The sequence below is a fragment of the Populus trichocarpa genome, chromosome 2 (assembly GCF_000002775.5).
Source record: "Populus trichocarpa isolate Nisqually-1 chromosome 2, P.trichocarpa_v4.1, whole genome shotgun sequence".
NCBI classification, from domain to species: Eukaryota; Viridiplantae; Streptophyta; class Magnoliopsida; order Malpighiales; family Salicaceae; genus Populus; species Populus trichocarpa.
The window spans coordinates 6,565,889-6,847,980 of NC_037286.2; the positions used below are offsets into that span (position 1 = coordinate 6,565,889).

The following is a 282,092-nucleotide window of genomic DNA, read 5'->3' on the forward strand; positions in this document are numbered from 1 at the left end:
CATGTGCAATGTATACGCCAACGCATTGGAGCCTTCACACATTTTGGGGTGGTGTATGTGGCAGTTCCAGGTGCTAAAAAATGAGTTTTCTCCATCTCATGTTATTCTTCACCGTCTTCTTTTCCAGGTGAAATGATGCATGATGTCTAGAAGTTGTCGGTTTATCATTGGTAACCCTTTCTTTTTTCCCCCCTTCATTTCTCTCTTCTAACCCGATAAATATATTATGGTCCTCATTGTTACTGGTATTTCAGATTCGGTCCTTTTAGTCTTGATTTCTGTATTTTTTTTCATTTTCTTTTTTGTTAAAGTTTTGTTGTTTTTAAATTTAACCCTTACTTTTTAATTTGTATAGATAATGTTTTTCAATTCAATTCCTCTACTTTTCATTTCTTAGTTTTGTCCTTTGTCCTTTTGTTGAAGTTTTTATGGCTTTCAATTTTATCCATTATAGTTTTTGCTTTCAATAATAGTAATGATTCCAATTTGGTCAATTTTTTTTTTTATTATTGTTTTTCTTGGCTCTTTTGTCAGGGTATTTATAGTTTTCAATTCTATAAAGTTCACGGCTTTTATTTTTTCAACAACAACAATAATAAGGTGGTAGTGGTGGTGGTGGTAATATTAATAACAATATTGATGATGATGCTAATAAAAAAAATAATAGTAATTTTAGTTATGATGATGATAATAATAATAATACAAATAGTGATGAAAATACTAATATTATTGATGGTAATAATAATAATGATGATAGTGACAAAAACAATAACAACAACAACAATAATCAAATTAGTAATAATAATGGTGGTGGTGATGGTGATGATAATGATGATGGTGGTGGTGATGATGATACTGATATTATTAATTATAGTAGCAAAAATGATGATGATGATGATGGTGATGATAAAAAATAGTGATGATAATAAGAATAATAGTAGTTATAGTAGTAGTGACAATAATACTACTGCTGATATTAATGGTGATAGTAATGATAATAATAATAATAGTGATTGAATTAATAGTTGTGATAATAATATTGATGGTGGTAATAATTGGGGTGATAATAATAACAGTAATAATACTACTAATAGTAATAATAACAATAGCAATAATAGTGGTGACATTAATAATTGTGATGATAATAATAATAATAATGATGATGATCGTAATAGTAGTAATAATAATAGTTTGCTATGATGATAATAGTTGTGGTGGTAGTAGTTATAATTGTAATAACAATAATAAAAATGATAGTTATAATATTAGTAATAATAGTATTAGTAGTGCTAATAATAATACTAACAATGATGATGGTAGGAATGCTAATAGCAACACTAACAGTAATAGTAATAATAATAATAATAATAATAATAATAATAATAATAATAATAATTATTGTTGTTGTTGTTATGTGACGGGGAAGAAGAATAAAAATAGTGATGATAATAAAAACATTATAATAGTAGTGGTGATAATAATGATAATGAAAATAGTAATAATAGTAATAATAATAATAATAACAGTGATGATGATAATGATAATTATTATTAAGATAATAATAATACTAATAGAATTGCTATTATTATTAATAATAATGTTAATGCTAGCAGAAGCAGCAATAACAACAACATTAGTAGTTATAGTGGTAACGGTAATAACAATAATAATGATGTCACCATCCACGATGGCGTTAGAAGTGACTCATTATCTTCTACACGGTGGTATAACGCGTGTAAATGGTTGAGGTACGATTGATTGCCACTGGATGTTTTTTTCTCTTCCTCCCTCTTCTCTCTGCACCTTGATTTTCATGTTGGGCCTTATAAGAATCAGATATGTCCTCATGTTGTTGTTTACTTTAATTTTGGTCTCTATTTTTTTATTCTTATTTGCTTTGTTGTTAATGCTTTTTGAAGATTTTTTTTCTATCCCTAGACATTTTATTTTATTTTATTTATTCAAATTTAATTCTTATCCTTTTCATTGCTATTTTTATCTATTTTTTAATTTATTTTATTTTCTAATTTAATGCTCGATTATTTTCTCTCATTTAGTTCTTATATTAGGATTGGTCTCATAACCTGAGTTACTGATTTTGAAGATTATCTCAATTTAAGATTGATTTTTTTTTTCAATTTCATCATTGTATATTAAGCCTTGAACTTTATTATTTGTTTCACTTTCTTTTATGTTGGAGTTATTCAAATCTCATATCTCTGGTTGTAGGATGGTGTAGTTAACCTGAATTTACTCGAGTTTTTTTTGTGTTTATTTTTTCTTCAAAATTGATTATTTATTTTCAATTTTATCATTTGATATTAAGTTATTGGGCTTTTAACTTTGTTATTTTTTTTGTCTTTTGTTTCAAGAGGTTATCTTGGATCGTGAGTTGGTAAAGTCAATCTAGATTGACATGAATTTTTTTTTCTGATTTAATTTTGGTTTTTTTTAGGTCTATTTTTTTAAAAAATTATTATTTAAAAATTATTTTTATATTAGAAAAAAATTAATTCAGCTTCCAGTGGAACGCGTAAATTAGTTCATTGTCGGAGGCTTGGCCAAGAGTTTCTCGATTGCTGTATTGAACACTCGGTTAAAGCAAAAAATAACCTTGATGTGAAAAACGAGATGATGTTATCATTGAGAAAAACAAAACAAATTAGTTTGATAATCAATGGTTATTTCAAGGCCCAAAAAAAAATATAGTTTAGTCTGCTTAATACAGAAAACAGGTGGCCTCAATTTAGTCCTCAGCACAAAAATTCTCAGTTGAGGTTCTTACCTATTTTTCATCAATCAAGTCCCCCGTGTGCTTGAGATTCTCAATTAGGTTCTCCCATCCAGATGCATCAGTATTTTTTTGTGTAAAATATACTTTTTATGCAGTAAGATGACAGCATTTTCTATTAAAAAATTACATATTTTAGATGGAAGAACTTGATGGGGATTTTTCTTTATATAAAAAGGGACCTAATAATTAAGAAACAAGCAATCAAATTATGGAGATGTTATAATTATAAAAGCCATTTTAAAAAATCCCACAAATATATATCCTATATAATTCCAACACATATAACATTTAGTTAGAGCCAGTTTTTTTATGAAGGAATGAACTTGATGAGTTCAATGTTTTTTGATAGCATACGAAATTCTAAAAGTTTCCCAAATTTATATGATTTACTTTTTATTTTTATTCATAGCAATTCTAGGCAGGATGGATATATTTAGGATAACGGGTAATAGGTAAAACATGCATTTTGATTCTCTAAGATAAACAGTCGGTCTCGAGTGTATATTTAAATTTTTCATGATTTTAAGACTAAAATGAAAACTCCCCGAATCTTGGATGCCATGACTTGTTTGTCCCACACCATCAAGTAGCTCGCCCCCAATACGTTTTCCATGCCTAATTTTCTTGGTTTGCAGGCTTAGTTCGAGCAATAATGGGGTTAGAATGTAAGAAAAAAGTGGAATAAACATGTTTGTTTTATGAAAAAATCAACTCGGAAGGGGATGATCGTTGTAGAATCTGACTTGAGAATAATGCAAGATTGGCTCGGAAGTATGCATAGAGCATTAAAACAAAAGGAGGGGTGGGTGCAAGGTAGGGGGATGAACTGCTGTGTGGTATAATTCTGAATGATTTTTCCCCAGCCTTGTCCAGACAACAAATTGATGGAAGAAATGCTTGAATTGCTACTTCAGCTAGCTGCATGCAACCCCTCGTAACTCGAGAATCGATCCATTTCTAGTCTCGAATTTGCTCGCCATTCGAACTGTCCCATCTAGCTAGCTAGCTACTTGAATGGAAAGAAAACATTGTACAATTATTGTACAAGACCTTTTCCTACTAATCATCATGTCCAACTCCAAAACTTTTGCAGCTACATTGCCCCTTCGCCTGGCATGGAGGGCCAAGCACGAGCTGGCACCGTATCTCCCTTGCATTAATCATGGAAAAGCAAATGATTGAAATTTAGGAAAATCTTCCTCCAAAGCCAGCAAGGAAAGGGTACAGCTTAATCTGGATCATGTACTTGGTCTTCCGGGTGAACTTTCATGTGTTTTGGTAAGTAAAAATATTTTTAAATTAAAAATATATTAAATTAATATTTTGTTTTATTTTTAACTTCAATATATTAAATTTATAAAAAATATATAAATATTAATTTAATATTTTTTCAAATAAAAAAATACTTTAAAAAACACAAAAACATACACTTTTCATCCAAATCAAATTGGTTTGCGTTTTGTACACTTGGTCACTCAAGGCTAACTTGGATAACAAAGATCGAGGATGAGAGTCTTGATACAAGTATCCAGGGATTCAAGATTCCATCATTGACTTACTATATATATATAAAGCACATTAATTACGCAGACAAGCAACCATTTGCTCGGGCTCAAAAAAGCTGATCACTAGGGTATTAAGTACACTTTCGGTACTATAATAATTTTTATAATTGCAATTTAAAAAGAACTATAAATTTTTAATGGGATTTCTATGAAATCATAATATGTATTAATTAATCAAATATTTTTAAACTAAAATTAAAACAAAACACAATTTTTAACCCCGGCCATTTCACCGTACCATCAAATCAGACCTAAATAGGCAACTTGAACAAGGAAGAGCAAGCTGACGCGGCTTATCATTAGTGTTTATAAAGAAGAGGAAGAAAACAAACGAACAAAAGAAAGGAGAAATTATTTGGCAAGTGGGTTAGCATAAACTACTTGATTATCTGGCTGCATGATCACCACCGGATGCCCACCATTCAACAGACACCGCAGGTTATCTAACATGATTAAGATATTAATTAATCCGATAAAAAGTTCATTTCTTTTGAGATATTTAGGATGGGAAATCAGAGTGATTAATATTTTTTCTTTTTCCCAGATCGATCACGCTACTCGGGGATTATCTCAGTACCGAATTAATGAACCAATAATGTAGTTAACCAAAAAGGGTTGCGGAAAGGTTATGATTTAAAACTCTGCACAAACACAAATCACGTCAAAGGGAGTAGGTGTAGAATCTAATGGGTGTTATAAAGAGTAAAGACACCCACCACTGCCCAAATTAGGTCACCACGAGGAGTTCACTTTTGCTTTATTATATATCAATGGTAGCTTCACCCTTTCTTTTTGCATCGCCTTTCCTAACTCTCCCATCACTCATGCAAGGAGCTTAAGTGGTAGTTGATCATCAAATCTCCAACGCATGAGATAACTTAAATAATAGTAACATGAATCTTCTTTGAGCACAATTTGCAAAAGGTATTTTGTTTTGGACAAATCTGCACTTCGCTTTTCTTTTCCTTTTCCACTGCCTTTTCTTTTCCTGCTTTCTTTTCCCGCACGTATTGGTTTCTCTAATATTGACAGAAGCTTTACAAACAGTACAACACCCCCAAAGTGCTATTCTGCTCAATAGTCCAAGTAAAATATCCCCATCAGCTTTCTATCCGCACAAGGTAGGGTTTCAAGTTGATTTCTAATACTGTACTAGAAGAGAATGATTGAGTTATGGACGCATTTTCACGTGTCTTATTTTTTTTAATAGAGAAAAAAAAATGTTATATATATATATATGAATTGATTAAATAATAAAACCAAAAGCTAATTATTTTTCAAATAAAAATGAAAAATTATGCACATGCAAATGCGGCTATCGTTTTTATTTTATACGTTTTCATTTATTTATTTTTAAAGACTAATTATTGTTTCTAATAATTAATAAATGATTTTTGTCTTTATAAATATTACTAAAAAAAAAAGGTCATGCCCAATCACTTGGAATATCATTAAAAGCTCCAACTAAGCCTAATATGGTTTGTTTTTATTCAAGAGTCGTACACTCTAAAAAAAATCAATTATTAGTTTGTTTTTCACCTAAAACATCATATGAACCTCGACAAACCCATTCATAACCTCAAAACACCTCTAAACCAGTCCAAAAAATAAAAACTAAATGAATAAAGAAACTAACAAGCCTAGATATACTATTTCCAACATAGTCATAGAAAAACATCACACCCATTAAACTTCTCTTGAGAAGACGAATTTTATTGACACAAAGATCTACTTTTTGATGATCAAAATGTGACCATTCGAGTATTTGTTTCTCTTCTCTAGATTTTCTAGCGACTCTTCTCTATGGACTAAAATATATATAAAACAAAGTATGGTATCGAAATGTAAAATTAATGTCAAAATAACAAGGACATGAAATCTTAGGGATCAAATTGAAGTTCCCATACCAAGATTGAAATGGGGCATGTATCTTTGTTTTTTTTTTTTTCTCAAATCATGTCCTTTTTCTTTCAATTTGTATTTTCAACTCCATTAATTGAATATTTATCTTGAAGAACCAGAATCCAATCCATTGCTGAATTTCCTTAAGAACTTAGAACATGCGTGATAATATATTATTGAAATAAATGAAGAAAAAAACAATAGTATTGTAATTTTAAAGGATGAAATCTCTTAGTAGTCAAAATGAAAAAAATGCGTTGTTAGAACAGTGCAATCCACGACGCCATATATATGAGTAGCTCTCCATCGAATCCCTCAACAATGATTTGGCCATCTGTTTTAGTTAATAATATAGCACTGACAGGGTGTGGCTATAATTGGCTCATGCATGCAAAAGTATCGAGATTAATGATAAACCCTAAAAAACTCTTCTTCGATATGAACATAACCTGTATTATTTGGATCTTGACGACATCCTAACCTAGATGAGATAAATTAACTGATCAATGGCAAGGTAATTTGAGATTTCGTTGTCTCAGGATTATGTCAGTCTAAAATTGGAATTAACTCGTGTGATTTATTAAATGTTTGCTCGCGTCTGAAACATATTCCGTTTACTCATCACTCAAGAAACATCATCCCAGCCCCTTTTTGCCGAAGGGACTGGCGCCGAAGGAACGTCCTTCAACTCTTCGGCACGCTGAAATCCTTTTTAATTAAGGGATGTTTGCTTCGTGTTTTTAAAAATTTTAATTTTTTTTTATTGAAAATAATTCTTTTATATTTTTAAATTATTTTAATATATTAATATAAAAAATAATTATTTTTTTTAAAAAAACTTATCACTCCTACAATCTCAGACAAGCTAAATACTAACACCAACAAATGTTAGTAATCCTTCTGGTTCCGTACTTACTGCATGCAAATATATAGCATGTGGAAGCAACAAGGAACCTTCTCACAAGGAGAAGCGACATTTTTGGCCATCTTCTCAGAATTCTAACATCACACGGAGACGTGACAGAGCTTTGCTTTATTCACGGATAAGGGAGAAAGTAAATACTGATATGAGAAAATCTTTACTGTATCATGAAAATGCCCGCCGGATAAAAGAAGAGGAAGAAGAACCGTATTGTTCTCTAAGATTTTTAATAAATTCCCATATTGTTCCTAATATATATCTAAACACCCCTTAATAGTTTTTAGAAAAATATCTGAATAAAATAATGCTTCAAATGAAGTATAACTGTTGACTGAGTCCCCGTGTCTTTAAGGTATATCCCGTCTAAATAGTCTAATTCCATGGAACGAGATCTATGCTAAATTTGGTGGCCGAGGAGAAGGAAACATTATGAACCAGTGGAAGGTGGAAAGCTTTTGTTCGCATCTGTGTGTGTGGTTTATGTTGCCTAAACCTTTTAAAGTCTAAAGTGCACCTCTCAAGTGGCAAATTAGGGAATATTCTCACGTGCAAGGTGCGTGATGGTTTTGTCTAAAGATGGATCGGTCTCGTGAGAAGACTGTGGACTGGCTAGCAAATTAAAGACCAAGGAGGTAATTGCCCTCCCAGATTCAGAGGCATCATTGTCACCAGCTGAAATTTTACTCTCACTTTCCACCGCCTGGTTAGGCCTTTGGTGTCTAAAGGGACAAGAAAAGCACCCATTCCCGGCCAGGTGGTGGTGACATTGTCCCAGACCATCCTCCCAGTCTAGGTCCCAACTCCCACTAGCCTACTGGCCATTTATTTTCAAGCATGGGCATTGAAAGTCCAACACATCTCATTAGATTTTGGAGCTTGCTCGGATGCTGAATGATAGCCACTTCGGCCCAATATGCCATTTGCTAACAACACCTTCAAAAGAGTTAGTGGCCGAGGATAAATCTAACTGTAGACCCAACTAAAACATTTGGTAGAACTTTATCCGGGCCACCAATTCTGTGTTATGAGTAGAGGTTGAGCTTTCTTTATCCTCGATCACTTCGACAATATTGAAGGGCCCAAGTGGTCACTGGACTCGGCTGTCCCGAGCTCTTGGTATCGGCACAATAATCTGGCAGTTTTTTGGTTAGTCGAGCTGAACTCGCTATTTATAGTATTTTTTTTTGGTACAAGGAAAATAAAAAGTAAAAACTAAGAACCTCTGCAGAAATAAATGTTCATATAGTAGAGGATAACCCTGCAGGGGATCATCCCAAATATAAAGCTCTGTCTGATCTTTAGCATCTAATTTGGCAAGAAAATCTGCACAACAATTGCCTTCTCTTAGAGTACGCTGAAGCTGAACTTTTTATTCCCTTGAAAGGAGAGAACGAATATCTATGATGATGGAACCATAACGATGAAAATCAATGTCATAATTTTTAATCATCAGTTAAAGTCTTACGATTTTTAACTCATTTTTTTTCTTTTTCGAAGGACATGTTAAAACTTGAGATTTTTTCGGGATAAATATATAGTCCTTCAAGTAATTACTATCTGCAGGAGGCTTACGTAAATGTCTCATTGGCTGATGTTACCACTTACCAGCAAGACTGACACTCGATCATACAGTAATGTCACAAGGACGAGTCAATATTATTATGCTGGAGATAAGAGTCCAAAATCGTTTCCCTCCTTGGATGTAATACAAACAGTTACATTATACCATGTCTTACACCCAAAAGAATAGGAGAGGGAGAGAATGTGAAAGCAATGAGGTTTGGCCATTTCTCATTGGGCATTGGTTCCTGAATTTCATCTCTAAATCCCACTAAACATGCATGAGAATCAGCTCTTGCTGTTGGTTGAGATGACTACTCTAGGATCTCACCCTCTCTGTTATAATAATTAATAATCTAATAATAGGAACCTCACTGATCAACAAATCATTTCTTTTCTAACTGGTTCTTCGATCTTCCTGCGGCCTCCATATCCCCCCACTCCCCCATGTGCTCCTGATCAACCTGCCTCGCTATTCCATTCTTCACAATGTCAGCCACTCTTCAACGTTGTTCTTTGTAAGCTATCACTACTGTATGAAGTAGTAAATCATGTTCCTTTCCGTAACTAGTCTCATCATGTTTTACTTTCATTAATGAAGGTACTGCCTTCTTTTCTGCTGACATTCAACTTAATCTGATCTGATCGACTTATTAGATACGGTATTTGGTTAATTAGTGGAAACTTTTCTTAACCTCACAATTCTTAGGTGAATATAGCTTATCCAAGGCTAGTGTTTGGTGCATGGATAATAATAGACCTTTGGTGCCATCAAATATTGGAGCCCAGGGGCCACAATTCCCATCTCTGCCTGGACAGGAGTCCTTGTACAATCTCACATTTGATGAGGTGAATGATCAGATCGGAAATGTAAGGAAGCCTTTGAATGCTGTGAATGTTGATGAGCTAAGAAATGTGATATCCGTTGAAGAGAGTCAGCTGTTGCAAAATCCTCCTTCGTCTTCGTCTTCGTCTTCTTCCTCGTCCACTTTCCTCTTTCTTGGGAATTATAATCTTAACGGAACATCAAGTAGGAAAACTATCGATGATATGTGGAAGGAAATTGCCAACGAAGAACATGTAAACGTCTTCGATAACCAAATAGTTCGGCAACAACTTGGCGAAACTACACTTGAGGATTTTCTAGTTCGCGCGGGTGTAATCAACAAAGGAAATCAAAATGAAGTATTTAGTCATCAACCAATTATGGAGGTTGATCCAATGGTTGTGGGGTCACAGCAGACAGATTTGTTACCATTTCAGATGGCTTCTGTGCAGCAGCAGCAGCAGCAACAGATGACATTGTTGGACTCAAATTTTCATATGTTTGAAGCTGTTTCTGATCAGAACCCTGTTGTGGATGTTGGATACTCGGATAACCGACTGCCTATGCCTATGCCAGTGTCAGCAATGTCAGCAACATCTTCAGATTCTCGGGTGGCTGCTGAAAAGCAGTGTCGTTATACAGATGAGATGATGAAGAAGACTATTGAGAGGAGGCAGAATAGGATGATCAAGAATCGAGAGTCGGCAGCAAGGTCAAGAGCAAAGAAACAGGTCATTATTTCAAATATTTCGCATTGAGCTTAATTATTGGCTTTGATGTTTCTCTTTCACAGAAGAGTACTTCCTTATTGAATACTAATAGCTGGTTTCGATGATTATATATAGGCTTATACCAGCCAGTTGGAGCATGCAGTGTTTCATTCAAGAAAAACAAATAACAGGCTCAAGAAGGAAAAGGTGCGACTTTCACACTCTTGTATATATGATGACCAAGCATGCATGCATGCATGCACACTCGCTCACACACACCATTTCCTCTTCTTAATGCCAATTCTATTTTCCACTAGATACCGGTACGTGCCTATGCCGGAAAAAAACATGGCAATGGAGATACGAATTAAAGGTCTTAATTTTATCATTGTTTTTTTTTAAAAAAAAAAAGGAAAAGAAGAAGAAGAAATATTGCTTATACAAACTTTGGCATTGAGAACTGACTGACGAAAATTCATTTCGATTAAGCTAAAAGATTTCGAAAGTGGCCAATTAGAGCTATATATAGGCTAACTTGATTGGTTTGGCAGGAACTGGAGATCATATTCTTATCGTCTGATCAAGCTCCCGTGCCACGATTCCAGCTACGGCGAACCAGCTCAGCTTCATTCTAGCCAGTGTTAATACTTGTCCATGCAATTCTTTTAATCAAGAGCAACTCAGTTCATCCATCCATTGATGGAAGTACCGCTTTGACGTTTTTTATTGCTAGGTTCTTCTAGGAGCCAGCCGATTTATCTTCTTTGAGATTGAACAGTTGGATTTATATATGTTAGTGGAGACTACTGTTACAGCACTGTCACACTGATATACCAGGATTTGTTATATGTGAAGAACCCTAAAAAAAACCCAACACGACAGAGCTATCATGTCATTAAGAAAAATAAAAATAAATAATAAATATTTTTTTCTGAATCAAATATTTGCTACGAGAGTTATCATCTAAACACAAGAGAATATAAATTAGGGCTAGTAGATTTGATTGATAAGAAATAATATTTTATTTTTATCGATCATGACTCGAATATTGGATTATGTGATGGAAAATAAATTCTTTCATGATTCAAAGCTCTCACATGTTTTGATTTAATATGAATTGAAGCCTAAATATTGTTGTGGATTCCAACATTTATCACTCCACAGGCTCGTACAACCAGGAGTCATGATTCGAGCCTGGAGGCACCTTAATAGCCCAATCTCTAAGATCTGCACTTCTTGTTAGGCTCGGGAGAGACTTGATGGTCTAATACTTTCAAGGATATACCTCGATTTGGGCTTTCGATGCTTTGGTGGCCCAACACACCTCAAGACAGTGAGACACCATGTCATTCAAATGAGCATGTGTCTTTCATACTCGATTCACCTGCCACCAACCCTTGACCCAATATATTATAGAGAATGCATTGTTCACTCTCTCACTCTTTTCAATAAAAAAAATTCAATTTTTTTAATTTTATTTCTTGAACTTTTTTTTCCCGAAATAGGCCAGGTTCAACGGCGTTTGGCCTCCTTTTTTTTTTTTTTTTAAATCATGGTTTTTTTATGTGTTTTTTTTTAAAAAAGATATTGGATGCAACAGAACAGTTTCATCCAATATGCGTTCAATTTCTCAACTGAACTAGGGAACGTAATCTTGCTATCCTTTCAACTGGACGTTTGAAAATCTATGCATCCATGAGAAAGTACACAAGGCTTGTCTTTTTATCTGCATCGAACAGTTCAATACAGAAACGAAGGCAAGGTCACTACTTGTTACTTGCAAGCAGTTCATATACAGAAGTTGAAATTGTGCCACTCACACGAGAAAGAGAATACGAGGCTGGTCGCCTGTGGTTTCCGTTTTCACTGTTCATTTCACATAAAATGTTGCATTTTATATTTTTCATCTTTACGATTAAAATCAAGAACCAGGCATATGGACTCCAAAACGAGAGGATGAAGTAGATGAATATCCCAACATATATATACCAGTATATGTACACAGCATCTATCCTTTTGTATTTACAATAAAAAGAAACACGAAGGCCAACCATGTTAAACTTTACAACTCGATAAAGCCTGTCTCTCGATGACCCGTCTCCTTCTCACACCTATCAATTTGAAAAATGAAAACAAAAGTTAACTTCTGAATAAGATGGCCAGGGAAGCATGATAATACAATATTCCGACTTCCTACAACTGAAATATACATGCACATACATTTAGTCATGCTTTCAAGTCAAGTATTGAAACCACAATTTCGATTTAGCTGCCCCAATACAATATATTTGCTTTATAATTGAAAAGGATATACAAGAAAGGTCTGTTGAAATAAGTTATAGAAACCAACGTTGAGAACACTTGAGTGCATGGCTAGGCGGCAAATAGCAAAAATCACTGTAACTGACATTAAAGTTCCAGCAAAAGACAGCCAAAAAGAAAACTATCACTTGAAAAATTGTCACTTCAAACCCGCCATCAGGCAACATGAACCTAACAATAGCGATATACAAGTTGCAAAAAAATTACAATCCTGTAACTCCTAAAAGAAGCAGTTTCAGCACTTCAGTTGCTATTCCCGTACACAGTGATTGCACTTCAACATAGAAGAATTACAACTGCTAATCTAGAGATGAAGAATTTGACTTTATCAAGTGCATGTGACTTCAAAGACCTGCCCAAGTGTGCAGATTTGCATTGTGCATATATGAATACTAGCATAGGGAGTAAGATAATCAATTACAAGATCACTGAAAAAGTCTATTCTTAGCAAAAAAAAAAAAAAAGCATCATATTGAAGTTCCTCTCAAAATTAAACCAGTGCTACCTATTTACATGTTTCCAATTTAGTGCTTGGCATGGCTGTCCCATTTACAAGTACCAACAATTATTAAAAGTGCAAGGCATCTGCCTATTGATAACTTACTAAAAGTTTGAAGGTTGTTGCACCACCAAATAGATCATTTCTTTGTGGCATCTATAAACATGGCTCGAGTCCAATGCTCAATATCCTCAACTTGTGATGGCGGGGGAGGAAAGGTGGGGTGTTCGACCAGATCCCATCCATCGATAAAGCTCTCATTCTTCCCATCAGATATCCCAGTGGCAAAAAGAAAACTTGCCGCCGAATTTGGAAGGTTATTATCACTAGTGTTTTTCTGCCAGTCAAACAAAAATATGAAACCCACTGAAAACTTGCAAGCACAGAGATGGCAGTGAAAACAATGAACTTAATTTCATTACGGCCACAAAATTGCTCTTTTAAAACCAGCACCAAGCAGTTAAAATCCTAAATAAATCCAAAACCTACCTAATAAGTGACCAACTGCTGTCACTATCTGTTCCATCTCTCTAGACAGATCCCAAAATAAAACTAAATAAAAGCATGACTAAATACTTCTAAGCAAGCAAGAAGGCCGCTCCAATGAAGGTCCAGTTATATAGGACCTGTACATGTAAGATGCCAATGACGATATTGACTGGTTTTATTTTGGCCTGCCCTTGTTAACACCAACTTCTGTGGTGTCATTAAAAAAGTCTAAATCTTAAAGCATTATAAAATAACGACTAAATTCTATTTTGAACACTATCGAGAAAAGAAAGGTGGGAAAAAGGAGGAGAAAATTATGGAAAAGGAAATCCAGAACATAAAGATTAGAATTATCAGCTAAAACTTTCAAACATTTTAAAAAACAAAGTTAAAGGATATACCATCAGTTGCAATGCATGTGCACTCTCCAATAGTGCACTTGATGAGATGGCAGAATTTACATTCCACACAGATTTGTTCAACTTTTGCACTTGCTTGCATGACCTGAAACTCAAAAGTAAAAATGTCAAGCATGATGAACAAAACTGAATGAGGATCGAAAAGAAGACAGATGAAAACAAACATGCATTGTCATCGTGATAAAAATTCTGACACTGAAGGTGTTCTACAATTTCACATATAATAAAGTAGAATTAATGAAATGCTGAGGATATATACCTTGAACAGGCCATTTTCAAGTTAAATACAGACCGAACTTCCTTGGATGAAGATAGTGTGGACAATAATTTTGCAAATGCTTCGAAGGTAGACGTATCAGAAGGAACATCTAAACATAACAAGTTATAACAATATGCTGTTACACATGCCACACTTTTTTTGAGAAGTGAAACCCCCTTTTGCAAGTCCTTGTGTGTTTCAACAGAATGTGGAGACACGGATGAATAATTGAAGCTATTACTTCTTGTGGAATCTAGGTGGGGCCTTCTCTCTGATTCCATTGAAGCAACACCAAAATTACTCGAGCTTTTATCAGTCCATGAATTTTCAGAACTAGTAGAGCAATAATTCTGGCGAGGTATAAAGAGGGGATATTCATTACTGCAAGCACACAAAATGTTTAGTTCTGAAAGGAGTAATAACTCGAACTTAGCCACTGAAATTCCAAAACACAAACTCTTCCAGTCAAAATACCTTCTAGAAGAAGGACATGCATTCCAATAAGAATCTCGCTGCCAAATTCGAGAGCAAGAGCCCTGAGGAAGAATTAGAATGAATTCAACAGCCATACAAATGAAGTCCACAACAACAATATCAAATTACCAATAGCATTCACCAAATTGTATCTCAACTTTAAGCAACCTTCTTGAAAATGATTTGACTTTTAAATAGAGAACATAAAAAAAAATCCAGTAAGAAAATGTTTTCCACAATTCCATCAACAAAGCAAATAAGTATTAACATACAGGAAGAGCCCTCGAAATTCAAAATAACAAATAATCATTTGCGGCTGTAAGAGGAAGCATGAATATTTTGTCAGCATACATATATAGCAAGTTGCAAAATTCATCAACCAAAGCTAGAAAAATAAGAAGAAGAAAAACAGGATTCTAAATAATATGCTATACAGTTTGCCAGTATATCAGAAAGCTGCAATTATCCAAACTTCAAAACTAATATAAGGCTCACTTCAAAAATTATCGTTTGAAAAATGGTGAATTTAACAAACCACCATCAAAAGAGTAGGGTTTGTGAAATTTACTCTTGAAAAATATGTGATCTAGATAAATATATACATATGCATTCCAAAAACTATCCATTTACCATTTGAATTATGGCCCACCAGGTCTGTTCTAGCTACATTCAAGAAACTTGGGAATAATCCTAAGAAGACCTAATGCTATATCGTTCATCGTGTGTCCAAATAACAAGAGCTCTTGACAGCTATACTTTTTGCTAAAAGCCCCTTAAAGATGCTGAGCATAGGTACCGGTATAACTAAGAAAACAGATGTAGATTCAGAAAAGGGGAGGGGGGGTCCTTGGAGAAAATTCTACCATCTCATAGACACACAGCATGCTTACCGCAAAACCTGCATTATGAAGTGTAGGGGCAGCCAAGTTATGAGCCACTAGATTTAGAAGCTGCACCATGTATCTGTTTTCCAACCATGGAGATTAATGATTAGTAACGGCATGTGGAATTCCAAGGGAGTTCTAAGCAATGACAGATAACAGAACCTGAGAGAGTTTATAAAGTATTACACCAAAAGAGTACATCAAAGAAATTTTCACATGATCCAAAATGACATGATAACATAACCACAAAGAAAGGGGGGAAATTACCCCAAGGAGGCAGCAAGCTCTTCAGATGAAACAGAGTGGGGATCGAGTCCTCTTGGTAAGCGTGCATTACAGATTTGATCATATTGACCACTAAAGTTCCTCTCCCCATCTACATTCACCTAAACAATATAGGATGGGTCATGATGATTGCCATACAAAAGTAAAGTTAAGAATATCAAAAAACACTTTAATGGCATGCATGTGAATGCAGACACACACCCACTTAGCAATTATAACAAAGACTAGTTTGAGAAACTCTATGTACCAGCACAACAAACAACTGACCTTGTCCTGAAATTCTACAAAAAGTCAGAATAGAAGTCCTCCAATTCCTACCATTAAATTCTAAATTATCACAAGCAGATACCATCTCTCTCTCTCTCTCTCACACACACACTAGTTGCACGCAAGCACTATTCTTAGATAATTGAAAATATGTAGGCTTTGATTTTTAGGCTCACACCTAGTTCATAACAGTGCAAGATAGTTTACTAAGATAATGGGCAGCTCAAATCCCAAAATCTGAAGTTGTGTGTTTGAAATAACATGAAAAATCATACCAAAAGTCTATATCTAAATGACATGTCATGAAAGAGACCCCAATCACGAAATTTACCAAAAGAGCCAGATGGCAACTGAGTAAACATAATAGTCACACTTTTCAGTCACTTGCAGGTATCGAAATGTGTTTGTTTTTTAAGTGCTTACCCGGCGTTGAGGGAACAATTTACATATCTGCTTTATGACCACAGACTGCTTATGAAGTAGTTCAGAAGTAATAGCCATCTGCAGCAAAGACAACATCTTAAAGCATCAAATATCTTGCTGCTTATCATATGAAGCAAACAAAAACACAACAAATAAAACAGGTTTATAAAACTCCAGAAATAAAAAAATCAAGCCAAAAATTTAAAACATGCACGTCTGAAAATACACATAGTTTGATTTTATGTTCAAAAGGAACTGGGTAGTAGTTCTCACATGCCCTAAACTCTGAGTGCAAATAAGATTGGGATAGAACTTCTCCAGTTGTTCCATACGATTTTTTTCCAACTGCAAAACAACAAACTAGCATAAGACATCTTATCACTTCTAACAGGAAAACATGCATGTTTTGTAATGAATAACTTGTAACATGAAGAATAAGAATTAAATGGGGAAAGAAAGGAAACAGGAGAAAACTAATACCACATTGCGAGCTGATTCAAGCATTCCATTTTTTTTCTTTAAATCTTGAGACAGCTTCTCGACCTTAGCCTTCCCTGTGAAAGTGTCATATAACCTAATGAGTTGTTACAATGAGTTAATCTTAAATCTAAGGTACACAAACAGCAATGAGATATTCCCTGTGCCAACCTTGAGCAAGTTGTTCCTTATTACGATGTAGCTTCTCTCTCGAACTTGCAAGCTTCTCATTTTGTTGTACTCTCCAATTGAATTGATCATCTGCCTTCCCCTGGTATGTATCAGGTGGATTATAAAATTATTCAAAACAAGTTCAATAAAAACATAAAGATTCATCCTAAAAGGGATAAAACCAAAACCTTTGCGATAAGCACAACACTTAATTTGGAGTACAAGGAATCGCGGCGACTATTCAAGGATTTCAACAAAGTGCCATATTCATTCAATCTGCATAAGCAAACAACAAATTTAGCATAGAAGAGACCTAATACTTTACAAAACAATAAGCTAACCGTGGAAATCACTTAATCTAACAGAAAGTACCTGTAATTGACACAAATTGGACAAATGGAGGCGCGATTCGAATTCTCACAGATGGCACAGCAACTTGATTTTTTGTTCATCGTTTTGCTTTCTCATCAATAAATTGCAATTCGCCAAACCCTGACCAACAACCTAAATAAAAAAATAAAATAAAATAAAAAATAAAAAACAAGCCCTAGAATTGGGAGGCAAAACAGTTAAATTCCACAACATACTATCAACCGAAACAAAATCGCGCGCTTCTCCCTTCAATCGCTATTTCAGTTTAGACTAAAAAACAAGTTCAATTCAAACCTAGTAACGTATACTCCATATTTATTAAAAACTTTTTTTCAAGTGAGAAATCGTACCGGAAGTGGAGGTGGCGGAGTCCAATTGTTAACGGCAAGTTATCATCGTCAAATTCAGAGCCAGGGCTTATATACGGTTGGTTTCCGTGAATTTGTGGGATTATTAGTCCTTAAAGAGTTTTGGTTAATCTTGCTGTGGGTGTCCGTCCTTCACACGCTGGACCCTGCAATTTTCAGTTTCTTCTTACAAGATTGCTTCAAATTTTGGGTTTGGGCCCCTTTTGGACTCGTGATATTGCTTTATTAGCGGCAGCGTAGTTATGTTTTGAAAAGAAGTTTTAGCTGAATTACATAGACACCCCTGAGGTTTTCCAAGCTGGAGACATGGAATTATTTTGCCGAGATTCCGTCGGATTCTACGGTCGAGAATGTACCACGTGCCTCTCATCTGCTGACCTGCTTTGGACAGTTTAGTTCTGCCTTGGGCATGCTTAGTGGTCTCTAACTGGGCTGGCTGTATGTACCCTTAACGGGCTTCAAGGCCCTGTGTATATTTAGGCTAAGGAATCTAAGCCTACTGAATTAATTTTCCCTGTTAAAAAATTATACTCATATGTGTAAATAAATTAAATTGAAAAGGGAAAGAGAGAAAAAGAGGAAGATAAATCCCTACTTGCAAGTAAAACAAACCAAGAAGGGAACTTCGAGTTCTCAAGCATCCCAGAAACAAGGCAGATAATACATAGCAAATGAATCCCGCTTAGAAAATTCGTAACCCCTGTAACATGTTCAACATACAGAACTCCCGTCTCCCACGTATCTTATCTTCAAAGCAATAGACTTCGTGAATGCTATTTGTTCTAAAGAAAAAAGAGCATATTCGATTATAAAGCCTTGTTTTTTTAATAGAAAGTGGTTTTCGTAGAGTATATTTCTAAAAAGTGAAATTTTTTGTTGTGTGCGATAATATTATAAAAAATAAGTTGAAATATATTTTATTGTGTTGTGCTATACCATGAAAAATAAATAGAAAAATAACTTATTAGTATTTTTAGTTTTTTCAAGTTTATTAAAAGAATAATAATCAAAACTGATATATAAGAAAGTTAAAGGATGAAATTGAAAATACAAAATTCAATTTCATAACAATATTCAACAGATAAAAAAATTAAAAAATAATAAAATTAAAAAAAAATAATTTATAAATTATTTCAAATAAAAATATATAATAATTAAAAAAATAAGACCAAATCTTAAATAAAAAAATCAATTAAAAAAATTAAAAGACAAATAAATAATAAAGAAAAAAATAAAGATGAAAATTGATATAAAAATTAAATTAAATTAAATTTTAAAAGATAAAGTTAAAAATTTCTTCCAAAACCAAGTGGCTAATTTCTAATAATAAATTAACATGAAAAATATTTAGAAAGTGGTTTACAACTGTCCTAAGAGCTATTGTGTTTCAACAACCATGCTATATGGGGTGCTTGACAACGCTAATCAAGGTTCACTTCCTTGTACAAAAGGTCGGTTCACTTTCATGTCCACAATCACGTAGAAAGACTTTCAAGAATCCGGACCGGGGAATATATATAATTGCTACCGGAATGTACCCCTCAACTCTTCATCACATGAAATGGTCTTCAACTAACTTCTTCAATTCCTCCATCTTTTTTATGATCTTTGGGTTCATCAGATCTCTGGCCTCCCTCATGAGTGTGCCATCTTGACTTAAATGGTAAGCATCCACCATAGCTTTGATCCAGGTGTGTAGTTTTTCAGGGGTCCTACAGTAGCAGCAGTTCAAAAGTACTGAAGTTATATATAAAAAGAAAAAGAGTTAAGTACATGTACATTAAGAGTCCATTTGGCATGACTTATGAAAAATGACTTTTAACTCGAACTCAAATCAATTTGCAAAAATCATACCAAACGGATCCTAGGAAGCTAGGGCAAAATATTTCTGCTTCCATCACAAAATCATGTAGGAAGCACCTAATCATCCAACAGGGCAATCTACCTATTGATAGATCCATCATTTTATCCTTATGAGTTGTAAAAATAATCTTCAATCAGGCGTAAAAAAAACAGCCAAGGAAATGCTTGAAACCTTGACTAAGGATGTTTAGGCCAAAGGATCTCACAATGAGTTAATACATTCATGCACATTCAGCATAGAGCAACCACAATTCATATACATACGTGTATAGGGAGTCCACATCCTTCCCTTCAAGTTCTTCTCCTGGGGTAAATGCATCGTTTAAGGCACACAACCGTTCTTCAGGATCCTCAACTGTAAGAAGATATTTTAGAATTCTAATGTCCTTAGGCACATTCCTCTGAAGATTACCTATAGCTGTCTTGTACAGATGATACAGTATATCCTTGACCTGCAATTCAGAGCAACAGATGATCTACACTAGAGCGGCAATCTAACACAACGAAACAAAATGAGAAACTGATAATTCTTTTTTAAGGGCTGATAGGTGGATTCAGAATGAAAGTAGCATAGGACAAGTAAACGATCACAGCTTCCACTCCCCTTTTAAGGGGGAAACAACATGAAAGTAACAAACATTGTTGCTTCTTGTAATGATTCCTGCTGGACTATCTCATGTGATCCATGGGATTAAGTGTGGTAACATGACTGCACTCCTGAGTCCTGACCATGCTTTTGTCCCACTATCTCTCATAGGGAAGAGAGGAATTGTTTGAGGCCAAAAGTCACTTTACCTCATCTTTCGTCATGTTGGACTCTTTAGCGGCTGACCATGCTTTTGTGATCATCAGGACCAATGCTGAATCAAATTGATTTTTTTCAGCCAAATCATCTATCTTCTTGCAAGCTGCATCCAAGGAAGGAGAATTGATGATGTCTTGGAGCTTCAGCTCTGCAGCATTCAATGCTTCCATGTTTTCTGTTGCACAATCATAAGCTTGTACAGTAGCCACACAGTCATTTCCAAGCTTTGCCAAGGCTTCATATGTAAACAAGAAAATATAATGAGTATCACACAATATCAAAGACGAAATAGGAAGAAAAATGTAGTTTCAGTTCAATCCTAATGGCAGGTTTTCCATTCATGCTAAGGTTTCAACAAGAAATCTATGGAAAACAAAGGATTAGCCCAATCATTGGTGCAGAACCCAGATATACTTGAATAAAATGACAGACAAAAGCAAAGAAAATAATCTGTAAAAATTCTGCACTGATTGTTAAAATCAGTAACAAGGTTAGCCATTGGCCTAGGCATGTTTACTCGTGTAACTGAAAGAGGCCTGATCCCATTATGGACTTAGCAAAACTATGACAGAGTATGCTTGTCTGAGAATCTCAGTGAACAAGTTAAGCGGATAAGGTGATTGGGAAATCTGAAAGCTATCAGCACAAGCTCATATACCACTGTTGTGGAGGTGAATCAATCTTTTAACAAAATAAAGGTAAGTGTATATGGATAACAGTATCATCTTTTTTTTTTTTTTCTACGACAGGAAATTCATAGCACTATTGTACAAATTCGAATCCTGCTATTAGTTAGACTTGATATCTGGTCACCCCAGCACAACCCAATAGGAACAAAAGTGTTCGCACAAAAAAAAAGAACAAGAAATACATCATTAAAAAAGTGAGAGCACATACTCACCATTTTGCTCACTTGGATTGTCATGGTAGGATTGTGCTACGGTGTAAAGATGCACAAAAAATTCTTTAGTGAAGTCTTTACGACGCTTGGCAACAATTTCAGTCAACTCGGATGGTGCCGCCTTGATCACCCCAAGAAGTTCATTATGCCTTTGCACATCTTCATCGATCTGTCGAGATAAGATTCACAAACTAAACCATACTAACAAGTAACACAATATATGAACAAATCGCATCGCCAGCCAAGAAAAATAGGGAATTCACGTGACTAAAAGCTTGGTTAAATACCAAAAACCAACCTCTTTCAATTTCCTTGCAAACCTAAGTAAATTATGCTTCTTCCCAGGATCATCCTCACAATCCGCTCGTTCCTGACACCGCTTGTAGAAATGAGGCCGTAAATTGTCCCATTCCTTACTAAAAGCCAGTAACTTTCTCCAGTCATTTGGAGTTGGCTTGTCGACCATGAAAACCTCAATTAATTTATTACATACACTCGCCATTTTACCATCATCAACACCATCTTTTCCGTCATCATTGATAGCTGTTGGTTCAGACGAATAAGAAAACGACAATTTCTCACCATTACAATCACTGGGTACTGTAGTTGCGCCATCAACAGCAGCAACAAGAGAGGGATTTCGGCGCCTGAATGAATTAGCTGATAATTTATTACCTGGAATTTCACTAAATATAAGCAATTTCGCACGTTTACAAATCCAATTGTGACAATAACTGACATCAAAGGAATTGATAGCGGTAACAAGAAAAGGATCATTAAATAGCTGTTTTTGGTGATTGAAGAAAAGAAAAGAGTGGCTTACTATTAAGTTTAGAAGAGATGATAGGGTTTGGAAATGAATATCTGTAGAAGGAGAGAGAAGGCGACCGACGTCGAGAGGTGGTTGAAGAAGCCGGTATTGTTAGAGAGCATGAAGCCTGCACAGAAGCACAAGCCAGCTCCATTTAAGTTCCCTTCTTTTCGATAGCAAATTATCAGTTTCCTTTTTTTTTTTTAAAAGGGCTTTGGGGCTTCAAAATATCAACTGAAACCGGGGAGAGAGAGAGAGAGAGAGAGGGTTTTAGGCTTAGAAAATTTCTAGAGTCGCAGGTGCCGGAGCCTCACCCCTTTCCTGCGATATTTCTCGAGGTTTTAGTTTACCCTGCTAGAGGGAAAACGGTGTCGTCGTCGAGAGCCATCTTCCCAAACAAAAGCTATCTTTTCAAACGACTCCGTTTGATTTAAGGCCAAATTGGTCTTCTTAAATAAATGTGTATTTGACATTCTGAAAGTTTGAGCAGGTTTAAAAAAAATTATAAATTATATTTTTTTCTTAACTAAAGTTAAAAAAAAAAAGAGTTTTTAGAGGTACTATATAAAAACTATGATGTGTATTCACTAATTAAATACTTTTAAAACTATAATTAAGATAAAATATAATTTAAACTATATCATCTCACACTCTAGTATAAATTCTGAAAGCATTCATATTATAAAAAAAAATACTAAAAAACATAGTGTTTTAATTGCATACCATGTCATTATAACCTTTATCACATTTCACCATGGATTTACAATGAGTTTTTTTTTTTTTTTGCAATTAATCTTTTTAGGTGATGTGACCTTCCATGGCAAAATTGAAAGTCAATCACTTCTAATTCATTAACCAAAGAAAAAATTGAAAGATAATGGACTAAAGTAAAAAACAAAAAGAAACTATATGGTTGTTTTGAAATTGATTCAAAAAGTTGACTTTGATCCTTTTACTTTACTACTCATCCATTTTTTAGTCTCTTAAGTTTTTTTAGAATTTATTTTTTATCCAAAAATTTATTTCTTTTATTTTTCAGTTTCTAGTTTGAGATGGAAAAAACAAAGTCACTAAATTTTAGTGATAGAGAAAGAAAACATCAGCTAACACCGATTTTAACCACCAAAATAGTTAACGTGGTGTCAAAGGGTTTCTCCTGCAAATGTGTTTGAAATCTCTCCTTCAGCTCGAGTGAGTGACCCAGTTGTCGAGTCAACCCCTACAAATCAATTTATCCATTTATGAGCACTACCCTTCATAATATAGAAATAACCATTTTCTTTCATTCTTAATATTACAGTTCAATTTCCAAAGTAAATTAACCATATTAGTTATATAACTTTGTCAATAGGTTCCTTATTAGACTTTTCTCATGCAGATCGTGAGATTGCATCTAATTATTCTATTAAGCTTTCATCTTTTTCTTCCATTCAATTACATTTTAATCACGTCGTACATCATAACTTGCTATGATTTCCATGTCAAGTTAAAACATAATTGACTCAATTTCCTTCTCGTTACTATTTGTTGGCTCTATAAGAAGAAAACAGTATGAATTTACCAAATTCTATAGTTTCTTACTTACAACATATTTCATGATAATTTCCTGTATCAATTTAAATTAATCCTCTACACAATAAACCATCAAAATCTTTCATTAATAATTTTTAAAAACACATCTTCACACAAGCATGCTATATACATAGTAAAGATCAATTCCTACCTTTTTAGTTAATAATTTCTTTAATTGAACTAAATTCTTAGAAACCGATTGGGAACGCGATGCAAACCGCGTTCCCAAAAAATTTTAAATTTTTTTTTACTAAAATTTAATGTGTTTTGTATGTTTTGGATCGTTTTGAAGTGCTGATGTCAAAAATAATTTTTAAAAAATAAAAAAACATCATTGGCATGCATTTCAGTACGAAAAATTATTTGAAAAGCAACAACAATCATAACCACACTGCCAAACATATTATTAATTCGTTAAAAACTCATTAACATTTTGTAAAATAACATCAATTATCCATAAATCATTGTTCACATCATTCATACATAGTTATAACACAATTTTATAAAAGCTATTATGAACCCATCACTATTCTTCTCTCCTACCCATGAATGGCCATCCAGGCCCTTTTAACCCCTCAATTTCTTCATCAATTCATCATAATTCTCTCCATTTCATAATCTATAATGTTCTTAGAGACTCAATTCCAAAAGAATATGCTTCGCCCCTAAATTCACATCAAAAACCCTAAATTAATTTGCTAAAATCTTAATGAAAATCAAGCAAATTTCATTCAAAATAACATAAACCAGCTTTAAACATCATATTAAATATTAAATTGTAAATTGAGTTTTTAATGCTCATTTGGTTAAGTTTTCCCAAATTTCCTTCTTCTTCCCTTCTTTTCTTCACTTTCTCTTATAATCTCTCTTTTCTGGTGTTTTTTGTGTTTTTCTTCACCGCCTAAAATCCGACCACCACTATGATGGTTGAAAAATATAGGGAGGGGGGTTTTGCGTAAAAACTCATTTTCACACAGTAACACCTAATAAACACCATAAAAAACTCCACAAATCACTTACTAGTCCTTAAAACACCTTAAAATCACTACAAAACAAAAATCAACCAAATAAGGAAATTTTAAATGGAACTTAATCTACGTTTTCAGGCATGTTTCTAAGAAAAAAAACTACCATCATCAAATTTCTCTCGTTGAACAGAACACCAAAATCAATAATTTTGTTAGTGGATTAAAACGAATCGATAATTCTCTTTAAATCATCATAATCCAACAATTTTCTTTTATCTTTCTCCAACATATGGACTGAAAAACAAACAAAATAAATTTTTGGACCAAAACTAAAACTGTAAAAAATATAGGGAATATACAGGAAAGAGAAGGAAAATAGTTGGACCAAAAAATATTTTTTATAGTGAACATGAGATTGATGATGAGATTTCTATTTGTTTGACAATTTGATTTACCATGAGATTTTTATTTGTTTTACACTTTAATCCTCTTTTATTGAATTGTTTCTTCCTTTAACAAATTTCTTGAAAATTGGCTATTGTTTCGAGCATAGAAAAGTTGTAATGGAAGAAAAAAAATTTAAGAATGAAACTAAAAAAAGAGTTTAAGAATGAAACTAAAAAATATCACGGGACTATAGATTGCTAAAGTTAAATCCATGAACATTTGACAACTTGTTTGAAACCAAATTTTATGTTGAATTAAATTAAATTCATAAACAACTTTGAGTTTAATTGATAACCTATTAACAATTTTTACATTTAGAGTAAAATAATAAATCACAAAATTGAATTCTTGATAATCTCAACTATTTTTCTTTTAATTTAAAAATCATTTTACAACATGTGTGTTTTTGTAACTCAACTGAACCTTGATTTCAAATTAGTTGAGATTAGTCACGGGAATTATCATTCAAATATATGTTAAAAAGATTTCAAATATAAAAACTGATTTAATCCTGTAATTTGTATTTTTTTAAAAAGTATCTTTTAAAATATTATTTTTCACTTGAAATAAAAGAAAAGGTGATGCTGTTTTTTGTTTTGTTTTTTTTAAGGAACATCGGTAGGCAAATGCTCTCATTAGTGGCATGCATTTTAACAAACATGTCTGAGCTCCTCCAACAACCTTCTGTTGGATATTTTTGGCCTTCTAGAGATTAGGCAATTGTTTAGTTTAACACATAAGCATGAACACAATTAAATAGCATGCATAAATTTAAACCAAAGTAATTTACTTATATAAAAAATTGAATTAGAAACAATTTCCTAACATGTATACTAAAATATACAAGGGAAGTTAAAATAATTTGATATATATTCGTGTTTGAGAGTGTGGTTGTGGTTACTTTTCAAAGTGCTTTTCACTCGGAAATATATCAAAATAATATTTTTTTTATTTTTTAAAATTTATTTTTGACATCAGCGCATCAAAATGATATACAAACACTAAAAAATTATTAATTAAAAGTCAAGAAAAAAAATTTAACTTTTTCAAAAATATTTTTGAAGCGTAAAAATAAATAGGATTCACTTATTTGCTAAAAATTCTAATTCAAATATATATGGTGTTGTTGTCATAGATTAAACTATTTAAATGGTTGTCACTTGGTGTAAATAATCTCTTGTAAGATCTTAATAATTAATTTTTCAAATAATGCATTTTCTTTAAGAGTTTACGAATTAAATCAAAATCTTACTATGAATCTTTTAAGTTTTATAGTGCAGATAAAAATAGAAAAATACAATGAAAATAAGAATTTTATCTCTTAAATTAACACCGACTCACTCTTTTCCTTCACAAGAGTATTAACTCAAATGTTATTTATTACAAAGAACTCCTTTTTTTCTTCTTCTTCTTCTTCTTCACTTCACACACCAAAACAACAACCCTTCTCTTCACAACTTCACCGCCTATTTATACGAACACAAAGCCGTCATTTATATTATTCCATATGTCATTTGGATTTATAAACCACACTCATATTTGTTAAATCCTAGCACTCTAACCATCTAGATGGTAGTCCATGAATAAAAACTTGGGATTAAAAAATTTGTTTACTCTATAATTTTAGATTCGAGCCCTGTAGTTACTCATATGATGATCACTGGAAACTTACATGGTTGTTAACTTCAGGACCTGTGAGATTAGTCGAGGTACGCGCAAGCTGGCCCGGACACCCACGTTAAACTAAAAAAATAAATCCTAGCACTCTTACATTTCACATCATTAACTTAACACATTCACATTTACCGAATAATACTCACATTGATATCATTGCATATGTTAGTCATATTGAGTCAAGAGTTTGAGATAAATTCTATATTTACCCACAATTATTTTATTTTAATTATGAGCGTGTTCCATGTTTATGTTAAAACAAATTTCTTACACCTTCGCCCTTCAATGTCCAACCGTCACTGTCCTATACAAACCCCAAACACAAACGCACTTCCAAAATAAGAAGAGCACTCTAATTCTCATTGTTTTTCTTGCAGGAGCACTGGTGATTCACCTTCTACTTCTTATATCCAGTACCCAGCCACAAAGACTACCCCCAGTCATAAAGAAATCCCAGGTCTTGATTTTTCGAAAGCAGAATCAGCAAGTGAATTTGTTGACTCTAATCTGCTTGCACTTTGGATTCAGACGTTATAAGAAAGACACGTTGTTCTTTTAAAGTGTCCGAGAGATTTGGTAACTTATGTGAATAATAATTCGATGAGTGGGTGCTTGAAATTAGGAGTTGGTCGAGGCGCGAAAGGTGTTTGATGGAATGCCTGATCGAAATGTTGTTAGTTCGGAGGCAATGATAAATGGGTACTTTTTTAGATGATGAAGCTTTAGGGCTGTTTAGGGAGGCCATAAGGGATGGGGTTGTACCAAATAGCAAGGCTTTTGTTTTTGTATTGAATTTGTGTAGTGGAAGATTAGATTTTGAGTTAGGAAGACAAGTCCATGCTCGGGTTGTAAAGGGTGATTGGAGGAATTTGATCGCGGATGGTGCCATTGTTTATTTATATGTTCAATGTGGTGATTTGAAGAGTGCATTTGGTGTGTTTGATCGGATGGTGGAGCAGGATGTGGTTTCTTGGACAACAAATTTTACTACATCTGGCGCTTCAAAGGCATTTGGAGAGGAGAAGGCATTGAAGTTTGAGAGACAGATGCACGGGTATAGCGAAGAAGATATACCAAGATGATGTTTTTGTTGGGACTTTTTTGGTGTATATGTGTATACTAAATGTGGAGATATTTCAGATTCTTCAAAAGTGTTCAATGGGATGAGGAGGAACGCGGTTATATGGACGTCCATTATAGTAGGGTATGCTAGGAAGGGGCTTGGTGAGGAGGCTATTAGGCCTTTTCCAATAATGCAGAGACGACGGGTATTATCTAACAACTTGACCATTGTAAGTATGCTCGGGCTTTGTGGGTCAATTGGGGCGTTGCTTGCCGGGAGGGAAGTTCATGCACACATTTTTAAGAATTGCAGCCAATCAAATGAATATGTAGGAAACCCTCTTGTGTGGTTCTACTGTAAATGTGGGGGGTCTCATACCGCCTCAAAAGTCTTGCAAAAAATGCCTATCAGAGATGTTGTCTCGTGGACTGCCATAATTTCTGGTCACGCGGTCTAGGGCATGAGTCCGAGGCCCTTGGGTTTTTGAAGGAAATGATGGAGGAAGGTGTGGAACCTAATTCATTTACTTATTCATCGGCTTTGAAAGCATGTGCTAATCTTTGACAGCATACTGGAGAGGAATTTGGTTACTTGGAGGGCCATGTGAGGAATTGGCTCTGCCGAGAGGCTTTGAAACTCATGTATAGGATGCAAGCAGATGGTATTAAGGTGGATGATTTTGTATATGCAACTGTCCCTGGAGGCATGTGGAGAAATAGTGTGGGATACAGGGCATTCATCCAAGTACTGCTTGAGCACTAGTTGACCTTCATTGGGATGAGAATTTGTGGGTACTGTCCGTATTAGAAATACACTCGTTCTTATGGAATTCATGTTGCATGGATGAGGGAACCCAAATTACTGATCAAGGTATTCTCCTTGCCTCCTAATTCGAGTTTTACCTGCTTTCGCTTAGTAAGGTGGAAAGAGTATAAAGAGGGTACTCTGGAAACTTAAATGATCAACACAGCTTGTTGACTTGCTGTGTTGCTTCTTGGCTGATGCAGTAATGTTGGGGGCCCTGTTGAAACATGATACTATATTGCATCAGCAACATAAATATAACACCAACGTCCAGTGTATTAGCTGTGTAATTAACTAATTATAAGTCTATTTTGAAATTCATCATAGATATGTATCACGTGTAGGATCATGACAGGGTCTATTTGCTTTTTAAAAAAGTGCTCTTAAACACACTCCTTCGTGCTTCTCAAAAGTGCTCTTGTTTTACTTCCCTTGCTCGAAAGTCTATTTCAGCTCTTCAAATCAGACGCCTTGTTTTTTTCTACTGTTAACAGGGCGTTTATGCATCTGGAAGGCGGATAATCGAAGCACTAGCCAGTGTCCAGTGGTGCTTCTTCACGTGTCTCGCTCGCCCATTTAATTTCTTGGATTACGTATCGTTCTTGCCTGTGTAGTGTACTGCATTTAAGGCTTGAAAACGCTGCTAGCAGCGGGGTCACAGAAAGAATCGAAAGGGTTAAAAAGGCGACTCTCTCTCGGTCTCACGTGTATTGTGCATGCATACAATGGAACTAGAAAAAAAAGAAAAAAAGATTGCCCCAGAGTTGTGGTAATTACGGAGAGATAGACGACTCCACGTGTCAGGTCACCGTGTATCCATTTCGATACAAACACATGAACTTTAAAGTAAAATTGCAAGAAATATATTATGGGGAAATGATAAGTAGATATTACATAACTTTAATCAAGAGAACAAGGCCTGGAATCTTCATATTTAGAAGCTAGACCCATGTATTAATGAAAAATTTATTCTCCTTAATTTGCTTCTGATTTTAATTAGAAGTGATTAGGTGGAGAAAAACTCACTTGCAAAACATTTAAAGATAGCCGTTTATACGTGGAAATTCACTTGAAAAGCATTGAAAGGTTTTGCTTTAGATACCAACAAAAGCCATGGATTCTTGTGTTTTTGAGATGGAAATAAAATAAAAGACCTCCAAGGCCAGGCCCAAGTGAAAATCCAAGCCCAAACTTAGGGTCCAGCAAGGGACTACATGCATAGAAATAAAAAAACGTAAGGGAGGGCGTCACAGTCAATCCTGCTGCCACATGAATTTCAGCCGATGGTCTTCCCGCTTCTCTCGCTTATCATTTTTCTCCCCTTACCTTGCATTCCTCTCCTCCTCCCCCCTCTCTCTCTAAAAATAAATAAATAAAAACAACCTCATCATTTAGACATATCGCCCAGCGGTTTCGATCCAATCAGCCTCTACTAACACAAAACTGTTGGTTAAGTTAAAGGCTATTTATGTCACCACCTCTTTGTAACTTCTTTCTTCTCCATCCACTCCCTCTCTATTCTTCCTATTCAAATTTCTCTCTTCTCTCTGTAGATATTCAGATCGGTAAGCTCTTCTCTCCCTTTCCTTTTATTTTTTATTTAATTGCAAGCGACCTAAACCCTAAAATGCACTATTAAAGTCCTTCTTTATATTTGATTGAGATCTTGACCGGACTTTTGTTTTTGTATCACTGTATTAGGCATTAGGATATTGTTTGTGCAACTGTTTGTTATTTGAAAAGTCTTTTTAATCATTTATTTTATTTCCATTTGCCTGCCTGGTCTTGGTTTTTTGTTCAGTTTTCCTTAATGTTGATTGACAAGTCATTTGTTTGACCTGCTCGCTTTAGACCGCGTTTGTCTCATAATTTCTCTGTCTCATTATGTTTGCTCATGTGTTTGTTGGGAGATCATTTTGAAGTAATTTTTTTTTCCTTTTCCTGTTTTATTATATATTGATATTTTCATTTGGCTACAAATGATTGAAGATCGAGGTCATGATCTGGCCGTTTGGGTTTTCTTTTCTTTTCTTTTTAATTATTTTTTTTCTTGATTTGATCCTTTTTTTTTTCTTTGTTGAGGAGCTAGGTAGCAGCAGTTCGCCTGCCTAAATGAATAATTTAATTGCTACCATCAATGTCTTTTCGCAAAAAATACTTTAAAAGGATATGGGAAGATTAACCAAAATACCTAAAGTTGATCCTGTTTTTTGTTGTTTTTAATTGCCCTTTGAGTATTATCACATCAGCTCGGGGTCATGTTAAGATTCGGTTTAGGCTGAAAATGCAGGATTCATATTTGTTGGAGGCAAATGCTGTTTTTGTATGGGAATTGTAAAAAGGCTCTTATGTTTTGTTCTGTCTTTAATTCACAACCTTTTTTTTTTAACAGTCTGAATTGAGATTTTATCATGTATTTGATGCGTGGTGAATGTTGGATGATTAAGCGTTGTTGTAATCTTTGGCACGTGATGTGATATCCTTTGTGTATAAGAGCTTACTATTGGTTACTTGTCTAACTATATGACCTGAAATTTAGATATGTATACATGTTTGTACAATTTTGACTCTTTTTTTTCTCAACTGTATTTGTTCCAGGTTTGTGTTAGCCGTTTGATCTGCAGAAGCACTAAAACTGAAGACCAAGTTTTGTTGAATTGTATTCCAAACTTTATTTAGTGCCATCATTATGGAAAAAGCAGCAGTTAGTGAGAAAGATATAACTAATTCCCCAACTTCTGAGAAGCATGAGGAAGATGCAACAATTGCTGAAGGTGATAATCAAATGAGAGTTTCAGAGGAGGTGAACTCTCTAGACACAAGAAAGGACAATCCCAAGCTGGACAAGGATAATGCAGAATCTGATGCTGGTGAAAGTATTGATGAGAGCAGTGGCTTAGAGTTTAAATGTCCAGTTGACAATGTTGTGAAACATGATGACTTGGGAAAGGAGTGTGAGAACATGGGTATGGAACCTAAATCTGTTGGAGCAAAGTTAAACAATGATACTCAACGTGTTGTATCTGGTGACAAGATGGATGAAGTTGGTGATTTGGAGCCTAAAGCTGAAGAAGGAAACAAGCAAACACCAGAGGAAATTCTTGGTGAGCAGAAGGAGCCAGAGCCTGTTTTTGATGGAACAGAGGTTCCTGGGATGGAAGCTAACAGAAGTACATCTTTCCATTCCTCAGATGCTGATCATGAGGCTGAGGGGTCTGCTTGGCCTGAGAAGGCCGTGGCTCTTAAGAACTTTGTCAAGGAGAAGGGTGCAGTTGCTGTCACCAGTGTTCTTCGTGTTCTTTCTGTAAAAAGAGATGAAGTGGAATGGGTTACTGGTGATGAAGATAGGGAGGCTTCAGATTCAGCTAAAGACAAAGAAGTAACAGAAGTTTCTCAGAAACCAGCGGACAGGTCTGCATGGAATCCTCTCAGCTATATTATGTTTTCTCATGATGATGCAGAAAACAAATTTGAGCAGGGGGTGGAAGGAAGTGAAGAGCCACCACAACCTATAGCCATGAAGGGAAGAATTATACTGTACACAAGATTAGGGTGCCAAGACTGTAAAGAGGTTAGGTTATTTTTGCATAGGAAAAGGCTCAGATATGTTGAGATCAACATTGATGTATACCCAAGTAGAAAGCTGGAACTAGAGAAGTTTACTGGATCTTCTACTGTTCCTAAGGTGTTTTTTAATGAAATTGTAATTGGAGGTTTGACTGAACTCAATGGCTTGGATGAGTCTGGCAAGCTTGGAGAGAAGATTGATTATTTGATTACTGAAGCTCCAGCATCTGAAGCTCCTCTTCCTCCTCTTTCTGGTGAAGATGATGCTTCCACTAGTGGCTCAATCGATGAACTTGCACTTATTGTTCGGAAAATGAAAGAATCCATTGTTGTTAAGGATCGATTTTATAAGATGCGGAGGTTCACCAACTGCTTTCTAGGTTCAGAGGCTGTAGATTTCTTGTCAGAGGATCAATACTTGGAGAGGGAAGAGGTCAGTTGGATTTTTTGCTTTTCTTTTGAGACATGCAGAGTCCTAGAACCTGAAATATATGGTAGTTGTCGTATCTTATCTATGTCTTCCATGCTCTGGTTGGAAAATAGTCCACTTTCTTTGCACATATTTGTATAGAATTAATGCCCCTGTTGCATGCTCTCAAATTTTTATGTTGAAAAGGAAAAAAAATTCTCTTGGTTATATTAGTATTAAGCTTATCTTACTCTCGCTCTTACATTATGAAACAGGCTACTGAATTTGGGCGAAAGCTTGTTAGCAAACTCTTCTTTCGACACATTCTTGAGTGAGTCCATTGGATAAGCCCTAGTGTCTTTGATTCTTCTGCTTATGCCTTTTTCTTTCTTTTGAAATCTCTTCATTGACAATTTTAACTTTTTTTTCTCCTTTATGATGCTTAAAACTGTAGTGAGAACATATTCGAGGATGGTAACCACTTGTATCGCTTTTTGGACAATGATCCTGTTGTGTCATCTCAATGCTATAATATCCCAAGGGGCATTGTTGAGGCAAAGCCTAAGCCCATAACAGAAATTGCAGCAAGACTCAGATTTTTGTCCTGTGCAATCTTTGAAGCCTTCACATCAGTAGATGGAAAGCATGTTGACTACAGAAGTATTCATGGGAGTGAGGAATTTGCAAGGTTTGATTTATTCTAGAGCTATAAAATTTCAAACTTTGGCATCTTGATAGTTATTGTTTTTACTTTATGCTCTAACTTGTTTGCATTGATACTTGTAGATATTTGCGGATAATTCAGGAGCTCCAACGAGTAGAATTGCTAGATATGCCAAGGGAGGAGAAGCTTGCTTTTTTCATAAATCTCTACAATATGATGGCCATCCATGCTATATTGGTGTTGGGTTTTCCAAAAGGAGCATTGGAAAGAAGGAAGTTGTTTGGAGACTTCCAGTATGTGATAGGTGGGTGCACATACTCTCTTTCAGCTATTCAAAATGGCATTTTAAGGGGCAACCAGCGACCGCCATACAATCTTACCAAGCCATTCGGTGTGAAAGATAAGCGTTCCAAGGTAAGAGAATTCAACATATTTCTTAATTACTCAGCTTAATGTAACGTTTTTCCAGAATTCGAAACTTCTGATGGAGTGTGATGCTTGCCAGCCAGTGTTGTTTTGCGCTTTCTTTACTAAAAAAAAAGAAAATTATAATCAGGTGGGGGACTGGGGTTAGGAAGTGCAGGTGGTGGTTCTATTGTTTCTCAACTAACTGTGGATACCCGATTTATATTTAACAACATCAAATTACAAAATTAATCAATATGGCACATTTCATGCTTGTTTTGCTGTTGGCAATCTTTTCAAGAAGAAAATGAACTGATTATTCTGATTTAATTAATCGCTGATTATATTGTTAGCAAGGAATAGTCCACACCCCCCCCCCCCCCCCCTCGTTTTCTTTCTTTCATTTCTTTTTTGTAAGGGAGAAATGCAAAACAGAATATGGCAGAGACAGAGCATATGGCAGAGAAAAAGGATTTACAAAGAGAAAAATAGTGGATGAACAAGGAATAGGGTTCTGTTTGGGATTTTATTTGTTTCATGATCAGTTTCATTCTTATCCAGGTGACTCTTCCCTATGCTGAACCTTTAATCCACTTTGCACTTGTTTGTGGTACCCGATCTGGACCTGCCCTTCGATGCTTCTCACCTGGGGACATTGATAAAGAACTGATGGAGGCTGCCCGTGATTTCTTAAGAGGTGGAGGGCTTATTATTGATCTGAATGCCAAGACTGCATTCGCCAGCAAGATCCTCAAATGGTAATTTCTAGTGTAATGTGTTGTCTGGTTTCTGAAAAGTGCAATGTTTTCTGTTGAATGATATTTATCTTCTTGATGTGCAGGTTTAGCGTGGATTTTGGCAAGAATGAGATGGAGGTGCTCAAGCATGCATCGAACTTCTTGGAGCCAACCTACTCAGAAACTTTGATGGAGTTGCTCGATGGTGCTCAGCTAAAGGTGACGTACCAACCTTATGATTGGGGTTTGAACAATTGAACTGTTAGTGTTAGCCCGGCGTCGTGTACCATATACAGGCTTCGTAAAGTATACGGTTTCCCTTGTTATACAAGTATTCAATAGAGGGAAGTACAATTATTATGCTTAAGAAATATGAATAAATCCATGTCAATGTATCTGCCAGCGAACAGCTATCTAATATATCAAAACCTTCAAAATTTTGCTTTCCTGAAATTTAGCTGGTCTTGTATGATTATTGTGGACTTGAAACGGCTCTCTTATTTGCTTTTTTTTTTTCCTTCCCTTTTTTGTTTCTTTTGCATTCAAATTGTTATCCTGGCTGAAGTTTACATACCCTTACATCACATGGTCGGAAAAAAACTGCTGCAGATCGCATCACTTTGTTCGTATGCCTCCTTTTTAGAGTAATTTCTTCATCTGTGCCTTGATTTGGCAAGATGCACATGTTTTTGTCGGCTTGGAGGGTAAGTACAACCCGTTAGCCCTGATCTCGCATGATCCTGAATGATTTCCTGATTACAAGCCAAGATGATGGATGTCTATTATCCGAGTCTGCTCATCTGTATCTGACGGTGGTGCAGATGGTTGTGTGTGCATGGAGCACATCGTTTGTTTTCCTTTGTTCGTGGTCAGAAAACCAATGGAATTGGATACTGTGATACTTGTCCCCATCGCGGCCCATTTTCTGTCGAACAAGAAGCTCATTCGACATGATCCCAATCGGCCTCCTTTTTGCTCCATTAAATCCAAACAATACCTATCCATCTTCAACTTCCATCCATATCCAATAGCAGCTTCGGCTGTTCGGCATTGGGCCCCGGAGTAAATGAACTGCCGACCAATACCTTCCATAACCACATCAAATGAAAGCTTTTGCTCCCAACATGACCCACAAGGAGTAAACAACCATTCCAACTGCACTTTTATCCCGACAAAGGACATGAAACCACTTCTAGAGCTTCTGGTAACAAATTCAATAGGGTACAATCAAACCTTTGGAGCAAAATCTAATTGGTTCATAGCAAGTATTTTTTAAATCTTACAAAACATACAAAAACCATGATCTTAATCCCCATTTCCTTACCAACCAACCGAACTAAAGGGTACAGAAAAAACAACAGAACGGCTCTCATGAAAAAAAATTATGATGGTGGCAGTGAATTACTTTACTAAATAGTTGAAATCCAAAAGGGTGGCTCGTATAACCGAATGAAAAATAGAAGAATTTATATGGAAAAATATAATCTGCAAGTTTGATGTTCCTTTGGTGATTGTAGTAGATAACAATTGGCAATCTGATGATAACCTCCAATTCAAAGGCTTTTATGAATGTCTGAACATCAATACGAGGCTGAACGCAGTCACACATCCACCAATGAATGGGTAGATATATAGAGGCAGCAAACAAGGCTATACTCAAGAGTTTGAAGATGAAGATTGAGTCTAAAAATACATGGAAGATGATCTCTAGATATATTATGGGCCTACCACATAATACAAAAAACTACAACTGGGAGAACTTCGTATGCTTCGGCTTATGGAATGGGATCCCTAACCCTTTTCGAGATGGGATTGTTGAGCTTTAAAGCCACCCAATACGACAGCCATTCAAATAAAGAGTTGTTGATATTAAACTTGGGCATGGTTAAAGAAACAGGAGATGAGACTGTAGTGAGGATGGTAAATGTGAAAGAAAGAGTTTCTAGGTTTTACAATAAAAAAGTTAACCCTCTTGTATTCAGATTATGTGGCTTGGCGTTGTGGAGTGTTCGGCCGGCCAAAAAGGATGTAGACAGAGCCATTTGAAGTTCTAAACTCAAAATCTTAGAAAGTTCTATTAATATCAGAATACAATGAAAGAATTTCTATAAATTAATGAAATATAGAGGTATTTACACATATATAACCATGGAATTAGGGTTTCTAAGTATATTTTGCTACCATTATAATTTGTTTGGTCCTCACCAAAACCATTATCACAGGCAAACAGTTTTCACTATTCCATTAATATCAATATTTATAAGTTGTGAGAGACTCAATCCTTACTGAACCATTATAACACAAGTGAACAATTCTTGCCAACATAATGACCCACCTTAACATAATTGTCTAAAACGCTCAAACAAACTAACCCACCTTAACAATCTCATCATCTCTCTCCCAGCAGACCTATCTTTTCTAGTAGTAAAGGGAATGTCTCAAGATGGCGATGGATGAGGTATATCCTCAACATCATAACCTTATGCTAACGCCCTATACCTATTCATAGCATCTAGGAACTCTATAATTTGGTCTCAGAGTCTGATGTTCTTCCTTTAATTTCTTTTCTTCATCTTAAAGAGAGGCAAGTTAGTGGTTTTGGGTGTTGGATTATTCTTTAAGGGATGATTGTTGAGTGATAAGCTTAGAAGCATATAAGATACCCTGCAAGAAAAAAATGTTGCTAGGAAAAAATAAGAAAGGATTAATGGAAGAGAGAGAGAAAACAAAAAATATCATTACATAACAAGACAATAAACTTTGACCATGTCCAAACACAAGTACTCAGATGTGGATCTCAGCTTCTTCTTCTTCTTCTTCTTTTTTTTTCCAATCCTGGGAAGTGAAAACTTAAGTCAAGAATTTGCTTCTTTTCTTATGATTAGCTTTTTAGAATGTCTCATTAAGGAAGGGATACCTCACTCACTTTTTTCCTGTTATCTTTAGCTAAATGTGAGGAAGATAATAGACTAAGCATGCTGGTTTTTGTGTTTTAAAAGTATTTTTGAAAAAAATAAATTTTTTTTTCTTCAAATAAATTTTTTTGTTGTGTTTTCAGATCATTTTGATGTATTGATATCAAAAATCAATCTTAAAAAATAAATAACAAATATTATTAATACATTTTAAAATAAAAAATAATTTGAAAAATAACCGCTATCAAGCTCTAATAGAAGAAGTATTGGACTTTTGATTACACCATGACTCTAATCTCTCATTCATACTCGTCATCTTCCTTCTTTCTTTTTGTGTAAATGGGAGCTTAAAACTTGAGCAAGATTAAATTAATAAGGGAACAAATGTCCCAATAAAGTCATAATACAATAAAAGATATAGCTTCGTGAGAGCTTCCCTAATAATACAATCAACTCTAGAAAGTGGATCTCTTATTGACCCATAAGTTGCTAGCCAATCTACAATTGCATTTCCTTCCTTGTAAGTGTGCTGAATTGTGATTGTCCAATCTTTACTCAATAATTCATGTGTCTCTGTGACCAAAACATAGTTAAAATTCAATTCGGCACCCTGCTATGTAATAAGATTAACCACAACAAGGGAGTCTGACTCCAAACAACTACTTTGTCAATGGTTGCTTCATACGGATCAAAGTTTGGATGCCATGGACACACCGTTAGGTAGTGATTTGCAACTATCCACGATCCTCTAAATAAGACAAAACCCTTATCATCTTGTTTTGAGAATTTAGCCAAGAAAAATTCATTACCCAAGTCCACCAATCCAAGGTCCCCATGCACCTTCCACAATGCTTATTTTAAGCAATAATTTTTTAAAATTTTTAAATCACGGTTTATACAGTGTTTCAAGCTCTAAAATAAGTATGATGCTACAGAAAAACACTGTTTTACACACGCTTTTCCTATAAATTTATTTTTTTATTTGTTTATGCACACACTAGATTACTATTCACTAAAACATACACATTATCTCATCAAAATATTAACTTGATCGTCGGAGGAGCTGATCGAGTCTCCAGCTCGGATAGACTTTTATATCAAAGACTTTGGAGCTGAGCGTGGATCGCCTAGACCAGACACAACATCAATATTGAAAGCATTACATTAGATTAGATTATTGAGGGTCGGATTAACTGTGAAATATGATATTGCATGGCTACTATAGCTGATCCATGGCCACTGAGATAGAAGGATTTCTCTTGCTTAGCTCATCATTGAAAAAGGTGAGGGTTTTTTGTTTGGTGGGAAGAGAATTTAATTTCAGGGTTCCTAAGAACTATATATATATATACACTACCAACTGTTATCAATGCATTTCCACTATATATATATAGTGGAAATGCATTGATAACAGTTGGTAGTGTTTTTGATTAGGCAATTACAAATTACAAAGTAGTACTAATTCATATGTTGTTGGTAGTGGCCATATTTCCAACAAGTTGATCCCATCCCATGTGATGTTTTGTTCAAGTTTAGCTGATTGCATTAAATTTACCTTATTTGTTACTTCTAGCTTTTGATAAATATAATATTTCTTTTCTTTTTTTCTTTTCTTCTTGATAAAAAATAAATGAATCTTCTCATTCATCAAAAAATAAATTTACCTTTAGTTGATCCCTCGTGCTGTGTCTTTTTCATCATCTTCGAAATCAATCTGAAGCTGTTGGCCTGACTTATTATTATAGGGCCACTTTCTTCATATCTAGGCCATGCTCTCTCTCTCGATCTAAAAACACCATTGATAGATTGCAGACAAGGAAAACCATGAAACATAGCATTTGCATTTGCAACTAGAGATGCTCGAGCATGAAGCTTTCTGTAGTTTTTTTCATATAAATTGTACAAATCTGCTCACTATCATTCATGTACTAACCAACGCTTTTGACCCTGAAATCTGAAGAACTGATGAGGCATATCATAAAATAGCCATGATTTCCTTCAAAACTTCTCTACACATCTCCATAACTTTTATTTTCTCAGGCATTCGTTTAGGTAACCTTGTTTTTTCAATTGTCAACGTAACAAAGTAAGCTACATAAAGCATCAGAAATTACAATAAAGCATGCATCTATAACACAAGAAGAATGTAATGAGCTTCTATAACATTCCATTCACAATTCGTGTTCAAAAACGCAAAGGAGAAGGAAAATAAAAATAAAAACTGCTTTACCAGGGACAGCATGAGTACTCATGGTAAAGCTAAAGCATCATAAAATACAAGTTGACCGAGCAGTCACTCCCCTCTCCCTCCAACCCCTCAACACCCAATCCCACAAATGAACCCCAGCACCTTCATTAGTGCAGTGCGATGAATGGTCACCGTCACTGCCTCTTGTGGGTCACCTTCTTCAAAGGAGAGGACAAACCAACTCTTGTGATTAATTTCAAGCAATCCTTGATGTTTTCAGCAAGTTTCGTTCTCATAAAGTTTTCTGAAGAATGATACACCAGTTTGACTTGTCAAAAAATCGATCAACTACTACTGCATTGTTCATTCCAGAAACCAACCTGAAAAAATTGATGCAGCAGAAAACAGCATAAAGAGTTTGTAAATCAAATAAACAGAAACATGATACAGAAGAAAGGTGGAGGATGTTAAACAAGATGACTTGCATATGCATACAAAGTAGAGAAAAATGAGGACATCAACAGTTTGAATGGTTTACAAATCACATGTGAGATGTGTCAATATGATCAGAGAAGGGTGTATGGCCATAAAATATAGCATTTATAACAAAAAAAAATCATCCTAGGAGTAAAAATTAAAATAGAATACATAAAAAACACGCATTTACCTTTCAAGTTCACCTTCACTGAAGACATGGTAGTACCTGTTATATACCACAGCACCTTTTTTATCATCCTTCTTTGCCAGGCCATTTTCAAGAGCACATGCAGATGCACCACTGACTTCAGCACGGTGGTAAGGTAAGTGCCAAGGCACAAAATACTCCTGTTGATTTGGTACACTGCTATCATCTTTAGACGTTGAAGGCATAGTTCCCTTGAACTCGTGGTTTAGACTCTCGGTATCTTTTTCATGCTCCTTCGAATTATTCTCGGTTTCAGGGATGCTTTCTAGTGTGATGGGTGAAGGGCTTCGAATACGAGGACTACCTGGTCCTATCCACTCATCAACATACTCCTGTTGATTTTGTACACTTCTAACATCTTTAGATGTCGAAGGCACAGTTCCCTTGAACTTGTGGTTTAGACTCTCGGTATCTTTTTCATGCTCCTTTGAATTATTCTCGGTTTCAGGGATGCTTTCTAGTGTGATGGATGAAGGGCTTCGAATACGAGGACTGCCTGGTCCTATCCACTCATCAACATACTTTTGGTTAAGGGGAGTCCATTTTGTAACCAATGATCGATCCTCCTGTTCTACAGCCCACACAGTTATTAGAATCAGACCACCCTTTTTGACAGCTCGGACTAATTCATCTATTGCCCTCTTCCTCCTGTTCTCTGTACTCAGGTGATGTAACACTGCTATAGATATTGCCGCGTCACCAAAACCAGTTCGGTAAGGAAGATTTACTGCATCTGCAACAAGAACTTCATGACCTCTGTCTGCACAAATTTTGATAAGTGGTCCACTTATATCACATCCTACAAAAGTGCAATCCGGATTAAACCCCAAGTACTTCCCATTTCCACATCCTGCATCCAATACAAGAGATCCTGAGGGCAAGGAGTTCAAAAAGGTTGCAACTTTTGGCCACTTGGCAAACCTGGTGGAACTAAAATGAGGTGCAATGGCATCATAAACACGATGCACATAATTCTTTTCTATTTCAGGGGTGGACTGTACACTTGACGATGAACCTGTCTCTTCTTCAACTAATGGCATGGGTTGAACATGAGATTCTCCATCAGATACAAGAGTACGCAAACAAGACAAGCCCTTTACTTTGATTCCTCTCATGGGTTTAAAAATTCCAGGATGGCAGACCCCACGAAATACAAAATTGGGTAGACTGAAGGCCTCCCAGGTCGCTTCAGTGAATCTATATGATCTCAGAAAGCAAAAGACCATCACCTCAAAACACACATTTTAAAAGAGACAATATCCTGCACGAGGCCAAAAAACTACATGAAGATGATTGAAAAGTAACAATTAGTTAAACATCGATTAGACAGGCGCATGAACGGCAGTTCTTTAAATGTATCAAGCTGCATTTTCTTCTCGCAAGGACCTCTCAGCTAATTTTGCTTTTTTGGCAAAATAAAATAAAATAAAATTGTTACTTCTTTAAATAAATTACAGACAAACCTAACAAAAACAATTAGATTCCTAAGATCCATTTATCTTATCAAGAACAGAACAGAGAAATCAAAAATCTTAAATCAGACTAAGCAATTCATTTCCAAGTGAATCATATGTTAAAGGCCTCATTAACTCTATAAAAAATCAAAACTTCAGCCATAGTTAAAATCTAGGAATTTAGGGGAAGCTAAAAGTTGGTCTCTGAACAAATTGGACTATCATTATATGTACATATAAGAGAAAATAGATAGGCATAAATGATAATAAGTTCATTGAGATATAAAGAGGTTACCTGATTGAACGGATATGGCGTCTTTGAGGAATATTATTTGCAGTAATGATTTTGAGGGTTAGGGTTTCGAGAGTGAAGGACCGAAGGAGTATGTTTACTTTGGGTTAAACGACTTTTTTGGTCCCTATACTGTTGTAATTCTGTTGTTCCAGACCCTTATGTTTTCGAGTTACTAATGCATCCCTTGTACCTCATGATGTTTTGTAATGTGGATTTTTAAATTAAATAGTATGAAAGTTATCTTAATATGATTATTCACTGGATAAATCTTAAAAAAAAACATGTTCACTTTAATTACCATAAAAATATAGCTCGGGTTATGAATTCTATTGGGTTTAATTAGTTTTTTTATTTTATAATAAGATAAAAAAATAAAAATAAAATTACAATCAATCCAATACTAAATGATAAAATTAATTAAAAATTCAATATTAAATGATAAGATTGAAAAAAAATAAAATAAAAACACCAAAAAAACTTGCAACCCAAGTTATTGACTCTACTATGTTGAACTAATTTTTTATTTTATAATATGATAAAAATATAAAACTGATTCACAATCAACTCAATGATAAATAATAAAATCAACTAAAAATCCAATATTAAAAGTGAAATAAAAAAACAAAAAAACCAAGATCAATTAAAAAAGATAAACAAAAACAAACTCATGGGCTATGCTAGGCTTACTAAGAAAGGATAAGCATGTGGGTCAGGATAGACTCGCTCATCTAGGCTTGTATATCCATCTTTTTAAAAAAATAATAATTATATCAACGTTACTCTCACACGTTAATTACTAAGTTACAATACAGAGTTGTTAATCAAACAACTCAAAAAAAAATATGTATATTAACATGGTTTAGTGTCCATATTTACAGTAAATGACTTTCAGTTTACTTAGTTTTTGTTAATAAGTGCTTCATTAACAAATTGAATTGATAAGGGTCTGGATCGATAAAGTTAAAACAGTAGAGGGACCGTAAGGGTCATATTACCTTTGACTTCAATTCATTTGGTTACGAAGACGACAGGCCTGTGATGTGCGAGTTGAACTCGTCAACCTATAACCGTTGGATTGGAGATTTGTGACTTCAGCAGCTCGTCCATCATCCATGTCGGTGATCCCTCGCCACGTGTGGCCTTCAGGTCTTTAGGCAAGCCTTGGGTTGGTCCTTCAATTATAAAAAAAAGGTTTAGCTGGATATCCAAAGAAATATAATTTTCAATTAGGTCTGTAATATAGTCGTAGATTTTTATCATATCCCTCTATCCTTGTCTGTTAATAAATTATAACTTTCTAAAAAAAATAAATCCTGTATAAATTTGCATTTTTTTTGCAATAAAGGAAATGTTTTTTTTTTATTTTATATAAAAAAACTCTTCTTGCCAATGCTCATCATGCAGAACAGAAAATAATTTTTCTTTTTCTTTTTTAATTTTCTTAGATTTTCAATGAAAAATTAAAAAATCATATCGATAACTTGGATTTTATGAAAGATTAGGCTGGGTTTACTCATAATACCCCATTTGGGGTCTATATTTGCATAGCCCATGATTTTCCAAGATGAAAATTTTGTCCTGAATATATACAGTATTAATTAAAAAAATCATTAACCTATTTATTTTCAGATATTAGTTAAGTGATATTTTTTTTTACCCAAATTAATATTTCAGTGTATCTGTCTCTTTTCTTTACTTTTCTTTTTAATCTTGACCTTTGAGGGCTTGACTAGAGGCTAATTAGATTAAAATTATAAAGGAATGAAAAACATTAAAAGATAGATGACTAAAATGAAACATAAGATGGGTGGTGTCTTAGAATTTGTTTTGCGAAATGTTCACCTTAGTCCTCATTCTTTACCAATTATAAGAATTGAATTCCTCTAATCTTTGAAGTTTCAACAAAAATTAATTTTGATTCAAAACTTTATTTTTATTTTCTAGTCTCTAGTTTGAGAGAAGAAAAATAAAGTCACTAGATTTCAGCAATAAAGAGAGAGAAATAACATTGATACTGATCTCGGCTGCTAAATCGGTTGATCTTTGTATCAAATAATTTTATATGATAAAAAAAGGTTTAATTTGGGGTTTTTTTTTATATTTTAAAAGTGTTTAAAAAACAGACATGAACTTGTAAAGATTTTTTTGTTTCTAGTTAATTTCGAATTATGGGGTATTTTGTTTAGGCTATGGACTAGTTTAATAAAATTTTTAAGGTGTTTTTTAAGTATTTTGAATAAAAATTGAGGTGGAAATAAGTTTTTGGATTAAAAAAAACTTTTAGCCTAAACACATAATGCTCGGGATCTTGACAAAATCAAATTACTCATCATTTAACTATTTTTTCTCAAAACAATGAGGTGGAGGCACGCTGCCAGCAAAAAAAATTAAAGGCCCAAGCACAAGGGTCTCACTAAATGGGCCAGACACGCTATCCTGATTTGCCAAGCCTCGACTCCTTTTTTTTCTACTTTTTAAATTCATGCCTTTTATGCCTTTTTTTCATAATAAATTTTTAATTTAGATTATTCAATTTTTTTATTTAGATTTTTTTAAATAATAATTATTTTTTGTGCATTAAATTTTTAAATAGGTTATTCTAATTTATCTATAATTTTTTTTTTATGTTTATATAAATACAAAATATTTATTTTTTTAATAATAATTTTAATATGAATAACTTCATGTAATATTTATAACTTTTTTGTTAGGAAAAAAATATTTAATCCGGAGTAGAGTGATGTTGAAAAGATTGTTATTTAGATAAGAGATTGTTTGATTCAAACCCTGTTTTTAAAAAAATTAATTTTTTTTAAATTGTAATTTTTTTTGATATATTAATACAAAAATAATTTTTAAAAATAAAATAGATTTAGCATTTTCTGTTCATTAGCTCCAGTCCCTGAACCCCTTTCAGAGGGTTTTACAAACAGACGATGTTGCCCTCTTCACTCAAGTTATCAAGAGTAGCGACGGCCACCGTGGCTCGAACAGCCCGGTTGGGACTCACCTCCATCAAACTATCTTCATCATCGCCATATAGATTGATCCATGATGGAATCATCAAAAGCCTAAATGCAAACCCAGTTGCTCTTCAAATGATTGACTACGCTCTATCTCTTGCCAAATCTCAAAAATCAGGTTTCGTTCACATTTCTACATAATTTCTCTCTCTTTCTTGATTCCCCTTTTCACTTATGGATTGATTATGCAGATGAATCGCAAGGCCAAGCCATGTTAGTCCTAGAGCAGTGCCTCTCTTCTCAATCTAGTGAAAACCAAGATGTTGTTACCCATAATTCAAAGGGAATGGTCCTGCTTGCCATGTCTAGCTTATTATCTGCAAGGTCTTTCATTTGTCCCCTTTTTCTATTTAACTTGGTTTTATAATATTGATTTTGCATGTTGGAAATGTTATATTGATTTTTAATCTGGTGTTATTTAGAGGAAGTTATGATGATGCAATGGAAAAACTGCAAAATATTCAAGATTTAATACACTCTCATTTGGATGTTAGAGGTGGGTAATTGTGACTTCTATCTGTATTTCTTTCTCTTACAATTAACATTGGCTTGCTGAGTTTTGGTTATGCAATGGAAATGCCGTTGTTGTTGTTGTTTTTGTTATAGTTGCTGCAATGGAAGCTCTTGTTGGGCTCAATTTGGAGATGGGGAATGTAAGTTTCTTTCAAGACTATATTTTTTTGTGTATTTTACAATAACCCAGTTTTCTATTTAGGAGTTAAAAAATTTATCCGGAGATGGTTCCCCCTTATATAGGATGATACTTCATCAGTGCTCGCAGATAAATGCTTAGAACTCTTAGGAAAAGTTGAATTAAAAAATAGTGATGAGGGCTCTGAGGTTGCAAGTGCTCGGGCTAAAGCAATCAAAGGGCTAGCTGAGCTTGTCCAAGGCAATCTTGAATCAGGTTCACGTAAAACCATTTCTACATTTTAGTTAATCTATTTGTTGTTGTTCTCGTTTGTTTCATTGTTGAATTCTGGGCTGTGTCTGTACAGCTGAACCATTCTTCCAAGGATTTCTGGACAATAAAGGCTGCATTGGTGAGCATCACTTTGGTTTTAAGAAATTTTAGTAGACAATTGCAGACTGCATTTTGATATCCTGGTGTATAGGAAATGCTGCTTTATCATATGGAGAATTCTTGCATGCCACGAGAAACTTTTCACTGGCAAAGGACTTCTACCAGAAGGTTATTCAAGAGGTGGCTAATAAAAAAGACTTTACAGATGTCCGTGCCCTGGCAGCTTGTAATATGGCTTCAGAGGAAGTTCTGCTTGCAGCTACCTGTGCTTTGGGACAGCTTGAGGTGCACATGGGGTATGCTTAGAGTTATTTTATGCCCTTAATTGACCATTTCCTTTTTATCGCTGTCTTTTCATTCCATTTAAAACTTATATTCGTTTCAGGAACTTTGGCAATGCAGAAGAGACATTGACTAGTGCACTAAACAGAGCCGAGCAACTTTTTGGTGTGCTATTTTGAATTTGTACTTTTAATTGCATTTAATTTGGAACTTTTTGGAGTTTATCTAAGGATCTATCAGAACTCTCTATGGTTTTATTGTTGTCATGTAGGCTCTCGTCATCCCAAGGTTGGTGTAGTTTTAACATGCCTGGCTCTCATGTTCCAGCATAAATCAAAACAAGAGCACTCAAGTTCTCTTTTAATACAAGAGGTCAGAACCTTACCTTAATCATAGAAATACTGTCCGAATTTTAAAATTTCAATCTCTATCCTTCACTTTATTACCTCACCATCAGTTAACCTTCATGGTTTAAAATTATAACTTGGTTGATTTTGGATCATTGATCTCATCTAGCAAGTTAGAGTTCAAGTATATTTTGGATCTAGGGACCATCATGGTAGAATATTATTTGTTTTGGCAAAGGTTATGAGGCATTACCCCGTAGAAATCAAACTATAGATAGATAGATAGATAAGATAGGTAGTGTCAGATTAATTTTCCTTTGTTTCATTGAGAACCTCACTTTAGTCTCTTGATCATTTCTCCTTTTCTTGAGGGAAAAAAAGAAGAAAAGAATTCAGTGTCATGTTCATTTGTTGATTGAAGTGGTCACGTACAACATTGTATAACATCAGCTTGATGTGGTCAAGTCACTGTAACTTATTTGTGTTTTCACTCTTTTGCTATGGTATGGGTCATAAATCATTGACAGGGTCTTTATAGAAGGGCAATAGAGTTGCTGAAAGCTCCACCTCTGGACTTAGAAGGTATATGAAGTTGATTTTTTTTTTCCCTCTCATGCAACTACAGTGCTCATTTTGTTTTTGATTGCGCAGTTAATAGAACAATGAGAAGTGGGATGGATATCATTGCTCTTGCAAGAGGTACGGTTGACTATTTAACTGCTTAGATATGCATTTTGATATTCTTTTGGTATTGATATGAATATCGTGCCAATTGTCCTAGTTAAACCATTTTATCAAGCCTGTCCTTGTTCACTTCTCTGAAGCCTTGAATGTTGTGGCCTCTGCTGTGAATCCTGTCCCTAAACAACCATTCAGGCATCATTATACCTTGTTACCTTGACTTGGGTTTTGTGGTTGTAAGGCGGATAGGTGTTCTAAGTTTGTGTGTAAATTCTGGAGGTGGTTTTGTTATCTGCTTGGATTGTAGAATGCTTCAAGAGTGTTTTGTGCACGGGATGGACAATATCTGATGTCTGGAAGTGTAATTAGCTGGGAGGTTAAATTTGGAGATAACCACAATTTTAGTGTTTCTATGAGCTCCTCTTTTTCCAATACGAGTTCTTGTGCTTTTCAGAACTATAAATCAAGTGCATTTGTTCCATAAATACCATTTTGATTACTAGCGTGGCAGTAGTTTCTTGAGAAGGGTTTAAGAACAAAAGCACTAGTTGATGGTATTTTAAAATTACAAGAAAAAGATTAAAAAATAGTAAAGCAAATGAACTCAAATAGAAATTTTGATAAAATACAGGCACCAGATTGTGATTTTATCTGTTCTGTGGTTGTTGCATCCCTTTAATGGTCAATTCTGTAGGTGGCTATGCAGAAACACTTTGCATTCAAGAGAACAGAAAGGGTGAAGGAGAGAAAATGAAAAGGTGGGCAGAGGCTGCATGGAGAAACCGCAGCTTGTCACTATCTGAGGCTCTGAAAATCTCAGATTCTTCCAACAGAATGCCTGTGGTAGATGCCCGAATTTGCAGAGCTTTGTAGTTTCACTTTCAGCAAAAACAGTTCAACGATGATATGAGGTACACCACGAGGATACGTGAGAAGCTGCTCCAAAGGCACAAATGCATCACCTCCATGTTGGGCATGAATGCGCCTTCCATGTCATTTACTTTTGTCTCTGAGATATCCACAAAACCTTGCACATCATCCATCAGCTCGTTAAACAATCCCAAGCGATATTTGTTAGGATTGTTGTACATCGGCAAATGTATGAGATTTCCTTTCTTTTTCTATACCTATGTAAATAAAGGATGTGAAGACTGAAGAAATCTTTTGTTCTGTGGAGATTAAGGTGTACAGTGATCGTCGTGGCCATGGAGTGTGATGCCAGAATATGGTGTACTTTTTAAGGTTTTAACTAGTTTGATTCTGGTCCCCCGATGGCCGTTCAATTGCAGCACGTAGACCTCTTTGAACTGTCATAACCGCACTGTATTGGGTGACCTGATTTTTGTGAGCTAAGACTTGGAAGGAGGAAAGACTTGAAGTGAAAATGAAGCTTGCCGTTAACCCGAGAGCAATTGGGAGATAATAAGAAAAGCTTCTCACTATTGTGAGTAAAATTGTTTAATAAATCTACTATTGTGCTATTTGAATTAAAATTACCATTAAAAACATAACTTAAAAAGAAATTAAATGAATTGATTAAGAAATGAATTTTTTATTTGGATTTCACACAAATACCATTAAAATGAAAGGGAGGAAGCCCAGAAGGGTTTGTTAGGTTGCTTGTCCTTGTCCTATATACATGCTTGGACTTGAAAATAAGAACATGTTGTCTGTGACAGTCAGTGTCCATGAACTGGGCTATCAAAGCCCAGAAGAGTTACGCAAGCAGCAAGCTTTCTTATGAAGGCATGTGAATTATATCAAGTTTTTTGTTTGCCCTGATATTGCATGCCTAGTAATCTGAAAACTCACAATCCTGCAGTGGAAATCTTGCGTAAAGTAGTGACATTGTCGATTTGGAAGGAAATAGGACAGTAATAACAAGAAGTTTTTTCGGTTCTGTTTTTGATCTCTTCCTTTTCTTTTCTGTCACTTTCTTTTGTTTTTTCTTCTGTACAAGATGAATCTGAAATTGTAAATTCTGTGTTCTTACAAATCCAATTATAATCATTATTTTTATCAGTTCAGAAGTATCAAAAACAAAAAAATAAATCTGTCTATTCTGTCGGAGACTGCAAATTTGCTCGAAACAGTTTCAAAATAACGTGCTTGTATGCTGCCTGGTGCTATGGTGTGAGGTATAGCTGATAATTAGTTATTGTTTTATATTTATAAATGTTAATGGTGTTTGATTAAATTATATTCACCTTATGTCGGCCGGCATTGGCTCCTACTAAATCTACAAAGACTTCAAATTCCACATCCACGTTTAGAAAGGAGGAGGAGGAGGAAAATGCTCTAAAATAATGAGAGGGACCATTCTCCATTAACACAACCTCCCGGCATCGGATTGATGTGGAACGGTGGAAATTGGACTTTTCTAAGTGCAGATGAGCCGATGTTATATAATAATGGGAAGCCCCCTTTCCATGAAAAGTCTAATTTCCACAAAACTAGACTTTTCACAAGGGCACTTCCTCGAGTTGCCTGTCTGTCAGCCAGAGAATATCATTTTCACGAAAAAAGGCAACTTTCATGAAAAATAATTTTTTAATTTTTTTTTGGTTGTTTGTCATTAAAAGAACTGGTTAATGAAAAACACTTTCCAGTCGAAGAAAAATTTAACTTGATTTCAGAGAAGTGTATTACTTTTATTTTAGACGAAAAATACTTTTCAGAAGTTGTGAAAAATTTAGAAATGTCATATTATTTGCTGATTATATCAAATTTGATTCTCAAACTTTTAATTGCTATATATTTTGTTTTGAATATCTTTTTTTCAATTTTATTCCTTAAAATTTGATTTAATTTAATTTTTATATTAACTTTAGTTCTTCCTTTTATGATTGTTATTTGTTTTTCTCTTATCATTTTTTTAATTGAAATTTTTTATTTATCAAATTTAGTCTTTATTTTTTTTATTGTTACTTATTTGAAATAATTTATAAAATTATTATTATTATTATTATTATTATTATTATTTCATCATCTTTTAATTTTCTTATCTATTAGATTTGATCTTCATTATTTTAATTATTATTTATTTTATTTGAAATAATTTATGAAATTAAATTTGTTTTTAATTTCATTTTCATTCAACTTTTTAATTTGTAATATTTATTTTTTATTATTTTAATAAACTTGAGAAAAAATAAAACATTAATAAGTTATTTTTCAGGTCATTTTTCGTTACATAACCAAACATTAAAAAATATTTTTTAATTTATTTTTATAATACTATCAAATATAAATAAATAATTTATTTTCTAGAAGTTAACTTTACAGCAAACGTGCATTAATGATGATAAATTCCACAAGGTGGCTTCATTTCGGGGAAAAATGATTGATCAAGGTACTTGAAGTTGCTTCGAAAATCTGGCATTCGAGCCCAATTTCTATTCTTCGAAAGAAAACTCGTTTGGTAATATTTGCCGTGAATAACTTGCACGCAATCGAGCATAATTCAATTAATTTACTCACCCTATCTTAGAAAAATTCCTTTTTGTTTCTTTTTTTCTGAATACAAAGGGTTGGAAGTATTAGGAGGTGTGAAAAAAACAAATGCTTGGCGACTTCACGCTACGAATGAAACCGAAATATCAGGTTCTTCCAGGCTTCAGCAGCCAGGCCCCCATCCTCAGTTTTTGAGTGGCTGCCACATGTGTGACCAGAAAATATTACTTGTATCCTTTTCATTAAGTTTTTTTTTTCTTTTTTCTAAGGGAATTTAAGAAGAAATGATAGCACAGGTCTTGTCCTTGTCGACAGATTCAATTGTATTATTCCCACTCCATAAAGCCTCCTTCTTCCTCTTCTTCTTTTTTTTAAGCTAAAAAGGCTTAAAGACTACTTTTTCTTTTTCATAAAGGCTTAATTAAAGATTAACTGTTTTAGTCAATAACCGATCAGCGCTCTCTTTGCACGAATTTCTAAGAAAAGTGGATGAGTTTTTTTCCTGTGGAAAATGCGAAGACTAGCTTAGTCTTGGCTGTAGTAGAAAATGTGAGATGACATTAAACAATCTGAAAATTGCATTAATACAGTCCGGTTTTGAGCATTTGCATGTTGCTATCATTTGATGTCTCAATTTTCCAACAGGTTGGAAGTTTCTTGGAAAATTCTATGTATTTACAGTAGACAGAATGCTTATAGAAAGTAGAAACTCGCTGGAAATTTTATCCGGTGTGCCTACGGAAGCTGTTGGTATATATAGCATCAATGCCGCTAGACATTCTCGTACCTGAATTCTGTATAAACTCTCTGTAGCTTCACATATTTGAGGAGATACCTATTCATTTGGAAAACCTGAAACCCAATTATGAATTATTCTCAAGTGACATCGTGCATTTGCATACCCAAGGCAATTTTATTACAACCTAAAACAAACTGGACCAGGTGATTCTTTTTACAGATATGACTTTGATTAGTGTCATTACATGCATAGATTCCATCTCTGTTTCTTCCGTTTTTCAGTTTCTATCTTTCACTCCATGTCTATGTTTTATCACAGTGTTTACTGATTTCCGTTTACCTTTGCTGGTGTATATATTTACAGTTCGAAGTCCGGCAATGAGAGAAGAGCTGGTGAGTCATTTTCGAATCCACAGTGCTTCTTAAACAAGCATTAAGTTTCTTAAGCATAATCTCGGTCTGCTAATTATGATAAAGAATGTGCATGTGATGACAGGCCACTGGACACATGTCCCCCGCAATGTTAATATGGAGGGCCTTCGAAGTGGATATTTGTTTCCTGAGGTGCTCTCGTTGTTGTTATCATGCGCCATAACTCTTTTAGATTCGTGCTCGTTAATTCTATCAAATCATGTATTCTTTTTTTTTTTAATTCGAAATATGCTCCTTAATCATTGACAACTAACTGATTGTTTTCATTCCTCGGGACCTCTTAATCAGATATCCATACGTGAGCATGAACACATCCAAAAGAACCCAAATGCAAGGTTGATAAGACTTGGAATTGGTGACACCACACAGCCTATACCAGACATCATAACGACGGCGATGGCTGAGGTGACTAGTTCCCCTCGGCCATTTGGTGAAACAGAACTATTGACTAATTTTGTTCTAGGCTCTGTTAACATTCAAGTGCCTTTTTCTTGCAGCATGCAGATGCTTTGTCAACTACGCGAGGTTACAGAGGATATGGAGCAGAGCAGGGCAACATGGTATATATAATAGCATCTTTCGTGCTTGTGCTGCTCTTTTCTTAAAATGATTGATAAAAAAACAAAACTCACCTCTCTTTACCATATCCCGATCCCCACAGATTGACCTTTGTTGAGCGATGCTATAAAATGTACAAGGACAGCCTCTTCATTAATTTCACTCCGACACAAATCCTTGAGCACATGAAGATGCTTGAGTGAATTGTTCGGTTGTGAGATGAAGCAGTACAGATTGATAAATTATTTCTCCGTTTTTATTTTTTTATCACTTAAGAAAATAATGAATCCCAACTTAATTGGTTTTGCTGTTGACTAGAAAATCTGTATACAACATAAGTACGTGTACATTTTTTCTCGTGTTTGGTTAATACCAGGAAAATGAAACAAAAATCATGCCATGCTATCTAAAAAGGTAACGCAAGGTTTATATTAGGGTTGAAATTGTTTTTTAAAGTGTTATTTTATTTAAAAATATATTAAAATAATATTTTTTTTATTTTTTTAAATTTATTTTTCATACCAACACCTAAAAAAAATTCAGAAACATAAAAAAATAATAATTTAAAATTAAAAAAATCAAAATTGATTAAAACTCTAGTGTAAACGCTGCACAAACCCTGAAAAAAAAGGTGTGGTAAATTTACATTAATTTTCAACAACAAACGCCGATTTTTTGCTCCAAGAGTAGCCAAAGCTTTATTATAATATTTGAAAATTTTTCTACATAGCTTAAACGGAGAACAAAACGACTCGGCCGGATTTTTTATTAAGGATATGCTTGAATTTTATTTGACTTATGACAAATGTGACATGTGAGATTCAAAATCGAAAATCTAATGCTCTTGTTCATGCTAGAATATCACAGAGTTACAAGCATGGTGATTAAATCCAAATTTAAGTCTGGAAAATTATTTTACGTCCAGACCAACGATGAAAGATTTAAGTTTTGTTCTTTCTTAGAGAAGAAAAAAAATAAATTCTGTTCTATACCGAATGGAAGAGAGAAGATTAACAGAGAAATAGACTAATTTATTATGCTGCTCAAGATCTGATCACATCTGAAAAAAATGCAATACATATCAATAAATATTGTGAGGTATTCTCTGCGAATCTGTCTGTGTACAGCACTCTTCAGCAGTTTATTCTATCCAGCCCATATTACAAAACTAAAGTTCTGTTGCTTCTCTATACAGGAATTACGAATGGCTATTGCGGAAACGCTTTACAGAGGTACTGGAGTGAAAGGCAGTGAGATTTTTGTATCTGATGGAGCACAATGTGACATTTCACGTCTTCAGGTAAACAAGAGAATGGTTACCGGTAGACAGGACTCACTGGTTAAGTGGAATATAGCCAATAAACCGATGCTACAATACTAAACCTCGACTTCTTGTTTTCCCTGGCAGATGCTTCTGGGTTCCAATGTGAAGGTGGCTGTTCAGGACCCTTCTTTTCCGGTAATTTTATCAGGATCTAGTTAACCCGCAATGAACCATTCGTACAATACAAATTAAGAATATTATTGTGTTCGTAATATTCCTATGCTGCAATATTTTCCACTCTGCTTTCTCTTTCGACACTTGTGGAGTTTCAGTCACCATATTGATAGGCTATATATATGCTTGAGACAGGCTTATATTGATACCAGTGTAATTGTTGGTCAATCCGGCAAGTTGGAAGAGAAAACTGGGAAGTATAGCGACATTGTTTACATGAACTGTGGAGCTGAGAACAATTTTTTCCCTGACCTGTCTACTACTCCAAGGACAGATGTAATATTCTTCTGCTCTCCAAACAATCCAACTGGTAGCGCTGCATCTTGGAAGCAATTAAAGCAACTGGTTGATTTTGCCAAGACAAACGGCTCCATAATAGTTTATGACTCTGCATATGCTGCCTATATATCAGATGAAAGCCCAAGATCAATCTTTGAAATCCCTGGAGCCAAAGAGGTTTTTCATTGACAGCGATTATTATACTAATTCTTGCCTCTGCATTTGATGTGAAGCTCCTTTTTTCTGAATGATAATCGAATTCGGTGTTTTTGTGACGTAGGTTGCTATTGAGATCTCATCCTTCTCCAAATTTGCTGGGTTCACTGGCGTCCGCCTCGGTTGGACAGTGGTTCCTGAAGAGTTGAAATACTCCAACGGATTTCCTGTCATAGAAGATTTCAACCGCATTGTATGCACCTGCTTCAATGGCGCTTCAAATATTGTTCAGGCTGGAGGACTAGCATGCCTTTCTAGAGATGGTTATCAGGTGAGTTAGCGGTGTGACTGCCTCGCTTGGAAGATTTTTGTAGCATCACAAAGCTGACCTTTTCAATTAGGATTCACTCTTTTCAATACTTGTTTCAGGCTGTGTGCAATGTGGTTGACTACTACAAAGAGAACGCGAAAATACTTGTTGAAGCATTTGCATCACTTGGATTGAAGGTCTATGGAGGCAAAAATGCCCCTTACGTGTGGGTTCATTTTCCAGGGATGAGTTCATGGAATGTATTCAATGAAATTCTAGAGAAAACACATGTAGTGACAGTTCCAGGTAGAGGATTTGGTCCTGGTGGTGAAGAGTATATCAGAGTTAGTGCATTTAGTCATAGAGAGAATATGATGGAAGCTTCTCTGAGGATGAAAAAATTATTTAGATGAAATTTTATATCTTGATCGCTGCATTGAATCAAAATAAAATAATTTATGATTTAGTCCCTATGTTTTTGATGATTTTGTAATTTAGTCTTTTGGTTTTGAAAACCATAAGCTAGTCCTTTGATAAAGTTGATTGTTAATTATGTTTTAAAAAAATTAATTACTTTTTTTAACGAGGTGATATTGGAAACTTGATTTGAAATGAAGGATGTTTAAGAAAAGAAAAAAAACAATTAAATTATTACGAAAAATCAATAGAGGGACTAAGTTGCAAACAAATATGAAAATATAGCTAAAGACTCCATGTTAGGTTCTTAAAACTAAAGGGATTGACTGATTGTTTCACTAAAACATATGTATGAGGTCCGATAATCGAATGAACTGTTTTTCTTTTCTCTATCTTTCATTAGAGTGATGGCTATAGTCACAACAGGTTTGAGGACAGATGTTTTCCTGCTAAATATTGATGTGATGTATGGAGCAGGTCATCCAGATTCAAGAAAGTCTAAAATGCCTCTCTATAAATCAATAACTGAGAGAATTTGGTAACTAAAATGACGAGGCTTCTAAGCTACAGAAATAAGCCATACGGTTAGGTTTGTTGCCATTAATGTGAAAGCATAAGCTCACATGTGCATCAACCAAGAATAGACGACACCATTCATTGACAAAAAAAAGTGCAGCAACCAAATGTCAAACAAGTTTGGTGAGATAGGTGGCCAAATTGTTGAGAAAGAGCTGGAGTTATTGGCCACTGATGCCTAAAATAGAGGCACCGAGCAAAGAATGAGCAGCATATTAGAGAGAAACATGTGAGGAGAGAAAGAGAGAAGGGCTGCCAAGGGCAGCAAAGAGTGATGGGAGTTGAGTGAATTGATGATCCTTCTTTCCCGTGAATGTGAAAATAGGTATCCTTTCTCTATCTCTAATAATATAAACTATAATGTAATTTATCGAACCATGTTAAATATTATACATGTGCGCTCAACCTCCAACGCGCATTGATCTTGAACACCATGCGGTCCCGACAATACATTCTTGATGATTGAATGTTTACGGTACAGAAGACACAGTTTGAAAGACTACATGTCTTCACCCGCAGAACGAATAATGTTATATTTATGTCAGTTGAGACACAAAAAGAAACAAGGAGAGCAAACTGTAAGCCAATGATCTTCTAGGCTTCAGTTTTTGATGCGCACTTACTTGAATACACAATAGGAAAGTTAATGCATACCAGCTGTAAAACAGGAAATATGACCACCTATAAATACATATTATATAACCGACTATATCAAGTGCTATAATATGCCCCCTTCAAGCTGACGGTGGAGGGATTCAACCTGAAGCTTGGATCGAACAAGTTAGAACTGAGAAGCAGCTGGAGGTTTAGTTAAAACGTTAAAACATCAGCTAGATGATCCTAAGAAGCCATTGCAAAGTGGCTGTAGAGGGAACATGAGTGACCATATATATAGGCAGCCGGGTATTCAGATTGATTGAAGCGTTGAGCGAAAAATTGAGCTGTGTGATTGAACCTATTGCACAGATGACATCGGATGCTTCTCTGGTTCTGACCATTAGGGGACCACTAATTATTAGAGCACGAATTGTTGGTATTCCAGGCTGTCCCTGGTTGATGATAAGAGGAGCGAAAATTGCCATGGTTCCTATCCCTTCATACATGGTTCCTGCTTTTGTTATTCCCAAGGGCTTGGCGATGTAAAGGCTTGGGTGGGCTCTAGTAAAGATCAAGATTTTATCAATATTTTTTAATTAATTTTATATAAAAAAGGTTTGTAATTCTTGATTGAATTATCAAAATGTTCTGAAAATTTACATTGAGCCTTTTAATATGATACTTTAGCTTAGTTTAAAATTTCAAAATTTTTAAAAAAATTCAGAAATTTGATAAAAAATCATAATTTTGCCAGTTTTATGTTATTGGGTGTAATTTTCAATCCGACCATCAGATTGAGCTGAAATTTTACGAGGGAACTTAAAATAAATTGAATAAAATCTAGTTAAAATTTTAGGATGAACGTAGTGCTAATAAAAAAAACCGTCAAATAAAAGCAAAACGACTCATTAAGGGTAGAATGGTTATTTGCCATTAAAAAATAAAACAAATCAATTCTTCCTTCCTTTTATATGTTGTCGACCGGACAAAAGCAGAATAGGAAAAGAAAGAAAAGAAAAGGCTGAGAGAAAAGCAAGGGAAAAACATTAAAAAAAATCCAAGAAAAAAAAAGTAAGAGAACAGCCTTGTAAACTTATAAAGTCCAACTTATAAAACACGTGAAGGGAAAAAATTTAATAAATTGTTTTTCAGTTGACATGAGATTGTTATTTTATCCCGGTTGAGGGGTTGTTACAATATCGATTCAGATTCAATTATAGATGAATTATATTCCACAAAACATCGAAGGATGTAACTTCAATAGTGAGTTTAATTTTACTTTCAGATTCATTTTTTAATATTTTGGGTAGTGTATTTAAATTAAAACTTTACTATTAACTTTAAAAATTTATGTATATAAATTAATAATTTATCATAAAAAAATTATATATTTATTTAATAGCCCAAGGCAGGAAAAATTTCTGGTTCCGCCCTTGATTATTGCCACTTAAGAAGGGTCGTAAGTAGCAGTATCGGCATGCTGCTGCTTCCGTTGACTGAGATTTTTCGAGGAAGTGATTGCGTCATTTGCAACTCCAGAGCCAAAGATAAAGTTACACTCCAATTCTTTTTCTACAAAAAAAAATAAAATTTATAGGCTATAAATATATCATAAGATCTTTTGAGTAAAGATTCACAATTTTTATTCTCTACTATATATATATATTTTCAGAGCATATCTTTTTAGAATATTATTATATTTTTTTCTCTAAAAAAATATTATTTAAACATTAAAGAGTTTCCATCTCCACTAAAATAGATTTTTTTTACAGATATTAGCTATAAACCATATAAACCTGCTAAGCATCAGATACAAACTATCAACAGCATATAAAAAAAAAAAATTTATTATCCCACCCGAGAGACTTATTCTTACAATACTTGGATTTTTTAGATTTCATATAAACATATATATCCTTTAGCAGAAATTCACGAGTCTTTAATAAACCAATGGAAGAAACAGGTTCTGACCTGGTTGATAAAGTGGTAACAAAGCTGTGGATAGAGGCCGGCCAGCAGCTGCTAGCCCATCATGGCAATGCTTAGCTCGCTGCAAATAAGCTGTAACAGATTCATCATGCTGCCGGAGCTCTTGAAGAGCAATATGTATTGTCATGATCCGAGTAGACGGAGAAGCAAGGGCATTCTCCAAGGTCAGCCAGATACTACGGGATGTAGTACAATCGACTATCAAATAAAGAACCTGAGGAGATAACGAAGAAATAAGGGTACTCCTCAGCAATTGATCTTGCCGAACCCATAGAACATAAGTCGAATTTGGCTGAGGCAGTGATGTATTTTCAACAATAACATGAGATAGAGGACATAGTTTAGAGCCTTCTACAAATCCGAAATGCCGAAGAGCCCTCGTCCTTGAAGGAAGGACTTCATTTGTGTTTTCCAATACAAATGGCTTGTACTAGTCAGTTTCAAGGAGATAGAGTGGTGCGCGTAATTTGACAGAGGAATAAACATTGCTGACCGAGGAAGGGTTTGCTGCTGCTCAATCGGATTCACGAGAGTGGTGATCGGGCTTGCTGAAGAAGAAGATATAGCTGATGTGGTTTGTGTGTCCATGGTTGTCGTTGTGCCACGAAGCTTTGATACTGAGTTGATATGATTGATGAGTATAGTGAAAGATTAAAAAAAACCAGTGTCGCTTAAATCTTTAAATTATTGTTTTTTAAAATATTTTTTATATTAAAATATATTAAAATAAATTTTTTTTATTTTTTAAAAATTATTTTTAAAATTAACACATTTTTTTATCTAAAACTTATAAAAAAAATTAATTTTTAATAAAAAAAATTAAAATTTTAAAAACACAGATTAACCTATATATATTTCCAAACGGGCTACATCCTTAATCTATAAAAACAGAAACTATAAACCTTAGAATCACAGCTCTTAAGTTATTGAGAAAAATCTGGATTGAGAAATTTTAAATAAATTTCTAAATAATAAATCTTAATTTTTTTGAAAAATAAGCTGAACCAAATAAAATAAAATTGAAACCTGACTAGAAAAGGTATTAAAAAATAAGTAGAAAAATTAAAAAAAAATATTGAATTATATCTTTTGGACCTGATTGGAGTACGTCGCCGACCTCCACTGGTGCTAGAGAGCTCCCTTTCTAAGGAGCAGGGCATGCAGAATGCTTTAAAAAAATTTCATTATGATATAACGGTCGAAAGTTATTTTTATTTTTTAAGAAAAATATTATATGACATGATCATACTTCTTCATGAATTGGATTTGTCAATATGTGTCCCGCGTAAGAAAAATAAATATAGTATTGTTACCGATGTATGTATAAGATTGTTTATCCCAAATAAATTAAATTTGATTTTAGCTATGAAGAATTCCTTAATCTAGGCAAAACTTCTCAACTTCTTTTACTATGTTCTTAATTTCTTTTTCTAACATTCTGCCCTCATCATTTATGATAGTAATTAGGGGTGTTTATTTTCGATTCGATTCGATTTTTATAAAAAAAAATAACCAAACCGAATTTTTTTTTTTAAAAAAAAAAACAAAAACCGATTGGTTTCGGTTCGGTTTTTTTGGACAAAAACCGGTTCAAACCGGTTGGCTCGGTTTTTTTGGTTTGGGTTTGGTTCGGTTTTTTCAATTTCAGACTTATAAAACCAAAACCGAACCGGTTGGTTTTTTCAAAATTTTAATCGGTTTAATCGGGTTTTTTTTCACGGTTCGGTTTTTTCGGTTATTTTTTTTATGGTTTTCTTGATTTAATTGGTTTTTCAGATTTTTTCTCACTCCTAATAGTAATTGTGTTCTTCTGCTGGAACATTTTACCGTTAACAAATATATTTAGAGGGTGTTTGGGATTCCATCGCTTTTGAAAAATATTTATTTTTTTAATTTTAAATTGATTTTTTTATGTATTTTTAGATTATTTGAGTGTGCTGATGCCATAAATAAGTTTTTTTTTTTTAAAAAAAAGAAGACTAAACAATGAAATACTTGGGCAGATTTTTTTCTAATTTTTAATTATAATTATTTGGTTGGTGACAAAAAAAAACATGAAATCTGTAAGAAATATGCAAAAACACAAGAAAAAAGAGAGAGAGAGAGAGAAAGTGGAAATCACGAAACAAGTGCAATTTGACTTTGATCTTTGAATCAAGTCAGGGAGAGAGATGAAAGTGTGATTTCTAAATGAATTTTGACCTCCAAAGCAACATTTGATGAGTTCAACATCAACACCAACATCATCTTGTGGAATTCTAAACTTACAAATCTTGATTTAACACTTAGTCACTTACATAAGAAATTATGAGCTATTCAATTAAATTACATATTTCAAAATGGACTTCTTGAACTTATAATTCCTATCGACATCTATGTAACCATCAAGTTTGCATCCCACACCTCACCTTGGAATCTTGGGCGATGAAATTTAATTAAATAGATATTTGAGTGTGTGATAAAAATTATTTTTTTAAAAAAATTTGTTTGGAAATATATTAAAATAATATATTTTTATTTTTTAAATTTTATTTTTGATCAGTAAATCAAAATAATAAAAAAACACTAAAAACCTCAATTTAAAAAAACAAGTTTAACCTTAGTAACAAAAGAGCACAATCCCTAAAGTTACTAATCATCCATATGGATTTCTTTTTGTTTTTTTTAATATTTTTTTTATTAACGTGGGTGTCCGAGCCAGCTTGCGTGCACCTCGACTAATCCCACGGGCCTTAAAGTTAACGACCATGTAAGCCTACAATAACCACAAGGTTTGTGAGACTCGAACTGGTGACTTCTAGGAAACAAACCTAAAGTATAATCAATTAAACTACACCCCTCAAGAGTTTTTTTTTTTTTTGTTAATATCCATGATTGGTGTGGTGCGTCAACCATGCCACGAGCACTCCTTGTGCGGTTTAGAATTCAAAAAAAAAAAGAAAAAAATCTTGTGCAGATATTTTAGCATAGGTTGAAGTTAACAAATTTAATTGTCCCAGTGTAAATACCTGAACTTAATTTTCCATTAACGAGGTGACTTGATGAATGATGTCAATGTGAGAAAGTAGAAACTGTTTCTTTCTTGCTTCTATTGTACACGAAAAAGAAAACGACGTGGGGATTTTCCATTAGAAAACGGAGACGGAGAAATTACAGTGTCGGCATGGAGGCTTGGAGCGATTAACAATGCTCACATCACAGCTTGAATGAAACATTATAAATCCATCCTCTAATCTTCCTAGTCTTCAATTACATCAACTTTTCTTTTTTTTTAAAATCCCCTGAGGATCTCAAATTAAATAATTAAGAAAGGATGAGAGCTCATTTTGTAATCCAAATTTAAATAAACCTCGTAGCAAACGAAAAAAAAAAAACTTAAACCCCTATTTGTTTTGTAGAAAGTGATTTTTTTAAAATAATTTTTTAAATTTTCTCATAGTTATTTAGCATTAAAAAAGTTGATTAATAAAAAATATTTTTCAATTAAAAAATTTCACTTGGTTTCTTAAAAAGTGTTTCCTTTTATTTTCAATATAATACATTTAATTTTTAGAAGACAAAAAATTCAAAAATATCATATTATTTGCTTAATATATCAAATGTAGTCATCAATTTTCTGATTGTTATATATTTTGTTTTGAATTGTATTTTTATTTTTAATTTCGTCCCTTAGAATTTGATTTTAATATCAACTTTAATCCTCATTTTTTTAATTATTTTTTCTCTCTCTTATTCTTTTCTTGATTTATCAGATCTAGTCCCTATTCTTTTTATTGTTATTTATTTTATTTTAAATAATTTATCAAATTAAAAATTTATTTTCAACTGTATCTTCTTTTAATTTTTTTATATGTCAGATTTGATCATCGTTTTCTTAATTACTATTTATTTTATATATTTTATTAATTTTATTATTTGTGAAATTTGATGTTTATTATTTTAATAAAATTTAACAAAATAAATCAAAATATTAACAAATTATTTGTCAACTTACTTCTTATAGCATAATCAAAATATTTTCTAATTTACATGATCAAATATTAAAAAACAATCCATTTTAAAGAATCTAATTTCCATAAGAAATCACTTAAAAAGATATTTTTTTTAGCAATCAAGCGGAGCGTAACAAACTCCAGTCGAAGCCCTGAAAGGCCACGGCATGCCTTAATTTCGGCTAAAAAATGGAGCATCTCTTCCTTTCTCTTTGGTTTGCTAAAGGTGCTTTCCTAGTCAATATCGGCTTGTAGGCCCCACTCCACACACACACACACGTCATCCTTGACGCTCAGGAAATTTCAAGAAATTCCATGGAGATAAATACACGTGTCAAGGCACCAGAATGAAAGAAAACTGGCTTCCGTCCACAACGCCCCCAGCGCCACCTCTTTGCTTACGTTATTCAACTTCAACCACCATCAAATTAAGATTTTCGAGGAGATCAAATCTAACACGTTTATTCTCAACATAGAATTTAACTAGCCGGAGACTCCTAGCTATTAAATTTGATAAAATAAAAATAACAAATTTATAACTTGGAGTTTAATCTAAATCGAGTTTTAATCAATTTTAATATTGATTTGAGCAAATTTAGAGGGATTGAACCGTTAGTCAAATAGTGACGGGTCAAAACTATAAAAAAATATTAAAAAAATAAAATAAAATTACTTTAATAAAAAAATAACAACTCAACTATATATGGCCACGGGGATTCCAATGAAGCCGGCTAGTGTCTTGGCCACCAAGCCACCCTCGAAAGTCGAGAATTGGACCCTGCAGCGTGTCCCCACAGAAGTTTCTGTCCCCGTCCGACTAGTAGTAGTACACGAGACGAGCCTATAAAATTAAAACCCCAAGAGCCTCCTAACCCTATGCTTTGCACATTCCCGATCTTCTGTCATCCAGCTCTAGCCATTTCAGCCTCCTTACCTTATCAGTTATCACCTTCAGATTTCTACACACAGTTCTCAATTAAACTCTATACCATCTAGCAATGGCAGCAATTGATACTGGTCTTGCACAAGCTTATGTGATGCGAAAGCTACACAAGGAAAAGATGGAGAAATTAGAGCAAGCAGAGAAAGGGATTTTCGCTGGTACTGAGAAGAAGGGTGAGAACCCTAGAGGTTGCTTCTTCTGGGGGTCTAAGAAGAGCCATCCTGCCAAAGTGGACTGTGAAGAAAAGCATGCCAGAGAAAACAAAAATTTGGTTTTTAATTAACTAGTTTGTGATTGGAGATTGTGATATATATATGTTTCGTCACTTTCGTGTGGTTTTTAACTAGTTTTTGATTTTATTTGAGATTATGATATATGTTGATGCATGTAAGTATTAATTAGTTCTGGGTTGCATACCATGCCGTTGCCTGGTTTAGAGATTGTTCGTAGTTTTATGCTTAATTAGCTCGATAAACTACTAAATCTCTTCTTCTCTTCTTCTTTTTATATTTTTATTCCAGCCTTTAACTTTACCCTTATTTGTAAGGTGATTATAAAGAAATGTAAAAGCTGTATTGCACGATATGGTTCTTGTTGGTGATGATAATTTCTGTCGCTACTTTTCTAAAAGGCGATTACAAATTAATGATCTGCAGCATTATCAATTAACTAATCACTGGTTTATAATATTGAAATGCTCTGATCATCGTGAGAGTGCGGGTAGGAATATTAGGTGAAAAACCACAAGGGGCAGCTCTCCGAAGTCCAAGCTGAGTGTGAAAATCCTTCGTTGATTAATTAATGGAATGTTGCATTCTTTTTCATCAACCACTCCCATTATCTATAAAAGGGAGGTTAAATTGAGTCAGAATCAGACTCCACTTCCACGCCAAGGTACTGTGGCTGGACGCAGATCAGCCGGAAATGAGACAAACTGGCTCTGAAATCCATGCATGGGACTGAGATCCATCTCTTACATATCACCGTGCGTGGGTTTTGATGCGACTTTAATTCTGTGGGGTTTCTTTCCCGGCGTGATAATAGGTTGATCTGACGGAAAATAATATCCCACCAGACCCGAGTTACATACGTTAACGCTGATGAGGCAGGTCACCATAAGTATGCATATGGCTGCCAGGTCAACGTCAACCACTAGATAACCTAGTTCCTAGATTATGGTAGGGTTGTAAATAAAGCAGATGAGCCACGGCTCGACAGCCAATTAACGTCACACGGTAACCGATTCAGTCACAGCACGCTATTGATATAAAATGATATTAGCATGATTTACTGTTCATATATTAACCGTTAAACCTGTATAGATAATTTTCAATTGTGAGAGGTTAATAATGGAAATAATAAGTAAATTCTTATTATTTATAATATAAATTTAAATGCTCAAATACAAAAAAATCCAATTATAACAAAAAACACTCTAATTCTTTACCCTAAAAATACCATTATCTTATCCTTTCAAAATCAACACCTATTATTATTCGATTAAACTTCTTCAATCCTCTCTGTTTAGGCTTTTTTAACTAGAGGCTGTTTGGAATTGTGAATAAGATTTATTTTTCAAGATAAATGTTAATTTATTTTTTTGGATTTAAAGAGTTATAGATTACGAGAAAAAAAGAAGACTAAAGAGTGAAAAATAGGTATACCATTTAGTTGAATTTTTAAATAAAATTCTATTAATTCACTTTTCAACTTGAGGAAAATGGAAGAAATTTAAATTCCAGGGGAGCCGGACTCGTTTAGAACAATAAAGATGCCCCTGTGTTTGGTAGAGGGAATACCTATCTGCTGAATACAGTCACGTGTTCAAGGCAAGGGGCAGTTGATGGGAATATGGGATCATGGGAAGGGCTTATCACGTGATAAAGGGGCCCTTGGCTTAGCTGTGACGTAATCATGCTTTCTTCCGACTGGATCCCCTACATTTTCAAGAATAATGCCATCTACGCGAGACCAAAACCCATGTGCATGTGTGTCCTCGGACGCTATCGAAGGAGACCCCACAGATATGACATTAGGTTAACCAACAAAAAAGAAAGTAAAACAAATTATAAATCTTAAAGTTGAATAATTTAACATGCAATGATAAAATTAAAAAAAATAAAATCAACTCAACTCAAGAAAACTTGATTAACCTGTTACTTATAATATAAAATCATAATTAAAATATTATTTTAAAATTAAACTTATAAAAAAAACCGAAGTTAAATCAATATAAAAAAATTGAGTCAATCTAGGTTAATTTAATTAACCTGCACTCGGATAACCCCACCAAAAGAAAAAATTAAAAAATTACAAAGTTCGAGGACCAATAATTTAATGTTAAATTATGAAAGTGGAAAAAATATCAAGAAAAAAAATCAAGAAAAAAAACCAGGTCAATCCGGGTTTACTTGACTAGCCCACTATCCGAGATATGAGATCAGAATAACCCCACAAAAAAGAAAGCAAACAAACCAGGAAGCTAAAGGTCCAATATCTTAATATTGAATGATAAAATTGAAAGGAAAAAAATAGATCAAATAAAAAAGTTGATTGACTTGACTAATTCACCACCTATGATATGAGATCGAGGTAAAAAAATAGATTTTTAAAAGGACTAGAAAAAAGACCAAAGTTGGATAAATAAATAAAATGTTTGAAATAAAACTTTAGTTAACTTGACAAATCCGCGACTCAGGACATGAGATCTGGATAATCCAGTGAAAAGAAAAGTTGAAAAAACATATTAAAAAAAACACAAAAAAAAAACCGAATGAACCTGATTAACTCAACAAACTTGCGATTCAGGATATGAGACAAAAATAACCCCACAAAAAAAAAATGAAAACAATCACCAACCTCAGGGACCAATAACCTAAAATCGAACGATAAAATTGAAAAATAATCAATTTTAAAAAGGTCATAAAAATGACCGAAGTTAAATCTATCTAACCTTCAAAATTTATGACTCGAGTCATGAGATCAAGATTATTCCATACAAGACAAATAAAAAATCACAAAGCAAAACCCCTAATCATAGAAAATTATAAAACAAAACAAATAGCAATCAAAACAATAAGGACTAAATCTGATATAAAAACAAAATGAAAGAAAATAATGAGGGACTAGATTGAAAATCAAAATAAATTAAGAAAATGATAAATAAAAAATAGCAATCAAAAGAATGAGGATCAACATTGAATAAATAAATAAATAAAATAAAATGATGAGGGATAAAATTGAAAAGAAAAAGAGAAAGGGATAGAAAAAAAAAAAAGAGAAAAAAAATAACAATGAAATGAATGAGGATCAAATTAGACATAAAATTAAATTAAATAAAAAGTTTAGGGATGAAAATTGAAAAAAAACTAAAGTTATAAAAGCATCAAAAGCAAAAGAAAGAGAAATTAAGAGAATGATGATGAAAATTGATATAAACATAAATTGGAGGACACACTTGATTTTTAAAAAGGCTAGCGTTAAAATCAAAGTAAGGAGAGAGAAAAGAGAAGGGGGAAGAAAAGGGCTAACCGGAGCCCAACCACATCTTTGCTGCTAACACGCGCCCCATCACTGTAAAGTGAAAGTCACACTGCTACAAATGACATCATGAACGGTGGTATTTCACCACCAGAAAGCGGCATGTGCGCGGGTGCCTCCTATTAACTGGCATGTTTGTAAGACATGGGAACCACTATTTTTTTAATTAACTTTATATGTGCAAAGACTCAATTGCCCCTCGTCTAAATCGGTAATCACACACCAAAAAAGAAAACATATTGAAAAGTCTTAAGTGACCCTAATTGTAAGCTTTGTGTTTTTTTTTCTTTTAAGGGCAATGTGGTCAATTCATTCCACATCCAAATTGGAAAATGACTAACCTTGTCTCAAGTTTTTTTTTTTTTAAAAAAAATACTTTTAGAGATATTAAAATCATTATATTGTGCATCAAGCAAACACATTTTTTTTATCCTTGTAGAATTTGAAAATATCAAACGTATCATAGGAAAAAGTTTTTTTACCTCTAAAACAACCATGTTAACTGAGTGTTTTTAACAAGTCTTTTTTTCCTCTAAAACTATGTTAACTGGGTTTTTTTTAATAAAGATAAAATAGTAAATTTATTATAGTAATCCACAATAAAATGATCGTACAGTAAAAGTATGATGTCTTCTAGTGTTTTTTTTTTTTAGGTTTAACGTAGGTGTCCGGGCCAGTTTGCGCGCACCTCGACTAATCCCACAGACCCTGAAGTTAACGACTATATAAACCTCTAGTGGCCATCATATAAGCAACCACAAGGCTCGACCATATAAGTCTTCTAGTGTTTTTTAAAGTTACACTTGCAAGCCTCCAAAACTCTAATAAAAAGTCAATTTGTGTTTTTGATGATCCATATTGTTTCATCCGTAAAACGAAATCAAGTGACATGTCGTAGGAAATGATAAACAAAAAAACAATAACAACAAAAAGCGAGAAATGGAACGATCTCCCAACAAAATATTCGTGGACCAATGTGAAGCAAGAGGAAGGAAAAAAAAAGGTTTTCATGTCATAAAATAGTCTGATGGAGGTAATGTCATCTCTCGATTTTTCCCAGTCTAAAACGGTAAGCTTGGACACGGAGTAAATTTAGATAGGTGAGCATTGATTTTGATAAACTTAGCAAATTTAATAACAAAAATAAAAATATACAATAATAATAAATAAACTGAAAAAGAAAGACAACAAAAAGGTTAAAAATCCCGATCCAAGCTCATCTAGGTTAGTATGTTGAATATGCAACGTTATACCGGGTAACCTTATAAAAAACAAATTGAATAAAATCATGAAACTTGATTATTAAAAATCCTAATATCAAAGGGTAAAGCTGTGAAAAAAATAAAAGCAATGAAAAAATAACTCGAAACCAAGTTTACCCTTTAACCTCGCGATCATGGGTACAAGATTGAAAAAACCCGATAGAAAAAAAAAACAAAAAATGTATAAAGAGCAACTCTTAACCAATCAAACGTTTAAGGATGAAATTAAAATAGACAATTAATTTTTTTAAAATCAAATGTTGAAGGATCTTAACAATAAAAAATAAATTGAATAAAACTATAAAGCTTAATTATCAAACAATCTTATGTTGAAAGACGAGATAACCCGAGTCATTTTTAAAATTAGTGAATAACCTAATAGAAGACAAATTAAAATAAATAAATAATAGAACCCAATTCTAAATTAAATAATTGCTGAGAGATAAAACTAAAGAAACACGAGCTTGAAAAAATTAAAAAAAAAAACAAATTCAAGCAAATCTCCCAAACCTGAGTTAATTTTATGAGTTCATAACCCATGAAATCCAAAGAAACCCCGGATGAGCGATAAAAATGTATTTTAACTCAAAATAATTTTCAAATTTGAGTTTTTTTATATAAATATTGAGACAACAATATATTAGATTAATTCAAGTCATCTTACGTTAACCAATTAATTCGCATGTCGGGTCATGAGACCATGACAACTCCTTAGAAAGTAAATCAAAATATATTATCAAGCCTAATTTTTAATTAGTTCAATGTTAAATGATAAAATTGAAAAAAATTCAAATAGAAAGGAGACCTAAAAATAAAACTCGAGTCTACTTGCCAAATTTACGACTTAGATCATGAGATTAGAATAATCCTATAAAAAAATTAAAAAAATTATAAATTTCAATTCTCGATTAACCAACTATTTAACAGTTAAGAAAGAATTTCATCATAATATTATGATTCTCGATAAAAAGTAATTTCATTAGGAGAATCATGTTTTTTTCAAGTAACGTGGCATACATTTATTTATTATGCCTTCGATGAATGTCTATTATTATTTGCCATCCAATATGCATATTCTATGCAACATAGTGTTACCGTTTCAAAGAAAATCAGCAGAAAAATGGAAAAAAAGGATCCAATTGAGCAATTCATGAAGAACGAGGGACATAATTGATAGAAGCTTTTGTTCTAGAACGAAACTGAGAAATGGGCAATTCCATTCAGACAAAGATTGATGCACGCTTTTTTTATTCTAGAACCGAGACAAGCCAAAATAAATTCCTAAAAGTAAAAAAAAAAAAAGGAAAAAAAGAAGAAAAAGACGGAATCGCCTCTTGTCTTTATTTACGAGATTAACATTCAATTAAACATAAATTCTCCGAAATGAAAGCAAATCACTTGAAAGTCCTATGGTTAGTGTGCCGATGAGTGATTGATTGATTGAGAATTGAAAAAACGAAAAATTGATGAAATGAAATAATCGTGGCCTTACGCAGCAGACGAATTGGATGAGAATCTACCAAACAGGGATCACACAGAAGCTGGGCCAACCAGTCAATCAATCTATCCTCTGTTCATTCATTTAAATTCCACCTGTCAACAAAACCCAACCATGTCCGGTATTACTACGCTGTGTTTGGGTCTGATATATATATATATATATATATATATATATATATATATATATATATATATATATATTTTAATTTATAACTTATTTAATACACAAAAAGCCACCGTTCAAAGCAAATTTTACATGCTTTTCCTTACTTCTTTTTTTCTTGGATTCTACCCAAAAAAAAAAAAAAAACACAAACCACACCTCAATTCATATATGTGTCGATTATCTACTATTACTTGTTATTGAATAAAAAATAAAATAAACATATATATATATATATATATATGTATGTATGTATGTATGTATGTATGTATTAAATGGTAAATATTATATATATAAGTGTTTTATGTTAATATTAAGATATGCATATATCACATTGTATTAAGAAAAAAAATTTAAATATTTTACAAATATATCTATATAATATAAATATATATTTCGAGTTAGGTTTGAGCGAATTTCAAGTCTAGTTTGATAATATTTATACTTTATCTAATATCTATCTGATAAAATAATTATTTTAAAAAATCTATTTATTCATGTAAGGCCGGGTTAATATTTATCAAGTTCAAATTAAATTAGCATCTTTAAATATATGTTTGATAATGCAGTATAAAATAATTAAATATGTTTGTTGAGGATTTTTTAAATTTTTTTAATATTAATATATTAAAATTATAAAAAAAACACACAAAAAAACATAGCAGCCCAAGAAGATAACAACGAAGGGGCCATTTCAGTAATTTCGAATCACTCAGCAAAAGTAAATCCATAATTACCAATAATCCAACAATTAATTAGCAATTGACAAGAACAGTTTTATCAAAGCCTTGGCGGGATAAATCTAGAAATCTTGAAAGCTGATATTTCACCTTCAAGCACACTTCCATCGCACCTTATTATTATTATTATTATTTATAAATCCATTATAATCAAACCCGCAAGCCTCTCTGTAACCCAATCTTAAATCCTCATTGACTGCTAATCTACGTTATAGATTAGACTACAGACCACGCACGCTCTTCAAAGATCCCAACCACCTCAAACTCAAACAACAAGGTAAAACATAGACTGACCCATAATCTGAAGACAGAGATACAGAGCGTGTGAGCCAACACAAAGAGAAGGAGAACCTTCCTTGTAAAGATTTCTTATCCTCGCTTCCATCTTAAGCACCTGCATGTATGTCCACCACTCAGTGCCCACCTCCTCTCACCCCTTTATTTTTTTCACTTTCGAGAACTGTAAGTGTCTCTCATCTTTATTTTTTATTTATTGTATGAACTGAATCTCAAGTTCCACTTAGATTTTTCTTCCCCTGCCTGCATTTTCTGTTTTGTGCATTTCTTGGCGTTTTCTCTCTACTTTATTTTCTTTTCAAGGTCAATCGGGTAAATTTATTGTACTGTTTTTAGCTTTTAGTTGGAATAGAAAAGGGTGATTTGTTTTTAATAGCGTAATGGACTGGAAAAGGGTGCAATATTTTCAACATTTGGTTTTGGATTCTCCTTTACTCTATCGCTCTTTCTTGTCGGTCTTCTCACTGTTGTGGTGGGTGGTGCATTTGGTTCTTATTTGTCGTCTTGTACTCTTGAATTTTTGAAAAATATTCTCTGCGTTCTTTTACAGGGTTTAGATCGGAGCTGCCTTTTCTAATAGCCGGCATTTTTTGAACTCCTTTTGGGTTTAGCGTTTCAGAGAGGTTTGTGCACAAGGTATTTTATTTTTCTTGAACACGCATTCTCCCATGTTCTTTTGGTTGCCGAGGAAATGACGGAAAACAAGTTACTGTGGTGTTCATACTGTTGCTTACTCAAATTGACCTGATCAAATAGTTTGACCATTTGTGGCTAGCTCAAGGATCTAAGCTTGGTTTTTTTTTTTTTCATTAGTGATTTTTGTGTGTGTTTATGATTTCTAGTTCTGGGACTTGTAGGATCGCAGTGGTGGCAGAGTTGTGAATACTGTTTTTTTGTTTGGTGATTGTGCGTGATCTTGCAGCGTTTGAACTGTGATGCAGCAGATAATAAATTAGTTTTGTTTTCCAGCAATGTCGAGGATTACCAAGTGGGAGCTCGAGAAGACTAAAGTGAAAGTTGTCTTTCGGCTGCAGTTCCATGCTACACAGGTAAGATTTGGTCTTAACAATATTTTATCTGTCTTGCTGTTACTTGCTACTACCTTGATGAATTTTGTTAAATCACGCACTGACACAAGCAAAATTTGCTTATAGAACTTCATCGATTTTTAATTTTTTTTATTGACCTAGGTGTATGTATATAGCTATCGCATTGTTTATACATACACACAGGCTTTTCAATCAATAACATGCTACATTAATCAACTAATCAGATGTGCATTCACCTAGCTGACATATTCATCAATGTCCCGATTCTCGCATTCCATGTATTCTATCGTATAATATGATAGAGTGATGAATGGCACAAGTATTTATCATCCAGGTTGCAAAATCAGAGCATTGGCTCGGTGAAAACCCTGAGAGTGGGGATTGGCATACTTAAAAAATACTCAGCTTTCTAGAATATACAAGCAAGAAAAGAAAATATTATTCTTTTTTGATAATTTTCAATTATACAGAAGTTTATTATCCTGTAACCGTAATCAAACCAGATACCTTAAGATTTGTAGAAGTTCTGTTTGATGCTTAACAAAAATGGTGATGTATGCAGCTCACATCAGTCACTGTTTTGCATAATATTGAGTTTGAGCTTCGTTGCTACTGTGGCTTAATTGCATATTTCCTGCTTGATGGAAAATATTGTTTATCTTTTTATTCAGCACATAGTAATCTCTGCAATCACTAAATCTCTCATTCCTCTTTACGCAATGCAGATTCCTCAATCAGGATGGGATAAGCTTTTTATATCTTTCATTCCTGCTGATTCTGGAAAAGCAACTGGAAAAACAACCAAAGCTAATGTAAGAAACGGGACCTGCAAATGGGCAGATCCTATCTACGAGACCACAAGACTTCTCCAAGATGTTAAAACCAAGCAATACGATGAAAAGCTCTATAAGCTTGTTATATCAATGGTAATATCTTTTCTCCCCTATTTTATCATGTGATCGCTTGCCATCTTGGTACCAGATCATTCTTTATTTCATGTAAATTCATTGAGATTAATTCTATTTGATCTGAATCTGACTAACATCAGGGTTCATCACGGTCTAGTGTCCTTGGGGAGGCTACCATCAACCTTGCTGATTATGCTGATGCATTAAAACCATCTGTTGTTGCCCTGCCTCTTCATGGATCTGATTCTGGAACTTCTTTGCATGTGAGAAATTCTGAATATCCTTTCTTAAATAAAATTGTCTTAAGCAAGTTAGTTTAAGAATATAATTCCTGATTGGGCCATATAATGGTATAATTGGGAGAGCCTAATTGTATACGCTCTTAAGATATATCTTATTCTGGCCTGATCTAGGAATTTTCTTCTGTTTTGGAGATTTATCATTTACTCCAACATGTCTTGCCTGTTGTGTTCATTTCCAGGTCACTGTACAGCTGCTCACTTCAAAAACTGGTTTCCGGTAATAATACATAACAACTTGCAAACTTAATGCTTTATCTACTTCAACCACTTATCTGCAATTTTTTTATTTGTTTTTAGGGAGTTTGAGCAGCAGAGGGAACACAGAGAAAGGGGATTGCAGACTAACCAAAATAGTCCCAATGAATCCTCTGGTGGAAAAGTATCATCTTCTGAAGAGATTAACAATGATCAGATAGATAAGGTAAGGTCATTTGTTTTGTACACATATCCCTGCTTATATTGTACATCGTGAACTGGTTTCTCAATTTCTCCTGAATCTTAAGAAATCTTGTGTGGCCTGTTGACATAACCTTGTAAGTAAATATTAACTTCTGTATCCATGTCAGTAACTTATACCTGACTATTTGCTGCATATTCTTGCTTACACATTTTCCTCTTAAAACTATGTAGTTCAAATTTCACGTGTTGTTTATGCCTTATGATGGTCAGCTGTTGGATAATAAGATCTGTTTTAAATCAGCGGGGTGCCTTTTTTTGTGTTTGATTTAACAACTGAGTCGATGCAGTTGTAGAATTTGAGGAAGGGTGCATGTACGTACTTTTGGTACCTTTTGAGTTGCCCTGTGAACAAAGCAACTTCATATTTATATTTGAAGTCCTTTTTCTGCTGCCATAGTGTTTCTCTATGATCGAAAAGGTCCTCTTTCACTGTGATTCCAATCAATAACAAGGTTATTTATTTTTTGGCCTGATTTATAGGTAAATATCAGAGTTAGATTTAAAGACAAATCTAAAGACCTTGCTTCACTCAAACAAGAGGTGGGGTCAAACGAAGAATATGCAGACTCAGCTGTTGGCTTTGATGGCTCTTCCAATACTTCAGAGAGTTTATATGCAGAGAAGCATGATACTTCCAGTACACATGAAATTGATCGCCTTAAGAGCACTGTCTCTGGTGACTTAGCTGGACTTTCCCTTAGCCAGGGTCCTCAGCTGGAGAAAGGGGATCTTTCTGATCATCAATTTTCAGCACAGGGAACGAATGATTGGGTTCATGCCTGGAGTTCAGACTACCATGCAGATAATGACTTGGCAGCTGCATATGAAGTGAATGGTAGACTTAGAGGAAGCTTGGAAGTGGCGGAGTCATCTATTCTTGAGCTTAGACAGGAGGTAAGCTCCTTACAGGGTCATGCTGATGAAATAGGTTATGAAGCCCAAAAATTTGCCAAGCAACTTGCTTCTGAGATTGCTTCTGGAGAAGAGATGACCAAAGAGGTGTCCATGTTGAAGTTGGAGTGTTCAAAGTTGAAAAATGAACTTGAACAGCTAAAGGTTTCTCAGTTATCCCCTCCATTTAGCAGCAGAAATGCTACAGAGCCCAGGCAGGATCACAGATTTCAAGATCTGCAGCTCAGATGGCTAAATGGGCTTTTACCCATGGAAGATAAGATAAAAGAGCTTAAAAATAAGGCATGCTTGGGATACCATGAAAGCGATTCCAGTTTTCTTTGTTCAGACATAGAGGAGTTGCTCAGTGTGCTGCAGAATCTCAAGCAGGCAACAGGGCTGCCAATTTCCAGCACCCACTTGGTACCTTCTGAAGGATCTAGCCTGAAGGAGATCCGAGAAATGAGTGTACATAAAAATGGCCAGTTTGTAAGTGAATCAGGGTTTGATGTTGACTCGTATCAACCAGAACTAGGCATGCTTCATTGTCTTAATATTCCTGGACTGGTGTCTCATGAGACTGACTCTATAAATACTACCAACGCAATGAATGGAAGAATATTTGAACTTCTGAGGGAGTTGGATGAATCAAAAGCTGAACGAGAGAGCCTTGTGAAGAAAATGGACCAGATGGAGTGTTACTATGAAGCTCTTGTCCAGGAGCTTGAGGAAAATCAGAGGCAGATGCTGGGGGAGTTGCAGAATCTCAGAAATGAGCATGCTACTTGCTTGTATACAGTTTCATCCACAAAGGCAGAGATGGAGACAATGCGCCTAGATCTGAATGACCAGCTATCAAGACTTGTCGAAGACAAACGTGATTTGGATTCTCTGAACAAGGAGCTTGAAAGAAGGGCTGTTACTGCAGAGGCAGCGCTCAGAAGGGCACGGCTGAATTATTCTATTGCTGTTGACCAGTTACAAAGGGACTTGGAACTGCTCTCAGTCCAGGTTTTGTCTATGTTTGAAACTAATGAGAACCTCATCCGGCAAGCTTTTGTAGATTCTTCACAATCAGGCTTCGAAGGAAACCCAGTAACCACGGAGAGCCAGAGATCTGATTCAAGGGAAGTTCATATGGGGAAGCTCTTTCAGTTCCAAAATCAGTTTGTTGGGACAAAGAAACAGCAGTTGGGTTGTGATATTCTTTTAGATGACTTAAAAAGATCACTACATTTGCAGGAAGGGCTTTACAGGAAGGTTGAAGAAGAAGCTTGTGAAATGCATTTTGCAAATCTATACTTAGATGTACTTTCAAAGGCTCTACAAGAAACTTTGCTTGAAGCCAGTGATGATGTCAAATGTATGAAAGAGAAAATACATGAACTTGTGTGGCAGCTAGAGCTTTCAACCGAGTCGAAGGGGTTATTATCACAAAAGCTGCACTCTGCATTGGATGATGTTCATGCCTTAAAAGAGCATAGGGCTACTTGCATTGCCAAGTGCAATGAGATGGCTCAACGAAACCAAGTTTTGGAAACAAATTTGCAAAATGTCACCAGCAAAAATCACCTTCTCTTGCAGAAGATTGCCGAATGGGAGTCTCAAGTGATGCACTACAGAAGTTATGAGAGCATGTATGAGATTTGTGCTGCAGAGAAAACAGAGTTGGCATGTTTATTGGAGAAAAAAACCCTAGAAAATTGTGGTCTTCAAAATGAGATCTTTTCTTTGCAGGAAAAGTTGAAAACTTTCAGAAGTGAATTTGATGATCTGGCTTCTGTGAAGGAAAAACTGCAGGATTTAGTCAATTTCATGGAGAGTAAGTTGCAGAACTTGCTGGCATCCTATGACAAAAGTATCAATGGAATTCCTTCTAGTGAATCTGGCTATCAGGATTTAGAGTCCATGGATTTAACTGGTGTCATGATGCAATTGGAAGAGCTTCAGCATAATTCTTGCGATAAGATTCTCCAGCTCAGGGAAGAGAAGAAAGGTCTGGTTCATGAGAGAGATATTGCACAAGTGTCCATTGCTGCAGCTAAATCAGAGCTTGCATTGTTGAAACAGAAGTTTGAATGTGATATGAGGAACATGGTGGATGAATTAGATGTGTCGAATGCTTTGGTGCAGAAGCTTCAGTTGGACATTGAGGGTATTGCTTACAAACTCAAGGTTAGCTCTGAAGTCGAAGAAAAATGTGCACAGCAGCACAATGAACTTTTTTCTGATTTTGATCATTTGGCAGTTCAGTTGAAAGAACTTGTTTCTAAAAACAGGGACCTTGGTCACAAAATCTTGGCATTAGATAGTGTCGCTAGTGAACTTGATAAAACTAAGCTGACTGCAGCAGAACTTATGAAAGAAAATCAAGCTTTGATGGCATCTATACGGAATAAAAATGAGGTGTCCTCTAGGATTGCATACGAACTCGAGAGTTTGAAAGGAAGTTTTCGATCTCTGCATGATGAAAACCAATCTTTAATGTTATCTTCTCAAGATAAGGTGGAGTCTGCTCAGCTGGCTTCAGAGTTGAGCAACTTGAAAGATAGCATCAAAACTCTGCATGATGAAAACCAAGTTCTGATGGAAACTATACGGAATAAAACCGAGGAAGCTGCCAGCTTTGCATCAGAACTAAATAGTTTGAAAGAAAATTTGCGATTTCTGCACGATGAAAACCGAGCTTTGATAGCATCTTCACAGGATAAAGAGGAGGTCTCTTCCAAGCTTGCATTGGAGCTAAACAGTTTGAAAGAAAGTTTGCAATCTCTGCATGGTGAAAAACAAGCTTTGATGACATCTTCACAGGATAAAACCGAGGAAGCTTCCAAACTTGCATCAGAGCTTGACACTTTGAAGGAGAGTTTGCAATCTTTGTGTGATGAAAACCAAGGTTTGATGGCATGTTTGCAGGATAAGACAGAGGAATCTGCCAAGCTTGCATCGGAGCTAAACAGTTTGAGAGAATGCCTGCAATCTTTGCAAGATGAAAAGCAAGCTTTGATGGTGTCTTTGCAGGATAAAACTGAGGAGTCTGCCCAACTCGCTTCAGATATGATCAGTTTGAGAGCGAGTTTGCGATCTCTGAATGATGAGCTGCATGATGAGAGAAGCTTGCGAGAGGGGTTACAGAGTACAGTAACAGATCTAACTTCCCAATTAAATGAGAAGCAGTGCCAGTTGCTCCAATTTGGTCTCCACGAGTCTGAATTGACTCATCTTAAACACTTGGTGTCGGGTCTAGAATCTGAGAAATCAAGAGTTTGCCAACTGTTGTTGCAGTCAGAGGAATGTGTTAAAAATGCTCATGAAGAAGCTTCCACTCTCAAATCTCAGTTGTCTGAGATGCACAAATCTCTAATAGCTGCCGATGTTAAATTCATTTTTGCGAAGACTCAATACGAGGGTGGAGTTGAAGTGCTTCTTCAGAAACTGAACTCCTCAGATGGACACTTCGCCCAACTTCAGAAGAAGCATATTGACATGGAAATCATCCTTAATCACTGTCATGCAAGTGAAACACAACACATTGAAGAGAATGCAAGGCTGATGACAAATGTCAACTCTGTTCAGTCTGAGCTAGAGGCTTCTATTGCTGAAAACAGGTTACTTGTCGAGACAAAAAGAGCTGAGCTCGAGGGATTCAAAAATAATTCTCAAAATGTTGTGCTTAGTTATATTGAGGATAAAGCTCAGCATTCTAAAGAGTTTGAAAAGCTGAAGTGCTTGTTGGTGACACCTGAAGAAGAGATTGATAATCTGGTGTTATCTAAGGTTGAGCTGGAAGTAAAATTTCTAGTACTTGAAGCAAAATTGGATGAACAGAAAGCTCAGATCATCACCCTTGAAGGATACTATGATGAATTAGTGATGCTGCAGAAGCACTGCAATGAGCTGAACCAGAGGCTTTCTGATCAGATTTTGAAGACCGAAGAATTCAGAAACTTGTCTATCCATTTGAAAGAGCTCAAAGACAAAGCTGATGCTGAATGTATCCAGGCCCGTGAAAAAAGAGAACCTGAAGGACCGCCAGTTGCCATGCAAGAGTCCTTGAGAATTGCATTTATCAGAGAGCAGTGCGAAACAAGGCTGCAAGAACAGAAGCAGCAGCTGTCCATCTCCAAAAAACACAGTGAAGAGATGCTATGGAAATTACAAGATGCCATTGATGAAATTGAGAATAGGAAGAAATCCGAAGCTTCTCATCTGAAGAAAAATGAAGAACTGGGAATGAGAATCTTGGAATTGGAGGCTGAGTTACAATCTGTACTTTCTGACAAACGTGAAAAAGTGAATGCTTATGACCTGATGAAGGCTGAAATGGAATGCTCCTTAATAAGTCTTGAGTGCTGCAAGGAAGAAAAACAAAAACTTGAAGCTGCCTTGGAAGAATGCAACAAGGAGAGGTCAAAAATTGCTGTTGAACTTGCTTCGATGAAAGAATTGCTAGAGAATTCCAAATCACTAGTGGACATGCAAGCAGAACAAAATGATGGATCTTGCAAAGTGGATTGCTTGTCTTCTGATGAGTCAGTTATCAGAAATTCCAGCGACAAAAACTCAATCATTGATGCTTCAAGCTATGAAAGAAAAAGAGTACACACGGTCCCTTTGAATGGTCCAACAGGGGATCCAAACCAGAAGTGTTTGGGAAGGCATAGTTCGAGGAACAGTGAAGAAGCAGAACATGCATTCCCTGCCTCTTTTGACAGAGCTGACCATTCAAGCACACTCATGAATGGGCAACCTGAGCAGGTAATCAATGAAACAAAAACTTGGCGGTTGTGTTATTGAAAATTTGTTCAGTATATCTCAAGATCGATTATGTTATTGCAAGAGGATAATTAAATATATACTTGATTAGTTCGTGGTAACATATATTTGTCTGCCCTACCATAAATTGAGAAGAAATTTCAGTCTTTCTTAAATGAGTCATGTTACATATCCACAATTAGAACTTGTTAGATGCTATAAATGTACCTGTATTCATCCTTTTCACTTATTTCATAATTTAGTTGTGCGTTAGTCAAAAACAAGCCTTTGCTTCCTGTCTCAAAAGTCCGAGATTTGCTGTCTCTGAAGTATTGTTACTTTCCAGTGGAAAAATAATGTAACTTAAGTTTTGAACAACTTGTTGAATAAAAGAAGAAAGTAGTACACAAAATAATATAATTGTGATCAGATATCTGTGTTATTTTCTCCTAGTGGTTTTTGTTTCATAAAGAATTAAGTATCTTTTAAATATTTCCTTGAAATTCTTGTTTACTATTTATAGCTAGTCAGTGGTTTAAAGTTTATCATATCTTTTGGTGTGAGCCAGTAAAATATTTGAATTTCTGTAAAGAAAATTGTAATTTTGCTATCCTTATCCTTCAACCTCTCTATTGCAAAATTTATGATGTTGGAAAGTTTTCCTCTAACCATTTATTTTTGTAATTGCTTATCAGGATGTTTGTGTATCTGGTGGTGTAAATGGGCTGAAAAGTTCTGCGCTCATAAATCAAGACAGGTTGCTGCATATTGACATGAAGCATTTAGCTATCATCAATGATCATTTCAGAGCTGAAAGTTTAAAGTCTAGCATGGACCACTTGAGTAATCAGGTACACATATCTGCACTCTGAAGCCCAGGGAGATGATGCCTGCAGATTGCTCATCTGTCAAACATTCTTTATGGAAATGGAACATAGGTCTTAGATAGCATTAGAGCCATTTGGTAAATGTAAATTTACAAAACTAACTTCTAAATCTTTATTTTTTTCTCTTTTGCATGCAGTTAGAAAGGATGAAAAACGAGAATTCACTTCTGCTGCAAGATGATAATGATTTTGACCAAAAGTTTCCTGGCTTACAAAGCGAATTTATGAAGCTACAGAAGGTAAGTTGGTCGCTATCTGCACCTTTCAGTGTAATAGCTCTCTTCATCTGGACACTTAACTTTCTGCTCTTTGCTCAGGCCAATGAAGAACTAGGAACCATGTTCCCCTTGTTCAATGAATTCTCAGGGTGTGGAAATGCTCTAGAGAGGGTGCTTGCATTAGAAATTGAGCTTGCTGAAGCATTGCAAGCAAAGAAAAGATCAAGCATCCTCTTCCAGAGGTATGCCCCTCAATCCAGCTGTGAAAACACCTGAGATACTAGAATTCCTGTTGGCACTGGTAGTAACGTAGAAAATTCTCTTTCTAACCTTGTCCATTTGCCATGCACTGGGTTGCACAGTAGATGGTTAAACTTGTTCAAGAATGATAGGGGTGAAATTTTCACATATATTTTTTTTATTTCCTTAATATGTGAAACCTATAATTGGTGATGCTATACACTAGATAAAACCTCTAAAAAGAAAGCTAACGAATATAAAATTTTCCCATTCTGCTCCAGTTCTTTCTTGAAACAACACAGTGACGAGGAAGCCATATTCAAAAGCTTTAGAGACATCAATGAGTTGATTAAGGACATGCTGGAACTAAAGGGAAGGTATACCACTGTGGAGACTGAACTAAAAGAGATGCATGACCGCTATTCTCAGCTAAGCCTTCAATTTGCAGAGGTTGAAGGTGAGAGACAGAAGCTCATGATGACTCTCAAGAATGCTCGGCATCAAAGAAAGCCCTATACTTAAACCGCTCCTCATCAGCCTCCCTTGGGGACCATTCCTCGTAGCCATCTTTAAAAGCCTCCTTTAGTGCCTTTTTTACGAAGTCTCAGAAATACCATTTATGGAGTTCAGAAGTTCATATCCCCATACTGCCTCCCGTGATTAATTAATTATGTAGATTGCTGGTTGCTATTTACTGGCTAATTAGCTGGCACAAGTCAAGTTTCAAATACGACAAGCCTGCAATGGGATGCCAAAAGCGTAGAAGCAGTTGTACCTTCTGTAAATAAAATCGTGTTTTGCTGGTTGTTAGCATCATAAGTATATATAGTTAGTATAAAATTATGACCTTTTTGCTCTCTGCTGTAATTCATTATACTGTATAGTAATCAAATTATTTGACCAGCGAAACCAATTTTGGTTCGTCACTCGAAAAGCTAGCAAAATGCCTTGAGCCAATTCCTCCCCGTTGCTATGTCTCCCCCTCCACACTACCAGTTGTGCCTTTTTCATTCATTCATGAAATTTTCCTTTAGGTGCCGGAGCATGCAGGAGCTATTATTGAACAGGTTTCATGATTAAGTGACCTATGATAAAGCTACAACTTCACTTGATATACGCACTTGCCTAATGATGCGAATCATAAGAGAGGTTACTTGACCAACTTGAAACACAGCATGTTGTTTGAATAATATTATAGTCAAGAACCGATAAAATTTTCCAATCCGAAACGTCCCGGCGAACATGGTGACAATATGATCCTTGATTAATTCGTTACTGCCAGTTACGTTTCTAATGGAAGGTCCACTAGAGTCGCCATAAATCAAATGAAGTTGATAAAAAGTTGGACTCAACCCAGAGTGGATATCTGGCAAAGTTTTATTGATCGTGTGAAAAATCGCATGCTGTACCTTCTCTGTAACTTTTCAGAAGCCAGTGTGATAACAACAGATCCATGCAAAATCATAAATTCTTCTGCAAGCGCTTCTACTCTTTTTTTTTTTCTCTCTCTCTTTCCTTCTTTCCTTTTTCTTTCTGTTGGTAGGATAAACCCTATATATCAACTAAACTTCTAATCCACAATGACAAATTTCTTTCCTTGCATTTGCCAACACTAATGAATGAACAGCACAGTAGTGTGCCAAAGAAACCAAAAGATGAAAGAAACAGAGGGCATGCTGGTGGTGGACTTCAAGTTTTTTTGTTTCTAAAGCCACTTGAAATTTGGAGTTCCTGAAATTTTAAACTGCACGTCATCTACTGTCTAACACACTGCACATGAAAGGCTCCTATACCAACTGAAGCAGCTTCAGAATATTTTCTTCTTGCAACTACAAGATTGAGCATGAGCAACCCTCCCGCCATTCAACATCAATGCGCTGATCACCTGTAAAAGATACATTGAGTGTTAGTTCTTCGGGTGCTGAGTAGCACTATCCATTCCTTCCATTGTTTTTCAGGCAAACCCTTTGGATGCTGTTTAAAATGGAAACATGAAGTTAACAGCGAAGTTGCCTAAGTTCACTGTCAGTGAAACTTCTTGCCTCCTCTACATGCTAGCTTATGATTAAAAAGGGAAGAACGCTTCTCGGACGAGTGCGGATATTCAATGTAATAGTCAAATACATGCAGGATGACGGGGGACCGAATATCTAGATAATGAAGTCAATTAACATTGTTATTTCCCTACATCAACATGAGCTGATAAGGGAGATACTAAGAGCACAAGCTCACGCAAAAAGAAAACTAAAAAAAAAAAGTATCTTAGCTTCCCCCCCTCTCAATTAATTAGTCTGACTAAGAGCAATGTATTTAGTGATGCACACACACGTAATCAAATGAGACATCAATGACTTCATAGTGGTAATACAAGGTAAAATTCACGAATAGTTATCATGAGTCGTATAGTTTATTGCCATCATAATCCACACAGATGCATGTTTTAAGCACATTCTGAAATACTATCTACAGCATGCTACATGGATTACCCACCATTGTTTATACGTGTACCAGGAGGACGCAGAACAACATGTATGGTGACTACACCTGCGAGACGATCACCGACAGGAAGTCTGGACTCGGCAAGTGTTCTATGGTTTTCCAGCACATGTCCAGCATATATAAGCTTCACATCTTTTATAGTCTTCGGGCCATTTTCCTTGTCTGTGAAGTGAGACACGATCATATTAGAAAATGCAAGTCAATTGGACGTCAAAATGTAATTTGGCAATCACGCTAAACCACACAACATTTCAAGATTTAGGGCAAGAAAGACTTCTATAAGTGCCTTTTCTAAATGATTACCCTTTACCCGTTTTTGTACAAGTGCAAACTAAAGGGAAAGAGAAAGAGCAAGATATTTTCCAATTACCATCCACATAAACTATGGGCTTACTACCACAAAATGCAGAATAGGAAGCTTTAAAATATTAGAATAACACAAGTTTAGATTAATCCATTAATAATGGAAAAGCCAAAAATTACAAACTTCAACATTCAAAACTTGGCATTGTGACCATTCTCGTTCTTTTTCATACATTTACCGGAAATCACAGAGTACTAACAAGGACAGCATCAGCCTTTCTTGACATCAGGTTTCCTTTCAGCAACCAGCAAATTATTTTTGAAACAGCACTTACTTTTTCTTTAGTTCAACCAATTTGGCAAGTAAATTATCTAAATCTAGTTGGTTTCCATTTCTTCCAGAGTCTTTAATGTCCCAATAGACCCCGAAATTACCAGAATTGTTGCACGTTGGAGAAGTGAAAATAAGGATAAAATCATCTAACTCGTAAATAACTTGCAAAACTACATTAAGGCCATTAAAAGGTAAACAAGATGTACTCAATGTCTACAAGGCAAAGATAAGAAGTATCAATAAGTATCAAAATGAAAGATTCCTAGAAACATACAATCATAAAGAACAAGAATAAAGCCTTAAAAAATGAAAGCTATCTCAGTTTCGAAGCAATGAATCAAAAACCAAGAAGTACACGCATCAAACAGCGTAAAAAAAATTAATCAAAGAGGCAAAACACATAGATAGTACAAGTAATTCAAGAAGCATTCAAGTTAACCAATAATAAAGGTGAAAAAGATTTGTAAACCTTTTGGCCATTGCTCAATTACATGCTCTTTAAGAGTCGCCACATTGGCAGCTTCAGTGTAGTTGTTTGGCCCAATATCATTGCCATCTGGTAGCCTGAATCTGAGCTCAATCGAAGCTGGTGTTGCCATTGACGAATCTCTTACTGAAACCCCGCCTCTATAATGATTTCTACGAACTCCCAAAACAAAAGAGAACACCCTTTAAACTCTACTAAAGATCCAAGTACGTATCCTTCACTACTAAGTCTCTTTGAAAAGGACTTTCAACAACAGTGCCTAAGAGCGCTACTTGTATACTATCTAAAAAACAAAACACCAAGAACCCAGATCAAATATAGTGACTTCGTCCTCGGAATCCAAGAAAGAAGCAATCTTTCAACTGATTATGACTGAAAAGGAGCGTGCTTTACACTTGAGAATGAACTTTTGAATCCCCAAGATTCTATTTCTTGATGCAACAACAAGAGGGATGTTAGTGAATGATGAGAACAGTATGGGAGCAACCCAAAGAATGAAGGAGAGGCTGGTTATTGAATTTCTTGATGTAGAAAGAAACTACTGGAATGGGAGAGTTTCAGAGTCAGAGTTCTGTTTTGTTTTACCTGAATCTAACTGAAAAATGCAACCCAAAGAATATCGAAAATGACACTTCAGTTTTGTTGTATCATACTTGTTTTTATTTCTCATTTGGATAATAGTTTTGACCGTGTGCTTTCTTATAATATTTTATTTTTATTTTTTAAAATTTATTTTTAACATTATTATATTAAAATAAATTTTTTTCTAAAACACTTCTTAAAAACAAAAACAAATACACTATAGATAAAAAAAGAAGACAATAACTATTGTTTTTATTTATTTATTATCCCATTTGTCAGCCCATTCAGTGGTTGAATTCGGAGAGAAGCACAGGAGAAAGAGATAATGGAGCAAGGGAGATCCCACTAGCAAGTAAATCCAAGAGAGAAGTCAGATTTCTGCATGGGTGAAATAACAGTAAGCACAGCTGCACGGCCACTTAGTTAACTGTTGAAACAATGGGGATTAATTAATTAATTTCGTTAGACCACGAGAACCAATTGATTATCATCAACGCCTTTTTTCTCGATTGAAAAATCAATTCATCTACAAGCACAGTCACAGCCCAGAATAACTTTCACGACCAGCTACGAGGGAATTCGTTTAAATGAGTTGGGTCATCTCAATTCTCATTTAATTCCGAGCCATGAGTCTCGCAGTAAATGTGCTGGGCTAGCCATTTCAATATGTTTGTAGCTCAACGGCACCAAACCAATTCTTGAAGTTGATAGCCCTAATTCTAAGGCCTGGCATCTATGGTACTATTCTCAACACTTTGTAACTAGGCCATGAATGCACTGGGCTTCCTTTTACCAAGACCTGACATCAGATGATCAGACATTAAAGTTGTCCATTTTTGTTACCTAACACCAGCTTGTCCAGATTTGCCACCTAACATTTGCCTTTAAGCTGTCCTTTTCCTTCCAGTCGAATGATTGCTCACATTTGAACTGAATCTTCCATCAACCGCTGAAACGGAGTTCCACTAAGGGATAACATAAAAGATTAACCAAGCTTCCATCCATTGCGTCTCCGTCACACATTTAACAGATTCTTATATTGCTTTTAAGATAAAGATAAATTTATTGGAGCAGTTTTCTGCACGTAGTTTTTCGTATGACAAACACAAAACAAATGAAATACAGTCATATAACTTTAAGAGATGAGCTTCGTTGTCACACGAAACGATGGTACAATATTATCTTTCTTGCCTGTTATGTGCTTCAAACAATGAACTATTGCCTCGTGTTGGCTTGATTGGCAACCGGGTATAATTCCCACCTTGTCAATCAAGGTTCCAAATTCATGGATATTTCAATTCCAATATATAGATGATTTGTTTTTGAGCAGTTCAGAGAAAAATGGGTTCAGTCTAGATGGCACAAAACTAGCCTAAGAGTAATGACTATGCGAAGCATGTTTTCTTCGCTTGTCCTATTACTAAAATGAATTGGCAAAATATCCTTACCATAGTGGGCGTTCGCATGGTTTTTGGGGACCAGAATCTTGAGCTTGGATAGCTGTCAAGAATTTTCTGGAGAGGAAACTTGTTTGGGATTACTTTCTACTCGTGTATGGATAGAGAGGAATAATAGTGGCCCTCTGCTACCCATGGAAGTACGGATATGGTTGCATTGCTTAGAAAGTTAGAATTCGCTTGGCTCCCATTAAAATCTTTTTTGTCTCGTGTTAGAGCTGATGTGCACAAATAGAATGGCATGGACAAATGGATTGTAGAAAATGGTCATTTTGCCTTGAACAGTATCTTGAATAGCTCCAAAGTTGGTTGCTGGTTTCATCAGTTTATATTCTTAAGGCTTATAGCAGAGTTGGATCCTCTGCTCAGCTTTTCGATTAAACAGTTTGCTTCGCTGAATTTTCTTTAGAAAAATGGAGCAAGAAGCTAAGAAATCCTTCCCTATGATGGCAAATTGAAGAGTTGTAAGAAATTCGGTTTAGACAAGATATGCTCCCGAGGTCAAGCCGGCCTACCTGTAGGCTTATACATTGTAATGCAGAAACGATACAGAGGTAGGTGTAGTGCAGAAACCACCAAAAATATGGGACACAAGATCTTCTTACGGTGCACCAAGCAAAGCAGACGCACCCTTTTATTGTATTAGATTGTTTTTTTGTATTTGGTAGGGACCATCGTAAATATTTCTTACACGAAATCTTTAGACAGAAATACATCATTGAGAAAAATTAAAACTGTAAACTCAACAATTCAAGACGTTACTCCACATCCTAATTGTTGAATGTTATGGCTACTGTTCACCTTTAAACTTCACAAGTCCAACTCTCCAGAGAAGAAAATTGGCAGCACGAATAATTTTAAATGCAGAAAACCACATCCAAAATTGAAAATGACACATGACAGACTGGTTGACGTCTTCTTCATATATACCACACCTTTAGTTCGCAAACATCCGGATACCTTTCTTGTCAGGCAATTCAAACAGATCATGAAATTTACTTCAAGTTCTAAGAATACGAATACAATTGGAAGCCATCTTGATGGGCAGACACCAAATTCCAATTTCTAGTACTTGGTCACTTGTGCAGGTTCTAAGACACATCAATATCTTAAATAAAACACTAATCAAAGTAGCCCTATACATCAAGAACCTGACAACTTACAAGTTCAGCAGACCCAAAATCTTTACTGGCTATGACCTTCCAAACAACTGTTTCCGATGAGTCAGAATGCTCATGCAAGGACTGAGCAGAAACAGAAGTTGAGTTCAATGGGGAACCCAAAACATCTTGCACGTCAGCCTGCATAACTGCAATGTTCTGATTGGCGTCTTTTGTGAGGACATGAATCTTTCCATGAAAACCTGTGAGCAGATATGGAGATTCGGATTCTGTAAAATCAGCAACAGGGACTTTCCCAATGACAACTTTCCATGTATCTTCTTTGTGATCATATACCTTGATCTTACCACTGTCTGCAGAAGTAGACGGATCAAATGCATATAATTCACCATCTACGACCACGCTCAATTTCGTACCTGCCTGCCGTGCAGGCCAACCTTCTCCCATGCCAGTTGGCATTTCAGCCCATGAATTTGTTTCAGGATCATATATTTCCCCACCAACATCAACAATGAAGGGCCATGAGTATAAACTCTGAGGCACGAATAATCTTCCCATGTAGGAAGTCATCCCGGTGGCAATAGGCTTTAGCATGTCAGACAAATAGGCAGTGGGCACTAATTGAGCTCTTGAGAATGGCATGCTTGGGACATCAGACCATGTACCCTTGCATGGGTCAAAAACTTCAGCGGATTGAAGAGGAGTCAATCTCCCTTGGCCCTGACTAACCCCCCCAACAACATATAGCTTGTTATTTAAAATGCTCGTCTTACAGTAAGCTCTACCCGTAGACATGGAAGCCATTTTGCTCCATTTGTTTGAGATTGGATCGAACCGCCAGACACATCTCACGGTGGTAGCTCCAGAGAACCCACCAAGCACATAGAGGCATCCATCAACAGCACCAATGGAACAACCACCAAATGGCATTTGATCCAGCGTATCCTTTTGCCCAAGCCAACTCCTTATGACTTCAGCAATTTTTATGCCTGGCCCAACTACATTCCACAACCAAAACCCAGAAAGTCCCCTTTTAGATTTGTCTGTGCAAACAACATTTGGCATTGGAGGCAATCTCTGCCAATTTCTTGACAATGGATCCAAAGCGTGCCATGATAATTTATCTGCTTTATCCTTTATCAGTACATACAGCCATTCTTCTGTTAATCCAAAATCTTTTCTAACTTTGAACAGCTCAGCACTCTCAAACATTTCCTTCCACTTGCGTGACACCAAACTCAGATTAAAGTAGCAACATCTGGGGATTCTAGCAAGAATCTGGATTGATAACTCATCAGGAAGAAATGGAATCAATCTTGGGCTTTCCTCATCATAAAAAATTGAGGATGTCTTTTGCCTCTTGCAGCTTCCATTATTTAACACCTCATTATAGTCGCTTGTTCTGCATTTGGGACTAGCTAAACTCAAAACACCCCCCATCAAGAAACCCTCAGCTTAGCAACACCAATTATGAACTTGGCATATGCTGCAAAAAAGGGGAGCATACTTACACTTCACCGAATCAGAAACCAGAAACCAGATTGACAAGATATGAACGAACAAGAGTGAAAAAATGAGCATTTATACGAGGAGAGCAGTCTTGAAACACTCGAACAATTCACTAGAAAAATTAATAATTAAATATTCGTAAAATAAAGAAACAGCATGAACAATTCAAGTCAAAACACTGAACCAAAATACAATAAGAAAGCAGCATCAATAGATTCCATCACCCTTCTACATAAGGCATAAATTAGCTAACACTACTTTATTTTTATTTTTTAACAAAAACACAAACAAGTCAATCATTGTCCACTGATCCAGAATTCCCCCAAAACTGCAATTACAACATTAAAACTGATTTTACCCAATTAAAAAACAGCAAAACCCAGATCAAGAATTGAGCCGAGTTTACAAAAAAAAAAAACTTTTAACAAAAAGCAGCAGAATTAACTGTGAGGTGCATTATTTATGGATCTAATAAGTAGAAATAAAGAAAGGATTTACCTTTGCTGCAGGCTGAGAACCAAGCGAAGAAGATGAAGAAGAAATCGACGCAAATAAAAGGTGTGTAAAATACTGAATAGATGTTTTACTTTACAAGTTTAGGTACAATATAGTACTCTGATGAGGTCAGATAATTTACTTAAAAAAAAATTATATATACAAGATTTTTGCGTGAATTCCAAAACCATCACATCATATATTTGCGTAATTTTTTTATTTTTATTTTTGGTTTTTATCATTAGTTAATAAATTTGATTTAATTATCTTTAAATTTAATTAAAAAAATACAATTACACAAATAAAAATTTCAAACAATAGGTACAGGGCCAGGCTACTAATAGTGCATCTTGCAAAATCGAGCAATGGATCTTAGAAGAATTCAGCCGGGAGGAAAGAAAGGGCAGTAGATGATAATGGAAATGGGCGCCGCGTCTGGACGGGCGGGCGGAAGAGATTAGCGAAAGGTGCCCTGCCATGGAGCACGGAATATCCCCAGTCTCATGTAAGACAATGGATTTTTAGATTTTTAGGAATACGTTTTCAGGCTGTCTTGTTGGATTTTATTTATTTCTTTTTTCCTATTCTAATATTAATATTACTCTAACTGTTCGCTGTTGAAAAGGAGGATAGTATGACACGTGTGAACATGGAAGGACACTTTACTTGACTTCCTTTCCTTGGAGATGGAGTCAATTTATTCACGATTTCTTATTTAGTTTCCATTTAAAAAAATGGAAAAAAGGAAAGTTGTTTTTGTTTGATATATTTTGGACTTTGGATTCAAGATGAATCTCAAAAATGTCTCCCCTGTATAAACCGAGAAGCGTTGTTTCTTGGCAGGTGGTTCTGCTGCGGCGGATACTTCCGGCGAGGCCTGTCCTCCGAACCCAGTGTCTTGTTCTGTGATTGTACCAGTTTGTGGAAGACGGCAGCCATTTTAAAAAATTGTTTGGTAACTAGGTTTGTAAACAAGAAAGGATTTAAATCAGCATGCTAGACCTTCATCCATGCAAGTAAAAAAATAAATGAGCAACCATCTAGGTGGTGACCCAGTGGTAAAAACTTGAAATCAAGAGGTTTGCTCCCTCTGTGGTCTCAGGTTCAAGCCCTGTGGTTGCTCATATGATGGCCACTGGAGACTTACATGGTCGTTAACTTCAGGGCCCGTGGGATTAGTCGAGGTGCGCGCAAGCTAGCCCGGACACCCACGTTAAACTAAAAAATAAATAAATAAATAAGCTGAGTATTTCTTCCCACGTGATCATAGAAATAAACTATTGTCAGTAAATAATCTTTTTTTCTTTTATATTGTACTTTTTTATATTGAGTTGATTGGATAAGTGCAAAGTGGGGGGAAGGCATGAGTTGTGTCAAATATTCTGTCTAGTCCAAGAAGGCTAACAATAATGGTAAAATAACAATAAGCTAAATAAACAATTAACCCAAACCTATCCAAAATAACAACCTTCTCAGTCAAATTTTCGCCATCATTCACAACAAATTATCAATCCATCACAATTAACAATTTATCATAAAGTTGTAAATGTATCTAAAAAATTATGTCGATTCAAAATTTGACCTCTAATATAGTTGAGGACGACTAGAAATTGTTGGAATAGATAAGATCCTTTTAAAGGCAACCAAAACAGTGTTGGAGTGTGTGAATTACAAGCTGCTACAAGTAGCTCAAAACTTTAACTCATCAAAGAAATTGGTCAAGAAAATGAACACAGATGTAATATGAATCAAAAGATGAAAAAAAAACCCTCTTTACTACTTGTTAAAAAGGATTTATCAATAAAGAACAAGAAAAAGAAAGAGCAGGAGGTAACAAGAGAAAATCAAATACAATGCCCTTGTACTACGAGACAACGTCATATAATTTTGCACTCGACGGTATCGACGATGCAACATCCCTTTCAACTCTACCTACAAAGAAGTCATTTATGATCTTTCTATACCTGTGATTGATTGGCAAGAACTATTGGTGATAATAAAAAAAAAAAAAGATATTTTACCACCATTTGTTAAGGTGATGCCCTTGTTATTTTTCATCCAGTATGGATATGATAACTTTTCATGCGTTCTCCAACCATAAACCATCCTATACGCATGAAAATTATTAATAGTCTATATCAAAGTTGTCTTCATCTGAAAATTATATTTTCTCGAGACATCATACATCAAATTCTCAAATCCCCAACCTTTCCCCTCAATTTCATCTTTCAACATTTGATTGGTTGAAAATTAGGCTTTATGATTTGTTTTATTTGTTTTCCATGAGTTATCCTTCTCACGGGTTTAACAAGTTAACTCAAGTTATTTTTTTGTATTTAATTGATTTTTTTATTTCAATTACATTAACAAAAAAACTAAAGGAGAAGGGAGGGTTTACGTCCCCTTCTCACAAAAAAAATTCAATAAAATAGTGTTTTTTTTTCAATCTAAGTTTTTTTCTGTTTTTTTTTTTTTTTTTTTTATGATTATCTCAGTTTCATGACTCAGACCACAAGTTTAACAAGTTAACTCAGGTGGCTTGAGTTCCCCCCTCTTCCTAATTTATTTTTCTTCTTAATTTCATCTTTCATCACTTGAATGATTGAGAGTTAGGGTTCTTGATTTGTTTTAGTTTTCTTTATATAAGGTTATTCTCGTCTCATGACTCGGGTCACGAGTTTAGCAGGTTAACTCGAGTTGTTTTTATGTTATTTTTAATTGATTTTTCAATTTCAATTATATCCTTCAACATTAGGTTTAATGGGGATTGTGCTTCATAATTTTTTTCAATTTACTTTTTATGAATTTATCTCTGTCTCATAACCCGAACCGCGAGTTTGACGAGTTAACTTGGTTGACCTTTTATCTCTTTCAATTTTATCCTTTAATAATAAGTTGATTGAGAATTAGGGTTTGTGATTTATTTTGGTTTGCTTTCTATGAAATTTTCTTCGTCTCTTGACTCGAGTCATGAGTTTAGTGGTTTAGTCTAGGTTGACTCGAGTTGTTTTTTTGTGTCATTTTTTTAATTGATTTTTTTTAAAACAAATTATCTTTCAACATTGAGTTGATTAGGAATTGGGCTTAATTATTTATTTTAATTTGCTTTCTATTGGGTTATCTCGGTCTCATGACTGTAGTTGCGGGTTTGACAAGTTAACCTAGTTGACTCGGGTTATTTTTTAATTTATTTTTTCAATTTCATCCTTCAACATTGAGTTTATTGAAAATAAAGCTTCATAATTTGTTTTGATTTGCTTTATATAGGGTTATTATGGTTTCATGACTCAGCATGCAGATTGACAAATTAACAAGAGTAGACCCGAATCAATCTAATTTGTTGTCGTCTTAATATTTTTATAGGTCATTCATATTGTTTTTGAACCCGTCAAGATGATTAAATCACATCGGGTCAATTCCCACATGGTTTAATTTTATTTTTTTTAGAAAAAATATTAGCAACATCTAATTTTTTTTTAAAATTAGAAAAATTTATCAGACCTACAAGTGTGCCATTATTCTAGTTATATATAAACCAAAAAGAAAATAAACTGGATACATAAATGCAGAGAGAAAGGTATAATCAATGGAGAAGCATGAAACAGAGTATCTCTGAAATACAAAACTCCCTAATTCAAAATGAAAAACCTCCTCTCTTATACTAATAAACCTAAAATCGATAAGAATACAGTACCATCCGCTATCCAGACCTATATAGATATTGAATTGTGCTACAATCTCCATCGAAATCATGAGAGTGAGCTACTAAATCTCTCAATAAATAAGGCTCATCGAAACTAAAAATGGAATTCCAGTCCTTTTTTTTTTTAATTGTTTGTGTCTTATGTATAAACTGGCCTTATAGCCGGTACTGGCACCCCAAATATACAAGTGGAGCTTGTTCTCACACTGATGTAGTTCAAGCATTTGCCTGCACTCTCAGAACTCTCCATAGAAGGAACTCTTTGATCATCATGCACAGCCTCCTCCTCCTCCACCTCTATAGTTTCACCACTATCAACATTATTACCAAAATAATCATTTTCTACACCATCATTGTCATTTACTTTCACATCAATACTTTCTTCTACAAGGCTTTCATTTTCTTCCTTATCTTCTTCATGTTCTTGCTCGAGTACTTGCTCTTCTTCACCATCATCTTCATTATCATAGCACTGATCAATATCATTCTCAATGTCATGACGTCTCTCATCACCAACAAAAAGAGTGGCCGAAACTTCATCATCCAAAGGAACAAGATGCAAGGTGAGACGTCCATTGGATCTGTGAGCCCGAAAGTACTCATGACGCCTGACCTTCTCTTCTCTAAGTATCAGTCTTCCATCACTTGTATAGTACCTCTTTAAAACCCAAGGCATATGGGAAGGCAAATTCTCCGTACGAGCCAACAATGGTATTGGTGGTGGAAACTCCTTTTTCTTAGCCCACCGTTGCTCTCTCTTTTCGCGATGACAACGTTGACTACAACTCTCATAATTAGTCTCTTCTTTATTTGATGAGGATGTGAAGATATCTTCTTCGTTCTTAAGATCAAGACAGCTCTCTATACCAATGTACTCACCAACGATAGTTGAAGATGATGGTGATGAAACGTTGGAAGCCATGTTCATGCTTGAACTTAAGCTATCACGTACCTATTAAGAAACATCACCCTCTCATGGAGATTCAAGTCCCAGAGCCAAACGACTCTGTTGTAGTGAATTATGGGTTTGCGTTGATGTTTCTTGGTTTTGGGTCTGCGTTTTTAAAAGGAAAGAAAAAGGGAAGGGGGATTTGGCCTTGGATTGGGAATCTAATCTAGAAGTGGATGGAAATAAGAGCTATACGTACTGTTGGCAGTGTGGCTGGTCAATAAATAGCCGTGGTTTTTCAAAATAGAGGGAGGGAGGGAGATGGAAGGAGAACAGTGTGGTGTCGATAAGAGCAGTAGTATTGAATAGAGGGAAAGATAGCAGCAGCAGGAAGACGGCTAATATCTGTGACGTCAAGATTTGGTTCCATATTGTGTGGATTTTAATTATTCATAACCTGGTGCCATTGCTAACTTGCCTGCAAGAAGAGAATCCGTACACAATCAAAATCATAGACAAGATTTTGTGAAGCAGCTGCGTAATATCACTAATCAGGGGTAATTGCCATTGAGATTGAAATCGTTATTTGTTGAAATTTGAATTTTTTTAAAAATATTTTTTTATTTTTAAAATATTTTAATATGTTAATATCAAAAATAAATTTTAAAAAATAAAAAAATATATATTATTTTAATACATTTCCAAACAAAAAACACTTTAAAAAATAACATCTATCATATTCTCTCACACCCTTTAAACCTCTTAACATGTATTATATCTATTTAGTAAAAGATATACACAACATATAAAATTGAAATCTAATACAATATTATTCAAAGATACATATTGATCAATTTCTAGAAGAAAAATAAAAAAAAAATAAGAGGAATCAATGATGTGGCCTATTTCTTTATGAATTTACATAACAAAAATTTTTATTTTTATCATCTGAGTTTTTTTTTGGTCCCTTAATTTTTTTTCTTCATTTTATTTGGTCCTTTAAATTGCGTTGATTTAAGATTTTTTTTATGATTGAATTTTATGCCTATGCATGAGGGCCTCATATTGTTAGGGGAATATTTCGTAGCTCAGTAAATGCTTGGTTTGCAAATATTAAATTAAATTTCATTGATTTAAAAAAACCATAGATTAAATATTAAAAAAATAGAGATAAAATTGAAGATTAAACAAATGCTAGTCTCTTTTGTTTGCTAACATTAGGGACAAATTTGCACGGTCAAGAGAAGATTTTTTTTGGTTCAAGTCCTTTAAAATTAAATTTTTTTAATTTCATCATTTAATATTGAATTAATTAGGAATTGAGTTTTATGCTTTTTTTATGTGTTGATCCTAGTCTCATGACTTGGGTCACAAGTTTGAAATGTTAACCTAGGTTGAAATTGATCTTTTTTTCCAACAATTTTGTTTTTTAGTTTTATCTTGCATCATTGTGTTTGTTGAAAATTGGACTTCATGATTTTCTTTTCTTTTTATTTTAAAGGGTTATCTCGGTCTTATGACTTAGTTAACGAGTTTGACGGGTTAGTTCAAGTAACTTTGATCTTTTTTTGGGTCTTTTTTTATTTTTTATGTTTCTTCCTTCAACATTGGGTTAGTTTAAGGTTTGGGCCTCATATTTTTTTCTTGTTTTGTCTTCTAGTAGATTATCTTAGTCACATGATTTGGCTCGTGGGGTTTGGCACCCTTGTTTGGGTTTGCTGGGTTTTTTAATCCTTTTTATAATTAAATTTTTTTATTTCATCTTTCTACATTTGAATGGTTGAAAACAGAGCACCATATTTGTTTACGATTTGCTTTTTATGAGATTATCCTAACCTAACAACTCAGGTCTCGGTTTGATATACTAACTCGGGTTGACTCAGATGCTTTATTTTGTTTTTTTATTATTTTTTTAAATTTCATCATTTAATATTTAATTGTCTAGAAATTGAGTTACATAATTTATTTATTTTTTAGCCGGTGCTCTTTTCATACATGCCATCATGATTCCTTTTCTTTCTTTTTAATTCAATTCATTTACTATTATTACGTTTTTCTATAACATATAATTAGAAGAAGTTAGTAACCTAAATCATGAATTCTTTTAATCCTATATTTTAATGGAAAAAAAATCTAAAACCAGCCCGCGGACTAGTGAGGGCGACATATATGGTTGAGGGGATTGTGTTTTTGGTTATACCTTCCCTTTTACGTTATAATTGAGGAAAAGTGGTTCCCAAAATTAACGTGTAAACAACTCCGGCCAGGCCTATTGGAGGTCAAACCGATCAATTTGTTGTTTATTCTAGAAAACATATTATCTCCCACTATTTTTAACACTTCAGAATTAAAACAACCAGTCGGGGTTCACAATATTTAAAAAATTCTTGTGTGTTTCATCATATCATACTCAGCAATAGAGTTTATTAAGTAAGTAATTAAATGATGCGTCGAATTTGATTGCATTTCCATGTTATGAGTCTTTTCTTTGTTCTTAAAGCTACCATAATCAAGATTCTACAGTTGAGTCTTCTTCTGACAAAAATATAGTATAGTAAACAAAACCAGAAGTTCAAACAGAAACCAATGGTAAAAACTAGAACAAGAGGAGCAGAGAAAAGAGAAGAGCAGCAATACCGTAAAAAACATACACACTCCTAATTCACACCAATGCAACACAATTTAAAAACAAACATGAGAAGGTACCCAGCATTAAAAACCAAGAACTGATCCAAAAACAATAATCAAGCACTTACTTTCTACATATGATCATCAAAATAAAGTTTTCATATATCGAATAACACACGCAAGAGATGAAAAGGGACGTCACAAATTTGGATAAAAGAGATCATACCAAGGAACGGATAAAAGAGAAGAGGAGCGGAGAGGAGATGAAGGGTCATTGTGGCCGCGTGGGACATTGCCTCCAAGGCAGTTACAACAAAGAGAGACACACTACACAGGATAGAGGAAGATTCGAATCCTTGATGATCCCGGAAGGAAAACTCACAATACGAGAGACACCAAGACAGAGAGGCATGTATATATAGGCACACCAGGTTTTATTCTCATGATATATTTTTTTTTTCAAGTCGGTTTTTTATTTTTTATGTTTCTTTGTTTGCTTGATGGATAATTAATGAGAAAAACTTTGAAAGAAAATCAGAGTAATTATGGAAATAATCGCATATCTTAATCCGGGCTTTAAGGGATTAAGGGGTCAGCTAATTAGTTTGGTTCTAGCCAACCGCTTGCTTGCTTACCTGTTAATTGTTTATTTTAGGACTTCAAATACTATTCGCCGAACTTTACTTATTTCTTACGGCAATTAAAAAAAAAAAAATGCTGTGTTGCTATTTTTATAGATTTAAGACTTGTTTGAGATTGTGGTAGTGGTTATGGTTTAAAGTGTTTTTCGTTTAAAAATACATCAAGATGATTTTTTTAATTTTTTTTAATTTTTTTTTAATATTTGCGTATCAAAACGATCCAAAAACATTAAAAAATATTAATTTTAAATAAAAAACAAATTTAAAAATATTTAGAAACACGGGTTATACGACTTTCCGAACATAAGGGGCAGCAGAAAGTTTCATTTTTGAGCCAAAATTGATAAGATGATTGATATAAAGGGATCGGTTCGGTGCACGAAAATTGTGCCAAATCCAATTTGAGGTAGCAGAAAAAACGGCCTTTATCAGAGCTAACACGGCAAGAGGGGCAAGCATACTCCTAAACTCTTCAATTCGAAATACACACCACCAATTTAATACACGGGCACCTCTGCTATTGCGTATGTTATCCACATTACTATCCGTATTTACTCGATGCCAACATCATGGCTGTTACAAGCCATAGCCATCCGTTGTTGCTGTCTTCATGACTACCAACCTACTGGGTGGAAAATAGACAGCTTTGGCTGGACGCGAGGTTCTAGGAGTGTTTATCATACCGAACTGGTTTGTACAAAAAAGAAAAGAAAATAAAAGAAGAAAAGTTCAGCTAAATTGGTGGGCAATCCATTGTGGAAATCATCTAAGTCGGCGCAACCCCCATTTCCTACGGTTCTCGGTCCTCATCTTGACAGGAGACACTGCGATATCTGGAGAAGACAGACCATCTGGAGAAGCTGTACATTGTTAGTGCAGTGGTGGTGTGGTGCATGTACGAAATGATGGACCCATAGATTCTGTCCATACTGTTATCCTCCCAAAAATATGGAGCTCCTCAACGAATAAAATTTTGTAAAATGATAATGATGATTACAATAATTCTGTGCGTTCAGTACACATGCAGACCATGAAAAGAACGAAATAAATAGAAGATATGACGAGAATGGTTATCATATAGGATATGAACGAGTCACCGAGCTGATCACCATTCGAAATAACTGACTAATTACGATCAATTTCTCCTAAAATAAGAATTGACATGTCCAGCAAAGTTTTTGAAACTCAAGTAGAGCCTAAGGAAAAAAAATAAAATTCTAGCACTAGCTTTTGGTAGCAGAATTAATCACTGAAAAAGGATCGATCTCACTGCTCGCCAGGTAATAATGACTTGATAATACCTGAATCACCTGCACAACATAATGATGGGACATAGTTCGTTGAATTATATCTCAACGAACTACTCATCATGAAAACTTATCGTACTTGGGTCAATAAATTTTTTTTTTATTAAAGGAAATCCCATTCTCAAAAAACACATTTTATGAGTCCAAGTGAACGAATAAAATTCTGATTATTCTAAACTCTTATAAAAGATGCACGTCCTAATTCAAACTCGAGACCTGCTATGCAGATCTTAAATCTTTTATCATAACGCTACGCTCCTTGGACCTCCTGGATCAATAATGCTAAGGCATGACACACGAAAATTCTTGCCACATGCTGTTCCCAGATCCGCGTACGTTGTCTAAAAGCACAGACAAAAGCCTAACTGGCGAGGAGCTAAAAGTTCAGATACATGCATGACATAGAAACATAGGTTTCAAGAGCCTTATCAAAATAAAATCTATGGAGTCCATTGATTGTAACATCATAGTAATTTGAATCCAAGTCTTAATTATCCCAGAAAACAACAGAGCCTCGATGTAGTAGTTGCCAAGTTCTCAATAGCAATGCCAGTATCACATACACATGAGACAATCGGACAGAAGAAAAAATCCTATTCGTTCCCAAACCACTGATCCCACAGCCATGCAAGCGATGATTTAATGGAAACTGTTTCCAAAGAAGCAATTAAAGATACCATTTTTGTGGCAGTAAAGCTATACTATCCTTGTACTTTAATGATATCTCCGATCGCAAAGGCTAGGTTTGCAGTTTTATGATCATATCATAAACTAAAACCTATCAGCATGGTGGGTTTATGACTAATCTAAGGACCGAGGATCCACATTTAACTTGCTTACACTCAGGTTGCAAGATATTTATAAGCCAATTAAACAGGCAATATTTTTTTTTTTGGGTAAACCGGGGTGTTCGGGTCAGCTTACGCGCACCACAACTAATTCTCGGACTCATTAAACACCTGCAAGTCCAGTAGGCAAATAAGATATCGCGGGAGTAACAGACGTGCACATTGAGACTCGAACCCAGATATCACAGGAGTAACAGACATGCACATTAAAACTCGAACCCAGATAAAAGAGAAAACTTTATCTCTGCGGCTGGGCTACGTGCTAAATAGGCAACTTATATGTACACGTTTTGGGCATAGATAGAAGGAGGAGAGTGAAGTTTCTCCTTCAAAAATTAGAGACTTCTCCTTGCAAGAAATTTCAGAAACGTATATCGGCAAATAAAATATGATTTTCACTGCAAATATCCAATCAAGGTGATTTTGATGACAGGATAAGGATAAGAGGGAGCTGTACAACTTTGATACCGACCACTTTCTCAAAATAAATCAATTTGATTAAGAAATTAAATTGGGTTGGAAGTCAGAGGTCAAAAACTGCCTATTTAATTTGGAATATATAGGAATTGGGAAAATAAATAAGAAGGAATTATAAGTCCATTAAAAGAGAAAGAGAGAGAAAGAGAATTCAACCTCATGGCTAAATGACCAGAGCTAGAGTTAAATAATATATATGTGGTTTTTGAAATTAAATAATATGATTATTAAAAAAACCATATATTAACAATAATAATATAATAAAAAAACAACGACAATGACTAATCAAACAAAAGTAATACTCGCCAATAAATCTTGCTAAATTAAAATAAAATTTTTAAAAATTAATTCAATTTCATCTAGTTAAAAATTTAGATTAATCTATAATCTAGTTAGTCTAGATTAAACCGGTCAAAACACGGTTATTAATTTGTTAACTTTTTATTTGATGTTATTTTAATTATATTTTAAAAATATTTAATTAAAATTAATTCAAGTTAACCCTCTCACGCTATATCCTAAATTTTGGCATGAGCAGACCTAAATCATATTAATTAAGCCCACATAATACAAGGCTGCAGAAGCACACCTAACCATACCAACTCATTAAGTGTGTGATTAATTTTTTTTTAATATATAACTATTTTAAAACATAAATTACACCTCACTAAAACCAAAAAAATTAAATATTTTTTTTAAATACCTTTTAAAAAAAACTCAACAACACCTTACCACAAATAAATAAATTAATTCATATCTATGCAAGTTCGTCGTTACATGAAATAATAATCCTGTGCAGCTGTCTATTCAAGTACCAGGCGCCACCTCGTCTTCTATTGCTCGTTTTGTTTTGGAGGGGATCATCCTGTCTTATCTCTCTTCCATTTACTAATGATAGCGACCGCGCCTGGATCACAGAGCTCTTCCCTGTGATTACTATCCTTTTTAACATTTTAGAAAAGTTTTTATAAGCATATTCCGCGTTATATGATTTGTGCTTTTTCCGCGAGGAGAATAAATCTTTTTTTAAAAAAAAAAAATAAATATACAAGTTTTTAAAAATTATTTTTTAAAAAATCTAATTATAAATTAAAAAGCCTATAAAAAATATTTGTGTCAATACATACAAAAAACAAAATATTAATGTGTTTATTCAACTCGTTTAGTTATAGGTCGAATAATTTTTTTCCTAACGCAAAAAAATTAATGTGTTTGTGTTATTAACATGTTTTTTTACATGAAATATAAAATATAATTGTGAATCACAAAGTTGATGCTTATATATAATAAAATATAATAAAGATCACGTGCATTAATAAAAATATATAAGGTTTCAAACTAGTTTTTAACGTAGCCAGAAAATATAACAATGTTGCGATTACTAAAGTGAAATACTATTTTTTTAGTTTGTGTAGAATAAATTTCCAAAAACAAAAGGTGTAAAGAAAAAAATATTAAAAAAAAATTATAAATGAACAAAAAAAATGGTATAAATAGGTCAAGTACAAAGAATAAAAAAAAGGAAAAACTAAAAGAATTTGGCATGCAAGTTATAATTTTTTTAGACAATACCAGGTATACAGGTTGTTTCAATTTATTTTTTATATGAAAAAATAAAAGTATCATTTAAAAAGCCTATGCAATCATCTCACTAAATAAATTGACAATTATTTATGTAAATAAAAAAATCATTAACAATGACCAATAAAAAAATTGTAAATATGAGATTCTTACTCGATTATATTTACTAAAATTTTTTATTTAAATAAATAAAAGATAAATCCACCATAAATAAATGCAAATGCAAATGAAAATGACTAAATAAACTCACACCATAAAGGATATAACAAAAGTCCGAACACGTTAGAAAAATATAAAAAATGGACACTTGTTGATAAGAAGAAACATATAAAAAAAGATTACAAAAAGTCTCCAATAAACCCGACAGCCAACCCGGGTGAACAAATCAAACACATGACTTAAGATATGAAATTGGGATGACCCCATAAATAGCAAAGTGAAAAAAATACGGGCAAACAAAATATTTGAAAAAAATGCCTTGAAAAAAGTTCAAAGTTGACCCATGCTAATTTTTAAAATTTATGACTCGGGTCATAAAACCAGGGTGACCCCATTAAAAACAAACCTGAAAAAACAAAAAAGCAAGATTCTTTACCATATAAATACTGAGGGAAGAAGTTGAGGAAAAAAGTCAATTAAAAAAACAATGCAAAACAAAACAAATATCAATTAAAATAATTAGGACTAAATTCAACACAAAAACCAACTGAAATTAAATGTTAAGGGAAATTTTATTTTTAAATAAAATTAAATGTTTAGGGATGGAATTGAAAAAAAAAACAAATCAATTAAGAAAATAATTAAAATATAACAATTTTTAAAGAATTGACATTGACATGAAATTCAATGAAAAGAAATGGTCAATGATGGAATTGAAGAAAAAACAAACAAATCAAGAAAATGGATGAAAACCAAAAAAATAGCAATTAAAATAATAAGAATCAAATTTGATAAAAAAAAACTAACAAATTCAAACAATCAGGGATGAAATCGAAAAATAAAATTTAATTTGAAACAATCAATATAAATAAAACAATTGCAGTTAAGAGAAGAAGAACTAGATCAAAAGAAAAAATAAATTAAAGGACTAGTATAATTTTTTACATGGGCAACACACAATCCAAGGAAGAAAAAGAGGGAAAAGTCAATTGACGCCAAACCAGATTTCACTACTATACATGTGCCACCCAAGGAGAAAGAGAACACCGAGACGCATCAAATGATATGACGAAAGCTTGATTTCAACCACCGTTGATAGTTGCACGCGCCGCCCGAAGGTGACAAAATGATTGATGTGTGTCAGGCACGCGTCAACAGCCTTTTTTTATGTGCACAAAACTGAAAATGCCCCCATGGCTAAACAACAATAGCAAAAAAAATCTTATGAAATTACAACCAAACCCTTGAAGCCAAGACTAAATTTTTTGAATGGCAAGTGTAATGAAGTAAATAAAAAAATAAAAGTGCCCTTAGAATTAAATAACAATAACAAAAAAATATTAAAGAAATAACAATTAAGTCCTGAAAGTCAAGGTTAACAAATTTTCATAGTAAAGGTACTCGTATAATTCAACTAAACTGTTTATAATAAAATTGAAATTATCAAATGGTCCGTGGACCAAAGGTTATGATTATTTATTTTTTAAAGACACCTAATATGAATGTTTTCATTATATTATATAAATAATGAATTATGAGTGCGTACTATTTAATTTTATTGAACTGTACATGAAAGAAAAAAATCAACTTTTTCCTTAAATCGCTGTCTAACATGCAGGCCAGGGCCCTACAGTCGATAGGGGTTAATTGAAAAATCTTGAATTTGTGAAAAAAAGAAACCTTTCCTTTCCTTAGCCTCCCAAAAAGGCATAGAGAAGACAGAGGGGCTCATTTCCAGTTGAAAAGAGCACAAAACAAAGAATCCCACGTGTAAACAGCAAACCCCTCCGCTCATTTCTCGACACATCGCTTACGACCCACTTGCGTGTCGCTCTCTCACCGCCCCCTCCCACAAAATTATCATTCCAACTTTTTGACTTTTTTTTGACGCCAGCCCACCTTTTCCACGCCCCCCCCCTACAAATCGTAGGTTTGAACTCTAAAACTCACAAACACCCTACACCCCCACTGCACCCCCAGCGCAAATTAGCACCCACTCCTTTCACTTCACTCACATTCCCTTGTGTTTTGTCCAACTTAAAAATCAAAATCCTCCCTCCCCATTCCTCATCTTCACTCTCTACAGAAACCCAAACTCTTGTATTATTATTATTAATCACACGATGGAGTGTGATCGCGTGGTTGTTTTGGTGGTGGTAGTGGTGCTGCTTTGCTGTCAGTTTGAAGCTTCAATTGGACTCACATTTTCCTCCAAGCTGATACACCGTTTCTCCGACGAGGCTAAATCTATATCGATTTCGCGCAAGGGCAATGCGAGTGGTGATTTGTGGCCGAAACGGTACAGTTTCGAGTACTTTCAATTGTTACTAGGTAACGATTTGAAACGACAGAGAATGAAGCTCGGTTCGCAGAAAAATCAGTTGCTGTTTCCTTCTCAAGGAAGCCAAGCTCTCTTCTTCGGAAACGAACTTGACTGGTCAGTCAAAATTAAAATAATAATAAAAACACTCCTAAATAAATGAATAAATAAATTTCAATATTATTAATTTTAAATGTTCTTTTGTATTTAGGTTGCATTATACATGGATTGATATCGGCACTCCAAACGTGTCGTTTTTAGTTGCATTGGATGCTGGTAGTGATTTGTTATGGGTCCCATGTGATTGTATTCAATGTGCCCCCCTATCTGCCAGTTACTACAATATTTCTCTGGTACGCAATCCATAACTGAATTTTTTTTTTTTTATATGTGTAACTTTACATGTTATCAGAATTTTCAAAATCAAGATTAGGAAAACCAAAAAAAAAAAGAGAGAGAAAATTGGGCAAGAGGTTTATGGTGTTTAATTATTAGAATGATTGATTGGCAGGTGCTCCTGTTATTATGCAGGATAGAGATTTAAGCGAGTATAGTCCATCTTTATCAAGCACAAGCAGGCACTTATCTTGTGATCACCAGTTATGCGAATGGGGTTCGAATTGCAAAAATCCCAAGGATCCCTGCCCTTACATTTTTAACTATGATGATTTCGAAAATACAACGAGTGCTGGGTTTTTGGTTGAGGACAAATTACATTTGGCATCAGTTGGTGATCACACGGCTCGGAAAATGTTGCAGGCTTCTGTTGTTTTAGGGTGCTGTGTTGTTTTAATCTTTTACTCTGGTTCTTCACGGTGATTGGACTTGGAGGTTTTATTGTTTGTTTTTATTGGAATGCAGGTGTGGTAGGAAGCAAGGTGGGAGCTTTTTTGATGGAGCTGCTCCAGATGGTGTTATGGGATTGGGACCTGGAGACATTTCTGTCCCCAGTTTGCTTGCTAAAGCTGGATTAATTCAAAATTGTTTCTCGCTCTGTTTTGACGAGAATGATTCTGGGAGGATTCTTTTTGGTGATAGAGGGCATGCCTCCCAACAGTCAACACCATTTTTGCCAATACAAGGAACTTAGTATGGCAGTTGCACCCACCCTTTTTTAAATGCGTTTTGACTTGTTTTAGATGGCTTGATAATGCTTACTATTCCTGCAATTCTTACTGCAATTAGTTTGTTAATTGTTTCAGTGTTGCTTACTTTGTCGGGGTGGAATCTTATTGTGTTGGTAATTCTTGTCTTAAGAGATCCGGGTTCAAAGCATTGGTTGACAGCGGTTCGTCTTTCACATATCTTCCAAGTGAAGTTTATAATGAACTTGTGTCAGAGGTGCATATTTTAGTCCACGTTTTGCAATATCCAAGTTTTTCTTTTTATCTGGCTAAGGTGTTATTTGTTTCTTGGTGCAGTTTGACAAACAAGTGAACGCTAAAAGAATTAGTTTTCAAGACGGCCTGTGGGACTATTGCTATAATGCCAGGTTAGGGTGAAGAGTTGTTGAAAGTTTGTGAGCTTTTAGCTTGTATCTCAGGAAACTGATTGTTGGGTGTTGTTTTGCTGGACAGTTCACAGGAATTACACGACATTCCCGCCATTCAACTTAAATTCCCAAGGAACCAGAACTTTGTAGTTCATAATCCCACATATTCCATTCCGCACCATCAGGTATGAGCTGATTTAAGCTTTTGATTTATTGGAATCTGAACTTGTGAGACAATGTATCCAAAAAATGTACTGGCTGCAAGGAAGGTAAAGTGAAACTTTCCAGCAAGACAGTTCCCATTGTAAATCTCTAATCTCTTGCGCAGTTAAAAAAGTAATTTCTTCCAATACATGCATTTGGCCTTACTGGAATTATTCAGCTTTACTTTTGAGATTTACTTGACAAATTTTGCTCTGTTCCTTCAGCTTTATGCATAAACTATATGTTCTACCATTTCATTTTTGGCCTGTAATTTTTAGAATTTCATGTGGTTGACTTGCTGCAAAAAACTCATCCCACAATGTTATGTTGTACAGGGATTTACAATGTTCTGTCTAAGTCTCCAGCCAACAGATGGTAGTTACGGTATTATTGGACGTGAGTATGCGCCTCGGCATGTTGGATTTTCTTACTTATTCTCTTTAACCATCATGGTATAGTGACACTGGGTTGACATAAATTGCAGAAAACTTCATGATTGGTTACCGCATGGTTTTTGACATAGAGAATTTGAAATTGGGTTGGTCTAACTCCAGTTGTAAGTATACTGTGATTTTGTTTGGTTTAATTATGGAGAATTCTATTTCATTGTTTTAAAGTATAATGTTTCAAAATACAATGAATCATTGATTCTTAGAATATTCTTACCGGGTTCTTAGTTCAAACTGTGTGTTAGTTCATATAAATTAGTGGATGGAATTCTCTTTAGGGGAGGTTCTGTAAGAAATTCGATGAAATTTCTGTCTTCAGAAGAATTTGTCTTCAGGTTTTGCAATTTTTGTTAGTTAGTGCACACTAAGCAGCTTTATCATATTGTCATTTCAATGCAACTTTGGAAACCTACAAGTCTATTGTGAAATCCACGTGTCCTCGATACTTCAATTGGTAGGAAGTAGCAAGAATCAATGGTGCTGAACCAGAGCCCATTCTTAGCTGTGCTTCAATTCCCCTTAGTCTACTTCAGATCTTACATGAAATTGATTGTGGATTGGGGGCCAGGTAAGGTCCCTGTTCAACTTTTCTTTTTTCCCATGAGTTTTTCAACCATACATCATTCACGTGATGCCGATACAACTGGATTTTACTTCCCTCTCTATGTCCTCCCAGTTTCTATTTCTCTCATTAACTGTCGAATCTGCTTTCAAAGGATTGTCAATACTTCCTCTGTAAACCTAAACTATTTCCATAAAAAAACTGATTCTATTCTGTACTGTCTGCAGGTCAAGATACAAGTGACAGTGCAGATGTGCATCTTGCCCCACCTCCAGACAATAAATCACCAAATCCACTTCCAACAAATGAGCAACAGAGCATCCCTAGGACACCTTCGGTTGCTCCAGCTGTTGCTGGAAGGACTTCCTCTGAATCATCCGCGGCTTCCCTGGTCATTCCATTCCTCCATTTAATGATCTCATTGCTATTGCTACTCGTTAAATGTATGTTTATCTCAACTCTCTAATCATTTTGCTTATCTCTCCTGTCTCTCCTGTATATCCTGTCTATCCTTTTCAAGCTCTCCCAACTTTAAAGGAATTTCATTTTTTCTCCTGGTCACTGTATTGGTGATGGTTGGTGGGAAAGACTCATTTTGATTTAGTGATCTATGTTTTGTTCTGCCCATTTTCTTGTGCATTTATCTATTAGTGCTGATTCTACGTATAGTTATTTGTATTTTCCTAAAATTCCCTTGGTCCAGGTATTGCTAAGGTATTACCGAGAGCGCAGACATTCTGTATGCTTATGAAATAAAACCTGATAGGGCTTATGCTAATGATCCTGGTTAATCTATGGTGATCCAGTGACCTAATTAACCTAGTGATTGGGTTGGCCACTTTTTCCCGTGGAAGGATGGAGACATTTCATCCTTGTATATGTGATTGTGGTATTCAAACAGGTAGTTTGACTAAAGACATCAACTGATAGTTTCACGATCCGGCTTTAGGTGGAATATGATATTATGATTTTTGTTGCTGGTATTAGTAATGTAGGCTAATATCTTTAAATACTCGGCCAATTCTTTGTTGTTAATTAAAAAGGATAAGTAGGGTGATGTTAACATAAGAACCAGGTGGGGAACAATCAGAAATGATGATACACGGAGTAAACAAGTCTTAAATCAATCGAATATGTTTAATACATGAAAGAAACGATTCATAATTTGGTCAACTAAATACCATAATTATTTTTAGTTATTGTTCGACATAGAATTCTTCATCAGAAAGTAGGAAAGTAAGCTGGGGCGGGTTTGAGCAGTTAATGTTTGTGGAAACGGCCTAAAGAAAGTGCTGAACGAATGGCGATGATTCTCAGTGAAGTTGAAATTTTTTTGGGTTTTGTGAAACCACAGACGGGAGCTCTTGTGGTGCAACTGATATATGATGTATTATGATTTGTATACATCCTCGTGCTTTTCCAGTATTTGCTTTGAGCTCATGTCATGTGGATTGCTGCTAAAAGGGCATACTCGTTAACTATAATCGACTTACTTGTAGTTTAGGATTTCGTATTTACTTTTAGAGGCGTAAAGTTCTTCCACTTCGAACCCTTCTCCTTATTCCTTACCTAAAAAAACCATTTTATTGTCGCCTGGTGTTTGATCACATTTGACACAAATTGGATTGGCATTTCACTCGCCATTCCAAGTTCGTAAAAGAGACTATCTTGCACGGGTTATTGGGCAAAACAAATATAATTGATTTACTTTTAGCCTTGTAATCTTGTCTGTGACAGGACTCTTGGACATGGGGCCTTCAGCAGACGAAATTATTTCGCCTGCCAAACTGTTCTTTATTAACCACCACCAAAAGACGTGGAGGATTCGTTGTGTAAAATTATAATGATATGCTCTAACAAAACATTGCGGATTCACTAGTTTTTTTTTCCCTTCCCATTATATATTTTGATTTTGTCTTTATAGGATCAAATTGAAAACTAATTTAAATAAAATTTTTAGAAAATAATAATATTAAAAGACAAGAAATCACAGAAGAGGAAATGAATGTCTTTTGAGTAAAATGGACATTGTGAAATTATACTTTTCAAGTTACAAATATCAGATCCTTTTGATTTTCAAAGTTTTTTTAAAACATTAATTTTAGTTTAATTTTTATTTTATTTCTCAGTTCATGAATTAAAAGAGAATGAAAATCACTGGATTTCAGCAGTAGAGAGAAAATCAGCATTGATATCGATTTTGGTTGTCAAAATAGTTGATTTTGATGTCTATGTGTTCCATTTAGGGAGGAAAGTTCTACTTAGGTTTTTTTCACATTTAAATTGTCTAAAAAACCAAATCTAAGCTTGGAAAAACTTTTGGTTTTAGATTGATTTTGAGTTTTTGTTCAGTTTTTTAGATTTGTTAAGGTCATTAATGGGTTTATCAAGGTGTTTAGATTGATTTTTTAGGTTTTTTGGATTAAAAAATGAGTATGAACAATTCAACCCCCCCCCCCCCCCCCCCCCAATTCAACCCCTCCTTTTTTTTCTTTGCATTTCCCTCATTTTTCCTTTCAGTTTTATCATTTGAATTCTTAATTTCATCCTTAGATTTTTTTTTTAACAATTGACCAGGATGATTTTAGACTAGCCAAGTCAATCGAATCACGTCGAGACAACTCTCACATGATTTAATTTTAAACTCAGGCTAGGGAAAGAATTGGGGTGATAAGTTAATTTTTTGTCAATCTCATCCTCCTTTTTTATCAATTTTATCCTCGTACTTTTTATATTAGTCAACTGAGTTCCGTCTAAACTAGCCAAGTCTATTGTGTCATATCGGAACAACTCCTACTTAGTTTAATTTTAAACCCGGGTTAGACAAAAAGTTGGGTTGAGATTTTATTTTCCTCTCAATTTCATCGTTTGATTAGAATGTTTTTGGATCAACCAAGTTGATGGAGTCACGTTAGGTCAACTTTCACATGATTTAATTTTAAACCCGAGTTAGATAAAAAGTTGCGTTGAGATTTTATTTTCCTCTCAATTTCATCGTTTGATTGGAATGTTTTTGGATCAACCAAGTTGATGTAGTTACATTAGATCAACTTTCATATGATTTAATTTTAAACTCAAGTTAGACAAGAAGTCGGGTAAAAAAATTTCAAAATTGACTTGCCAATTTCAAATTTAATAATAATATTAAATAATTTTTTATAACTAATATTTTTTTTTATTATATTTAAAAAAATAAATTAATCCAACCCGTAAAATAATGCATATGAACTAGTATACTAGGGAAAAAGTTGGGTTAAGATTTTCGCTGTTTTTGTTTGTTTCCTTGTCTACAATATCATGAATTCTGCCTTTTCTCCTTTCCTACTCATGATCGATGGATTTTACAAAAGAGATTGGTTCAAGTTTTAGATATAAAGTTAAGAATTCATAACCCTGGACATTTTCTTTTTGCTTTTATCTTATTAACAGGGTATTAATTTTATAATTGTACAGTTAATCAAGTTTGCTATTTGATGAAAAGGCTTAAGTAATTTTTAAATTTGAAATTATTAAATTATCTTATATAAAAAATATTATGTTTTGATTCTGTTATATATTATTTTAATAAAGATAATAAATTGATAAATATTAAATATAATATAAATTATATAAAAATATTTGAATGATTTAGAGAAAATTAATCATTCTAGATCAATTTTAAAAAAGTATTAGGTGACGGAATGTGTTATTATTATTTTAATAATAATAATAATAATAATAATAAGAGTTTCATAATATGCAACGTTTTCTTGAAGACAAGTCACTGACAGATTTATCTATATTTTCCGAGATTTATCATTTAGCAAACTTGATTAACATTATATCTAAAACTAATATCTAAAACCTTATTAATTTTTATAAAATGCAACGAATTCTGCCTTTTCTCCTTTCCCACTCATTCCTCTGCTCCCTACAACCGTAATCCAGATGAAACGTACGGTTGCAATACCAATCATTTTTTTTTTTTTGAAAAGCATGGCACACAGCAAAAACTGCCAATGTGTTTGAAAAGTATTTTTAAAAAAATTTATTTTTTTATTTTAAATTAATATATTTTTGATATTTTTAAATTATTTTGATATGCTGATCTTAAAAATAATTTTTAAAAAATAAAAAATATTATTATTATATTTTTATAATTACAAAATACTTTAAAAAATAACCATAACCAAACTCATATTTTTTTTATAATCGCTCTTTATAGCTAACCCTATCATGCTGTTAGGGAGAAAAAGGGAAACTGAATAATTTTCCATATATTAACCTTAAGATCGTGCTTTGCTTTTATAATACTGACCTTTTAGCCGGGTGCCATCTGTCTCCGTCGGGGAATTTCTTTATTCTTTTATCTCCTTTCCCCACATCCCCCCCGGCAGCCCCACCGACCAATTACAGATCAATTCTCCAATCAATCAAGCAATTCAGTAGTGGACAATAACCAGTAAACAACACTCCTTTCAAACAGGCTCATCCAAGCTACCATATCCTCTATGTTTGTATTTTTGCCTCACGTGGAACCCTACTTAGCCAATAGATTCCCACCTGGACACGTGTCGCACGGAACGTGGCATCTGATGGTGCCGTGCAATACTAGACGACCCCATTATTAAATGCATGCGAATTCAGAGTCTTTTCCTTGAAATTTGAATGCATGTCTTCATTTTGATCGGCTTTTCTTACTGTTGCTTTATCTCTCGTGCACCCTGCAAGGAGACGAACTCCGGACCCAAGCATGCATGCAAAGATTTGGATTTTGGAGATTCACTCAAAGCCACCCATTCACTCCTCCTCCCTTTGATGCCGCCTGTGATGAAGAAGAAGCTTTTATCAAGGCGTTGGTTTAATTTTATGAGATATCTATGCATGTCTATCTACTTGTTTTGTATATATTCATTGTATATATACTCTTAATTATATTATGGCCTTTTTTTTTAATCTGTTTAGCTAAAGCACTGTGGTTTATTTTAATTTAAATATATTTAATCTGTCTAAGAGTAAACAAATTAGTTATCGAAGATCGCTTTCACTTAGCGGATTAAGACAACAGCTGCCAAAAATATCAAGCAACTTTAATTTAAATATAAATAAAAGAGTAATAAATGAGTAGCCTTCAAAATCTTCTTCCTTAATTATGTGTCTTAATTTTAATTAACAAGAGAATCCACGCGGTCTAGCTAGCTTGGGAGGAAGTTTCTTGCAGGTTCTAGTGTAGAACCCACGTTTTGTGTTTTTGCCTAGATTTTTTTTCTTATTTTTTATATTTTTTCTTTTGGACCTATATATGTATCAGTTGGTTACTACATATATAATATATAGCACTGGAGTTAATACTATCCTCTCGTCAATACTTATCATCATCCTTCCTCCACCCCTTGTACTCTGTCTCATGCATTTCTCTTGATACACAATATTTGAAACGAATTAAAATCAGATATATCGACCATTAATTACATTATTTTCTAGAGTGAGAAAAAGAAACACAGAATGGGAGTTGCAGGAACTTTGGAGTATTTCTCTGATTTACTGAGCAATCTCAAGAGAAGAAGGAAAAAGAAGCAGATGCAAACGGTAGCTCTCAAAGTCAGGATGGACTGCGAGGGCTGTGAACGCAAGGTTAAGAGTGTCCTCTCCGGAGTTAAGGGTAGGTAGTTATCTGTGCATAGATTGATCTTGTCTTCTCTCTAGCTACGTATACATGATGCATCTTTGTTGTAACCTTTTCTGTATGTTAAATCTCTGCGTTCTTTTCACGGGACTAAACAAATTGAGCTTCCTCCAAAAATATGTCCTTCTTTCAGGTGTTAAATCTGTGGGCGTAGACATGAAGCAACAAAAGGTGACTGTGACTGGGAACGTAGAGCCAAAGAAAGTGTTGAAGGCAGCTCAATCAACAAAGAAGAAGGTAGAGATGTGGCCTTATGTGCCATACACTTTAGTGGCACACCCCTATGTTTCACAGGCTTATGACAAGAAAGCACCTCCGAATCATGTTAGAGCAATTCCGGTCACAGCCACTATCAGCGAGACCACCATGGACGATAACTACACCAACATGTTTAGCGATGAGAACCCCAATGCCTGCTCCATCATGTAATATTATATGGAGTACTGTAGAATAAAATGTAAAGTTGAAGGGTAATTAAATTAATCGGGATATTTGGTGTTGATAATCTTGTTTACTAAATTCTGTCGAGTATTTGTTGTGGATACGTGGAGGTTTCGATATGGCCAATATAGTAGATGAAAGAGTATGGATCCATCATCCATGGTTATGCGACAGCTACTTCTGTATAATTTATGTAGTGGTGTTTTTTTTTCCTTCCTTTTTTGCTGTGATTGACATTTCCATGATGCTAAGGCACTTCTTTTACGTTTATGGGCAGATGTATCGGCCTTTTCTGGTCACCATGCATAGACTATATATAAATATCTTCCTCCTCCTAATTAATTACAAGGGTTCACTTGATGGATATATCTCAGGAACGCCAGAGAAAGGAAACGAGACTGCTGGCTGCCGCAACTCTGTCTAATTTGGTTTAATTATCCGCAAAAGTGACAAAAATGTTTAGTGAAGATTTTAAAAATTAGTTGCTTAATTTTGAGAGTACTGGACTGTGATTTGTTTTTTTTTTTAAAATAAAAAAATATATTAGCTTTCACTTTAAAATCATGGAATATGATGCATTTTGAGATGAAAAGGTAACAAAAACAATCTTAAATATTTTAAAATTAACCAATCTCAATCTTTTTTCTATTACATATAATTATTAATTATATAATTAAAAACCTTAAATATCTTTAAATCAAATAAATTTAATTATGTTTTTTTTAAATCATTTTCAAGCAATTCATATTTTAGTTTTTTTTTTTAATTTTAATTTAAGTTATGTTTTTAATGATAATTTTAATTCAAATAGAACACGATAGTAAATTGCTAAACAATTAAAGCAATATTTTCAATCCGACACTATCACAATAATTTTGACACCAAACAGCTTGATGTGTATATCTTACAACATGACAGACATAACACATCACATCAAACACAACAAGGCCAAAACACATTATTAAATTCGTGGCTTCTTGGTGTAGCAAGGATTCAATATCAAAAGGCCAGTTACGAATTGGTATACTAGAACTCTAAATCCTCTGGCGCTCGAGCAAAAGATGATCCAATCTATGCCAGTTACGAATTTATGGGTTCGGATAAGAGTGATTATTAGAGAATAATATAAATTATATCTTGGAATTTTATTTAATAATTTAAGTTATTGGGTTGAGATGATTCTTTGACATAGTATCAGAATCTTGATGACCAAGTGGTCTTGAGTTCGAATCTTACCATTCCTATTTATTTGATAAAAAAATTAAGCACAAGGTAATGTGGGCATGTATAAGTTTCAAGCCCAAAGAACTTTTACTTGAGGGGATGTGTTAGAAAATAATATAAATCATATCTTGAGATATTACCTAATAGCTTAAGTTATAAAATTAAAATGGTTTTTTAACAGTGCCCTAACAGGTTTTATCAATTTACACAAAACAAAAGGCTAACAGCCCGAAGATCATATGCTGGCCCCAACAACCGAGACATGGATGATAAAGCTGCAGAAGAGTGCGAGCGTCGCAGTTTAGCTACCATATCATAAGATATTGAGTCCAAAAACTCCAATCCCCAAGAAGTCCACATATATGGATTGTTTCAGTTGATAATTCAGTGAATCCTGAGAAACTTGTTCTGGTATATCCATGTCGCACTTTGTTATTAGGCGAGCACGTTTCTGCTCTCATGGGAAAGGAACACAAATCAAACAACACAGACAGATAAAGCCATAACTTGGCCTTAATTCGGAGTTGGAACTTGGCAACTAAAATCCCAAATGGGACGTCCAGTTTAATAAGCAACTACGTGCTTAGATATATTATGATTTTTTGGCCACTTTGGTATTTACTCGTATTGTTGGATCATCATGAGATGCGATAATGAGTTAATTGACGGTTTGGTTTAGAGAACAATATTTAGCTCTTAAATTACTGGTAATCAGAGTAAAGGGGAGCATTTTGAGGCTTTATATCAAATACCGACAAAACCAAATCTTGATTGCAACCACCAGAATAGCAAGGCGCCTATGCTAGCTAGAGACAACTGAACCTCATCAACCACTAAATCTTCGCAGTTCTATGACCCCTTCTTTTACAGAACCCTCAATCTTCGTCCATTTTATGATCTTCTACCTCTCTCTCACACACACAGAGGTAAATAACAGCCCTTGTTTGACTTTAAGGCTCTTCTTGTCCATGTATTTATATATATATCTATAGAGAGAGAGCCATGCACATCTCTCTTATTCTAAAAATAACCAATTAAAGCGATTCAAAGAAGATTCAGCATTCCTTTTTTTGCGACTTTGCGTACATAAAGGAGACAGATCAAGAAATGGGTCGTGTTAAGCTGGAGATCAAGAGAATAGAAAACAACACCAATCGACAGGTTACGTTTTCAAAACGAAGGAATGGACTCATTAAGAAGGCATATGAGCTTTCCGTCCTTTGTGACATTGATATTGCTCTTATCATGTTCTCTCCCTCTGGCCGTCTTAGTCACTTTTCTGGCAAAAAGAGGTGATGCAGCCTATGCCTTTTCATCATTTCCTTACGTAGATAACTCCAAGTCCTTTGCTTTTGTTATTAGCCCTTTTCATTCATAATAATCGTGATTTTGTTACATTTCTTGATTGCCTAGCTCATCATAGTTTGCCATAAAATTGTCAATGCTCTTAACATATATTTTGATTATAAAGGCATTTCTATAAACAGGTGATTGTCCAGAATCGGTTTTAATTATGTCAAAAGGCCAGGAAATATTATCAGATTATCCCTATCAATATTGGTTTATTTAACGTGATCAATCCTAGCTAGCTCATGCAATTTTCTCTTAGCTTGAGAAATCCCAAGCACAATGGTGACACATGCATTTCAGAAAAAACTCAAGCTTGGTAAAATTGTTGTGATTATTAGCAGTACTGACAATTGTAAAAGTGAATAACCTTATTAGGGATTAATGAGGATCTCTGGGTAGACTTATAAACAATATTCTTGGCCCTGCATAATGGGTGCGGAATTGATGGTCTACTGCTGCTCTGCTTGAAGCATGCAGGAATTCGATTTTTGGAACTATTCATGTTAAGTAGAGTACACTTTCACCCCTATCGATTCATTAATATTCCACTTTTCTCCTCGTAGCTGTTTATCGTTTTCTAATATTACCCCTATGGTTTCAAGATTTCTTCAGTGTTTTCGATATTCCACCATTAAATAGCTAACAAAAAATCTAATAAAACTCACTTTTTTTTTATCATATACTTTTGCATGTATTCATCTCCATCTGTAGTTCTACTCCACGATTTTCATTTTCTTCTTCGAACCATCTTTTTCGTTGCTGTAATTTTATTTGCCATGTTGGATAATCAGGATTGAGGATGTGCTAGCTCGTCTCGTTAATCTCCCTGACCAAGAAAGACAACTGTACGATTTTATAAAGAGAGATTATGTGCTAAATTTATTGTTTTTCTTTCTTTATAGTTACTAAGTCTAACATATATATCACAGTATTCTTTTTTCGCTTTGCAGTGCTATAGTTTTTCCTGAACAAGGCCAACATCAACGGTATGCTTAGCCATGCCGAGTCTCTTTGTTTTATCTCTTTTCCTTTTTGTTTGTATGGTTAATACTGCCTGATTGAAGTTTTTTTAGTTTCTCTTGTTGCAGTGATATTCAGAACAAAGAGGTAATTGAGTAATTATAAATTTCTTAGTTAACATTCTATTGCCATTTTTTTCTTGTTTGTGTTTTGTGCACTCAAGTCCCATCCAAAAAGGGAAAAGAAAAACTAGAGGACGGGGAAGAGGGGGGATCTCAGTTTTATTGCACGGAGATTTTGAGTATTTTCAATTAAGTTATGCATTATCCGGTGCAGTATTTGTTTAGGACACTACAACAGCTTAGGAACGAGAGTGATATCGCCCTTCAACTTTCCAAGTTTGTCTACTCATATCTCCATTTCTCTTTATATTCTCTCTCTCTGGTTTTTTTAATTTTTCATGATTTGTTTGTGACAACTTAATCTTTCTTCTTCTTCTTCTTCTTCTTCTAATGTTCCTAAACGATGCACTTCCATTCCTTGGAAAGCCCAACAGCAATTAACTCGGAGGTTGAGATAAGGAATACCCTTTTTATCAGTCAAAACATTTTTTTAATGTTGCCAACTTAGTTAACGATTTTCACTGCAGGAACTCCAGCATGAAATTGCAAGGTTACTGCAGCGACTTCAACTAGCAGAGGAACAGATAAGGTTAGGATCAATTAAATAAAAACAATATATATATATAAATAAAAACAAGAAGAAGAAGGGTACGTAGTTCTCCATTCTTATTCTTGCCTTTTTTTGTTCTAAACTTACCTGCAAGTGAACTTCATTGGTCCTAAAACCGTAGGATATATGAGCCAGACCCGATAAAATTCACGTCCATGGGGGAGCTAGAATCATGCGACAAACGTCTTGTTGACACCCTATCACGTGTCATGCAAAGAAAGGTTGGAAGAACTAATTTATACTTATTTGTTAATTACCCTTTTAATTTATAATTTTCAAAATGAGTCTGGTTTGTGGTGTTACAGGAATATCTCCTGAGCAACCATCTATCTTCATTTAATCCATCAAGACTAGAGGTAATTTACTTACTTATAATTAGATATGCTAAGTAACTAAAATGTAGGCATGAAAGAGATTTTTACGAGTGAAATATTGAACTCAAACACATGGATCGATTCACAGCATGGGTTGCCAACCAGCTCTTTCAATAATGATATGGTAAATTGGTTGCCTGATGCTGGTAGCGACCATGCCGAAATCTTGCACCATGGAGCTCACAACCACGCCCAAATCTTCAATGCTTCTACTCCCCTGAACGCTTTAAGGTTTTAATTCCGCACTTCATTATTTCCTTGAATTAATGCAAATAACTAAGATATTGTTCTAGATGGGCTAGACTATAGTTGAAAACTATTTACTTCCTCGTTTATACTAGTAATAAGTTTGTTTTAGAATTAACTTTCCCAAGTCAACAAAATTAAGCCAGAGATTCTTCTACCGTGTGCAGGAATCTTTCATCCACAATGTATGATTCATTGTTGCAAGGAAGTCACTCAAATGCAGAGGCACACAACTTCAGGGAGTGGCCTGGTGATGGAAACTTTCCACAGTGGCCACCATATAATTCAACGGTGCTCCACTCCAACCCCATGTCACCTTCCTTATACTCTCAAATTCAGGTTCTTTTCTAACATAGATAGGTTCGAAAGAACATAGTAGTATCCAGTTTATAATTATGGACCTGGCATCATCAGCTGTTTTCCCCCCCAATATCACTATCTTTTCGCTTCTCTCATTTTTAAGAAACACAAGTGAAAACATTGATGCAAAAACCAGATTAAAGAGAGTTTTATTCTTCTTCTTCTTCTAAGAATTCTGGAAAACATTGCAATTGATAATGGAAAAAATGATGATGCAACCAGCATGAAATGGTGGGACCAAATATTCCAGATATGATGCCACGTGAGCAGGTGGAGATTCCAATCAGCAGCCCCCATCTACAGGTGGAAAATGATGGCGCAAGCTATGAGGACAACAAAGTACCTCGACTTGATGATCAAGAGCACCAGACAATCTTCGAATTGTAAGGTTAATTTCAGAAACTTTTAACGCAAGGAAATACATGTAAAGCAAGCAGTGCTATCAATGTTTGCCCAAGGTCGTGGATTCTGCATACAGTTTGTTTTATATCTAAACTAGTGTTGTGACTTGCATAGTTATCGACCTTGTCCTCTTTATAGTTTGTGTAGTTCGTGTGTAATAGAAATCGATTCGGTTTCTGTTCAATAATGGAATATTACCTGCTGTCTATCAATTTGCGTTTCTGACAGTTTCTATTTCATTACGCAAGTACTATTGTATAATTTCTGTGACTCTAAAGTCTAATGGCTAAAAAGAAAATGAAAAGGCACACGTAAAATTCTATCATGCGTTCTCAAGACCAGCAAATTCAATTTAACATTTTTTTTCCTTCCAAAGCAATTCGCACTTCTTCTTCTTCTTCATCATCAAGTGGAAATCATTTTTCCCATCGTACTGTTATTGGAATAATATTTTTATTGTAAATAAATGGAGTATTGATTTCAACAAATGGCTTGTAATATAGTGATGAAGTACTTGATATTATTGTTTTCTAAAGCAAAAAATGGCTTGTAATATAGGATTGAACTAAACAAGTTATCTTTTTTTAAAAAAACTTTTCGCAACCATAACTCCATGAAAAATGTAACTCCAAGTAGGCTCACAGGATTACATTCACAGGATTACATTTATGCTAAATATTTCAATTTCTCACGAGGCTTTTTTTTTTTTTTTTTTACTCCATGCAAAAGAGCTTATTCGGTTAATTAAGCAAGAGGCCGCCAAACTCCGCATCAACAGTTTGCGAGGGCAGTTAATTTAGAGCTAACACATGCATCTACGGCTTCACTGACGGTGAGGAAAATCCACCCTCTTCCAATTCTGTCTATAAATTTGGCCAACCTTAGCTTGTGAATCACTTGCCACTTGGGGTTGGCTATAGCTAACTGCAAGAAAACAGTGAGCGAGTTTTTTTTTTTATTAATTATTTTTATTTTGTGATATCAGAAACAAATTTATGAAAACTGGGATGGTATATATATCCTAAAATGCTGTGCAGGTCACTTGTCTTACTTGTGCTTCATGAATGAGCAACTCCTTGTGCAGCTCTTCTAGCGCAAGAATTCCTGCCGTGTCAATGTTCATTACATCTGCAGCGAAACACAACTAAAAAGTTCAATCTGTGCTCAGGAAGAACATTGAAGCAAAACACAGGGTTTGTTTTCAATCTTATCCAAGACACTTACTGGACATGTCAAGAATTACTGCTTGAATCCCTCCCTCGGTGCTTTCTTTGATTTCATTCACTTCTTCTGTCACCCACCTTAATATCCTGAGACAAAGAACAATTCTTAGCTAATTATTTAATCAACCTGCACTAATTCGTTTCAGCCTTCTTGTGTCATGTACAGACTATATATACCCACAACCAAATATACATACATACACATCTGTACCTTTCTCTTATAAAATTGGCATTCGCAAAGCAAAGCAAGGCAGAGTTGATGCGGACTGCTAAAATGCCGGGAGTTTTAACGGCCATGGGATATTGGTTCATATCACAGTACACATCAGCTCTTGGTAGTCTCCCAAGTGCTTCTATGCCTGGTCTAATGGCATTCAGCAATATCCTTGCAAATGAGATTGTGACCTGCAATCCATCAAATTTGTGGTCAGACACAGTCTGTATGCTGATTGAACATTTAGCTTAGTGCCTTAATTATGGGGAAGGGGGTCTGTAATTTATGATTGTGACTGCGAACTGTTACCTGACTTGTTATGTAAAATCGAATCAACTTGATGATTTAAGGCATTGAAAAAAATTTAGATGCCATAAAGCACTGATAAGTAGCAGGGATAGGTTTTAAAACTCTCAATATTCCTACGCTATTCCAAAGTATTCCCAACTACAAGCCACTATTCCACTACCAGTACAGATTTCACGGGCATTTATGATATATGGTCTTATATCCTAGCCCATCTAGTAACTCATTTTTCGTAGTGCTAGACTGTTCACCAGTCAAGTGAAGATTCTTTTAGCTCCCAACTCCTATCAGATCCATACGACAAAAAGTTGTGGTGGGCACGAAGTTGTGAGAAACAGAACATGGCAGCTGACTTGGAAGTCAATAGGTCCAACGATGAGAATACCCCATCAATTTCAGATGCTCGATGAATGATTATAACTCAATTATGAGACGCACCCACCAGTCACGAGATTCTTAAGTTCCTCCAAATTTATCTTTGAATATCTGGATTCGACCGACATGGTTCTAAAGACACATTAATATATGAGTTTTGCGTTGAAGTTCGATAGATGTTTTTTTTTTGTTGTTCATGGTCTTGCTAATTGATTCTTGATGAGGCTTACGTGTTTGTAAATGAATAGACTGGGAATTAAATAAAACAGAAAACTAATAGGAATTACCGCAGCTAGAAGACCAATCTCCACTGACGCAAACAAGACACCAAAGAAAGCACCAATGCAAGCGATGAAGTCTAGTTTATCAACTTTCCAGATATAATAAGCTCCCCGTATGTCAATGAGTCCAGGAAGAGCTGACAGAATGATTGAAGCAAGGATCGCAGTGGGAGTGTAGTACAAGAGCCTAGTAAACACCTCTAGTGAGACAAGTACTGTAATAGACATTACTATATTGGACACCAATGTTTGACATCCTGCGCTGAAATTCACAGCAGTTCTTGAGAATGAACCTGCAGAAGTATGTCGAAATCAGTTAAATATTTTATATGAGTTTACAGGCTAATAGTTGATTGGATACCACTGATTTGGTGTGAATTTAGTGACTAGAATAAGTGGCCAATGGAGCTCACCAGTGGCAACATAGCAAGAAGATAAAGATCCTGCAATGTTCATGAAGCCTAAGGCAAGCATTTCCTTGTTCCCATCAATGTGGTAGCCCTTTATGGAAGCAAAAGACCGGCCAACAGCAATGGCTTCCTGATGCAGATGTTTAACTAACATCATGAAACTTATCTAAAAAATTTTGGATAAAAACTTGACATAAGTTTTGCATACGCACGGTAAGAGCAACAATGGCAGAAATGAGCCCAATTTTGGCTGCTTGCCCCACTTGTGGGCCACTGAGTTGTAAGTCATGGACTGAACTCCGGTTCAGGCCTCCTTTGATGTGTCTTACAATCTTAACTCCATGCTTGTCAGCTTTTGTCAAAAACACAATTAAAGTGGACAATATTACTGACACGAGAGGAGCAATAGCTGGGAACCAGAAGAGCTTCTTGTTTCTCCTTCCCTGCATACGCAACAGTTTTCTCAAGACTTATTAGTCAATGAAACAGAAAAAACTTGCTTGAACATGAAAACGCGGGGATGCTAGCATGTGATTACTTACAATAAACCTGGCAATTAGGAGAAAAATTAGGAATGAACAACCGAGGACGAAATTCAATGGGCTCCACTGTCATGATCAGCAGCGAAAGGTAAAAAAAAGAACACTGTCAAATCGGTGACAATTTAACTGATGTACTATTTCTTTCTGATATATCTACTCAAATGAATTCTGGAGAAGAACAGAGTGGAAAAAAATAAAAATAAAATAAAACCAAGCACGAATCATTTCAGCAAGTCACTAATTATTCGTGATGTCTGTGTGTCGTTTTACGACATTTTTCTTATTAATTTTCAAAAAGACTAATTATGAACCCTTGGCATGGAACATGCATCTTCTAGCAGAACTTACTGGATGGTCAATTGATGTAAAAGCAGAGTGAAGAACTGAAACCACATCAGTTTTGGTGGTGAAATGGCTGATTCCAAGCAGCCCTTTCAGTTGCTGAAGACCAATGACAATGGCAGCACCCCCCATAAATCCAACAATGGATGCATGAGAAAGGAAGTCCACAAGAAAACCCAACCTGCAGATAATAAAGGTTGAGCAACTGGTCTGGTCTCTGGAGTAGAAAGCAATGAGAAGTTAAAAGTTCATTTTGAAAGCATTACGTACCTAAACAGTCCAAATATGGCTTGGAAGGTCCCAGCAAACAAGGTAACAGTAAAAACAAAGTTTCTATAGGCAACTGGATCAGCTAAAGGATCTTGTATCTCCCCAATCATGGAGGAGAGCAGCATAGATACCACAGCTACAGGGCCGATGGCTATCTCTCTTGAACTTCCCATTATAGCATAAATCAGAGGTGGGATAACACTAGTATCTAAGTCAATAAATCCAAAGTTTAGGATAACATATTAGCAAGAAGTAATTTCAAGGCATTATAAGAGTCAGAAAAACTCAAAAAAGTGATAGAATTGAGCCCAGAAACTTACACAGGCCATACTGAGGATCAAGTTTTGCTAAATTAGCATATCCAATACTCTACCAGAAAGAATTTACACATACATGTCAGAGGAGACTGAAAATATAACCTTAACATGGTCATAATATTCTTTTGTGACCAAACAATTAGAAGTCACATTATACCTGAGGAATGCTAAGGCTCGCAAGAGTTAAACCTGCCATTAGGTCGTTTTTAAACATGGAAGCTTTGTAATCCCTACCCCATCTCAGGATTGGAAATACCCCTTGCAAGAATTCCATGGCACGGCTTTGTTGTTTTCGCCTCGCAGTTGATGAAGTGTGCTTTTTTCCATGAGGGAAAATAATTTCTCTCACTGAACTACCGAGCTCTTGCAATAGGCCTGGTGGATCAGGAGAATTCAGCACCCACTGTGCCATCTCAAGCTGACTAGTAGCATCTTCCATGTTAAGATGCCGCCGCCGCCGCTCTTCCACGCTGAAGGTTTGAATTGGCTGAGAACCCATGGTACTGTTTGAAGTGCTTGAGGGAACTCCTTGAGCTTCTATATTATATCAGTTTGAAGTGTTCTTATATTGCTTATAATGTACTGGTCCACAAATAGTAAATGCAATCATTATTATTCACTAGGCAAAAGGCACCTTTAAAGTAATCCAATTAACCTCACTAGTACAAGTATCTAAGATATTGATTTGATATAGTTGGAATCCATAAATTCTTATATACTTGTGTAAATTAAGCATGCAGTGATTGTGCAGCGAAAGTGAATACAGTAGAAGTGTAAATATTAATGTGCTGAGGTCTGATAGTGACATTGAGCGTGACTGCCATTTATGAATCAAGCACAGTACTGTGCCATCCTTCATTGTTATCCACCAAAGATTATCAGGAGCTTTTGTGTAGAAAAAGCCAAGACAGCGTTTATTTCCTTCTCTCTTTTTTTTTTTCCTTACCAAATCCTGTTTATTTGGAGTGGATGTTTGATGTCGAATCTCATTGAATTAAATGTTTTGAACATCTTCTCACGTAACTTGATGTGTTTAAATATCATGTCATTTTACTCTACAATTCTCTGAAAAATCTTGTTTCTATCTATTGTTTCTTTTCCTACTAATTCAGTAGATCAATCTGAGAAAAATACGAGATACAAGAAAGGGTTAACTGCAAAAATCCGTCACTTTTACCTCTCCCTTAACATTACTTAAGGATCTCAATTCTAACCTTCCATCCAGTTTTACCCGCTGACTTGAACAGTTGAAGGTTTGTTTTCTGCTATTTGAACTAAACACATTCGCCTTACAAAATCAATTGCAAACACCATCAGAACTCAAAGTCTGTCTTGCATCCGCAGCCTCGCGAAATTTAATCAGAAGTTTTGGTTTACAGTGGAAAAACAAAATTAAAAGAAAAGGATCAAAATATAGAATAAGGGGAAACCGTGTTGCCAATATCAAATTTGCAAAAAAGGTATTGTTTAACCCACCTATTTTTCTTTTTCTTCTTTTGCAATCCTTTTGGTTTTTAAAATTTTAATTTTAATCTAAAAAATTATTTTATTGATTTGTTAGTATTTGAATTGTATTTGAATTGAAAGAAAAGAGAGATAATAACAAGAGAGAAAGTTAATGGTTGGTCAAATTCTGACAACAAAACAAGCAGTTTTTGATATTAATAGGTTCTATTTGATAAGATGTTTTTTCCTCTTATATTACCCGAAAAAAATAGATTGAAGTTTAGAAAATTTTGGATTCAAGTTGATTTATCATTTTTAAATTGCTTTAATGTTAATTTAAGACCAAAATAGGTTTAGTTTCAGAAGTCTTTTTAAGATGTTTTTTTGGTGAAAAAATTGAAAAACAAGTTGTTTAGGTCATAAAAGTCAAAACCTCAACTTTTCAATGGATGAAATTGAATCAATAATTTATTATATTTTTTTAAAAAAAATTTAAAAAGCTAGTCACGTGGGTTTAGTCTTGTAGGCCAATGTAAACTTTACTCTCTATTTTGGGCCAGAGCCTGTTCCTATTAGGTCTAAATACCTGAGTTGTTTTAATGGTGTTTTTTTTATTATTATTGTTTAAAATAAAATAAAACTTATAACATTTAGGGTATTGTTCCATTAAATATCTCTTACTTTTGAATTTATTTTCAAATAAGATTATAATAGTTTTTTTTTTTTGTAATATGAACAAATGCCTTTTTTTTTACAACCCTTCATAATTATTATTTTTCTTAGAGTTTAACCAAAATCAATAATAATTAAATAAATGAGAATAGATTTAAGATAATATTTCATTAGATATCATTCAATTTGACATTTATTCTCAAATAAAGTTATATTCTTTTTTATATTGTTGCTTATCATTTTATTCGTTATTATATGTAAACTTGTTATGTAGATATTTTTTTTTTATGTTTGAGGTTTTAGATATTATATAATAATAAAGTTTTGTGTTATTATAGCTATTGCAAATATTTTGTTTTTTTTTTTTCAAATCTCCGGTACTTTTTATTCAATTAATTATGCTTCTTATGAAAAGAACTTGTAAAAAAAAAAATTACATGAATTAAAAAAAAGGGTTTAACAAAAAACTAATTCTTACATAATGTTTTTTTTTTCATGCCGATGTCTTATTTTTTTTAATTTTTGTATAATTAATTACAAAATAGATCACAAGGAGTTTCTCGTCATGGTCACAGCAAGCGAGAATTATATTATTTTCTTTTCTAATTCATTAAGTCAAAGTCATTAAAAGACTTTTTTTTATTAACACTTTTTTTCATAACTCTAATGAGCTATTATTTATAAAACAACTATTCTGGTAGAGACATGGAAAAAAGAAGAAGCAAGAGAGTATTAATAAAATGGAGTTTTAACTAAATAGATACATTTTTTTTTATTTCAAAATGTTTAGTTTTTTTGTTTATTCTGTTGCTTTTAGTTTTTTATTGAATAAACATCATAGCTTGGAAACCTATTAATTATTTAGAAAAAATATATATTAATAAGGAAAGCATGAAATCTGATAAAAAATTATTTTATTTTAATTAAATTAAATTATTGCTCTTCTCCCAAAAAAAAAAGTTCATAAACATAAAATAAAATAAAAACTTAAAAGCTATTTGCGGCACAAGATCAAATATCTTAATTTGTATTTATTTTTTAACTTGTCAATTTAGTTTTTAGTTAGTATTAACTATTTTTTTACATTTATGGACAAATATAATTTTTTTATTTATTTTATTAAACATATGTATTTTTTTTATTTACAATTAACTTTTTTTATTAATATTAAAAAACATGTTAAAAATGACTGTACATTTATTTTTTTGAGTTAAAGATTTGTTTTTAATAATGTGGATTTCCAGACCAGCTTGCGTGTATCTCGACTAATCCTATAAATCTTAAAATTAACAACCATATAAATTTTTAATAGCTTTTAAATTTATAAGATTTCAACTAGTTTTTTTTTTGTTGACTTATAAGAAGCAAAAGTTACAGATTTTCCTTCATCCTACCGGTGATGAAACACTGGTCAACTAACTAATTATATTATATGTGTGTGTACATGCAGGGATGCACTCATGTATACTATATTAGTGATTTCTCTATTACTTCTTTTTTTCCTCTCTAGTGATTTAGTTTTATGGAAATATAATTAATAATTAAAAAGAGATCATTGGTCCAAGATCGACTAAATTAAATTTAAAAAGGTAAGATGAATTTATATTGCTAACTATATATAAGAATCATTGGTATGTACCTACTGAATTAATATACTTTAATAATGATAATCATTAATCATTGCTAACTATTTAGAATTTCTTCAAACATTTTTCATAATGATAAACATCATCTTTTTTTCTTTTTCAAATGCAATATTCTTTTATCGACAAAGGATTCACCAAACCGTCAGTCAAAGTAATTATTATGCTCAACTAAACCAAAACAAAAGAATGGATAATTAAAAATAGTTCAAAAAAAGTCAATAATTAATATTAAAAATAATAAAACTTCATTCAATTATATGAAGGTATTGTTCTCTCATGTTATCTTTAACTCCTTTTTATAATCGTTACTAATATTAATATATAAGGGGTTTTTTATATAAAATAATTTATAAAATTTATATTATTGCCTCATTCAGATAAAAGTAATCCATAAATATTATAATATAATAGTGATTGTAGTAGGAGTAGACATTTTAATTTTAAAATATTAAATATAAATGTTAGTATATGATATCCAATATCTTATTATTTTTTTATTTATTTGAAGCTTTTTTTCAAGAATTTTTAATTATATAAATTACTAAAACTTAAAAATTAAAAAAGATATAATATTACTAGTCGTCATATTTTTACCTTTTATAATCGTTTCTAATATTAGAAACACTTCTTTAAACAAAATAAGTCATAAAATTTCTAATCATGTCTATGTTCTTAATTACTATTCACTCTGCATCTAATTAAAACTCAAAAAATAATAAAATAATTATTAAAATTCAGAAAATTTTATTTTTTCACACTACTTTAGATGAAATGTTTTCTATACGTTTATAAAATCTACTAATATTCTTTAAAAAAAATATTGACGGATGAAAAGACATTTCATTCTATTATTTGAGAGAGTTTGAGTAATGTAATGTTTTTTTATTATGTAATTTAATGTCACAATAGAAAGAATGTTCTTTAAAAGAATATGTGAAGAAAAGTAATATATCATAGACAATGAATTATATAAATAATATATCATTTTTTAAAAAAGAATTTATGTTCATTTCTTTCAATTAAATACGTACAAAGTAGGAGTAAAGCTTCTATTTCCACTACGGTTATCAAAAAACACTTTAGTATTGACAATTTAATAACTTTATTTATTTTTCGTTTGAATTACATAATAATTTAGATATCTATGAATGACACATTATGTGCAAAGAGAAAACTAGCCATCGAAAAAGCAGCAACAAAACTAATTAAAGACATCGAACTTCCATATCTGGGACCATGAAAAACAAAGCATGTGACAATCCCCGGGAGATTCAGGCGATGGACAACATATTTTAGCTGTCAATACATCTATATGGCCGACAGTGATTGTTTTCTTATGAAATGTGATCGGTATGGGAGCGTTCTACAGACCAGATATCCTGCCGGACCTGCCCATAAACTTGAGCAAGTGAAGGGAGCCCTTTTGTATATTTTCATTTTGGCCATCATCTACTAGATGGCAGGCCACTACCACACTTTACCAGATAATCGCAGCATTCATATTAAGGCCTCGTATGATACGAGTTTAATCGTGCGTATGAAGTTGGAAGGAGGGCAAACCAAACCATAAATAGAGATATTTATCTCACCTGTCCCAGTTAAGTTTAGTTTCAAGAAACAAAGAGCATTGAAGCTGTAATTGGATAAACAGTTCATTATTTATATAAACAAGCTTGACCTAATGATTCTGTATCTGCTGGTGGTTTCTTGGTTGAAGGTTTCACTTGCTTCATTATCATCAATTTCATAATTTAGTTGAGAAGATGACTTTCATTTTGTATTCGAAACCCAATGGACCGTATCCAATGCCTTGGAAAAAAGAGAGTTAGATATGCGCGCATATGTGAATTGTAAATATTTCACATTGAATGAATTGAAGAAATTAAGATGATTGTATATAATATGGATTCATAATTTATTAGTCCTGGTTCTTAGGTTAGAGAAGATCTCCATCTTTGTGTATGAGTCATCCTGAGTGCATGTCCAACGCGAATGTAGTGTATATCTTTATGTGTAAATCCTTTTGCATACATACAGTCTTATGAAGAACACGAAAGCCTATTCATCTCTCTCAGCACTGACATGTCTGCCAAAAAAAAGGTATTTTAACTTCTAATTTTGACAACTTTAATTTCTATCAAGCTCGGAGCCTTCACTTTAGAAATGCATTTCGTGGCACAACCTTTTCTAGAATCTTTGGATTTCGGAGATATGATAGATAGATAGGCAAGATCCATTTGTAGCAGTTCTGTATAGAAAAAAAAAAAAAAAACCCTTCTCTAGAAAGAATAACCAGAAAGGAAAACTTTGATTCAGAAGAAGGCCCTCCACTTAATTTGATTCCCGTTGAATCAACGTTGTCCCTTACCACACAGCATATATTACCAAATTAAAGCAGAAGAAGATACGCAATTGTAAGGGATCGGATCAATACCTTCTGCTTTGATTATATGTACGTCTGTAATATTAAGCATATGTTTTTAACTTGTGTCTGACTGAATTTGATCCACTATGCCTCAAGCTTACCAAGGCCAGTACTATTGAGTCCCACCATCACATCCATCTTCATAAATGTAGCTTTAGATTGAAGGGGGTGTATCATCTATTAGATAGGACGGAGCTTAATTAGAACTGCATTTGATCATGTATATGCTTAGGCTTTGATATTCTTTCACCATTTCATAAATCATTCTACCCTGATTAGCGACAACTACCCAATATTTGGGAGGTCCCTTCCCTGAACCCATAAATGTTTTCGAGGGTCTTCGAGTAGCTAGTTTGTCCGGAAAGATACATACCCATAATTTTCCACCGCGGCGTACATTGGAATTATAGATTTATATATCGATAAGATTATTCATTATTTCTCGAAGCTCAATCTCTCTTTCTGACGAACCATATAGTCAACAAAAACCATGAACCAAAATAGCCAAGTGGGTTCAGATCAAGAGGTTCGTGTGTTGATAAGATCATTCATTATTTCTTGAAGCTCAATCTCTCTTTCGGACGAACCATATAGTCAACAAAAACCATGAACCAAACTAGCCAAGTGGGTTCAGGTCAAGACGCTAAATAAGTGGGAGGGAAAAGAAGTCTAATAATGTTCATAGAACTTATCAAGTTCCTACCGCAGGATTTTGGACCCCAATTATCTACAACAATAAGTGCTTTGACTAATTCTCAAAAGGCTGTTTTCTTAAATTAATACTGTTGTTAAGTATTCCCTTCGTATGTAATCAGTTATAGCTTTCAAAATTTCCCAATAATAAGTTGATAGCCAGCATTTTCAATTACTCATAACCACAAAATTCAGAACAACGAATGATCTCACCTGATTCTCTTTTGATTAGGAAATGATTTGAAGACAAACTCTTTACCAAAGATCACTAAATGTAGTGATCAGTTAAAAACTCACATAGACAAAGCAGCAGCACCATGCATGTGTTTGGCTATGGATGAATTGCAGGTCCTTCCACTATTTACAACAGACAGAATATATCTGTATGGATGAGGATTGGCGGGGTGACAATGTGCCATGGTCCCCTTCTGCTACAATCAAACCACCTAAATCATGAGCTCTCTTTCTCAGCTGCTCATTAATTATAGTGCTGCTCCATCTAAAATAAAGCTCGCACCACAACCATCCTCCATAACTTTTTATGGCCGACCCACTAACATAGATTCCAAAATGTTCTTTTTCATTGACCTACAGTTCCCTGTAGATATCTCTGGTCACCATCTTCCTTTTTTTATTCTTTTTAAACAGCCGCACTCAATGGTCAGAAAATGCAGGGTTATTAAGTTCTTCATCAAAATACTAGTGCAGAAAATGCTAGAATCCACTAGACATATGGCGCTTCAATTTTTTTTTTTCTGCAGTACGTATCCTGTCAAACAGACAGGGGCCCTGTGATGATTTCGATTCAGAATTTTGCCCTCTTGCTTGGCTTTCAAAGATGTCTAAATTTTCCATCGAATATTGAAGCTTTTTAGGTCGGAGCCAGTTTTCGTATCTTCTTTCTTATATGGGAAATGAATACTGTTTCACTCCGAAGTTTAAGAATATAAATTTCCTATCAGAAAAGGGGGGAAAATTAAGAAGAAAAGGAACAGAAGAAACAAGTACATCAATATTTTTTTCTGAGGCATCTAACAACTCCCTTTTGGCTAGATTGTCTAATGTATATTTAGATTTCTCTGTAGCATTGATTAATCAAACTGTAAAGCAACCGTACTGATGATTTTTGTAGCCTAATTGTGCTTCGGGTAAGAATTTAAGCTACTATGTGCACCTTAGATTAACATAAACAACAATTTTAAATCAAGCAAACAAATTAAATCTCCTCGCCCTCTCCAGGGTAAGGTACATGCGCAACTAATGACAGATAGGGAAACTTCGTTAACTAATCTCGGTTTTGCATTATAATTCAGATCATCGTCAGCCTTTTACTACCGGATTTAATGATATTATATAGTAACAAAACTCTAAAAGTGTGAGTATTTAACTACAGCAATCCATACTTGAATACCAATTTTGCTATAAAAAAAATCCAGTTATTTCACAAGGATCTATTAGTTGTTACCAGAATCATAGTGGTAATTAAATACTTTAACTTGTATAATGTACAATAAAATGTTTATTCTACCCTTGGTTCCAAAAAAATTTAAAGTTGTTGTCCAAAGGTGTTTTCATATTTTATTTCTATTTTTCTAAGCACGGTATAATGTCAAATTTGATCCTTATTTTTTTTATTGTTATTTTTTTTACTTTGATATTTTTTAAAATATATTTTTTAATTAAATTAAAATAATTGATTAAATGTAAACATAAGATACCCACTTCATGATATTTTTTTAAAAAAAAAAAATTTATTGGATAGACATCATTTTATTAGCACTTAGACACAATTAAATATATGTTTGAAATTAAATATCTTGATCTATATTTATTTTTAAATTTTTCTAATTTATTCTTTGCTTATCATTATCATTAATGATGTTTTTAACATTTATTAATATAAATAAATCCTAATTTATTTAATTAGATTGACACATATTTTTTTAAAAAAAAATTTATGGCCAAGAATACATGAAAAAACATGCATATTTATTTTTTAAAAAAAATATCTGATCGCATCAAAACACATGTCAAATAGCATGTTGACTTATCCAGGCCAATTTTTTCCCTCCATGATATGTCTCGATCATGCTTTTACCGCGACAAGATTTTCTCTACTTCAATCTTTGCTATTGATGCAGCCCAACCCAACCGGCAAACCTCAAACCAATTCGAGTATGTATTTTCCACTCCTAAAAATAACACCGAAATGTCTCCATGGATGGTAATTATTCAAAATTCAAATTTAAAATCCTAATTTTCTCTTTTTCAAAAAAACCAAAGATATTAAAAAAGAACCTGAACTAATTGTTTATATCTAAATCTAAATTCTGACTTTCTTAAATTATTTATCTATTTTGTTATAGATTTTTAAATTTTTATATCTACGAGATTTGCATTAAAAAGGTTTTTAGTATTAGTTATTTTATTAGTTTATTTTTTAGTCGGATAAAATAGAAGTCTTAACTTAATAAGATTTGTATTAAAGTCACCTTAAGTATTACGATCAATGAGAACAAGAAATAGAGAAAAACATTAGCTGTGATTTTGTTTTTTTAAGGAAAAAAATGTACATGAGTTTTGTTAAACATTGACATCGACATTTTCACTCTTTTATAAATTATATAATTTTAAAAAATTGTTTATTTCAATAGAACATAATTACTTAATCCATTACTCAATTTATGCACCTAAAATGCCAATGTGGACGCAATCTAGGTAGAAAGTTTGGGAAAGAAACGTTGAGGCAGCTTGTATCTAGACAGATATAATAAATCTTTATAATGTTTTCACACGTAGGCTCCAGTAAAAGAAAATGAAAATGAATTTAAAGATTTGTTTGATTAGTGTAAAATATTTTAGAGAGAAATATTTTCTTATATTTGTTTTCTATAAAATTAATGAATATAAAATATTTTATAAATAGTAATTACAATATCATTCAATTATTTCAATCATTATCTTTATCTTACTATCATTTTTTTTTCACAACTAACATATTAATATAGTTTTTATTATTATTATCATCATCACAATCATTATTATCTCCTTCATTATTATATTACCGCCGTCATTGCTATGTACCATCTCACCCCACTAAAAGATATTTACATAGAAAATATTTTATGTAAAATATTTTTCAAACCAAATATTAAAAGTATTTTACATACAAAGTATTTTATAAAAAAAGTATTTATCCCTCACATATTTTACAACAAAATAGACAGTCAATAATCACACTAAAAAAATGTTTGAGCAACGGGAATGATATCCTCATGATGATTAGACAATGACTCCGCTAAATAAGGTACTATTGAATAATGTAATAAGAAGTAATTTAAATAAGAAAGATTTAGATTTTCCACGTCCATAATAGTATGTTAAATTATCTTAGTTTATTAATAATCATTTCATTAATGATTGAAGAGTATTTTAAAACTAATTTATGTGTAAATCGAGATAAAATGAATTCATGATAAATAGTTGTGATTTTTTTATAATTTATATATTCAAAATTTAATGGTTCAGTTTTTTTATCTTAACAAGAATAAAAAAAAGGCTTAATTTCATTATCCAATGCTCCTTATTGTTTAAGAATCAATGCACGAGATTCTTAACCCCCTTTTCTAAATCATCATTGATCTAAAAGTCGATTAGTAGCCTTAAATTCTCCATGCATTATCCAGGTGTCTCGATCGAGGGGAAGAAAATCACTGATTTGATTCTTTAAAATAATTAAATTGCCTAATCATCATTGATTCGATTCATTAAAATAATTAAATTGCCTAATCATCATTGATTCGATTCATTAAAATAATTAAATTGCCTAATCATCATTGATTCCTAAATTAGATGAAGCTGGACTGGTCCCATGTGTTAAGCACTTGCCTAATAATTCAAGAGACAAACTAAACCTAGCTAATAATACAATTAAGAGGTGCTTACCTATAACTTTGTTTTTGCCCAAAGTTAACGACACTTGATTTTTGCATTAATGATGTGAGATTTGCCCCAAGTTGAGCAAGTGCCCAATAATTCAGGAGAGCATGGTGTGGCAAGGACAAATTATAGGAACATAATGAGACATGTAGAAGAGAAAAAGTTCAAAGAAAAATGCAATAAAGAGCGGGTCTACATATACCTTCATGATTTACATTTTCTTTTCAAGGCAGTACATGTATTTTATTTGAAGATAGTCTTTGGGAACTACATACAAATCATGTTCCCTTAAATTTTAAATTTTTTTTGTTTAAAATGAATTTTTTTTTATGGTTTTAAATCGTTTTAACATGTTGATATCAAAAATAATTTTTTAAAAATAAAAAAACACTTTATTTTGATGTAATTCTAAATAAAAAACACTTTAAATCGTTATTGCTACCATAATATCATCTATAACACGACGATGAACCCAGTAACATTTCACTGTATATTATTTTTATATTCTATATAATTATTTATTATAAATTTTTCCTTTTAAAAGCTTAGGGTGTAGATTTAATATTAGTATAAATAAAGTTGTTTTGTTTATTTTTTGATAGAATTTAATATTTTGATAATTTTAATTAAAAAAAATATTCTTTTTCTCTTCTTTGAGAAATTATCTACAACATCTAATATTTTTTAAAAAAATTCTGTGATTCAATCCCTTCATATTTTTCTTTCAAACCCAATTAATCTACGTACATGAAGCAAAACTTGAAATCAATGCCTCTAGCTCATTGAGAATTATAAATAGCTAGCTTATCTAATTAAACTCTGAAAAAAAGAGATGTACATTTGTAACTGTTGACTTAGAATAAACTGAACCTTTTTTCAAAAAAATCTTTAGTTTGATAGAAATCCAATTATTAAGGGCGGAAAATGCATTATCTTGTGTGCTGTGACAACTCAAAAGTTTAAACAACGTGACATTAAGATGAAATAGTGGAAAAACTTCATTGAAAAAAAAAATATATTGACTTTTCATGATTGATGAGATTTGATTCCTTGTGGAACAAGGATACTTCGTTATTTAAATCAATATTTGATCTTGTTTTATAGAGTGACATGCAGGTAAAAATTCAAGTAGAGAAGAGATGTGTGTTGTTTCTCTTGTTTAGTGTGTTTTTTTTGTGTAGTGAATAAATGGTAAGTATAGTGTTTCTGTATGAATAATCCTTTTGATATATTGCCCTCTCTCTCGAAATCAAAGAATATATAGCTTGGAAAATATCTAGAAAATATTTTTAAAAAAATATTATTCATGAATAATATCATGCATAAATATTACCCTATAAATAACACTATTCATCAAATAATATTAATGATTAGTAAAATAAGATGAGACGAGGTAGCTTAGTCAGACCAAGCCAAGGAAGAGAGAATGAGAGAGAGAGAAGAGGCAATGCAGCTCAATCTAACCGAGTTAGAGGACTCGAAACTCGTTCTAAATGAGCTTTGCGTAAATATTATTCATGAATAACAAATAAAATTATACAAAGATAAGGGATGAGAGATACATAAAAAAGAAAATAGAACTCGGTTGGGCCAGGCCCAACCGAGCACTCTAGGAAGCTTATTATTCTTCCTCTTCTTCTTTTTATATTGTAGTATCACATTAGTTTTAAATATATTTCTTATAGCATCCCATAACAACTTATTCTATGTGTGGTCTATTTTATTTGTACTTATTTTCATGATAACCTCTTACATTTTTTATATTGGCCCTCTCAGTTTTTTAATTTTAATTCCACTTTAATAAGTATTTTCCCTCCAGTTTTTCTAAGGACTCCACCTCACTATTGAAAGCGGTGTGTATGTGCAGATGGCAAGATCAATTATTGGACTTGACATAATTATTTTAACATAAAATATATATTCTGTATGATCCATGTGGTATCGAGAGGACATACTGTCAGCTCCCTTCTCTTCCTCCTCGCGTGGCAATTAGACTACAGCATAGTCTAAGCATTAAATCCAATATCATATCCATCTTTCGTCAGTACACAAGTTGATTCCCACCATATGAACTCGTTGTTGCAGGATTTGAATTTTAATTTATGATTAACTGAAAGGTGTCTCAATTAAAATTATTTATATATTTTTGGACGGTTAACCAAATTAAATTAATATTTCACATTCTATGAGCTAGCTAGTGATAAGAAGAACCGGCCGGTGGTGCAGCGGTGTCCGCTGAGAGGATGATTAGAAACATTTTATCTCCATTCACACTGTCAGAAGTTCACCTATCTTTTGCTTCAATGTATGAATCAACTTTGATTTTCAAGATTTTATGCATTAAAGAAAATATTTGATTGTTAAAAAATAAAGAAGCAACAAGTCAACTTTAAAAAAATCAGTGCTCTGCGGCAATGGATAAGATTTCTTTGAAAATAACTGCAACTTGTTAAATAAATAATTTGGATTCAAACAAGAAACTTAAATGAAATCCAATTTAATTTTGAAAGAAGAAATCATCCAAAAAAATATTAATAAAAAAACTTGTAAAAAGAAAGAATAATAAAAAAAAATAGGGCTAAATTTGACAAGAAAAAACCCGAGAATAAAATTTTTTTAAAAAAAGATCTCAAACAAAACAAAATTGCAATTAAAGAAATTAGGATCAAACTTGAAAGATTAGAAAATCATAAGGGATGAAATTAAAAATCATTTGTAATATGATAAATTAAAAAATGGTAAGGGGTGAAATAAAAAAAAACTATTGATGGCTAACTAAATAGAATAAAACTGAAAAAAATAAAAACAAAAGTTTAAAGAAGATGATAAAAAAATCAACTTAGAAAAGGGAAAAAAACAGGGCAAACCTCTTAAACTTGGTCTAATATCTTAAAGTCATATCCCGTGAAATCTTTGAGTCAGATTCAATCAAGAAACATAATTCTCAACCAGTTTAATTTTGAAGGATGAGATCGGCAAAAGAATATTAATAAAAAAAACATGAAAAAGCAACTAAAAGAATAAGAAAAAAAATTGATAGAAAAAAATCTAAGGAAAATGCAATTTAATGAAAAAATAAAAATATAATCCCAAATAAAATAAATAGCAATTAAAAGAATATAAATCAAATTTTAAAGATAAAAAAAAATCATAGAGGTGAAATTGAAAAAAATATGTAAAAATCAAGTGAATCTGGACAAACATCCTAAACTTGATCAAATCTAAAAAAGCCCACAACTTATGAAACCGGATCTGAGTCTAATCAAGAAGTTTATTATAAGCCAATTTTAAAAATATAAATTTTAAAAATATGTTAAAGAAAAAAATCAACAATCAAAATAATAAGGATTAAATTTGTTATAAAAAAACAAAAGAGGATGAAATCATAAAACAAAACCAATTTAAAAGATGATTCCAAATAAAAACTTGTCAAGTCCAAAAAAATAGCAATCAAAAGAGCATGAATTAAATTTGATAGGAAAAAAAATCTAAGGACGGTGAAATCGCAAAATAAAATCAATTTAAAAAATGACTTAAAACAAAAAAATAAATAAGAACAAAAAGAATGAGGATCAAATTTGAAAGATTAAAAAATATAATAGGGGTAAAATTGAAAAGATCACCAATTTTATAAATCATTTTAGATAAAAAAAAAACATAATAAAAGAAAAGGGACCAAATTTGATGAACCAACAAATTAAATGGTTGTTCTTAAATTTTGCAGGGGTTGTCGCGGAAATCTAGGTGGGGAGAGAGAGAAGGGGGGAAGAAATGACTGACGGCGCCAAACCACTGTGAATGGTGACACATGCGCCACCTCATGGGATTCGGAAAGTTGAGACCTTCCAAACACCGCTTCAGAATGCAGTGTTTGGTGGTTGGACAGCTCCTCACACACCACTAGAACAACACAATAGCCATCCACACACTGGCTTCTAGGTTTTTTTTTTTAAGTATGTTTAATAAATATAATTTATAACAATGGCCCTTATAACCCTTTAAATTTACAATAAAACACAAAGTAAAATGACAAAAAAAAAAGCTAGAGTTTAATTGGTTTTGTTTTAAAGGTATCAAAATAATTACATTATTTTATAAAAATAAAAATACAAAAATGTTCTTATGTGGTAGACATTGAATTATTTTATTCAGGGTTAAATAAATAATTTTATCATCTATTAAAAAAATATAATTATCAAAATAACCCTATACAAGCCTAAAAAAATATTTATATCAGGATTAAAATACCAGCCTATCCTCGAAAAGAGATTAAAAAATTAAATAATAAGCGACAGATATAATAATTATGTTATTATAATAAATAGTCAGCTGTGTACTGAGAGACAGTAACTTCAGCAGCAGCTTTAATGTTTTTGATAATAATAAAACAATTGTAGACGTAGTGGTTTTTGGTTACCATGAGAACAACCCTAGTGGAAGAAAGCTTCCTTGGCAATCGCAAAAGGTATGCCACGTAAGGAAGGACAAACAGGAAAAAGAAAAGTAAATTGTTATGTTTAATCCAAAGGTGATGGACCTCACCTGATTACTCGGCGGACGCATCGTGAGAGTATCGAAGGGCCTACAATGCGCCAAGTCTTGCCTTTCTTGATTCTTTTGTGGTTACAGAAAGCGAAAATCAAATATCATCCTTTTTCTTAGGGAACAAAAACTTTAACATGCATCCCGTTGTATCATATTCTAGCTCGATATCGTAGTTGTTCTTTATCCACTAATTCCTCGGTCTTCTCGATTTTAAGCCTTTTCTAAGTTTGACTTCCAACAAGCACCCTTTTCTTGAACTCACCCATCACGTCTAAAAAGCCATTTGCTAATTTGGCTTTGAGGGTAAACTGTTTTAAAAAATCGTTGTTTAGTTATATTGTACTACTGGCTTTTAAGAAAATAGTTTAAATAGTTGTTGAGATATAAATCATAGATAATATAAGGAAAAATAAACTTAAAAATCATTAACAATAAATAAATCAAAGTTGGGCTATGACATTTTCATTGAAATTTAAATTTTTTATTTAAAATATTTTTTAATATTTTTAGATTGTTTTAATGTGTCTTTATCATATCTATCCTTGTCAAAATCAACATGGATTCGCCTTATATTATACGAGTTGTCTATATTATATGCATTCGCGGAATAAGTTATTTGTCAGTGTCAATAATAAATTTTAAAAAATATATTGTTTTGATATATTTTTGAGAGAAAAACACTTTAAAAAACAATCGTTACCACAATATCAAAAACTAAAGGATTATTTGGAGTTACAGTGCAACCCGCATTTCAAGATTTTTTGAAATTTGTTTCTTTGGTTTGAAATTAATTTGTTTATATTTTTAAATTATTTTGATATGCTAATATTAAAAATAAAATAAAATATTATTCTAATATATTTTTAAATAAAATATATTTTAAAAAACAACATTATAACAATATCAACGACCCGAAATCTTAGCAGCAACCCCAGTTTGACAAATGTGAACAGGGAGAACCTGGACCCAAACACGTCCGCGTTCAATATACCACTGACGTTTGCGACTAAAGGCACGCACGCAGGCAGGATGGAGAAAGAAAAGTTATATTATTGCTAAACGTTGACATAAAAAGCAGAGGCGTAGAATAAGTGGCAGCATCGTATGGTGTTTCTCTTTGTTTGACTTTTCCCCGTGGCAGCTCCGTAAATAACTAGAGTCCAAGTTTCCCACCACGAAACAATAACCAAACTTCATGAATTTAAGATTAGGTTTATGCTTTTTTACCAAATCTTTTTTTTTTCCCCTTCTGTTAGATTGACAGAGAAGAGAAGCTAATTAATGTCCTATTATTAAGTTTGAACTCGGCAATCATACAGAGAGTGACAAAAAGAGAAGACTTTTTATTTAATTTCTTTGCCAAATATTTTTTCTGGGTTCACCTTCTTTTTAGCAATAGCAAAAGAAATAGTAAACACAGGGAAGAACCTGAGCTGGACGCATCGTTATAAGAAAAATACATTGAATCTGGACAGGATTTGGGGCTGTGTTGTTGTTGTAGGATACACAGATAAGGGTTTTCCTTGTTTTATTAATAAACACTATCAAGTTTGGCGCACGTAATATTGGGTAGGTGATAACTGTTTAATTTAAGGTTTTATTACTACTTTATAATTTTGTAAATTCTACTTCTTTTTTTGCCTCTTGTTCAATATATTTTATTGCCCTCTTGTTCCTTCTTCTTTTTAACTTACAGAAATGGGCGAGGACTTTGGTTAATCTTATATGGTTTTCGTTACAAAGTGCATGAACGAGGAGGTGAGATACAATGTCTTTTAATTTCTTGAACCCATCTTCCTCTATCATCTTCTAAAAAGACATGCAATTTGGGAGATTCACATTTGTTAGTTTCAAATCATAGAAAGGAAAAGGGGACCCTTTGAATTCTGGGTTTTGCTTCTCATCATCATGGTATTGTTTTTTCTGCCTACACATTGAAAGAAAACAGTAACAGACCGAAAGTTTTACAGTGTTATCCTGTGACATTTCTTTTTAACAATGTAGGTTGAGTATAGTGATATACAATGATTTGGGTGTTGCTTCATGATTTAATTAATTAAATAAACAAATCAATCAATGCTTATGACGTGCTTTCGTTGTTGCAGTCAAGTTGGCTCTTAGGGTTTTGCGGAAAACACAAAATTAATTCTTGAACTTAACGATCATGTATAAAATAATTTTTGATGTCCTGTTCGTGTCCTGTCTGAATATCGCATTCCTGTTTTAGGGTTTTAGCTTTTAACCATAAATGCTTAAATGCTGTCATTGAATGTCATTTCTTCAATAGAATAATGCAAAAATTGCTGTTGTTCATTTTATGTTTGGATACGAATATCCCTTTTCTTTGTGGACAGGACATGGCCTTTTTCTTGTTTCTTTTTCTGGTCTATAAGAACCATGGAAATTAATAACTTAGTTAGAAAAAGGAAGTTAAAAGCTTAGAACGAAAATGTTCTTTTTTCTAATGACGAATTGTGGTTGGAGAGGAGTTGCGTTTTCAGGTTTTTCACTTTGTGATACCAAATCCTTAGGCAACAAGACATTAAACCTCTTTTCGCTTTACATTAGCCATGAACTATTGATGGTTTGAGGAGAAAACATGCCAGGAAAGCGAAAGGTGCCAGTTTCTTAGCTGCTGCCACGTATGCTCCCAGGTCAACTACTCTCGAATTGCAATTTTTTACTTCACAAGCACCACAATTATGGAGGCGATGAAAAACTGCTTACATCTATCACCAAGTGTTGGATAATCCATGTCTAGATCGGTCTGAAATAAAAAATTCGCTCTCCACTTTGCTCTGTACCATGTATTTGACATGTAAGAGATCTAGATTCATACCTTGTTGGTAATCATGATTCTCTCTCTCTCTCTCTCTCTCTCTCTCTCTCTCTCTCTCTCTCTATATATATATATATATATATATATATGTTAATTAGGAAGGTTTGACCAGTGATCCCTTTCAGAAATTATATAAGCAGGAGCTTCTATACTTTCATTCATGTTCAAGACGGCTTAGCATTTCCCTGCATTAGTTGTCCTAACCTTCTCTCCATGCTAGCTTCCTTTGTTGTGGTTAGCTTCAATTTCTTGACTATTGTCCACTGATTAAAGTTCCATTTCATTAGTTTGTCAGCGTCTTTCCACTTCTTTAGCTTCTGCTTAGCTTTTCTTTGGGGAGACTTTACTGAATATGCTTGATGTTCTGTTAATAAATTTCAGAGTTTGTACTTGAATAGGTTTACTGTACATGCCAAGGATATTTACCTTGGTTTGATTCAGTAGTTCAAGCATTTGCCTCATATTCTTTGTGCGCAGTTATGATCAGCATTGCCTTCTTTCTGATAATGATCATCTTGTAAACTGTCCTGCATTACAGGTAAATTAGTTGTCTACGTCTTCAGTGCTTCATTCAACTGAAGAGGACCTTGAAAAAACAGCTATGGATATTCGAAGCCTGTCATCCTCTCACCGTCATCCTCAAGATGCACCTTATGTTCACAAGGTTGGACTTCCTCCTAAGCAAAACCTCTTCAGTGAGTTCAAAGCCACTGTGAAAGAGACATTCTTTGCAGATGATCCTCTACGTCCCTTTAAGGACCAACCGAGTTCTAAAAAGTTCATCCTGTGCGTCCAAGCTATATTCCCTATTTTTGAATGGGGAAGAAGTTACAATTTTGCAAAATTTAGAGGTGACCTCATTGCTGGGCTGACCATTGCTAGTCTTTGCATTCCCCAGGTAGATTATCTGCTTAAAAGATACGTAAGAAGCAGCAATATTGTGTAGTCCCCTCTTTGCACTATTTCTAATAGTTTATATTTTTGGAAAAAATCAGGATATCGCGTATGCAAAGCTTGCAAATTTGGATCCTCAGTATGGATTGTGTAAGTTTCCCTTATTTGTGTGCATCTTGCATTACTTTTCCTCTTTATTGAGTCTGATGGTGTGTTTCTGTTGTTTTTGTTTTAAAATGTTTTTCAGACACCAGCTTTGTTCCACCTTTGATATATGCCTTCATGGGTAGTTCAAGAGACATAGCAATAGGACCAGTGGCTGTGGTGTCTCTCCTGCTGGGGACTCTGCTTCAGAATGAAATTGATCCTGTAGGCAACGCAACAGAATATCGGAGGCTGGCATTCACAGCTACATTTTTTGCTGGAATCACTCAAGTAACCCTTGGGTTTTTCAGGTAAATGTTTCAGAAGGAGATTAAAATTTCAGCTTTTTTTCATATTGATCGTGTACATATTGCAGTTTTTTTTGGTGTTTCTCTATCTATTATATCTTTCTGTTAACATCATACTGATTGGGAACAATTTATCAGGTTGGGGTTTTTAATTGACTTTCTATCACATGCTGCTGTTGTTGGTTTCATGGGTGGAGCTGCCATCACAATTTCCCTCCAACAGCTTAAGGGTTTTCTTGGGATAAAAAAATTTACAAAGAAAACTGATATTGTTTCTGTAATGCACTCAGTATTTGCCTCAGCTCATCATGGAGTAAGTTCTCTCCCCCTTGCTCTCTGACTTGTAGTGTAGCCTTTTTCTTACCTTTAAAATGTGAACTACTATCTAGTAAATTGAGAATCCGTAGTTAAATAAATTCTCATATCTGTGGTCACTGATTTGTGTACAACAAATATTTCGCAGTGGAACTGGCAAACTATTGTTATTGGAGTGAGCTTTTTATCTTTCCTTCTTGTTGCCAAGTACATTGTAAGTCTGATCAAAGTCTAATTATACCAATTTCTTATGTGAACTGTAACCTTATTGCAAAACTTTTCTAATTCTCACCATCATTTGAGCAATAGGGAAAGAAGAACAAGAAATTCTTCTGGGTGCCAGCAATTGGTCCGTTGATATCTGTTGTTCTGTCAACATTTTTTGTGTATATAACCCGTGCGGATAAGCAAGGAGTTCAAATTGTAAGAAACTCTCGTTTTCTCCTTCAATTATAACTTGCATGATTCTGTGATTACAATTATGGTTGGGACATCAGAAGGGGTGATAGCATAAATGGCTGTGGTATCACACTATTAATTATTCTGTGATTTTTGAAGGTGAAACACATACACAAAGGAATAAATCCCCCCTCTGTGAATCAAATATATTTTAGTGGTGACTATTTGCTAAAAGGTGCTAGGATTGGTATTGTGGCTGGGATGATTGCTTTGACGGTGAGATAACTTTGCAAGCTATTGTCAATTTGCCCATTATATTAAGAGAATTCGGTCTTCGATCATCTAACAGAGTTTGTATTCCCTTTATCTTGGAATGGGATTTTCAGGAAGCCATAGCTATTGGAAGAACATTCGCCGCGATGAAAGACTATCAGCTGGATGGAAACAAAGAAATGGTGGCACTAGGAACTATGAACGTTGTTGGTTCAATGACTTCTTGCTATGTGGCAACAGGTGAGAAGGATGCCCATATAAATTATGGCACCTTACATTTTAATAATGACAACGAAGTGTGTCACCTATTGTGGATGCGCAATCATATATGATCTAGACTCGACTATAGAAACTTCATTTTTCTGAGCAGCCATAAAATCCAATCAATTAAAAGGAAAAGTAGATGTGAACTTTTCAATCATACAGCTACTTACAATCTGTGACGCCTAAGTTAGAATAGGTGCATATAATTAATGGTTCCCAAACAAATGTTTGACTACTAGATGTTTTGATCTTCCTTTTGGGTTGAGTTTGGCATGGGAAACTCCTTAGGGCTGATATGAGGAGGTTCATGTGATTGTGAAAATCCTTTGAATTCACTATATTTTTTTTCTCATGTTCATTACTTGCAGGTTCATTTTCTCGATCAGCTGTGAACTACATGGCTGGCTGCCAAACTGCAGTCTCAAACATTGTTATGGCGACTGTTGTATTTTTCACGTTAAAATTTTTGACACCTCTTTTCAAGTATACCCCAAATGCTATACTCGCAGCCATAATTATATCAGCTGTGATCAGCCTGATTGATTTTGATGCAGCATATTTGATATGGAAGATTGACAAATTTGATTTTGTTGCTTGCATGGGAGCATTCTTTGGTGTAGTTTTTGTTTCTGTTGAGATTGGCCTCTTGATTGCAGTAAGAATTATGATACCCGCCAGCTAAAATCCCTGTATTACTATATATGATTGCCAGGATTGATTAAATTATGTTTTCATTGTGTCATGGAAGGTTTCGATATCCTTTGCCAAGATTCTCTTGCAAGTTACCAGGCCCCGGACCGCAATTCTTGGAAATCTACCGAGGACAACTGTATACAGAAACATTCTACAATATCCTGAAGCAGCTAAGGTCCCTGGTGTTTTGATAGTGAGAGTCGATTCTGCGATCTACTTTTCTAACTCTAATTACATCAAAGAAAGGTAAAGATGTTTTTTGGCCTTTTAGCTATTCGATTCATGTGTATTTTGTACTGTTTTGGTGGAGAAAGACCATCTATGAATTGAAATCGAACAGTGGGCTGTTATTTTTTTCCTGTCTCACGCTTCTAATTAAGGACCTTTTTCTTTGAGGTTTTGGCTTTAGCTATAATGGAAGAACACAACCCTAGTATTTGTAAGACTTGTTTTGATTAGGAAGCTACCTGAATAGAGTTGAACTGTAGATGATAGGCAATTAGAAAGTCAAACAATTTGTATGAGTGACTATGATGGATAAATTCAGTAATTTTATAATCTGGTCAGGCTGTTTTGTTGGCTTGGGGGAGGCATTTGAAGCTTAAACTTGTGGAATTCGTGTGTTTGAAGCGTTATGGTTGCAGCGTTCATAAGTAAAAGGAGCTTAAGACATAGCTATGATTTTATTATTTAGAGTTTCGCAAGAAGGTGAGATTTCCAGCAGCAGCTTTGCTGAGGCTAAAGATGAGATTTTCTTGCAGGATATTGAGATGGTTGAGGGATGAGGATGAGCTAGTAAACAAATCCGGCCAGACCAAAATCCAGTTTTTAATTGTGGAGATGTCACGTAAGCTGTTCTCTGCTGAATCTTCATTGCTATCTACGAGCTGACTTGCTAATATTTAATTTCAAAACTCATTTATGATGCTTTTGGATTTGGTGCCAGCCGTTACTGACATTGACACCAGTGGCATCCATGCGATGGAAGAGTTATTCAGAAGTCTCCAGAAAAGAGAGATTCAGGTGATTAACTCTTGCACGTTAACACTGCCACCTAATATGTTATGAAATTAAGCTTGTAAATTAACTACAGCTACATTGCAGTATCGTACACGCCTCTAGTAATAACACACAAACACATGTAGTGCGGTAATATGTGCTTCGGTACTGTTAGAAAAGTAGCCTTACCGGATGTTCCTTGTGTTGTTGCACAGCTTATCCTAGCAAATCCTGGACCGGCGGTGATTGATAAGCTCCATGCCTCTGGTTCTGCACAATTGATTGGAGAGGACAAAATCTTCCTCACGGTTGCTGATGCTGTGGCATCATGTTGTCCAAAATCGGTGGGAGAAGTTTGAGAGAGGATTTAAATTGTGGTTTTTGTGTTTGAGAGATGAGATCTCAGTGCTGCTGTGCTGTGTGGGTGGGCATTAGAATGGGGGGAGCAATAATGTTGAGTGGTGGTGGGTCATTGTAGAGTTGGTTTGTTCAGTGGATTGTCAGTGCTACCCTCCCTCCCTATTACCATAACACAGGAAAGGTGCATTGTATGCTCTGCATTAAGGGATAAGTTCAAGAAGGAAAAGTAAAAAGGAGTGGAAAAAACAAGAATAAAAGGGGGTGAGGGGCGATACGGATCTGGTCTTTTCTTATTTTTCTTTTTCATTTGTTTTTTTTTTTTTTTTTGGTTGTGAAATGGGAATACATGTATGCCCCTAAAATCCAAGTATAATTTGTTATTCAAGGGAGTTTGAATGTCGCGATTCTTTTACCAGTTTTCAAGTTTGTCTGTTTTATTTTCTCCCGGTTTTGCTCGAACTCTCAACCTTTTTTTTTTGTTTTTTTTTTATAATTATAGATGTCCGAGTCAGTCTATACACACCTCAATTAATCCTCCGAAATCCTAAAATTAACGATCAGATAAGTTTTTAGTGGTCTTGAAGTTTGTAGCATTTAAACCGGTAATTTTTAAAAAACAAAACTTAAAATATGAACAGTTAAGTCACCGACTAAGATTTTCAACCCCTCTTCTTACCCTTACAAGTGGTAGACATGATCGTTCACTGTTAAAGCTTTAGAGTTGTGACACTCTGATGCGTGCAGAGCAAGAAAAACAGGAGGAATCGAAGGAAAGGAAATCGGCACGTTATTTGTTTTCGTTGCAGTCAAAACGAAGCTATCAAGTAAAGAGACGTAATTTAACGGTTGCCCAAAAAATTAAAAGGAAGAGTATAATTGGCGGACAAGAATCTGAAAGAGTTACGTGTTGAACAGTAGAAAAAATTGCAGAGACTTGTGGGGTCTGATATGGAAAAGGACATTGACATGTGACCATCCAATTCCAGAGAGCAGGTTTTTGAATGAGGTAAGCGGGGCTACTACAACAGTGAGCTTTTTATTTTTTATTTTTTTTTTGGGTTTTAAGAACCTCGACGAGAACCAGGCCACGTTCATTCTGACTTTTTTAAAATAAAAAATAAAATGGCAAGATGATGTGGAAAAGGATTCCATGCTGCATGGTAGCGTAATCTCTTCTCTTTTTATTTTCTTATTATTATTAGCATTAATGTTGCTTTCTTGATTATTTTTTATTTAAAAAAAGGTAGATATAAAAATGAGAGAAAGCCTGGATGAAGAAATGTTTATCTTTTTAGTCAGTTGTGGATTTGGATTTTTCAGTTTAAGAAATTACTAATAAAATTTATTAATTATCTCATGCACCGTCACTTTTTTCAGCTTTGAGGTTAAGATTCCTACTATTTTAATGGCCATGTGTACTAGCCCATTTACAGCCCAGACATCCGTTTTTTTTTACCTTCAGTGTTTTTTCCTCTTAAATTTAAATTTGAATTCAAAATTTTTTTTAATTCAAACTGGTTCTTTTTATTTTTTCGCTCAATTTCATTTAATTAAATAAATTAAAAATATATTTGGGATGTTATTTACTTTGTTTTTGATATGATTATAACATGCTTTTATAATATTAATAGATGTTTTTTTTATGCATCTTTTATAATATTTTTTATAAATTTTTCTACAATTACTTTTTTTTTTCGTGCTTGTTTTGTCATGGCTTTAGTAAATTAGAAAATTGATTCCAATAAATAAAATTATTAAATCCAACTGGATCCATGACTCGTGTGGCAAGTTTAGCAAGTGAGCTCGGGTCGATCAAAAACATTATTGTCTTAAAATTATTTTTTAAAATAAATTAAACAAGGTGTTTTGAAACATTTTTTGAGTCATATCGAGTTTTGGACAGAACAACCATGTTGTGTTTGGATCTGCTAGATTGAACGGGTCACATCAGGCCAACTCTAACACAATTTAATTTTTTTATTTTAATTTATTTTTAAATTTATTTTTCTAAAAAATGGCACATAACTAAATTAAAAAGAATTAAAAGCATGAAGTGGCACAATATCATATTTATTGATCTTCTTATATCCCTTAACTTTCCAATTCAATCTCTAGTTATCATTGATGGTTTTTTTTTAATATTGATTGAAACATATGATTATCAATTATTTTTATTAAACACAAGAATCAAGTTTTCAATTTTTATTTGAATTTTTTATTATTTTTTTAAAAAAATTAACAATGCTCACATGTTTTTTTATTTTTTTTCATTAAAATTAACTTTTAATCTCACACATGTCACATGGTGAAAATTGGACTACTTATGGATAACCTTAAAAAGGCATGGTAAAAACATTTTTCACCGTGCCATTATTCATAAGACATAAGCCACTTTGGATTGCCACAATGCTTCTTTCTTTTTTCTCTAAAAATTGTTATTTTTTACCCTTATAAAACCAAATTAAAAAACAATTGAAGTAAATTTGGTAAGAGGGGGCAAAATTAAAAAAAAAAAAAAAGACCAAAATAAAAAGGGCAGGCACAATGGGTGGTAATTTCAAAAATCAATGGAAACATCCGTTTTGGTCCTCTTACTTTTTAAAATATAACTTTTTGATCCTTCAGTCTTTTAAAAATTCAATTGTGGTATAAAACTCTGTTTTTCTTATTTTTTAGTCCCTAGTTTCATAGAAAAGAGAGAGAGAGAGAGAGAGAGAGAGAGAGAGAGTGGTAGAATTCTAGATGTAAAGAGAAAGTCTAGTTGACATTGATTATAGCCATGAAAAAAAAACAATTCACCGATGTGTTTTTTTCCATTCCCATCGCTTGTAATGATAGATATGAGCTTGTAAAGTTTTTTTTATTTTTAGGTTGATTTTGGGTTTTTATGCTTTTTTTTAGGTTATTTGAGGTCATGAATGGGTTTGTCAAGGTGTGGAGGATGTTTTCTAGATACTTTGGGTCAAAGACGTTTGAAAATTGAGTTTTTTTACGGACAAAAAAAGCCTGTATTTTTAGTGATTCTTTGATCGCCTGAAACTAGATTAAATAGCGATATGTTGCCTGTTTTTTAAAAAGAAATATATATAAAAGGTGGACAACAAGTCTTCCTCCCCTTGAAAAACAAAAATAAAATCAAATTAAGCCCAAACACAAAAAAAAAAATATGTAATGATCATTGTAACCAATGATTAAAATATATATAAGATTATTTCTTCTTCTTATTTGCTTGAGTCTTGTGATGTGTGGCATGAGAAGTTAGGTCACGTGAATTATAATTTTATGCGAAGGTTAATAGACTATGAATTATTATTACCAAGTATGATTTTTTATAAAAAAAAATCATAAATGTGAAATTTATATAGAATCAAAACTCACAAAACTTTCTTTTCAAACAATTAAAATAAATTGTGAACCTCTAAACTTAATTACTAAGATATCGGTGATTTAAAGTTTATGCAAACTAGAAATAGAAAAAAATATTATATTACATTTATAGATGATTGAACAATGTATTGTTATATTTATTTGCTTAGAAGCAAAGATAAAGTTCTTGAAATATTTAAACATTACAAGAATGAAGTTGAAATTTAACTTCATAAGAAGATAAATGTAACAAAAAGCGATAAAAGTGAAGAATACAAAACATCATTTGGTAAATTATGTTCCAAAATTTCATTTATCTTGGCGATAAAAGTCACCAAGATATCCTTCTCTTATGAAAAGTTTAATGGATTGTAACCATTACCATCACTTTTCACCAAGATAGCTCTTATTTTATTTTTAAAAAGTACAAATTTATTTATCTGAAAAACCATTTTGAGATTTAAGAATTTACTAACTATGAACCTTTTCATAACAACAATTTTAACGTTGATGTTTTTGTCTAAAGTTTTTCAAAATGTTTTTGCACTCTTAATTGAACAATACACATCATATTATATATTGTTTAATACATTTAAAATATAGTTATTACGCATGAAATTACTATTATTCCACACATCCAAAGCTATCACACTAATGAAATTGAATTCATTATTTAACAACTTTAGCACTTTTTTCTACAAGAACTTAACCAAGTTCGAGGTGGGGAAAAATTAACATTTTATATTGTCACCGGTTAAAGTTTAATCCATTGAACTTTTCAGATTTCTCGTTATGCATGATAAAAAGTGATGGTGGAATCCTCGCTATCAAATTAGTACTTGCTGAAGCAATATTAGTTGGAAAAATCAATTCTCAAGCTAAAAACATGATATAAATTATAAAAACAATAGCCAATAATATTTATAAATAAATATTTCAGCTAAAAAGTAAACTGGTAATACAAAAAAATAAAACTTGTAATAAAGCAACTTAATAAATAAAAAAAATCTAAACTATGCAAGATAAATTCAATACATTAAAAACTTAAAGTTCTTTTTAGCATGTATCATATCATCATAAAATATTTAAGCATGTTAAGCAAAAAAAACATGATCATATAAGCAAAGTCTAATATAAAAACAAAGCTTTGAGAATGTTTTTCAAAGTTATAAATATATTAGACTAATGAGCATTGATGTATCGTTTATCATAATAAGATCATTCAAAACATAAAAAAAATATTAAAGAAATGCCTAAAATACATACAATTTTAAATCTATAAACTTACAAAATAAAGCTCATGTCACACATACTTTCAACATAAATATAATAAAAGAATATTAGCATACATATTAAGCATTTATATATTCAAATTTGCAATTGATATAAAATCAAAGTCCTAGCATGCATACTAATAATAAAAATAATTATAATTAAATTAAAAAAAAGAAGGATATTTATTTGTTGAAACACTTTAACGTAATGAAACTTTTGTTGTTATCAATAATGAATGCATTTGTTCTTGAGACTTTATTGATCGTCATTCATGCAATTAGAATATTTGTAATATATCTTCTAAAATTATAACAACATCGTCTTAGTTTAGATGCGTATCTAAACTTACAAAAAATTATATAACTTAATTAAAGCAATCACTCCAGTAGGATACCTATGAAATGGCATCTCCATTGTCAAGAACCCTTCTGCAATCATGTCTTTACCACCTTGCCATTGTTAACCAGGAGGTTGAAATACAAGCACGACAGTCCCCTGCATTTGTAGTTCTTAATTTCGGGGTTGATAGTAACATCATTATAAATCAACAAGTTACCATAAAATCACCCATTATCTATAATGTATCTTGCAATTGTTTCAAGACATGGAAGGGGGAGGATTGAGGGTTTTGCAGGGAACTAGTGGAGAAAATTTGGAAAAAAAATATAAAAAAAATTTTTGATGTAATTTTTTTAAAAGAAAAATAGAAGGGATGTGAAAACAGAGAGAGATTTGGGAGAATGGGCCTTAGCAATCAGGGAAATCAGAAATACAAGGAGATATTTCAATAGGCTGCCGAGCACAATTGAAATGAACCCAGGCCCATATAAATAGGAGCACCCTATCCAATCCTATCCCCCCCCCCCCCCCCCCCCCCCCACAACTCATACTTCCTCAGTAAACGCCATGGCTCTTCTCCCTGTATTTCGCACTATCATCACCCATTTCTTCAAACCTAAAACCCTAAACCCTTCCCTCTCACCACTCTTCCAAGAACCTACTGTTAAAAATCTTTCCTTTCTCGCCAAGCACAAAACCCTTCCGAAACCCCATGCCTCTCTCAATTCAAAAACCACTTTACTTCTCAATGGTCAAGACCAGCGCTTTATGGGCCTAAATGGTACTGACGACAAGTCGATATCTACCACTATTGCAGCCATTGTAACCTCCGTGGGTGGCCCACCTGCTTCCGTGGGGATTGTCAGGTTATCTGGTCCATCTGCCGTCGAGATTGCTGCACGTGTGTTTAAACCAATGAGAAAAAAGAAGAAAAAAGGATTTTGTGTGTGGAAGCCTACCAGTCATGTCGTAGATTACGGGGTGGTTTTGGATCATCAAGGGAATGTAGTTGATGAGGTATGCTTGTTTTTCCATGGTTCTTTGTAAGTGCTTAAAATGTTGAAAAGGGATCGTCATCAATGCTCTTGGAACTTAGCTGAGTAATCATAACTCATGAATTGGCGAAAAAAATGCAATTTTTTCCTGCGGGATTTTTATTTTTGCAAACTGGATTGATGGGAGTTTTTTCTGATAGTTTTATTTTTATTTTTAATTGAATGATTGAATGTCAAATTTGTTGTTTTTATGGCCTGGTTGTTTTGGTTAGCCCACGGTCTTGGTCCTTCTTCCTTAAAAAAAGGGTTTTATGTTGGTTTCTTACTTATTTCAGGTTTTAGCTGTACCCATGTTGGCTCCAAGGTCTTACACTAGAGAAGATGTGGTTGAGCTTCAGTGTCACGGGACTGAAGTCTGTCTTCGTCGTGTGCTGAGAGCTTGTATAGAAGCTGGAGCCAGGCTTGCAGAACCAGGTTGCCTTCTTATTTGATCTTGTTCTTGGACATATGAATTTTGGCAAGACAAATCTATGGCTTTCGACGACATTGACCGCCCTTAATGTGCATTGCCAAAGTGGTCAACTCTTTTTCGTTTCTCTCTTTCAGGTGAGTTCACTCTACGTGCATTTCTAAATGGCCGGCTGGACCTTTCGCAAGCTGAAAATGTTGGAAAGCTTATATCATCCAAATCCGTGGCTGCTGCAGATGCAGCCCTCGCTGGAATTCAGGTATGTGTTCTTTAAAGCACTCAATTTATCATCCATTTGTCTTCACAATTTAATCCTACCTCTGACCTTCAAGTAATTAGGAGTTCTTATTTACATCGATCATGTGAGGCTTTGTTGAAAGCATGGCTAGCAGCCCTGAAACAATTTCTTTGACAGGGAGGCTTTGCTTCTTTGGTCAAATCACTAAGAACGCAATGCATTGAGCTGCTTACTGAGATTGAAGCTCGTTTAGACTTTGATGATGAGATGCCGCCACTAGATTTGAATTTAATCATGGATAAAATACATTCCATGTCAGAAAATGTGGAGAATGCACTCAAGACAGCCAATTACGACAAGCTTTTGCAATCTGGATTACAGGTATCGGCATGACAACTTTCTAACTGTGGTTGCCTTGCATTGCTCAAGTTATCGTTTACTAGCAGATTACACGCATAATCTACAACTAGCAGGCTTGTTACTTTATCATTGCTTTGTAATTTGCATAATGCTCAAGAAATTGCAAAATCTGCTTTGTTTCGTGGTGATAAATTGCTAATACAAGGTTGCCAGCCAGATTGTCTTTTTTGGCTTACAGTTTAAGTTATCAAAGTTGCTATTGGCATAATGAACTTTAAAAATTAAATATCTGAAAGTGGGCTTCATGCATGTTTTCTTATTTAAGTGGATTTGGCTCAGTTATACTGAAAATCTTCATATGTATGTGCAAAGACTAAGTCAATAGATACAATAACGGTCGATGATGTTTATGATTTTGATTTGGTGACATTCTTCTTTTGAAATCTGGCAGATAGCAATTGTTGGCCGTCCTAATGTTGGGAAGTCCAGCCTCCTTAACGCATGGAGCAAAGTATGTTGCAAAAACCACTTTCTTATAATTCTAGCTCTGGGCATCCATCCTTACCTTAGCAATAAAAAAAAGTTTGAGTTTAAGGTGTCATTTGACACAATGCCATCGTAGTTGTTTTGTCATGATGTTTCCCTTCTTAAGTATAAACAGAATCGACATCTTTTGAGTTCCATGTTTCAATTTAGCGTGCAGAGTGAGCGGGCAATAGTTACAGAAATTGCTGGAACCACCCGTGACATTGTTGAAGCCAGTATTACAGTTGGTGGCATCCCTGTGATCCTTCTTGATACTGCTGGGATCAGGGTGACTGATGATGTTGTCGAGAAGATTGGTAAATTTACCTGATAACTATGTCATGATTCTGTTGATGTCTTACCAGTTGCAAACATATTTGTGCACATATTATTGAATGAATGGATACCTGGGTTTCTTTTGTTGTTTTGCTTAAAGGTGTAGAAAGATCTGAAGCAGTTGCCCTGGGTGCTGATGTCATTGTTATGACAGTTAGTGCTCTTGATGGATGGACACCAGAAGACACCGAACTTTTGAATAGGATTGTATCTAAGAAGGTCTTACAGGCTACCTCTCTCTTTCTCTCTCTCACAAACACATGTGCCCACCACCCACGCACACACAAACACTATTTTAAATGTCGGTAGTATCCTTTTCTTGAGTTGGTGCTTCTCCATTTTTCCACTTTTAATGCGTTGAACTTCAGATGGAGTTATAACTTGTTCCTTTGCTTTTGGAAATACAGAAATCAGTTGGCTCTTTTACACCAATGATCCTTGTAGTTAACAAAATAGACTGTTCTCTGTCCTTGTGTTCGGAATGGGTTGATAGGGGTGGTGGTTCTTTTAGTAAGCATGTTTTCACCTGTGCTATTACTGGTCAAGGAATTCAAGATTTAGAGATGGCAATTTCAGAGATTGTGGGTCTTAACAAAATTCCTGCGGGGGGACTCAAATGGACTGTCAACCATGTAAGCTACCTGTCACTGTGATTTTCTCTTTCTTGTTTTGGTTGTCGGTTCTGCATTGCTTTGTGTTCTTATTTGTAATAACTACAATCCAATCGTTGGCTTTAGTTCTGAGTTTGACTCAAATCATGAGTTAATATGCATTGAACTGAATCTGTGCAATTTAACAATCAAATATCAGAGACAATGTGAACAGCTTGTGCGGATGAAGGAGGCTCTTGTAAGGTTGAAATCTTCAATTGAGGAGGAAATGCCCCTGGATTTTTGGACTATTGATTTGAGGGATGCTGCATTGGCTCTCGGACAGATAAGTGGAGAAAACATCTCTGAAGAGATTTTGTCAAACATTTTTGGTAAATTCTGTATCGGTAAATAGATGGTTCTTTTACTGCTTTTAGACTTGTCTAAAATACGAAAACTTGTGTCGCATATTTTTCATTTCCTCGCTAGTTTCTTGTTAGAAGAGTACTGAAATTGCACATGTTTTTGTTAAGTGTTTCATTTCTCCATTATAATGAACGTGATTTCTCCCTCAAGAAAAACATGGAAGATAACTTTGGTAATAGTGACTTAAAGGTGCACGTGGGCTTTTGGGTTTTCTTGATCGTCCATTGTTTTAAACCATTAGTAAAACTTAATACTTTCACTTCTGTTGCAGCATAGTACCCATGGTTGGAGAACTATGAAAAGAATGGGATAAAATATGTGGTAGGCATTGTTGGTCTAACCTGGTGGGCCGACTTAGAAACCTAGTGATCTGTGGCCTAATCTTTGCTGGGTTTGTAACTATACCAGTAGAATCAAAACCTGGTTTACCCAGTTAACTTGGTCAAATCCGATTAAGATTTGGTTGAGTAAAAAAGTTGACTTAAAAAATAAGAAAAAACTAAACTAAACTTCCATTTATTAAGGTAATTAATTAATTGTATCTAACTTGTTAACCTAGCGGGTTGGTTCACAAATCAGTGACGACTCAAGATCTTGATTAGGTTAGGCTGGGTGTGACAACTATGGAGTTAGGTTGACAGCCCATCCAATAACCATATATATAGTTTTGGAAATATAATCGTTTTAGTAATCAAAAGCTGAAAAAGTAGTTTGGAGTATCAAAATATTACGTAGTCAGTGGATATAGCGGCAGACAGGTCGCCCGTGGAATGTTTCTGCATGAGGGTGGGGGGGACGCCTAAGATATTGGGGTAACACCACCACCATTATATGTTTGCATCTTCCATTGCAACTTTATTCGATAATAATCGTCTTTGGCCGGCAAAAGGCGGCAGCAGTTTAACAATAATGACAAACATGGGGGTGTTGGACATGAGTAAATAGGGCGGCTTGAAACAACAAAGCAGAAACCAAAAGGTTATTTATATTGGCAAGGGAGTTTACAGGCTTTGCCCAAAATGTGTTTCACTATCAAAAGAAAACTGACAGAGAAGGAGCTGAAGGAGAAAGAGAAGAGACGTAAAGCAAAGGAGAAGGAGAAAGAAAGGAAAGAAGGGGGAAAGAACGCCAGAGAGAAGGAGAAAAGGAAAAGAGAAGAAAGCGAGAGAAAAGAAAGGGAAGAGAGGAGAAGGAGAGAAGACAAAGAGAAGGAGAAGATGTGGGAAGAGGAGGAGGAGATGAAAAGGAAGAAAGAGAAGGAGAAGAGGAAACACGAAGAATTGAAAAGAAAGGAAAGGGAGAAGAAAGAAAAACTGAAGCATGGGACGACGAAGAAATAGTCAAGCCATGCCATTCTACCTCCTTTATGATGCTCATAGAAAAAAAAATTAAGGTAAAGTAGTCACTCGGGTAGTGTTTGTGATACTTGATTATCTTTAACCTCTAATTTGCCTGCACATTGCGATGTCTGTTAAGATAATAAAGCAATCAGTCTGAATATCAAAGAGAAAAAGGTGCCTATTACAGAACGAGATTCGCCAATATTTGACGAGCAATTTGTCATTTTATTTTTATTTTTAAAAAATAATCTTTCATCACACATTAATTAAACAGTGAGGCCAAAAAAGCCAACGTAACCATGGCACTTTCCAGCAGCATCTAACATGGCACCGTGCAGAAAAGGCCAATACTATAACATCATTTGAGCAACGTCAAGCGCGCACACAGTCGGAATTTACTACCAGAAAAGAAGACGGAGCACAAGGAAGATAAGGATGGAACTAATGATTTTCATTCATTAAATGAAAATAGAACGATTAAATACCTTCTTAAACATCATTATTACAAAAACAATCACACTACTAATGGAAGAGGCATTGGCTAATTTATGGCTACTAGTGCTGCTGGCGAACCTCTCTCTCATCGAAGAAATTTATTTCCCTACTGGACTGAAATGTACAATTGCATGAAAGCTATAATTGTGTCTCAAGACTGACTGACCGACTGACTCCTCCAATATACAGCGATGATCAGCTTAACTGGCAATATTACATTGGCATAAGTAGCTTGTAGATCCCAGTGGCAGGGCAGGGCAGGGCAGATGTTTAAAATGCTTCTACTAATATGTTTCTTATCAGAGTTGTACATATTACAGAGTAAGAAATACCAAGTAATGGGTGCAGGACCATCTTTGCTGGCGAAGAACAAACTTGGCAATCAACTAAGCACTTTACGAAGTTCATCAACCAAATGTTCTCTGCTTGATGGTTCCACCTGCATTAAATATAATAAAGCATCACATCACCTCTGGACTGGACAACAAGAATAATATTTATGAAGGTAAAGCAAAGAATGTACAATGATTTTACCTTGCTTAGAAGGGCAGCAAGACCTTGTGGTAGAGCTTTCAAATCTGACATAGATTCACCAACGCTTGTTAACTGAAGCAATACCTTCTGGACCCGCAACTCTTGTAGCTTGGCTTCATAATTTCCTGAATCATCCTTCCATGCAAAGAATGCTTCATCATCCACCCAAGCATCTTCTCTCCCTCTTGCAGTATCTGAATTCAAGAACCAAATTTTGATCATGTCCATTGCAGATTTATGTGTCAGCTGCTGACCTGCTGCATCTATCACATCCTTGATCAGCAAACACTCAGCAATTCTCCTACGCAACCTTCCACAGAAGAAATGGCGCGATCTAGCCCAGTCCACAACTTCTCTTATCACACCTTTTGCCTCCATTCTTAGAGAAGAATCATGAAGCTCGGCAAATTTTGTGGCTATCTGAGTGTAGACAGGCAAAAGCTGCTTTTCACGAGTTTTTATCTGCTGTTGGAGAGAATCAGCCATTCCATATGGTGCACTGCTCCTGGCTTCCTGAAGTTTCAACTTCAAATTGATCAGCTGTTGATCAAGCCTACCCATGCACTCAAGCAGATCCTTTGTCCTGAATTTGATCTCAATCATTCCTTCTGGCTCAAGGACATTACCTTTAGCTGTTCGATCTGCATACATTTCAATGTGATCTGAATTGATCTTACTATCAAGAACAGCCCATGCCCCACCGCGAAGCTCGCCCATCATGGGAATATACACAAAAACAGGTTGTTTGTAATTTCTAAGGTTCTCAACTATGGTTGCACCTGCCTGGAGGATACCTTCAAAAAGGTCTCTCTGCCCACCAGAAAAGCCTCTCCAGTTGGCTAAAATGAAAAGCGGGAGCTCTTCTCTATTGAAATCAAATATTGCCTGAGCTGTTTTGGTTGCAGAATCTGGAAACCATACTTGCCCAGCCTGAGGAACAACCCTCTCATGGGAATCAAGCTGTCCTGGGTCAGCAGGGATCACTTGCATAACCGTCTGTGTCTCAACAGCGACTATTCCAACAGGGATTCCTCCAAGCTTCGCCCGTCCTGTCACAACTGTCCTTGCCCAGCCTTCCAGTGTCTCAACAAAGCTATCCTTGTCAAAAATACCACCCAGCCACTTCCCACTGCCATCAAAAATACCACAAATAGCAGCTCGAGGGTCACATGAATTCTCTGGGAAGTAATCCACAGGTCTTTCTGGAGAATCTAATGGACTTGAAATGGGAAGTGCACCACCCACACGATGAGGAACACAGCTTAGCCACTTGAAAATAGCTGATACCCCTTCAAGATCATCCGAGACAGTAAGATGAACTACCCCGTTGGTTGCCATAATTTTAGGTCCACCAAGTTGCATGTGCGAGCTGTACACCTCACGACCAAGAAGCTTGTTTAAAGCAGAAAAACCAGTCAAAATAATAGGCTGATCAAGCCTCTGTATACAACGCATTCCAAGCCGAGTAAGATAGGCACCAATTCCTACAGTTCTGCCAGTCACATAAGTTAAGGTAAAGGTTTCTTTGTATGCCCTAGAATATGCACTGGCAATGGCCCCACTTCCAGATAAATTCTCTACCCCCAGGCCATCCTCCTTCCCCACAATGGCATCGATCACCCATCTTGTTTCTCCATTCTCCAGCTTCAACTCATGTGCTATCACTGATGATCTGATCCGAGCATGATCCAAAGGACTTAAATATACATACTGAAAGCCACGATCAGGGAAAAGTTCATCTGACCAACCAACTTTAAAGCAGGATTTGACTTCATCAGCAACCCCAATACGGGCACCTGAATTTGCTGCCAAATAAATAAGTGGAATTTTCTTATTGCAGGCAAGATCAGTCACTGCAAGAAAGAATGCATCCTCTCTTTGACCAAAAGAACCTGCTTTGAAGGTCACGTCATTTGCTACTACCAAAATAGTCCTTCCTAAAGGGAACTCAGGAGTTAGTATTTCCATGCACCAAGCTACCATGCCAAAATCATTGAGCCCAGCTGGACGCTGTGTGGAAATAAGAGGTGTGCCCCAGCTACCATTTTCATTAGCAAATATGAGCTCTGTCACCTTTAGAACTTTACCCTCAGGTTTTTCCATGCCCGGGAATTGGGATGCCCATATTTGTTCCAAGACTGTCTCAAAAGCCTGAGAACAAAAAAATATGTCAGCAACATAATTTGACCCATCAGTTATTTTTGTGCCAAAAAAATAACTTCTGTTGTTTTCAAGTACATAATGCAGGACTCACCAATGGAAAATCATAGCAGTAAGTGGTGCTGCTTTTCCTTGCCATTAGACGTTTTCGATCAAGAGCTCCCAACGGTTGATAGTGTGCATTTACTGGTACAAGATGCAGAGGACCCTGTACAGAGATTGAATGGTACACCACTCTGTGCTTGCTAGTATCCTCTAATTCCCGGTATATCTGAATATTATATCACCAGCTAGTTATTTTTCAGATGAAAGTAAATTATATAAACGAGTGAAAAGAATTACAGGAGCAAGTTGGAGAATGAGCCATCGTCACATCAAACACCATGAAACTGGGATCCTTTTCCATGAAAACTAGATGTTTTAAACTGGTGCAGGAACCAAATCCAATACATTGTTTGAATAATACCCCAAAAGTTACCATGGTGGCAATTTTCACACCATAACTATATTGGTGCTAAACCCAAAATTTGCTGACTTGCAACAGCAGCGATAAAGATTCCCACACTCAAAACTCAATATCCCAAACTAAACAAACCAAATATAGCCATTATTTCATCTGAAAACTATGGGTTATGCCGGTTATAGCCCAGGATAACCAAATGACAAATCAACAAACTTATGGTTAACTAGGGGTAAGCAAACCAATTGGAATAACTGGATTATTTAACTGGATCAAACTAAAGAAACCAAATAGGTTGATTTCTCAAGTATGTTGGGTAGGTTTGATTTGAAACTTTCATAATATTTATTGATTCGATAATTCAATTCAATGTTTCCATGAGTTTTATGAAATTTAAATTTAAGCTGGGGGCAGATTTGGGCCAGCAACCTAACCCTGGTATGGGCCAATTCAGTGTTTCAGAAAAAAAAGGGCCTATCCATAATTACCCTTTAAAAAATGCGATTTACAGTTTGGGCTAAAAAATAACCATACAGAATCAACCCAAGAACAGTCAATTTTTAGTTGTCAGTCGAGTTCTTTTTGAAAATTCCAGTTTTTGCAAACTCGGTATGGTAGTGTTTTCTCGGGTGAAAAGTGACCCGAATGAACTGATGCTCACCCCTAATATTAGTTTAACCAAGGGTTGTCTTCTGAAATATACTACCTTCAGGACATGCAACAGATGATATATATACTTACATGCACAGCGCATGTGTGACCAGTCACATTTGCAACGACAACCCTCCAAGCACCATTTGCCTGTCCAGATGACGCCATCCAGAGCTTCACTTCCCACTCGCAGACGCCGAGTCTATGCATTCTCACACCAACAAATGCATGGATTTCCCTAGCCAACCCTTCCAAGATTGCCTCTACTGCTACTTCTTCTTGCTCAGCGTCGATTTCAACTTTCCTGGTGACAATATCTCAAATATGAGAAGCATACAAAAGGTCCACTGACTTCTTGCAAGAGAACATAAAACTTAACAAGAGCATAGGAAAAAGTTACTTTGGGTATGGCACAAGATCATCTATTTGCTGCTCACGTAAGATACAAAGGTACATATGAGCATGGTCAGATTTGACCGTAGTATTATGCGCATTAAGCTCCAATTCTTCCATTGCAGCCACCAATGACCTCAAAATGCTCTTTGAAGTAAAGGAAACAGCCCAATGGGTACGAGCTGTTTCCATTCCCAGCCCTTGATATGCAGTAAATCCTTCATTCATTGTTGTCTGCCTTACAAGTGTTCTAAGAAACATTCTCCGAATTGGCACTGGCTTGTCTACAACAGTGTACAAATGCCATTGTCGGTCCCGGGATGGAGTATATTGTATATTTTCATAGCCTTTAAGCTTGTCCTGTATAAAAACAAATTGTGATAAAATTCAGATCAAAGGATGTAAATTGATCTCTTCTTTCCTTAATTAAAACAAAGAGTATACAGACAAACCAATTCAAGGTAGATGGACAGTGGAGGTTCTAGGTGACGCAACAGAGGCTCTTCTGCATAATAAAGCTTTTCTGCTGACCAGTGAAAGGAATGCCTCATAGGAGCGCGCCCTTCATCTCTCTGTATAATGCAACTAATAACACCAACACCAGCACTGTGTAAACTGGAGCCCACCTCTTGCTCCTTGAGTATTTTGGCTAATTTGTTAATTCTCTCCTGAGCCTGGTCCTCATCGCCACTGCAAAGAATCATGAGCAAATGCCAATAAAGGGCTAGGTTAAATGAAGGGAGTACTCCTCAGGATATTAACCTGAAGAAAATTGTGTGTTTCTTTAGTTTCCCTCTCAAGTACTGTAGAAACTTAGTAACTGCTTTATTCCCAAAATAGGACTTGCAATGATTGGTGCTATACACAAATTTAAATCAGACCTGCCTGAATTTAACAAGTTCTTTAATGATTTTCAAAGTGGAACTAGCCTTTAGATTCTAAATGAAAAACATACCACGGTGGGATGTATAATAAAAGGTTATCAATGCAATAAGCATCATATAATGAAAACTATGGAAAGGAAACATGAAACAACCACTATACCTATCCTGAAGTAGACTCATCGGATTGTTGATTCCCACCAATGCAATGTGCATCATATTTCCAAAGCTAGTTGGTTCTAAAGATCCATTTGAAATTGTTTCATGAGGGTCATGCACTGTCTCCCGTAATGCAGCACTAATGATAGCTGGCAAAAATTGAAGAGATTTAATAATAACCATAGCTCCCCATTTTTGCTCACAGTGCTTTTCAACCAGTGGTTTATCTGATGTTTGATCTCCAGAACCATTATTTCTCTCAATGTGTTCTTCCAAGAACTCCCATGAAGCAATAAGACCAGATCTGTGCCACTGCATCCTGACACTCCCCTTCACAAGATAGGGCTGATGGAAGGCAAAAGAATGTTAATTTCGTCCAGAAGAATAACAAACAGAAAGTTGTAAAAGTAATAACAGAAAGTTGTAAGAGTTAGTGATATGGTACCTGGTATAGCCTACGGACATAAGTTTCCACCACTCTTCTTTGAAGGGTGTGGTCGCCATGATCAAATAGACCCACAAGGGCATCTTCAACAGCTAAAGGAGCACTAACAAGATCCTCCATTCGTTCATTAATTGCACTTTTCCTCTTAGGAGTATCCATGTTTTCACCATCCTCCGTGAACATCTCCAATTCAGAAAGGCTTCTAGCAATGGTGGAACGAAGTTCACTCAGTTTGGTTTGTTCTAGTAGCTGACTTGCCTTTAGTGCGAGCTGCATATACAACATTGATAATGATCTAAAATTGAGAAACGAAAACAACCAATGACTATTAGAAAATGACATGGAGGAAATTCTCTTCCTGTGATGAAGTTAAGACTGATTTTCAAAAAAAAAAAAAAACAGAAAACAAATAAAAAAAACAGAGATAAAAAATAATAATAAAAATAAAAAACATTTGTGCACAACTAAACAGGTCTAGCAGTCAACCTCGGAATAATTTGTGTGGTTAAGTTGAGAGAAGCGGATTAGTTTGTCCCTATATGCAGCAGGGTTGGGATAAACCAGTTGTTCCATGAGGCATAGTATCAGCTTATTTTTACTTCTGACCCCCTGCAAGCCCATTTATAAAGTATCAGTTGAAATATTTCAATAGAAAACTAAAAGAAACAAGAGGCAATCCAGCCGAGCACAACTTAAATGTGATACCTGATGAGAAAGCACAATGTCAACAACCTTCAATAGATCTTTCTTATATTGAAGTCGAAGACGTTCAATCACATCAGCCTGGAGAAAGATACAGGCAGGGAAAAAAATTAAGGAATTAAAAGATAATAGTACATTAAAGAAGACTTTATTGTGGAGTCACCTAGCAATTCCTGATGATTTTTGCTTGCAAGCAAAAAATTATTAAAATGTAAGCTAAAGTATAGGAGTGGGGACCAAGCTCCAAGTCCACTGAAAGTTCTGACAGAAATTCAACTGTTGTGCCTTATGATTTTAAACCAGAAATTAAGAATAGCAGGCAAGCACAATGAGAGGTGTTTGTGCAGTTATTGTCAAGAACACAGATATTGATCACTTAAAAAAAAGGATAATGGGAAGGAAAACAAAGAGAATGGATGAAGTTACTGTCTGTTAAATTAGTGTTCTCCAAAAGAGGGAGCCACCAATTAAGATGCTTTAAAACGTGGAAGGAATAACAGAACAATACAAAGGAAAGAAATTAAAACAAGACCGACTCCAAAGATTAAAGAAAAGAGGAAAGTCATAACTTAAAGCTTGAACTGAACAAATAAAAGAACAATCTTGTACTCTAATTGAAGCATGATGATTATTCAGGAATCAGGATGTAATTGAATCATGATGCTTATTCAGGAATCAGGAAGATATAAAGATTGGTGCTAGCAATCCCAAGTTATCAGGACAAGATTCTCAACTTAGAAGACCAATTCCATAGAAAGACTTGTGTTTCGTTTGAACACACTAACCTGGATGTTATCACTAAATAACTCTTCAACGGATAAATACTCTTCAAAAAGTGACTGAACAATAACACGGGCATGGCTCTCTCTTCCACCCTCATAAGACTTCACTAGACTCATCAAAGGTTCAACGAGCCTTTCCTGAGCTCCTTTTTCTTTTTCTGGACAAGAGGATAAATGGGCCTGCAGAAAAAATGTCCGTAGTCCAAGTGTATTGAGCACATTAAGGAAGAGGAGCAAAAAGGGTTACAAAACAAGGAACATGAAAAAAGGAAATCACCTCAAGCACGCCCTTCAATAATTTGGCAGGGAAGTCAATATTCAAGGAGCTTGAAACCCCCTCAAACTCTCTGTAAGTAGCTTCCAACTGAAAAAATTACACCAAAACAAAATCAGATATTAGAGTGAATCCAGACAGATTTATGGGCATGATAATGGATATCAAAGCCACATGATAACTACTCACCTCAGTTCTAAGATCTTTTGGAAGGCGGTTTGCAAGAACAGCCAAGCACTCTTGCCATTGGAGGAAAGGGAGTTCAGGACTATCAAGACAAATAAGCAAGTTTTGCACTACCTGTCATCGTTGTTGATGAAACATAAACTCTTAAGAAAAAGGGATTAATGTAAAATGATTGCAGGCATATGGTATTTACAAGTTTATGAAGCGATAACTTAAAGTGCAACGCAAATGAAGTTGAAAGAGACTAATGATTCACGATAAGGTTTGAGCTTCAAATAGAAATTGCAAAACAGTGAGAGAATACTTGCTTCGTCAATATTATGATCATAACCAGCAAGAATCATCCGGGCTGCATTTAGGCTTGCAGCACATCTTTGATGAACTTTTCCAGAAATAGCAGTTGGAGGGCCCAGCACCGGGAAGCTCCCATGAAAAGGTTCAGCCTTTCGTACAGCTGAAGGATCATCAAGATCAAGCCTTGCTATAAGCTCACCAGCCTACACGAAAATTCTTTTTCTTAAATTCATACCAAAACTGAGAAATTAAATTTCTAAAAGGGAATATTATTTACCTGCATTGCTTGACCTTCGGACATTTTGAACTGAATCAATCCAGAAGCAGGTGAAAGAAGAGGCATGCACATTTTCATAACTTCAACCTCGACATATGGCATGTCTGCATCAATATGACTACCATCCAAAACCAAATATCTCAGCAACTTGCATGGTGTCTCTGCCATTAATTTTGATGGATCATGATCATTCTGTAACAAGCAAGTCCTTCCATCGATGAGGAGGCGTGTTCCAGCTGCTTCTTCTTCTGCATATATCACATGGCTGTTCCCATCCAGCTGTAACAAAGTGGAATCAATAAGTTTAATTGAGGTGTCAAAAACATATTAAGGAAAATAAGTACGTAGAGAGTGCCATAAGCAACAATGCAACATTCACAAGGCCATGAAAATGAATGCTTGCCTGCATCAGTAGACCTCCATCACGTAAAGTATGTATCTCTACTTCAAGCTCTGATTTGTTCATCCTCAATTTATAGCTGCCCGGTCCCTCTCTAACCATGTCAATCTAGTTTTTCAAAATGTGAATGATGCATGTTATATGAGCCCATGAGGCACGAATCTTCAAAAATTCTAGATGGGCAAAAAAAGGGAAAAAAAAAGAATAATATAAAATGTATAACAATCAAGTACCGTGTATTTGCTTCCTTCAATGTTCAGTGAAACTTGAGAGTTAACAAGAGATATGTGCTGTAAACACGACTGGCAAATGTTAACATCGATAAACATCAAGTGAAGAAACAACAGGTACTGATATAACTATGCTTCATCAATGTACCTTGGGAGGGATTTGCCCCTTTTCCAGATAACCTATATAATCAGAAACTACAGCTGCGCTGCTAGCAGATGCTTTCTGAAGCAAACAGAATTTCAAACATAAGTGCAAGATAAAAACATAGCCAAACATGATATTATGATTACTGTTTTCATTTCAATGGGCTGCTACTTACATACAGAGCCCCTCCGACAACAGAGAGATACCATGGGGGTCTCTCTGCTCTAACCCGCATCGCAATCCTACTGTCCAACCAACCTGTGTGGATTTTATTATCTCTGTAATCTGAAGCCTGTAAAGCATTTAATCTATGTCAGTTTGTTTTTTTCTGGAGCATCTCTTTTATCAATTTCTGTGAAGAAAGGGAACATCAGCAGAAATGAATTATCAACGGGTGAAAAGTTTACATGTAAAAGGTCAATTGTGTAGTCAACATTTGTACGGATTTCTCCACGGATTTGAATTTCTTTAAGTCCAAGGACCATATTTGCTATAGCCAAAGCTCTAGATTCCCCAAATGCAAAAACATGTCCTGAGGAAAAGTTTGGCAAACACTCAATGAACTGCAGGAAACAAAAATGTAGACAAAATTGATGGGAAATATTACTGTTGCAGATTAAAAATCTAACATCAATCTCTGTCGTAACAAGATATACAGGGCAAGGTAAAGAAAATCAGTATGTTTAACGTCTCAAATAATTTTGCAATTACACATTCCAATTCAAAAAAAAATATTACAGAGAATTTCCATTAGCAACTCTGTGCACTTCAAAAGAAATTAAAACTGCTTTTTTTCAGATTTCAACATGCAAAGCTCACAGAGACCTAAAACCATTTTGGCTAAGTTGAAGAATAAGGCATTGGACCTCTTGCAACAACCAGTTTATTTCATTTGATTGTATTGCAGAGAATCAAATGAAGTTGTGAAAGAAAGTTGATTGCAGTTACTCATCAACTTGCACCTACTTTATTTAATTTCTTCAGTTGATAGGTGATGCTTACCAAATTGAGAATCTGAGAATTCATGAATGCCTCCTCCAGACTGCAGATGATAACCCAAATCACTAAGTTAGAAAAACCAAGGTTCTGTCAACAAAAATAGTAAAAAAAAAAAATCAAAAGACAGACAATAAAAACTACCTTAACAGAGAAGTAAGCCCACACATTTGGCTTGCTTTTAAAACTTAGTTCCTGTTACAAGGCCATGTAATTCAATATGGGTGTATGACAAGTTAATGAGCTTCAAGCGGGAATGGTAAAGACCCCAAGAGCCATACCTGTACTTTTCCACTCGTAGGCTTAAAACCATCATCTGGATCCTCACTCGTCACACGCACAGCTACACAATGACCTTTTGGTCTTATGGACTCAGCCTTGTCAAAATCAAAAGGGGTTGCAACCAATGAAGTTTTCCTCCATGCATCATAACCTCCGCCATGCTCCATTCCATAAAATCTCCTTATCTCTAATTAAATAAAAATAGCAAAAAACATAAATTCAATGGCTAAGGAAAAAGGCCTTGATGAAATTGTGGATCCATTAGTGTCATACCAGCAATTTGCCAGAGAGGAATACCCATCCCCACTGCAACCTGGGCTGCTGGCAGATTTATTTCAGCAATCCACTCGGTGACAGGGTGCTCCACCTACATTGAAATTATTCTAAAGGTATTTAGAAAAATCCAACGTTTGAATTGCGCAATGAGTGGGCCATTTTGCTAGTAGATTAGATGAATTGTGCAGAAATGAGGTAAGAAGATGCTACCCGATATGTTTATTCATGCCTTAAAACATAATTACACGACCAAAGCAAGTTTATTATCATCATGCAAGCAAGTCCTTTCAAGAAGATCATGGTAGTCCTAAAAGACTTTAGCTCGAGAAAGGAAAACTTTTCAGAGTGTTCTGGTTACCAGCTAGCTTAATATGCTTCCATATACTCATCAAATGCATTCTTGGATTAAAACATTTTAAGCACCAGAAAAATCCAACAAGAATGAAAAATGACAACATGAAATGACAGTTAGTGAGGGCGAAACCAGCCTAAACTTAGGTCTTAAAAAGTATGCATACCTGTAACCGAGGGTTGAGTTCTAAGAAGTAATACTCGCCGGTCTCCATGCTATACAAATACTCAACGGTGGCTGCTCCCACATAATTCACACATTTTGCTAACCTTCGTGCTGCCTGTTCTAGTTTTTTGACCGTGTCCACTGGCGCAACAGTAATTGGACCCTCCTCAATTATCTATTTAACAAACATCAGCATGCCAGACTGTCAGATCTTAGGACACACTACTCAGAGATGATGGTATGGCTGTTACATTGTATTTTATGATGATGATGACAAAAATAAGAAACCAAATAGACAGTTACGTAGGCCAAATTTAAGGTTACATCTAATAAAGAAACCTACTTTCTGGTGCCGCCTCTGAATGCTGCAATCGCGGCTATGCAATGCTGCTACATTTCCATAATGATCACATAGTAACTGGACTTCTAAATGTCGACTCTAAGAAACAAATTTGAAGTAGATCATCAGAATAAGATCTTTGTGGTAACTATGAAAGGAATCTGTTCAAATTAGAAGACGGTTGATAATCTAACCTGAGAAGCAACCTTCATAATAAATATCGGTGAGCCTGGGACTTCACCCTGAACTTGCTTGAACAGTGCCCTGACTTCATCGTCATTATGAACCTAGAAAATATACAAGCTAGTTCAATAAGTGATATACATAGCATATCCCAGTGTCCATTCCAAGAGACCTAATAGGCAACACGATTAGTCATGCTTTTTAACAATTGAGAAGTATGAACAATACACAGGGAAAGTTAGAATAATATATTCCATAAGTGAATCATTCTAAAATAGAAATCACAATACAGCCATGCATGAAGCATACCTTTCTTATGCCTTTACCACCACCACCCCATGATGCCTTTATCATTGCAGGGTAACCGACAACTTGACAGCTAGCAATTGCTTCCTCTGTTGTATATACACATGCTTCCCTATATATCTCATCTGGGATAGTAACCAAGCAACTTTGTGGAGAAAGTTTCACCTGCAAAACAGAAGTAGAGTATCTTAGACATGGAATAACCCTGAAAACAAAATCACACTATGTCTTGTGAGAGATAATTACATGAGAACCACTCCATGGTAGGGTAGGAACATCAGCTGCTTGAGCAATCAAGGATGAACCAATCTTATCTCCCAATGCTGCCATTGATGTAGCCGGGGGGCCAAGAAATACAATCCCCTTTGCATTCAGTGCATCTGGAAGCTCAGGGTTCTCAGAAGCATGACCCCAACCAGGCCAAACTGCATCGACATGAGTTATCTCTGCCATCTGGCAAGTGCAAATTACATTTTGTCAAAAAAAAAATCACAAGTGAAATAAGTACTCAATTTTATTTATTAACAAACTAATATCCTTAAATAAACCAGAAATGGATAGGATAAAGGATAGCTAAGTAAGAATAAGAGCAAATTCCATAGTTGCTGATAGATCTTCTTGATGTTCTGAGATACTTGAAGGAAGAGAGACTTTGCGAGATTATATTTCTCACCTCTATCGTACAATTCATTGACTAATCAAGTTCACCTTTTCTATCCAATTAAAAGCAGACTTCAATAATTTCAGTCAGCGAAATTGAAAATTACCAACACTGAACAAAGCTTTTTCTCAAAATAGGTGACATAACGGCCGCTGCCAGACTAAACACGCCATTATAACTTGAATGCCAATTCAGTTGCCTTCTAATGCTTTTTTCTACTTTTAACTGAAACAACAAAATAACTTGAATGCACAAAAATGGATTGAGTTCAGAGTACACACCTCTACAATGAGCTGCACATTGGCATAGTTATTATTGTTTGTTCCACCGGGAACTTCCACAAACTGATCGGCTATTCTGATATGTTCTGCATTGATTCTCATATCTTCTGGAGTAGCCATAGCCACCAACAGGATAGCTTTATCCGTACCAAATGTTTCATAAGCCCATGTCCTAATGCTACGCATAAACTTGACAGCTGCCATTCCATTGTTTGCAACTAAAATACTATGTATTGGCTTCTTTCCTCCAAGGGAACGGCAGAAATGATCCACAAGGGATATTGTAGCAGGGCTCCTTATTGAAGCTATCCCATTTATGTACCCATTCCCACGCCCAACAGCCAAGGTTATAGGCGGTCTCCTTTGTGCTTCTGACATGCTGCACCAGAAAAGGAATATGTTAACTGTATAGCTCATGGAATCGACAGTATCATCTCTTAAGAAATTTATTTACTCTGGTTGGTTCTCTTCAGATTGAATCAAGAGCAGTTGACAAACATGAAGAAACAAAGTGAATCTGAAGGTAAATATGAACACATCAACTAAACAGCTCAATCATAGAGTCAGACTGTCTCATTCCGTGACGTCACGAACAATTGCTCGCGTTTAAGCAACTAACTAAAATAGAACCCCAGTTCCCATCATGTTCCAGTTCTAGTTATAAGCAACCAAACAAGACCTTAGTAGAGTGTATCACGTTCACGGATGCAAGATCTTAGAAACAATGATAACAGATAGACAAAAGGTTTTGCTTAAGAAAACCACTCCTTAAACCCAAAAAAAAAAGAGTAGATAAATTAGAGTCCCTCGAATTCACACATCAAACAAAACCCACCCATTAAGCCTCGCTAAGTTGACATTTCAAGTGAACCAAAAGAAAGAAGGATGGAAACGAACCTGCTGGAATCTGAGAAGCTGGGATCAAATTCAACTCGACTCAAGCATCGAGGGGTGAGATTAGGACGAGAGAGAGAGAGAGAGAGAGAGAGGGAACGGGAGAAATGTGATTTTGTGTTACAGTTCGCGGGATATGCAATGTATGTCATCTTTTTATATTGCCAGGTGACATTAGACCCATCTTAAAAATGCGAGGAAAAAAAAAACATGGAGTTTATTAATTAATTAATAGAGGAAATTTACAGGAGGGTAGGTTTGAGTTAGAGAGGTGGACCTTCATAAGGTGTAACGGCTTTTATTGCTACCCGGCACGTGGTGCCTGCCCTTCCACTCCCCATACCTGACCCCCTCCCTCCATATTTATTTTAGTTCCATCCACCTTCCATTCTCTCTTTCTTTTTCAAGATATACTCTTGATAAATTGTCGGACCATTTTAATGGACCAGGTTGAATCTATTGTAATCAAATACAAAGAAGAATAAAAAATATAACTCTTGATACATGTACAAATACTGTTTTTATAAATATTTTATTAATATAAAGTTATCTTTTAAAATTCAATAATAAAGATCGAAATGAAATATTAGCATACCTTGCAAACACACAAAAATAATACATAGGTTTTTTCAGTCATGCTTTGACCGTAAAGATACATAATATATATATATATATATTACTAACATGTAACAGTTTGATAGGAAATAAATTAGAAATTAAAAAGTTGTTATAATATTTAAAAAAATAAAAAAATTCTTAGGAAATTAAAGAGTTATAGCTGTTAAACAAAATAAAAATAAAAAAGTTACAACGATTTTATGATTTTAAAAAAAATAATTTTAAATATTTAAAAATTATAATTGCAGTGGACATTCATAAAATATAAGCATACGTTTTTATTAGTTATTAATTATTATCCTCTATCAAAGTTTTACTCAAATCCCATTCAAAGTCGATATAAACAATGTGGAGAGTAAATCTGATGATGACGTGACACCCTCCAAGCCTCTATCTATGATCTATTTTCCTATGCGGTAACAGTTGTTGGATTGGATAGGAAAGGAAATATATCGTCATTTTACCTCTCGGAAAAGGTAATCTGTTGATTATTTTGCACTATATCGTCATAAAACGAGAATTTCTTTCTGCCATCTTGACTGCTACGGCCATGAGGGGTGGTGGTGCCGCCCACCAACCCTTCTTTTTAATAGCTACCTTACTAGGGAAGACCAGAAATCTAATCTTCCTTGCCCAGATATATAGAGCATACATCATTCATTTTTGTTTCGGGATGATCCGTGCGAGAAAGGAACAGAGGAGGGGGGAGGGGAGAATGGTAAAATGAGAGTGATTGAATGAGATTGATGTTGTGTGTAGGTGAAGGCTTTGTTTAGTGTCGTGGTTCGACATTAATTTCGCCTGGTTCGGTTATGGTTGGAGGGTAGGTCTACCCATGCCTTGATTTATTTATTTATTTTAATGGGAATTGTTATTATTTGTGATCATGCAGCAATGTTAATGTTTGTGTTTCGTAGCGTGATCAATCAAGGGATAATGACTAATGCATTTGCAAACACTGAATTTCGGGGGTTAGATGGAAGCAGGTGGACTGATTTCGCCTTCTACGGATTTTTCTCCCATGTCTACCTATCTATTCAAATATACAGAAAAAAAAATTGTTGAAACTAATATTGATAGAAATGGAGGTGATATATTGTAGCAATGCTTGTAAAAATATTGTAGTTATATTATTATTATTATTATTATTATTATTATATATGCACACACATACTAAGTTTTAATTGGATTGTGCTATATTATAGTTCAGATTAGAAAAAAAATTCAAAGTGAAAAAAGTATTTAGGTTGTTGGGATTATATCAAACAAGTTAATATTAAAACCACTTAGAGTGATTTTTTATTCGATCTAGATTTATCTAGATAGTCGGTTTGATTTAAAAAAATTAAGATGATATTTTTTAAAATATTAAAAAGATAATATATTGAATTAATCCAAACTTTATAGATTAACTAATCAAACCCATAGTCCGGATCATGGACTCCACTTGATTTAATAATTCTGTTTTTTTATATTATGTATTTAATTATATGATAAAAATACAAAATACAAAATTAAATAGCAATCAAATATTCAAATATTTTTTCAGATGGCTAAAAAATAAATTAAAATAAGTTATTAAAAAAAAAGAGAGATAGAGAATCATGCTTCGAGCGTGTAATTTTCCTTCGAATTAAGTCTTTTAATATTTTTAGTAATATGCATTAATTCTTTTACTTTATTAATTACATTTTTACTCTAAATATTTAATTCTTATAAGTATTGAATAGAATTTCACAAAGAAATCTAGAATCTTTAAAAATACTGTTTCTTTTCTTGTTATTCTTCGCTCGAGCATCTTCCCATGCTCTCCTTATCAGTAGAGTGACCAGGCAAGCAGTAGGAGTAGCAGGCCGTACTGTTCTTGACGAATAATTAAGAGGATGGTTTAGCGTTGCCCAGTTAATCAATCGTTGTTAATGGTACGTCGGGTTATCTTTAAATTAGCTAAATTTTATGTCAAATTAATTTATATACAATTTAATTTACATTCAAGCCATATAAAAAATTTAATCAAGATATTTCATGGTTAATCTGCAGAATTGATGGGTTTGATAACATTATCAAATTTAGAATTAAACTATATAATTTAATTGAATTGATTGTATCGTAATCATAGGTTATATAACTTTAATGATAGATAACATGAAAAATCAAATTATATAAAATAGGATATTAAACTACTTAGTGTTTTTCTATTAACCAAAAAGGTTTACTAACTCATTTAAACGGACTTAATTGACAATAATCATTAATCCAATAAAAAACTTCGTTTATCGGCTAACCTTCTAGCAAAATAATGTCTACTATTGAACGTAGAGGTTAGCAAAAAAACTGAAAAATTAATTAAATTGAAAAAAATAATTGAAAAAACAGATTAAACCGATTAAAATTTTGAAAAAACTGACCGGTTCGGTTTCGGTTTTATAAACCTGAAACCGAAAAAACCGAACCGAACGCAAACCAGAAAAAACCGAGTCAATTCGGAAAAACAGAGCCAAACCGGTTTGAACCGGTTTTTGTCATAAAAAACCGAACCGAAACCTGTCGGTTTAAACCGGTTTCAGTTTTTTTAAAAAAAAATTCAGTTTGATTACTTTTTTTTGATAAAAACCAAACTGAACCGAAAATGATCATTCCTAGTCAAATGTCCTATAATTTTCCACGACTTTATTAAATTATCATTAATCAATTTAACAACATTTTTTATCTGTTTTGGTGCATGGTTGTGTTTGACCGATAAAAAGATCAATGAATATATAATTGTTTTCATATTCTATCTGTTGCATAGAGTGGTTTTTTTTATAGGATATATAGTGTAGAAAATTATCACTGTTTGACAATGATTGTGAAGAAGACGAATTTGATGGCGACGACGATGGCTTTTCATATACTACTACATATTTTTTGGCTCGCTATAAGCGGCGGGAGATTGTAAGAAAAAAAATCCCAGGTGAAGCAATTGTTTTTCAAAAAAAGTTTAAAAAATTTGAGATCCGGATAATTATTGAGTTTTTTGGGTTAAAAAAACTTAGTGAATATATAAAAGAAAAAAACAAAATTGAAATTTGAATCACTGCATCCACTGCATATGATAAAACAAATAAATAAAAAAACAACCAACATAAACAAATTGCACAAGTAAGTGATTGTCAAAATTATTAGAAAACATTACAAAGAAAACTCGTGTCAAACTAGGTTAGCCTATTAAATTCATAATTTAAAGCATGAGATTAGGATAATTCTAAAAAAAAAATTAATGAAAGAGGATCCTGAATTAGTCAAATGTGAAGAATCAAAATAAATAAAATAATTAAAAAAAAGATTTAAGAAAATGACGAAGTTGACTCAAAATAATTTTTTAGACTTGTAACTCGGGTTATCAGAACATAATTATTTCATAGAAGACAAATTCAAAAAAATAACAGCATAAGAATCTTAATAAACAAAATATCGAATGATGAAATTAAAAAAATATATTAACTAAAACAAACATCAAAAAATAAAAAAGACTACTGCAAAACCTGACTTAACCAAACGGGTTGACTCGTGAACCTTGTAACCCTGATCCGGGCTGAGTCCCAGAAAACAGGGGGGAATGACCTAGCCTGACAAGGTTAAAATCTTGGGCTGATAAATGACACAATTAGCTGGGGGAACATCAAGTCAAATCCCGTTGAGTCTTTTCTCTATTTTTTTAATCAAAATAATATCATTTTTATTTTTTAACTTAATAAAAAAATAAGCGATTAGTCAGGGAAAAACCATGTTAAAACTCATTGATTTTCTTTGCCATTATTTTTGTTTATCAAAATAATGTCATTTATACTTCCTACACAATAAAAAATATAATTAACCCCCATAACCCTAGTCATTCAACCCAACTCGTGACCAGGGTTATGACGAGGGTCAACTCCCAGGCCGAGTTTTAAAAGCATGATAAAAAAAATAAGTATAAAATATTATATGAAAATTCAATGAAATTAAACAATGAGGGATGAAATTACCAAAAAACAATCAACCAAGAAGAGAACTCAAAATAAAAGGAAATTGTAATCATAAGATTGATGATTAAATTCAACAAAAAAAAAAGAAATTAAAATCAAATGAGTAGGGATGGAATTAAAAAAATAAAATCCAATAAAAAAAGATTAAAAGCAAAATAAATAGAATCAAAAGAATGAAGATCAAATTTGATTAAAAACACATAAAAAATCAAATGTCAATTGATAAAATCAAAAAATCAAATTCGATACAATTAAGAGATTGAGGATCACCTTGTAATTTTGCAAGGCCGACGCATCTTTTGAGGTGGAGAAGAGAGAAACAAGAGGGAGAAAAATTATCACAGGAGTTTCTCTGTGCCAAGAAAACTGACATGTGCCGACCCACCGTGTAGAGGGTAGCACAATGCTTCGAAAGCCTTCCTAAAAGACCACCAATAATCATCGGGAGGCATCGCACGCTAAATGACACAAATATCTCAAACTTGCTAGGATGTTATGTGCGCGCACCATTCATTTTAAAAAGATCAAAACACTTGATTGCAAGAAAACTAAGGTTAAAAAATCCTAAACCTTAAACAAAAAAAGAAATTGACTTAAAAGCGATGTGGTAATTACACTGCAGACAGAAAGGGTGAGATTTTGAAAACCCTCTTAGACATTATCTGTTATATTTTTTTTCAAGGGAATGAGCGTAACTACCAATCAACATTAAAACACTTTAATAAGACCCCCAATTGAACAGCATGGCCATTTGAAGACTACCAACTACAAGTCGTTAGTAAATTTGATTTTTTAAAATTATTTTAACGTGTTAATATTAAAAATAAAATTTAAAATATAAAAAAATATTATTTTAATATATTTTTAAATAAAAAATATTTAAAAATAATCACTAAAAAAGTACTAGAGAATCCAACACGACCTGTTCGTGCATCCATCGTTACCATAGTTATTTTCATGTTTGTCAACATTTTAATTTTTTGTTTTTTAAAGTTGTATTACCAAAAGAAAAGGGTTTGGAAAAACGCCCATAAAAAAGAAAATACATCAACAAAGGTGGTTATTTCCAAATAAATGACTTTTTAATGGAATTTTGGGTTGGGTTCCCTATATTAGTTGGAGAATCATTCGGTCAGAAAAAGAATAATGCAATTTTCACCGACATGGCTTACAAGCTATTTAAAACCAATCATCCACTGCAATTGTTATTTTTATTTATATAAATCTATAGTTTTTTTAAAAAAAAAATTATAATACCACAAAAAAAATTATTCTCTTAACAGGTGAGAAAATAGGTAAAAAAATATGATTTTTTTTATTATTATAGACTGATTAGTAAATACTACCGTGGTCGTTTGGGTCTTATAAATTAAAATATAGTGTCATAATATTCATTGGAGGAAATTTTTATTGATGAAACATACTTGATGGAGTAAACGTGTATTTTTTTTTTCATACACGTGATTTGTAATTTAATTTTTCGTGAAAATTTTGACAAATACATAAAAATCTTAAACAGTTATTAAAAAATATAGCATGAATAAATAAATAAAATATTTTTTTGTATTTTTATAATAAAGTAAAACAATTTCTTAAATTCAAAAAACAAATTGAAAAAAGTATCTGTATATAAATAGAAAATATAATTTGTAAACAATTTTTAATTTTTTTTGGATTTTTTATTATTGTTCTAAATTTTTTTTTATCATTTTCCCTAAAATTATAGCAATTAAAAATCTGACTCACATCCCTCCATACTTTTAAAAGAAAAATTAACCGAAAATTGGGTTGATTTTTCATGAAAGGACCTTTACAGCGTAACAGAAAAATCATAAGGGTTGCTCAAATTGAAACCACAAGGATGTTTTTGCTATAAATCGATGTTATAGAGACCCCTAAACAGCGGTGGGGTAAAGATTTTTTAAATAAAAAAATAAATTACTAACAAATACTTGATATTATGTATTATATAGACATGCATTATACATGTAAATTAATTTGAAATATATGTATTAACTCATGTCAGATAAAATTAATTTAATAATACTTTCAAAATGAGAAAACTTACGTTATAATTGTTTTTTTTGAGTTTTTATATTTTAAAACCGCTTCATAATAACTTTATTATCAATCTCATCGAAGACATTTTTCTTAGCATATACAATCAAACTGTCATTCATCTATTTTTTGTTTAGGGTGGGTTCAATACTTGCGTTTTCTAAATCTTCAAAGGACTAGTGAAGTTCTTGACGACAATTCTATGCTGACACGGTAGACAATAGCTAAAACCATGGCTTAAAAGGGTTGTCATGACAAATTGATATTGTTATTGTTGACTTATTCTTTTCTACAGGTTGGTTAAACATAAATGTTAAATATTTTTTTCTCTATTATATCCCTAATTTTTTGAGTTGTCCCATACTTTATTTTTAATCCCTAATAAGTTTATCACCATCCATTTTCAATATAAAATTCATAGCAAAATACTTATCAATTCATCAAAACCCATTTCAATTCATATCCATATGCATATAATATTACCCATACATATATTAATTCAACAAACCCTTAAATTATTATAAATCATAACATTTTCAATAACTAATTATAAAAAAATAAAACTAAAATTAAACAACAAAACAAATAAAAAAAACAAAGGAAATTTACTTAAAACACAAAGCATAAGAGATTATTTGCTTAACTAATCAATAGTTTAGAACTTTAAGAGAAATTTTGCAAAAGAGAGAGAGGCAAGAATACTAGCTCGAAAGAAAGAAGAAAGACTCTCGGTTAATTAGTGGAAAAAACAAGGGAAAAAATTACTGAAATGTACTGGACATATATATTATATATTAAATTATATGTAAGTAACAATAGTCAACTTGGGTTAATTATTAACTAGCAAAAAAAATTAAATTTGTTAAGATAGTATTAATATTCTAATATAAAAAGTAATTTAAAAAAATTTAATTGTCCCCTCTTACCCATACATAGTTTCGCCATTGCTTCTAGCGTCATTAAACCATCTATAACTCGTAGTTATCTACACAATTCAATGATATATTTATTGATATTCTATTAAACTAGTTGTATGTATCATGACAGTTATTCAATTAATTTTTTTATAATCAATTATATAATAATTTGATTATATTATCATAATATAATGACTATATTATCGTAGTCATTATAATTACATGTATTTGAATAAAATTATTAATAAATTTTATGCCCATAAAATATTTACCTTATTTTTTCTCCAAGTTGCTATCAATTTTTAATTTTTTATAAAAAAAATTGTGTTTTTTTTCTAACATAATTTTTACATTTGAACAAAAATATGCCCGTGATATAATACGGCCATCTATTTAATACATGCTATTTAATACATGCTAACTGCTCTAGAGAAATATTAATGCGCAATTGCTAACGTCATGCCAATTTTCAAGAAGTTTTATTCTGTACTTGTAACATTAATTAATGCATTTATCTGTACGTACTTGAGTTTTGATAATTCAAAAGAAGTATTACCAGGAGGGCCGTCGCATGGCAGCATTCATCTATCAATAGAAATATCACATGAACCATCCGCTAGATAATTCGGCGTTAAGAACTCGAGATTAAAAATTTATCATCTCATATTTAAATTTTATAGTTATTAAAATAATAATTACTAAAAATTTATATAATCGTTAATTTTAGAATCTATAAGATTAGTCGAGATATACGCAAACTTATCTAAACACTCATATTAATAATAATAATAATAATAATAAAAAATATCACATGGGATATACACTTTAATTGCTCAATTGGAAAGGTTGAAGGTTAGTATGCTAGAATTTTGATAAATTAATAAACGAATAAGTTAATGTGATAAGTTAAATATTTATTAAATTTATAAGATAATATATTAAAAAAACACATATATTTCATTTGATATTTAAATGAACAATATTTTTGTACATCAAAATTATATGCACACACACAAACCGAACTTTTGGTTAGTTATCTTCACGCCGTACCATCCATGCCTGCCGTTTTCCCTTGCTTTTCTGCCCCCCTCGAGTATTATATACACTGACACCGGATTCGTAGGGGCCGAGTAAGTTTGGGATCTCAAGAGGATTCAAATTAAAATATTCCCAATCAAGTGTATTTCAAATCAAATTCAAGAAATCAAAGATCTTCTATTTAACAGAACAAGAACAGGGAGGCATATACTATCCCATAAGTCCAAATCTAAACAAGAACCTAAACAATAAAAACAAGATGGTAAAAGCCAACAATATCTTGTGTTTCAAATCCACAGAAAGAGAGAAAGAGCGGAAGCAACAGCGGAGCTAATAAGAACCAAAGAGGGTGCAGAGACAGCACATGCCTTCCCTTTTGCTGGTGCTTGTGCTGGTACATCACTAGTTACTGGAGCTGCTGCTGATCTCCCATTATCATCACTGTTCGATGGCGCTGGAGCTGGGGCTGAAGGTTGGTCATTTGTTGGTGGCTCTATAACAGGAGATGGTGCAGCTGGCTCTGGTGCAGAGGATGGAGTGTTAGCTGCATAAACATTAGCCACACAAAAAAAATGTTCAAGCTTATAACAAAGATTAACAGTTAATTGAACTCCTTATAACAGATTGAAATCATTGAATATCATCGGTCATGGGTCATGATAATATAATTACGAGACTGTTAATAATCTTGTTCTGCATGCAGCACCTCACGTTTTCACAAATTAAATTCGTTGTTTAGAGGTAAGGATTTGTTATCTTATTTGTCAGATAAGGAGAGAAGGCAGCATTAAACCTCAAACAAAGATGCAGCCTATATATATCAAATCCCGAATTCCACAGTTGTCAGTTTTTTTAATAATCTTGGCGACGTGTATTTTCAAGCTGAAAGTATACACCATTCATGTCTGGGTGTTTTACTCGATGAATAAATAAAAATACAAAGTAGATCTTTCAGATTATAAAAAAAAAGAAAGATGAAACATTTTCAGATTGAGATTGCAAAAACATAATCGAAAACGTACCAGGTGCACCGGAAGGAGGCACGGAGACTACGTTCATGCAGAACAAGCAGATCATTAAATAAAATTTTTTATTAAAAAGATTATAAATAATTCCAGTCAAATGAAACATGCTAGTATTAAATCACTCACTGCCACATCTACTCAGAGGAGGAGCAGACACTCCACACTCAGAAGATAAAGCTGCAGCCCTAGTAAGATTCACTGCAACGCCAAAATCTGCACTATGCTTTAATGCAAAACATAAGCACTCATCATCCAGACTAAGCACTGCTTCAAACCCAGCACAGCAAGAATCAGTGGGCTTCTCCGCATTGCCATCTGACAAATAGGTTACACAATCCAACATGTCAACTGCAACATCGCTGCAATCTACTGATGGTGCCGGTGCTGGTGATTTTGGAGGTGATCCATTTTGCGCACTGTTTGCTAGCACAGCCAGCGTGGCCAAAATGCATGTAATGAAGAGAGCTGTCTTCATATATATATTTTTTCTTTCTGTTGTTATTCCTCAGTATAGAGAGTGATCAAGGAGAGAGGGAGGCTCCGAGGAACAAAAAAGAAAGAAGAAAAAGGTATAGGTAGCTAGGGTTTGTTGTTTATTGGTTTATGCATATCACTTTAAATAATAAAAAGCTTAAAGATAAGAAATTCTCCTCGAATATCTCTTCTGTTAGTTTGGATTCTGTTTAGGAATTGGGATGTTAGTTTTAAACTCTTAAGTTTTAACTTCTAATCAATTTATTCATCAAGTAAGCCAGTGTTCTAGCCACACTAGAATTCTTCGAGCTAAATATCTATTGATGCAGACGTGGTTTTGATGTGAAATTTGATACGATGGCTTGGTTTGGGCTCCTCAGTCATGTTTGTAGTCAGGGCTAAATATTTGCTGAGTTGAGAAAGGGCTGAGCCCAAATCAGAGCTTTTTAACGGGCTTGCAGTCAAAACCCAACCCACCCGCATTCGTTTACTTTTTTTTTTTTTTTTTTTAGTTTCAGCTACTGGGCCACGGCCCGCCCTCCTTCTCTAATAATAGCGATTCCAATTTCGTTTTTACGCACAAAATAAAACTTCGATGGACCTTGAAAAGAAGGGATAGCGAGATCAGATTAGTATATCATTAATTGATTAATATACCTTAGATTTCCACACCAAATATTATTTGTTCTCATTAAAAAAAACAAACATGCTATTGGTACGATTTAAAATATCTACATATAATTATCTAATAGGTAATCTAGTGGTAAGAGTTTAAAATCAAAGGTTTTGCTCCTCTTGTGGTCTTAGGTTCGAGTCTTGTGGTTACTAATATTGATGACCACTAGAGGTTTATTGGTCGTTAATTTCAGGACTAGTGAAAATTAGTTGAGATACACATAAGTTAACCCGGACATCCCACGTAAATAAAAAATAAAAAAAAATATCTAAATACATCACAGCTCTGCCTCCACATGTATAATCTTGTAAAAAATATCTTAATTTGGACAACAGATGGGACCCTTTCTGGCCTTTAACACTAATGACTACAAGTAATTAAAATCCCTCATTTTTATATGAATTAAATATCTTAATACGATGTCTTGTCTCTCTCGTTACAGAACAGGAAACAAAGCAGAAAGAAATGAAAAATATCTATTGCCTTAGAGGGTAACAGTAGTCAGTGGGACAAAGATGTAAAGAGCGAGCTGTGTGCACTGTGCAGTATCTGCCCGCCAGAAATGCAGCTAGAGATTCATCCACCCAGAAAAGAAGCATGGTGCTTTTTCCAGTACAGGCCAAATTCCCTATAATTTTAATATTTCACGAGTGGACAGGTTCCTAAACTGTCATTCTCCCATTGTGGACCAAAATGATAGCCCCTCATTGCTACTGGACAAGTATGTAGGGTGCCCTATGCAAGATGGGTCGCTTCGTAAATTTAAAGGACAAAATGGGACCCTAATATTTTGTTTTTTAGAAGCACTAGTATTTTGTTTTTGAGGCGCTAGTATTTTGTTTTTGAGAAATCCATAATTTTGCACCCACACGTTGAGGCATTGGAAACCAGAAACTTACCTAATCATTGCACGCACATTATACACACCTATACCCAATTCCTCGAAAATGGTCCACACAGCTAAACTACGTCCCCTTCTTCAACAGATTGGGTCTGAACAGTCATCGTAGCTGGCTAATAATTGGTGTCAAAAGCGACGCTAATGTCTATTTATTCCATGGTCCTCCATCCAGTTTTAGCAAGTTAAAGGTTCTGGATCTCTCAATATTGCTTGTCTGCAAGCCTTACACTATCTCTTGTAGGAAACCCTAGCTCTTCGTTATACAGAATAATATCAGCGACAACCAGCACTGAAGCAGTTTCTCATCATCTAAAGTTGTGGCTGTCGAGATTAATCTAACCATCAGAATTAATAGTGTAACTAAAGGACTAACAAATGGGCAACTCTAGTTTGCTCAAGAAAAGAAAAGAAAAGGATGCAGCAGTACACGACAACAATTTCCCAAACCCAATGCATCATTGTTATGGTAACTTATCATCATGAGTAGAGAAATATCAAGAAAAAGGAAAAGGGGAGGGGAACTTGTGTCGAGATGCGCACCACTGTGATGTTAGCATGAAATCTTGTATATGTGGTAGATAGGGTTTGTTCGTGGATTAAATCTTCGCGACTGTTGATCTTTTTAAACATACATTTCATAGTTAAATTTTGGGTTAAATCTATTGTTATAAGCAAAAGCAATTAATACATTAAACTGCCATTTTAGATTATCTGAAGCTAACAAAACCATCAATATGCATGATATTTTTTATGGTTCATAGCTGAGTTTTTCATGTTTTTCTAAGAATATTTTATTGATGGATTATATTTTATTTGTTTTTAATATTTATGATGTGCTATCTGTATTCATCCATACAGGGATTAAAAATAAATTTACGATTTGTCATGTAATTTAATCTGATTAAAGGATAAATTAATATCCAATATCACATTAAAAACGAACCGGATACATACGGATATATAGGGTTAGTTTCGAACTATTCGTGGTCCATTGAACAATTGTCTTCAAGATCCAAGGCAGCATTACAAATGAGTCTTGAATTGTTGTTCAAGACTTCTTTTTTCTTTTGCTCATACAAAGAAAAAAATAATTTTTTAAATGATTTTAAAAATACATCTTCAACTAGCTTGGTGTATCTACAAAACAATGTTTTTCAAAAGCCAACCCTAAAATCCAAATTAAAATAGTCTAACGAAAAAACAAAACTGGTTACATCGTGAGTTTTGTGGGCGTCAATGGCGAAGTAACTTATCATTTGCTACAACTTGGACGAGTCATTAATGACCAACCATTTATGAAGACTCATAGTGGCGGTTGATAAGATTCTGAGGGCACTTGTGAAGCGGGGATTGGTAGAAAGAGCTTTTGGAAGATGCAAAGGGCACCGAGAGTTGCTCTCCCCGAGATGGAACAAATTAATCCGCTACGAAAACAGCATCTACAACAATATATATATACAGATCCTGCCTTAACAGTTCACAAAGAAGCTTGCAATTTCAGGGACTTGGTGCTGAAGTTATAAACGATCGTGACTTGTGGGGCCAATGACGCCTTAACATCACTTGTATCTTCATCATTGTTTGGCATTTTGGAAAAAAGGAACAAAATCAATTTATTTTCGGTTGGAAAAACATATGCTTGCTGCATTTATTTTTGTAATTTTTCTTGGAGGATATTTGTACAAATGCTATGTGGATATGAATTGTTTGTGCCTTTTCAATTTCGTTTTGATAATTACACTGTGCAGCACCTGTGATCTGACTCGTGAGTTTGGTCACTAGCTGGTTGGTTTGAGCCCATGGCTTGCATAGTGGAGCCGGACCTTGGCTGGACCCCGGGACCATCTTGTCCCAGAGAGGGGAAACAAGGGCTGGTGTGGACCTTGATGTGCAAACAATTACCACGATAGGAAGCATGCTAATTTGCATTTCGCTTAAGATCATATACATGTTGGGGAGAACTAAATGGATAAAAAGAGCAGAAGGATAAGGGGCCGGGGATGCCAATCTTGCTTCTGGTGTCTTTTCTTTTCAATCCAAAATTAGAGATTCATTAGAGGCTTGATGTTTCAAAAAATCCCCCATAATTTCGAACGGCTCTGTACCATTCTTTATTCACATGGCAACGAAACTTGATGTTTCAATACATCCTAGAATGAGAAGATATGGCGACATCAATTGAATGGATCACCATGTGAGAAACGCGCATGCATACAAGGAAACTTTTTTAGCCTAATCTAATGATTAATGAAGTTTTGGGTGAGGATAATTAACTTCTAAAATGAGTAAAATGTTGTTAATGAATTTGATCCTCCAAATTCATAGGCATAGAGCAATTTGGTTATTATCTGTCAAAGAACCATTTCAACCTAATAGTTTAAGCTGTTAGGTGAAGTCCCAGGATATGATTTATATTATTCTCTAACACCCCTCTCAAGTGAAAGCCCTTTGGGCTTAAAACTTGCACAGACCCATATTACCTTGTGCTTAATTTTTTATCAAATAAATAGGGATGGTGAGATTCGAACTCGAGACCACTTGGTCATCAAGGCTCTGATACCATGTCAAAGAACCATCTCAACCTAATAGCTTAAGCTGTTAGGTGAGGTCTCAGGATATGATTTATATTATTCTCTAACATTATTTAGTGAATGAATCGCTCATGAGAGTGTAGTTTGACATGATTAAATAAAGGGTTCTGTAAGAAGAACAAAGAAACAAAGAAAGAAAATCACACATGGAAGTTATATATACACATCAACGATGATGGCCATAATTAAGTGTATGAATCTGGTAAATTTGGTATTCATCTTGAAACTTGAAACCAAATTTCCAGAGTTCCTCGGTCGAATAATTACAGGGAGATAGGCAATGTCCTTGCTATAAACATGTTGGCAGGGCAGGAGCATTGGTTATTTACGAAAAAAATCTTCAATTCTTGCTCTGAATTAGCTATAAGAATATCAAAATTCCAGCCCGATCGATCGAGGACAAATAAACAGCGATCTTGGCGTCTTATAATTAACAATTAACTTCACAGTGAAAACAATATAAGATGATTGAGTTCATCTGTTCGGTCGGATTAAAAGTGTTTTGCCAATAATATTAAAATTAGTAAAATTTCTAATTATCATAATCTAATTTGAAACGATAAAGATGAAATTAATATATCTTTTAAAGAATTCTCTAAAGCACTTAATGATACGTGAAGCAGCACAAGTCTCCAATCCCTATAGGAAAACTAAACTTCGATAGAAATAAATGATGTTTTTACATCATATCGAGCGATGCCTGACATTTGGGCTAAAGTTAAAACGGGGATGCATGGAAAATTAGGGTGAGAAATCAAGGTCGTGGATTGGTCGGCACTGACCCCTAATTGTAACATGTTACAGGAATATTCACTTGAGTCAGCGACACGCCTGATATTTTTTTTTCTTAATTTAAATTGAAGGCTAAGAATGATGAAACGAGCATGATAATTAAGCAGACTGATGCTAGTTAATTAGAGGTTTGATGCAGACACATGCCAACTTGCTCAAGTGGGGGAGTTTTGTGTATTTGATTAAAATACAAGTATGGAGTCCTGCTAGACGTGATGAACTGAGAACCTGCAGGGTAACTTTCACTATAAGTTGTAAAAGAGATTTTGTTGTTTTCTTTATATCCTGACGTTCTTCTGCCAACTGTTTCCCAATCCTCGGCAAAGTAGATGGGGGCAAGCATGGATTCAAAGCAATATAAATAATTAAACATTCACAAAGCAAATTTTATAATATCAAAATCTAGCTAAAGCTCTTTTACCACGTATCAAAAGAAGTTAAGAGTGAGTTTATAGTTAAATGCTACTAGCAGTTTGTTTATGTGTTTTGAAGATATTCTAAAAAAAGATATTTTTTTTGTAGTTTCATATTAGTTTTTTTTTTTCAAATCATTTTAATATGCTGGTGTCAAAAATAAATTTTTAAAAAATAAAAAAATATTATTTTAATGTATTTCCATGTAAAAATAACTTTAAAAAACAACTTCTATCATAATAAAATATATGAGTAATAAAAAAATGATAATGTGTTTGTTATTGTAACAGCTTCTACTTTTAAAACAAATCACAAAAATAAAATGTTTGGTTGCATTTGAAACACAGCAACATCAACAATATGCTTTTACTGAGTTGCAAGTTTAGTCTAACAAAAAAACCCTTTTTTTTCCACATGCTACGGTAATTTACCCCATCAAAATTAGTGTGTTTGTTTTTATTGTTCTTATTCTGATGTATTATAATTGTTATGCAAATTAAGATAAAACGTAATATTTTTTTTTATAATTAAAATTACAACATCAACTTGAACAACAGTTTTAACTAAACATTTTTAATATGTTTTTTTTTTATTAAATAACATCTTCAATCATAATTTTAACTAAAGACCTCAAGTCCAGAAGCATCTAAGTTGAAAATCGTAGTAGAAATTGGAGTGTTCAAGTTGAGAAAATCCAACCATTGAAAGGAGGTAAATGTAGAGATCATTGAGCAATATAACGTCGAATCAAATGTGCATCTGATATATATATATATATATACAGGAAAAGGAAAAGAAGGAAAGTAAGAGCTAAAAGAAAGGAGTGCAGAAGAGCAGACGTACGAGTGATATGGCGAGTACAAGGAAAGAAGAGATTAAGATTCTACAGAAAGCATCCGGAATTAATCCTGTCCTCCCAATTGGGCAAATTGAACGGAAGAAATTCACCGTTATATATATATATATATATATATATGCCCTGCCATGTTGTCCATTTTAATAAACCTTTTTTACCACCTGCTACACTTGCTGCAGAGAATCTGTGAGCATCTCCATGTATAATTAAATTGTCTAATTAATAATCAATATCGCTGCTCTTCTATTGTCTATAATTCCTTGCGATGCGTATCTTCTCCCTGCGGTGTCAAAACCACAAAGACTCGTTAAAACCTCGACCGATTTAATTACTAAGATCGTTTAACATCAAATTAAATAAGTAAAACAGTTTTTATTATATTCTTGAGCAAGCCTAGACCATCTTTCTTGGTCTCTAGCTAACCCATTCTCTCCATCTCGATTAATTAATCATTAATTTATTAATGGATTCTCGATTAGATCTTTTTGTTAGTTCATTAAGATTAAATATTCATGAAGAACATAATCAAGGTAGCTTCTCTCTTCCTGTAGAAAGGGCAAATTTTTCTTTTTTTCATAATTCATCTACTAGATCTCCACCATGCATGCATGGATGCATGCGAGCAAATTAAATTTATTCCTAAATTATTTAATATCACAATAAATAAACTAAGGTGGCCTTTCATTATACCGGGGCATCTCTCAAGATCCCCACATAGGAATCCCAATTTTCTCATAACGCATGTTTGTTTTTCTAGGAAAAATTCCTTGGGATTCTCGAGGGTCAAGGCCCAAAACTGATAATTTTATTAGGAATAATAATCTCACCGACCCGATGGAGTTAATGTTCATCTGACTTGTATCCAATCCAGATTATTATTTTTTTAATTCTCTCTTTTAAAACAAAATTTAACTTTTATTATGTGTGAGTTTTATTTTATGATATTTTTGTTCTATATTGAGATTTTATCCTATCGTGTTGTGATTTATGGATGGAATTTTATTGATTTTTATGCTCTAATTTCTAGAGTATGGTTTTATTTAAATTTTGATTTTTTTCCTTTAAAATAAGAAATGGGTTGGGTTGCCTGGAGGAAAACAAAGCCCTACATCCAATTGTTTTTCACTTCTTTATGTTAACAGGTCGGAGAATACAGCACCGTGCCTGGTGAAGTGGAAATCAGAAATGATGTGGGAGCCAATTTCAAGAGAAAAGGCGGGGGGACATTTATTATATTAATTCTGGTTAGTCCCATCTGAGGCACGAATCAGAGAAAGAGAGGACTCCCCTCCTCCTCCTCCTCCTCCTCCTCCTCTTCCAGATGAATTATTATTATTTTCCACTTCCTTATTTCTCTTTACTGTGATGGTGATGGTTGGGACCCACTGCTGACTAGGCCAATGATTCCATTCTACACTATCAGCTTGCACAAGAACAACTACCAATCCCCTGGACTTGTCACCCCCAATAAACAAATAAATAAATAAATCATTTAATCAAATATTTGACAGAATCTTCTAAAATGTCACCTCTCTCCTCCATTCTCCGTACTTCTTTTCTAAATCAATAATAATCCTCATCATTCCCGCTGGCTATTTGCGTGGCCAAGTTAACGAGGGCAAAATCTCGCCAATGGAATCTTCCCTTGCCGGATGGAAGTGTATCCCATAGAGTTTTTTTAATTTTTACTGAAAAGATATTTTTCAATGTAACACAGGTTAGGGTAATATTGTTGCGCGTGTATATTACATGCGCGACCAAGGAAAACACAATGTCTGAGCACTTCTCAGCCCTTTTAGCCCCCTGCCAAAGAAAATACAATTTTGAAAACAGCAAATCAACACAACAAGTTAGTTATCCTTCAGCACAAATCACCACACACTAATTAAACACAAATCGCAATTTCATATCAACTAAGTTCATAATTAAAGAAACTCAACCACAACACCAAAACAATTCATTATAATAAATAACTTTAATTCAATCAGATCATGAAACTTCATCTAATAAACTAAATCGTCGACAAACCTACACCATTAGAACCATGAGCATATCATTATCTTCGTGCACGATATATAGCCTCATCCTTTTTTAATGCAGCGTCCAAACACTCAAGCTCCCCAACCTTGTCAAGTGAAGAACAACAATATGAGAACTAAGTATTGAATGTGGGGCACATAATATCGTTAGTGTCATCATGAATCGCGGTCGTGGCTTTCTAACCCTCACGTATTAAAAAAAACTCACATAATATATAACAAAAGAATATATCATCATTTATAATATATATAGAAAAGATTTTTATAAGTTACAGAAAAATTGATCCACACTAGTTCATCATTATATCTTGGTGCATATGACTCTCAATTATCCAGATTACATGCCGACTGACGTAGAGGATCACGTGGAAGTCTAAGAGTACACTCTCATGGTGGTGTAATGAATCGCCTTTTTATTTTCATATACCAAGACATGTAGAATTCTAACTTAATAGGTAGATATCACTCTGTAAATATATGACCTCTCATTGCAAATATGCTAATGATTGACATATTCTATATGCATTACCAACTAATCATGGTCCATTTTACCTTGATGATTAACAACATGTAAGTCATTAAATGTGTCGACATCATGAGTGATGTGTTAATGCAATTCAAAACCGCTGCATTACCCGATTAGGGCAATGCACATCAACAATAGCAAAATAGTGCATTAGAACAACTATAAGCCATAAATCATTGCCCTCCATGCATAACAAAAATATTTTTCTATCAATGAATTGATGTAGGGTGTCTGTAACATCTATCAAAGCATAAAATAAATATATTAAAAAAGCATTATATGGTAATTGTGTGGTCATTTGAGTGTAACTTGAGACCCATGTGAACTCCAAACTCTAGAATTTTTCTTGTTTGAATCTCCTATTTAAGTAGAGCTCTAATATTTGTAATTTATTTGTGGTTACCAACCAAAACATTGCATTAAAACTCACATTACTAGCCATGGATACACTAACATAACAATTTGGATGTCCCTCATCTAACATCCTTCAAGTAATGTCAACATCAATTTCAAAAAAATTCTACCAAATGCCTCCACATACTAATTTTTTTAGTTCGACAAACAAATTGTCTAATGTCAAACTAAAGAACTTGTTACTTTCTCTATGGTAAGTGATATCATTATTGACATCGATGATGGTACCACCATAATAACATAATAATCCCACTATAAAAGGTATATTCCGTGAAAAACACAACAAAACACAATGACAATTTAGCAATATAGCAAATTCATCAAGTTACATCATTTTGATAAATTTTTAATAAACCTAAACACAATCAATAAAACTATAATTCATAAAATCTATCAAAAAATAACATTATCTATGAACTGAATTGGGATCATTTAAAGCTAAATATTAACATAATTTATAGTTAATGCAACTTTAACCCTAACATGATTAACACAAACCAAATTCATCAATTTTCTATAAATAATAAAATATACATACTTAATTGACTAATTTTATATGTAATTGAAATCAACTATAGTTAATTTAAATAAAATTAACACAAACTCTAAAAACCTAACCATAGACCTTGTTTCCATTGATGAAAACAAATACATTTCTAGAACATATATTATTTATCTATTAAAAAATTCTGAAGAATTGATCTTCACATAAACGATACTCACCCTTGCTTTAGTTATGACGATAGATTATGGAAAAGCAATTCAATTCAAACATTTGCTCTCTATTTGAATATTTAGTATCCAAATTCCAAAAGTCCAAACCTTCGAGACAGAAACAATAAGTACTAGCTAGTGGCTCAATACATCAGTTCGTACTCCATAGACTAGTCACGAATTATTGTTGTTTACGCGCGCAAATCTCTCTGATTATTAGGCAACTCGTGCATCGAAACAAGATGGAGGTGGTGGTACCACCGTGAAAATGACGGGAATCTTCTTTAAAATCAATACCATCCCCCTCAGTACTGTTCAGTCCCAAACCCATCAATTTTATCTCTAGAAATCATTTTTTTACCACCATGAATTAACATATGCGAGCACACATGTACACACACATTTAATTCTGCGTATAATAATAATAATAATAATAATCGAGAAAAAACTTGTGAATCTGCAATTTTCTTCCATTACGAGCAAGACAAAACAGGATAAAATAAAAAGTGTTAGAAAAAGCAAAAAACAAAAAAAAAACTAGGAAAAAGAAATGCAGACTCGTAAATTCTAGCTAGGCAGGCCTCATAGTATGCGCCGCGGATCCACGTAAAGCAGCTTCAAAACTTGTCCCTTTACATACAAAAATATACGCCTGCATTCAAACCCACGTTCATATACTTCTAGACTTGGATTATATTATATATAGGCGAAGTTTTTTTTTTTTCATTTTTCTTGGTAATTAATAATTTCTACAAGGCGGCAACGGTGCTCTCTCCTTTAGCGGAGACTTCTGTTGCGGTGGTGGTGGATACAGATTCTTTCTTGGATGCTAATGAGCACTTCTCTTTCCTCTCATCTAAGCTCATTTGTTGTTGCCTGCATTCTAGGCTGCAAAAAGCACTGTCACCCCTGCAAGAAGCCAAATTAACTTCGTTAAAAACAAAGTCGATGCCATGTGATCACTATTAAATAAGATAGATTCACAGTAATTAATTAAAGAACAAATAGTGTATTGACCAGACAGATGATAAAATTAAACAAAGTTGTTTGATAAAAAAAAAAAGTTGGATGCATCAAGAGAAATTATTTCATGGAAGATGTGTCGGATTATGTTGTTATTTCTTGCAAAACATGATTGGGAATCGAATTGTCACATAAATAAACTGAGCTTACCATGTTAATCTATCACTTACTAGTGAAACAAGGTTAATTCTTTTATTTTTTTCACATGTATTACAACCGAAAATCCCAAGAAACAAGCAAAAATATCTCCGAAGATAAATTAACGATTTGAAGTTAGGATAAAAAAAAGAAGAAGAAGAAGAAAAACGTAACAGAAGATGTTCGATTGTTGGTAAAGATTGTCAAAAGAAAATAAGTAGTAACACAACTTACATAGCCTAATATAGAGAAAAAATGATTACCTGTACATGTAGATGTCACGGCCAGGGATCAACCGGCGCTTGCAAAGAGAGCAAGCCCTCAAGAAGTGAGCAGTCTCCAAGAAATCAGCAGAAGCCCTTCTATAGGTAGTTCTTGGTGATCCAGCGTCAGACAAGAACCGTTGATCTATCAGGCCACCATATCCCGCCTGTTTTTGATGATGATCAGACGGTGGTGGGGCTGCTTCACTAGTAGCAGTGTTTAGATCAAAGGTGATCTCTGAGAAGCTTGTTGTTCTCTTCATTGGATTACGTGGTCTCTTGCCCAGCAACATCTTTGTTATACTCTTAGCAACTGCTAGCTATTAAGTTTTTGAGTTTCCTTTCACTGAGGAAATATAGAGAGGAAGAAGGAGAGAGGGAGGGGAAGTGCAGGAGAAGAGGGGGTTGGAAAGATAAAAGAAGAGCCAGAAACCCAGGAGTGAATCTGGGCCGTTGAATTAATATGCTGTTTTGTTATTACAGAAAATCCACGTCATTGACCCTTTCATCATTGTTTTGGTAGCTTCTGATACTTTTTTTTTTTTTTTAATATTCCCCAATCCAAGCAGTTAAACTTGAGGGAGCTTGAGTTTCCTCGTTCGTGAGTGGTTATATATATACATTTCTACTGTAATTTACTCTACCATATGAATCTGTTCAAATTAGTCCCTATATTATAAATTTGATCAAATCAACTCTCCTACTTCTAGTTTTGAATTGCTTGGGTCCTATTGTCTACTTGTTCAATTAGGTTTATCAAAATCCAGTAGTTGACTAATCTAATGCCTCATAATCATTAATTTGTCATAAAATGTGTCACTTATCATATTAAACATAAATAACCAAAGTAAAAAATATTTTTAAAATAAGAGGAGACTCGTATTAAGAATAATAACAAAAACTACTATCAATGAAATATTAAATAAAAAATTAATATATATATACATGTGTGTGTGATTATACACTCAAATGCAGTTTTTTTTTTAATAAAAAAATTAAAATATCATATTTTGCATTTCATCAAATAATCCATCCCGGCCCTTCCTTAGAAAGAGCTTTCTACATATTAATGTTGTAACTTGTTTTCAATTTAAAGAATATATCAACTTTTCTAGATCTTAGCACAGAGAAAAAAATATTATTTTTATTCATCATCTAAATCATTAAAATCCATTTTCACTACTCAATTATTTAATGATTTTATCACTTAAATATTCATTGTTGCATCACAAACCATCATCATTAACCAAAAACTGAGGGTAAATAAAAATTTATTTTGTTGTCCAAAATATTATTGGGTTAAAGCACAAGCCGAGCCAAGCTATCATGTTTGTGATTTTAAGTATAAAACTCACTTTGCGTGTGATTTTTTTCCCTCTTAAAAATGTGTTTTTAGGATTCAATTTTAATTTCTTAACTTTTTAATTTATAAATACAAAGAAAATTTTGTTTATTTTCTACGCGGAATAAAATATTTTTAGAGGGTTTTGGATTTCATCAAAACATATCAACCAAATATTTTTTAAGATAAATTTTTTATTTATTTATAATTTATTTAAAATATATTAATGTGTTTTATATTAGAGAGTTTATGTTATAGACTAAATTTCAATAAAATCTTAATTTTAAAAGTAAAAGGACTGCACTTTTAATTTGGTTTTATTAACCATGTTTTTAAACAAGATTTTGCAACAAAATCATCGTATCCATACACCAGCTAGAGCCTGGGACCAATCACTGTATGCGGCCGTCTCATGAGTCATTTTCCAGAGCTAGCATCCTCTTTCTGCATCAATTATTTGGGGAGCTTGGTCTGGACTCCTCTTGTCTTCCCACTTGCGCTGTCTATTTTGTAATTGCAGTTTAACAAATTAAACTGAACTAGTTGCATAATTATATATAATTCTAATTATAATTCACGTGAAGTGCCTCCTTATTCCCTTGCAGCAACACTGAGTCACAGACAGTAATTTTTCGTATTTCTTATTAAATTGCAAGGCTAAAATCCGCCAATCTCAACACCAATAGAACGCAGGTAGAGTGGTCCCTGACTGAAAAGAAAACTTCTCCGGGGAACTCTTGCTTTTGTCATATATCAAAATTGACTGATGGTCAGCACTCAGCACTGACCAGTGGGTGCGTTGTAAAAGTTTCATGTAAAATGTTTGGCTGGCATGCGATTGGTTTCTTATTTCCAGCAGATTATTTAATTACTCGTAATTATTTTTAAGTTTTGCCCAAATATTTATATATGTGGTTGAAACATTTATTTAATCATGTCGTTTTAAATGCTAAACATCGCGAGAATCTCTTGTCTTGCTTTCATTGGTTGAGTTCTTCATTATTTTCGGAGGAACTGGATGCTATTTGTCTCCATTTTCCTTTCCACAAACATCCTGGTTGGGCGTGCGAATTAAGGTACACACCGGCTTTAAATTTCCCAGTTTTCCTCTTTTGAGTATAAATAAAAATTTAACCCCATATCTTTAGATGATATTGATATATATATACCTTAGCTTAAATTTTCTCTACAATTCCTAGCTAGATTAGGTGGAACATTATCCTAATTATATACTTCTCTGAATATGAAGCCTTTGTATCACTTAATTATAGGTTATGAGTGTTGTAAATAGAAGCTACAATACCATCCAATATTGTCCATTAATTCATGGGGCATCGTAGCAAAAAACCAGCGAAGAAAGGAGTGATGCGGCCTGCAAACATGCAGTGAACATAATAATAACAAAAGAGAATATATATGGCAGTGAAGTGTAAACTAGAAAGTTGAGGATTTCTCTAAATCCTTCATGATAAGATATCATATCTCTAGTTTAAGTAGTTTTTAAAGTGTCAGTTCTTTTTAATGTGGAGAATATTATGCTATAAATATAATCTAGCTACGAGCACGTTGTGATAGCATATGGTATATAACTTTTATCACGAGAAGAAATATTTTGTTTGCTTCAAATTATTGTGACAATTTATCAGCATCTATACTCGAAGATAAGAATCAATCGTGCATGGAGCATTTGAAAATATGTTAGTATGGTAAATTTTATATCTTCGAGATCTTCTTTATTGCTGATCCAATCTTTGATTAGCCTAAACTGCCCCATGAATTGATAAATCATTGTAAGTGTACAGTGGCACCACTGAAAGTAAAGTTCTATCAGTGATTAGACATTCTTTCTTCAAAATGCGCCCACTTTCTCACCATGATGATCCAAGAAAGAGAAAATTAAAGAAGAAAGAGAAAATTAAAGGTGGAAGAATGACGTAAAAAAAGCAATTTAAATTAGTTGTGATTTAAAAAAATTATTTTATAAAAAGTATTTTTAGTTGGGATTGATTTAATATTTATATATGTTTGGTTAAAATTGAGATTGAATAAAAAATAATTTAATATATTTGGTTAATAATACTTTTTAAATTGAGGTTATAAAATAACTAACATACATACATACATATATATATATATATATATATATATATATATAGTTTTAAATTTAAATATTGTAGATTTAACTACTGCTATTATATCATGAAATAAATAATATTTTATATAAAATATTTTTTATTGTTCTATTAAACTATCTACAATTCTATTACGTACAAAATTCATCCGACAAGAATTACAATTTCCATAGTTTTTTGAGCGTGCAACAAAATCAGGTAAAATATCATCAGGAATAAAATTGAGATTACAGACTTTACATTTAATTCACTATGCACTAGTTTTTTGGAAGAAAAAAAAGACTATCCTGCGAGTAAATTTATAAAAGGTTTGTACTATTTTTTCAAAAAAAAAAAATTATTCACGTAAATATTATGAGTGGATTTAATTCACTTTGTATTATTCACGTGATCAAAAGTGAACGGTGCAGAGTTTAGTTGACTATACAGAAAAAGAAAAGTAGCCGATAGCTGCTTTGAATTTACCTGCGTTTTAAAAACAAAATGCACTGGGCCCATTAAATAATATACTGTATTTTTTTCTTTACCAAACAATTATTTACTGTGATTTGCTTTAAAAACAAAAACAACCACGTAAGACAAGGTAATCTAGAGTATAAAGTGTAAAGACGAAATGCACTGGGCCCATTAAATAATATACTGTATTTTTTACTTTACCAAACAATTATTTACTGTGATTTACTTCAAAAACAAAAACAACCACGTAAAGACAAGGTAATCTAGAGTATAAAGTGTATCACTTTGGTTATTAATTTGCCTTAGGAAAATACAGATAATTTCCACGCTAATGAGAACTTGAAGCACATACATTTTTTTTTACCACTTTGTAATTTCATGGGGTTATACTTATTGGCACTATATTTATGTTTTTTTTTTCGGGAAATACAAAACGATGCTAGCAAAACAATTTTTACTGCCAAGCAAGCATCAAGACTTCTAACAAAAAACTGGAAAACTTAGCCGGACATCAAAATTAATCTGCGTCGATGGCTCAATTCTGCTAAAGTTTTCTATAATTGCTGCAGGTAATTAGATATTACCACAGTCCTAACACTGATTTTGTTTTTCGGGATGAGCAGAAAATGGTTTTGGTCCCGCATTATGGTTTTTTTAAAAATTAAAATTATTTTTTAGCTTTAAATCAATTTTTTTTGTATTTTTTTATTGTTTTGATGTGCTAATGTCGAAACTAATATATATATATATATAATTTTTATGTATTTTCAAATAAAAATTATTTTGAAAAGTAAATATTATCACACTTCCAAAACAATCACTTTATTTATCATAATTGAAGAAAATTTATCTAGAGTGCATCTATTTATTATTAACATTAATAAAAAAATCTAAAAGAAATTTAAAAAATCTTGTAATAAACACCTGTAGACTGACTCTGATTTCACTATTTACTACTGTAGTGCAATGAGTATTATGTCTTTCAAAGAAAAAAATAAGAAGATTAATTATAAGTAGAGGGTATTTTGATCTTTTTGAATGACCCATAAGTCATTGATGATTTGTTGGGGGTGTATATGACTTTTTCTTTTTTTGGAACAATAAAATAACTTATATACCCTTCATATTAAATTTTTTAAAACTACTAGGTGAGGATATTTAAGTCTTTTTAATTTTTAAAATACAGTAAAAAGATAGCTTTGCCCTTAGAATCCAAAAAAATAAAACATGGATCTAGGGGGCTCTTGGTCTTTTTAGTATGTTTTATTTTTTTTCAATTTAGCTCTTATTATTTTAATTTATAATATTTTTTCTTGGTTTTTTTTGTAAATTTTTTATTGATTTTCAATTTGGTTATCGTTCTTTTGATTTTTTTGTTTTGTTAAAGTTTTTTTTTCTTTTCAATTTAACCCACTAATCAAAAATAAATTATTTTCCTCTAATTTATTTTTTATTCTGATTTTCACTCTCATTCTTTTAATTTTCATTTTTATCTTAGATTATTTTGTGTAATTATTTTTTTTATCCGATTTCATCTTTCAACATTTGATTTGCTAGGGATTGGACTTCACATTTTCTTCGTGTATGCTACTTCCGGTCTAATGTCCGGCTTATAAGATTGAAAAGTTAACGCGGGTTAACATTCTTTTTCATGCTTATTTTTTTTTTCAATTTTATCGTTCAATATTAGGTTTTTTTTATATAAAAAAATTAGCTTTATGGTTTTCTTCGATTTCTTTTCTATTGGGTTATCCAAATTTTATTATTCGAGTCACGAGTTTTGCAGGATAACCTGGTTGACTATCTCTTTATTACCCAAATTACATGTTTATCATGTTAAACTGGATTGACTCGGATTGGTTTTTTTTTTGTTTTTTTATCTAATTTTATGTTTCCAAAGCTTTTATTCCCAAGTTATATTGATGATTTTTATTTATTTATTTACATATTTTGTTTTTAATGATAATGATTGCTAGGTACACCAATTACTTCAAGACTTATGAGGTGTCCTGCGAGGGATAGCGACTGCGGTCTAATATCCTGGCTGGACTTTGGAAATTGGAACCCACTCGTGTGAGCAGCTTATTCCTTGAAATTGAGGTATCATAGCTTTATTGCCATAAAATAGCTGTTTTTGTTTCGTAATAATTTACCAAAAGAAGTAGCCAAGCAAGGTATTGCTTTAGAACAACGTTTTTCTGCAAGTGGTCAAATATATATATATATATATATATATATATATATATATATATATATATATATATATAAATATCTGTTCGTTGAGTTGAGTTGCTTCTGCTAACAATGGCCAATGAAGGGATGTCAGCCACGATCACAAGCAAAATATCTCCTTTACACAGCACTTGAAGGGCGCCCACCAGCTGAAGAATTCGATATTTCTACAATAATCATAATTGTTATCTGGAGAGTGACCCTTCAAATCAGACTTAACGATGAGTATATTATGTAGAAGCGTGAAATTTTGAATTGGTTGAAATTCAGCAGAAACATACGTTATAACTTGTTTTGTCATGTAATGATTGATGTTAGCCACTAAACATCGACATGAACAAAAACTTAGGATATTTGTAAAAAGGCTACACTCTGCCAGGAATTAAATTAAAAAAAAAAACTACAAAAATCAGTGTTTTACAGTGAATCAAGACCGATTATATTGTAGATTACTATAGTATAATACCATTTTTTTTCCCTCTAGCGTGATAGCCAATGAAATGAAAATAGAAAGTAAATTGAATTTTTATTTTTTAGCACAATAAAATTATTTAATTATTCTTAAAAACAATAGAAAAATAAATTGTTGTCCAAGTGCTTTTAGTCCTTTCACCTTCTTCCAATCAGTAAAATGATTGAAGTACCCCTACAAACAAAATTTACTAAAATGACTTTCAAGGGCTATTTAGTATTTTCATTATGGTTTTTTTTTAAAAAAAAAACAAGTGCATTGAGTTGCAAATTATTATTTTAATAAACATAAATATTATTAAAAAAATTGGTTGATAAGTGCATTGCTCATGTCAACTTGGGGTTTAACCGTGAAATTTAAGTGATGCATACAGTGTCACCTGGCAACTAAGCTTCAACTTTTGGGGCAACGTTGAAATCTACTTGGTGGCTTTGCATGTTTGGGCAATGCTTGTGAGGAACGGACCTTAGGTTTGATGCTGATGATCTTTTTCTCTCTCTCTCTCTTATACTCGATTCTCGTGTCAAACCCTTTAATTTTTCAAACCAACCTTTCAATTTTGTTTTTCTTTAAATTTCATCCATGTTCTTTTGATTGCGGTCGTGACTCTCTTAACTTGAAGGTTGTGAGTTGGATTATTCTTTGTTATTTTTTTTATTTAAAATAATTTATAAAATTAGATCTTTTTTAATTTTATCTTTCTTTATTTTTTTTATCTATCAAATTTGATTTCAATTCTTTTAATTGCTATTTTTTTATCTTTTTTTTAATTTTTAAATCTCATCCCTTATTATATTATTTAATTTAATTTTTAGATCTTTTTATATTTATTTTGTTTCTTAATTTTGAATGTTTGAAAATTTTTCTTCGTGATTTTTATGGGTTTGCTTTCTATAGGGCAACCCAGTCTAATGAATAAGGTCACAGGTTTTGAAGATTGACTTGATTTGATTATGATATTTTTTAGATTTATTTTTTTTAATTTCATCATTCAACATTAGATTATTGGACCTTCAACTTTGTGATTTTTGTTAGTTTTTTTCTAAGCAGTTATCTCAATCTTATATCCCGAGTTATGGGTTATCCGAGTTGAACCTGGTTAACTCTAGTTTTTTCTTTAATTTTTTTAATTAATTTTTTTTTTTTACTTCTATCTTTCATTATTTAGCTTGCTTAAAAGTTGACCTCCATTGTTTTTTTTTTTTACAGGGTTGCCCTAACCTCACAAGCAACCCATGAATTATCTCAACCAGCTCTTTCTTTTAGGGTGGTGTGAGTGTCGTTGTTAGACTCCCAACATGGCCTCGATGACCTTTTCTTTATTTCCTTCCTTTTTTCTCTTTTATCTTGAGATATGTGTAACAAGCTAAAAAAAAACATTATATGTTTTGAGTGTTTAAGCATTATTTTTTTATACTTTAGAAAAAAAAAAACCCTTCAATTTTAGTTTTTACCATGACATGTGTATAGGACTATAATAGCAAAAACATGCATAATTTTTTCAAGTTAAAATGATAAGAAAGTGTGAAATTTATTTTTCTATTTTAAGTTAAATAAAAAAAATAGATAATTTTTTACAAAGGATTAAATTGTATTTTTTTAAGATTGAGAGATAAGATTATGGCTTAACTCTTCGAACCTACAATCCAGGTCATGAACTCGACTAGGTCAAATATGTTTTTTAAAAAATTTATTTTGCATGTAAATATAGAATAACAAAATTGTTATAAAAAAAGGCCTAAAAAAAGCTCAAACACACGGTCTTGATGGCCCAACTTTCCCAAGCCTCTAAAAAACTCATACTCGTTGGCCTTTAAGCCCAGGCCTGCACACCCGGACTTGACATATTTTTTTAATCTTTTTAAGGGGAAAATGACCTATTGTTTATCCCTATTTTAAAAATAATAATAATAATTAGGTGACACGTTGTTTGCTGAGGTAGGTGACTTGTAATTTATCTACTCAATTTTAGGCCACCACTATAGTGGTTAGAAAAATAGAGGAGAGAGTTTTTTCCCCTGAAAAACTTTTTCTATACCATTTTAACAACAAAAAAGCTCATAAACACACTTAAAAGCATCTATCAATCAATTTATTAGCCTAAAAAACTAAAAAAAAATGGTCCAAAAATACAAAATCAAACTGTATTAGATTTTTCTTCCTTGACTTGAATCTATTTTTTTAGGCAAAATTGAGATTTTAAAAAACCACCATCAAACTCCTTTGATAAAACAAAACTCGTGGACATCAAGATCAATTATTTTGGTGGTCGGAATTGACGACCATTGTGACTTTATCTTTGTACATCGAAATTTAGTAAAGGTCTCTTTTCTCTCACAAACTAGGGATTGAGAAATAGTAAAAATATTTTTTTTTATAAAAACTGGAATTGAAAAAAAAAAGAACATAAAAGGTATAATTTTGAAAATGTGTTGACTAAATTGAACTTTTCGCACTAGCTTTGAACGCTATTGATTTTTTACGTCTTTTCTAGCTTAGTCCTCCTTTTAATTTTTCCCATGGTCAACAAATAGAATGCAACTGACTATTAATTTTGCAATTGAATGACTTAATAAATAATAAATAAGATTTGGGGATCAAAATTAAAAAAAAAAAACTCACACTACAACAGTCAACGGTTGAACAGCATCCTTCCGTTTTTTTTTTTTTTCACTGAACTGGATGTTCCTTGTCGAAGTCTCAGCCTGATGTCACATTGTTGATCATCTTCTCCTGGCTCCAATCATTGTTCATATTCTTTAGCGTCCAATAAGCCCGCGCAAAAGTAGCTCTGCCACAGACCTCCAATTGGGCCTTAGCAAATCTTTGGTAATCCTGCTGTGGTCACATAATTCAGTTGGGCCGACCTATTTGTGTGGATGAAATCAATGTTCTGTTGGACTCTCATGCCGTTAAAAACATCAGAGAAGAGGTTGTAATAATGGACATCAATAACAGATCCAGTTAAGCCACCAGCTCGAGGAAAGAGTTCTCTTGGACCATCCGAGCTCAGCCTATTTGACATCACCACATAAGCTGCTGGGGAATGCTTGCGGACAGCGTCGTCACCGGCCTTGTAATATTTGGTCGCACTGTCTAGAGATGCTCCTGGTGCCCGCCGCTCATTCATGAGTTCAACTGCATAAAGGCTTGGGCTCTTTTGCATACCTAAATACTCGCATGCATTTGTACCACAAAACTACCTGCTGGGGAGTCCCAGGATATTTTCATTCATATTTCATTTACCGGCAGTTAAGAAGTCTATGACATCAACTGTTTGTTCTGCATTTGCATCCGTTTGATCCCATTCTTGAGAGCCATCTGTAGAAGAGCTAAGTTCCCAACCATTTTGGGAGTCAGGGGCAGCATGCTGATCAATTACAACCTTCGATTCATATTTTCTGCAAGTTTACGCTGCCAAATTACATGGGGATTGTAGTATATAGCATTAAGATTAGTGGTGGGATAAAATACCAATTACAGATAGCACAAAAAGTTTTCCTCCCGTACATGAAGCATAACTCAGCTGTTTCTGTAGACTGCCAACACAATCTGTCAAGATCTAATATCTCATGTTAGAATTGTTGTAGAGTTTTAAGGTTATTAACTCCCGTTCTCTAGAAAATTCACGTTACCATGTTAGATGGCTATTAATGAAGTTGGTGACTAGAATTCGAGTTTCGTGTACCAGTTACCAAACCTAATGAAGACCAACTCGAACAACAGTGGCCTTAAATAGCAGCCCAGTAAATCTTAAGAACATGACCCATGAACTCTAAAAGTACTAATTTCTTGGCTATATATGTGTGTGTGTGTGGGTGGGTGGGTGTTTCTGATTTTGCAACGAATTGCATGGGTTAGATAGAGATGGGCATACAGTGCCCATAAGAAAGCATTGTCTAATGCTTTCAAAGATCCGCCAACGCAAGGCTGTGGAGGGGTGGGATCACTTGCTATCCACCATCCAACCGGTATTCTCACAGAATTAATTCTCTTTTGAGATATGAACTTGAAGTCATCTTCAACAATGAATGCTCTCCAGTGATCCTGTTATGGACATCATCAGTTAGTACATCGATTATTTTCTACGTGACTGGCTTTAATTACTACATCTTCACGTCACATGCAGTCGTTATCCAAGTAAATGTTGGACACTAATGGAAGTTCTAAGAGGTAAAATTCAGCTTAACTAAATCTTCTAGGCTTTTTAAAAACATAAATCTGCTATACTAAGTCCACGCTTGGATCTGATCCACATATGAAGGATTCAACAGCAAAAAAAAAAATTAAAAGATTCAAAGTCAACTCGTCCAGGGCACGCGAAAGGTGAAATGGGATAATACTTTTCTACAATGCCTTCGGTTTTAAGAAACAGATATAGATTACTGAAACAATCTTTACATTATTTTAGATGGCAGATATAGACTTTCGAGTAGTGATGAAAATCTTAATATATTCATTTCGAAATTAATCGTTGTTGACCAAAAACAGAAACTTCCGGTGATCGATTCTAGGAACATCCAGTCAACCAAAAGCACTGTAGAGACTTCTGCCTTGTGCTTAGCTCGTTATAGTTTTTGGAAGCTAAAGATTGACGGGAAATCATGAACCTGTAAATTTAGTAGGCTCTTACCCTCACAACTTGTGGGGCTAGTTTTGGACCATAACCATTAGTGACTTGAAACCCTCCAGCAATGGTCATCACAAATACTGACGTGTACATCGTCTCCCCATTTGCTGTCACTTGCATTATCAGGTCTTACCAGCTCCTCTGTTTTTGCCAGCAGTTGACAATATAGCCTATGCTTAAGATGGTTACAAAATACTGTATTTGCTTTTACTTATTTACATATCCTACAAATTAATCATAGTTGCTTGTCTTAAGCCCGACCAAATATAATGATTTGCAGACTTGTGGTTATGAATAGAGGGAGAAAAAGTAAGTCACCTGCAAGAAGAATCCTTTGGATGCTTTGATTCTAACACGAATGGAGTCGTTCGAGTTTCTCACAATCTCAAGTTTTTCAGATCTTCCAGATGTCAATCCCATTGGCATTGGCGTCCAAGCCCACGAATAGTTTGTTCAAGAGCCTGAGGTTGAAATTCGTTGCATTGATCCTCCGTAACTGCAATGTCGACAAACAACAAGCTTGGATTACACTTTACATCCTGATTTAAACTGCAGTCCAGGTCCATCCTAGAGAAGTTGACAAAAAATGAAAATCATGATCTGCGATAATCATCAACCGAAAAGAGTAAAAAAAAAGTGACAGAACAAATAGGGGAAATTACATTTAGAATCTCGTAATTTGGAATAAAATGCAATTATCCATTATAGTTTTCCTTGCCCTAAAGGGTGTTTATGTAATCGATTTTTTAAAAGTATTTTTTAATTGAAAATGTATTATTTTGTCATATATTTTTTATTATTTTTTACATAGCATATTAAAATTATATATATTGAAGAAGTATGGAAGAGACTTTTCCATAAAAGAAAGACAAGGGTGAAGGCGGATCCATAAAATCAAAAGACAATATGTCATTAATTTCCATGGCTGGTCTTCTTTGCAAGCGTAGTGGCTCCAAGATTAATCTTTTGGATTTCAGGAATCGAGGTGGGAGACATCTCATTACGGTATGCACTTTCTGTGTAGAAACGATAACATTTTCCAGGCCCAGTGCACCAGCCATGTCCAGCTCGTTGCTTGGCAGACGCCTGTGAAATTGGCTTTATAACTAGGGAATCAAGCCCTTGCTTTATATCATACACATTCTTCCAGGCAACTCCAGGATCAATAACATAAACAATTCTAGCCACGCCAGCATTCCGATAAATAATAAAAATAGCATTAAATGTTTGCAAGTGTATAAAATTTAAAATATAAAGCATAATTATAATGAACAATTATAGCTTAGACCAAACTAAAGGTAATTTTCTCTATTTATAATCATGCATGCACCAACTGGTTGGCGATGCCATAAAAAAAGAGAAGGTTTAGTCCAGTCTTCAGTAACAAGCCAACCACCAAGATCAACTGCTTTTTACTTTAAAGCTGGGATTTACTATCCTTTATGAAAGACAGACTGATAGAGCTACGACATGTATGGTCAGCAGCTGTCTTGCTGCATATATCGCCACTTTTCATTAGTTCTCTTGTCTGTTTTAACTCGCATATTAATTACAAACAAGCGTTGTAGATTTCTTATATTGGATAATATAATTATCATTTTATTTTTTCCAAAAATATCGATTGATTAGTTACTGAGAGTAGTACGGCTCTTTTTTTTAAGGTCAGCTACTTATTTTTAGATTGGTCGGGAGTGCAAATTGGTTTTTTCAAATATGTAATCACGTTATAATAACTAAATTATTCTTAAATTCTTTAATAACATGCAGAAGCTTTTTTATATTTTGATCGTGATTTTTTGTTGTTATTAAGTTGATTGATCAAGGAGCAATTTGTTATTTAATAAATAAAAAATACAATAAAAAAATAAAAAAATTATTGACGCGTGAATTCAATATGCTATCACGTTCTCCACTTTGCTATTCTCAAACGGTGTGTTTCGGTAACCAAAAACAGCTGCCTCAACGTGGTTGGAATCATCTTGGTAGTCCCACCATTTCTAGGTGGAGTGTGTGGCTTTCTGGTATTTAATATGGTGTCGATAACCTTTTCTCTCTTTCTCTTTCTCTCCTTCCTAAATTCCATGTCTAATCATTTAAATTTTGAAAATAGTTCTTCAATGTGTTTTTTTTTGTATTTGATCTATGTTCTTGTGATTACTATTTATTTTATTTGTAATAATTTATAAAATTAGGATTTGCTTTTAATTTAATTTGCTTTCAATTTTTTTTATTATTCAAATTTAATTTTTATTTTTTTAATTAGTATTTATTTTATTTGAAATGGTTTTGTTGTAAGCCTAATCAATTGATTTCTAGTTGACTACCCAATCAACGGTTGAATGGAATCCGTCTGCAATTTTCTTAAGCTTTAAGCTTTCCCATGGGAGAAGGCAAGTAGTTGAGTTCGGCCTGTACTCGAACAAAAACGACTTTTGAAAAGTGATTAGTATATAGACTGTGCCAGCTGATAACATAAGCCTCTAACTATGCCTTATACCAATCTGATTGTTATATTTAGATTGGTGGATTTTCGGATTAAATTGAGTGTAGAGCACTTGGGTTTTCCTTATACTAATTTTCACATGATATATAGAGTTTGATATTAAACAAATTCTAATATTGCAATTACTTGGAAAAAAAAACGTTAACATTATAAGAATTAAGAGGTGCTGTAATATACTAGCAGAGCAGTAAAATACATCGCTGGAAAATGCACTTAGTTTGCTCCAAGAGAAGGCATTGACCAGTGCCTTCGGTGTTCCCTGGTGGAATGATCTGTTAACCAACACCGATCGAAACTACCTTGGACTGCCAGCCTTGCTTGCAGCATAGTTTGGATGCCTCCTGTTGACAAGGGCCAGGCCCCTGTTTGACTTGTAATCGGACGCAGGAGAAGACTACAGCAGGAATTTCTAAGTTTTGTCAACTCCACGATTAGAGAAAAACGCAGACACTGTCATGTACGATTCAACCACAAGATCCAAATATACAGTGGCGTCTAGTCTGTTTGAAAGTGTATTTATAATTATTTTTAGAGTATTTTTTATTCAAAAATATATTAAAAAAATATTTTAAAAAAATATTTTTAATATCAGCGTATGAAAATGACCTGAAAACAATAAAAAAAATATTAACTTAAAATTAAAAAAAATATAAATTTTGAAAATTTAAAATTTTTTTCTTTGCTTTAATTTAATATTTTTGGATATTTTCAAATCATTTTAATACGCTGATATTAAAAATAATTTTTTAAATTAAAAAAAATTATTTTAATATATTTTTAAATAAAAAACACTTTAAAAAAACATCACGATTAGATTTCTAAACAGACTGTTACTAAAAGGAATGTAGGAGATGCGCTAGACTAGGAATCGTGTAGTTAAGAGAAAATATTTGAAACGTAATAACTTGAAAGGGTATTGGACGGAGTTTAAAACTCCGATCACATCATGAATTAGGAGCTGTTTTGGATTAAAACTCGAATGATTCGGTGACAGACCGAAACAAGATTTTAAAGCAGTGTCGTCGTATCATTCATCCTGGAAACTGGAAAGGAAATTGGTGACAACGGGAGCTTCTTAATTCACCGAAAAGAGCCCATAATTAAACTGGGTCACGACTCACATGTGAATGTGAAAAAGCAAAGACATGTGCGATGGGCTGGAATACAGTGAGGGATCCACCCTTTACTTCCCTCCTTGGACAGCCATCTCTCTCCCCCCCATGTGAGCGCCGACCGACATTTCCAGCTATACTTTAATCACTACGCCACTTCCCAGCCCACTCCCTGCACATCTCAGTTATCTATCCAATGGGAGGATGCCACGAAAGACAATGCCACCTCTTAAAATGACGAAAATAACCATAGAACATGCTCTACTGAAGGCCGCGTTGGTGCACCCACATATTTCTCAACGCGTAATCACCGCAATTGCTTTCGGTAATTGCACACTTCCCTCTTACTTCACCTGCTTTCCCATCTCTACTCCTTCCTTTTGGTTTTTTTTATAGCGCTTTATCTTCTCTACTCAACGCATTTGCTTTTAGATCTCAATCTCTCTGTCTCACACTAGGTCTCAAACGAAATGGCTCGCGTGTTCATGCTTCTTGCTCTCTGTGTGCTACCGGCCCTTGTAAGTGCTGCTCGCCCTGGAAGAAACCCATTTAGTGTTCAAGGACTCGTGTACTGTGACACTTGCCTTGCTGGTTTTGAAACCCCCAAAACCACTTACATTGCAGGTATGACTACGGTCTCTCGTTTCATTTCAGTTCAGTTGTAGATTTCTAGATCTTACTCCATTTTAAAAGAGGATGGTTGTGTTTGTAGTTGATTTATACTCTTTCTTCAGGAAACAGACGATCTGTGTCAAAAATATTTAGATTTACTTGCTGGTTAGTGTTCGACTGCGGTTTAATATTAGATCTGTTCAAAACAAAAACTTCAACTTCAACTTCAACTTTTGTTGGCTAAAATGTTCACCCAGAACCAGTGTATTCTAGTTGCAAGGGAAGTGTGATCGGGTTTTATCTGTTTGATTAATGATTTTTTATTGTAGAGATCACAAAATCTATCAACTGTAATTGACATGGAAAAAAAAATTAAAAAAAAAAGTTCATCTTCAAAAATGTTTGCTTCTTGTTAGAGTGGTTGTGGTATAATCACCAACCAATAAGACTAGAAAACAACAATTCCGAGATCTTTGGCTATCCAATCATTCGTGTATCTTGCACACTGTTTATTTATAGGCTGCATTGTTAGAATCATGCTGAATGTCTAAAGATCTTTATATGATGTTGTGCATTTCTGTTTCTTATAGGTTCCAAGGTTAAGGTGGAATGCAGGGACAGGAAGACACAAGATCTTGTCTATAGCAAGGAAGGCACAACAGACTCAACTGGAAAATACATCATCACTGTTGATGAGGACCACAAGGATCAAATCTGTGATGCCATGCTAGTTAGCAGCCCCCGCAAGGACTGCAGCTCACCATCTGCAGGCCGTGACCGTGCCCGTGTTATCTTGACCAGTTACAATGGTCTTGTATCAACCACACGCTATGCCAATTCTATGGGTTTCATGGCTGCACAGCCCATGTCTGGATGCACTGAGCTTCTCAGGTCATACCAGGAGTTCGATAATTAGAGTTTCACTGAGTTACTCTGAAGTGTCTAGTTGACTAAATACTTGCGTGGTTTATTATTCTATTATTATCTATTAAGATTGTTACCCGTATTGATTTGTTTCTCGGTGTTTTAGAGGGCTATTAATTTATCCTTGTTAATGGACTCAGTTGGAATTTCTAAGTACTGTATGCAAGTCACATTTTGAGTAACTGAGTTGGTATTTTGCCCATCTACATCATTATTTGATCAGAGCATCACAATGCATCTGGAGACCCGTGCTTTTCAGCAGTTATCCTTTATCTGCTCGTTTCTTTTTCCAGTCTTCGAGGTATATTTTTCAGGCAGCTGTATTTCCTTCTCCGGGTACTTGGAGGTGCTTATAGCCCCAAAAAGAAAGAACTAAAGTAATACCCGTAAAGAATTCCACATCCAAGGTGGGGCTTGGTTTAACAAGGCACGAGTTGCAATCTCTGTTGTGCTTGATATGGATTTTCCACCGCCTTCCCATCACCCCTCTGATAAGATCAGCCCAAAGGCGCATTGAAACTGTTCCTATCTCGTTCCCCCCCAAACGGGACGACTCGAGTCCCACTTTGAGGATAAGCTTCTGGTAACCCTTATCCCGAGTAACCTCCAAACCTATTTTTACAGCCCACAGCTCAGCTCTCTCGCCAGAACACAATGAAAATGACCTTGCCGATCTCTAACAATCCCACCTCTCTGCTTCACCTGGGTAGGCACCACAGCTTCAAGTTTTATCAATTCGTAGGTGAATAAGTCCTTCCTTTTAGTTAGCTTAAGGGCTGGCTGACTAGCACAGTATGTGCTCCTGTCCATAATGTTGGCCTGATCATATTCCTGTCCATCAAGTTTTAAGGTGGTCCCCTGCTCGTTACCCCAAATGGCATCAAACAACCCATCATTAGATTTCCAACGCGGAGCTGAATTTGGCTTTTCCTTGCAAATCTCTTTCAGCACACGTCAAATACTGGGTTATGATGGTTAATTCGACTGCTGCTTGTTTATGGAATTCCGCATCCTTGATCGGATGAAAACAAGAAACGTAGCGCGAAAATGTTATTTGGGCCTTTGAACTCAATACCTTTCGCAAATGGTGAAGTCCGTACTCGATGGTTCCTAAAAGCCTATAAAGTAGTATAAAAAATCCAATGGGCCGATGCCTGGTCCTTTTTTCTTCTTATCATGAAACCAATCAGATCCCTGAACACTCTGTTAACAAATCTTTCGAATTTTTATTCTACAAATGACTTCGATGTTTTAGTGTTCCCTCTTTAGAAAAGCATATAAAAAAAATTAATTTAAAGTTAAAAAAATTAATATTTTTTAAAAATACATTTTAACCACAATCCTAAACACGTATAGAAAAGAAATCAAGAAAATCGAGTTGTAGATCCTTTTAATAACTATTTGAATGTTGCATGTGACTTTTTCTAATATCCCAAACCAAGAAATTTGGGATCAACTAAGTTGTCGTGCATATCATAAATCTATCATGACACTTCTTTTTTTTAATTCACTTATGTATTTTTTTTGAAAAAAAATAACTATTAGGATATAAATTGATTCGAAAACATACAAAGCCTAATTGATAAAATGAATGTTTAATCAATTTATCTTGATTTTTTTCATATAGAAAAAATGAAGGTAATGCAAAATATATATATATATTGTTTAGTCATTGTAATGATATATAAGATATAATGATTTTTTGTATCCTATCCGGTTATGACAGATAAAATATTAAAAATATATAAAAAATTATTTTACTTTTAATATATAATATTGTTAATTTTATATATTTTAAAAAATAATTAAATATTATTTTTTATTTGCAATCATATTGAGTTTTGAAATTAATAATATTATAATAATTTTAATTATAAAATCAAGACTAGTTCAGCTTGTTAACTTGGACATATTTCAACCTGGACGTGAATCAATCTAAGTTGAGATATGTCTCGTATCTCATGTTTTAAAAGTATAAAAATTTACTCCAAAAACATTTTAATAACAAAAAAAAAATTATTATTTATCTTCATTTTTATCTTTTTAACTAAATATATTTTTGTTTTTATTATTTCTATCATTTTTATCTGAAAACAATAATCAAATACTCCAGGAGAGGTAATGTAAGAGGAATGGTTTGAAACATAGTTGCTCGGCTTAGAACTGATCCATCATCAAAAAAATCCATCCAGGATTATAGATAGCATTATCTGATGTACTCCCTGTCCACTTCTCTTTTATAACCAGTCATTCCTCATCGAAGAAAGAAAAAAGAATGAGAGATTATTCAAAGGAAATTGAAGATGTTGAATTCCATACCCACAAAATTAGCAACGACATACATCGCCCTCTTCCTTCTGCTGGGCAAACGATAAATAAGCAGAGGATATCAAATCCAGAAAACTAGTCCCAAAGTCCTTGCCCCTCTCAGGCACCACGTCTCGTATCATTGGACATGCAAGAAGTCATTGGGTAAGTTTATAGTGGTTGCGGCAGGAGAGTGTTTGAGAGGGATGGAGAAGAAAATCAAGCAACGTTCAGATTTGTTTTTAAACAAGAAAACAAAAGGATTTTGATGACTTAACCTGTAATACAATAAATTTTTTATCCGATGGTCAATAGTTATTGACTGCAATCTGATAAATTTAAGGCATTTAGAAACCTGTCGCGAATATGTTTGATTCCGGACCTTACAAGGACCCTCTGCAGATGTTTAATTTTGTTGTAATCCAGTTTGTGATTGCAAATTGATTGGGTGGGCCTCTAAGTCGGTTCATCTTGAATCTATAGTTAGACTGGTCCTGAGTTTTTTCATTACCCTGACCTCCTGTGAATGAGTTTAGCTCTGTCCTGTCCAATTCACCGATCAAGCCTTCATGTGACGTCCTGTTCTTAAACATTAGATTGCCGATGGCATCTTTTGGTTATCAGTTATCACCAGGGTTGCCATGGATCAATAGGATGTGTACCCAAAAAAATCTACAAGAATCAAAACTTCTATCCTTTTATCGCTTTGGTAATTTACTCCGTTCTTCTTTCCCTTTTCTCGACCCAAAAACATCATCTTTTTATCGACGGAAAATGGCCGGGGAAAGAAGGTCAGGTGAAAAACACAAAGAAACTGCCGTGAATACCCTGAAATACATTGGTATTTTCTTGTACGCCTCCCTAGAGGGTTGAGAAATGGGTTGCCATGGATATGTTGTCCACTCTCGGACGCCTCCCTCTAGTAGAGAAGGAATGATGCATTGGTATATTCTTTCAAAACACCTGGACAGTGATTGACCTTCCATAAGCTTTGGCAATTTCCAACGTTCTTCTTTCCCCTTTATCGACCCAAAAAATCATCTTTTTATCTGTCAAATTTACCCATATACTGGATATTAAAAAATCATTTTAATTTAAATTTTAAAATTTTAAAATTTATATAGATTTATATTATTTTATATTTAATTTTTATCAAATAAATAAAAATTATAAAATTTAAATTTATGACTTCTTGAGTTCTGATTCATGCTATGGAGTCCACTCTCGTACGCCGCCATCTAGGAGAAAAAAGGAATGATGCAGTGGTATATTCTTTCAAAACACCAGGACAATGATTGACCATGGCTGTTTTTTAAAAATAGCATTTCCTAAAAAACAAGGGAATTTCAGAAAGTAGCACCGTCACAAAAAAAAATCTTGCGAAAATAGCACAATTTAATAGATTGTGTTGTTGGTAAGAAGGCGATTTATTTTTTTTAAATATAGAGGTTTTTTTTTAAATTTCTAATTATGTAATTAGAATTAACGATGCACTATATAAACATATTTCCAAATTTCATTCCTATTTTTCCTAAACAAAGTCATTTCCTCACACATTAATTTTGTACTAGATAAAAAAATTCGTTTCGTCTATTTTTTATTCTCAATATTTATCTATTTTTTATTTATCAATTCCCTACAATAAATCATTTTTTTCAAAAATTTTAGTTATCAAAACAACCGCTTTACAAATGTAATTTTAGTTCTAAAATTTTATTTATAATTATTAATTAACCTACTACATTAAGTAATCCTATTGAAATTTAAATTGACTACGACTAACCCATTAAAGAATCCTATTGAATCTTAATTTGACCACAACTAGATTTTTTCATCTATAATTATCATTATAATTAATTAGCCTAAAAAGTTAAGTAATTATATTCAAAATTAAACGGAATACTAATGAGAATAAAATGACATAAAAAAATTAGTTGTTTTGATTTGTAGAGAATAAGTATTATTTTAAATTAAACTAAAAAAACCAATATATATAAAAGTTCGCACTGTTCCAGTATTGCTGTTTTCTAGAAAATTATGTAGCATGAGCTACTTTTCAAAAATAAAAATTAAAAGTGTTATTTTGGGGGGAAAAAAACATTTTTTTGGGTAAAAAATCATTTGTAAAGCATATTTATTTATTTGACTTGATAGTTTTTATGGGTTATAGTTGTTTTCTAACTGTTTAGAAATTTGACATAGTCAAACTTTAATGACTCAATAGATTAATTATGGTTCGGTTGATTTGGCCAAAATCCAACCAATTTAACTTTAAGAATTTTTATTTTTAAAAACAAAAAAATAAACTTGAAGCGAAATCATTTGGGATAAACACCAGAATCCCGACCTTACGTCGAGTCTGCTTCCTATGTTGTCAACTGGCCTCTCCTAGGAAAATTTCCCAGTCTAACATCTCATTTCCCTAAAGGAGTTGTAAATTCCATGTGCGGTGTTTATGATCGTGCCTTGAGCACGTGTTATATCAAACTCCGCAAAGGACGCGGTCGTGTTAGGTGGCGCTAATAGTTACGGGGGCTCAAATTTGGGGCAGCTTGGTTTGGTGGTGGTGGTGGTGGTGGTGGTAGGTATACTTCATTTTGTGTGGGACAAGTCAGCATGTACTTACTGGTCCTTCAAGCCTCGCGAAGACTTGTTTAAAGCTTCAAAGAAATTTGCTTACCTACCCAGTACTGGAATTCGCTGGTAATATACGACCATGCCACAAGGTTCGCCGTTCATTTCAGTTGTGTTTCGAGCTGGAGCTGGTGCTGCAGAATCGTGTATGAAACTTGTTTGTTTTTATATTTTAAAATTTTTTTAAAAAAAATTAAAATTATTTTTAATTTTAAATTAATATATTTTTTAATATTTTTAAATTATTTTAATGGGTTGATGATAAAAATAATTTTTAAAAAATAAAAAATTTTATTTTAATACTTTTCAAATAAAAAACATATTAAAAACGACTTGAAACTCATGTTCTGAAATGGAGGCGGCATGACTGGCTTTTGGGTACTGCTTATGTGCGTGTGGATACATAGTTTCTCTACACTAGCTTTCATTTGTCAACCTAGCATGAATGATTAAGTTGGTGAGCCAACAGATCCTCCCCACACGAAGAAGAAAAATTACGTCTTTATAAGGTATTTAAAAGAAACAGCATTTTAACTAAAACCTTTTATTATCACTTTGCTCGTGCTTTGTTTTTCTCCAGTAAACTTTAATTTGGTTAAACTTTGAATTATAAAGTTTGGGTCAACATAGAATAATTTGTGTATACACACCCTGTATATTTATATTTATATTTATATTTATTAATAATAATTTATTAGAAGGTGAAGTAAAAGACAATGCTATTGCTCCGGGTTAAGTTAAACATATGGAACTGATCAATTTCTCAACAAAAAACGACAACGGTATCCAGGGCAAATATGAGATTTCAAATTCAAACATGTGATTCACCATATTTATTTTAAGTGATTCTTTCTTCTAATTTACCAAAAAAAAAAACACCAAGAGCCATCAATAATGAAATCCTAGCTTGCGAGAGTAATCATTTTGGATTCGCAGGATTTATTTTTTAAAAAAAAAATTCTTCTTATTTGATCCCCAACATTGCATTGATTTGGATTTAACCTTCATCTCCATAATTTGTTTTGTATGCCTGTGTATTGGGATCTTATTGTCTTAATAAAATATATGTTTTATTACTTCGTTGATATTTGATTTGATAAAATAAAATTTTATTTTATTAATTTTAAAAAAAATCCAGGAATTAAATTTATTTTATTTTAATTAGACAATAAAAAAATAAGCAATGACATTAGAATGATCAATTTTTTTTAAAAAAAAAATGATCACCATAACCAGAGATTTTTTTTCAAAAGAAGACAAACCATGTTGCTCAATTTCCAACCCGCTAAATATGAAACGATGAAATATGGCAAGAAAAAACACCTAAAAAATACATCATGGTCACCCGAAGTTAGCATTACAAACCTTTAACTCTGGTAATCAGGGTCGAATCGGCTTGGATTATCTCACCAAGCCTATAGCTCATATCATAAGACTAGAATAACTCAATATAAAAAAAAAATATCAATTTTCAATCATGACCCGGATTATTAGACCCGAATATCTAAAAAAATTATGAAGCCAAATTTTCAATCAATCAAACATTTGAATGATAAAATTGAAAAAAAAATTCAATTATACAAAAGGATTCAAAACAATAAAAATTTCAATTAGAAGAATAATGATCAAAATTATAATAGAAACTAAATTATATATTTTATTGAATGATGAAATTAAAAAGAAAAGCAAAATAACCCAAAAAAACATTCAAAAAAATGAGGAACAAAATTTATATAAAAAAATAAATTTTATCTTTGATTGAAGTGTGAAATTGAAAAGAAAAACAAATTTAGCAAAATGACCTAAAAAAGCAAAAGAATAAGGATCAAATTGGTATAAATAATATACCATTAATTTGGATAGAAGAATAAAATTAAAAACAAATAAAACTTTTACAAAAGGGTTAAAAAATAAACCAATATACCATTATTTTGGATAAAATAATAAAATTAAAAATAAAAAAACTTTTACAGAAAAAAAACTAGAAATAAAAAAAATAAGGATCGAATTGAAAAATATAATATTTAGTAAATTAAGATTGAATGATGAAATTGAAAATAAGAAAAACTTAAACAAGAGAGCCAAGAACAAAAAATAGAAATCAAAAGAGTAAGGATTGAATTAGAAATACCAACAACAAAAAGGATCAAGCGGTTATTTTAGAGGACGATAAAATGAGAGAAAAAAGCCCACCGACAACAAACCAACCACCCAACACCAACATGCGCTGCCTTTATAGAAAAATGATGTAGTGATGCTTCCAAAAATATGGTGGAATGATATATTTGGATGACTGGAGGTGCCACACACTAATGGGTTCCACACCAGCACTAACAACTTTTTATTTTTTTTATTTGTGAAAAGACCTAATTGGCTCTAAACTAACCTAATAATTATAAAAAAAAATCTATGTAAAGAAAATTGAAAAAGCCTCAAATATTTTTATTTTTTTTATCAAGGCGAATTTTATTTTTTCGACTTTCAAATGAATTTTAATCATTTTACTACGTATTTTTATTTTTATTTTTTATATCTAGTCAAATATCGAAGTACTTCTCATCTCATATAATAATTATTAAAAACCATTCTGAAAGTGTGAATTGCTTTTAAATTTTGTTGTTTTTAAAAACATTTTAATCATTTTATTGTGCATTTAAAATAAAATAAAAATTTATTTAGTCCTAATCAATTTGGTAATAACTAATTTTTTTGTGAAAAAAATTGAAAGCTCTCAAGTCTCAATAACTAGTTTTAAGAAAATTTTTTTTTATATGAAGAGTAAAATTATTATTATATTATTTCAATAAACAATATTTCTTAATATGGAGATATAATATTTTCCCAGCAACGCTTAGCTTTTGTTAATACACTCATTTTATTTATCAAAATCAAACAGAATACTCTAACTTAACAATTCCTAAAAAAAAGAGAACAGGAGTGTTTGATGTGTCGTGCTTGCCTGTAACGAGGGGAAAAGGAAACAAAACTACAGTACTACAGTAGAAAACAAACAGAGAGAAGGTAGGTGAGAGAGAGAGAGAGAGAGAGAGAGAGGAGAGGCAAAGAAGAGAGACAACAACCCGACGATTTGTTCTATAAAATACGAAGTAGCATTTTATTTTGTCAGCTCCCCTTCGCTGACGCTCACCTGTTAAAACACAGAGATAATAAATATACAAGTAGGAGAACAGTATTGAAATGGACACGTAACTAACTAAGCTGTTCTTTCTTCATCTTCTCCGTCAACTTTTCTCGTAATAAACTCTCCTCTGTTTTTGCACTCTTCCTCGTTTTCTTCGCTCTACTTCCTCTGATAATTATATAAATACCCCCTCTCAGGTCACTCCCCTTTCTGACTTTCTCTCTATTATATTACTCTGTACACCTTTTTTTCTCCCTTTTCCCTTTCCTTTGCCATTTTGGTTTCTGGGCTCCTTCTCTTCCTGAAAGGTAATTTGTTGCTTCAAAATAATCTGTGTTCTTGCTTTGTAATAATGTGTTTCTCTATTAATTCTGTCACTAAGTGATTGGTTTTAATTTGAGATATTTTGCTCGGACATGGCCGCCCTTCCGCAATAGATCTGTATTTGTGTGTGTGTGTATATATATATATTTTTTTTGTTGCCGCAACAACATGCGGCTTTTGTTGTTGGTCTTTTCTTTATTCTTGCTCTCTCCCTCTCTATTAACATTGGTTATGTTGGATCTTATTTGAGTTACATATGTTTGAATCTTTTTGGCGCTTCTTGAGTTCCTAGGCGTCTATTCTGCCTTCTTTTATTATCAGTGTTGATTTAATTTGCTAGTTTTGTGAAAAAGAATACACTATGTGCTATTTCTGTAATGCCTTCAAAGCTACTGTAGATTCGTGTATCTTTCTACTCACTGTGTTGAAGTAGATGTTGGTCCTTGAATGGAAGAAACCCACTTGTATAATTATTTGTGGGTCTTGGATTTTCAGGATGGCCACTTCTGTGTTTCACCGACCCCTAGGGACTGCTCAGCCCCATCAACACTTCCAGAACTCTGGTTTTCGTCATGAGTTTGGCCATGCTTCGGTGAAACTGACATTTAAAGGTTTTAAGGTTGAGACTGGATTGTCAAGAAGAGGAGGTTATAGTTCTTGTAAGAGAAAATTTGGTGTTATTCAAGCCTCAGCTTCTCATACATCAGTGGTTCAACCAGTTTCATATCCCCCAAATAACAGCACCGATGAGTTGCGAAAGAAATCAAGTAAGCCTGTTTCATTTTTTTTCCGAAACTCATATTTATCAAAGCTTAGATGTTCATATCAATTGCCAATTTTATCCTCGAAAAGGTCTCCTTACGTATGGATGTGGCCACATAGATCATAAGACTCTGAAATGCAGTATAGCAAAAATATCATGACAATATATAATTTGATCCATATTTTTTATCTGGCGTCCAACCCAAATTTTGGAGCTGAGTTTTTTCTTATTGTGAAACTTCTCAATGCCATATCATAATCAATTTCAGGTGAAGCAGCTTTGATCCTGATTAGGCATGGTGAGTCACTATGGAATGAAAAGAACCTGTTCACAGGCTGTGTTGATGTGCCATTGACAAAGAAGGGTGTGGAGGAGGCAATTGAAGCTGGTAAGAGAATCAGCAACATACCTGTCGACATGATATACACATCAGCCTTGATCCGTGCACAAATGACTGCTATGCTTGCCATGACCCAGCACCGTCGCAAAAAGGTAGATTGGTAAAACATGCCATTGGTTGTTAGAAAACACAATTTTTAGCTAGTGGCATTCAAATCTCAGAAGCTATTCGTAATAGTAGATAAATATGTCGCTCCGACGCTAATCTGAGCTAAACCAGCATTATTGGTTACCGGTCAATAATTACTCAGGCTAGTACGTCTGAAACTTATTTGTATATAATGCAGTAAGAAATGTTAAAATGGACTTATTTATAAGACTCCATTTTTTCCTCAAAAGTTCTTTAATTTTCTCTTCTTTAGTTGCTACCATATTGACTATCACACTTGTGGCAGGTTCCTATCATTTTACATAATGAGAGTGAACAGGCAAGGGAATGGAGCCAAATTTTTAGTGAAGATACAAAAAAGCAATCCATCCCCGTTGTAACAGCTTGGCAATTAAATGAAAGAATGTAATGATATTGTCTCCTTTTCTCATGCAATCCCCATGTTATGTGCAAATTATGAACTGATCTTCTCTACAGGTACGGGGAATTGCAGGGTCTCAATAAGCAGGAAACAGCAGACAGGTTTGGGAAGGAAAAGGTTCATGAGTGGCGGAGGAGTTATGACATACCTCCACCCAATGGCGAGAGTTTGGAAATGTGTGCTGAAAGAGCAGTTGCTTATTTCAAAGATCATGTATGCATGACTATGCCTTGCTATTCCTAGTTCTCTTATGGTTTGCTCGCCATTGATTGGATGGTTTACTTAAAGATTAGAGCAATTGTATACAATTCATTTGCCCCTGACCACAGAATATTGTGTTGCAGATTGAACCTCAACTTCTATCTGGGAAGAATGTGATGATTGCTGCCCATGGGAATTCACTCAGGTCCATAATCATGTACCTTGACAAATTAACTTCACAGGAGGTGATAAACTTTTTACTTTGATACTGGGGTGTTCCCTATATTGAGCATCTCTGTGTTATCTCTTCTTTGTCATTGTCGTCTTAACTATATTTTGGTCATGTTTTGTTCTGACAGGTTATCAACTTAGAATTATCAACTGGAATACCAATGCTTTACATTTTCAAAGGGGGAAAATTCATTAGGAGAGGAAGTCCTGCAGGACCAACCGAGGCTGGCGTGTATGCATATACTAGGGTATGCAACTTCTGGTCATCCTAACAGTTTCTGAACTTGAAAATTTTCATTCTGGCTTAAGTTTATATTTGCGTGATTTTAAGCATGGGATAGATGATTTAGTTCAACAGTTGTAACCTGTCTGAAACTAGCATGGAAATGTTTTTCTTGAAAACAAGTCATCATACAGATTTTAATTGCCCTATTCAATTAATGAAGCCACCATCCAAAACATGCATGCCTGTGTCTGAGAGTAACCTTTCTGAGTTCCCATTGAGGCCATCAGATCAATTATCCTAATTAATTGAACTGCAATATAATCTTTTTCAGTAATTTACTTTTGTTGCTAAGAACATGCTTCTCAGATTGGCTGGTAAGCCCTAGGTCGAGAAAGCATAGGCAGAATTGGTGGTGTCATTACCTAGGAAGTATGGATATCACACAGAGATGCATAAAAAATATTATACTAACATGTTATTAAGGAAAACCGAAAAAAATACTAAGAATTCATTGTGTGTACAAGAATGAATACTATTATCTTTTGTTTTTGCCTATGACATGATTATCACTTGAATAGCTGAATACTCTTGGAGTCCAATCATGTATTAACAGTCGTGCAGTACTCATGTCTTACAAGTCCCCATCTTATGTGGGCAAGATATGAATGCTTACTGTAGCAGAAGTGTCGTTGCTGCATGGTTCGTTACCCAGTTCTCATTCTAAGAAAGGAAAATATGCCAGATAATTGCTGATGATGTCCTCTTTCTTTTGCTGTTGTTCATTTACATGATGCTATTTCCCTCAAGTACCTAACAGAATATGACCTCACTACTTTCGCAACTTTAAATGTTGTTGCAGAGTTTAGCTCTATATAGGCAGAAGTTAGATGATATGCTGCATTAGCATGCTCACATATTGGTAAGTTCTATTACTTCTTATCATCTTCTGGATCTAACCTCAATCACTGGCTCCTCCTTTGCTTCCTTAGATGAGTACCAACATTCCTTCTCTTTTTCAGGGGGCCATCTTCATCTGCATTAATGTTCATGATAGCTGTTGGTGTCATAAATAAGAAAACGCAGAAAAGCTAGTTATGTGATACGTTTGGGAACACGCAAATATGGTCATCTTACCCAACCAGTAGGACGGACAGCTTTCTACTGCTATTATTTTTTAATATATATAATTTTTCTGCGTGTTTCAGTTGGGTCCTTAACCATGTTTCTTCCGAGGAAGACGTAGGATTCTTGATAGTGATGTTTAAATGTTGTAAAAGATGGACCGAAGTGAAATACGAGTATTCTTTTTTATGGTACCATTTAGCTATTACAATGTGCACAGAGTGATACGAGAGTAATTTCCTCCCTCTGTGTTTTGTTATTTCTCGCCATGGATTTGGATCCTGGAACATGATGAATCATGTTGTAGAATCCACATCTTTGGATTCAAATCAACGGTAATGATTAAGTCTTGAATTCATAAATGGATATGGATAGTTTTCCAAATATGGTAGAGTTTAAAATAAAATCAAACTCGGTTAAAATTTTACGAATGGGATTTAAATAGGATCCATTATGTTCTCCAGAACATGACTAGGTGACTGTTTGGCCGTGCTGTATTTACGAGAAACATTTTTAAAATGTAAAATATATATAAAGGTATTGTTAACATGTTTTTTAGTAAAAAAAACTAATCACCAATTAAAAATTTGATGTATATTTTTTAAATATTGAGATTATGGCATATTAAATGAAAAAAATATATTGAGATAACAACATATTAAATCAAGATGAGCATTAAATGTTTAAGGATAAAAGAAATTAAAATAATTATGAAAGCTTGATTTCTAATTAAACAAATGTTTAAGGATGAAAATAAAATAAAAATATTTAATTAAAAAAAATTACCCAATTCAACTTGAAAAAATATATGCCCGCCAAACATTTGATCCAGATCATAAGAATATATTACCCTGTAAAAAGAAAATTAAAAAAAAAATTATGAAGTCCAATTTTCATCAAACCTATTGAAAGACAATAAAAAAAAATCAATTTAAAAAAATGACCTTAGTCAACCCAATTTAATTTGCCAAACCCGCGATCTAGGACATGAAACCGAGATGACCCTATATAAAGCAAATCGAAAAAATTATGAAGCTTAAATCCCAACCAACTAAATATTGAACGATAAAACTGAAAAGAAAAGAGATAAATTTAAAAAACATGAAAGAAAAAAATAATCTAAGATCACGAGACTGGGATCACACCATGGAAAGCAAATCGAAAAAAATCACGAAACCCAATCCCCAATTAACTCAATGTTGAAGGATAAAATTAAAAAAATAAATAAAAATTGACCAAAAATAGCAATGAAAAAAATAAAGACTAATTTTGACACAAGAAAAAATTGACAGTCCACTCTGTTTCTGTTATTTTGGACAAGGCAAGGTGTGAAAATCGAGGAGACGAGAGAAAAGAGAAGAGAAAAAAAAAGAAAAGAAAAGTGGGTTGCTAGAGCCACAACGCCACTCCTCTAGTGGCACGCGCCATCAAAAAATGAAGACCTTGTTGAGACGATACCAGTGCCACCAAAGAAGAACCCTTTCGAAGCTTGGAGGAAGCTGCCCGTGCCATCACAGTGCAACAATTTTCCTCACACGATAGCATAGTTGTTGCTTGTGTCAATAAAGTTTTCCCTTCTCATTCAATTTAGTCTCTAATCTAGCAAAATAATAGGGCTAAATATTTATCTCGGTTTCAAAATCGATCACTTGAAGCTTCAATTGTTTTAAATCAATAAGATAAAATTTTATTTTGTCAAACCAATCATTATTCGAGCGCTGAAATTTTTTCTTAACATTGCAAGATCTCTATATCTAGGCATCAAAACAAATCATCAAGTCTAATCTCAAATGAACTCAATAAAAAAAGATCAAATTGAAATAAAAGTTTGGCAATCTAAAAAAATCAAAAGGCAAAAATAGAAAAGAAAAGAGTAGAACACTCTCCACTTCTCCCTTCCCCCTTCCCAATCAATTTAGTCCATGATCTAGCAAAACAAGGGGCCTAAACACTTGTCTCATATTAAAATTTAATCCTCAAAATTTTAATTATTTTTAGATAAATAGAACTTGATCTTATTTTTTTAAATTGAGCATTAACCTAATGTTGGAATTTTTTCTCGACAGAAAGATCCTCATATCTAGACAATTGAAACAAATTATCAAGTCTAAATCTTAAATCATTACAATAATTAATTTAAAAAAAATCTAGTGATCAAGATAAATAAATAAAACATTATTAATACTATTACAATTTACAATGTTTTTTCTGTGAGTGTGGGTACAATATTAATGAGAAGCAGGGAAGATACGTTTGGAACACTTACAATCCTTTTTTAAAATAACATCTTTTTTAAATAAAAATATCAGTTTTTTTTTCCTCTATTTAAAATCCTAATTAAAAATTGCTTAATTTACTTGAAGTGCTCATTTACGAAGCAAATGGACAGATGAAAATTAAACCGATATGTATGGACCAGTGTATCGACGTCTTGGTGCGTATTCTCGTAATGAGTTTGCTACTGTAAAACCCGCCTGAACCTGAAACACAGAGATTACGATGTACATTTTACGTAGAAAGGAACATCATCTTTAGGACACCTAGCAGCGAGCAGAAGTTCAAGACGGCACAACTGCACAAACTGTACATCAGAGAATGATATCATTTTAGAATCCGGGAGGGAGGGCACGATTTGTCAACAAGTAAATTCACAAAAAACAAGAAACGATTTTCAGAAACAGACTCGCCCTTATGCCTGGTAAAAAGTTTTGTACCAACTGAGGAGAATCAAGATACACGGGGACATGGAAGAGTGCATTTGATGCTTGCTCCGACCGCCATATCATGAAACTCAGTGATGAAAAATCATTCACTAAATTCGATGATGTTATCAATACAACTTAATAGAAAATCTTGATATTGTAGTCTCTAATTAAAATGATACGTCAGCTGTCAGCTGTCCTACACCAACCGCTGTCAGGTCATTCTGCCTTGGCAAAATTCAAGCATGTGCTTTGTCATCAGGTTTCACGTCAGTACGATGCGGATCTTCCGACTCTGACTCTGATTCTTTCTTACCACCATCAATCACTAAAGTATTTTCATCAGTGAAAACAGTATCTGAATCTATTCCATGAGGCATGGAACCTTCTGTTTTATCATCGTCAGAAGCATCAGAATTTGAGTCCAAGTTGAGTGAGTCCAAGGTAGCAGATGCCAGGTCCGGTTGTGGTGCTGCTGAGGGAGAACTCGCTCTTGTCCAAAAAGAAGGCATCCTCTTGTCATCCTCCTTCATCCTCTCCGCATACTTAGTTATATCAAAACCTACACTATCTTTTCCACCAAATGCAGCTTCGAGATAGTCCATATCAAATAGATCTTCCACTATTTTCATAGTGTTGATTTCATCAGAGTAAACAAACTTGACTTTATTGTAAGTTTTAGGCTCTAAAAAGGCTTTTGCCACCTGCAATGAAAGATTATCCTGACATCAGTAGCAGACTAGCATATAGAGTGTAGAGCTAGAAATCAGAAAGACTAACCAGAAATAATCTAATAGCTAATGCTCAGAGACACCAACAAAAGCTAAAGGAAGACATTAAACTGAAATTAATCATTGATCCATACAATTCACACTTAAAACTAAAACAGTTTTGCATCGAATTTTGCAAATACATTCACGACATTAAAGATTGGAAACTAAAAAATGCAGCCACAATCACAAGTTGAGGCCAGCCCTGATGCATGGGAGTGATCGTTGGCTATTGAAGCAACAACATAAACATAAGATGGCAACGGTGGGAATCTGTATGCTAAGGTGGATGTATGGTAACAAAAGAATGGATAAGATTAGAAATGAACACATCCGCCAAAAGTTCCATGTAGCACTCATCAGTGAAACAAGGAGAAAGGGGGCCTAAGTGGTTTGGCCATGACCAATGTAGGACACCAAAGCCCTGGTTCAGAGAAGTAATAAGCTGCAGTAGTAAGGGGAAGGGGGGAAGAGGGAGCCTTAATCTAATGTGTGGAAGTGGTATCTGAGGGTTAAAAGCTCTCAAAATTGAGGTAAATTTGGTGTACAAACATGAGGATTGGTGCAAAAAGATTTATATAGCCAATCCCAACTAGTTTGATATTGAGGCTTGGTGATGGTGGTTGTTGTAATCTAATTTCTAGCAATCAGTTAGGCGGTATACACAAACAAAAATAGATTATCCACAATATAATCGATAATCACAAATTTATATTTGCAAGAGCCAAAATAAAGTATTTTTTTTTATCAAACTATTAGAAATTTAAAGCATCATGAAAAGGAAAATAAATTTAAAGCAGCATGGAAAAGGATAGCAGAAACAGGCAACAGGTTACCATCCAGAATGGTTCAAAGAACTTTGGAGGATTATACAGAATTGCCAGGCCCAGGCGTTCCGGATAATGGTCTTGTAAAACATGGGCTGTTTCGCGTGTCACCTTCAATGAGATATGAGATAAATTGAAACCACTGAAATCAATCAGCCAGACCATCTGCTCCTGGTCTGGTGGCAAATTTAAAATGGCATTCTCCATGCAATACACCAAATACTTAATTTGTCCTTTTATTGACTTGGAGTTCTGCAGTCAAAATGAACTTGAAGTTATTACAGGTAACCAACATAAAAATGAAGTAGATTAGTTTTGAATTTGATCCCTGAGAGATGATGTTTCTGTACATACTTAAATTACAAAAGATCTCAGCATCATGCCAAACAGATTGGTTTTACACATAAAATATTGTCACTAAGGATTGCAGTAAGGTTGATATTCTCAATGATGCATGAAATTCACACACTGGATCGACTTCAAGTATAAATCACCATGAATCTTGTGGGAGGAGAAGAATCATGTGATTATATTGTTTGGCCTGAGTCCTGACCCAAAGCTAATCCTTTGAATATTAGGTGTCAGAGTCATGACCAAACAGTTGGCCTTTTTTTCTCTTACTCTGGATTAAGAGCATGTCCTAGTGATGTATCTACATGGACCAAGTTTCTCTTCAAATCTAAGAAATAGCAACCTCACAAACCACAAGACAGAAAAAAGTCAGGAGAAATTGTCAGATGAAACCTGGCAACTAGGTCTCATGACAAGAACTGTTCTTCCATGCTTGTCAACATAACTTGATCTGTAGATTTTCCCTGTATGTGCTTCATGCGCAATCTCTTCCTGCGTTACAAACAAAAACAGTAACAGAATTAAACACCATTGCATGAGTAAATCCACAACTAAAACAAACTTGACCAGTCCAAGAACCCACAGTGCTGAGTTCCTAGTGGAAATTATTACTAATTGTACTGGGACTTACAGACGCAAACCAATGCCAATATGTCTTAATTTCGTGTGTTATAAATAATAGGTGGCAGTTTCAATATGCTTGAACCCATAACAGGTACGTTTTGAGTTAAAGCTTCTTGAAAAGCTTTGTAAAATTAGCCCCAGGTTAGTATTCTGTCAAACATGACTGGGGACCATTTTCCCAGTGCAACAAAATGCACGAAATGGATGTAGGAAAGCTTCAAGACTCATTCATTGCTCATTAAAGTTCAAGCAGACCATTGAAATTGAACCCTACCAAATTTTCACCCATTGATCAAGACTTAGACACTAGAGCAAATCTTTACTCGCAAAGACTAGAGATAATCAAGAATGAGAAGAAATGCCAGTGTACCCAGCGAATCTCTTCTGGTTTGTATGCTACTCTCCATTTTAAGGTTTCTTTCAGCATTTTCAGTGCCTTCTTGACATTCCAATTCCGTGCCCTTAGATGCCTTTCAATTGAAGCATCGGAGCAATAAATAGACAGCTTCTCTGGCAGCGGCCCCACCAACCTTTTTACCTCATTAACCTGCATACTTGAAAGAGTCACAAGCTTGAAAGTTTCTCTCCAATATGAAGTAACAAATGTGACGAGCAGATGAGATGGACATACCTTTTCCTGCTGGTGTTCAGTTGTCAAAGGCTTCTCAAAGCCATTTGAAGAGGATCTCTTTACACCCTCACTCATTTTAAGTTTCCCTGTAAGCCAATATTTGATATTACACTATTACATCATAATCTATGTTTCCTTGTAGTCTATATTTTGTATCCTTTTAATTGCAAGGAGTTTTTCAAGAACCAGACATCATTCCATATACAAGTATTTCATAAGATGATATAACAAAAGCTTGCGGATACCTTAAATTATTTATTCTTTTTCCAGCCAGGATGAAAATTATTTGTTACACTGCAGAAGTTAAAGTTACAAGAAAATCTACTTACAGTAATCTTTTTCTGATCTCAAAGGAATTGTTGGGAAGAGAAAAGCAGTTTCGATAAAACACTGAATCTTTTGTTGCTGGAGGCATACAGGCTTTAGTAAAATATAGTCAACTTAACCAAAGACTCAACACATTTACATATGCTGAACCACATGAAAGATAGTATCAAGCAGCAATAAAAACAGAGTCGATATATTTTCTCCACGCTATCTTGATCTCCAAACCCTATTTCTTGATGTTAAATTATCAGAGCGTATGTATAAGATCATATTTAAGCATAGTTCTTAACGATCAATACCTCTTAGTGTAGGCTAGGAAACAATTGGATGGAAAAGCTCACGAAGTCACAATTAGTTATTTCAAGCGGTGCCAGGAAATGAATCCAAAACTTATAAGAGAGATACAGTTCTGTAATCATGTTAAAAAATCAGTCTACCCCTGACATTATATTTAAGCATCTACTCGAAGTGGATGCCAACTCCCGGTACTTCTTTAATGACTAGGAGAAACAAGTCAGTAGCCCACCAAGGAAAAATGTACTCTACTCCAAATTTTGGCACCTAACTGAAGTGCAAAATTAATGGGTTGGGCAAATCAATTGTTATGATGAATCGGTATATTCTTATTTTAACAAAAAGTTGAAGTTTTTTTTTGCCATACTCCTTCCTCTTACTGAGCTACCGGTTACAATGGATGGCACTTGCATTATTTTACTTAAAAGAAAATACAACAATTCCTATCTTTCAGTATTCGGCAATGCTCTGTAACAGCACAGCTTCAGTGACACTAAAATTAGACAAATCTTCCTGTTAGTCCATACAAAAAACTAACACCCGCTCCACGACCCCAATTCTACTATTCATTTTTATTTTTATTTTGGACGCAGGGGCATAAATTTGGGTTTCCAAAGCCGATACATGAACGTCTTGATCGATCAAACGATTGTAACTGAGATTTAACATAAGCCCTTTTTTTGTTCTAAAGATCTTCTCTTTTTTCCCTTCCTTTTCATTTTACGCACCGGTGGCGCATACCCAGCTACGCTAAATCACGCCTTGTATTATATTTCGATAAATCGAAAAGAAGAAGAAAAAAACATAATTGACCCACGAAACCACGTAGATCATTATAAGCAAAAATCAAATCTGAACCTGGATTTCACAAGAAAAGAAAAGAAAAATCAAAGTGACAAACAAACCTGTTTGATTCAGCAATTAGGAAGCCTAAAAAAGGGGGGATAAGACCGATTCTTCAGGTTTGAGTTTTTCAACTGATAGAAACCGGTTGTATGTCTTGAGGAATACAAGGAGTGAAGGTGGTTGCTGTGATCAATTTTGAAAAGTAGCTGTTTTGGATCCACACTCGCACACGACACAGGTTTCTCTCGTGACCGAATTGGATATTAAGAAGCCGGGAAAAAAAATATAATACTAGTATGAGCTGGTAATGCTTTGTCTTTTTATGCAATAATTTATTTGAATTATTTCTTACAACTCACATGTGTACATGTCGTTTTGGACACATGCTCCTCCTCTTTGTCTAACAATGGAGAAGTCGTGAATGACCCTATCCAGGAGTAACATATACAATTTAGTATGAAGGTTTTGGTGATTTCTTAAGGGCCATTTTGACCTTTTGGAATGTCCGAGGGATCATCAGCCTTTGCGATTCCATGTAAAGGACTTCGCTGTTGGTGTAAAGCTTACTTTCGTCCCTTTTCTCTTGATTTTTTACTGTTCTGGGCCTTTTACTTTGATTTGTGTTAATATGAGCCCTTTACTCCCCATTTATGTTAGAAAAATATCCTTAGAATTTAGAAAGGCTCATATGTCATGTAGATTTTAAATTAAGCGACAATTAAGACTTAAAGTCTATTAAATTCTAGTAGTGGGCCAGGTATATTCATGATGGATTGATGTGTAAAAATTAGGTTATATATAAAAGGTTCTTAAATAGGCGCAAAAGAGGTAATGAAAGGTTTGGTGTCTTTCATTCACACAAAGTAACCCTAAAGTTTGGCATAGATTATAAGACTTTTTATTCTTGAAAACAAAACGATTTTTGGTCAATTGCTTTAATACTTAACCAATCATGGCAGAAAGTGTGTATCGTAATAATTTTCCGCTATATTTATATGCTTAGCATATTAAAATTATCTTACATGTGGTATTAGAGTCTCCTTCTTGTTATATTGATTAGTGTTAATTTAATATTATTTCGGTGATTATGGTATAATCATACAATGAAATTTTGGACACTTGAATTTATTTATTTTTTAAATGGAGGATGAAATCGAGACCTAGTCCCTATGTATCCAAAAATTCAAGCGGCACATGCCACTAAGTTAAAGTGCTTTTTGATTTTAATTTTTATTTTTCATTTATGATTTATTCCAATTGAGAGGAGACCTAATTTATGCATAGAGTGGCTAGTTAGAGACATTGAAAGCTAGAGACATGGAAGCTGATATGGATGGAAAATATTGATTATGAGGTGTTGGAGCGATCTAGTCGTTTAAGTTTAATGTAATGTAGTTCGGCAAACTTGCATCTACATCTTAATTATCAAATTATACTTGAATATTATATTATTTTATTTGTCCAAGTTATAGAGTACAATATCCACTTGATAAATCCATACCAAAACTTTTACACTTAAAGATATTATTTCTTTAATATTTTTCTCTCACTTAAATATGTCATTTTCAAGATTTTTCACTGGTGAAAATATCTCACTAATACCAAGAGTTTTTACCTAACTCATAAATATTTACAAGAGTGATTTTGTTATCACAATTAAAGATATGTCATTTTCAAGACTTTTCATTGGTGAAAATATCTCACCAATACCAAGAGTTTTTACCTAACTCATAAATACTTACAAGAGTGATTTTGTTATCACAATTAACTATTTTAATAGAATGAATAATATTATTGAAATTTGTAATATTTCTATATCTCACAATATAGCACTTAAAGGATTTGAAGGCGTTTAAGTGTAGTGAAAATGAAATTAAATATCCTTGTGCTAAAATATAAAGGTTTAATAACATCACTTAGAGTATAATCAATTATTGATGATTTAAGTGTGAGTGTTTCCATTTACTATATATTTTGAACTTTATAAATATATTTTCACCTTTCAGGTGGTATCATATAGGCCAAGTAGGAAAATATTAGAAAAAATATCCTTAAAATGACCCATATGTTATGTAGATTTAAATTAAGTGATAATTAAAGCTTATTGTCTATTGGACTCTGGTAGCGGGCCAAGCATATCCATGATGGATGGATATGCAAAAGTTATGTTATATATTAAGGATCCTTAGTCTAGCCAAAAAAGGTTAATGAAAAGTCATGTGTCTTCCATCCATATAAAACAACCTTAAATTTTGACATGAATTAGAAGACTTTTTATTTTTTACAACACAAAGATTTGTGGATAATTGCTTCGATATTTATTCATTCACGGCAGGAGGTATGCATCCTATTAATTTTTTGTTATGTTCACATGCTTGACATATTGAAGTTATCTTACAATTTAGTCATTAATTAGTCCATTTATCATGCTTTGTTTTTTTATTGCAATAGCATGTCTACTTGCTCTCTTTGTATGAAGGTGTTTGTTATTAGGCTTGACTAAGAAAGAAATATGGCATCCTAAGTTAGGGGTTTTTCAATCAACAACTAAATCACATCAAGGATTTATTGTCAAAATATATTATATTATATTTAGACTAGTGAGTAAGGATGTTTAATTTATCATAACAAGAGCATACAAAACATAAAAAATTGTTCAAGATAAGCCTGAAGTGTATACAATTTTAAATCTATAAATATAAAAAATAAGATTTAAGATAAATACGCTTTTAACATATATATATAAAATCAAAGTCCTGGCATGCATTCTAATAATAAAAACTTAAATTAAAACAAAGAATAATACTTACTTGTTGAAGCATGTTAAAATAATAAAACTTTTGTTATTGTTAATTATGAATTATTTGTCATTAAAGCTTTATTCCTTGTCGCTTGTGTAACTGAGATGTTTTCAAGATGTATCTCAAGACTCCAACAACTCCAGCTTAATTCAAATAGACTTCTAAGTATGATCTTTGAGCCAGAATAAAAGAACTCAAATATTTCAACAAAGTACAAACCTAAGATCTATATTTGGGGAAAAAATCAAAGTATAAAAGAGAATAAAAACACTAAAAATGAGATGAGAAAGAGTGTGGAAGAAATTAATAAAATCAAGTTTGAAACTCTTCTTTCATCCCCTTTTTATAGTGAATTTTGAAAGTTCAAAAATTAAAAAATTAATAATAATTAAAGTCTACTGTTATCAACCTTTAATTAGTTATCATAAATCAAAAATTAAATATAGAAAAGCCAATGGTTCTTTGAGTAGAAAAACTAGGAGTTTTTTTAAAATTAATTTTTAATTCATCTATAATTTATTTAATTTATGTTAATTAAACAAATTTCAAACAAAAATATTAATTAAATTTATTGTTGTGCCAAGTTGACCAATGTTCCATAAAACATGGTAAAATGTCTTTTCTTGTATTCATCTCATAAGACTTTTAGCTTTCTTGTTTCCTCTGTTCCGTAGAACATGGAATCAACTTTGTATTTGTCCTGCTGCTCTTTTCTTAACTTCGTGAAAATTTGAACTAAACTGGTGGGTTTTCTTCATTATTTTCAAGTATTCATGAGATATTTGCCTTTTCATAATTTTGAGTCAATTTCTTTTAATTTAATGGGCAGCCGTCTTTATTTGATATTTGTCGGCAACGGATGCCGGTGGAGGAACCAATTAATAGCAGGAGTTGGCCTCGGCACAAATAAAAAAGTAGGAGATCCAAGGTGAGTCCAAATCAAGAGTTGAAGGACCCCATTAACCTTTAAACCTCAGCTATTCCATTCGTGTCCGATGGATTGAGATTTTCTTTTCTTTTCTTTTAAAAAAAAAAAACACAACCATTTTGAACAAAGCAGGTGATTTGATCCGAAGGATACAAATAAACAGAAGGGTCGGACCTTCCAGCTATCGTGGACCATATATTATGCCACGCGCTAAGGACACCCTTCACATTTATTGCATTATAGCGCGTGTATTGATCACCAACCAACCATGTTCTTGGAAGTCTAGCCTAATTATTTTTTATAAATATATATATCATAAATTCAACCATATCTCTTATTTTCAATTAATCACGGAACCAAATCGCCATCACTATCTTCAAACGCAAAAAAAAAAAAAAAGTAATAAATAAAAAGAGGACTGGAAAATGAATGGAGGAGAGCACCCACGTGATCGCTTGGATGGAGCGTATGAATGAGGAGTGAGGAAAACCGTTTTTTACTCTGTACAATGAATGTTATTTGTGTTCGAAAAAGGGCATTTCATTATAAATAAACAAAAGATGAACAGATAAGACTTCATGGTGGGTTTGACCAAAAAATACAAACAAACAGATAAGACTTCAGACTCACGTGCCCGGTTCCTTGTGCGGTAGTTCGTTAACATTTCTTTTCTTTACCCATGGACAATCTACAATCTATCTGATCCACGTTGGGGGGGGAAAATCAGAAAAATATATATATTCAGTTTGTTTTTTTTTTATATAAGAAAATCTTAAATATAAATTGAAAACCTATACAAGTATTTAATTAAATAAATCAAGAATTATTTATGCTTATAAATATATATATATATATATATAAAAGTAATTAAAAAATACTAAAATGAAAAAACCAAAATCAATTGAATCAATTGACCCGACCCGGCCGGCCTAGGCTTAAAAATTCAATATATGAATGTCAAAATATTTAATCTTGTAACATGAGTTACTCGTTTATGTCTAATAACTTTGTTTATTAGAATCAATTTTTTATTTAATTAAATGTTAATAAAAATAGATACATGTATAAAATCAATTGAATAAAATTTTAAAAAAATCATTTAAGATTGCACATATTATAATAAAAATATTGTTGTTTTATGTGAAAACCCAGTAAAAACAAAACAATATCCAACTAAAGAATAAATTGGAAAGTTAAGATAGATGCGGATATAAATACCTAATATTGAAACACAAGCCACAGACCCAATTATATTTAATAATATTATTTATTAAAACCAAAGTTTTATTTAATAAGATAAAAAACAACACGCCTACATAATGATTGAATAAGATTAAAAAGAAAGAAATTTAAGTGGGCAACATAGAAAACAAATATCCCATGACATCATAAAAAAAAATGAAAATATATTCGTAAACTAAATAAAAAATTAAATCATATTTAATTAAAAAAAACATTATAAGATTTTGTAAACAAAAAATAAACCACCCCCCCCCCCCCCCCCCCCGCGACAGATAATATTCTCTTATAAAATATAAATCGAAAAACAACCACTATATTCTAAAAAATACCCAGTTTGAGGGTTAATTAAATAAATATTGTTATTACTTTTGAATTCGACTGTTTAAAAAAACGTACATAAACGGGCTCTTACTCCCTTAGTAAAATACAACTCTTCTTTTCTCAGAAAATAATTATCTCGCCAAAAATAAAAAAAATTACTACTTTCCTTTATGTTAACAATAGGATACATGCGATTACAAAGCTAAAACTGTATGTACAAAGTCAGTTGAAATCACAAATGCCTCTAGTATTGAATTTTTTAGATTTTTTGTTAAACAAATCCTATACTTTTCCTTTTTTTCCTATACAGAATTTTGCGAATCTCCCATCTGTTGCAGGCATACCTTAATTCCCCTTCAGACGTCCTCCTAGTGCGCATTTGCACGCCAAAAAATTAATGTACACAGCATCTTCCAAATGTTAACTCTTTTGTCGAAGCTCTGATACAGATAAAGAACCGAGGAGTCCATTGCAATAAGAGAGCTCCAAAAAGGGAGTTGCACGACTGGGAGCCTCCAACTCCCCAAATCGAAAGTAATTTCTCCATTTGCATGGGTTCCATAGCAAAACAGAGGCACCTCATTGCAACTTCGTATGCAAAAATCATCTCGATGCCACCAACCACTTCCTGGTATTCAAGCAAAATCCAAAAGTATATGCAATATCATGGCATCTAACAATAATTTCTCACCTTTGAACCAGGAAGCTGGTCCCTCGAGGGTATGATCTCCCACAACCTACCCAAAAGCACCCCCAACCCTTGCAGATATTGCAGGAATAAATTCGACCAAACAGATATGCTGCAAAAGCAATCATCTTGACTTGTTTATCAGTTTACCTTCACCATTAGTGCAGCGCCACTTTTTTGTTTCACATTCTGTTCAGCAGAAGCAGCTGATGAGTTTGGCAGGTGTGCATCAAAATGAGTAGCAAGGTTCGAAAGGCCTTTCTGGCAATAGGAGACAGCATCACAAATTCAGGATATATATATGGCAACGCTACCCCAAAGTTCAAAATGAATTTGCGGACAACTACCAGCACTTCTATGAGTCCCTCTTTCCTACGATTGCTGATGAACCCTGCTTCTTCTGTATACCATATTGCCAGGCATCTCTTGATTTATCACCTGATTGATCAAATTCATCAAACGAACTGTCCATTGCTGGCTTAAAAGGCCTGTAACTCCCATTCCTGGAAATTACAGATGCACCTGAATTCTCATCATCCTCTGATGGCATCCTTGATTTGGAATCCATGTGCTTATCAAATGATCTGTGTCTTGGTCCCCCTAACTTCAAACCCCTTACATTGGAAGAACCTTTCCCCAGTACTCCTTTTGAAACTAAAAAGTCTTTGGGGAGGGAGTCCATATTCATATAACAGTTTCTTGCTTTAGCATCAGAAATTAATGCAGCCCAGTCATCCGATTGCACAAGAGAATTGGCATTCCCCATGACCTGTTGAGAAATCAAGTTCAGTAACTTGTTAGACACAGCTAGTGGGTGATGGCACAAATGACAAGCTAAAAAATGAAATGCCAAAGAAAAAAAAGAAGTGTGACAGAGAGTGCAGGTAAAAAACAAAAGACAAATCATACCCATAGAGCCCTTCTGGCACGGGTAAGAGCAACATTCATTCGGCGGATATCAGCAACAAAGCCAACACCGTGACTTGAGGCCCGTACACAAGACATAATAATGACATCACGCTCCTGGCCTTGGAAAGCATCGACGGTATTAATATAGATATCTTTCCCTTCTTCAGACTTTAAAACAGCTAAAAACTCTTGCTGGAGGCATTTCAACTGCAACTTATATGGAGTTATTATGCCAACCGAGATTCTTCCCATGCCCAAGGATTTTAAAGATTTCTGAAGATGCTCATACAACTGAAGACAAAATTGTGCTTCATGAACGTTCTGATAAGATACTGATCCACCTCTGTGTGACTCCCGCCCATGAGTAACATCATAGAACAGATAAGGTCTAAGTAAAGGGTCCTTGTAGTATGTTTCATCAGGTAAATTAGCAACACTTTCACTGTCAGTGAGACGTCCTTGGTAAAAGTACCGTGAAGGGAAATCTCGTATTTGAGGATGCATCCTATATTGTACAGATAATAACATTGTTGGGCACCCTGCTTGCTGAAACCTTTCGAAAAGACTTCTACTGTATAACAAGGTTCCAGCTGCCTTACTGATAACTGTTGCAGGAAGCTGCTGAGGATCGCCAACAAGAACGCACCTTGCAGCACCAAGTGCGAGAGGAGGAAGAACAGCTACTTCGCTGGCTTGAGCTGCCTCGTCAATAACTACCATATCAAAACCATGAGTGAGCCGAGAGAACAACTTGCGACCACTGCTTGAGACAGTAGTGAAAACAATCTCAGCCTCATTGGCAAAACTTGCCTCGAGACTAGCACGGGCTTCTTCCAGATTAAAATTGCTACCAGCACGAAATCTGGGTTCTAAAATGAGAAGACGAGAGATCTCAACTAGAACTTTATCCCTGCTTTCAACAGCAGCTGCAAGGTTCTGAAGTAATGCATCTCGGTTTTGGTCCCTAGCCATGAGAATATCAGGATCAACACCAACAGATCCTTGGGAACGACCGTCCACTGCTGCAACATTAAGCTTATTTTGAAGGTCAGCGATGTGTGCCGAGAAATAAGCTTCCTGAACTCTTAAATCTTGCATCCATTTTGAAATTTCTTCGCGGCTCTTGATTAGAAGTTGTTCAGTTCTCCGCTCAACAGAAACTGCCTGAGCAGCACGTGATTGTGAATCAACCCCAACTCTGGCCACATCAGGCCTGTAAACTTTCATCTCACCATCAATAAATCCACGATCAAGAACACGTGCAAGAAGTTCATCAGTTGCAGCATTAGAAGGAGCACAGACTAACATTCTGGGCTTTGGACAGAGTTTCGAAAGGGAGCGGAAGAGATTCTGGTCCATGTTATGAAGAACTTCATCAATTGACCCCATAGCAATATTGTCAGGATTGCTTTCATTGGCATGCTTATAACTCTGTGGTGCCAGTTTCTTAAGCAAAGAGGTATAGTAATGCTGATACTGAACCAGATGGATGACATTTAGCATTCCCCAGACTGTATGTGTCTTTCCTGTCCCTGGAGGCCCTTGTACAAGAGTAAAGGGCCACGGCTCTTGCCTCTTAGTTACCCCACTACTTGTACCAGCAGCAGTATGCATTGCAGCCCACTGGATTGCAGCCAGCTGGGGTCCATTGAATGTCCTACGCAAATGGTCAACAAAATTCTGTGTAAAGCATTCAGGCATGGCTGGGGTCTGCTGCTCATATTTTGGGAAGTGATCTGGACTGGGCTTTAGGATTGCAGTTTGCATCTACCAGGATGGAAATAAAACTTTTAGTTTCCTGTGTTTATAGGTGTATGTATTGAATATGAAGCAAAGACAAAACTTGGGTATTCATAAAGAAAAATTTGTTACCTGTAAATTAAGACGGCAAAATGCATGCAAAGCAACATACTCCCGCTGGGTGGTTGCAAGCGAACCAAGGACAGTCAAATACCAGGTGCCTCTGGGTTGAAATTTCCTCAAAATATGATCCTCGTCAACCTTTCTGGTGAAGAAAAAAACATAGAACAAGCAAGCAAATAAAAATTATGAATTACAGAGAAAGAAGTCTGATAAGATAAAGAATTCTGGTGACTTCAAATCATTCAAAGCAAGCATAAATACCACAAAACAAATTGAGATTTCAGAAATAACCTGTGAGGATCATAGGAGTCCCCTTCATAAAAGTGAAGGATTGCACCAGGAGGATCACGAGAATCCAAAGGGATGTGTCTTCTAACAGTGCCAGCCACATGTCCACTGATCTCAGGCTCTTCTTCATCTTCATTTGATGATGAGGAGTTGTTTCTCTTGGATCTTACTGCTTGACATGATGAAAAATAATCTTTGCATATCAGAAAACCAAAATGCACTTCTGTCAATTCAACCAAGTCATAACAAACCTATTCTAGCCCTTCGAGTAGAAAGAACTGCAACATCACCCTCCTTGAATGTCCACTTGCACTCATTTACTGGAAGAACGATGACATCATACCATCCTGTGGTCACAAGTATTTTTCAATCAGTCAATAAAACAGGACAGATATACACCACTACACTAATAATTTGACACAATACCTCTTTCCCGCCTTTCAATGCTCTTTATACGAACCATAACGTGTGCATTGGTTTCAGCTGAATCCTCCCAGGTGCTGTAAAGTTGTGCTCGGCATTCCTCAAAAAGCAAAGGCTCAAATACTTTTACATATTCTTCCACAGACTCAAAGTGACCAGGAACACATTGGAGCTCAGAGTCCTCTGGTGCACAGTAATAAAACAAAATAAGATTCAAATAATACAGGGACCAAAAAACACATGGAAAAAGGACACAGCTCTCAGAAAAAATATATGGAAAGAATCAACATCCACGTATTTTCTCAATGGATATATACAAGGTGGTTAAATAGGAAGTAGCTGCATAGAATCAGCAAAAACATATGTTTAACGTTTTGATCACCTCCTGGGAATACATAAATTGGCAAGCAAACCTCTATCAAACTTGTTTGCTTCTATTTGGAAAAATTATGCAAATAGCAAACAAAAATGAAAAAAATGCACGTGCAGCCCTGCCAAAAAGGAAAGAAAAAGATGATGGCTGTAAATTTAAATGGCAATAACTCAATAAACCACAAGTTTATTCCATCCAAGAGCCTCTCCAACAGTTGGACCCCGCCAACCACACGTAGCCATGAAATCTCCTCTCGTATGCATGGCCCTGGCCCCGAGCAATACAAACATCAGCTTTTACTTATTAAGGAGGAGCACAAAAAAAACCTAGCTGATCCACAATTCTCTACTGTGAGAGAGAAACTGGAAGATGATACAAAATCCACATGGCCAAATATTCCAAACTTGTAAAAACAATATAGGAAACAAAATCAGAGATGAAACTAATTTGTCCAGCATTTATGAGTTACTGACTTGCAAACTCTTCTGGATACATCTGTAATCTGTCCTCTACTATTTGTACTTCTGACCCCCTCCTAAAGACTTGAAACAGATGCAAAATGCATCACTATTGTGAGAGAGAAACTGGAAGATGATACAAAATCCACATGGCCAAATATTCCAAACTAGTAAAAAAAATATAGGAAACAAATCCAGAGATGAAACTAATTTGTCCAGCTTTTATGAGCTACTGACTTGCAAACTCTTCTGGATACATCTCTAATCTGTCCTCTACTATTTGTACTTCTGGCCCCCTCCTAAAGACTTGAAACAGATGCAAAATGCAGGTCCTATGTTCTATCTCTTTGGCCCAAAAACCAAACAGACACAGATAACGCATATAGCCATATACATGAATGGATGTATATATTTTGTTTAATACCTGGGTGATGCCAAAACTTCTCATTAGTCACCTCCCGTATGAGACGCTCCACTGATGTGTCCTGATAGGGGGTACTGGCTACAGTTGGCTTTTTCACAGGAAGGTATTTCTTGTTTCCCAACTTTGAATCCATGGAACTTTGGCTGGTAAGAGCAGGCTTCCTGTTAGAGAATTGTGAATTTTTTGGCTGCCTTAAATCAGCAGGATGCTTCCATGAACTCTCGGCAGGCTGTCTCCATGAATTCTGTTTTGGGAGAGGTGGCAGGGGTGAGTCTACAGAAAAATCAGAGTCGCCATTCACTTTCCTATTCTTAGCTGGTTGTACGGAATTTACATTGCCAGTACATTCAGATTTGTGTAGACAAGACTCCACAGAATTGCCGCCACCATTACATAGCAGATCAGCTTGTTTCTGATCCTTAATTATAGGATGGCTAGGCCTTTCTCCAACACGTTCAGCAGGTGGAGGACCATTATGAACTTCCTTTACAGAACGAGTGACAGTTGGCTGCCTTCTTGGTGTTGAACTTTTCATGCTTCCAGCTTGCTTGGCTTCATCTATATTAATCAACATGGTCTGTCTATTACGCTTTTTACCCAGCATTGCTTCTTTGTGTTGGTCTATCTTCCTCTTTCCCAGATTATTTGAAGACTTAAGTGCATGGCTTGCTTCCATACCTCTAACTTCACATTGTTTTGAGACTGAGGCAATTTCTTCCTGACCATCCGTTGATACATCACCATTTGCATTGTCATTTGAATTTCGACTATTGTTACTTTTATGATCATTCTGACCTTGATCCAGTCCAGGTGAAACATGGCCACTGCTTTCAGCATTGGCATTATCAATAACCTTAACACTGCTAGAAACATTCATGGAAACTGCACCAGAAGTACAGCCTTCTAATTCAGACTTTACTTGATCTTGAGAAGCTTTGCCCTGTTGACACATACTACTGCCAGCACATGCATCAGCAGAGCCCTCTGCATCAGACCACTCACCTTCTTCTCTTTCAACGGCCTTAATGTCTGCAGAACCAGAAACTAGAGATGGTGCTTCTTTCTTATCATCTTCAGTAATTGTTTTTGCTGGTGATGCAAACTTGAGATTCTGTTCCTCGGCCATCTTCTTTTCAAAACCCATTTCAGGGCCATAAGCAACCTTGGGTCGAACAAAAGGCTGAAAACCAGATACAGATGATGCATGTGAAAAGGCATGATTATTGTTTAATCCTTTGGGGTCCATTGATGCTACAAATAAGTCAGAATGGTGGGGATTTGCAGAAGGAAGTGCCTTGTGTGGCTGCAAGCATACAACATGATCGGTCTCCTCATCATCCTCAGCTGGGGGTTCATTGAGATCAAATACTAGCCTTCCTCGAGAACCCATTTCATGTGTAAATGCATACAAACTGAATCTTCTACACGAGAATATCTAATTACTCGAATATTTGTTTTCTTCTTATCAAAGAATGTCCACCTTAAAGACATAAAAAGCCCCTTTACAAGTTGGTCAAAAGAGATGTACAAGCACTGGATATCTGCAAATCAGATTCACAAAAAAATAAAATAAATAAAAAAGAAAGAAACAATAAGGAGCAATTTATTACACTAAACAGAAAACATGCAAGTACAAAGAACAGGTGTGATGGACAATCTTCCTAATATTAAAAAACCATGTCAACCTAAAAGCTTGAGCTTTCGGGTTAAACTCAATGAATGATTTTATATTGTTCTCTAACACACATCCTCAAGTGAGAGTCATTAGGGTTTGAAACGTGCACAAGCCCGCCACTACCATGTGTTGAGATTCGATCTTTTAATTGCTTGGTCATTAAAGCTCCAATACCATGTTAAATAGCCATCTCACTCAAAACCTCAAGCAAGCTTTTGGGTGAAGTCTAATGAATGGTTTTATATTAATCTCTAACACCTAATAGACCCACAACTCCTTGGTAAAAGGACTTGTGCTAAGGAGCACCCTCCAGTCAGGAATTGGGGCCTCACAATCACTAGCCAAGGTGTATTTCTCTCATGCCTAATGATGGTAGGTGGAACACTCATATTCAAATCCTTCTATTCTGACATCATCAGAAACAAACTTCCCGGTAAAAAGTAAAGACTTGTACAGAAAATGCATATGCAATGTTAATCCCATCAATATGTACCCAACACAATTGCTTCCACTCAGATTTATTAATGCCAGAAAACCTAGCAGTCTCAACACGTAATCCAAGTTTCAAATAAACATATGAAAGCAACCACGTTCCATGTACAAATTAGAACACGATGCAAGGCATAAAGCACCCAAGGCCTCAAGCCTAAAGCAGGCAGTACAAAGGGAGCGAGCAAGGATTTTCTTTAAACTTGCTAACCACACCTATATTATTACTCATGAAAACAAATCCCCCAATCTATATTTATAAGCACATATGCACATACATACAAAAAATCAAGCCATGCTTATCACAACAGGCTCTTGCTCTTTACAATACAGAATTGATTATATTAATCCTATTTAAGAACAAACGCAACTCTAAAAGAAATCAGATGCTGCATAATCGTATCACAAAAAGAAATAACAAAATCAATTCACAGACACATTCTAACATTCAAGGAGGCATTCATATTACAAATAAAATTTCAACAATGTCATTTCACAAAACCAATTTTTAAATAATAATTATTATTATCAAAGCCCCACACCAGACTATAAACCAAATCTTATAAAACACCACCAAAAAAAAAACCCTCCATTCCTTCACAGAGACAACAGAACAGCATTCACTCGCTGCTTTTTGATTAAATGGAATCACAAATCAAACCAGATCCAAAACCCCTAATTTCTTTGACTAATCCACTAATAACTCAAATCCCTAACTTAACCGTAAAAGCAATTCCTAGGGTTTCAATAACCAAACGAACTAATCGCTCCACGAAACAGCATCAGACCAATCATTACTTCGATTACCGCTCTTAACCTCCACAGATCAATCCTTATTAGCTCTCGCATAAATCCCCTAGTCAAACACGCGATTTATAATTTTATTCTAATTATAATCTCATTCTCAATTTTGAATTTCCTTCTTGTTCTTTGGTTCCAAAGATAAATACCACTTCGAACAATAAAAAAACAACAAATTAAAAAATAAATTAAATTAATATAAATTAAAAATGGATAACTGAAGGTGAGAGAGAAATTGTTTTTTTTTACCTATTAAGAGCTGCTTTTGAATCTAACAAATAGTGTAGATAGGGAGGTTGGCTACATAGAGAGAAAGCAAGCGCTTAAAAGCGAATGCAAAAATATGAGAGAAGATAGTCTGTGGTTGTGGCTTTATATAGGAAATAACGAGACCCCTCTAACCGGCCGGTTTTTTCTCTGTTCATCAATAGTTTATTCCATAATACACATTTTTTTAATTATTTTTTTTTTATCATTTCAATGCAATCATATTTACTGTAAATGCCCTTGTTTCCATTTATTTGCTTGGGATCGAGAATGATGGATGAGGGGTAATACGGGTACTCTGTAATTAATAGTTTTGGCAGGTAGGTTGTTTGCGTGCATAACACTTACACGGAAGAATCTTGTGCTTGAGCCAATAATGGACGTCGGTTCCGTGGCTAAGTGGGGCCTGGTGATTGCCACGTCTATATAGGGGCATCCATGGGTCTGATTGGCTATGTCTGCTGATTTTAAATAGAAGAGAGATACTAATAACCCACGTGCGCCGAAAGAAGAGGGAATGCACAGTCCTGTCATTTTGACAAATTCATGTGCTTAGGTCAGGAGTTAGGAGGTGTGTTTTCTCGAAATTGTCAATAGGGCATTGGAGAGTGTACTGCACGGTTGATTGGTGTGTGTGGGGGGAAGCACTGGGTTTTTTGTTCGTATTTAGGAAGGAACGCTTCACATTGAGGTTTCTGTTGCTATCTGCAACTTGTTGGTTATTCGATGAATTTACTGAAAATTTCACTTTTAGCCGAGCGTGTGTTATGGCGTTGTCATGATCCGTGAGATGACAAAATAAAATGAACCGGGATGCATATGGCCCAAACAGGATGGCTAAGATGAAAACCAAGGGCCATTTCTCTGGATTAATTAGTATGCTGGTTAAAATTGTGTTTAAAAATATTTTTATTTAAAAAAATATTAAATTTATAATTTTTTATAATTTTAATATATTAATATTAAAAAATATATTTTTAATATATATTCGATTAAAAATATTTTTATAAAAATATCATATATCAAATTATTAAACACACTTAAAGTACTGTGGATCAATTAATCTTTAACAGATCAAAGTGGAGATTACTCGAATTAGAGAATAATGCTGCTTGTTCGAAGTTAGAGGAGATATCCTCCGAGCTTATATTATTCTATCATATTTATTAACTATTTGATTTGTGCTATACTGTCAGTTAAATAAAAAAATGTTAATAAAAAAATAGATATACAAACTTTTTCAACATGTTTTTTTGACGTAAAAAATTCTAAGTGTAAATCAAAAGGTTTATACATGTATTTAATAAAATAAATCGAAAATCATCTGTTTTAGTGGATAAAAATAAAAAGTAATTAACAATAACTGAAAACAAAACTGAAAAAATATATAAATCAAATCAATATATTTAATATTACAGTACGGGGCATTTACTCAGTTGTATTTAATAACTTTGTTTGTTAAATTAATTTTTTTATTTAATTAAATAACAATAGAAATAAATACATTCATGGAATCCATTGAAAAAAATCAAAGGTAAAAAATATTATGCAACACTGCACATATTATAAAAATTATCAAAAAAATAAATATCTTGTATTTTTTAAAATAAATTTTATTTATATAAAACATAAAAAGAATTTATAAATGAATTAGAATAATCTCTTTAAAAATCAAATACATGTAAAGTAATTAAAAATAATAATACCCACCATTTTAAAATATATCAAATAGAAAGTTTAAAAAACTAGAGAGATTAGGGTATTAATTTAAACATAATTAAGACATGCATATTAAAAAAATACCACTTAAAAAATAGAAAAAAAAACTAGAAAGAAATAGGTCAGGCCCACACACGTTGATCCATTTGAAAAGGGCTCGAGCATGTAGACCTTTATTTTTTTTATCTGGCTATGGCCATCTGCCTCAAAACTTTTTGAAAAAAATATGCAAGGAAAGCATCACCTGCTTTTTCTATATTCTAGTTTTAAGAGGATGTTTGGTTGCGTGGTTGCTTCTGCGTTTGAAGCAACCACAGCAATTCACCCGTTTGGTAATGCTTTCATAGCAGATTTCTACTGGTGGGGCCTACCGTTAATTGTGGCACGGCCACAAGTTTGAAAGAAGTAGCAATTTGCTGCTTCTTGAGCTGGAAAACTCATGAACAGTGGAGCTAGCTCCACTGTTCATGGGTTTCCTTTAATGAACAGTGGAGCATGCTCCACTGTTCCGGCCGAACCGGTCCGGTTTAACGTTAAAAATACATTGAACCGGGTCCGATCTAACAAAATAAAAAAAATATTTTTAATTTTTAATTGTGTTTTATTCGAAAAAATAGTGTTAAATATTATTCAATGACACTACATAAATTAGACGGAGCTCGCTTGATAACTTAATATTTGCAGAATTTGATCATAATCCTAATTTTATTTCTGATTATATTTTACCTATGTTGTTGCGCTCTTAAAAAATTTAATGGAACTCATGATATAATAATAATAGTTAAATTTACAATATTTAAATTAAAAACCATCAATATTAATATATATTTTTTAAAATTATTTTATAATCTCAATTTCAAAAGCATTCTTAACCAAACACATTAAACTATTTTTTCTTCAACCTCAATTTCAACCACAATTTTAACCAAACATCTATTTTTTCAAATCAACCTCAACTAAAAATACTTTTTATAAAACTACTTTTTTCAAACCACAACCACAACAACTATCGCAATACCAAACACATTCTAGTGGTGGTTGAAAAATTTGGGTTGTCGCTTTTTTTCACTTAGAAAACCAGTTTTTAAGCTATTTTTTTAATAAAAAAAACATTTATAAAACAATATAAACACAATGATAAACCTATCATAACCTCAAAAACCCATTAAAAAACTCAAAATCAATCATAAATAAAACAAAAGGACTTTGAGCTCAAGTATGTCATCTTAGGCAAGATGAAGGGCAAAGATCATCTGAAATAAACTTTCATCGTCGAATAAAATTTATTGATACTAAAATTATTTTTTTATTAGTTAGAATCAGTATTAATTAACACTTTTTTCTTTACCATTAAAATCAAGTTATTTTCTCTCTCCTTTCTCTTTAAAAACTAAAAGATGAGAAAAAAAAATTCTAGACTAAAATTGAATTTCCAACAAGTATTGAGACGGAGAGTTTATAATTTGAAAAGTAGAAAGATTAAAGTGAATTTTTAATCTAATTTCAAAACTAACACCTATTTTCTTATATAAATATTTATCCTTTTATTTTAATTTTGCTATTCCTCGATAAATTTAAAGCAATCACCTTTTAATTCAGCCACGAAATAATAAAATCACACAACAAAAACGAACAGTGAAATGTAAAAACGTGAAGAATGCTTTTGCTAAAACGATTCTCCCACAACTGTTGGAGTTTTTTATAACAATTAATTAGCTTCACTCTTAGATTCCATGATTTGACTTACATCCTGAAATATTGGGATTGTTAAGAAAAAAATTCAAATATGTATGGAACTGATTAACCATTTTAATGGAAAAAATATAAAGTCAAATTATAAATCATGGGGTGGGAAGAAACGATCCGGGACACGTAATGCATATTTTTCGAGTAAGGATTGCAGTGAGATTTGGATTGCCCCCCCTCCGAAAAACCCCACCGTGAACTTCTTATGGTCACTGGTGCGATGGGTGCGTAAAAAATAAATAAATTTCCATACATTGGTATTGACATGATTTTTAGAATAATGTTCATTGTTAGAGTATAATTAAAAAATTATTTTTAGATAAAAAACCATGTAACTAGGTGTTGGGGGCAAATTATCATTTTACCACAACACAGTTGTTTTTAAATTATTATATAGGGCTAAATTTATCGTTTCTTGATTTTTGCATGGTAAAATTACTACTTTAGCCTTCTAACATGACATTGGATCCGTCTCGGTGTAATCTTCCATTGATGTTACATATATACACGACGGAGTAGTGGTAGATCTCTACTTGACTTTTTTCTCCTCCTCTTTATTTTATCCCTCCTATCCTTGTTAATATATAAAAGTATCGTTTCATTTGTTTTGTGTATCTAATTTAATTATTATTTTTTAATTGTTATTTGTTTTATTTTTAACATTTTTTTATTAAAGTTTTTCTTCAATTTCACCCCTTATTGTTTGGTTTCATTTATATTTTATATAAAATCCAGTCTCCATTTTTTTTATTAATGTTTTTTTTCTAATTGAATTTTATTTTTAATTTAACCCCTTGATATTTTGTTGATTTAAGATTTTGTCGGGTTATTTTTTAGAGTTTTCCTTTCAATGGGGTTGGGTTTTAGCTCATTACTAGGGTTATGAGTTTTGAAAATTAACACATGTTGACTTTGATTTTTTTTTCATATTTTTTTTCAATTTCTTCACTCAAAATTTAATTTATTAAGATCCAGTCTTTATGTTTTTTTTCTTTACTGTCCTTCCAACGGGGTTATCTCAATCTTAGTTTCAAGATTTCGAGGTTAATAAGTTAATTTAGATTTACTTAAATATTTTTTTTATTGTTTTGAAAAATATTTGTTTGGTTTTTCTACTAATTTATTTATTATTTTATTAATTAATTTATTAATATTATTTAAATTAGCTAAATTTATTAAACCTATTTGAGTTAATAACTCATGTCTTAGTTTTTTTTTAAAAAGAAATTCCTATATTACATTAACATCTTTTTTACGTTGAAAAGACAAAAGGATAGGTACATGATGTGATGCGGGACCCTGTCTATCACTTAGCACTAATCTTCAAAATGAAAGAGAGCAGTTACCCCCCTCTCTTTCTTTTTAATTCAAATTTCAAGCCTTTGATCCAAGAATTGGTCGTTAATACAGATTACAAAGGCTGGAACTTAACGGGTATAAAATTCATGTTTAAGGAACATGAAAGAATCTCAGTCCTATCTAAATTTTTTGCGAACTTAAGAGTGGAATACATGATTAATCCCTGTGGTGTAGGTTTTTGGATCATATTTATCCTTATAATTTCGTTTTGTTCATTGTTTTTCTTGTATTTACAAATATAAGCAAATTCAAACTAAGATAGAAATCACAGGGGCAAAATTGAAACTAAAACCCAAACCACGGGACCAATAACGTTTTTTTACCTCAAATTAAAATAGATAAACACGTACGGATCATCAACCACATCTTAATCCGTATTATATCACATACTCGTGTTAATATCGTTTAATTCATGAACCCAACCTAACCTGTCAACATGCCAAGAAGTCACTTGTTGCTGTTGTTCAATTCTAATTTCTACCCATCCTTTGTGATTTTGCTGTTGTTAAAAATATATAACCTATTAAAAATTTATAATCTTCTTAACAAACTTACATATTAAAAAGACTACGTACACTCGGTCGAGTCGTTGATATTTTTATTTTGAAAAAAAAACTTGATGTTTTTATTATCTAAATAATATATCTGGTAGGCATCTTACAATTCAATACATGCTAGTCCAGGTAAAGTTGGATTGACCGGGGAGTATTTGGAAAATATAATAACAATTATTTTTTAAAATAACTTTTATAAAACACTGTTTATTTACACAGCGTTTCCAAGAGGTTTCTTACGATGAAAAAAGTCTTAACCACAAAGAAGGGCTGGTGAGCACTAGATAAAATTTACGCTAGTGGCATGACTAAATACCATAATATTGTTTGGTGATGGCGCTGCATGGTTGGTGAGCATTTATAAAAAGATTTTTTAAACACAATAATAAAACATGCAACGAGAGAAAACGAATAAACAACTAGTAAAAGGGTCTTGGCGGGGATTGGAGGCCCCAGTTTAGCAGGCCCTGAACCTTCTCAAGTCTCAACCTAACTCGGAAGAGTTGACTCGGTCAGTAATTGCAGTTTGCAAAGTCAATACCCATAATTCCTTCGCCTCTATGTGGTGTGCTCCGGTAGGTCGAGCTAAGCCAAAGACTTTCCGATTGTCTTAAAGGTCAATGTGACGTGGAGAATGATCGTCCGTTAAACTTTGAATAACAAGTATCCAAAAGGGAGAGCAAATTTATATTCAATTCAACTCGACTGCGGTCATTATTTATTTATTTATTTATTTGTATTTAGTCAAACTGGATTGTTAGGTGAAATAGTGTTTTTTTTCTTTTTCTTTTTCTTATTTGTTCTTTCTTGCTTTCCTCCCTTCCTTTCATCACCGTGTGTCGTTGTTTCTAGCTGGAATGTCTCATTGAGAATCCATGTGGGTATAATTCTGGTTTTTAAGTTCCAATCGTGGATGTTGTACCTATAACTCTTAGAAACTTCTACTCCAAATTATTTTTTAATCAAAATAAGTGAAGCGTCCTAATATATTTATTTAATCCCTGTGGCATTGTAATACATGTTTTTAATAGATTTATAACAATTAATAATAAATTTTTCATGAAAACTCAATTGAAATTAATTAGTGTTGTATTATTAAAAATTTTAAACGGTTACGAACATAATTAAATTATATTTATGATTTTTTTTAGTTTTCAATCACACAAAATATAAATATATTATTTTTATATTTTTTTAACTTGCTTTAACAATTATAAAATATTTTTAAAAAAAATAATTCCAATTAAAAACACCATAAAATAAACAAGAAATATATTAATAAAAAAAATTATTTTCATAAATAAAATCTCAAAACAATTATATTTTTTAGGTTTAACGAAAATACCAATAAATTTTCCTATACCTATATATATCTTTCTATAAATATGCTGTAACTTAACCTCCCCAGTCCTAGCTGACAATTCTGGAGCTCTTAAAATCAAAGAAAAGTTAGCAACAACCTTGACAGTTTATTAGCATCAACCAATAAAGAGTGTGGTTTCAAGATAAGCCGACGGAATCCAAGTGATGTAATTAAACCATTAAAAATATTTGGGAATATAATAGTGTTGTTTTTTAAAAGTATTTTTTATTAAAATAATATATTAAAAAATTTATTTTTCACATTATCATATTAAAAAATATATATTTAAATTTTGTTAAAACTACTGTATCTAAAAAGCCCACACGGGTCGTAATGTAATGTAGTCCGAGTGCACATGTGTCCTTGTGAATTATAAATCTGTGAAGAGAGTTCTTTATCCAAATACGACTCTCCCGAGCGGAGAGAAAACCAGCTCTTTTTTTTTTTTTTTGCCTACACGCATAAGGGAGTCCCTGGAGGATAGGTTGGGGTTGAACATCCTAGGTTAGCCCAGTCTATCCTTCGTAAACTACAAGGATTAACTGCGCATATATTAAATACATGCATGCTCAGAGACACGTGGCACCCACCAAACGACGTTAAGGTTTAGCATCAACTTGATCCACCAATCCTTGGAGCTAATATCTTTTAATGACGATTTACCATCGTAATTGACAGGAAGACTGCCATTTTACCCTCGACTCCGTTAAATTATCAAAACTCATGGCTACATAAACAGTTGTGAGTTTTAAGATCAAAGTTTTTGAACTTCATCTTCTTTATCTCTTGTATTCATTCTTAATTAGTGCATTCCAGCTATACCACTCCGACCATCTTTTTAAATTTTAATGGTGATGGAAAGTGAGTTTCCGATCTATTTTTTTATTAAAATTTAATTATATTTTACTTTAAATTAATTTATTATTGTTTTTTGAATCGTTTTAATGTGCTCGTGTCAAAAATAAATTTTAAAAATATATTATTTTAATTGTTTTCCGAACAAAAAATATTTTAAAAAATAATTGTTATTACATTTTTAAATACCCTATTATTTTTCATAATTCCATTTATCAGCCAGAAAATTAAATTTCACAGCCCAGGCTTTTATTAATTTTCAATCCCAGTGCACCACATTTTATTTTACATATTTGAGAGATAAATATGTGGGTTTTTCTTATGTTTAAGTACACTATCACTAGGGTCTATATATCAAATGTTGACATGGCCACTATTTAATGACACGTGACAAGAGCGGGACTTTATTTAAAAATATTTTTTAAAATAAAAAACCAACTATAAAAATTAAAATAAATAAAATAATTACACTTTGAAAAAAAAAATTGAAATAGAAATAGTCCACCGACCCATAATTAATAATAATTGTAACCGGGAGAGAGAAGGAAGAACAATCCATTATAAACCCTGAGCTTTTCTTCAGGAGCAATTGAAAGAAAGAGAGAGAGTAAAAATATGGCGAGGCAAAAAGGGATAATCCGAATGTCTAGTTAGAAGAACAAAAAATGAGGCGTTTTGGACAAAACATGTCATTGTCTTTAAAATGAATCCTGTACCATTTGTATAAATTTGTTGTTTGATCTTCTTCTTTTCACGATACAGTGCAGTAATTTTATGTTATTTATTCAAGTTCGGTTTATCTTTATTTTTTTGTTCAAGGTAGTGTACATACAACGTTTTATATATGAAAAATACATTAAAAATAATGTCAACATTACAATAATAAATTTAATTATAAGTTAAAAATGATGTCAACATTACAATAATAAATTTAATTATAAAAAAGGTGAAAACTCATTTTAGGTGCTCTTTACATACACGAATTATATGATAAACAATTAAATATGGATCTTGTTTTGGATGAGAAGATATTTACACGAGTCCAAATATTTTTACCGTACGAAATCTTAATTTGATTTGATTTAATGAAGACAAAGATTATTTATATGAGTCTGAAAAGTTTTAATCGTGTGATATATTAACTTGATTTGATTTGATGAAGAACTTAACTTGACTCGATAAAGATTATTTACACAAACTTAAAAGTTTCAACCGCGTAAGATTTTAATTTAATTTGATTTGATAAATGACTGGACTTGATAAAGATAAAGATTATCCACACAATCATAAAAGCTTTAATCAATTGACATGTTAACTTCATTTTACTTGATAAAAAAATGATTTTGATTTTCTATTTTTTTTATATCCTTTGCTTCATTGATGAACTTGATTTTTTTTTTTAGAGAGCTTTCAAATATTTGTGTTTGATATTTATTCTTTGCATGTTGTCCTTTTTTTGTTTTTTGTTTTTATTATTGTTGATTTAATGACTCTGTTGTCTATTATAGATATACTAAGTACAATCTATCTCAGATGTCTTTATCTAAATGATATTTTAGAAAAATCAATACGGAAATTACTTAAAATACCCTTAGTTAGAAGGATATTAAAGTAAAAATCATGAAATGTATTTGAATTGAATTCTTAAATTAATTATGGTGTAAATCCAATAAATTTAATTTATTCAATCATAAATATCTTGGATTATGGAGTCAGGCTTGTTGAAATCTTATCGTCAACAAATGCCTCCTCAATATTAATACACTTTTATAATTTTGTTGCAATAAATAAATTTATCTTGAAATTATGGCTTTAGCTTAGAATTGAGATGCTATCCAAAGAGAAGTTTGTTATTTCCAAAGAGAAGTTTGTATCCCGGCGCCATAACAATTCTTTTATTTATACCCACCAATGTCCATAAATAGTGTTGAAAATTTGGAGAGATCATGCCATAGCTAGCTTTAAAAATATTGAGGTATAAGTCCCACCATTTTTTTTTCCATAGCTCCACCATTTTTTTTTCTTCTCTTTCTTAGCGATTAATACACGGGACCAACTCTTTTCTGTTACAGGTTGGAAAGGGGATTTTTTTAGGCTAGGACAATCAACTCAATTCCGATAACAAGCCAAAGACCTTGGATTTCTTATACATGTGAATTTCAGCCAAGTTTACTTTCATGGTTACCATAATTTATAGATGAAACAACTCTTTCAGTCACCAAAGTAACAGCAATGGGTAGACTTTCAGCTAGTGGTTTTGCGACTGTCATAATATCTATGAAGACCTCATAAGCTCCATGGGCTCAGAGATATCAAGTTCTGCCTAAACCACATTGCACCTCATCAAACACGTATGGCCATTGCATCCTCATTGACGTTGATCTTTTGTGGAACAATCTCCAACTTCTTGCGGCAATATATCAACTAGGAAGCAAATGACTTGTTTATTTCAAAAAGTTCAACGTCCTCAAGTTTTAAACCAGCAACCTTCGCTGCAGCTGGCATTACGACAACCAGGCTTACACCCATGATGGCAGGATCCGCACCAACAATAGCATATGTCCTGAATACACCAAAAATGGGTGATCCCTTGCGCACAACAACACTTCATTTCATGAGCAACACAACCCCAGCGTCATCACTGATTTGGCTAGAATTCCCAGCAGTGCTGATCCCATCTTTCTTAAACACGAGCTTTAATTTTCCCAGACCTGCTATTGGCGGCGGTGGATGGGGGAGATGGTGATGTCATGACTGCTTCAGTTGGAAGATTTGGGCTTGCGTTGTTTTTTCTAGATTGTCAGCGGGTATGGTTTTTTTGTTGAAGATGGGGACAATGGTCTTGGCGTAGCTGTGGGTATGGTGGAGCTGGTTTGTCTGGTTTTGCTGGTAGTGGCTGGGTTATTTGTGGGTAAAAGGATGTTTGGGTTTGTTTCGGGAAAGATTCTACTTGGTTTTGATCGAGATTGCAAGCTGAAATTTGAGCTAGGATAAGCTATTATTGGTTCTGGTTAATTGGGACTGTCATGGCTTGATTTTGAGCAGATTTGGAGCACTATTGTTTGGTATTGTGTTTTTGAATTTTTATTTTTATTTTTTTAGTTTTAAATTAATTTTTTAAATATTTTTGTATTATTTTAATGTAAAAAATAAAATTTTAAAAATATTTTTTTTTTAATATGTCTCAAAATAAAACATAACTTGAAAATTAATATCTAACACACATATTCTAAACAAGCCCTAAGTCAAAGGACAGGCTGTGATTGATGTGAGGAGCGGTAGTTAGATGCTTGGTGAATTCTGGTAGTAAATGGAGAAGGATTGTATGTGGGGAATTTTTATTTCACTCTCTTGTTCTCTTGTCCTACTTTCTCTTTAAACAATTTTTTTGTCTCCAAACTCTCTCAATTTTTTTTTTCAATGACATGGAAAGCAAGGGATGACCCCGGGTTTGTTTTTGCCATTTAATGGATGAATTACTGGTATTAATTATTTTAGTAAAAAAAAACATATTTATTTTTAAGGAATTGATGTGAAATACTATCATAGCGGCAAGACATGGTAGCTTATACTTGTAGTATATAAGCCCATGACATTTTATTGTGGTGACAAAGAGATAACTTTACTTTTAAAATTAGATATGAAGATCATCGGCGATTACTTAACAAAGAAACAAATAAATTTTTAAATCTTTGTAACCCGTGTATGTTTTAATATTATTAATTTATTTAAAAACTAAATGAAAGATTTACTGTTTCAATTTTGCTATTAATTTTTGAAAGTCTCTATGCCATGCTGAGTGTGAGATTGGAGAGCCAACTCATTTGTTGTAACAAAATGTCAAGAAAAAGTATGAAAATGAGACGTCCAACATGCTACCAGCAAGGCCACAATAATTTGACATGCCCGCGTAAAATGGATATCGAGTATATCTAAGAGAATAATTTGTAAATTCTTTTTTCCCCCCCTCAAATTTTATATTGCGTGTCGAGCTACCAAAATTTTTTATTTGTTTCTTCGCCTCTCGTCATATTCCCTGCACAGAAACGACCTGATCTGATAATAATACTCGTAATAAGGATAGCGTAATTATCCCCACCAAAGTTTAGTAGATTGGATATTAACATTGCAGGCCCGGGCCCAAAATCAAATGTCCAGGGCTGTGAATCCGTCCGCAGATAATAAAACCCGCACATAGCCCGTTTTAAAAGAAAAGGCTGAAACCTGACGAAGTTGACGGTAACGGAGAGCACCAAATGTGAAATCCACAGAAGTCAAAAGTCTAATCCCAATCTCTAACAATTGCAATGGCTATGAAATAAAACAGTAAAAAATCAACAGCAATGGCTTCCAACGGAAACCCTAAATTTCAGCTCCCCGTGTTACTCTCCCAACAAAACAACAATGGTCCTATTATTTCCATGGAAACCACTCCTATCTCTCCTACTATTCCTCTCCCTATTCTTTTACGAACACTGGATTTCAATCCCTTCTTGCAACATCGTACCCAACACAGATCTCAACCAACAGGAACACGATGTCGTTGAAGAGGAAAACGACAACGATGAGGTTTTGAAAGTCATGTTGGTCGCGAATTTATTACTCTTAGGATCTGACACTAGCTTTTTTAACCTCTATTTTAGAGATTATTACATGTCCAAGGTTTTCAAGGTAACGACAATTCATATCTCTCTCTCTCTCTTTTAAACTTTAATCTCGATGTTTAATTAGAAGAAGAAATCGACTCTAATCTTTTCTATGGGTAGCAGAAATCTTTTTATTCTTTAAAGCCTGACATGCTGCTGGTAATCGGGGATGTTTCGGCGAGAGGGTCGACATTGACGAGGGGTAAATGGGTATCAGTGTTGCATCAGTTTCATGGAATGTTAGGGCCATTTATTGAACTTCCATTTCATGTTGTTCTTGGTGATATGGATGTTGGAGGGTGTAGTGGGCTCGACTCAAATTCAGTTTATTGGATAGCTAGGAGTTTTCCGGGGCTAGACTCATCTGGTTGTGGTGCGTTTGATATTGACAATGTTAGTTTTGTTTCCCTTAACGCGGTTGCATTGCTTTGTGGTAATAATAAGTTGAGGTTTAGTGTTGAGAAGGCTGTAGAGATGGAAAGAATAGGTTCATGGATGGATTCGGAGAAAGAAATGGGTGATTGTGGAGAATTTACGAAAACGTCTGATAGTTTCGGGCGGAGAAAGGATTTAGTGTCATCTGGATTAGGTCCTGTCCTCTTACTTCATTTTCCATTGCATCGAGCGGAAAATGGTGGTTGTAAGGAAGGGAATATTGTTAGAAAAGCTCCTATGCCCTTACGTCAGGGCTTGAATGCATTAGAGAGTAGCAGGTGGGTGCAATTCTTGCATATGCTGATATCAATGGATTTTTATTCTTCGCATGTTTTCACTGCTGATAGTGATAGGATCCTGTCATGTAAACAGTGATGTTTTGCACACTTTTTTCATGTCATATAATCAATATTTGTTTATGCACTCATCACTTTAAGTTGAACGTGGAGGTACAAGTGTGATGTTGAACTCCCTGTGTTATTGTTGAGCGATAGCCAAGATATGGAGTCACATGTTTTCTAAAGTTTTGCAATGCTTAGTTGTCCTCCGATGGGAGTTTATAGTCCTTTCCACGTGCCTTTTATTTTGTCTTATGAATTTGCTTGCTTGAACTTACGTGATTGGGAGTTCTGTTTCTTAAAGTTTCCTTAACGTTTCCTTTAGGGTATATACTGGTGCTCCCTATGAGTTATGGCATACAATCCCTCCAAATGCTACGCAATACATATTTCAGGCTCTTAAACCAAGGTATTTTTACAAATCTTTATGCCGATCATGGATACTAGTTGCATTTATTGTGGAAAAGAGAATATTGGCTGATAATGTGTTTCGCATACTCATCTCGAGTTTGAAGGACAGATGAAGCAGATATACTAGTATTGTTGATGCTCGATGCATTCTGGTATTTTTCCAGAGTGCATCAAACAGTGACTTCTTAAGATGATTACCTGTGGCCTTTGCCCTTGTTTGCAGGATTGTTTTCAGTGCTCATACACATGAATTTTGTGATCACACTCACTCAGATGGGACACGCGAGATAACTGTCCCTTCAATGACATGGAAAGCAAGGGATGACCCCGGGTTTGTTTTTGCCACATTCAGAAGTGGTGGGAATACTGTAAGTGTCAGCTACTGTTCCCTTGCTAGGGAATCTCATGTACTAATAGCATACACTTTGATTTTGTTTCTGCTAATCACATTATGGCTTGTGGCAAATAAACCTTACAACATGTGTCTAAGATAGTGATGGGGAAATCCCTCTTCTATACATTTTTGTTGCATTCTTCAAAATTATAACCTTTCGTTTTTCACACTGCTAGTCATGAAACAATCATTTCTTTAGAATCAGTGAAACAGAGATACAGGGGCAGGCCAATTGTCTGGGAAATTCTCATCTAGCATCACTATTTTCCATTTCAGTTATTATTTTTTTGCAATGCCACTATTCATCACAGGTATTTTGGACAAATATACCTGAATTTTGATGGCAATAAATTCTCCACTGTTAAAAAAAACCCGTATCCCCTTGCAGCTTTTCCTTCAGTCCTAGTTGTCAATTTATTTGTGTGCTCCTACGTCTCTTTAAAGGCAGCAAATAAAAGTTGTGATATAATGATATTGTTCAAATAGTGATATACATATAAATGATGTGTCTCCCAATCCTCATAGGACAAGGAAGCTTGAGCAATTCTAATATTCTAAGAATTGTGTACCATGTCGGCATGCTAAACTTCTAGAGAGAAAGGATCGACTGCATTTCTTTATGCTCCAATAAATTTTCCTTAATTCTTTTTTTTTTAAAAAAAAAATTCTATTAGTTATGTGTACTAATCACATAAAATTTAATATGTACATGATAAAATTCAACTTAAAGCAATTCGGTTTTGGTTTTCACGTAAGTTTTAACACTCAAAAACTTATTCTGCTGTTTATATATAATGATATATGATGTTAGTCTAGAGACAAGTTATTATGCTCTTTGGCTTATAGGCAGTGTAGTTTTGCAAAAAGCGTACGTTTTTTTATGATGGGTCCGACGAATCACACGAGTGGTTCAGATGACGAAGGATATGAGTAAGGATGCTGTGGATGACTATGAGATGAATCTGTCGACTCAACATTATGAGACGCAACTTTTGTTGTTTCATTCTTTGAGTTTGTTGATAAGAAATGAATAGATGGCATAAGTTGTATTTTCTTTTTTAAGCGAGTTTTATAGGAACAAGGTCCAGTGACGATGCTGGTATTCTGTCTGAGAACAACTTCCTCAGGACGAGTGATGCTGGAAAAGTTAGATTTGAGGAGAAGTAAAGAGGGGAAAGAAAGAAGAAGAAAAGAAGAAGCTAGGAAGTAGGAGCTGAAAAAGAGGAGAAAGGGAGAGGGAGGAAGAGAAGTCTATAACTTTCAATTTTTATTAATTCGATAAAACTGTAGTAATTTAAAAATTACATATAAATAATAAAATTCTAATCACAACCAACAATTGAGTTTACAGCCTATCAAGTAAAAAAAATCAACAAAATAATTCAAGTTAAAATCCAATAATAAAATCAAATAAAACTCAATAATATATGCTTGGAAGCGGTTGAGGTGAGCAAAAACTTGAAAAACCAATTAAATCAGGAAAACAAAAAAAAGTTAACTAAAAAATTAAATAAAAAACCAAATTAACCATTTAGAAAATCTAAAAAACAAATTTTGTTCATTTTTTATTTAAAAAATATGAGAGGAGCACTTAAAAAAAACAGTTATAAATACTCAATTTTCTTTCCAATCCTAACTTAAATCAACCCCCTCTCTTTGCCTCTCATCTCTTCCAAATCCCAACCCTAAATCAAACCCAAAAGTAGTCGCCCACAAGCTCTCTCTCGTCTCTCATCTCTCATCTCCTACATCTCCTCCATCTCTCTCTCTCTCTCTCTCTCTCTCAAATACGTTTTGTTTGGTTGCTGAGGAAACTTGCTGAGAAAACGAGGATAATGTAAAGTGAGATGATTATGCCAGAGTACAAATGATACTGGAGGGCAGTGAATCCTGCGTCTTCGGGTTGCTAGATGGGTTCTCAAAAAAGTGTCCTCCTGAGAGCTTTGAGATTCATGAAGTCAAATTTTGGTTGGCAGAGATTTTACTGTAGAACTAAACTTGTCGGGACAAATTCCCGCTATAATGTTGATATTGAGGATCTGTGACGTATGATAATTTTTAGGAAAAATTGGAATATCTGCGCTATGCATTACTTTCTGAGCTGTTATGGTGCCTGAATAAAAAGATGAATCCTTTAAATCCACGCACGATCGCCAGGTTTCCTTCATGCAGTGATTCCTTGTTCAATGACGGCCTAAATCTCTCCCATGCACCTTCGACTCAGCCAGCTTTAAAGCATATGAATAAACAGAAATAACCAAAAATCAGTCTTTTTTTTTCTTTCTACCTGGACTACAAAATTTGGGAAAATATGGAAGTGAAGAAGCCTATTCTGAGATCTTCTATTTGTGCATTGACAAAGCCTCTGTATCCCAATTACCAAACACGTTCCATGGCAGTCATACCATAAAGTGTGTTTTATGAAAAGATCGTTCCAATGTGATATTATTCATTCCAGGGATTTAAAAGGGGATATCCATTGTTGGGAGCCAATATGCGCTAACAAAAATCTAGCACATAACTGCAATCCCTTGTGTTTGAAGAATCATTACCGAGCACTAAAATATTATAGTGATTGGGTATTCCTTGTCTCCAATAAGCAAGAACTGAGATCCTTCTTCCATCACCATCATACCACGATCGTCAGGACTGCTAAGGTGCTCGCAAGGGCTCAGCTCATATTGAATTTCAGCATTCTCCCCTGCATTTAAATTCACAGTTTGGAATCCAACCAACTTTTTGATTGGCCTTTCATTTCCAGGATTTGCTTGCCTCACAAAAAGCAATACTGGATGCTTACCTGCCATCTCTCCATGGTTTTTAACTCTGACAGTAACTGTAAACTTAGTTTTTTCGCAGAGTTCTTTACCAATATTTGAAATTAGCTTGTGTCTTATAGTATTTGAGTTCTTAGTTATTTGATTACTTGAAGCTCTCAAGTAGAGCTTGTTTTGTGTATCAGAAGCAAGCTCATAAGAATAGTTTGAGTAGCTGAGACCATAGCCGAATTCAAAAACCTTTTTCCCGTTGTAGAACCTATAAGTACGGCCAGGATAGCCTGAAGATAGTTGGGGACGCATTCTCATGTCTGTCATTGGTACTTTGGTGAAATCTTGTGGATACCAAGTCATTGGCAATCTCCCTCCTGCATGGCAACAAGATGAACACCATTCAATTGAAAATAGTTTAGCAGTAAAGTATTCATCCCTTCTTTCCTATGCCATTATCGGATCAAATTAATCTGCGCAAACACTTAATAATTCACCTGGGTTATGGTCGCCAAATATAATTTGTGCCAGTGCAGTTCCTCCAGCTTCACCTGGATAGCCAGCCCATATAATGCTTCCAATGTTCTGATCATATTTGGCGAAAGATACATCTACTGGACCTCCACAAAAAAGCACCAGAACAACTGGTTTTTTTGCAGCTTTTGCTACAGCAGTTATCAGCTCCCGCTGCTTCCCTGGGAGCACCAGGTCCACACGATCTTGTTCCTCCTTCTCTTGAGTTTGATCTAGTCCCATAACCAATATCACTTGATCTGCCCCCTTCGCGATTTTTACTGCTTGATTTATTGAAGCTGAAGAGCATGCAACCCTACTGCAACCTGGGTGATACCTAGTGTTCTTGATATAATTCTGCAATCCTTGCAGTGGTGTAACAGTTTTACAGGGTGGACCAAAATAGTTTCCAAGAAGTTTCGTTGAATTATTAGCATTGGGGCCTATAACTGCAAGGGACTTGGTTTCCAATTTTGAAAGCGGGAGAAGCTTATCAGGATTCTTTAGCAGGACTATGCCATCTTGAGCTGCTTTTAGGGCTAGAGCCTGATGCTCTTGGGAACAGACTTGGTCTGGAGCAATGTTGCCATAAGGCTGTTTAGTGGGATTGCCATTGAATAGTCCTAATCTCATCCTTATAGAGAAAAGGTTGTGAAGGGCTCTGTCTATTTCAGATTCCGGCAATTTTTTCTTTTTGACAGCTGATTTGGTGTAGTTCTTCAAGTAATCACCACAGTTAACATCCATCCCTGAAATATTTTTTTGTTTGTCTAAGAAATTAGAAGACAGGCAAGTAAAAACCACAACTTGTTATGCACTCCATATGTTTTTTCTCTTGAAATTAGAAAGTTGAAACTAGTTCCTTAACTAGCTGCTGTGGCTGTTTGGTAGTGACACATGCAAGCCTATATCATTGCTACTGTGAATTGAGACCTGTTCCTTGATGTCTTGATCATTTCACTGTTTCAGGAAAAATGCAAAACCTTTGCACTTTATTGATAGCTTTGCCTAAAGGGCTATTTAGTGGTACAATTGTCCAAGGGATTCTTTCCTTGGGACTTTTTTTTATTTTTATTTTTACTGTTATATCTAAAATCAAACACACTGGACCAGATATGCAAATAAGGTGGATCTTTCCACTTGCGGGCCACACGATTCTTTTGTTCATTGAATATCTACACTATTTTTGCTTATTTGATATGTTCATTTAACTTGCAAACAAGTACAGGCTCTAGTATGGCCATGGAAAAGGAGAGAATCACAATACCGGCTTTAAGCACATCTGCAACGGCATCTTCTGGTGATTTAGCGTATCCCTGATCATCGTGAATTATGGCGACTGCATCACAATCTGATGTGATGTACCTGATTATTTTTCCAAGAACAAAACACCAATGATCATTTTTCTTAAAAGAGAGAAAAAAATCCATCTTTTCAACATTTATCTCCTTACCCGTAGAAGCCCCACTGTCCTCTGGCCTTTTTAGACAATAGATTGTAATCTGCACAATTTGGGACCCCATTAACACGATTATAAGCACACATTATCCCACTAGCTTTTCCTTCTTGTATGCAGCTCTGGAATGGAGGCTGGTACGTATCCGCTAAATCCTGCAATGTGACCTAAACCCAGAAAAAGGTGCTGGCATGTAAATGAAACGGCAGAGAATTTCATTTTAACATGAATATCTTAAATATAGATTTGATTAATTTTAAGAAAGGAAAATAAACCACTGTACAAAAGTAGAAACAACTTCCTTAACTTGAGCAATATATAATTCTGTGCTTCTTTAACTTCTATATTCTCTCCTTGACTGGTCAAAGATTTTTTGATAAGCCTATATTTTTGAATGGTCAAAGATTTTCTGTCGCTTAATGATCACTTTACCCAGATATCCTTGAATTATTCATCTAGTTGTCAGTTGAAGTTAAAACACATGACATAGCCACAGATTAAAGATCATATATATATATATATATATATATATATAATGCAGCATCCAACAGCTTGATTCGTCACCAATCTGTGTTTTTTTTCCTGATTAAAAACTATTTAAACACATCAGGCAGCTGGACCAATTTGGGATCTTCCAATTTCTTTTTAAACATCGCACAGTGAAAGGAAAGAAGACAATCATGACCATTGTGTATCACTTACTTGAGCATCAAAGACGAACCTATTCATGCCTTTCCATTTATCCAAGTCATAAGCAGTAAAATGCTTGCAACAAGCTGAAGCTTGAAGTTGCTCACCAAGGGTTCCTCCTCCAAAAGAGTCCCCTTGAACTCCTCTCACATATGACACGGCATACTTTCCAGCGACCAAAGGATCTTCTCCAGGTGTCTCTTGCCCTCTTCCCCATCTTGGGTCTCTAAATATGTTGATGTTTGGTGCCCAAAATGTCATGCCTGTAGCTTGTCCAGCGTTGTATATCCCTCTCGCTTCTTTTCCAATCACCTTCAAGAATCCATTCACAAATCAATAACGATTACTTTTGGATGTAGAGCTTCGTTTTCTTTTCTTTTCTACATATCCAAGTAACAAGGAGCTATATATCTTTTGCTACAGGAACTGAATCGGAAAAAATGTTAATGTAGAAACACAGGTATTGAGAGTCTAGCAGATGAAGCTACTTACTTGACCAATGCGATACCAAAGATGAGCATCAAATGAAGCAGCAGTCAGAATAACCTGAGGGAAGCTTGTGGCAAACCGAATGGTCCCGTTGAAACGGATGCCTTGGCGCACCGTGGTTTGAAGGGCGACACCATGTAATGCTTCAGACCACCATTCATAGGCAGGGATGCCAAGCCTCGGGATTGCTGGGGCTGTGTCAACAAGTTGGGATACTTTTTCATCTAATGTTAGTCTAGAGACAAGGTCTTCAACTCTTTGGCTTATGGGTAGTTTAGTTTGGCAAAAAGGGTACAACTTTGTTGATGGGTCAGATGAGTCACATGAGTATGGCGGTTGTGTTGACTCAACATATAAGTGGAGTGAAGTAGTGTGGATGGCGATGAGGATGAGGATTCTGAGACACAAGTTTTGGAGTCTCATTCCGCGAGTCTGTTGAGGAGAGCTGAACAGAGGGAATGGAGATATTTATTTTTGAACAGAGGGAACGGGAACAAGGTCAGTGATAAAGCGTTTTTTTTTTTTTTTTTTTTTTTTCCAAGAGAGCACATTGAGGGGTCAAATAAAGAAAATGGGTAGCAAAACGACAGAAAAACTCAATTGTAAAGATTTTACCTTGAGATGCGCTAACTGTGTAAGTTTGAGAAGTATTTTTTTGCTGTACTATTTTGAGAAAAATACTCGTGATAACGCTGATACCGAGCATCTGTGAGGTATGGCAATTTCGATGAAAAATAAAATATTATATCTGCTCTAATGAGTTGTTTGGGTCCCTGGATGGTGACTTGATATAAATCCTTCACGTGCCCCTCTGCATAATGGGCACTCGGCAGGCTTGCCTTGAAGGCTTCACTAGACAATGAGGGCCTAAACCTTTCCCACCTTCAACCAGGCCAACTAGATATCAGTAGCAGAAACAAAACGATGCAGGTGCAAATAAGCACGTAGAAATAGCCATGAACTAGATAGGGCCCGCGCTAAGCTGCGCCAACCCAATTTGTTTTTTTTAGCGTGAAAAAAAATGTTGAGGGACATAAGTATTTCTAAAAAAACAGTTTATTAAATTAATTATATTTAATAAGCATGAATCATTTAAATAATACAAACAAAAAATATATATAATAATGATACATAAACTGATAAAAAAATAAACATAAAAAATCCCAACTTGAGTTTATCTGGATTAACATGTTAAATCATTAACCTTATTATTATAACGGAGTAACCTCTTTGAAAATAAACTAAACAAAACTATGAAATTTAATTATCAAATAATTCAATGTTGAAAGGCAAAACAAAAAATAATAATTAAAAAGGCAACAAAAAAAATCCAAGTCAATCTGAGTTAATCATGTGACTATGAATATATGATTGAGATAACCCCGTAGAAAAGAGAAAAAAAATACAAAAATCAATTTCCAATAAATCAAATATTGAATGAAGAAATTGAAAAAAAATTAATTTAAAAAAAAGACTTAAAAAAACTAAAGTCAACCCGTGTTAAATTTCAAAACTCATGTCCTTGGTCATGAGCCTAAGACTATCCTAATAGAAGGAAAAAAAAAACAAAAAAAATTTCAAATCATTAAAATGCTAAGGAGTGAAATTGAAAAAAAAATACAATCCAAAAAATGATCCAAAATAAAAGAAATATCAATTAAAAGAATGTGCATTAAATTTGATATAAAAATATTTTAAAATAGAATGACGAGAGATGAAATTAAAAACAAAATTCAACTAGAAAAATAATTAAAAATAAACAAACAACAATTAAAAAAATAAAAAAAGGTAAAAAAAATTCATTTTATCGTGCACACATGCAACATCTTTTTTAAATGAAAAAATAATATGTTTCTATATATGAATTCTCCATGCATTTTAAGTTTTTTTTTTTTAATTCGTCGAAGTTTTGGCCTAGACTTGGAAAATTTGAGAAAATATTCAAACAAAGGAACCCAAGGTCTTCAATTTGGTCGTGAGAGCTTCGACTTTACCAATTCAGTCATACCATAAAGTAGAAACAAGAAAAGAGAGTGAAAATTCACATACAATTGATGACTATTTCATAGGTAGTAACATTTATCGATATACACCTGAAATATATTATTTTTCTGGGTGTGTGCCTTACCCCTTTCTCTGGGTTCACCGACATGGTACCAACACCATCAAACTAGTAAATACTGGCTTTTCAGTTTTGAGAACCCATTCTCCATATCAAATTACAACGGAAATTGGGTACTCGTCACCATCTACAACCAAGAAATGTCTTCCTTCTTCCATCACCATCAGGCCATCTTCATTAGCTCTACTAAGGTGTTCACAAGGGCTCACTTCAAATTCAATTTCAGCTCTTTCCCCTGCACCTAATACCACACTTTGGAATCCGATCAGCTGTTTCCTTGGCCTACCATTTCCATGTTTTTCCTGCCTCGCAAATAGTAAAACTGGATGCTTGCCTGCCATCTCTCCATGGTTCTTCACTCCAATTCTTGCACGGCATTTGTTTTGCTCACAGAACTCCGTGCCCAACTCAGAAATCAATGTGGAACGAACTGAGTCGAAGTCGTTGATTATATGCATTGTTGACGACTGATTTAAGTAGAGTGTGTTTTGGGAGACAGCTGTTAGTTCATAAGAATATTTTGAGTAGCTGATGCCATAACCAAACTCAAAAACACTTCGGCCTCTGTAGAACCTGTATGTACGGCCAGGATAGCCTGAAGAGGCTTCAGGTCGCATCCCCATGTCTGTCATTGGAACTTTCACAAATTCTTGTGGATACCAAGTCATTGGTAATCTCCCTCCTACATAGCATCATGCATTCACTGTTAGTACCATAAGATGTCGAAAAATAAAGTAAAACTTTCCACCAGCGTGTTTCTCGGAAAAAACCTACTGACCCAAAAAGAAACCGCCTCTTTCTAGGTCTAGTGCCAAAGTACGATAAGATTCGAGAATAAAATAAGACTTTCCATCACTCATGCATTTTCTGACAAATAAAGAAGCACAGCCTTTCCTTTTAAAACTTCGATCATAACTTTACCTGGATTATGATCACCAAACACGATTTCTGCAAGGGCAATGGCACCACCCTCACCAGGATAACCAGCCCACAAAATGCTTCCAATGTTTTTATCATTCTTGGCAAAAGAAATGTCAACAGGACCTCCAGAAAAAAGCACTAGAACAACTGGATTTTTGGCTGCTTTTGCAACAGCGATGATGAGTTCCTGTTGCTTCCCTGGAAGCAACAAATCAGTGCGATCAAGCTCTTCCCTCTCCTGAGTTTGGTCCAGACCCATCATCAATACTACATTATCTGCTCCTTTTGCTACATCCACTGCCCTGTCAACTGAAGCTGAAGAGCATTGAACTGTATCACAAGCGGGGTGATAAACAGTTTGTTTAATGTAGCTCTGCAATGCTTGCAGCGGGGTCACAAATCTGCATGGAGGGCCTGCATAGTTTCCAAGAAGCATTTGCCCAGAATTGGCATTAGGGCCAATAACAGCCAGAGACTTGGTTTTGGATTTCGAAAGTGGGAGGAGTCTTGCAGAGTTCTTTAAAAGGACAATGCCATTACGGGCAGCTTCAAGAGCTAGTATCTGGTGTTCTTGGGAGCAAACTTGGTCGGGACCAATGTTTCCAAAAAGCTGGCCTTCAGGACGTCCATTGAAAAGGCCTAGCCTCATCCTTACAGAAAAGAGGTTATGAAGGGCCTTGTCAATATCGGATTCAGACAGTTTTTTCTGTTCCACTGCCACTTTGGCATGTTTCAGCAAGTATGATCCGCAGTTGACATCCATGCCTGTACATGTATGTTAGACAAAGTTTAAAGATAAAATATAAAATAAAAGGCTACTTTGGTTTACCTGCTAAGGTCCACCTGATTGAAATGAAACTAAAACTCTTATTGAATGCTAGAAAAGTTAACTATGATCAACATTATTAAACTGATCGAACAACATCTCTGTTCTACTAAGGGTCAAGGATGTAATATAAAGAAAATGTTACTGAAAACTATATAAACCCAGTTCCTCTCCTAGCCTAATAGCTGAAGCTTTTAGGCTGAGTGGTTCTTTGACACTAGGAATATCCTGGTCCATTATTCCACAGATATGTAGAATCCACTAATTGGTCTGTAACAAAAATGTAAGTGAGAACTTTAATAATTTGAGAATGTCGAATCGCTTTTCCAACTCATCCTATTGATCCATTTTTATAGAACTGTATTGTTAAAGTAGACACTGTGATAAAGGAGTATCATGAGTCTAGGAGTCATTTTAAGCTTTTACTATTTAGAAGCTCTCAGCCATACAAGTAACATTGTGTTAGGAAAAATAAGTATCAACTTTTACTAATCAAAGGGATTGCAACACAATACATGAAGTAATTGCTTTCTTGTTCTCTAAAACTTAATTTGCAGTGATTGTAGTCAATTATCTAATTGCAGATTGAAGACTACATGCCGCATGTGAATTCTATCTTTTTCACATACAGCCAGAAGAGAGAAAAGAAGCGAGAGAATAGTTAGCATCCAAAACACCTAAGAAAAGTTAACAAGGGCACAATGATGAGAGTGATGGGCCAATTGTCGATAAACATTGACTTCGGTGCGCACCTACGGGCTCCCTTTTACTGGTGGACCCATAAGATTTAACGGGTCGAGAATCGAATGTAACCAATACCACAAACCTAAAAGCCGAAAACACAAGCACATGCTACTTTGTGACATAGGCAAGGAGATCAAGAGGTAGGTCCTATACCAGCTTTAAGCACATCAACCACAGCATCTTCGGGTGATTTAGCATATCCTTGATCATCATGGATGATGGAAACAGCATCACAGTCTGATGTGATATACCTGATTATTAAAACATTTTGGTAATGAACAAAACAATAATTGACACCAATGAACACTTCAAATGGAGTAGCGTACCATTCACAAGGATATGCACTGCAAATGTATGAAATGCTTTAAAACATACCCACGAAAACCCCATTGCGCTCTAGCAGTTTTGGACAGGAGATTGGAGTCGGCACAGCTAGGGACTCCGTTAACTTTATTGTAAGCACACATTATCCCACTGGCTCTCCCCTGTTCAACACAACTTTTGAATGGTGGTTGATACGTGTCTGCTAAATCTTGCATGGTCACCTGATTTAAAAACAAACAAAAAATAATCACGGTTCACCAACTAGTACACTACAGTGATAGCCAGGAAGTCTTAAGGTGACTTCACTAAGAAAAGAATCAAAGAATGATTTTTTTTTTTTTTTGCCTTCAGACATTTTCGCTCAAAACTGATGCAATCCTAGAACCAAGAAATAACCTACAGCAGTGAAAAAAATTTTTTGGCTCGGATTATATATTGGAGAAAGGGCTTAGAATAAATTACAACAGATTGAAATTGTAATTTTATGTTCTGGCATTTGCTAATTTCCAAAACCTGAAGTATGTCGGCAAAGCAATTGACCAGATTAACATAATTGCAAAACCCAATAAAGGATATCATCCACCAATCTAATCTTTTGAATCAAATAAAAGTTATTGTAGAGCACTTGAAACAAGGAAGTATCTTTTATTTTAGTTCCAAAAGGGCACAAAATAAAAAAGGAAAGCCAGAACATAAAAAATTGGGTGAAGGCCATTTGGGCAAGACACACTTACGCGAGCATCAAACACGAAGCGATTCATGCCTTTCCAATTATCCAAATCGTAAGCAGTAAAATGCTTGCAACAAGCTGAGGCTTGAAGATGCCCTTTAATCTTTCCTCCTTCAAAGGAATCCCCTTGAACCCCTTTCACATATGATGCTGCATATAACCCTGTCACCAATGGATCCTCCCCGGGTGTCTCTTGTCCTCTCCCCCATCTCGGGTCCCTAAAAATGTTAATATTTGGTGCCCAGAATGTCATACCTGTAGCTTGCCCTGCGTTGTACAGTGCTCTAGCCTCTTTTCCGATCGCCTTCGCACATTCAAAGAAAAAATAACACAATCAAAGTCAAAATATATAGAACTTATGTACTAATATTTTCGCAAGTAGTAAGTAAGAAAGATTAAGGTTTTGTTAGAGTGGTCTTACCTGACCAATGCGATACCATTGGTAGGCATCAAAAGAAGCAGCAGTGAGGATGACTTGAGGGAAACTAGTGGCGCCTTTAATATTATCGTTGAAATGAATGCCGGGCCCTGCATTGGAAACGCCATGTAATGCCTCGGACCACCACTCATAACCCGGGATACCGAGTCTTGGAATTGGTGGAGCTGAGTTGACGAGTTGAGAAATCTTTTCATCCAACGTGAGCCTAGAGACCAGGTCCCTGGCTCTTTGGCTGATGGGCAATGTGGTTTCACAAAAAGGGAAGGCCTTTGTTGATGGGTTTGACGAGTCGCACGAGAATGGTGGCTGAGTTGACTCAACTCGGAGGACAGATAAAGTGAAGAAGGTAAAGGTGAAGAAACAGAGTTTTTTCGGTCTCATGGTGGGAATATGTAGACGAAACTGTGAAGCGGAAGTGAGAATGCAAAGTAAAGCTGAAGTTGCAAAAGCCACTGAACTGCTGTCGCCTGTCTGCTGTGACCATTTATGTTTTCTTTCTTTCTGTTTTTTCTAATGGCCACGGTCATGTCTCAAGTGTGATAACAATGGTTCTGGACCAGGTAAAGAAAGTTAACAGAATCTTGATGGGTAAAATTTATTCAGATTAGATGAGCTGGAGCCCACCATTAGCCCCTTTCGACTCCTGAATGAGTGAATTGCCCAAATACTGTACAATTGTGGTTGATTAAAATTTGAAAGATAAAGGTCATAGGTGTCTCGCTAGACGTTACGAGTCATGATAGTATTTTTTAAAAAAAATCAATAAAAATCTTGGATTGATATCATTAATTTAAATTAATTTAATAATATAATATAATTATAAAAAAAATCAATGAATAATTAAAAAGAAAATTGCTTGTGAGTATAATAAAAAATATCCTTAAAATATTTTTAAAATATTTTATTGATAATAAAACAAAAATTAAATAAAAACATGATAAACTCATAAAAAAAATAAAGTTTAATTACCAACAAATCAAACGTTAAAGGATAAATTGAAAAAATAAATAAATTTTAAAAGGGATAAGAAAACTCAACTCGATTCAGCATGTGAAATTTATGGTCTGGTCATAAAAGTGAGATAACATTATAAAAAAAATTGAATAAAACAATGGAAGTCGACTCTCGAGCAAACTAAATAATAAAAAAAATCAATTAAAAAAATATAAATAAAAACTTGAGTCAAATAGGGTTAACTCTACTAACTCGCGACCCGAAACATTAGATCGAGTTAACTCTATGGAAAGAAAAGTGAAAAAAATCACAAAGCTCATGATTTAATAAGCTAATGTCGAATAATAAAAATGAAAAAAAAAAAAAATTTAGAAAAAAAAACCTAGAAAACAAATCAAAGTCATACCGAGCTTATCTTTAAAACTCGTAACCTAAGTCATGAGATCGAGATTACCCCGTGGAAGAAAAACAAAAAAAATCACTAAATAAAATTCTCAATCATTCAAATATTAATGGATGAAATAAAAAAAAATTAATCAATAAAAAGGATTAAAAAAAATGAATAGCAACCAAAAGAACAAGCACCAAGTATGGTATAAAAATAAATAAAATAAAATAATGAGGGACGGAATTGAAAAATAAAATAAATTAAGAAATAAAAAAATAAGAACCAGATTGGATACAAAAGTTAAATGAAATCAAATGTTGAGGAGCAAACTTGAAAAACAATTTCAATTTCAAAAAAACATTAAAAACAAAACAAACAGCAATAAAAAATAAAAAACAAAATTGATATAAATACAAACTGACATAAAACATTTAATTTTTTAAAAGGTATGCACGAAACACAAGGCAATGAGAGAGAAAAAATGGAGGAAAAGAAAAATAGTTTGTTGCAGCCACATCGTCGATCACGTGCCCTACCACCTGGAAAAGCTCAATACATCACTCCCGACGCCATTGTAAAAGTCAACAATTGGTCGTTGGGCAACACCACACGTGCCAGCCACTTTTGGTTTTTAAATAATATTTAGTGTTTATTAAAATATCAAATTGCTTATTAGTCAACTTGGTTATAAATAGAAAAATATGATGAAGATACGAAAAAACCCTTGGATGCCAGTTCAATATATTTTACTTTTAAAGGTACTTTAGTTGCCTTATTGTGATTTAGAATGTGAAAGTTTGAAAAGACTCTATAAATTAGTTTAATATTTTTTGCTTTTTAATGATAATTTAGTTACTGCATTGTCCTTAAAAGATGTTAAAAGATCAATTTTTCTCCAATCATTTCAATAATGATTAATGGACCTTGTGAAAATAATGTACTAGCCCAATAACAAATTAAATGGTTTTATTACAAAGGTTGGATTGGTAATTATATTGTTTTAGTACGAGGCGTGCCAAGTCTACGCCTATTAGGGTGTTCATGAGAATTGTGTTTTGTATTGTCCTTTTCAATTTGTTTTTTGTTAGGATATTACCGGTTTTATTTTTTTCTCTCGATTTCAACCTTTAATACTAGATCTGTTTTATTATAAAGGTTGTTTTTCCTAATTGAATATTTTTTATTTCATCCTTAAACATTGGGTTAGATGAAGATAGAGTTATATATATATATATTTTACTTGTTTTAGTGAAATCATCTCAATATCATAACCTGAAAAATAGGTTTTATAGGTTGACCTGAGTTGATTATGTTTATTTTAGGGATTTTTTATATTAAATATTTTTTAAACTAAGCATGCGCCAGACACTTTCAAATTTTAATATTAATTTACATATATTAAAATACTAAATCACCCATAACCCCATATGAGAATTACAAAAAAAAAAAAATCATAGCAAAAAACCTAAAATAACCTTGCATCCATAGTAAATAGACTAGGGGCATTTAAGCAATTGACATGCATAAAAAATATAAAAAGCCCCCGAGCCAAGTGGAACTTTTTTTAAGGGTCACTTGGTAATTATATTATAAAAAAAATATGAAATTATTGATTGACACCCTTCTTTAATATAATTACCGATAAGTTTTATAGAAAAGACTCTTATACCTCTAAATTCAAGCTTGCTCATCAGGGGCAAAATAATAATTTTACCGTGAAATGCAATGTGAACAATCTACATTAAAACATTGATCTATTTTTTTATTGTAATTAGAATAGGTGGAAATAAAAGTAAATAACGAGATTACTATTTGAGAGAAAAGATATGTTGATATTGTTCAAGAAATATTAGTTAACGTATGGTGTTATTAATAAAAGGTATTTAACGATTTGATTTACAGTCTCAAGTCTCAACAAGACAGGTATTCGAACGATAAACTATGATGGGTTGGGCTCAAGCATTATGATTCGTGATGGACTTGGCCCATGTATAGAAATGCATTGTATTTCGATCCGTCTTCTTTTAAGTTTTGAAAACGGGAAAGAAAGATGGATAAGCCCAAGCTTGCACGAGTTGTTAACAGCAGCAAGCAAACCAGGGAGTGGTAAACTATCAACTAAATTACAGTCGCTGAGCGTTTATTAGGAGTTAAATCCCTCTCTCCATAATTCAACAATTCAAAAGTTTAAATCCTTCTCTATTTGCACATTGCATCAGCTTCAATAACAGCAAGAATCAAGTTGTTGCTTAGATGATTGTCATTGAAGGCTTACATGATTGCCATTGAAGGCTTACATGGTCGTTAATTTCAGGGCTTGTGGGATTAGTCGAGGTGCGCGCAAGCTGACCCGAACACCCACGTTAAACTAAAAAAGAATCAAGCTGCTGCAACATCAAATTAAACGACTGAAGAGGCAGTATATAGTTTATAGATATTACATCGTTAGGATCCCACGTAACTATCCATGTATTTAGTTTTTATAAATTCAATCCATGCAGAGCCCTTCTCAAATAACGCCAGTTTCTCCTAGAAAAAGAAAAAGAAAAAATAAAAAGCATCCGTTACTTAGAGTAGTTTGAAATTGCGGTAACTTTTATGATTACAGTATAAAAAAAAAGTTTAGAAAAATTATTTTTAATTGTAGTTGTTTTGATTAAAATATGTATTTAGTTAAAATTATAGTTGCAATTATTGTTGTCTAAAATGTTTGATTAAAATAATTGTTAAAATTAATCTCAGTAATAAAATGATATAAATAATTGTTGAGAATATATATATAATTTACAGATATAAAAGCTTGGATCTTGGCAAATTTTTAACTCATACGAAAAGTACCCAGCATTATTTTTTTGTTAATTTGGTTTGGGTAGTAAATTTAACAATAATAAAACATAGCTTAATAAAAAGCAGAGGAGAGACATAGCAAAAGCTCGTAGAAATCGCTTCTCAGAAAATGAGTTCAAAACTCATTTAATGGTGCGCCAATGTTTTAGGCCAAAGCCTGGTTCATTAAATTCGCCCGAGTATACTTAGCTTTGCTCACCGGACCCTTGCTCTGCCATGGTCATGCTCGTGAACTGCTGTTTAATCGATTGTTCATGTCAATAATCTAGCGTGAGTTATATCTGAATCAAAGGACCTAAAAGATATATTTATGTCTGCTAAAGCTGTCAGGTAAATAACATCAAAAACTTGTTTTTTTAAGAACAAAACACAGAGAGAGAGAGAGATTAAAATATAATTTAAAAGGTTAGAAGTGTAGTTTACCAAACCATCTTATCCACAATCTCTTTGAAATAAATTTTCCATCGATTCCATGCCAATCGGTATCTTATCTTGTTTCCCAATTCCTTGCAATAAATTATCTTATCTTGATTTACCTAAATCGCACTTCAACACCATGGGATGCTGGTGATTACTATGGGAAAAATTAAATAAATTAGAGCAAGTAATCTCTTGTTTGTATCAGATAAAATAGGCTGTCTCTCTCTTTGAATCTGTAAAAAATAGCTAATTGGAAATTCAATAGACATGTACAGTTAATTGGTTGAAAGCAACTCCTTTGATGTTTGAATATCGAATCCCTGGCAGCTTTCAAATCCATATACTCCGAACAAGGCCGGCGAGAAAATCAAGCTTTTTATTTTTAAATATTATTAATGATTATTTATTTATTTATTTAGTTTATAATTTATTTAATTATATGGATGTAAAAAAAATTAGTTATTTTAATGAAATAACATTTTATCTCTTTTAAAACAACTTTCGGAGGTCATTTTGTATCGTTATTTTAATAATGATACATGTTAGTTCCTGTTACGTATGGACAGTACGTCTCGTGAAAATTAACAAGTGGTGGATATGCAAATCATATATTTTATTTAAAAAATAAAAGAAATTCTACATAAGGTTTAAAAGGACTAATTTTAATTTAGCCACTTGTCCCAATTCAATTGGACGATTTGTCGATTATCTTTTAGAAATATTGATAAATTAATTGACGCTATTTTATAACGATTGTAATTTATGCTCTTTAAAGAAATGTTATCCAGAGTAGAATCCAAATCACTGAATAAAATTGTTATATTTTTATCGGGAGGGATACCATTGAAAGTGCCATGAATCTGCGAAGATGGAGAATTTCTTTGTCCATAGTCTTCATTGTCGCCGGGGCGGAGCTACGTAGGGTAATGAGGGGGCAATTGCCCTTTTGATTTTTTTTTAATTCCTTTTATATTAATATTAATAATATCTAGCAGTTTTTTTTTGGTTATCAATTAATCTAAATTAGCTATTATTAACTTTAGAGGTCTGATTAAATCGAAAAAATCAAAAAATAAATAATTAAAAAAACCAAACTGCAAAAAAAAACCAATTAACCCAAGTTAGTTTTTTCATTTTGAAAATATTCTTATATTAATTTTATTTGATATAAGTTAATATATATATTTCAAATTAATTTCTTTATATAATACATATCTACATAATATATAATATTAAATATTTATTAATAATTTATTTTTTTATTTAAAAAATTCTGACTCCGCGAATTATTGTGGCTGCATGACTTCGTCGTCTTTGAGTTCATAAAATATTTTCTTCGTTAACCGATACTTTTCCTTTTTCAAGTTTATGTCCCTTTTTACCTATCTTGTTAGAAAATACTTTATAGGCTACAGAAAATGATATATTGTCCATGGTCTCTCATTAAAAAAATGAACACGTGTTGCGTCGAGAGAATGGTTGCATTAAACAGCATCGAGGAGGATAAGAATAGCTGGTTCCGGTTGCTTTTTGTTAAAATATCGCATATTTTTTTAATTTAAGTTGAAAGCGACATATATATATATATATATATATATATATATATATATATATATATATATATATATATAGAGAGAGAGAGAGAGAGAGAATGAATTGAATTTTCCCATAAAAAAGGGGTGTCGCAAAATTATTTTTCGAGGAAAAAAGAAGATATTAGGTACTTAATCACTACTATGCTGAATCTTGTCCAGTACGGGTATGTAATTTGATTGTGGGTTCGTTCGTATATGTGAAGACAACTTAATATTAGCTGGGCAGCTCATTAAATTAGAGAAGACAGCTTGCATGACAAAAGAATTAGAAGAATACATATTTTTGTTACCGTACGTGTTATTTTAAAAAATTATTTTTGATATTAATATATCAAAATAATTTAAAATTTTAAAAATATGATGATTAATTAAAGTAAAACCATCCATGTTCTACAAAACCATTTTATGAAAAGTTATTTTCTTAAATGATGGATCTGGAGATAATACAGAGAGGGAGGAATTCTTATACTAGTTTATTAGTATGTGATATGTTGTTGGTTGGATAAATTTTTTAAAATATAAAAAAATATTAAAAGTAAGAAGAATTCTTTAATTTTTTTATTTAACTTGAGAGTCAATTTTCAAATCTCACAACCTAACTATTTGTTTAACTCGAGTTTCAAACTAAATCGCATAGGAGTTAGTCTAAATTAAATTGATTAATTTCATGGATCCAAATACAATCATGATAATTGATAAAAACATAACCTAACTTTTGACAAATTTTTAAGATGATAACTTTTTCAACAAAAATTATTAAAACAATGACATATTAGATCAATCTCGATCCCTTACCGAACCGTGCCATGAATTTCATTGAGTTTACTAATTTATTTTTTATAAAATATTTTTTTTAATTATATGATAAAAATATATAGTAATAAAATTGAGCACCAACCTAAAAATAAAAACTTATTTAAGACAATGATAGACATGTAAAAAGCAAAAAAATAAATCATGCAGTTTATTCTCCAGCCAATTTAATATTGAATGATAAAATTGAAAAAAAACTATTAAACAATTAACAAATAAAAAACCAACCTAATACCATAGTTATTAGACCCGACGCGTTAACCCAATAAACCCGAGAAATGTTTTTTAAAAAATTAGGGTTTTAATTTTTCACATTAAAAATTTAAAAAATAATTTATGTGGATGTAGGTTATACATGTTGTAAATAAATGAACTTTAAAATATGTCAACTCAAAACATTTTTTTAATCACCCTAATAACCTTTTTAAACCAGTCATTAACCTCAAAAAACACAAAAAACATGTCAAAAACCCAAAATCAACCTGGAAACGAATTTCATCCCGACCTCGGATCTGGCATTTTCAAGGTAAAAAAACACCTAAGTTAGATTTCCCTCATCATATAAAACCATTTGGAACAAATATCTAACATTTTAGTGGATGGAATCAAAAAATTGATATTTTTCTCTTTTTAGGCCAGATTTTGCCCATCCTCTCTCTCTCTTCTAACCTACTAAGGATTGAAAGATGATGAAAATGAAGTTTTGTATCGAAATGCAATTGTTAAAAATGAAAAAGGACTAGTCACCTTATAACAAAAAAAAACATGGTGAACAAAAATATACTTTACAAATAAATTTAAACGCATCACCCATGTCACTCTTGTTTTGTATTTTAGTCTCTTGATTTTCAATTCAATCCTCATCCACAAAAAAAAAAAACAAAGTTTGAGTACCAGATTAAAAATATTCAAAAATATCCAGAACACAATCAACATTTTGAAATGTGAGAGGGGAAAAATAAAAATATATATAGTAAAACAGCCATGCGTTTTTTTTTTAGTTTAGTTTAACGTGGGTGTCCGGGTCAGCTTGCGCGCACCTCGACTAATCCCACGGGCCCTGAAGTTAATGACCATGTAAACCTCCAGTGACCATCATATGAGCAACCACATGGCTCGACAGAGGGAGCAAATCTCTTGGTCCCAAACTTTTACCACTGGACCACCTAGATGGTTGATATTACAGGTAATGCTATTCCCTTCGTAAGACCAGCTCTCAAATAATCAATTGATAGATCTCTCGCTTTTTGAGGATGATTGAGGTATGAAATTAGAGTTGTGATAGGAACAAGTAGTAGTTTGAAGATTGGTTTAGGTTAAAACAAAAGAGGGGGCCGTCCGTCCGTCCAGGCCTCTTTCACGGAATATGCTGTCATCCAATCGGTCGCATATAGGCAATGAGGTTGATCATCAAAACAGACGGAGACTGGGAATATAGGGATCAATAGATTTTTTTTTTTTCACGGAGGACCAATAGAATTCAACCAAAGTTGGCCGCGACCCAAAAAAAACAAAAGCATCAATCAAATGGAGTACACATTCATCGGTGGGATTCTAGTCCCATAATGTTCCTTGGCATCTAGTCACCGTACCTCGTGTATTATTTGAGCATAGATATTATCTTAATTATGGCTGGTGGACTATCTTACTTCCATAGGACCAATAAAAAATAATTTTATTTTTTTATTTTAAATGATTTTTTTTATATTTTCAGATTTTTTTGATATATTAATGTCAAAAATAAATTTTAAAAAATAAAAAATATTATTTTAATATATTTACAAGCAAAATACACTTTAAATAACATAATTTTTAAATAACTATATAAAAAAAAAAAAGAGCAAAACGTGTACCTGAATAGAAAAAGAGAACCCACCAGGCATTGTCCGTGTCAAAACAAAGTAAAATCACGACCCTGGTGCGAAAGCTTGGCAGCAAGAGCATCCGAGTATCATGTAGCCGTTTCTAGAAAAAAATAATTGTAGATGAAAAAGTTAAAAGAAAAGTAAGAAGAATTATTGCAGCATGTCAAGCATTTCAGACTCTCTAGCTCTCTGTCCTCCTTTTTTTTTTTTTTTTTCACCACGCGTTTGTTAAAAAATTATTTATTTATAATATTTTATGTGTTAATATGAAAAATAAATTTAAAAAAATAAAAAAAATATTATTATTTTAATATATTTTTAAATAAAAAAAATTTCTGAACAAAACAAAAGACTGAACATGTGCTTTCGTGTGGCACTTTGCTTCTGGGTCGTCATGAAATTGGACGTGGAAAGTTCGAGGATGTAACTGCCTCCACATCAATAGAAAGGGTCCGTTATACTATAGGTTCATTTACATCAATATTTTAATTTTTTTAAAAAATATTTATTAATTAAAAATATATTAAAATAATATTTTTTATTTTATAATTTTTTTTAATATCAGTATATTAAAACCATCTAAAAATATTAAAACAAAAAAATCAATTTTTTCTTAAAATCACGATATCACCACCACATAATCAAATACGGCCTGAAACTCATCTGACAAGAGTTGAACAGAATAATTGGATCATTGGATAAGAGTCGGTGCCCTGGGGGAGAGAACATTGCCTTTTCTATATCCTATGGAGTAAATTTATCGCGCATGGGAGAATCACGGTGAAAGCGTTTTAAGATTCTGATATCTGTGATAGAAGGATGTTCGCTGGCTGAATCTCATTTGTACATAACAAAAACAACCAGGAAAACGATAGGTAAAGTGGACGAGTTTGCTGTCGTTTTTATCTGATAAACCTAGCTAATTCACGAAAAGGAAATTCCAAAGCAAGAAAGAGATATAGATGCTCTCGTGCTCGTCTTCTTTCCTCTGTTATTGTGGATTCGGTCTCGGATGGAAAATGTATGCTAAATGGGGAATGACAGAAGCTGGTAAGATTACTCAGCTTATCATGTTTTGTGTTCAAGCTTCGAATATTACTATGCCGTGGAATGGTTCAAGGTTGCCAGGCTTTACCCCTACTCGAGGCCTGCGGCAAGGAGATCCTATGTATCCCTACCCTTTTGTTCTCTGTATGGAAAAACTTGCTTGTTTAATTGGTAGGAAAAAAGTGCAAGATAAATCTTGGAAGCCGATTCATGTTCCGAAAGGGGGGGCAGGGATTTCTCACTTGTTTCTTGCCGATGGCATTTTACTTTTGTCAAGGCAAAGAATTTTCAAGTGAGGTCAATGCAGTCTGTTCTGAATGTGTTCTATAAAGATTCGAGGCTTCAAGTTAATTATGACAAGTCCTGAATAATGTGCTTGAAGCGGGTTAGTAGACGGAAGAAAGATAAAATTTCTCCTCTCCGAGGTTGGCCATTTTTTTAAGTTTTATCAGACGTCGACCCTAAGGCTAGGTCACGTATGTGGGAGTTGATTTGCGTCAGCTCAACATTTTACCTTTTTTTTTTTTTTAATAAAAAAGCTTGATAGTGTATTAATAAACCTCCTTCTCCTCCTTCTTCTTCTTCTTTTTTCACTTACCTCATCTTAAATGGATCACCAGAATTGTTTTTTCACTAACCTAATTTTAATATAAAAAAAAGCTTGATAAATTGTTAGTTTTTTTGTTCTTTTAATTTTACGGAGAGAGCATATGATCATGTATGTATTAGGACAGCTAATGGAAAACCAGATCCACCAGACTCCTAGCTGAGAATCATGTATATTAATGCAGACATATAATGCAGTACAATTCTAGGAAAACAATTGCAAATCATTCTATATTTAACTTACTGTAATTCCTCTGTAACTCCTTACATTCAGCATACATTATGTATAAATCTAATGCTCAACAATAGTAATAAAGTGTGGAAAATTTCTGTTGAAGAACTCTGTTATATCCCTCTCTGTTACAATTTGCTTTATGGTATTAGAGCACCATAACTCAAACGAGACTACGATCCCTACTTCCAACATGTCTCTATCTCAAAATCTGACCAACCAACCCACCTCCCACACAGAGAATCCATTGATTGCTCTCAACATTACAGCTCAAATCAACGAGAAATTAATTCCCTCCACCTTTCCACAATGGCGTGCCCAATTTGAAGCTCTTCTAATTGGGTATGATCTGCTGGACTACGTCACTGGTCTCTCAGTGTGCCCTTCATCAAATGGCACTTCTCAATCTGCCTTGAAAATAACCCATTGGGTTCGGCAGGACAAATTAATTCTCAGTGCAATCCTTGCTTCCACCTCCACCTCAATTACTCCCCTCATCGCCACCACTAAAACATCTTATGAGGCATGGAAAAAACTAAATCACATGTATGCTAGTCGATCTCGACTGAGAGCTATGCAACTCAAGGAGGACCTTACCTTGATTCAAAAAGGAAATCGATCGATTCAGGAGTATCTCCATGCAGTAAAAGCGTTGGCTGATGAAATTGCTCTAATTGATCATCCCATCTCTGATGATGATCTAACTCTTTATATTCTTCATGGTTTGGGTTCTAATTTCAGGGAAATTGCTGCACCAATTCGAGCGAGGGAGAAATCCTTGAATTTTAAAGAACTTCATGATCTGCTGGTTAGTCATGACAGCTACCTTCGACGACTGGAATCGGCTACCCATCAACTTATAGCATCGGCGAATTACACAAATCGCAAGAACTCTTTTGGAAATTCCTTCCAGAAGAATAAAAAACCCAGTGATTTCTCACGAAACCAGGGTCCCCACAGAGAAAACCGGTACAATAATAAGCCATTCAGCCGGCCCAATGCAACACAAAAAAGGTATCAGCCCAAATGCCAATTTTGTGACCAAATTGGTCACACGGCCAAAACATGCCCCCGCTTGAATTCTCATGCAGTAACAGCAAACTGCACTTCCACCTCTAATGCCACAGACAATAAATGGCTCATGGACTATGCTGCATCCCATAATATTACTGGTGATCTCAACAACCTATTAATTCACTCAGAATATGATGGCACTGATGAAGTCGTGCTCGGTGATGGTTCAGGTTTGACTGTCTCACATATAGGATCCTTAACCTTAAAATCAAAACACAAAAATTTCATTCTCAAAGACACACTTTGTGTTCCAGATATCTTTAAAAACCTTATATATGTGCACCATTTTACAGCTCAAAATAATGTCTTTATTGAATTTCACTCGTCTCATTTTCTTGTGAAGGACACGAACTCGGGGGTGATCCTGGCAAAAGGTGCATGTGAAAATGGTGTTTTGCATCTTCCCAAATACACTGGCGGCAACTCTCTTCCCCATGGTTGCCAATGTGCATGAAAAAACCTCTCTTAACGGGTGGCACAAACGGCTTGGTCATTCTTCCTCCAAAATTGTTCACAATGTTGTTCGTCAGTTTTCACTTCCATTTACAACCACTCAAAAGTCATTTCTACGTCCTTCATGTTCTATTAATAAAGCACATCAACAGCCTTTTCGATCCACTAGTCTATCAAGCACTGCACCTCTTAATCTCATTTATACTGATGTTTAGGGTCCTGTTCACTGTGTTGGTTTAGATGGCTCTTGGTATTACCTCATTTTCATTGATCACTACACCAAATACATGTGGTTTTATCCTATGGAAACAAAATCTGGGGTTGCAAAAATTTTTCCACAATTCAAAAACCTCGTGGAAAACCGGTTCCAAAGCAAAATCCAAACCATATACTCAGATAATGGGGGTGAATATATGAGTTTAAAGCCTTTTCTCTCTCTTCATGGCATAGGTCATTTCACTACCGCTCCACATACACCACAACAAAATGGTGTTTCCGAGCGTCGTCACCATCACCTAGTGGAAACTGGTCTCACATTACTTCATGATGCAAATCTTCCTTTAATATATTGGCCACATGCATTTCACACAGCCACGTACCTTATCAATCATCAACCAACACCACTGCTTCAAAATATTTCCCCATATCAAGCTCTTTTCAGCCAACATCCCAATTATCTCAAACTGTGAAAATTTAGGTGTGTGTGTTACCCTCTCACCAAACCATACAACAAACACAAGATGGAACCAAAATCCAGACCCTGTATTTTTTTAGGCTATTCCCTTACTCAAAATGCCTATCGGTGTCTTGATCCACGCACTCAGCGTGTTTACATTTCACGCCATGTTTTATTTGATGAAGATCAAATACCATTGACAGAATCTGTTTCCTCTTTACTTTCACCCACTACCCCACCTATCTCTATTATTCCTAATTTGGTCGCAGTTACTGTCCTGCCTTCTTCGCCACCGGTGTCTTCAGTTGATGCTCACGCCATGGTCACTGCACCTCCAGGTAACCCTCCAGTCTCTATTCCCTCTAATTTATCTTCTCAATTGGTTTTGTCTTCTACTGGTAACACCCTCACACCCACAAACCCTGATCTTCCACCCTCCATTCACCGTGTTGATCATACCCCAGGACTTAGACCCACTACTCAGCCTGCAACTGAACCACAAATCACTTCTCACCACCCACAACCATCACTCTCTCGACCCCATCAGATGACCACTCGGTCTATGAATAAAATTTTTAAACCCAAACAACTGAATAGTGCTACCAAACACCTCATGCCCTATACTATTGAACCCACATGTGTCAGTCAAGTCGTTTCTGAACCTCACTGGCGTGAGGCAATGTCTCAAGAACTAACCGCTCTCATGCGGCATGGGACATGGGAACTGGTACCTCCTCCAAAACACTGCAATCCAGTCGGTTGTAAATGGGTTTTTAGAGTAAAACGTAAATATGATGGGACAGTGGATAGATTTAAAGCCCGTTTAGTGGCTAAAGGGTATTATCAACGTCCGGGAGTGGACTATACGGAGACATTCAGTCCCGTAGTTAAGCCTGCAACAATTAGAATCATACTTTCCATTGCTATGATGAATGGTTGGGGCTTACGCCAACTGGACATTAATAATGCTTTTTTACATGGGGCGCTCAGTGAAACTGTTTATATGTTGCAACCCCCAGGTTTTAAAGATTTAAGCAAGCCTGGTCATGTCTGCCGACTTCGAAAGGCCATTTATGGTCTCAAACAGGCCCCTTGGGCATGGTATTCTGCCTTGAAAACTGCCATACTTTAGTTTGGTTTTAAGAACTCCTAGATAGATTCTTCATTATTCATTTTTTGGCATAAGTCAATTATCTACTATTTTCTTGTATATGTGGATGACTTAGTGATTACTGGAAATAATTCAAACTTTGTGAATTCTATTGTTAAACAACTTGGCTGCAAATTTTCATTGAAGGATATGGGGTCCTTACATTATTTCTTAGGAATGGAAATCATACCCACTCCAGGTGGTCTTTTCCTTTCCCAACACAAGTATATTCGTGATTTGTTATCCAACACCAACATGCTTGGGGCAAAGGAAGTGTGTAGCCCTCTCTCCACAAGCACACCTCTAAAACTCAATGATGGCATTGCTTCTTTTGACAGCATCGAATATAGAAGAATAATTGGCAGCCTCCAGTACTTATCTCTCACTAGACCGGATATCTCATTTGCTGTAAATAAGTTGTCTCAATTCATGAACAAGCATACTCAGACTCATTGGGCAGCAACCAAGCGACTCCTGCGCTACTTGAAGCAAACCATCTTTCATGGTGTTCGACTGATTAGTCATACTCATCCATCCCTCACCACTTTTTCAGATGCAGATTGGGCATGCAACCTTGACGATCGCACATCCACGTCCGCATATATTATCTTTCTTGGCTCCAATCCTGTCTCATGGAGCTCGAAGAAACAACGTGCTGTCGCTCGATCTTCAACAGAGGCCGAATACAGGGCTCTTGCAAATGCAGCTTCGGAAACTGTTTGGATACACTCTCTCCTGCATGAACTTGGATTCAAAATCAACACCACTCCATCACTACTATGCGACAATCTTGGAGCCACACATCTTAGTCACAATCCGGTACATCACTCCAGGATGAAACATATCCAAATTGATCTTCACTTTGTTCGCGATTTGGTTCACCGCGGGGCTATTCACGTCCAACATGTCCA

General features: G+C 34.1%; 27 protein-coding genes, 1 long non-coding RNA gene, 1 other non-coding gene and 2 pseudogenes across 56 annotated transcripts; 14 read left to right on the forward strand and 17 right to left on the reverse strand.

Annotated features, from left to right (window-relative positions):
• Positions 1-7,763: 7,763 nt before the first annotated feature.
• Positions 7,764-11,108, forward strand: LOC7463192 (ABSCISIC ACID-INSENSITIVE 5-like protein 2). The gene is made up of 3 exons (XM_002300988.4): positions 7,764-10,300; positions 10,415-10,486; positions 10,831-11,108. The coding sequence occupies exons 1-3, from the start codon at positions 9,488-9,490 to the stop codon at positions 10,912-10,914; spliced, it is 969 nt and encodes a 322-aa protein (XP_002301024.3). The 5' UTR covers positions 7,764-9,487; the 3' UTR covers positions 10,915-11,108.
• Positions 11,109-12,236: 1,128 nt separating this feature from the next.
• LOC7495127 (uncharacterized) lies at positions 12,237-18,236 on the reverse strand. 2 transcript variants are annotated; one of them, XM_002302234.4, is made up of 14 exons: positions 17,971-18,236; positions 17,621-17,740; positions 17,437-17,524; positions 17,249-17,348; positions 17,081-17,154; positions 16,874-16,945; positions 16,601-16,678; positions 15,893-16,011; positions 15,632-15,704; positions 14,742-14,803; positions 14,268-14,648; positions 13,991-14,093; positions 13,206-13,437; positions 12,237-12,390 (listed from the first exon to the last, which is right to left on the reverse strand). In XM_002302234.4, the coding sequence occupies exons 2-13, from the start codon at positions 17,698-17,700 to the stop codon at positions 13,240-13,242; spliced, it is 1,428 nt and encodes a 475-aa protein (XP_002302270.1). In that variant the 5' UTR covers positions 17,701-17,740; positions 17,971-18,236; the 3' UTR covers positions 12,237-12,390; positions 13,206-13,239. The 2 variants fall into 2 exon arrangements, with proteins under 2 accessions (XP_002302270.1, XP_006386389.1); XM_006386327.3 differs by having other exon boundaries at positions 17,621-17,752.
• Positions 18,237-19,298: 1,062 nt separating this feature from the next.
• On the reverse strand, positions 19,299-22,689 carry LOC7463193 (uncharacterized protein At4g37920). Its single transcript, XM_024594427.2, has 6 exons — positions 22,381-22,689; positions 21,856-22,232; positions 21,558-21,726; positions 20,647-20,891; positions 20,116-20,303; positions 19,299-19,700 (listed from the first exon to the last, which is right to left on the reverse strand). Exons 1-6 carry the CDS (start codon positions 22,520-22,522, stop codon positions 19,541-19,543), a joined length of 1,281 nt encoding a protein of 426 aa, XP_024450195.2. The 5' UTR covers positions 22,523-22,689; the 3' UTR covers positions 19,299-19,540.
• Positions 22,690-27,314: 4,625 nt separating this feature from the next.
• On the forward strand, positions 27,315-29,657 carry LOC112326683 (pentatricopeptide repeat-containing protein At4g18520, chloroplastic-like; annotated as a pseudogene).
• Positions 29,658-30,160: 503 nt separating this feature from the next.
• LOC7495128 (uncharacterized) lies at positions 30,161-35,131 on the forward strand. 2 transcript variants are annotated; one of them, XM_002300990.4, is made up of 7 exons: positions 30,161-30,461; positions 31,495-32,896; positions 33,148-33,203; positions 33,327-33,560; positions 33,659-33,950; positions 34,503-34,699; positions 34,783-35,131. In XM_002300990.4, the coding sequence occupies exons 2-7, from the start codon at positions 31,586-31,588 to the stop codon at positions 34,934-34,936; spliced, it is 2,244 nt and encodes a 747-aa protein (XP_002301026.3). In that variant the 5' UTR covers positions 30,161-30,461; positions 31,495-31,585; the 3' UTR covers positions 34,937-35,131. The 2 variants fall into 2 exon arrangements, with proteins under 2 accessions (XP_002301026.3, XP_024451079.1); XM_024595311.2 differs by lacking the exon at positions 30,161-30,461 and adding an exon at positions 30,702-30,817.
• Positions 35,132-39,703: 4,572 nt separating this feature from the next.
• Positions 39,704-42,377, reverse strand: LOC7495129 (tRNA (carboxymethyluridine(34)-5-O)-methyltransferase). The gene is made up of 3 exons (XM_006386329.3): positions 42,216-42,377; positions 40,449-41,727; positions 39,704-40,161 (listed from the first exon to the last, which is right to left on the reverse strand). The coding sequence occupies exons 2-3, from the start codon at positions 41,690-41,692 to the stop codon at positions 40,074-40,076; spliced, it is 1,332 nt and encodes a 443-aa protein (XP_006386391.2). The 5' UTR covers positions 41,693-41,727; positions 42,216-42,377; the 3' UTR covers positions 39,704-40,073.
• A 2,709-nt stretch (positions 42,378-45,086) lies between these two features.
• LOC7463195 (uncharacterized) lies at positions 45,087-48,748 on the forward strand. Its single transcript, XM_002300991.4, has 12 exons — positions 45,087-45,356; positions 45,430-45,562; positions 45,661-45,734; positions 45,845-45,891; positions 45,995-46,145; positions 46,237-46,281; positions 46,354-46,558; positions 46,648-46,709; positions 46,816-46,916; positions 47,419-47,473; positions 47,543-47,590; positions 48,267-48,748. Exons 1-12 carry the CDS (start codon positions 45,152-45,154, stop codon positions 48,443-48,445), a joined length of 1,305 nt encoding a protein of 434 aa, XP_002301027.3. The 5' UTR covers positions 45,087-45,151; the 3' UTR covers positions 48,446-48,748.
• A 2,626-nt stretch (positions 48,749-51,374) lies between these two features.
• On the forward strand, positions 51,375-55,467 carry LOC7495130 (aminotransferase ALD1, chloroplastic). Its single transcript, XM_002300992.4, has 10 exons — positions 51,375-51,967; positions 52,128-52,156; positions 52,260-52,327; positions 52,484-52,600; positions 52,693-52,755; positions 53,949-54,053; positions 54,162-54,212; positions 54,387-54,707; positions 54,811-55,017; positions 55,116-55,467. The coding sequence occupies exons 1-10, from the start codon at positions 51,891-51,893 to the stop codon at positions 55,407-55,409; spliced, it is 1,332 nt and encodes a 443-aa protein (XP_002301028.3). The 5' UTR covers positions 51,375-51,890; the 3' UTR covers positions 55,410-55,467.
• A 1,030-nt stretch (positions 55,468-56,497) lies between these two features.
• On the reverse strand, positions 56,498-59,231 carry LOC127904961 (uncharacterized). Its single transcript, XR_008058441.1, has 2 exons — positions 58,558-59,231; positions 56,498-58,158 (listed from the first exon to the last, which is right to left on the reverse strand). It is a non-coding gene; the product is annotated as an uncharacterized LOC127904961 (long non-coding RNA).
• Positions 59,232-70,821: 11,590 nt separating this feature from the next.
• Positions 70,822-81,655, forward strand: LOC7495133 (protein NETWORKED 1D). 7 transcript variants are annotated; one of them, XM_024594164.2, is made up of 12 exons: positions 70,822-71,177; positions 71,563-71,648; positions 71,870-72,061; positions 72,787-72,987; positions 73,110-73,232; positions 73,451-73,488; positions 73,569-73,692; positions 74,211-79,379; positions 80,072-80,227; positions 80,401-80,502; positions 80,581-80,723; positions 81,003-81,655. In XM_024594164.2, the coding sequence occupies exons 3-12, from the start codon at positions 71,984-71,986 to the stop codon at positions 81,241-81,243; spliced, it is 6,375 nt and encodes a 2,124-aa protein (XP_024449932.2). In that variant the 5' UTR covers positions 70,822-71,177; positions 71,563-71,648; positions 71,870-71,983; the 3' UTR covers positions 81,244-81,655. The 7 variants fall into 7 exon arrangements, with proteins under 7 accessions (XP_024449932.2, XP_024449931.2, XP_024449933.2 ...); XM_024594163.2 differs by having other exon boundaries at positions 71,982-72,061; XM_024594165.2 differs by having other exon boundaries at positions 71,563-71,635; positions 71,982-72,061.
• A 408-nt stretch (positions 81,656-82,063) lies between these two features.
• Positions 82,064-85,010, reverse strand: LOC7495135 (membrane-anchored ubiquitin-fold protein 3). Its single transcript, XM_002302237.4, has 3 exons — positions 84,327-85,010; positions 83,212-83,382; positions 82,064-82,606 (listed from the first exon to the last, which is right to left on the reverse strand). Exons 1-3 carry the CDS (start codon positions 84,454-84,456, stop codon positions 82,551-82,553), a joined length of 357 nt encoding a protein of 118 aa, XP_002302273.2. The 5' UTR covers positions 84,457-85,010; the 3' UTR covers positions 82,064-82,550.
• Positions 85,011-87,285: 2,275 nt separating this feature from the next.
• LOC7463196 (F-box/kelch-repeat protein At1g22040) lies at positions 87,286-89,679 on the reverse strand. The gene is made up of 2 exons (XM_002302238.4): positions 89,512-89,679; positions 87,286-88,990 (listed from the first exon to the last, which is right to left on the reverse strand). The coding sequence occupies exon 2, from the start codon at positions 88,942-88,944 to the stop codon at positions 87,520-87,522; it is 1,425 nt and encodes a 474-aa protein (XP_002302274.3). The 5' UTR covers positions 88,945-88,990; positions 89,512-89,679; the 3' UTR covers positions 87,286-87,519.
• A 3,385-nt stretch (positions 89,680-93,064) lies between these two features.
• Positions 93,065-97,187, reverse strand: LOC7463197 (uncharacterized). Its single transcript, XM_002302239.4, has 2 exons — positions 96,955-97,187; positions 93,065-94,578 (listed from the first exon to the last, which is right to left on the reverse strand). Exon 2 carries the CDS (start codon positions 94,137-94,139, stop codon positions 93,351-93,353), a length of 789 nt encoding a protein of 262 aa, XP_002302275.2. The 5' UTR covers positions 94,140-94,578; positions 96,955-97,187; the 3' UTR covers positions 93,065-93,350.
• A 6,499-nt stretch (positions 97,188-103,686) lies between these two features.
• LOC7463198 (aspartic proteinase-like protein 1) lies at positions 103,687-107,395 on the forward strand. 3 transcript variants are annotated; one of them, XM_052450854.1, is made up of 10 exons: positions 103,687-104,178; positions 104,273-104,414; positions 104,593-104,876; positions 104,923-105,150; positions 105,264-105,402; positions 105,483-105,553; positions 105,639-105,738; positions 106,093-106,153; positions 106,242-106,313; positions 106,996-107,395. In XM_052450854.1, exons 1-10 carry the CDS (start codon positions 103,865-103,867, stop codon positions 107,232-107,234), a joined length of 1,650 nt encoding a protein of 549 aa, XP_052306814.1. In that variant the 5' UTR covers positions 103,687-103,864; the 3' UTR covers positions 107,235-107,395. The 3 variants fall into 3 exon arrangements, with proteins under 3 accessions (XP_052306814.1, XP_052306815.1, XP_052306816.1); XM_052450855.1 differs by having other exon boundaries at positions 103,688-104,178; positions 104,593-104,837; XM_052450856.1 differs by having other exon boundaries at positions 104,031-104,178; positions 104,573-104,837.
• A 3,561-nt stretch (positions 107,396-110,956) lies between these two features.
• LOC7495136 (heavy metal-associated isoprenylated plant protein 24) lies at positions 110,957-113,173 on the forward strand. The gene is made up of 2 exons (XM_002300998.4): positions 110,957-112,409; positions 112,567-113,173. Exons 1-2 carry the CDS (start codon positions 112,253-112,255, stop codon positions 112,860-112,862), a joined length of 453 nt encoding a protein of 150 aa, XP_002301034.1. The 5' UTR covers positions 110,957-112,252; the 3' UTR covers positions 112,863-113,173.
• Positions 113,174-115,087: 1,914 nt separating this feature from the next.
• Positions 115,088-118,734, forward strand: LOC7495137 (agamous-like MADS-box protein AGL104). Of its 6 annotated transcripts, none has more exons than XM_024595241.2 (12): positions 115,088-115,390; positions 116,240-116,293; positions 116,378-116,434; positions 116,513-116,555; positions 116,745-116,806; positions 116,957-116,978; positions 117,058-117,119; positions 117,262-117,361; positions 117,446-117,496; positions 117,603-117,745; positions 117,928-118,099; positions 118,343-118,734. In XM_024595241.2, the coding sequence occupies exons 1-12, from the start codon at positions 115,206-115,208 to the stop codon at positions 118,505-118,507; spliced, it is 1,116 nt and encodes a 371-aa protein (XP_024451009.2). In that variant the 5' UTR covers positions 115,088-115,205; the 3' UTR covers positions 118,508-118,734. The 6 variants fall into 6 exon arrangements, with proteins under 6 accessions (XP_024451009.2, XP_024451010.2, XP_024451012.2 ...); XM_024595242.2 differs by having other exon boundaries at positions 116,522-116,555; XM_024595244.2 differs by having other exon boundaries at positions 115,089-115,390; positions 116,537-116,555.
• Positions 118,735-119,082: 348 nt separating this feature from the next.
• On the reverse strand, positions 119,083-145,627 carry LOC7495138 (low affinity sulfate transporter 3). The gene is made up of 13 exons (XM_024595276.2): positions 145,486-145,627; positions 122,960-123,339; positions 122,806-122,854; positions 122,486-122,693; positions 122,222-122,396; positions 121,874-121,939; positions 121,544-121,774; positions 121,335-121,461; positions 120,928-121,214; positions 119,957-120,150; positions 119,747-119,832; positions 119,574-119,650; positions 119,083-119,446 (listed from the first exon to the last, which is right to left on the reverse strand). Exons 2-13 carry the CDS (start codon positions 123,299-123,301, stop codon positions 119,294-119,296), a joined length of 1,995 nt encoding a protein of 664 aa, XP_024451044.1. The 5' UTR covers positions 123,302-123,339; positions 145,486-145,627; the 3' UTR covers positions 119,083-119,293.
• On the forward strand, positions 139,488-146,071 carry LOC7463199 (sulfate transporter 1.2). 5 transcript variants are annotated; one of them, XM_024595279.2, is made up of 15 exons: positions 139,488-139,737; positions 139,865-139,926; positions 141,546-141,905; positions 142,003-142,051; positions 142,149-142,356; positions 142,492-142,666; positions 142,817-142,882; positions 142,978-143,091; positions 143,227-143,343; positions 143,454-143,580; positions 143,973-144,259; positions 144,353-144,543; positions 145,059-145,144; positions 145,244-145,320; positions 145,512-146,071. In XM_024595279.2, exons 3-15 carry the CDS (start codon positions 141,609-141,611, stop codon positions 145,653-145,655), a joined length of 1,938 nt encoding a protein of 645 aa, XP_024451047.1. In that variant the 5' UTR covers positions 139,488-139,737; positions 139,865-139,926; positions 141,546-141,608; the 3' UTR covers positions 145,656-146,071. The 5 variants fall into 5 exon arrangements, with proteins under 5 accessions (XP_024451047.1, XP_024451049.1, XP_024451050.1 ...); XM_024595281.2 differs by lacking the exons at positions 139,488-139,737; positions 139,865-139,926 and adding an exon at positions 140,729-140,822; XM_024595282.2 differs by lacking the exons at positions 139,488-139,737; positions 139,865-139,926 and adding an exon at positions 140,999-141,014.
• Positions 146,072-151,175: 5,104 nt separating this feature from the next.
• Positions 151,176-154,703, forward strand: LOC7495139 (uncharacterized). Its single transcript, XM_002301001.4, has 9 exons — positions 151,176-151,653; positions 151,967-152,105; positions 152,238-152,359; positions 152,516-152,719; positions 153,150-153,209; positions 153,402-153,540; positions 153,660-153,778; positions 153,967-154,191; positions 154,370-154,703. Exons 1-9 carry the CDS (start codon positions 151,204-151,206, stop codon positions 154,562-154,564), a joined length of 1,653 nt encoding a protein of 550 aa, XP_002301037.4. The 5' UTR covers positions 151,176-151,203; the 3' UTR covers positions 154,565-154,703.
• A 1,642-nt stretch (positions 154,704-156,345) lies between these two features.
• On the reverse strand, positions 156,346-170,286 carry LOC7495140 (acetyl-CoA carboxylase 1). Of its 2 annotated transcripts, none has more exons than XM_006386332.3 (31): positions 170,123-170,286; positions 169,226-169,604; positions 168,530-168,736; positions 168,287-168,448; positions 167,989-168,081; positions 167,798-167,893; positions 167,456-167,629; positions 166,935-167,028; positions 166,661-166,848; positions 166,524-166,574; positions 166,386-166,425; positions 165,791-165,915; positions 165,559-165,675; positions 165,387-165,461; positions 165,242-165,298; positions 165,012-165,116; positions 164,609-164,887; positions 164,346-164,534; positions 164,041-164,151; positions 163,855-163,941; positions 163,581-163,757; positions 162,799-162,876; positions 162,580-162,702; positions 162,094-162,363; positions 161,653-161,993; positions 161,061-161,298; positions 160,616-160,968; positions 160,306-160,519; positions 159,199-159,375; positions 156,945-159,095; positions 156,346-156,849 (listed from the first exon to the last, which is right to left on the reverse strand). In XM_006386332.3, the coding sequence occupies exons 1-31, from the start codon at positions 170,269-170,271 to the stop codon at positions 156,793-156,795; spliced, it is 6,957 nt and encodes a 2,318-aa protein (XP_006386394.3). In that variant the 5' UTR covers positions 170,272-170,286; the 3' UTR covers positions 156,346-156,792. The 2 variants fall into 2 exon arrangements, with proteins under 2 accessions (XP_006386394.3, XP_052306657.1); XM_052450697.1 differs by having other exon boundaries at positions 164,041-164,147; positions 164,342-164,534.
• Positions 170,287-178,872: 8,586 nt separating this feature from the next.
• LOC7463200 (non-specific lipid transfer protein GPI-anchored 31) lies at positions 178,873-180,471 on the reverse strand. 4 transcript variants are annotated; one of them, XM_024594239.2, is made up of 3 exons: positions 179,909-180,471; positions 179,780-179,806; positions 178,873-179,277 (listed from the first exon to the last, which is right to left on the reverse strand). In XM_024594239.2, exons 1-3 carry the CDS (start codon positions 180,255-180,257, stop codon positions 179,045-179,047), a joined length of 609 nt encoding a protein of 202 aa, XP_024450007.1. In that variant the 5' UTR covers positions 180,258-180,471; the 3' UTR covers positions 178,873-179,044. The 4 variants fall into 4 exon arrangements, with proteins under 4 accessions (XP_024450007.1, XP_052306760.1, XP_024450006.1 ...); XM_052450800.1 differs by having other exon boundaries at positions 178,873-179,280; XM_024594238.2 differs by having other exon boundaries at positions 178,873-179,301.
• Positions 180,472-190,628: 10,157 nt separating this feature from the next.
• On the reverse strand, positions 190,629-192,011 carry LOC7463201 (FCS-Like Zinc finger 5). The gene is made up of 2 exons (XM_002302243.4): positions 191,604-192,011; positions 190,629-191,088 (listed from the first exon to the last, which is right to left on the reverse strand). Exons 1-2 carry the CDS (start codon positions 191,894-191,896, stop codon positions 190,929-190,931), a joined length of 453 nt encoding a protein of 150 aa, XP_002302279.3. The 5' UTR covers positions 191,897-192,011; the 3' UTR covers positions 190,629-190,928.
• An 8,926-nt stretch (positions 192,012-200,937) lies between these two features.
• On the reverse strand, positions 200,938-202,475 carry LOC18096226 (uncharacterized; annotated as a pseudogene).
• A 198-nt stretch (positions 202,476-202,673) lies between these two features.
• On the reverse strand, positions 202,674-204,238 carry LOC112323281 (uncharacterized). Its single transcript, XR_008058608.1, has 2 exons — positions 203,186-204,238; positions 202,674-203,008 (listed from the first exon to the last, which is right to left on the reverse strand). It is a non-coding gene; the product is annotated as an uncharacterized LOC112323281 (transcript).
• Positions 204,239-206,687: 2,449 nt separating this feature from the next.
• Positions 206,688-208,200, forward strand: LOC7463203 (pollen-specific protein C13). Its single transcript, XM_002301002.3, has 2 exons — positions 206,688-207,106; positions 207,685-208,200. The coding sequence occupies exons 1-2, from the start codon at positions 206,953-206,955 to the stop codon at positions 208,008-208,010; spliced, it is 480 nt and encodes a 159-aa protein (XP_002301038.1). The 5' UTR covers positions 206,688-206,952; the 3' UTR covers positions 208,011-208,200.
• Positions 208,201-216,056: 7,856 nt separating this feature from the next.
• Positions 216,057-220,094, forward strand: LOC7463204 (2,3-bisphosphoglycerate-dependent phosphoglycerate mutase 1). Its single transcript, XM_024594452.2, has 9 exons — positions 216,057-216,409; positions 216,921-217,192; positions 217,457-217,680; positions 217,983-218,101; positions 218,174-218,330; positions 218,462-218,563; positions 218,678-218,797; positions 219,635-219,694; positions 219,795-220,094. Exons 2-8 carry the CDS (start codon positions 216,922-216,924, stop codon positions 219,677-219,679), a joined length of 1,038 nt encoding a protein of 345 aa, XP_024450220.1. The 5' UTR covers positions 216,057-216,409; position 216,921; the 3' UTR covers positions 219,680-219,694; positions 219,795-220,094.
• Positions 220,095-222,565: 2,471 nt separating this feature from the next.
• Positions 222,566-227,602, reverse strand: LOC7495142 (uncharacterized). Of its 2 annotated transcripts, XM_006386335.3 has the most exons (7): positions 227,329-227,574; positions 226,132-226,207; positions 225,803-225,888; positions 225,542-225,718; positions 224,941-225,039; positions 224,206-224,448; positions 222,566-223,303 (listed from the first exon to the last, which is right to left on the reverse strand). In XM_006386335.3, exons 3-7 carry the CDS (start codon positions 225,875-225,877, stop codon positions 222,839-222,841), a joined length of 1,059 nt encoding a protein of 352 aa, XP_006386397.2. In that variant the 5' UTR covers positions 225,878-225,888; positions 226,132-226,207; positions 227,329-227,574; the 3' UTR covers positions 222,566-222,838. The 2 variants fall into 2 exon arrangements, with proteins under 2 accessions (XP_006386397.2, XP_006386396.2); XM_006386334.3 differs by lacking the exon at positions 226,132-226,207 and having other exon boundaries at positions 227,329-227,602.
• Positions 227,603-232,556: 4,954 nt separating this feature from the next.
• On the reverse strand, positions 232,557-241,359 carry LOC7463206 (uncharacterized ATP-dependent helicase C29A10.10c). The gene is made up of 8 exons (XM_024595883.2): positions 241,202-241,359; positions 237,988-239,528; positions 236,736-236,915; positions 236,561-236,656; positions 236,313-236,478; positions 236,031-236,163; positions 234,159-235,925; positions 232,557-234,018 (listed from the first exon to the last, which is right to left on the reverse strand). Exons 2-8 carry the CDS (start codon positions 239,375-239,377, stop codon positions 233,605-233,607), a joined length of 4,146 nt encoding a protein of 1,381 aa, XP_024451651.2. The 5' UTR covers positions 239,378-239,528; positions 241,202-241,359; the 3' UTR covers positions 232,557-233,604.
• An 11,688-nt stretch (positions 241,360-253,047) lies between these two features.
• On the forward strand, positions 253,048-261,715 carry LOC7463207 (uncharacterized). Of its 4 annotated transcripts, none has more exons than XM_024595306.2 (5): positions 253,049-253,486; positions 253,585-254,174; positions 254,560-254,643; positions 254,869-255,013; positions 260,387-261,715. In XM_024595306.2, the coding sequence occupies exons 1-5, from the start codon at positions 253,220-253,222 to the stop codon at positions 260,423-260,425; spliced, it is 1,125 nt and encodes a 374-aa protein (XP_024451074.1). In that variant the 5' UTR covers positions 253,049-253,219; the 3' UTR covers positions 260,426-261,715. The 4 variants fall into 4 exon arrangements, with proteins under 4 accessions (XP_024451076.1, XP_024451074.1, XP_024451075.1 ...); XM_024595307.2 differs by having other exon boundaries at positions 260,890-261,715; XM_024595308.2 differs by lacking the exon at positions 260,387-261,715 and having other exon boundaries at positions 253,048-253,486; positions 254,750-254,959.
• LOC7495143 (probable beta-D-xylosidase 7) lies at positions 257,456-261,378 on the reverse strand. Its single transcript, XM_024595305.2, has 6 exons — positions 260,959-261,378; positions 260,479-260,778; positions 259,774-259,943; positions 259,588-259,685; positions 258,305-259,069; positions 257,456-258,184 (listed from the first exon to the last, which is right to left on the reverse strand). The coding sequence occupies exons 1-6, from the start codon at positions 261,376-261,378 to the stop codon at positions 257,598-257,600; spliced, it is 2,340 nt and encodes a 779-aa protein (XP_024451073.2). The 3' UTR covers positions 257,456-257,597.
• A 1,229-nt stretch (positions 261,716-262,944) lies between the features above and the next one.
• LOC7463208 (probable beta-D-xylosidase 7) lies at positions 262,945-267,600 on the reverse strand. The gene is made up of 6 exons (XM_002302249.4): positions 267,044-267,600; positions 266,627-266,926; positions 265,944-266,113; positions 265,722-265,819; positions 263,999-264,763; positions 262,945-263,759 (listed from the first exon to the last, which is right to left on the reverse strand). The coding sequence occupies exons 1-6, from the start codon at positions 267,440-267,442 to the stop codon at positions 263,170-263,172; spliced, it is 2,322 nt and encodes a 773-aa protein (XP_002302285.2). The 5' UTR covers positions 267,443-267,600; the 3' UTR covers positions 262,945-263,169.
• Between the last annotated feature and the right edge of the window lie 14,492 nt (positions 267,601-282,092).

What these genes read in the sequence shown, in the direction of transcription:
- LOC7495143 (XM_024595305.2), bottom strand. Translation starts at nt 261,378, where the DNA reads ATGAGACTCCAAAACTTGTGTCTCAGAATCCTCATCCTCATCGCCATC. An exon ending in GGACAGTGGGGCTTCTACGG is followed by an intron (nt 259,686 to 259,773) that starts GTAAGGAGATAA and finishes AAAAATAATCAG; the next exon opens with GTACATCACATCAGATTGTG. An exon ending in TGCAGATGTGCTTAAAGCCG is followed by an intron (nt 259,070 to 259,587) that starts GTATTGTGATTC and finishes AAAATATTTCAG; the next exon opens with GGATGGATGTTAACTGTGGT.
- LOC7463193 (XM_024594427.2), bottom strand. Translation starts at nt 22,522, where the DNA reads ATGGAGCTGGCTTGTGCTTCTGTGCAGGCTTCATGCTCTCTAACAATA. An exon ending in CAATCCAAGTGAGCAAAATG is followed by an intron (nt 20,892 to 21,557) that starts GTGAGTATGTGC and finishes TTACATATGAAG; the next exon opens with CCTTGGCAAAGCTTGGAAAT. An exon ending in GATGTGGACTCCCTATACAC is followed by an intron (nt 19,701 to 20,115) that starts GTATGTATATGA and finishes CTGCTACTGTAG; the next exon opens with GACCCCTGAAAAACTACACA.
- LOC7463200 (XM_024594237.2), bottom strand. Translation starts at nt 180,257, where the DNA reads ATGAAGACAGCTCTCTTCATTACATGCATTTTGGCCACGCTGGCTGTG. An exon ending in TCCTCTGAGTAGATGTGGCA is followed by an intron (nt 179,807 to 179,908) that starts GTGAGTGATTTA and finishes GCATGAACGTAG; the next exon opens with TCTCCGTGCCTCCTTCCGGT. An exon ending in GCCTCCTTCCGGTGCACCTG is followed by an intron (nt 179,305 to 179,779) that starts GTACGTTTTCGA and finishes CTAATGTTTATG; the next exon opens with CAGCTAACACTCCATCCTCT.
- LOC7463195 (XM_002300991.4), top strand. Translation starts at nt 45,152, where the DNA reads ATGTTGCCCTCTTCACTCAAGTTATCAAGAGTAGCGACGGCCACCGTG. An exon ending in CAGCTTGAGGTGCACATGGG is followed by an intron (nt 46,559 to 46,647) that starts GTATGCTTAGAG and finishes TATTCGTTTCAG; the next exon opens with GAACTTTGGCAATGCAGAAG. An exon ending in GTTCTCTTTTAATACAAGAG is followed by an intron (nt 46,917 to 47,418) that starts GTCAGAACCTTA and finishes AATCATTGACAG; the next exon opens with GGTCTTTATAGAAGGGCAAT.
- LOC7495136 (XM_002300998.4), top strand. Translation starts at nt 112,253, where the DNA reads ATGGGAGTTGCAGGAACTTTGGAGTATTTCTCTGATTTACTGAGCAAT. An exon ending in TGTCCTCTCCGGAGTTAAGG is followed by an intron (nt 112,410 to 112,566) that starts GTAGGTAGTTAT and finishes TCCTTCTTTCAG; the next exon opens with GTGTTAAATCTGTGGGCGTA.
- LOC7495130 (XM_002300992.4), top strand. Translation starts at nt 51,891, where the DNA reads ATGAATTATTCTCAAGTGACATCGTGCATTTGCATACCCAAGGCAATT. An exon ending in TAACGACGGCGATGGCTGAG is followed by an intron (nt 52,601 to 52,692) that starts GTGACTAGTTCC and finishes TTTTTCTTGCAG; the next exon opens with CATGCAGATGCTTTGTCAAC. An exon ending in AAATCCCTGGAGCCAAAGAG is followed by an intron (nt 54,708 to 54,810) that starts GTTTTTCATTGA and finishes TTTGTGACGTAG; the next exon opens with GTTGCTATTGAGATCTCATC.
- LOC7495127 (XM_002302234.4), bottom strand. Translation starts at nt 17,700, where the DNA reads ATGAACAAAAAATCAAGTTGCTGTGCCATCTGTGAGAATTCGAATCGC. An exon ending in TAAGGAACAACTTGCTCAAG is followed by an intron (nt 17,155 to 17,248) that starts GTTGGCACAGGG and finishes ACACTTTCACAG; the next exon opens with GGAAGGCTAAGGTCGAGAAG. An exon ending in CACATGCATTGCAACTGATG is followed by an intron (nt 13,438 to 13,990) that starts GTATATCCTTTA and finishes TTTGACTGGCAG; the next exon opens with AAAAACACTAGTGATAATAA.
- LOC7495139 (XM_002301001.4), top strand. Translation starts at nt 151,204, where the DNA reads ATGGCTCTTCTCCCTGTATTTCGCACTATCATCACCCATTTCTTCAAA. An exon ending in CAGCCCTCGCTGGAATTCAG is followed by an intron (nt 152,360 to 152,515) that starts GTATGTGTTCTT and finishes TTTCTTTGACAG; the next exon opens with GGAGGCTTTGCTTCTTTGGT. An exon ending in TGATGTTGTCGAGAAGATTG is followed by an intron (nt 153,541 to 153,659) that starts GTAAATTTACCT and finishes TTTTGCTTAAAG; the next exon opens with GTGTAGAAAGATCTGAAGCA.
- LOC7495133 (XM_024594164.2), top strand. Translation starts at nt 71,984, where the DNA reads ATGTCGAGGATTACCAAGTGGGAGCTCGAGAAGACTAAAGTGAAAGTT. An exon ending in ATTCTGGAACTTCTTTGCAT is followed by an intron (nt 73,233 to 73,450) that starts GTGAGAAATTCT and finishes GTTCATTTCCAG; the next exon opens with GTCACTGTACAGCTGCTCAC. An exon ending in TGGACCACTTGAGTAATCAG is followed by an intron (nt 80,228 to 80,400) that starts GTACACATATCT and finishes TTTTGCATGCAG; the next exon opens with TTAGAAAGGATGAAAAACGA.
- LOC7495129 (XM_006386329.3), bottom strand. Translation starts at nt 41,692, where the DNA reads ATGGTCTTTTGCTTTCTGAGATCATATAGATTCACTGAAGCGACCTGG. An exon ending in AGTGAAGGTGAACTTGAAAG is followed by an intron (nt 40,162 to 40,448) that starts GTAAATGCGTGT and finishes CAATTTTTTCAG; the next exon opens with GTTGGTTTCTGGAATGAACA.
- LOC7463192 (XM_002300988.4), top strand. Translation starts at nt 9,488, where the DNA reads ATGGATAATAATAGACCTTTGGTGCCATCAAATATTGGAGCCCAGGGG. An exon ending in GGTCAAGAGCAAAGAAACAG is followed by an intron (nt 10,301 to 10,414) that starts GTCATTATTTCA and finishes GATTATATATAG; the next exon opens with GCTTATACCAGCCAGTTGGA. An exon ending in ACAGGCTCAAGAAGGAAAAG is followed by an intron (nt 10,487 to 10,830) that starts GTGCGACTTTCA and finishes TTGGTTTGGCAG; the next exon opens with GAACTGGAGATCATATTCTT.
- LOC7495137 (XM_024595241.2), top strand. Translation starts at nt 115,206, where the DNA reads ATGGGTCGTGTTAAGCTGGAGATCAAGAGAATAGAAAACAACACCAAT. An exon ending in CACTTTTCTGGCAAAAAGAG is followed by an intron (nt 115,391 to 116,239) that starts GTGATGCAGCCT and finishes TTGGATAATCAG; the next exon opens with GATTGAGGATGTGCTAGCTC. An exon ending in CACGTGTCATGCAAAGAAAG is followed by an intron (nt 117,362 to 117,445) that starts GTTGGAAGAACT and finishes GTGGTGTTACAG; the next exon opens with GAATATCTCCTGAGCAACCA.
- LOC7463203 (XM_002301002.3), top strand. Translation starts at nt 206,953, where the DNA reads ATGGCTCGCGTGTTCATGCTTCTTGCTCTCTGTGTGCTACCGGCCCTT. An exon ending in CAAAACCACTTACATTGCAG is followed by an intron (nt 207,107 to 207,684) that starts GTATGACTACGG and finishes TGTTTCTTATAG; the next exon opens with GTTCCAAGGTTAAGGTGGAA.
- LOC7463199 (XM_024595279.2), top strand. Translation starts at nt 141,609, where the DNA reads ATGGATATTCGAAGCCTGTCATCCTCTCACCGTCATCCTCAAGATGCA. An exon ending in TTCTTGTTGCCAAGTACATT is followed by an intron (nt 142,883 to 142,977) that starts GTAAGTCTGATC and finishes TTTGAGCAATAG; the next exon opens with GGAAAGAAGAACAAGAAATT. An exon ending in TCTAATTACATCAAAGAAAG is followed by an intron (nt 144,544 to 145,058) that starts GTAAAGATGTTT and finishes ATTTTCTTGCAG; the next exon opens with GATATTGAGATGGTTGAGGG.
- LOC7463207 (XM_006386338.3), top strand. Translation starts at nt 253,220, where the DNA reads ATGGTCCTATTATTTCCATGGAAACCACTCCTATCTCTCCTACTATTC. An exon ending in AATGCATTAGAGAGTAGCAG is followed by an intron (nt 254,175 to 254,559) that starts GTGGGTGCAATT and finishes CGTTTCCTTTAG; the next exon opens with GGTATATACTGGTGCTCCCT. An exon ending in TTTCAGGCTCTTAAACCAAG is followed by an intron (nt 254,644 to 254,868) that starts GTATTTTTACAA and finishes CCTTGTTTGCAG; the next exon opens with GATTGTTTTCAGTGCTCATA.
- LOC7495138 (XM_024595276.2), bottom strand. Translation starts at nt 123,301, where the DNA reads ATGGGTTCTCAGCCAATTCAAACCTTCAGCGTGGAAGAGCGGCGGCGG. An exon ending in TCCTAATTGCCAGGTTTATT is followed by an intron (nt 121,775 to 121,873) that starts GTAAGTAATCAC and finishes TTGCGTATGCAG; the next exon opens with GGAAGGAGAAACAAGAAGCT. An exon ending in GCCAATTTTATAAGAGAAAG is followed by an intron (nt 119,833 to 119,956) that starts GTACAGATGTGT and finishes TCTTTGTCTCAG; the next exon opens with GATATTAAGGTGGGTGACAG.
- LOC7463204 (XM_024594452.2), top strand. Translation starts at nt 216,922, where the DNA reads ATGGCCACTTCTGTGTTTCACCGACCCCTAGGGACTGCTCAGCCCCAT. An exon ending in TTGCTTATTTCAAAGATCAT is followed by an intron (nt 218,331 to 218,461) that starts GTATGCATGACT and finishes ATTGTGTTGCAG; the next exon opens with ATTGAACCTCAACTTCTATC. An exon ending in GCGTGTATGCATATACTAGG is followed by an intron (nt 218,798 to 219,634) that starts GTATGCAACTTC and finishes ATGTTGTTGCAG; the next exon opens with AGTTTAGCTCTATATAGGCA.
- LOC7463197 (XM_002302239.4), bottom strand. Translation starts at nt 94,139, where the DNA reads ATGAACATGGCTTCCAACGTTTCATCACCATCATCTTCAACTATCGTT.
- LOC7463206 (XM_024595883.2), bottom strand. Translation starts at nt 239,377, where the DNA reads ATGGGTTCTCGAGGAAGGCTAGTATTTGATCTCAATGAACCCCCAGCT. An exon ending in TTTGCCGTCTTAATTTACAG is followed by an intron (nt 235,926 to 236,030) that starts GTAACAAATTTT and finishes CCATCCTGGTAG; the next exon opens with ATGCAAACTGCAATCCTAAA. An exon ending in GTGCCAGAAGGGCTCTATGG is followed by an intron (nt 234,019 to 234,158) that starts GTATGATTTGTC and finishes ATTTCTCAACAG; the next exon opens with GTCATGGGGAATGCCAATTC.
- LOC7463196 (XM_002302238.4), bottom strand. Translation starts at nt 88,944, where the DNA reads ATGGGGGGTGTTTTGAGTTTAGCTAGTCCCAAATGCAGAACAAGCGAC.
- LOC7463198 (XM_052450854.1), top strand. Translation starts at nt 103,865, where the DNA reads ATGGAGTGTGATCGCGTGGTTGTTTTGGTGGTGGTAGTGGTGCTGCTT. An exon ending in GACTATTGCTATAATGCCAG is followed by an intron (nt 105,554 to 105,638) that starts GTTAGGGTGAAG and finishes TTTGCTGGACAG; the next exon opens with TTCACAGGAATTACACGACA. An exon ending in TAGTTACGGTATTATTGGAC is followed by an intron (nt 106,154 to 106,241) that starts GTGAGTATGCGC and finishes CATAAATTGCAG; the next exon opens with AAAACTTCATGATTGGTTAC.
- LOC7495135 (XM_002302237.4), bottom strand. Translation starts at nt 84,456, where the DNA reads ATGGCAACACCAGCTTCGATTGAGCTCAGATTCAGGCTACCAGATGGC. An exon ending in AATTGAGCAATGGCCAAAAG is followed by an intron (nt 83,383 to 84,326) that starts GTTTACAAATCT and finishes CTCACTTCACAG; the next exon opens with ACAAGGAAAATGGCCCGAAG. An exon ending in TGGTACACGTATAAACAATG is followed by an intron (nt 82,607 to 83,211) that starts GTGGGTAATCCA and finishes TATCTTTTACAG; the next exon opens with GTGATCAGCGCATTGATGTT.
- LOC7495128 (XM_002300990.4), top strand. Translation starts at nt 31,586, where the DNA reads ATGGAAAAAGCAGCAGTTAGTGAGAAAGATATAACTAATTCCCCAACT. An exon ending in TTCTTTCGACACATTCTTGA is followed by an intron (nt 33,204 to 33,326) that starts GTGAGTCCATTG and finishes TTAAAACTGTAG; the next exon opens with TGAGAACATATTCGAGGATG. An exon ending in TGAAAGATAAGCGTTCCAAG is followed by an intron (nt 33,951 to 34,502) that starts GTAAGAGAATTC and finishes ATTCTTATCCAG; the next exon opens with GTGACTCTTCCCTATGCTGA.
- LOC7495140 (XM_006386332.3), bottom strand. Translation starts at nt 170,271, where the DNA reads ATGACATACATTGCATATCCCGCGAACTGTAACACAAAATCACATTTC. An exon ending in AGCTTCTCAGATTCCAGCAG is followed by an intron (nt 169,605 to 170,122) that starts GTTCGTTTCCAT and finishes TTTCTGGTGCAG; the next exon opens with CATGTCAGAAGCACAAAGGA. An exon ending in TTATGAAGGTTGCTTCTCAG is followed by an intron (nt 167,894 to 167,988) that starts GTTAGATTATCA and finishes TTTGTTTCTTAG; the next exon opens with AGTCGACATTTAGAAGTCCA.
- LOC7495142 (XM_006386334.3), bottom strand. Translation starts at nt 225,877, where the DNA reads ATGAGTGAGGGTGTAAAGAGATCCTCTTCAAATGGCTTTGAGAAGCCT. An exon ending in TCATGAGACCTAGTTGCCAG is followed by an intron (nt 224,449 to 224,940) that starts GTTTCATCTGAC and finishes TTTTGACTGCAG; the next exon opens with AACTCCAAGTCAATAAAAGG. An exon ending in TCTTTGAACCATTCTGGATG is followed by an intron (nt 223,304 to 224,205) that starts GTAACCTGTTGC and finishes CTTTCATTGCAG; the next exon opens with GTGGCAAAAGCCTTTTTAGA.
- LOC7463201 (XM_002302243.4), bottom strand. Translation starts at nt 191,896, where the DNA reads ATGTTGCTGGGCAAGAGACCACGTAATCCAATGAAGAGAACAACAAGC. An exon ending in CGTGACATCTACATGTACAG is followed by an intron (nt 191,089 to 191,603) that starts GTAATCATTTTT and finishes GGCTTCTTGCAG; the next exon opens with GGGTGACAGTGCTTTTTGCA.
- LOC7463208 (XM_002302249.4), bottom strand. Translation starts at nt 267,442, where the DNA reads ATGAGACCGAAAAAACTCTGTTTCTTCACCTTTACCTTCTTCACTTTA. An exon ending in GCGCAATGGGGTTTTCGTGG is followed by an intron (nt 265,820 to 265,943) that starts GTATGTTTTAAA and finishes TTTAATAATCAG; the next exon opens with GTATATCACATCAGACTGTG. An exon ending in GGTTGATGTGCTTAAAGCTG is followed by an intron (nt 264,764 to 265,721) that starts GTATAGGACCTA and finishes ATACATGTACAG; the next exon opens with GCATGGATGTCAACTGCGGA.